Raw genomic sequence first — 288,358 nt, 5'->3', positions numbered from 1 at the left:
ATTCACCAGATTGGGGAGCAGAAAAGGCAGATCTACTGAAATACACTGCTGAGGGGAGCAGCAGGAGAGACAGGAGAGGTTTGCTGCGCCATGTGGGTTACCTAGCTGCCTGGGGATCCAACTGGTGCTGCAGTAGTTGCTTCATAGTGCTGTTTCTTAACTCCTTGTGCCACCAGGGAGGTCCCCCATTTTAATTCTAATGAATGGAAACTGAAGCAAGATTAGTTGACCTCTACCTTACTTTCCATTTATGGAGTGGCTGATTCAAGACATAATCCTTTGAAAGGCAGATTTTATTTCTTTTTATTGTTTTTTAAATTATTTTACTGAGGTAATATTGGTTTACAACACCGTATGTTTTAGGATCTAGGTTCACACCTCTTCAAATGTTTCCATGTAGACTCCATCACCAAAGCACCAATAACTCTCCACCATAGTCCATTGGCACAATCTCCCTCTGTGTTTCACCCCACTTTCCTCTGGTAGCCTGAGTTTTTCTTATTTCTAGGATTTGTTCAGTTTAGTTTTGTGAAAGACAGATTTTAAATCACTAAGAAATCCCAATATAACCTATAGAGTTTTATATTCTCTCACAAAAAAATCCTGATGTCTTTCTGAAAGAAAATAAGCTTTCAGGAGAAACAATTGTTTTGTATAATACCTGAGAAACTTCATTAGTTATTAGACGTCTCTATTTAATCTTTGGAACAAATCATTATATGTTAGACTCACTCTTGTATCAAGATTTTTATGTTGGAATTTTAAACTGTAATCTACTAAAACATTTCCCCAAAGTTTCTTAACTTTGATATATACAATATATTGATAGTTCCCTTGGCATCTAATGTCTTGGATGATATCCAATGTTTTGTAAAACATCCCCTCCTCTGAGTTAGATACCCATCTTCAACTGTTTATATTATTATGCTTGTGGGCTATTTGGTAACAAGACATCTGTTCAGAAATCCCTTTAGAAGGTTTCCTACATTATTTATGTCACTGCTGAAGCTATTCCGCCTCCCTCAAAAAACAACTATTTTACCTACAAAAAAAAGTTTTATTTAGCTGGCAGTGTTGATTATTGTCATTTATAGTCTCTTTTGCTTTCAGAGATAGTCAAGTAGCCATTTATTTTGAAAATAAATCTTAAATGCTATTCTTATGTTAATTAAAAAGTAAAATTTAATGATTTTATGTAAATAATTAGAATCTCACAAATCAGTAAGATTCCCCCCAAAATCATTCCCCATGACTTCTGAAAGCTCTAAACTTTTGTCTGCTTATTTTTTCCTGCAAGCTAAATACACTTACCAAAAATTTCCACATTCCACATCATCAAAGCTTTCATCTTGTCTCAAAAGAAAAAAGTAAAAAAATTAAATGCCATTAAAAGCCAAAATCAACTATTCTCAGACTCAATTTTCAAATGTCAGTTTTCTTTTACCTAATTTTAGTAAATTTACATAGTGTTATTCTAACGTTACTATTTGACATTTTCCAGAAGAAAAGCAGTAGAAACTTTTCACCATCTGTGTTGCTTTTGGAAACTCGCCCCTCCCATCTGTGGTCAAGCAATGCAATGGTCAGGCTGGTAGGGATTTGCCTTCATCACATTGCTCAGAACTCTAACTCCGGGAATTACCTGTTGTTACCCTGCAGCTGAATGTTCTGAAGAATGGACCTCTGTGAACAAGGTACTACAAAAAGAGAGATGACTTTCTACATTCACAAGCCATTAAAGGAAATTCCCATTAGGAGGAAGGGGGTTGGGGAAGAAGCAATCGAATAAAAGACCAAATAAAGGTCTAGTCTGCACTTTTGGATAGAGACCATTTTCTGTTGAATCAGCTACTATTTCTGAAGCCTTTCAATGTCTGCTTCCTATGGAGTTTAGTTTTCCAAAACAAAAGTGGGAAGGAAGTGTTGTTTTTCAGTATAATGATGTTCTAACTAGATTTCAATTAAAAAAAAAAAAAAGGACGTTGGGGGTATAAGTACAGCCTGGTGGCTATGCCTAGAGTTCTTGGTGAAAATGAAAAACTTGCCAAAAAAAAAAAAACAACCAGGGTGGGGGGGGGGAGATATGGGTAGGGGGTGTTCTGTCTGCCTATTTAGAATGCGGTGCAAAATGAGACTGCTAAACTAAGCTAGAGAAAACAGAAAGAGGAAGTCTATTAGCTCAAGCATTATACATATGCTGTCGGTTATTTTTGTTTCATTACAAGAGTTGCTTTTAAACAGATAACCATCACCTATCACCACCACCACCCCCAAATCACTAAACTGGTGTCAAATGTACCTTTAATTCTTTTTCTCTGTCCTCCCAGAGACCCTCGACAACTTTGTTCTCTAGCCACCCTCATTCCAGCAATGAAACCTGACAAATAGCAAAAATTCTGAAACAGAGTTGGGGGGGAGGGGACGTGAGAACACGATTTTGCCACCCTCCTGGCTAACTGAAATGCTTGTTCCCGAGATTACAGTAATTACAGCCCCAGCATGAGTTCCATACAAGCGCTAAATGAAACAGCACATCAATTAAAAAATAAACACTCCATTCTAGGAGAAAGACAACCCCCTGGGACGTCCTAACAAGCGTAAATGAACCTGCCAGGCTCCGTCCCCTCCGGCCTCCGCGTTACCCCCACCCTGTCTTAAGGAGATTGTGAAGCTGGGGGGGCAGCACTCGCTGGCGGCGTCCCAAGTAGCTGCTAAACGCAACTCCAAAACCCAGCGCTCTGCACAGCCCACTGATACGTGTCGGCGTGTAGGCGCCAGGGCTCAGCCCCGCCTCCCACAGTAAAAAAAAAAAAAAAAAAAAAAGGAGGTTCTGGCAAAAACATGTGAACTTTGGACAGAGGTATATGTTCCAAAAGTAGGAGGCGAAGAGAAAGAATCCAGAAGCAGTTTCTAGTCTGTCCTATTTATAAGTTTTCCTTTCTTTCTCTTTTTCTTTCTAGGAGAAAGGAAACATTTTTTTTTAAATAAGGAAACACTGTGTCCCGGTCCCGCCTGCTTTATACATTTTTCTCACCTATTTATCGGAACCCCTTTTGGGATGTGCACTATGACCCCAATATCCAGGTAAGGAATATGAGGCTACCCTAGGTCACTCAGCGCAGGCGGGGAATGCCTGGTGCCCGGCGCCCCTGAGCTCCTGCAGCCGGGCTCCTGGGTCAGACCCACCGGTTCAGACCCACCGTCTAGAATGAACTGCTCTTGCACCATTTCTCCCACATTTCCAAACCTCAAAGACTATGATTCTAAGAACCCCCAAGTAAGGCACCCCATCTCAGATCTCCCGCCGAAACCCGCCCGGGACAAGTCCCAGCAGCTCATTCTGGGTTTCCCCGCCGTCCCAGCTGGAAGATGGACACGGGGACCCCCATAGCCAGCAGGTCACCCTCATGAGGGCGGAGTAGCTGGCAAGCACTTGACTGATTTGAAACGGGCCTAGGGAGGCGCACGCTCCCTAAAACCCCTTCCCAGACCTCAAGCAAACACTTGGGAAAATGGAACCAAGACCTCAGACGCAATAAGCGCCTTGGGGACAGTCGTGGCAGTAGCTCCCTCTTTGCGGTCAATCCCAAGGTTACCAAAACTCCAATCGCAGACGGCTACAGGCTTGGACAGACTCCCCGCGCCGCCTTAAGGAAGGCTGAGCCTTGGGAGCGCCTAGACCCCGCCCCCTCGCCCGGCGATTGGCTGCGCCCGGCCAGGGGCGGAGCCCGAGCCCGCTCTATATAAATATTCATGAGCCAGCCAGACAGCGCGAGAGGGGCTGGAGCCGGGAAGTTGGGTGAAGGGCGCTGCTCCCGCGGAGACGGCGGCTGCTGGGCGCGATCCGCGCGGCTCAGGTGTGTCTGCTCCGCCTTCTATTCCGGATTTGATTGTGCGTTTAGCGACGAGGGACCTGCCTCCACTTTGCCCGCTTGCTGGCCTGAGCGTGGCGCGGACTTTTATCAGAGGCGGGGCCCATCCGTCCCGGCGACCGACCGCGGGACCCACGCGCGGAGCAAGAGGGCGGCGGCCTCGGCGAAGGCGGGTCTCCAACTCCCGCGGCTGCCGCGCGGCTTTAGGGGCGGGCATGAGCCCTCGGGGGCTGATAGGGGGCCGCGAAGGCTGACCTGGCGCGGGCAGCGGCCTGGCCCAGCCATCTTGACTGCGCACCGCGGCCCGAAAGGAAACTTGCTCCACCGCCACCCACGGTGCCCGGGCGAAGTCACCGTCTCCAGCGCCGCGCGAAGTGGCTGGGCGCACCGGAGAGGAAGCCAGCGAGGCAGGGACGATGAGCCGCGAGGACTGAGATCGGCTGGGAGTTAGCCGGGCAGGCCCTGGCGGGACTGTGGTGCACGGCAGCGGCCACCCTTATCTCCCCGGAGCGGCGGAAGGGAGGTACGGACCGCCACTGCCCAGGCTTCGGACTGCGCAGTGTGGACACTCCCCGAGAAGGTTATCAGTAGCTGGAGACTGAACTGCAGGGCTCCCCCTCTCTTGCCAGTTCCCCCTGGGGCTCTTTGCGTGTCGCCTGGAGGGCTAGGGCGCGGTGCCGGGGCGCGCAGCATGGAGTGGGGTTACCTGTTGGAAGTGACCTCGTTGCTGGCAGCCTTGGCGCTGCTGCAGCGCTCCAGCGGTGCGGCAGCCGCCTCGGCCAAGGAGCTGGCGTGCCAAGAGATCACCGTGCCGCTGTGCAAGGGCATCGGCTACAACTACACCTACATGCCCAACCAGTTCAACCACGACACTCAGGACGAGGCTGGCCTCGAGGTGCACCAGTTCTGGCCGCTGGTGGAGATCCAGTGCTCGCCCGACCTCAAGTTCTTCCTGTGCAGCATGTACACGCCCATCTGCCTGGAGGACTACAAGAAGCCCCTGCCTCCTTGCCGCTCGGTATGCGAGCGCGCCAAGGCCGGCTGTGCGCCCCTCATGCGCCAATACGGCTTCGCCTGGCCGGACCGCATGCGCTGCGACCGGCTCCCGGAGCAGGGCAACCCTGACATGCTGTGCATGGACTACAACCGCACGGACTTCACCACGGTAGCGCCCAGCCCGCCGCGTCGCCTGCCTCCACCTCCTCCCGGCGAGCAGCCGCCTTCTGGCAGCGGCCACGGTCGCCCGCCCGGGGCCAGGCCTGCGTCCCGTGGCCGGGGCGGCGGCGGTGGAGATGCAGCGGCGCCCCCTACGCGTGGCGGCGGCGGGAAGGCGCGGCCCCCTGGCGGCGGCGCTGCGCCCTGCGAACCCGGCTGCCAGTGCCGCGCGCCCATGGTGAGCGTGTCCAGCGAGCGACACCCACTTTATAACCGCGTCAAGACCGGCCAGATCGCCAACTGCGCGCTGCCCTGCCACAACCCTTTCTTCAGCCAGGACGAGCGCGCCTTCACCGTCTTCTGGATTGGCCTGTGGTCTGTGCTGTGCTTCGTGTCCACCTTCGCCACCGTGTCCACCTTCCTCATCGACATGGAGCGCTTCAAGTACCCCGAGCGGCCTATCATCTTCCTCTCGGCCTGCTACCTGTTCGTGTCAGTGGGCTACCTGGTGCGCCTGGTGGCGGGCCACGAGAAGGTGGCGTGCAGCGGCGGCGCGCCGGGCGCGGGAGGCGCAGGAGGCGCAGGCGGCGCTGCGGCCGCTGCGGGCGCGGGCGCTGCGGGCGCGGGCGCTGGCGGCGCGGGTGGGCGCGGCGAGTATGAGGAGCTGGGGGCAGTGGAGCAGCACGTGCGCTACGAGACCACCGGCCCGGCTTTGTGCACCGTGGTCTTCCTGCTCGTCTACTTCTTCGGCATGGCCAGCTCCATCTGGTGGGTGATCTTGTCGCTCACGTGGTTCCTGGCCGCGGGCATGAAATGGGGCAACGAGGCCATCGCTGGCTACTCGCAGTACTTCCACCTGGCCGCGTGGCTTGTGCCCAGCGTCAAATCGATCGCGGTGCTGGCGCTCAGCTCCGTCGACGGCGACCCTGTGGCGGGCATCTGCTACGTGGGCAACCAGAGCCTCGACAACCTGCGCGGCTTCGTGCTGGCCCCGCTGGTCATCTACCTCTTCATTGGCACCATGTTCCTGCTCGCCGGCTTTGTGTCGCTGTTCCGCATCCGCTCGGTCATCAAGCAGCAGGGCGGCCCCACCAAGACGCACAAGCTGGAGAAGCTCATGATCCGCCTGGGTCTGTTCACCGTGCTCTACACGGTGCCCGCCGCGGTGGTGGTCGCCTGCCTCTTCTACGAGCAGCACAACCGCCCGCGCTGGGAGGCCACGCACAACTGCCCGTGCTTGCGGGACCTGCAGCCGGACCAGGCGCGCCGGCCGGACTACGCGGTCTTCATGCTCAAGTACTTCATGTGTCTGGTCGTGGGCATCACCTCTGGCGTGTGGGTCTGGTCGGGCAAGACGCTGGAGTCGTGGCGCGCGCTGTGCACCCGCTGCTGCTGGGCTAGCAAAGGCGCAGTGGTGGGAGGGGGCGCGGGCGCGGCGGCCGCGGGGGGCGCTGGCGGACAGGGGGGCGCCGGCGGCCTGGGAGTCAGCGGGGGGCCGGGAGGGGGCGCGGGGTCCCTCTACAGCGACGTCAGCACCGGCCTGACATGGCGGTCTGGTACGGCCAGCTCCGTGTCTTATCCTAAGCAGATGCCATTGTCCCAGGTCTGAGGGAGGGGAGTGAGCAGCCGGAAGGAACAGGGAGGGGGGCGCGGAGACTAGTGCTGGGAAGGGACACTCGGGAGGCCGAAGTTCCCACCCCTTAACCGTGTTGATTGCTATTAGCATGATAATGAACTCTTAATGGTATCCATTAGCTGGGACTTAAATGACTCGCCTAGAACAAAGTACCTGGCATTGAAGGCTCCCAGAACCAGCCTCCTTTGCTCCATTGATAAGTGAGGCGCTCTTCCCTCACGGCGTTAATTTCTGTTGGCAGAGGAGGGTGGACTCTGCTGCTGCCCTTCCAGAATCCCAGGTTTGGAGCCCTCACTGGTTGTCATTTGCTGAGCTTGAAGCCAGATCTACATATTTTTCTCCCCCCTCGACTCTCCTAGGTAAACTTCAACTCCTGACATCCTAGAGGAGCGATTACTGCCACCGAAGGGATTGCACGGTTTGGGTATTCTTAATGACCAGGCAAATGCCTTAAATAAAAAAACAAATGTCTTAATTATACACCCCTAGTAAATACGGGTTCCTTCCATTAGAGGATGTATTTATATAATTATTGTTAAATTGTAAAAATGTGTAAAATATGTACATATCCAAAGATATACAGTCTGTACAATTTTGTAAAAAGTTTAGAGGCCACCCCTGTACAAACAAATTATAAGTAATCTATTTTGTCAATAAAACGACTTTTGATAAATGATTTAAACATTGCCCCCCTCCCCTTGCCTCTTCCAAGCTGTTACTTTAAAGTGCTTGCCAAAGACTCTTGGGGAAAAGGACATTTTTCTGGCTTCTCATTCTGTACACCAGCTTTAGGCATGGAGAAACTTATCTGTTGAATTATATTTCTTGAGTATTTCCTTGTTGAAGTGAAGTCAAAATTGAACATTTGCACCTACCAAAAAGGTGGCGTTTTTAATGGTAGCTCTTTTCTCATCCTTGGATAGCAACTCATCCCTTAGTGGATGGTAATGGAATTTGCCAGGCAGTAATTCCACTCAGGCCTAATTATTTATCTTGTATAATGTCACTAAAGGCTTCAACCCCCCACATTCATTTCTCCCATTCGTGGTTTTTTTTTTTTTTTTTTTTTGAAAACACCTGTTTTACCAGGGACTGAACCCACTGCTGAAGTGTAGGGATTAATATTTTATTCCACAGATGACACAGTATAAGTCACTCAACAATCTGGTAGAGCTGGTGCTCTTTAATGGGTTAACATCTTAATAACCTTCCAGGCTTGTGTATATCAAATGTGCTGCTTTTCCTAGAGAAAAAGCTATTGTTCCTCTGTCAAGACTAAGCTAATTTATTTGAGCAGAAGGCTGTTGAATTAGCAGAAGAATGCTTTGGCAATTGTTGAACTTTTTACCTGTCTGCCTAGTGGCTCAGCACATCATTCCTTTAAGAGGAGCTAAATGAATAGGGTTAATCTGTAGGGAACTTGGTCTTTTGAGTTTGAAAAACTTTGATCTTTTCTCCTCTCCAAATGTGCTGTATAGTCTGAAGTTTCTTTCCCTGCTGCCCTGCTCCTCTTGGTGCAGACCAATTGGCCACCGCGGAGCCTTAAAGTTCTTCCATTAAAGGGATGTGGGACTTTTACTTTAAAAAAGAGAGCTAGCGAGGGAGAGGAAGACTTGTAACAGTTAGTGAAGACCAGAGGCCCAAGTGCACTCAGCCTTTTAAACAGCTTTTCCTGGCATTGTTAGCCAGCCTGCAGGCAGCTAGGCATGGGTTGAAGCATTATAGAAAAGGGCTCTGAATGCCCTACAGGTGGTCTGAGCACATAATCCCCCAATTTAAAGCGTTTTCCTTTGCTGGACAATTGCATTACAAAACTCCCTTCTTTTTCGCTCCTAATTGAACCAATGAACTATTATAAACTACAAGTTTTTCTTAAAAAAGAAAGAAAGAAAAAAACCTCACTACCGAAATTCTATTGACTAAATTCTGGCAAATTTTCTGAACTAAATCTTTTAAAGCACCGGAAGTAAAAGCTTCAGCAGACATTTCTCTTTTTCAGATATTTTTCTGCATGCTTGTTATTTTCTGACAGATTAGCAATAATTTAAAAGTAATTGGTAAGGTTGTGTATTCATACTGAAAAGATAGCCCCAGGTCCCTTATTAACCTGTCAATCAACATAAGAAATGGGCAACTACCCTGCTAATGATGGGGGGCATAAAAGTTGTGGGGTGGGAGGGGCCTGTTCTCTGCATCCTGCTAAAATGTTTGTTCTCTTTACTTTTCCTAATAGGAATATTTAGTGGTTAAAAAAAATTTAATGAATTGGATGGTAACTACTTCTTGACTGATCTTTCTCATGTAAGAGCTTCTTAAGAAGAGTTTCTTGGTAGAAACATTTTGCAAATCCTTTCCAGAGTCATTCTTGGTGTTAATTGGATTTTTAAAGTTAAATGTTCAATAAGAACACCTACTTTAGATATCATGCTGATTTGATTTTTTTTAAGTCAGAGGCATTGTAAAATCTCCTCGCAGTTTTCTTCATTAAAGAATTACTATTCTGTAACTTAGATACCAATAGGTGGCTGCATCCAGCCTTCATGGTGACTCTCATTCACTCTAATGTATGTAAGTCAGTCATAAACTTTACATTTTCCGTCATAAAGGAGAATTATAAGGACAGTTCCCATAGGCCTTACACAGTGTGTGATGGGAGAGTGCTCAGAATCACTAGAAATGTAGCAGTCTTCTCATTAGTGACACATTTGCGGCTATGTGACACAGTGGGAAATAGTCAATTGGCCCCTGGCAGCCAATTGGTCTTTTTGAACCTTTTTTCCTTGATAATTTTTCAATATATCCTTGTAAAATACCATATTTGATAACTCTTCCAAGAAGGCTATAAGTGTGCTTGACATTCAGAGGACAACTCTCAGTAAAAAGACTTGTAATTGTAATCACTAGAAACTGATTTTAGGGACTCATATTAAACACAAGTGCTGATTCTTTAGTCTTTAAAACTAAAACTTGAGTCACAAGTTGTCAATATCTAAATGTATCTACTAATGAGATAAAAATATCCAAAATTGATATTGGAAATGGAAAAGGGGAGAAAGGTCTCTATTTGGCCAATTGCATTAGATGAATGACTGGATCCCTTGCCAGAACACCCGTTTTGTACCATAGTGATGTGCCCTTAATTACTATGTGAAATGGGTGTTGTTGTTTTTTTTTGTTTTTTTAAAATAAATTTTATTTTTATATTCCCCATACAATTGCAACCCCCTTATTTTGACCCCAATCGAAATGGGTGTTTTTTAAAATCTTGTGAGAAATGGGGTTATTGTGTGGCTAAAAGATCGATGTAAATAAAGTAATATGGTTAAAACCATTAGTAAAACTAAAGCTCATTAAAATGACTTGTAGAAGGCGTTATATGAAACACTTTCTTTTTGCTTTAAATAAATGCAATTTGAAAGTATAAAACAGAAGGGAAGAAAGTTTATAAGAAAATTAAATGGTGACAAACTATGTCACCATTACAGTTTCTTAACCTGCATTGATAGCATTGCACGTTCCTGTAATTCTTCACAGTTTGGGAGAAGGAAATCAACTGTCTCGCCAACTTGTGTGAAAGTAAAATCACAGCGAGGCTCAGCAAAGCACAGGATGCAATTTATAGGTGCAAACACGCCAAATAGATCACAAGTACAGGGAACAGCTTTCCACTTTCGATGCTATACTGCCACCTTGTGGAACCATAAAGTTCCAGAGCCAGGAGTATGGTGAGATGCTTTCATCCAAAAATACAGAGCTAAGGTGGAGCTGCTAGGGAAAGAAAGGGGCTAAGAAAACTGCACTGGAGCTCTGGTGGAAGGTAAAGGAAGCACGTACTCACAAGAAGACGTGAAGTTATAGTGCCCAAATTATAAAGTTATGTAAATGACTAACAAGTTTGGTTTTGTGTTTGTTTTTTTTAATTACAAGAAGAAAAACATACCCAGCTCCCACACTGCTGGCCCTTACCCCAGGCACAGACTGGTCCACAGAGTATGCAAGCATTTTGTGTTCATAATTTTGTATTCTTTCCTTTAAGAAAAGGATCCCAAAACTTCCATCAGTTTAGGGTCCCACAAGATCTCAATTGAATCAAATCTTCAATATAATTGTTAGGATAAAAAGCTCAATTATACCAAAAACCAAAGTTTTATCGCCTTCATCTTTAGAGTTAATTTTCTTTGGAGGATGGACTGCTTGCCAAAGAGTTCATCACATAAAAACTATAATGGAAGAAAGAATGAGCTATGAAGAATATTTTGAGGTGGCATGTAGTTGCTTTACCATTTAAATGGACTACTTTACAATTTCCCAGAGTGAAGCTGATCCTCTGAGTTCTAGTAGATAAGCTTCAAATGCTACTACACATGAGTGCTCCTGGGTTGGTTGGGATGCAGGCATTTTTTCCCCCTGTTGTCTAGCCAGGTATTTGTGAAAACACCAAAGAATAAAAGCTGCACTGAGAAATAGGTTTAGCCAAAGGGAAGAGAGCAGGGAATATCTACTCTGAATACCTGAGAGAAGATTTCACAGTGATGTGAAAAGACCAGGTCTTAAAAAGGAATGCATATAAAAAAGAGGTAGTCTAAAAAGCCCAGATCTGAAGACTTTGATTCTTCTGGAAGAAGAATCAGAATGAGGGCCTCCCTGGCGGCACAAGGGGTTAAGCATCAGCACTATGAAGCAATCCACAACTACTGCAGCACAGTTCGATCCCCAGCCAGGGAGCTACACACATGGCACAGCAGACCTCTCCTGTCTCGCCCGCTGCTCCCCTCAGCAGTGTATTTCAGTCAATCTGCCTGTTCTGCTCTCCACTCTGTCTCTGATGAATCCTCTCATACACACACCCCACCTCTGGCCTGTACCCCAGTTCTTGTATACATAAATAAATCTTTTTTTTTTAAAGAAGAATTAGAATGGCTAGTGGGGGGGGGGGGAAGAAGGAAGAGGCACTGGTGGAGAGGATTTGTTAAGATATAGTCAAGCAGGAACCTCCCTGGTGGCACAAGGGATTAAGACACAATCTATGAAGCTATCCACAGCCACTGCAGCACAAATTGGATCCCAACCAGGGAGCTACCCACATGGCTCAGCAGACCTCTCCTGACTCACCTGCTGCTCCCCTCAGCAGTGTACTTCAGTCAGTCTGCCTGTTCTGTTCCCTACTCTGTCTGGTGAATCCTCTCACCCCCCGCACCTCTGGCCTGTACTCCAGTTCTTATATGCATAAATAAATAAATCTTTTTTTTAAAAAAAAGATACAGTCAGGCAGAGCCTGGCCTAGAAGACATGGATCTGGCTTGTCACTCCTATTTCTCCAGGCCTGTGCTGGCTGACCTGCTCTGCTGTGTAAGTTCCTGATGCCACCTGTATGTATTCATACATGGACATCAAATTACCAGGGCTGTGTTCGCTTACTTAGAGAACGGGTTCCTCACCATTCTGTGCCATCCTACACAGGAACAAAGGAACAGACAGCCTGAAAGCCTGCCAGGATAGCTTTGGAAAGGTTTTCATATTGGAGCCCTGGTTGACTTAGGCCAGATCCCCTGCTCTCTGCTGTCTGCTTTCATAGTAATACAACAGTTAATACTTGTTAACACAGTTAACGATTTCCTAGATGATACAAAAGGCCCAAGGACACAGAGTCTGTCTGCTCACTCCGTGAAGAGGAAGGTCTCCTGGAGGAAGGAGAGGACTCTGTTGCTGATAGAGTTCACACTGGGATAAAGGGTCCAGAAGTGAGTGGAAAGCATCAGCCCTGTGCAGCAGGAGTCTGGGAGCTATTCATGGAAAGCCTGACTAGCACCAGTGAGGACAGTGAACACAGCGCCACTGGGAAGGACAGGGGGCATGGAGTCCAAGAGCAGCCTTGGAGAAATCTCCAAAATGAAAGAGCAAACCAAAAAGGTTAGTCCCAGAAGGCAGGGACCTAACCAGTACCAGTAGCTTGTAGAAATTTCTGGAATGAAAGAACAAACCAAGAAAATTTATATCACAGGACCCTAAGACGACCTAAGCTGATACTGATACCCAATCACGGAGAAGAGTGGAAGAAAAGAATGGAAGTAAATGAGGACTGGCCAGGGCAAGGTCAAAGGCAAATTGAACTGAGAGACAGAGTCTTTAATGGCTTTCGCAGCCTAGAGGAGAACCATTCACAGAGGACAAAGGTACCTATTTATACGGCCTATTTAACACTCAGGTGAATCATACACTAATTTAAATTAGAAAAACAATTTCCAGTGCTTATCCCCTAACAAACCTGTTTCTAATTAACTAACACCCTGGCAGCAGTTCTCACCCTGTCTACACTTAAGAAACGTTTGTTTCTTCTTAAAATAGCAACACACTGGCAGCACGGTGGTGGACCAACTGAATCAGAATTCCTGGAGATGGAATCTGAGAATTCAGTTTTCTAGAATTACCCCAGGTAATACTAATGTGAAGCCAGAGTGAATATAATTAAAAGTGGTGTAAAGATGTAAAAAGTCACTTAAATATACAAATATACAAATATACAAAAAAAATGTCTATTGTCATCCAACTTGACTAAATGGAAGTGGTTGCTTTTTCTTCCTTTTTGTCTCTTTAAGTAAATATTTGGACGAGGACAGGAGTGCCCTCACCTGGTCCAAAGGGAGAATTTCATACTTTGTTGTTTTGATCTGAACATCTCATTACACAGAGAAGTTTTAGATAACCCTGTTTTTCTTTCACTTGTAAAGAAATAAGTAACTGCATATACCAGCTCTGATTCTGTTAAACTGAAAAATCAAATCCAGCCTGTGAACCTAGGAGGAGCCAATAATGTTGATGTAAAAAGTAGTAAAAATATTTCAAATGTTCTCATTTTATTCAGTAGATGATTGTTGACTGAAATCAACTCAGCTAGAAATTAAAGTTCATCCTGTCGTGACCTACCACCAGCATGACTTTCCAAAAGGAGGTGATTTGTCATGTTGTAGTCCAGAAGGCAGGGACCTAACCAATAGTTTGTTGGCTGGGATCCTGCATATGTCAAAGACCCAGAAAGTGGGATTCTTTTCCCCATGCAGACACTCAGGATTTTCTGACTCTACAAAAGAGGATTTTAGATCTTAAATATTACATCTCATATTAACTCTGTAAGGAAAAGGCTAAGGAAAGGGTTATCTGTCACCCATGAAAGGGATACAAACTTTTCAAAGTACCTCAAAGAGAGCTCTTCACTCTACTTAACGACAACTAGAAAGAAGCTAATAATTCAATCATTCTGGAAATACAATGAATATTATTTTTACTTGATTAACTTAGAGAATTGCCAGTAAGTTGCAGAAAGCCAGTAAGATGGAGACGTTAGCAACATATACTCCACACCCCACTGCCAGATCCTGCTTATATGTGAGCTACCTACCCCGTCTCCTTAGTTTTCTCCTTTAAAAAGTGGGAATAATCTCTTATGATTAGTGATGCTAAGCATCTCTTCATATGCTTATAAGTCATTTACATCTCATCTTTTTTCTTCTTTCTTTATTTTATTTATTTATGCATACAAGGACTGGGGTGTAGGTCAGAAGTGCAGTGGGTGAGAGGGTTCACCAGCGACAGAGTGGGGAGCAGAAGAGGCAGATCTACTGAAATACACTGCAGAGGGGAGCAGCGGGTGAGACAGGCGAGGTCTGCTGTGCCATGTGGGCCAGCTCCCTGGCCAGGGATAAAAGCCACGCTGCAGTGGCTGGCCATAGCTTGATAGCACTGAGACATTAACCCCCGCGCCACCAGGGAGGCCCTACATCTCATCTTTAGAGAAATATCTATTTAAGTAGTCTGCCTTTTTTCCATCAGATTATTTGATTTTTTGTTTTTGATTGGTGGAAGCTCTTCACATGTATTGATATTAACCTTTTATCAGATATGTTTACAGATATTTTCTTCTATACCATAGGTTGCTTTTTCACTCTGTTGATTATTTTTCTTGATATACAAATGTTTTTAATTTTGATGTAGTTCTATTTGTCTATATTTGCTTTCCTTTCATGTGCTTTTGGTGTTAAATACAAGAAATCATTACCAAATCCAATGTCATGAAGCTTTTCATCTATTTTTTCTTCGTTATGTGAATTTTTAGCAAGAGTAGAAAGGCTAGAAGTGTTAGTATAGAAAAAAATATCATTTTTAAAAGGCACAGCATTTTTAAGAGCTTACATGCTGGCAGATTTGGGGTAAAGGTATTAAAATGTTTGCTGGCTCTGTCTAATATTATTCCTTATTTCATATGGGACTCTATAGGGAAAAAGTTCAATATTAGTCCTGCCCAGGGTCCAAATAAAGCCTAACATTTCACTTCTGAAATGACTCTCTGTAGGAATAAATCTAAGGGTATGGTCAGGGCTCAGAGGCTGACTGCATTCTAAAGCCAATTTCAGAGAGAACATATTATCTCCTTTCCTAACTAATAGATACCAATTTATGCATATAATTTATTTTCTCTTGGAAACCATAATTACTATCTGAAAATGTACCTGCTCTTAAGAGGCACACAGTATGTATTTAAACCTTAAAATTTACAGATTTTATTCAAATTTGGTTATTAAGTCTTCTCGTTCTAGGTATCTTATTCCTAAAATGGCAGTCAATTTGTAAAGGGGTTTTTTGGAACCAAAAAATAAATGGTATCATTTTATGATAGCATGTCATTTCTGCTTTAGAAGAAGATTTTGAGCCCATCTAGGCCAATGTTTTTTGTCATAATGTAGAGTGGAATCTGTTTATAAAACGCAGGTACATGAACTACCCCACTCTTACCCCCTGCAGAGGGTTGAGAACAGCTTCGTTTGCCCACCCCACATTCTGTACTTGGAAATAAAGGTGTAAAGTAGGTGACTTGTACTTCCTCCCTGAGCACTTTCTAGTCTATCCCCATTCAACCACTTACCGTTTCATGTTCACCCAGGGATCCATGCATTCTTTACCCGTATTTGCTCCTCAATCTCCATATCAATCAAAATAAATCAGGTTTTGCTATAATAACAAACAACTCCTAAATCTCAGTGACTTAACACAACAAAAAAATGATCTGTGTCCAGCCTGTCCAGCAGAGGGGTTTTAACACCTTAGGCACATGGAGGTAGGCACCTAAGGCACCCAGGTAGGCAAAAGCTTGATCTTGGCGTGTGATTCTATGATCCCTACATAGGCTGGGAGGGATTGTGTTAACTTTTTCTTGATGTTTCCACCGGGAAATGACATGTATCACATCTACATGTGTCATGGACCAAAGCAAGTCACATGACTGTATGGCAATCACAAAAGGAGCATAGAAGTAATGCTGCTATCCATATGCACAGAAATGAAAAACTGGAAATGTTTATAGATTTATCTTAGTGACTACTGTAGCTTCCACACAAATAGATTGACATCTTCTCTCTCTTCACCACAATTAAGTATGCCTTACACTGAAAGTAGTGAAGTATAATACAAAAAGAACAAGATTAAGATTCTTGTCTTTCACTAGTTTTGCTAACTTCTAATCTCATTAACTTTTTCAGACTCACTATTTCTCACCCTTGAAATGAGGATAATAATTATTTTCTGACTTTTTACACAGTTCTCCTAAGACACAGATGACATGATCAAGATAAAAATAGCGTATTTTAAGTCTCTATTTGCAAAAATATAGAAGGAAATTCAAGGTATTGTGCTCCTCAATGAGATGTTTTTAACTTCCAAAGCACTTATCATGGATAAGTATCAGTATCTTAACCCACCTGGAAGATTTTCTGTAATTTTTAAAATTTATGCTGTTCTAGACATCCATTCATTCAATACATATTTATTGAGCACCAACTGTGCACAGAAAACTGGGGGTTACATTCAGTGTCTCCAAGAATTATGATGATATAGAAGGGGGTTGGTAGCACAATTTTCAGCTGTAGATACTTTCTTTGTGTGCAACTAACTGGCTTGTAGAGAGAATAAACTTACAGTAAAACTAAATAGCAAGAAGAATAGGAAATGTGAAAGAACAGAGAAGAAAATATATGAGAAGAAAAGTTCATGAGGCAAAAACAATTTAAAACAGAGTTGCAACAAAATGCTGCAATTATATCCCAACATACTTTCCATATTTTAGACTTGTAACTCTATAAGCTGGAAAACTTTACACTTCATAATTTTTATGCTGGAAAGTTGGATCTCATATGAAGGAAATTAATAAATCTGAATACTTTAGATTTAAAATGACTCACATACTCTTTAAGATTAACAGAATCTAACACTGTATTATGATTTGTATATTTACACTTGAAAATTCCCAAAGGATTTAGCAATTCAGTCCAAAGATAGGGTTTTTGCAAACCACACAGAAGCTTTTAAACCCAAGTTTTCTTTAACTAAAGGGTGAATGTGGCAAATTCCATAATTTTCCAACACAATCATGTTGTGTCAACTTGAGAAAGATTAGTATTAGACTAACACAGATGTTTCCAAATTCAATAAAGGGTGGTTCCAAAGTAAGTCAATAAATAACTCTTTTCTAGGTCCTTAAAGTTCTCAATTTAGTTTTACTGTAAACTGTTCATTAACTTGAGAAGTGTTAAATTAACAACAAATGGTGTTAATTCCACTTGGATTATCAGCAGTGTTATTTCCCAGCATAATCAAGATTTTACTGAAACAATTTGGATACCATTCTGCCCCCTATGTTATGTGATTTTCCAGATCTATATTTTGCCTCTTAATTTTGCCTACTGAACCTAAGTCCAGTAACCTGAGGCAGCCTACTGGACTTGGCAGAGACCCAATTTGAAAAGTAGATGAAATGTATTTTGGGGGTGACTCCAGTCCTCTTTCTGTGTCCTCTTTCTCTTTGATGGCGTCCATTTCCTCCTCAGGTACCAAGTTCTATCCTGGATCTTTCAGCCTTTAACTCTAACTCTGTGTTTGTCTTTGTTGGTAAGATGGGTTTCTCGTAAACAACAGAAGGCTGGAATTTGTTTTGAAATCCATTTAGCAGCTCCACATCTTTTGGCTGGTACATTCATGGTGTTTAAAGTTAAGCTGAGTGTTTATTGCCATCCTGTTGTATTTTTGTCTGGGAGTGTTATCTTGTCTTTTTTTATTTTTTAAGATCTTGTTCTGTTGCATTTAAGTTCCATTTCTGTTGTCTTCTATGTTACTTCTATTAATTTTTGTTTGTGATTTCTACTGAGGATTGGCTGTGTGAGTCATCCAGTCTAGTCTGATTTTTTCAGATGGGCCTCACTGTCACTCTCCTTTTCCTGTTAAGTAACTTAAGTGTAGGGTAAGGAAAATGTCGGGCTTTTCTGCCCTCCCGCCATCAGGTTAGATGAGGGAACCCTGTGATCCTGAATGCATGCCCGACGGCGGGCACCTGAAGTGGGTGCACCTGTGCTAAGACTGTGCTTTTTTTAAGGGCGGCGTCACGGGGGCACCAGTAGAAGCCGAAAGAGAAGCCGAGAAAGAAGTAGCAGAAGCCGAGAGAGAAGCAGAGAACGCTGGAGAGCCCAGATAGAATGAAGACGTGCTGGGGGCTGGGAGGCCTGCCAGCCTCCGGGCCCCCCAGCACCTCTGCCTGCCATTTGCCTGGTGAACCCCAATAAAAGACCTGCAAAAAACCACTGAGGACTCTGACTCCTCCTTTACCTGGTCTGCATGGGATCAGAAAACCTGCTCAGTGGTCATTCCTGCCTCTACGTTAGGTGTCTGTCACCTCTCTCTTTGTTACCCTATTGCTCTTGAACAACTCTTCTGAATTTTTTTTCATATTTGATTTGGAATTGATAAATTATTTTGGTTTTTGCTTTTCAGTGAAGCTCTTTACTCTTCCCTCTATCCTGAATGTTAATTTTGCTGGCTCAATGTTCCTGGGCTAAATCTTTTTCTTTAGGTATGTTAAATATCTCCTTCTAGTTCTTTCTTCTCTGTAATCTTTACTGAAAAGTCTGCTGATAGTCTTATCAGTATTCCCTTATAGCTAACCCTTTTTCCTCCTGATGCTTTTACTATTCTGTCCTGCATGTTGGTTTAGAACAACTTTATTATTATAATGTGCCTTGGTGTGTGTCTCTCTGGTATTATTTTGTCTGGAACTCTTTGGGGCTCTTGGATCACAAGTCTGGTTTGTCTCCCAGATTGAGATGATTAAGCAATTATTTAATTAAATAAATTCTCGATGGCTTTCCCTCTTTCTTCTCCTTCAGAGACACCCCCCACCATGATGTGGATGTTATTTCTCTTTAAGTTATCCCAATGGTCTCTTACATTATTTTTGCTTTTAATTCATTTTCTCTACATTTTTCTACTTGTATATTCTCCAACATTGTGCTTTTGAGATCGTTAATTCTCTCCCTTGTTTCTGTTTGTCTGCTGTTGAGGCTCGCAATTGTATTTTTTAGTTCTGCTATAGTGTTTCTTAGCTGCCTACTTTTTTATCTTTTTTCTGTTGCTGTTATATATTCTCGTGTTTTTTTTTTTTTTTTTAATTTTAGTTCCATAAGCATTGGTGTTACCTTGAACTCCAGTCATGTTCTTCCATTCTGCTGGATTAAAACTCCTCCCAGGGTTTTTTTGGCTCTAGCATTTGTGGTATGTTCTTCGGTTTCCTCATTTATAATATTTTATGGGTTGTCATAGGGTAGACTTTCAAAATGTTGTCTTTACACCTGTTGAAGTAATCAGAGAGCTGGCACTGGTGAGTGAGGGGCAGTAGGTATAAAAAAAGGAACAGGACAGTATGGCACCAAAGGTTTACCCCTGGTAAACTCAGAGATCCAAGATTTGTACTGTGTTAGAAAGTCCGAACTATGTGCTTGTGTAGACGTCCAGACCGGCTCCTCCGCCTTATAGATTTGTATGGTTTCAAGCCTGTTTCCACTGTTGGCTATTTTGAAGCACTACATGCAGCATTGGGTGTGGATTGTATTTGACATGGGGTCACAGGTCAGGAGTTTTTCTCTTTTCTTTCCCAGCACAGAGCCTTATCCTGGAGTGTTTGTTTCCATTATTGACAGGTGCTTGAGCTCTAGTTGTCCAAATGTCTATGTTGTTTTGATTTTAGACTTGGAGTGAGGGATAGCAGGTGTTTTGAATAGCTTCACCTCCACTTTATGTAGGATCCTCTTCTAGGAGCCATCACAAGCACTCCTACCTGTCTCTCCCGCCTGATTCAGGCTCCAGCTGTTCGACAGCTAGTCTGTTCTTAAACTGCTGTCAGTTAAATCCACTCTGCTTGCCTACCCCTACAGTTTGCTAACATTGCACCCTCCATCTTGTGTGCCAAGTTGCACGCCCCTTGGTGCTGTGAGTTGCCAGGTCTCAGGAGTCCCTAGTGTTGTTACATACCCGAGATAATTATTGCAGGGAGAACAGACATGTAGCGCCCCCACCCCCCACCCCATGCTCATGGACAATACTGCCCTACTACCACTACAAACGAGTTCACTACCCCTTTCTGCTGAAATGTTGCTCCTACTGTGTGCTGTGATGATCCATTTTCCCTGAGGGATTTTTTGGCTGTTTTTGCTGCTGTCTCGTTGTATGTGGAGAAGTTGAATCCAGGGTTTTTACTCTGCTGCCATTTTGCCAAACTCAGGCTCCTGGCTTTTAACCCCTGCCTCTACCCACTGGTCCTGACATTTGTCATTGATCTCCTCACACACAAGTTGCTCCCTGTTTCGGTGATCCATGTCTGGGCTCTGCTCTCCATCCTTTGGGGTCTCTCACAGATCTTTCTGACTCTTGTCTCTCCTTCTTTTCTCCCTCTTCTCCCTATGGTGTCAACCACTTCTCCCTTCTATCCCCAAGAATTCTGGAACTTTCCCTCACCATACCTTCCTCCTCCTCTTTCAATCACAACCATTTCTCTGTTCTCTTATGCTCAACAAGTGTAATTAACTGATACAGGGAGCAGTTCTTCCCAAGGCATTTGGATTAAAAAAAAAAAAATGCAGGGCCTCCCTGGTGGCGCAATGTGTTAAGATGCAACCTATTAAGCTATCCGCAGCCACTGCAGCACGAGTTCGATCCCTGATCCCTGGCCAGGGAGCTACCCACATGGCGCAGCAGAGCTCTCCTGACTTGCCCGCTGCTTCCCTCAGCAGTGTATTTCATTCAATCTGCCTCTTCTGTTCCTCATTCCATCTCTGGTGAATCCTCTCATCCTCCATACCTGTGGCCTATACCCCCATTCTTATATGCATAAATAAACAAATCTTTAAAAAAATTAAAAATAAAAATCTTCACGCTTGGGCCTCCCTGGTGGCGCAAAGGGTTAAGCACTGCACTATGAAGCAATCTGCAGCCTCTGCAGCATAAGCTCGATCCCCAGCCAGCCAGGGAGCAACCCACATGGCACAGAAGACCTCTCCTGTCTCACCCGCTGCTCCCCTCAGCAGTATATTTCAGTAGATCTGCCTCTTCTGCTCCCTACTCTGTCTCTGGTGAATCCTCTCACCCCCTGCACCTCTGGACTGTACCCCAGTTCTTGTATGCATAAATAAATAAATCTTAAAAAAAAACTCTAAGCTTGAAGTCTTTATTTTTTTTAAAGATTTATTTATGCATACAAGAGCTGGGGTGCCAGCCAAAGATGCGGGCAGTGGGGGTGGGGGCGGTGAGAGGAGTCACCAAAGACAGAGTGGGGAGCAGAAGATGCAGACTGGCTGAAATAACTTCTGAGGGGAGCAGTGGGCAACACAGGAGAGGTCTGCTGTGCCATGTGGGTCACCCCCCTGGCCAGGGATCGAACTCGTGCGGCAATGTCTGCAGACAGCTTCACAGTACTGTGTCTTAACACCTTGTGCCACCAGAGAGGCCTCTCGAAGTCTTAATTTAATATTTTATTCCCTGATGGGTAATTTCAAAGATCAACCACAGTGGGCCCCACCCAACTAAAAAAACATTCCAAAAGTTATAGAAATGTAATTTTACACCTCTTTTTAAAGATTTATTGGAATTACTTTGTAAATTGAATTTTTAAAGTTTTGTTATCACTTTGAAATTTAAGTTGTGTAAAAAGACATGAGTAAATTTCTTATACCAAGAGTACTCTAATTCTGTGGAGGATGAGAATCTGATAAAAAAAAAAAAAATCAAGTCAAACAAATGTCTACAAACCCAGTGGGAAAAGAGACACAGAAGTAGTAAACGAAGTGAAACTCTTTCTGTTTAAAAAAAATTAGCTGCTGGGCCTCCCCGGTGGCGCAGCGGTTGAGCACTGGGTTGCGAAGCTGCCCGCGGCCTCTGTGGTGCCGGTTCGATCCCCGGCTGCTCCCCGGCCACCGGAGGAGGGTCCCGCATGGCGCACAGACCTCTCCTGCCGCCCGCTGCTCCCCTCAGCAGTGTACTTCGGTCCTTCTGCCTGCTCTGCTCCCTGCTCTGGCTCTGGTGAATCCTCTCACCCTCCCGCGCTTCTGACTGTACCCAGTGCGTGTATAAACAAAACAAACAAACAAATAAATAAAAACATGCCTCTAGAAAAATTAAAAAAAAAAAATTAGCTGCTGACAAAGGTAGTGCATCTATGATCATAAACATCGTCTTTCTGTTCTGACCCAGAAGTGGAAGATTAAAAAGCCTTGAGCTGGCCAAGGGTTGATTACATTAAGGGCATGTTTTTCTCTATAATAAGCCAAAGCTCACTAGAGGCAGTGCAACGTGGGGAGGAACACAGGGGTTTTTTTTTGGTTTTTTTTGTTTTTTTAAAGTGAGATCTAAATCCCTACTCTGATTTCCTCCACTGTATGACCTGGAGAAAGTCACCAATGAGCCTCAGTTTCCTTATCACTACAACCTGCTGGGAGGGAGAAAATTTGGCCGCCAAATGACCAGATTACCTTAGATGAGTTATCTCACCTTCTTAGACCTTCCTGGATCTTCATTTCCTTGGGAGTAAAACAAGCTGGTGACATTTCATTAGGATCACTGACAGGTGGAATATTCCATACACTGAGGTTGAAACGGGGAAATGTTCCCAGGAGGCCTCACAGGGAGAGGACTCTGGGTTCCATGCCAGGTTTAAACAGGGCAGCGAGGAGACAGGTGCCTGAGGGAGAGGCCGTCAGAAGGAGCCTCTGAGAAAGGGAGGGAGGTGGCCTCATTCCTTCACTTTAAGCAAGTTTCACTGTTCCTCTCTCTGTTCATTTACTTACAACAAAAGAATTTTTGTGGTGAAATAGTCAAGATAAAACAATGGGATTGAATATTTGAGTATATTTTACCCTCACAGAGTCCCCAATTATCTCATCAAGAGATCCTCAAATGCAAGGAGGAACTTTCTTAATCTTGTAACTTGTCCCTTTTCTCATATGAGCACCAGACATGAAAGACACTCAATAAATATACAGACACAATGAGTCATCATTAATATTTATGTTCCTTACTTCCTAAAAGGTAAAAACCCTTTAATCCACACTCTGACAATAAATATCATACTTCTAGGTAGAAAGGGGGACATTTTGGGGCCTCCCCTGTGGCACAGCGGTTGAGCCCTGGGCTGTGGAGCTGCCCGCAGCCTCTGCAGCGCCGGTTCAATCCCCCGCTGCCGGCGAGGGTCCCACATGGCACAAAGACCTCTCCTGCTGTGCCCGCTGCTCCCCTCAGCAGTGTATTTCATCAGTCTGCCTGTTCTGCTCCCTGCTCTGGCTCTAGTGAATTCTCTCTCACCCTCCCACGCTTCTGACTGTACCCAGTGCTTGTATAAATAAATAAATAAATAAATCTTTAAAAAAAAAAAAAGGGGGACATTTTGTTTATATATTGATAGATGAGGACAAATGTGCACAAAGAAAAGCTAGTGTCCTAGAGCCCTTCACTGGTGAGAGGATGGAAATGCTTCCCTGTCCCCAGAGGACAAGTCTTCACTATTCTCTTAACTTCTCTCTAAAGAACCATTTTGGGCACAAAACAAAATTTTTTGTACTTGTTTTAGCCCAAGACTTTATTTCCTTCTAATAGCCAATCCCACAAACCACATCTGTGAAAGTACTCTGTTTTCATTTCTGAAGGACATGGCACTACATACACTAAGTAGTGTAAACTTTATAATGCCTGCGGCTTTAAAAAAAAATAAAATATGCCATTTTATAGACATTTAATTGACCCTCAACTACTATTTTTGAGATCTAAAGCACTTTACCTTCCTAATGCACAAGAAAAGGGGGAAAATAGTCCTATACATAAAGTCACACATCATTTCATAAATCAAGGTGGGGAGGAGACCTTACATACATTTACAGATATCTTGTTTGACAAGTTATAGTCATAAGGGAATTTTTTTAACTATTTAGTAAACAGTAGAATGGAGGAATCAAAAAAGGAGGAGAGTCAAAATTGTCAAGTGGTACCACCAGAAATGAATTAACATTTTGGGGTTTATATATATATATTGCATCCTAAATATGACCCAAGGGAGGTCTCTGCTGTAAGAAAGGATGCAGGAAGAAGGCTGAGAGCAGTCCTAAGTCTATAGAAATCTTCCTCCTCATGCAAATTCCTGGTCAGCCCAGTCTAGAGTCATCTATTAAACATGGATTTTCACAACCTAGGAAAAATTTACTGTGTTACACTCTCTGTCCCTTTCTGAGACTTCCATGTCTACTATATCACCTGAACTTTCCAGGAGCCTGCAGAGTAAGATAGCCTTTATATACCCATCTTAGCACCAGGAAAATGAGAGCTCACAGGAATTACAGGAGCCTTTTGAAAAGTGGCACTAGGGCAATGATCTATTACTGGCAATCTTTCCATCCATTTGCTGGCTTCTCGTGTCAATAAATTGATTTTTTAAGCTTCATAGAAAGAAACAGAAGCAAGAGATTAAATGTCAAATGCCAAGCTAATGCTTAGTAAAGACTAATTTTCAACATAGCTCCATTGATTTCAACTCTTATTTGTCAAATTACTGCTAAAACACATACAGGGGACACAGGAGGAGGAAGAAATGCTGCTAGACAAGGGAGCACACAGGGTTGTAGAGAGAAGAATCTCCTTGTGACATATGGATGATAAACTGAAGAATCTTTCAGCTTTAATATGACCAAGAAGTGTGGCCCATCAATGCCATGGCCAGGTAGACACATTCTTAATAATCACTCAGTCTTTTAAATGTGTCATGTATGCCTCTGCTCCACCTATCTTGGGGGGAATTAAAGGGCTATGGAGGAAACTCCTTTTACTAAAATATAGCTTTTGGATTTGACTCTTAATTTCCAAATTCTCCATGAAACTCATTTCATCTAAGTTCAGCTTATAAGAAAATTTAGTAACTTCTTTCTGCTCTATTTTCACCATTCATATATTTTCTCAGGCCACAGCACAGAGCAGAAAGTTCCCCAAGGAAGAGATTCACTCTGTGATTGACAGGGGGAGGGAAAAGATACATACATTTCACATGGGGGTGGGGAAGAAGAGACATCTGTTTCGTTTCTATAAAATATTTATCCCACAGCACAACCAAAATACAACTGGCAGGATTTACAGAATGTGCAGCTGATCCAGCCCCCGGAGCTGGAATGCTAAAGTTATGGGCAGGAGGGTGTCCCTGGAGAGTGTGCTGAGAAGCTCAGATGCCTCTTCTCCTCATCTGCAAAGCACCACCCCCTCCTCACTTCTGAAACCAAATTTATACTCAGAAAATTCAAAATAGGTACTCACAGTAGATTAAAAATTCTACAAAAGAGTCACATTTATTGATTCCATAAATAACACTTTTCTTGACTACGTATAAGCATAATCTCACTGATCCTCATAATCTTTCTTTCATGTTTGTCTCAGTAGACAGCCAGCTGTGGTACAGACCAGCTCAGCATTTGGATTCTACCAGTGGGTTTCTGTTACTGCAGGGTCACTTGAGAATCCACCTGGACAGTAAGCTGGGAGGATTTCTGAATTAAAGTTCCTGCAAAATTCGACTAGATAATAGCTAGTGAGCCTTTCTTACTGTGCAAAGAATAAAGATTTAAATTAAAACACATGTGCACACATACACTTAAGATAAATTCTTCTTTGACTGTTATTAAGCGGATAGTCCTGAAGTACAAGAAATTTAGGTTCTTGGCCCAGTTCAGTCTGTTTTCTTATTCCTTCTCACTGCCTTTCTCTTCTCTCCAGCTGCGGGACATCCAGGGACTTGAGCTAATGTCTTTGCTAGGCCTCCCCTCCTCTGAGACCAATCTGTTGGCCAGTCAGATCTAGGAAATACCTCTTTATGGTACAGTGCCTAGAAAATTGTTGTTCTCTGAGGCAAACACTAGCTAGCTATTGACCCCAAATTTTCTTCCTTCTCCTGGGACATAACTAGAGCTGCTTTTATATTCTTTGGAGCAGTTCTAGCTGAGCTCTAGCCACAGAACATGGCCAGACACGCCGGCACCCTCTCAGACCCAGCCCATGGAAACTGCTTTGTCCCTGCCACAGCAATCTTGGCACCGGTGGGTGGAAGGTGATGGAGCCAGGATGGAGGGCTCCCTGAATCATCACAGAAGAAGGCTGCACTTTTTGAAACTTCTTTGTTAAGTGTCGCAGATTCGGGCTGCAATTACCTTCCTAACACTGCTTCTGCCTTATGCAGTGGGGGACTGGATGGCTTTCTGTGCATCCAGTGTGCAAAAGATGCAGCGACGTGAAGCAGATTCAAATTTTGAAAAGAGGACAATAGCCACTTGATGTTAAATATTAGATTAAAATTAGACCTTTTTTTTTTTAACCTGTTGGAGATAGTCTATGATTTTTTTTTCTCCTTCCTTTAAAAGGCTGGAAAAGACTTCAGAACATAAGTTACAAAACCAGGGGCAATCTGAGGTATCCTGTATGAGAGCAAAGAGAAGAATGGTTTCCATCTGCATGTTGCCACAAATGTTGTCATGCTAACTAACACAGCCAAGCAAGTTCCTGAACTCTCAAAGCCTCATCTACAATTTTGTTCCTTATTGGTTGGGTCATGTCATGTGACCAAAATGTCTGTGCAATCAGCACCACCATCACTCAGTAGGGTGTAAAGTCAGCGAATTATCCTCATAATTCCCTCTCACCTTCTATGGAGTTCCCCTCTCTTTCATGGTAGCTCTTCCCAGGATGCACAGACCTCTCCTGTTCTGATGATTTTCATTACCTAAACATGCTTAGGTGGTTAGCAGGATGGAAGGGCCCAATAAATGAACCCCTATTAATGTTAGACTGACTGGCAACTCAAATCAACTCCATAATGAGATAGCACAACACATCTTAACAGGTGTGGTGATGACTATCATCAAGAAGGTAAGAGACAACAGACTCTGGCAAGGATGTGATGGAGAGGGAACCCTTATGAATTGTTGGTGGGAATGTAAATTAGTCAGAACACTTTGGAAAAATATGGAGAGTCCACAAAAAGTTAAAAGTAGATCAACTCTACAATCCTGAAATTCCATTTTTGGGAATATACCCAAAGGAAATAAAATAAGATGTTGACAAGATATATGCACACCAATTATAATAGGATTACAATAGCCAAGATGTGGGAATAATGTAGATGCCAATCAATAGATTATTGCAACAGCAAACTGACCAAGATGGCATAAGAAGAAGTCCCTTGCTTCACTCCTGAAATGATCATATAAGGTTACCATTCAGGAACTACATGCAGAGAATTCCATTACTTGGGATAAAACTGGAATAACTCTTGGACAGCAGAGAAAATACAGAACTCACCATAGGGACACAGAGATTCACGTTTCATTGAATGAGAGGTGGGTGGAGCGAAATGCCTGGAGGCTGTGGTTGGGGAAGCAAGAGGCTGCCACTTACTCAGCAGCACTAGGAAGAGGAGAGCTAAACAGTGTGTAGGCACAGACCCTTTACTGGGAGAGATACACGTGGAGGAACTGGGGTGCTCCTCACAAGCTGGACACCAATGCTCTGACATGTGCACCTCCGCCCCACCCCTTGGGACCTTGTGAAGTCAACTGATAGCAGGTAGACTGCAGAGTCTTGGATCTGGAACTCCAGAATAGAGGAATATCAACAGTGCCGCAAACATGAGCCAGCCACCCCAATAATGTTTACAAAAATGGCTGTCCCCACTTGGCTCCTCCCTCACCCCTGGCTCAACAACTGCAGAATCAGGTCTCTGTGCCTATGGAAACTGGGAAGTTAAAATGTCTGCCTGTTGCTCTCTAAGGTTTAGCCTTTTCCACATTCCTTTCACTTCCAAGATTTGTCGAGCTGATTTCCTTTCATCACTTAACATTATCAAGGCTCATATTAGGGTTCTGTGGAGCTTATTTTTTTTAAAATAATGAAGCCCTAGAGAATTCTTATATATCTAAAACTATTCCCAAGCTGGGGAAGTCCATCAGAATTCCTTGCTATAAGATTTGCCCCTGAATACTCAAATCACATTTATTGAGTATACTTACTGTGCGGCGGACAGAGATCTAAATTTTGAAGAAAGGGGACTTAGCCATGGCTCCTAGTTTTCATTGTACTGGGTGGAGGGAAGAGAGAGAGAGAAAGAGAGAGAGAGAGAGAGTGAGAGAGAGAGAGAGAGAGAGAGAGAGAGAGAGAGAGAGGGAGGAGGGGAGGAAGGGGGATTTCTTTATATGTTCAAAATAGACACATTCATTCAAATAGTTTTTTACATTTAAACCAATTTCCTTGAGATCCTATAGAGATAACAAGCAGGATGTTATTCTCCATTCTGGTAGACATTTCATTGCCAATGTTTTCTTTTTTTTTTTTTAAGATTTATTTATTTATGCATACAAGAGCTGGGGTACAGGCCACAGGTGTGGAGGGTGAGAGTCTTCAATGGAGACAGAGTGGGGCACAGAACAGGCAGACTGATGAAATACACTACTGAGGGGAGCAGCGGGTGAGACAGGAGAGGTCTGCTGTGCCATGTGGGTTTCTCCCTGGCCGGGGATCAAACACATGCTTTGGACACGAGGACAGAGGCTGTGGACAGCTACATAGGTTGCGTCTTAACTCCTTGCACCACCAGAAAGGCCCTCATTGCCAAGGTTTTCTTTAGAACAGCTGAAAGTATTCATTTGTTTCATGAGCACATTGTTTCACCATTTGATTATTTGCTAGAGCAAAGGGCAAATCCTCTTTCTCAGCCACCTCATATTTGGAGAGGAGAGAATATTCATCAGTTCTGGTATTAAACCCAGATGACTCTCACTCTTCTCTAGATGAAGGTGAGCAGGTTTACTTGGTCCCAGAGCAGATCTTGGTGCTAGGCTGTGTTTCCCAACTGGCCTTTCAAGGTGGCATTATAGCTCTAACTTGGGCAGCACTTGGACTAAAACCAGAATAATGCCAAGTGCAGAGAGCATTAATGGAAGTTTATCCCAAGATCCAAGTTCAGTGTCTATTTCTAGCGCACACGCACACAAAAAACGTGAACACAGGCCTCTCCGGCCACAGCTCTCACAGTGTTTTTCATATGCTCACAGCAACTCCAAGACTCTCAGGAAAACTTGACTGTAAAGCTCTCCAAAGACAGACAAACCTGCACTAGATAAGCTGTGGCAACCCTGTAACTACCAGCCTCTTCTTAGAGCAACTCTGGAAGTCACTCAGGACAATGAAGCAAGCCAAGGGTCCACCCCACAAGCTGTACACTCTTATATAGTAACAATCTACAATGACACCCCCACCACCCTCCAACATTGTTTTTTCTGTATGTTTTCTGCATCTGTCATTTGTCCTATGACACAATGAAGAATGAAGTGTATCACAATTTAGTCAGCATTCATTTTATTAAAGGTGTTTGGAGAAGCTGAGTTAATATCTCTGTATTGATGCCATGCATGTAACATATTTCTTTTATCTAAACAGAAACATAAAACAAAAACAAAAGTATGTAATAATTCACAAAAAAAAAACACAAATGAGCTCTATTAATGTAAAAGAACATGCTTACAATAAGCACACATTGCTTCATTGCTTAATGGTAACAAATGAGACAACAGAATCCGAGCCTGGCATCGGTAATCTGACTCTCTCCAGTGAATCATCTTAGCTTCCAGTCTGTGTTTGAATGTCAAATACTTTTTTCAGCAGAAAGTGTGATCTAAATTAAAGCTGTATTGAGGGTATATCAGAGTCCCCCACAAAATCCATGTATCTCCAAGTCGGCTCCCCTTTCTGCCTGTTGATGTTCCAGAACACAGCCGAGTGATACGATTTTGCATGTGCCACGGTGAGCCTGCATCTTAGTGGCTGGGCATCTCCATCTGAACAGATCAGTAGCGCTCCCAGGGGGAGAGCTGGGCCCCTCTGTGCTGCCCAACATTCCTGCTCACACCCACTCAGACTTCCTGGTTCTCAGGTGGGCAGCACTCCCTGAGCTGGCCAGCCAGTCAAGGGGCTGCTGGTGACTGGATCGATAGTGCTGGGCCAGCTGACTCTGAGGCACTGAGGGATGCTCCTGTGCCTTAGAAGGGCCCTCGCTTCTTGGCTCCTGGGTGGCCTCTTTCTGAGGCCTGTCCGCCAGTTTTTTGCGAGTCACAGTCGGCTTGTTGCTAACAGAGGACATGGCTTCACTCTCCTCCTCATCTGCAAGTTCCGTCCGCCCCGACACAGCAGACTTAGCACTGCGACTCTCGGGCCCCTCCCCTCCCATCCACAGCTCAGGGTGAGTGGGCACCTCCTCTGCTTCCCACCTGCCATGTGCTGCCATCTTCCTGGTGGAGATGCTTTTGGGTACACACTTGGGGCCTGACCTCCTGCTCATCCTCCTTTGCAAGCTGCAGATGAGGTCAGCAACACTGAGCAGGAGGGAAAGTGTACTGACCGCCCAGATGAAAAGCATCATGATGGACTTCTCTGTGGGCCGAGAAATGTAACAGTCCACCACACTGGTGCAAGGAGAGTGAGTGCAAGAGAATCTCTTTGGGACCAAGAACCCAAAGAAGAGGTACTGCAAGGCACCAAAAGCCGCCTCCAGCACGGTCCGAAGGAAGAGATGGACAATGTAACCAGAGGATAAGTCTGGCACAATCAGATGACTCCCCTCCCTGCAGGACTGAGAGCAGCGCCTGTCCCCCGGGGTCCGATCGGAGGGCTCATGAGCCCCAGGACTGCCATCTGGCCCACAGGGCCCGTGGGCTGCAAGCATGGCTCCTCTGTGGAGTACATAGATACTGAACACAGTGGAAGGGAGAAGAGTAGACACGCTCTGGATCAACCAGAACCTCAAGTGGGACACTGGAGAAAAGATGTCATAGCAAACGTTGGAGCACCCTGGCTGCAGAGTATTACACACAAATCTCTCCTGCTCGTCCTGGTATACTGGAGACCCTGCCAGGATGATTACCCCCATCCTCAGCAGGATCATGAAAATAAGCCAGATCTTCCCTGGAAAAGAGGAAGCAAGAAGGGCAAGCCACCAAATTAGTATGTCCTCAAAACAGATTTAAAGCATTTGTGGGGAGAGAGACTGGAGAACTTTGAAGTCAATAAGTATGTATTTCAGTCACAGCAACAGCATTGCAAGTTGACTCATTTGACAAATATATATTCAGCATTTACATTGTTTCTGACACTCTGCTGAACTACTTTATGCAATGCTTTCAGAGTAGCAGATTTTAAAGAAGCGTTAGAGACTAAAAATGTTTAATTTTACACTACTTATTTATACTTTTGGTGATGCTCCTGAAGAAAGATCTAGAAAGAAAGCTGGGCTGAGAGAATTTATGCTTAAAATAGATCTTACTCGGGCCTCCCCTGGTGGCGCAGCGGTTGAGCATTGGGTTGCGAGGCTGCCCGCAGCCTCTGCAGCACCAGTTCATTCCCCGGCCACCGGCGAGGGTTCCACAAAAAAATTAATAAAAATAAAAATAAAATAAAATAGATCTTACTCTTCTTGGAGAACCACCTTTTTAAAGGGCACATTCTTGCAATGGTGTGCAACAAATAGAAGCTGTTCATTTCAATAAGCCTTATTTATTTATGATGATGGTCCACAAATCCTTTATTTAATCATAGAACTTGTATTAAATGTTTCTTTAGGGTCCTTGAAATCAAATTTCTTTAACAACATTCAATTTTTCAGATTTTTTAATAATTGAAAATTCATTCCCCCTCTTACCAGTTATTATGAATCAGTGAAGTTTGTCTTTCTTCAATTTATCAATGAATAAGTGAAACCAATCTAAGAAATCAAAATAGCTTCAAAGTCCTATTTTCATATCATGAGTCAGTTATTTTGGAACATGTTTAAGATTCATCAAAATAACTTACAAATACTTGTTTTATGAGGAGATACAGAAAACATCATCTGATATCAGAGAAACAAAACTATTATAAATGAAGGCAATTAAACTCAAAGAATTTCATTACTTATTGCCTCAAACATTTAAAACTAAGTTGATTTTGTGTTAATTCTACAAAATAATGAAGAAGAGAAGAATTAACCACTTCTTAATCCTTTTCGCAATCTTGTTTTCTAGGACTCCATTCTGCTCTGAAAATTGACTTGGCCACATGAAATGCGAACGTTTTTATTATTTTCTTTGTTAAAAAACTAAAAGTGGGGTTTGGTTTAACATATACAAGAGAAGTTACCAATATTTATGAATTTAGTTTTCAGGGTAAACCCTAAAAAACATGAACAAGAAGAAAGCATAGTCAGGCATTAATTTCTCTCGATCATTAATTTCTCTCTATCATAATTTCTCTCTTCATCATTTTCCTGATAAAGGAATCAGAGAAGAGTTACACAAAAATACTCCTTCTACCTATTCGAGTCTTTTGACTCAACACACAATCATCGAGAATGACACTCACACCCAAGACTTCCTTAAGTGATTATGGAATAGGAGGAATTAGACAACAGTTTGCAGGGACAGCTGCCTTCTCTCCAGCAACATACATGCTTGTCTCTTGGTGGGGAGAGGGAAGGTGGGGAGGGGGAGGGGGCAAACAGACAAAATGGCAAGAACAAAACCAGAATAAGAGCTTTGAAGGTGTTTCCTCTACTCACCCACAAAGGTCACATTGCAATTTAATGTGACAATGAGGAACCCCAGCAAGTCCACATGCTCCATGCTACTAGAGTGTCACTGACTCAGGGCTGCAGGAGAGGCTGGAAGCCTGTGTTCTGCAAGGAGGTGGGAAATCTTTGCAGGAATAAATGTATCTTAGCTACAGAGGACTTAAAAGGTTAGAGCTGGAGATCTGAAAAGGATGATTCAAGCCCAAGAGTAGGAGGTCAATTTTTCAGTCTGCCAGCTGAGACAGCCCTGAGCTGTTTGCCTCTGTGGTAAAGCATTCCTGACAACTGCAGTGACGAGGAGACAGAAGAAATCATCGCTCATTGTGGCTATTCTTACCCTCTTGGGACATTTCAGGCCTGTGGCAGTGCTCACGTGACGCCACTAAGCAAACCAGATGCTTCAGGATATAATAGAAACAACTACATTTAACTCAAGAAAGAAAAGTTATATTGACTAGCCAAATAAATATCTCTATTTTAAATAGTTTTCCATGTGATGGGTATCAAGAGGTAAAAACTGAATTATAACATAAATCAGTCGGGGGTGTGGTACACAGTGTGGTCCCTATGATCAGTATGGTAGCACATACTTATAAGAAGCTAAGCGTAAATTCTAAAAGCGTCTCATCTGCTCATTGGAATCTAGTAACAATATGATTATAACAACTTACTTTTCTGACAATAAAGTTTACCACAGGATAGGTAATCAGGGGGACACCCTCTCACATATCCCAATACTCTCCCCTACACTAGACTAACAACTAAAAATTGACAATTTGGGTAATAAGAAATCCTGGAGAACTGGCACAAGAAGGATAGTTTCTTTGGTTGAGTGTTTTTCAAGCATGCAGAGGGCAGGTTCTCTATCGATTAGGCCAGAGAGATAAAGGAGAGTCCCAGAGCCTTCAGTGGATTTTTCAGGCTTAAATGCACTTTCTATGCCAATTGTGGTGGGGTAAGCTCACAGGCTGGCAAGGCAGGGAGGCCAGGGGGCCAGGAGGCAAATCTGTATGCTTTTTTCTGGGCTTTCTCTGGTGTTCTCATGGTCCTGCCTCGCTGTTGTCACTCGTCCTTTCGTAGCCATTCCGTTGTATCCATTCCTCAGCCATTCTGCTGTAGATGTCCTGTCTCTGAGTGACGCCACCCTCAGAGCCTAGGCCTCCAGGCTCAGGTGTACCCACTTACACATGCCCACACCATACTTCAGGTGTCCACCACCAGGCGTGCGTGCCCTGGGCCTTCACTCCCAAGCACCTTCTGCATTCACAGCCGCAGGTGGTAGCCATAGAGGCCAGTGGCGTAAAACTTGCCTGACCAATTTCACTTACCCTACATTGAATCATTTATTGCTCCTATAGTCCCAAAGCACTCATTCCTGCATTGTATTTTCAACTCCAGTTCAACTCAACCCAACAGCTTCCAGGAACAGAGGCAACTGTCTTCTCCACAACAGCATTCACAGCACGCCCTGGAATTTGTTTTGTAGTTATTGGATTGATTCTTAAAAACAGAAAGGTATGACTTTTCTTCTAAAGGAAGAAAAGAACTTCCAGATACTGTTCTCAGATCAGATAAGGTCTGCTAACATCTTTTGAGAAAGCTTGAAGCAACACAAATCCATCTTATCAAACACAACAAAATAATTGCTAACATCTTGAAGGAAAGTGATTAACAAAATAACTACCTGTCAGATGCAAGCATGTCAAAAAGGGGCACTAATCAATGGCATCTTCTGAGGTTGTTCTCCTATACATTAAGCCACATTATCCACAAGGCAGAAGAAAGGAACCCAAAAAAGGAATGCAAAGACACCCCCACCCCGCCCAAAATTCATTTTCCGCAGGTTTGCTCGTGCAAATTTGGACTTGGAAGTCACCTTAAAATCAATTTAGTCCATCATCTTGATCTTACAGATCAAATAAAAGTGATGACCAAGGACAGCAACTGTCTTGTCCTTCTGTGACTATGCAGGTGTTTCTCTTCACCAACCTTCTCCCTTTGCAAAGCAGCAGAGGCAGGTTCCTCCCAAGACTGCTTGACTGTGACCATGCAGGCCTCTCTCTTAACAAACCTGTCCCTTTCGGGGCCAGCTCTTTCTGCCCATTTGTACAAGTGTCCTTTACTTCCCATCTCTTTTTTATTATAAATCTACCCCTTTGAATATACATAAAAAAAGTGATGACCAAAATCATCCAGCCTCATGATAGAATCATTTCATCATTACAGGACTTTAATGAAACTTGGTGTCCCTGCCCTGTTATAGAATATTTGATCCATAACATATTAAAGTACAAAAAATTTTTCAACTGCTAAAAATGTTTAAAAAAATTCAATTACCTGCATTTCACATTTTTAGGTATTTAGGTATTTGAAATGGTGTTATTTTAATTTTTTCTTGGAAATATTTCTAAGGCACTACTTGGAAATAAGCAGACAATCAGGACAGACTGCATAGGCAGGAGGAGTGTAGGTGAGGAAAGGAAAAGTCTCACCATTAACTTGCTTTTTCAAAGGTGTTGTTCAAAGGTGTTGGCAGTATGTCAGAATTCCCTTCCTGAATGTTATGGTTTGGATGTTTGTGTCACTCCAATATTCATATGTTGAAATCCTAACACCCAAGGTGATGGTACTAGGAGGCGGGACCCATAAGAGGTAATATACAGAATTAGCATCCTTTTAAAAGAAATCTGAGAAAATTCCTTTGTTCCTTCCACCATGTAGGTTACAACAAAAAGGCTGCCTCCTATGAGCCTAACCAGACACAGAATCTGTCAGCCCTTCATCTTGAATTTTCAGCTTCCAGAACTGTGAGAAATAAATTTCTGTGGTTTAATGCTTCTTAGACCGTGGCATTATATTATAACAGCCCAATATACTAAGACACTGTGACATCAGTCAAAATCAAATCCAACAGATTTTTACCTCCAGGAAGAAAGGAAGCATCTTTTTACTTGTTACTATTATTATCATTGTCCATTGACTTATTGATGGCTTTTAAAATATTGATAATATGATGAATACAGTCCATTTGATAAATATTTGCTAAGCAACTACTAAGTCCTAGGCATTGTTCTAGGTATTGGAAAAATGGTAAAGAATGAAACACATATACATCCTGCCCTCTTTGAACTTACATTCCAGTGAAAAGGACTGACAATAAATAAGATAAATATCCTCAGGAAAATCAATTGCTAATCAGATGACGATAAACAGTACAAAGAATAGAGCAGAGAAGGGAGTAGTTAGATGCCAAGGTTAAGTGGTGGTCAGGGACAACCTCCCTAAGAAGGGTACATTTGAGCAGACAGAAGTGGGTGAAGGAGGGAGTTAATGGCTGTCCCAAGCCACATGTCCTTCCTCTTTAATTCCTGTTCTCTTTTCTAATTTACTTGGACCCACAGCCAAGTAAGAAATTACTAAATGCCCAACAATCCTTTATGCATATGGGCCATATTTCCTGGTGCAACTTCTGATTGACATCAGTAACATCCCTCTCCTGAGCTGAAGCAGCAGCTGAGTCACACTGAAAATCCAGGGTCCTGCTGAACAACTCCTAGGTGTCACGGTTTTCTCATATGAACACCACGGGTGTCCAACAGTGGTCACTGCACCTGCCACAAACATGCAGTTAAAAAGTATTCATCAATGGCGCAGCGGTTGAGCGCTGGGTTGCGAAGCTGCCCGCGGCCTCTGCGGCGCCGGTTCGATCCCCGGCTGCTCCCCGGCCACCAGAGGAGGGTCCCACATGGCGCGCAGACCTCTCCTGCCGCCCGCTGCTCCCCTCAGCAGTGTACTTCGGTCCTTCTGCCAGCTCTGCTCCCTGCTCTGGCTCTGGTGAATTCTCTCACCCTCCCGCGCTTCTGACTGTACCCAGTGCATGTATAAACAAAACAAACAAACAAACAAACAAATAAATAAAACATGCCTCTATTTAAAAAAAAAAGTATTCATCAAAACAGTCACTGGTAAAGAGATAACAAGGAGGGAGCGGCCTCCCCAGTGGTGCAGCGGTTTGAGCACAGTGCTTTGAAGTTGTCCGCAGCTTCTGCAGCATAAGTTCGATCCCCAGCTGGCTGGGGAGATTCCCACATGGTGCAGCAGACCTCTCCTGCCTCGCCTGCTGCTCCCCTCAGCAGTGTCTTCGGTCTGCCTGCCTGTTCTGCTCCCCGCTCTGGCTCTGGTGAATTCTCTCACCCTCCCGTGCTTCTGACTGTACCCCAGTGCTTGTATAAATGAATAAAATAAATCTTTAAAAAAAGAAAAAACAAAAAGAGGAGGCAGATAACAATCTTCAAGGTTAGAGGAACCGGGCACAAGCTGGATTTTAGGACTTGATCTTGAGCAAATATTAACCTATCTTGACCTTGAGCAACTATTAACAGGGGCTTGTTTTCTTATCTTTAAAATGAAAATGATAGTGACTTCACGGAGTTGAGGATGTGTTCGTTCTAAAGATATTGGGCATCAACTAAGAACTCATACAAGTATTAGAAATACATTCAAGAAAAAGGGAATGGGCTTCTAGCAGAAAGATAATTTTAAAATGCAATAAAAGAGTAGTTACACTAAAGTGTGATGGACGCAGAATAAGCAAAGTATAGGGTGCTACTGTATGGGAAACAAGAGAGCAACCAACTCACAAGTGCTTTAGGGAAGCCCTCCCAGATGCGGCAGCAGCTTAGACAGGATCTCAAGCAAGATATGAGGCAGTCACCAAATCCCTCCCCAATTTCATGTTTTGCCCTTATTATTTCAGAAATTTTAATGGAAAACTGGAAAATGAAAGTGATGTTATTAGTAACCAGACGTGAAGCTCTCATCAACTCATAGACTTGAGCCATAGATGGTTGTCAAATTGCTGGCCTCAACAAGAATTAGAACAAAATTGGAATTACATCTTACATATAGAATATGTTTAGGGATTTCTTTAAGTTCTCTAGATACAGTAAGGTGATATTAGTCTCTCACATATTTAATTTAACAAGAATTTTCCAAAAGATATTGTGTGGAAATATAGGACACTTCAGCTTCATGCTGGATCGACACCTCAAACACCCATTTCAATAGACTGCACTTAGTGACGCCAAGATACAGCTCGCTCAACACAAAATTCTAGTACCCAACTTGCTTTAAACACCACTTAAACTTTTCCATGGTTCCCTTCGCCTGTGGGATGATGTCAAACCCGCAGTCTGCCGTGCCGTGTGGGCATCTCCCCAGCCGGCTGGGGATCGAACTCATGCTGCACCTCCCACCCCCCATCCTGTCCCTCAACAGAACTTTGGCAGTTCCCTGTGATTTCTATTGCTTTTGAAACCTGCCATTGCTGTTTCCTCCATTTGGGGGAACTTATTCTTCTCCTTTGCCCAAGGCCAGGCTAAACACCCTCATTTGTGCTGACGTAGTATCCTCTGCTTATACTCATGACGGGCAATGCTGGGCATTATTGATTGCTTAGTGTCTGCCTCGACCTAGAGTCTCTGCCCTGCCACACCAGCTTCCACAGACCACAATGTGATCTCAGTTCCCCTCACTGTCCAGTGATCTATTTTACAAGCACCACTTCTTAGCTGGGAGTCAGTTTAATCACATACCTGAAATATGAAAAGCCAAACTTATAGAAAATAGGTAGTTACTAGGGGAGATAAGATTGATATAGTTTAAGGGTACAAATTTGAAACAAATAATAAATCAACCAGGGCTTCCCTGGTGGCGCAAGGGGTTAAGCACTGCGCTATGAAGCAATCCTCAGTCTCTGCAGCATGAGCTCGATCCCCGGCTGGCCAGGGAGCAACCCACATGGTGAGGCAGACCTCTCCTGACTCGCCCGCTGCTCCCCTCAGCAATGTGTTTCAGTCAGTCTGCCTGTTCTGCTCCCCGCTCTGTCTCTGGTGAATCTTCTCACCCCGTGCATCTCTGGCCTGTACCCCAACTCTTGTATGCATAAATAAATCTTAAAAAAAAAAAATCAACCGGCCTCCCCGGTGGCGCAGCAGTTGAGCGCTGGGTTGCGAAGCTGCCCGCGGCCTCTGCGGCGCCGGTTCGATCCCCGGCTGCTCCCGGCCACCGGAGGAGGGTCCCACATGGCGCGCAGACCTCTCCTGCCGCCCGCTGTTCCCCTCAGCAGTGTACTTTGGTCCTTCTGCCTGCTCTGCTCCCCGCTCTGGCTCTGGTGAATTCTCTCACCCTCCTGCACTTCTGACTGTACCCAGTGCATGTATAAACAAAAACAAACAAAACAAACAAATAAAAAATAATAAATAAATAAATCAACCAAAGTGATCTAATGTATAGTATAATGAATATAGACAATATCATATAATTATGTAAGGTGACAAATATTGCCACAATGGCAGTCATATTATACTACATGAATGTATAAAGTAACACACTGTACACGTTAAATTTATGTCAAATACAATCAATAAATTAATTACACTTAATCTTAAAAAGGAGCAGAAAGGATAGAGGAGAAAGGTGTAGGTTTGGTCTTAGTCCCATAACTCACTCTGGGTCTTATTACCTTAATTGAGAACAGAGATAATAATTGCATCTACCTCTCAGATTGTTAAGAGAATGAAATTAGATGACACATGGACACTGCCTGGCACAGTCAATGGCAACTATAATAAGCTTACTTCTTGTCTATCTTACTTCTTTTTTAAAAAAAAAAAGATTTATTTTTATTTATTTATGCATACAAGAACTGGGGTGTAGGCCAGAGGTATGGGGGGTGAGAGGATTCACCAGAGACAGAGTGGGGAACAGAACAGACAGATGGACTGAAATACACTGCTGAGTGGAGCAGTGGGTGAGACAAGAGAGGTCTGCTGCGCCATGTGGGTAGCTCCGTGGCTGGGGATCAAACTCGTACTGCAGTGGCTGCCAATAGCTTTCATAGTGCTGAGACTTAACCCCTTGCACCACCAGGGAGGCCCTAAAAAGGAGGGTTTCATTCAACAATTTAAAAAAAGGAGAGGGGGCGGATCATTATGGTGGCAAGGAAACACTGCAAGATCTCCCATTAAAATAAAAGTTAATAGGGAGGAAAAGCGGCAGGTCCCAGTGAGAACTGGGACACGGATGATAAACGGGCGACTCCAGCAAACAACTTCTTCTCTACCCGAAAAAGAATGTTGCCATAAAAGACTACTAGAAGGGAGGAAAGCTCAGAACCCTGCTACCTCCCCCACCCACAAAGTCGGCACTCTCTGACCAACAGAAAGGAGGAAAAAACAAAAAAAAAAAACCTAAAACAACCAACTAGAACAAACTATGCATCAAGCGGGACTGTGAGTGGAAAGGAACTATTTCAGCCACCATACCCGGTGAACTGGAGCTGTGGAGAATCCTGTAGGATTCCCCGCAGAGGTGAGCGAATGGCTCCAGGTGCCATTAGAGAAAAACAAAGACTCCTGGATACCTAGAAACAGCCCCAGGTCAACCGGGAAGCTTGTGCGGAAAAGCGGTGTGCTTGAAAAGGATAAGCAAATCGCGGCTACCCAGGTCCCCGCGCCTGCGACCTATGCTTGCGGGGAGACGCTTGGGGGTCCTCACTGACGTGAATGTCCCTCATTGAGTAATCAGAAACCAGGCGCCCGGACAAGGGAGCGGGGTGCAAAAGGCACCATTTCTGCGGACACTGAACTGGGCTACAGCCCACATCCTGGACCTGAGGGCTTTGGAACTGAGACCCGGGGCACGAAATTTGGGGCATGATATCCCCACGACGGTGGGGCACAAGGCATACATAGCACCCCAAAGCCATTGAGGCTTTCCTCATCACTCCCACTCTGTTCCCCTGTCCCACGGGGTAAAAAAAACAGCTCCCCAAGGACACTAGGAGCGATCTCTGGCACCACCTAGCGACGAGAAAAAATATCACCAACACCCCATAGAATAGGGACCTTTCTTCAGTAAAGACTGCTTGAAACTGCAGAAGGCTCCCAGAGGAGTCAGAGGTAAGCTGGGAAGTTCGCCCAAAACAGGCCCCTTCTGACCAGCAGTCCGAGCCCACAGAGGGTGTGGGCACACACAGCTGGGGCAGACCGGGCACGTGGAAGAGTGTGCCTGTCTCCGAATCGCCATTTTAGAATAGGGACTGTAGGTCAATAAAGACTGCTTAAAACTGTCAGAAGGCTCCCAGAGGATCCAGAGGTGAGCTGGGAAGTTTGCCCACGCCAGGCCCCTTCTGGCCAGCAGTCCAAGCCCAGAGGGGGAGCGGGCACCCAAGGCCAAGGCCGACTGGGTGTGCGGGAGAGTGTGTCTGTCTCTGAATCACAATTTTAGAATAGGGACCTTTCTTCAGTAAAGACTGCTTGAAACTGGCAGAAGGCTCCCGGAGGAGCCAGAGGTGAGCTGGGAAGTTCGCCCACGCCAGGCCCCTTCAGGCCAGCAGTCCGAACCCAGAGGGGGAGCGGGCACCCACCGCCAGGGCAGACCAGGCACATGGAAGAGTGTGCCTGTCTCCAAAGCGCTATTTTAGAACAGGGACCTTTCTTCAATAAAGACTGCTTGAATCTGGCAGAAGGCTCCCCGTGGAGCCAGAGAGAGACGGTTCCCTGCGCAGTCAGAGGTGAGCTGAAAGCCCCCACAAGCCCAGTCCCACCTGGCAGGAAGTCGTAGCCCAGAGGAGGATCCAGAGATATGGAACCCAGAGTGCAATCCAGCTGCCCCACCTCCAGGGAAGTCTGTGGGACTTCAAGACACACCTTTGTAACTAAACACAGAAGGAGGAGAGATTCTGTGACAGTGACCATTAACATACTCAAAGTACCACTGCCTCACTAGACTTCTGGCATAACAGTTTTTGACTCATTTGGATTGCCAGTTTCTGAAACTCCTGAAAAAACACACCAAAAAGATGCCAGCCAGTACCAGCGGCACAGTGTCCCAACACATAAGGCAAATTAGAAGACAGGCAGCAGGGAAAAGAAAAACTACTAGCAAAGTAGCAACGCCTCAGAAAAAAGACACACCACAAAAAAAAAAAAAAAAAAAAAAAAAAAAAAAACCACCCACCAGCTTGCAACTACAGTGACTTGGAAGAACTTCTGAGCCTTCCAGAAAAAGAATTTAAAATTGCCGTGATGAAAAAAACTGATGGAAGTCATTAAGGAAAACAACGCTCAGAAGAATGAAATTGAGTCCCTAAAGAGGGAAATAAAGAAAATGCAGGAGATCAAAGGATTAACAGAAGAGCTAAAGAATGCTGGGAAAAGCAGTGATAACAGAATAGAGGAAATGGAAGAATGAATAAGCACTCTCGAAGACAGAAATATAAAGAACCAAAACAGAAAAGGAAAGAGAGGTAGAATGAAAAAGACTGAAGAAAGACTTCGGGAACTATCTGACTCCATAAGGAAAGGAAATATAAGAGTTATAGGAATCCCAGACGGAGAGGAGAGAGATGTAGGAACAGAGAAAATATTCAAGGAAATAATTGAAGAGAACTGCCAAAACGTGAAGAAGGATCTGAAAATTGATATACAAGAAGCAAGAAGAACTCCAAACTTCCATGATGAAAGGAAAAATACAGCAAGACACATAATAGTAAAGCTCGCAAGAATCCAAGACAAGGTAAAAATAATGAAGCTGACATGAGGGAAGAAACAGATAACATACAAAGGAAACCAATCAGACTGACATCAGACTTCTCCGAAGAAACACTACGGACAAGGAGAGAGTGGAGGGACATAGTCAACAGACTTCAAGACAACAGATGCCAACCAAGAATACTCTGTTCCGCAAAGCTTTCCTTCCTCTATGAAGAAAGAATAAGGACCTTTCCAGACAAACAGAAACTCTGGAATTTCATTATGACTAAACCCCCACTCCAAAAAATACTACAAGGAGACCTAAAGCCAGAACCTCAGAGCGATGAAAAACAACTAAAGAAGGCCAAAAAAAAAAGAAGTTATTAAAAGAATAAATAAATAAAATCAAAGGAAAGACAAACACAATGGCAAATACAGATGCTAACATATCAATATTAACTCTAAATGTAAATGGACTAAACTCTTCAATAAAAAGACACAGAGTTGCAGCCTGGATTAAGAAACAAAACCCAACCATTGTTGTCTCCAGGAAACACATTTAGCTACAAAAGATAAAAATAGACTCAAAGTTAAAGAATGGAAAACAATCCTACAAGCAAATGGATCAAAAAAGAAAGCAGGAACAGCTATACTAATATCAGATAAAAAAGATTTCAAACTCAAAAAGGTAAAAAGAGACCCCAATGGTCACTACATTATGATCAAGGGGACAATACTTCAAGAAGAAATAACACTCATTAAGATATACTCACCAAACGAAGGAGCACCAAAATACATCAGACAACTATTGTCATCTTTGAAAACAGACATCAGAGAAAACACTTACGAAGTAGGAGACTTCAACATGCCACTATCAACAATGGATAGATCAACGAGACAAAAAATAAATAAAGACACTAAAGCTCTAAATAAGGATCTAGAGTGCTTGGGCTTAACAGACATCTATAGAACACTAAACCCCAAAAAATCTGAGTACACATTTTTCTCACGCACACACGGATCATTCTCCAGGATCAATCACATACTGGGACACAAGACAAACATCAACAGATACACCAAGACTGAAATCATACCAATCATCTATTCTGACCATGAAGGCATCAAACTAGAAATAAACCATAAAAAGAAGGCAAGGAACTCTCCTACCTCATGGAGATTGAAACCCACACTACTGGAAGACCACTGGACTAATGAGGAGATCAAAGAAGAAATTAAAAACTTCTTTGAATTGAATGACAAGGACGATACCAATTTCTTAAATGTATGGGATGCAGCAAAAGCAGTAATAAGAGGAAAATATATAGCAATAGAGGCTCACATCAAGAAACAAGAAAGAACTCAAAGAAACAACCTAATCTCGAAGCTCAAAGAACTAGAAAAAGAACAACTACAAAAAAAAAAAAAAAAAACCCAAAACCAGTAGAAGAAAAGAAATAATAAAAACCAAAACAGAAATAAATGAAATTGAAACTAAAAAAACAATCCAAAAGATCAATGAAACCAAGAGCTGGTTCTTCAAAAAAATAAATAAAATAGACAAACCCCTAGCCAGGCTCACAAAGGAAAAAAGGGAGAAAGCAGAAATAAACAGGATCATCAATGAAAGAGGAGAAATCACAACGGACACAGCAGAAATCAAAAGAATAATCAGACTACTATGAACAGTTATATGGAAACAAGTTCAACAATCTAGAAGGGATGGACAAATTCCTGCAACTCTACAATCACCCAAAGCTAGATAAAGAGGAAATAGAACACCTAAAGAGACCAATTAGAGTAGCGAAATTGAAATGGTAATCAAAAATCTTCCCCAAAACAAAAGCCCAGGACCTGATGGATTTACAAATGAATTCTACCAAACGTTCAGAAACGAATTAGTGCCTATCCTTCACAAACTCTTCCAAAAAATTGAGAAGGAAGGGATAATACCAAACACGTTCTATGAAGCCAACATTACACTAATACCAAAACCGAACAAGGATAACACAAAAAAAGAAAACTACAGGCCAATCTCCCTAATGAACACTGATGCAAAAATCCTCAATAAAATTTTAGCTATCAGAATCCAACAATGTATCGATAAGATAATTCACCACGACCAAGTAGGATTCATTCCAGGGACACAAGGATGGTTCAACATCCGAAAATCAATCAACGTTATCTAACACATCAACAAAAAGAAATATAAAAACCATATGATAATATCAATAGATGCCGAGAAAGCTTTCAACAAAGTGCAACACCCATTCATGATAAAAGCCCTTGAAATCTTGGGATACAAGGAACATACCTCAACATCATAAAGGCCATCTATGACAAGCCAACAGCCAGTATCATTCTCAATGGCGAAAAGCTGAAAGCATTTCCATTAAGATCTAGGACAAGACAAGGATGTCCACTCTCACCACTGCTTTTCAACATAATACTGGAAGTCCTAGCCAGAGCAATAAGACAAGAGAAAGACATACAAGGAATCCAAATAGGAAAAGAAGTCAAACTATCGTTATTTGTAGATGATATGATAAAATACATAGAGAACCCCAAAAACTCCACAGAAAAACTAATTCAACTCATCAATCAGTTTAGTAAAGTGGCAGGATACAAAATCAACATGCATATGTCAGTAGCCTTCCTATACACAAACAATAAATCTGAAGAAGAAGAAATCAAAAAAACCATTCTGGGCCTCCCCGATGGCTCAGTGGTTGAGCGCCGGGTTGCGAAGCTTCCTGCAGCCTCTGCAGCACCAGTTCGATCCCTGGCTGCTCCCCGGCCACAAGAGGAGGGTCCCACATGGCGTGCAGACCTCTCCTGCCACCCGCTGCTCCCCTCAGCAGTGTGCTTTGGCCCTTCTGCCTGCTCTGCTCCCCGCTCTGGCTCTGGTGAATTCTCTCACCCTCCCATACTTCTGACTGTACCCAGTGCTTGTATAAATAAATAAATAAATCTTTTTTTTTTTTATAAATTTTATTGTTATATTCCCCATACAATTGCAGCCCCCCCATTCTGACCCCAAACCCTCCCCTCCCGCCCCCGCCCCCCTAAAAGTGTCTCTGGTTCATAGTTTTTTGTTGATTTTGATTTTCACTTTCTTATAGTTATTCATTTTCCTGATCCCTTATTTAAGTTTTCTAGATTCCTGCTATGAGTGAGACCATCTGGTATTTTTCTTTTTCTTTTTGGCTTAATAAATAAATAAATCTTAAAAACAAAACAAAAACAAAAAAAAAATTATTTAAAAAAACCCATCTCTTTTATTATCAAAACAAAAAAAATCAAATACTTGGGAATAAATCTAACAAAAGAGGTAAAGGACCTATACAAAGAAAATGCTGTTAAAAGAAATAGAAGACACAAAGAAATGGAAAGACATACCCTGTTCATGGATTGGAAGAATAAACATTATTAAAATGGCCATTCTACCAAAAGAAATATACAGATTCAATGCTATTCCAATAAAAATTCCAATGTCATTCTTCAAAGAAATAGAACAATTATTGATGAAATTCATATGGAATCACCAAAAACCCCGAATAGCCAAAGCTCTCCTGAAAAAAAAAGAAGGGAATGGAGGCATCACATCCCAGACTTCAAACTACACTACAAAGCCATAATCATCAAAATGGCATGGTATTGGAACAAGAACAGACACAGACCAATGGCATCGAATAGAAAATCCAGAAATAAACCCACAGATATATGGTCAACTAATCTTTGACAAAGGAGCAAAGAATATGCTTTGGAGCAAAGAAAGTTTGTTCAATAAATGGTGCTGGGGAAACTGGGTTGCTGCATGCAAAAGAATGAAGCTTGACTACTACCTAACACCATGCACAAAAACCAAATCAAAATGGATTAAAGAACTAGACATAAAACCTGAAACCGTAAAACACATAGAAGGAAATATAGGTGAAACATTATGTGATATGCACATCAAAGACATCTTTACAGACACATCACCCAAAGCAGTGATAGTGAAGGCAAAGATAAACAGCTGGGACTACATCAAATTAAAGAGCATCTGCACAGCAAAAGAGACAATAACAAAAACAAAGAGAAACCCCACCGACTGGAGAACATTTTTGCACACAATACTAATGATAAAGGACTGATCACAAAAATCTACAAAGAGCTGATGAGACTCAACAAAAACAAAGAAAATAATCCAGTCAAAAAATGGGCAGAAGAGCTCAAAAGAAACTTCTCTGAAGAGGAAATGCAAATGGCCAACAGGCATATGAAAAAACGTTCAACATCACTAGTAATCAGGGAAATGCAAATCAAACTACCATGAGATACCATCTTACACCAGTGAGAATGGCACATATTAAAAATACTAGCAACAACAAATGTTGGTGAGGTTGTGGAGAAAAAGGAACTCTCCTGCATTGTTGGTCGGAGTGCAAACTGATCCAAACACTATGGAGAGCTGTGTGGAGATTTCTTGACCTACTAAACATAGAGCTTCCATATGATCCAGCAATTCCACTCCTAGGTATTTACCCAAAGGACACAGAAACATCAATTCCAAAGAGCACCTGCATCCCTATGTTTATAGCAGCACTATTTACAATAGCTAAGCTTTGGAAACAACCCAAATGCCCAAAAATAAATGACTGGATCAAGAAGATGTGGTACATATACACCATGGAATATTACTCAGCATTCAAAAAAGATAAACACATGCCATTTGCAGCAACATGGATGGCGCTGGAAAGGATCATGCTCAGCAAAATAAGCCAGAAAGAAAAAGAAAAATACCGGATGGTCTCACTCATAGCAGGAATCTAGAAAACTTAAATAAGGGACCAGGAAAATGAATAACTATAAGAAAGAAAATATCAAAATCAACAAACAACTATGAACCAGAGACACTCTATGGGGGTTCGGGGGGGGGGAAGAGGGATTAGGGTCAAAATAAGGGGGTTGTAATTATATGGGGAATAGAAAAATAAATTTTAAATAAAAAAAATTAAAAAAGGAGGGTTCACGCAAGTGATAAGAGGTAGCCCTTCCCTTCAAGGAGAAGGAGGTAGACAAGTACATGACTATAAGGACAACTTTCCAGATCCCAAAGATCTAAGTAAGACAGAGTCATATATAATGATAATGGATGATAAAGCCTATAATAAAGTGCAAAAGAACAAATATTTGTAAAGTGTGTATATGTGAGTGCACTCTCACACATGATGTCCCTACAAATGAGGTATATTATAGATGAAGGTGATAAAGGTTAATAGTGCTTCATGACTGCCAAAGACCTCCCAGGTTGTGAGGGGGCAGAGCTAGGATTCTATTCCAACTTCTCTGACACAAAAGGACATTGTCCTTTCTATGTTACACAGAGGTGATAGCAATTGGGAAACCTGGGAAAAGCTTCATGGAGAAGTTCTCATTCCCAGGTTAGATTTATCAGAGACATTTTTGGAGGGCATCTACTTTTCCTTTCTGGAAACAGCTAAGATCTGGTTGTAAGCTACTTAAATTTTTCTTGGAAAGAAATAGCTTAAATAAATTCAATCATTTATTAAAAGGTAACTAAGAGCCCTTCCTGTTAGCTGAGTTTGGACTAAAGACTAAAGACTCTTTTAGGGGTAATCCATTCTAATCCCAAAACTGCCTCCAGGCAGTTTCCTTGGGAAATTGAATTTTAAAAGATTAAGTTGTGTGTATAAAGTGTATATATAAGGATGATTTTTTCCCAAGGAGTGGCTCCTTTCTCATCTTAAGTGGGGCTTTGCTGGTTTAATTGACCATAATGAGCGTGAGTCAGCCTGAGAACTAATCTATTTTCCAAATACATTGTCCTAATGTGAGTACACAGATGCTCACTATTTGTATCATAAGTGGGCAGAAAGCAGAGAAGGGGCCCTACAGCATCTGTTGAATGCCTGGTTGGGACACCAAATGAACTCTCTGGTCTTACTTGTTAATGACAACAATGATTCTCCACCAGGTTCTCAATTCTGAGAGTTCTAGCAAAATGGAGGAGAAGATCATGTAACCACTGGACATAACAGGAATGACTAAGCAACTGCTATGACATATGTAAGGCCAAGCAATAACATTTCAAAATGGAAAATAACCATTGAGTGCTTAATGATTTACTCGATTCAAAATCTGAAGGCAGGGCTTTCCTGGTGGACTAGGGGTTAAGTCTCAGCGCCTCCACCATGATGGCCCACTATCACAGCCTTAGTTTGATCCCTGGCCAGGGAGCTACCCACATGGCACAGCAGACCTCTCCTGTCTCTCCGCTGCTCTCCTCAGCAGTGTATTTCAGTAGATACACTGTTCTACTGTTCCCCACTCTGTCTCACTGTCTGTTCTGTTCCCGACTCTGTCTCACTGCCCCCCGGTTCCCACACCTCTGGCCTACACCCCAGTTCTCCTATGCAAAAATAAATAAATAATCTTAAAAAAAATTGAAGGCAGAAGTTTAAGGAAAAATACATCATGAGACCTATCTTTCAATTTTTTAATCTGGGTATCAGTAACTGTAAGTGTTGTTACTTCCTGATTGACTGGCTTCATGTAGTTTGAATTTTTGTTACCAGGTACAAGATGTATATCTTCTTGATGAACTGACCAGTTTATCATTATGAAATTTTTCTTGTTAGTAATATTTCTTGCCCTCAAGTATGTTTTTCTGATGTTAATATAGTTATTCTTCTCACTATATTTGTTTGGTCTTATTCTTGAGCATATTTAGAAGAACTGGTCTTAAAGTATTTGTCTGCCAATTTCACCAATTTCATCATCTGGAGCTATTATTTCTGGGTCGATTGATATTGACTTTTTTTTCTCCTCATTATGTATCACATTCCATCTTCACATGTCTAGTTATTTTTATTGCATGTGTGTTATATTGTAGAATGTCTGAATTTACCTTCGTTCAAAAAGTGTTGAATTTTGGGGCCTTCCTTGTGGTGCAAGGGGTTAAGACACAGCACAATGAAGCTATCCTCAGCCTCTGCAGCACAGGTTCGATCCCCGGCCAGGAATGTGACCCATGTGGCACAGCAGACCTCTCCTGCTTCACCCACTGCTCCCCTCAGCAGTGTATTTCAGTACATCTGCCTGTTCTGCTCCCCACTCTGTCTCTGGTGAATCTTCTCACCCCCTGCATCTCTGGCCTGCCCCCCAACTCTTGTATGCATAAATAAATCAATGTTAAAAACAAAAAGTGTTGAATTTTGATTTGATATATAATTGTTTGAGTATTAGTTTGATCTTTCTGAGATTAGAGTGAACATAATTTGGCCCTAATACTACCAGAGTATTATTACACTTCTAGAGTTCTTACTGAACTCTGTTTAACAAAGTCTTTCCACTCTGACTGGTTTGAACTCCCTACCTGTGTGAGAACTAGAAAATTGTTCAGCTTAAAACTTTTTTTTTTAGAGATTTATTCATTTATGCATACAAAAACCGGGGTACAGGCCAGAGGTGTGGGAGGTGAGAGGATTGACTAGAGACACAGTGGGGAACAGAACAGGCAGACTGACTGAAATACACTGCTGAGGGGAGCAGCGGGCGAGACAGGAGAGGTCTGCTGTGCCATGTGGGTAGTTTCCTGGGCAGGGATCGAACTCGTGATGCAGTGACTGTGAAAAGCTTCACAGGTTGCGTCTTAACCCCTTGCACCACCAGGGAGGTCCCTGCTTAAAACTTTGTTGAAGTTGTTCATTTCCTGATGTTAGGAACTTTCACTCTTTGTACATATAACTTAGTATTCAACCAAACATTCAAGGGAATGTTTATGCACATTTCTAGAATTCTGTATCTCCCCCTTCTCTGGTCTCTCAACCTTTACTCTCCAGCTATGTCAGTCACCCCAAACTCTAATCTCAGTCTTTTCAATTCAGCATGGCTTCCATGCTCTGCTCAGATTCCCCTTGGGCACAGTCCAAATAGTGCCTTCAGATAAACTGAAATAATAAAACTGAAATAATTGTAGGGGTCATTTCCTTCGTTTCCCTTTGCGTCAGAGATCACAGTCCTTTGCTGCCTATTTTCAATGTCTGAACATTTTTTCTTCACATTTCTAGTATCACAAATGTGCTGCTGGAGGTCTAGTGCAGTATCATATGTTCTGTCTTGACTATGGGCAAAAACTCTACTTAATAATCTAATCAACCCTGACTAATTTCCTTTTACCCTGGGGACATAGAGAATGAGCAAGATTTCTCCTTTCAGTAATCTCTACTCTATTTTTCCTATATGGAGTTATGTATTTCCTACTAGGACTCTACCAAAATAGTCTAGCCAGATCATTAAAATGATAGTTAAATTCTGGTATAATTAATTATAGCGCACATGGTATACCCTTAAGAAAGAAAGAGTAATCAAAGCAAGAGACTGGATAAAGGTAAAAACCAAAGAAAAGAGAAAGGAAGGAGGAAAAAATATCCCAAAAGAATAGATAAGAAAAATATAAGAAGTTTAATTCTCCATTAATTCAGTTTTTCAAAAGTATAAGAACCTTGTAGCTATATGCATTGAAACACAGATAGAGAAGGTAGGTGTGGAATGATGTCCAATAAATTGAGCCTGTTTCTAAATGAGCATCTAACTGTGCTATATAAGGTAGCTACTGCATTACATCTCCCTTCTGCTTCCACAGCAAAAGGACTTACCATATGTGGTTTATGGCATCAGTAAATAATCCATCCTAAAGGCAACTTTTGAATTCTTACATTTTGCTCTATTTCTAATTTCTTACTTGCATTCCAGACTCACCTCTTCAGAACTGCTGCTGCCACTATTGCCAGATTTATTGAAACTGGGTAATTTTTCTGACAAAAGAAAGCTGACTGGAAATCCAATGTACTTTTTGTGTTAATGTTATTTTGGCTTCTGGCCCATTGAAAAAAATGCCCTTATTCAATAAAAAATATCAGGGGATTTAACAAAAATGTTCCCACCATTTCTCAGAGACAACCAACATCTAAAACCGGTTGTATTTTGTTTCTCCTTCATTTCTTTTAACTTGAAACACTAAGGCAGATCTGGAGCTGAAGATGTGAAAAAATGTCTCAAAGTACATGGCCATTTGGAGCAATTTAAGTAACCAAGGATAAGTATGTACTTCTGTCATGAGCTTCTGACCTATTTTGGATGCATCTTTTTGAAGCTGAGAAGAGAAAAGCTTTTCCCTAAATGACAACTTCAACCAAGAATTTCGTTTAGCTACTAAAATGACTATTTTCTGGGGTTTCCAGTTCAGTCCACCACTCTCTTTGCTTTAAGTGGGGTATTTCAGAAAGAAGTAATACTCAATGATTCTGAACCAAGGATGGGAATGTTAGCAGATGTGGGACCCAGGCAGTATCTCTAGGATGGAGGTGCGTGTCTTGACCTACTAGGAACAGAGCTGTACCCATGGATCCCACTGCATGGTACATGCCTTACTAGGAATGATATTTGTGACCTAGGGGAACCAGAGCACACAGCAGCTACACTGTGTCTGTGGCTTGGGTCAGTTCCCTAATGAATGCCCTTCTGCTCACTGATTCTACTCTCAAGTCCAAGGCAGATAGGGGGCAGCTCAGACAACCTTGACAATGGCAATAGATTGAAGGGAAGGGGCGTTATCTTCAGGCAAGGAAATATATATAGAAAGAAAACAACGTGGTCACTGCCATAGGGCCTCACTGGTGGTGCAAGGGGTCAAGCACAGCACTGTGAAGCTATTTGCAGCCTCTGCAGTATAAGTTCGATCTCCAGTGGCTGGCCAGGGAGCTATCCACATGGTGAAGCAGACCTCTCCTGTCTTGCCCGCTGCTCCCCTCAGCAGTGTATTTCAGTCAGTCTGCCTGTTCTGTTCCCCACTCTCTCTCTGGTCAATCCTCTTACTCCCCCCACACACACCTCTGGCCTGTACCCCAGTTCTTATAGGCATAAATAAATAATCTTTTAAAAAAGGTACTTCTGAAGAGAGAAGCACACAATCTCAGACATCAGTAAATCTAGAAAGATGTAAGAAATCACAGACTGAACTCCTTCAGATATCAAAGGGTGAAAGTAATGTTAAGAAAATTATTATGGAACTAATTGTGTTCCTCCAAATTTCATATCTTGAAGCCCTAACCCATAGTAGCTCAGAATGTGACTGAATTTGAAGATAAGACATTTAAAGAGGCAATTGAGTTAAAATGAGGCTATTGGGGTATATGCTAATCTAATTGAACTATTGTCATTTCAAGAAAAGGAGATTAGGGGGCCTCCCCAGTGGCGCAGCAGTTGAGCGCTGGGTTGTGAAGCTGCCCGCGGCCTCTGCAGCGCCGGTTCGATCCCCGGCTGCTCCCCGGCCACCAGAGGAGGGTCCCGCATGGCGCGCAGACCTCTCCTGCCGCCCGCTACTCCTCTCAGCAGTGTACTTCTTCAGTCTGCCTGTTCTGCTCCCCGCTCTAGCTCTGGTGAATTCTCTCACCCTCCTGTGCTTCTGACTGTACCCAGTGCTTGTATAAATAAATAAATAAAAATCTTTAAAAAAAAAGAAAGAAAGAAAGAAAGAAAGAAAGAAAGAAAGAAAGAAAGAAAGAAAGAAAGAAAGAAAGAAAGAAAGAAAGAAAGAAAGAAAGAAAGAAAGAAAGAAAGAAAGAAAGAAAGAAAGAAAGAAAGAAAGAAAGAAAGAAAGAAAGAAAGAAAGAAAGAAAGAAAAAGGAGATTAGAACATCCAGAGGAACACCAGGGATGCTTAAACATAGCGGAAAGGACACATGAGAACACAGAGAGAAGAGAGAAGGCAGCCATCTTCAGGTCCAGGAGAGAGGCCTCAGGGGAAACCAATTTTCTCTACATACACCTTGATCTTGAACTTCTAGGCTCCAGAATTGTGAGAGAATTAATTTCTGCTGTGTAAGTCACCTGTCTGTGGGATTCTGTCATGGCAGCCCAGCAAGTTAATATTAGAAGAGAGGGAATGTGCCCAAGATCACATAGAATCTTTCAAGAATGTGAAAGAGCTGTCTACACACACACCCACACTCCCCTCCCCCCCACACACATGTAATAGGGAACTGAACTTGAAGAGTTTTTTCTGTTTAGTCCTGTGAAGGCAAAGAGACCTATAATGAAAACGCGCAGGTCAAACACTACTTATATTGGTCATAAGAAGTTTAACTCTAGAGACTCAAGTTAGAAGCATAACAGTACGTTCTACAGCAAACACTCTAAATCTGACTTTCTGAAGGCAAAGGCACTTTATGTACAGTTGTATATGACAGAGTAAGAGTTAGCACCCCAAAGTAGGAGCCTGTAGCAGTGACTTTGTTAAACACCAGGACTCTGTTCCCTTTCCAGCTTGTTCCAGACGGTTCTGGTGCTATCACCACCAAACATCCCAATTTAAGCGTAAATGCCTATGTGTTCCCATGGTGTTTTAAGAGCTTAGATCAGGGCTATTCTTGAGTGACTGCACAAAGAAAGAATAAATTATGGCTTCACCCTGCTTTGAGACCAATTCCTAAGTCTTCAATGCTTCTCTAACATAGAACTTCCAGACCTTTTTATCTCTCCCTTTACATTTGGTCATAATTCTCCATACCTCATCCTTTTTTCCAGGTTTTCCATTTACTGTCAGATCACCAGCCTAGTCTGCCTTGGTGTTTTCAGCCTTGTGTCATAGGACTGCATCATTTCCCTTTAATACCGGTTTAGCCGTTGTGTTTTGACTTCTGTAAATTTTCTCCATAAAATGCCTCCTCTAGCTTTTTACATCATCATGGAGTTTTGTTACCTGCAGTGTTTTCCACTCCCAGGTGATGGGGGTGTGTGAGCGCATGTTAGTGGAGGAGTGCTTGAAAAAATGTTCCTTGTCCCTGTGACTGGGCAGATGAGGCTGCCATCATGGAGGTGGGCATGTAAGAGATAGAACAGGGGTGGGGCCAAGGGCCAGGGAGGAAGAAAGAGCAGCCTCGTCAAGTAGAGACATCTTCCACAGTTGGATGTGCGAATGTGTTTGGCTGGAGACAAAGACTTAGGAAATCTCAAGTAAAAGGTTTACTGTTGCATGACTTGCTCATTAGAGGCATTCTCTTGGTTTCTCAGAAGTTTCCATCTTCATCACTTATATCACAGGTTTCCACCAACTGTAATTTTCCTTGCAATTTTTTTTTAAATGAAGTAACATTGTTTCATGTCCATGTTAATATTTTGACAATATAGGATTTCTACCCTCAGCTGTGGTCACTGTAGCTCCCCCACCACCAGAGCACCAAAGTCCTTCATGATTTTCCATTGTGCTCTCCGGGCCCTTCATCTCTCCCCTTCTACTTCCCCCCACCCACCTATTGGATCACCCAGACCTGTGTGGTCAGCTTTCAAGGATTGGTTTCAAAGGTTGTCTCTATCTGATCCTTTGTGGGGTTTCTCTGTAATCCACACATGACCTACATGGTCACTTGAGTATACACCTGGACACTAAGTTGGGAATGTTTCTGAATTAAAGTTCCTGCAAAGTTAGTCTAGACAATAGCTAGTGGGCCTTTCATACTGGCCTTTCAAAGGAGGAGAAACCTCCTTTGCTAATGCAAATATGCCTCACCTCAGCACTTAAAAAAAACATTTTCTGCTAGAGTCATCAATGGGAATTTGGGGCAATCTTGTATTCGGATGCCAGTTGGTGGCAACACTTGCCCTGGATAGCTTCTTCCAGAAAAAACACAGATGTATGATCATTAAGACCTTTTGAATCAATAGGGAGTTAATTTTCATAAACGAGTACATAAAGCTGATACCTCTAAATCTAGCCCTAATCTCTGTCATTCTAGAAACTCACACTAGCCTCGAAGCCCTGGGTATCCAGCCTTTGGTTTGGGCTGGGACTCTAAATAAACAGTCTTCCATGCTGGAAAATCCTGTACTATGCCCAGTTTTTCTAGTTTTTTCAGGACAATTTCCTGCCCCAGGTTGTTTCTGGTTGCCACAAATTTTCCACAGGAGCACTAAATTGCCAATCCAATTCATCAGAAGCCAACAAACTCTTTGATCTGAGGACTTAGGAATAAGAATAGAACTTGTTTTACTCTAACAAGTATGTGCAGGCATAGACTCTGGATAGTAATGGCTTAATGTTAAATTACATTTAAATTATGTAATTTTAAATTAAATAAATACCAAAATTCTTCTTTCAAATAGGTTATATAAACAAGATGCACAAGTACATGAAAATATTATTCACCAAATCAAAGACATTTCAACAGGCAAAAATATTCGGATTTCACCAGTACTTGGTGAGATTTGATTACTGAGATTCAGAAGTTACAAAAAGACTATGAACTGATCAGGAAAAATGGCAGAATAAATTCAATGCTGCACCCAGTTAGGCTGAGTGGACACCCAGGACACAGACTTGCCAGGTAGCTACTCTATTAATTAAACAAACAAACAAAAAAGACATAGGAAAATTAGAGTCCTGGGTGGGCGGGATTAATTAAGACTTTCTTGCCTTGCCAGAAATACTTTTTTCTATTAGAGCAGTGTCCTTAGAGCTTATTTGCAACACAATGTTAGCTTATTTTAAGCTTTAGAAAGGGATAAATCAAGCAATTTACACAAGGTCCACTAGTGGAAGAAACAAAAAACTGGATTTGAATAAGTTTTGCTCAGAGCAATTTCTGAAAAATTAAAATGTAATTGGAACCTCAAGCACCTACAAAAGTATAATTTTACATTCAAAATGCCTTATCTAGTAACAGCCAGTAGGTCTTTCAGAGCCCCCACTTAGTAGAGCAAGAAGGTAGTGTGAATGAAGATACTGCTGTGAATAAATGAGTTTCCATACCTTGTGGGCCCAGCAATGGATGGGAAAGCATTTTCACTGGTATTAAGAACCAGATTGTTTAAAAAATAGACCATTGACTAATGGGGTACTTTTTATATTTGCTCAGTTCCTTTCAATGCGAATTTTTCTTCAAGAATTTTTAAAGCAATATTTTTTCTTTTTGAAAGATTTATTTATTCATGCATACAAGAACTGGGGTACAAGCCAGAGGTGCGGAGGGTGAGACAGTTCACCAGAGACAGAGTGAGGAATAGAACAGGCAGATTGAATGAAATACACTGCTGAGGGGAGCAGCGGGTGAGTCAGGAGAGGTCTACTGTGCCATGTGGGTTGCTCCCTGGCCGGGGATCGAACTCGTGCTACAGTGGCTGCGGATAGTTTCATCGGTTATGTCTTAACTCCTTACGCCACCAGGGAGGCCCTAAGGCAATATTTTCTTGATTCATCTATTACTAAATGTCACCAGAATTTCTAGGAGAGCAAAATTAAGATCGAATCTGAAAATCATGGCTCCTACACTCTAGTGGTTGTGAACATGATTTAAGAATCTATGGGGACTACACCTGAGGGGGATAAAAGGGGATAAAAGCAAAAATTGTTTAAAATGAACAATGGTATAAAATATATATGAATTCTAAAAAATGTAAAAATGAAAAAATGTAAAAAATGTAAAAACAAAAAGAATCAGACTGATGTGCCTTTAAATCCTTGCTCTGCCATTCTCAAGTTAATTAACTTCTCGTCACCAAAGTTTTCCCCACTGGAAAGTAGGGTAATAACACTGCATGGGATAATTAGAGAATTTAAAAAATAATGTAAGGTGTAATTCTCAAACTTGTTTCTTTGAATTTTAAGGTTTGCTAATGGTTTTTCAGGGATTGCTAAGTGAGTAAGAAGTGGCCCTCCATGATTTCTGCTATTAAAGCAGATTTATATTCCTGTCCAATACATACTGGAGTTCCAGAAAGGAGTCATTTTATAAAAGCCTAGAAGTAGGTGATAACTGATAGAGGAAAGGAGATAAAAGGTCAAGAACCTAACTCACGGGGGGGGGGGGGGGGGAGCGGAGCAACATGGCGGCGAGGAGATGCTGCGAGTAAGATCTCCCATTAAAAAAAGTTAATAGGGAGGAAAAGCGGCAGGTCCAAGTGAGAACTGGGACACGGAAGATAAAAGGGTGACTCCAGCAAACTGCCCGAAGAAGAAAGTGGCCATAAAAGAGGACTAGAAGGGAGGAAAGCGCAGAACCCTGCTCCCCTCCCCCACCCACAGAGTCGGCACTCTCCGACCGGCAGAGAGGAGGAAAACAACAAACTAAAAGGACCAACAAGAACAAACTACGCAGCAAGCGGGACTATGAGTGGAAAGGAACTATTGCAGCCACCACACCCTGTGAACAGGAGCTGTGGAGAATCCTGCAGGATTCGCCACAGAGGTGAGCTCCGGGTGCCATTAAACAGAGACCCCGCCCCCCAGGAGGAGGCCAGGACCAGCACACAGCCCCGGGCCGCCCGGTAAGCTTGCTCGGAAAAGCGGCGGGCTGGAAAAGCAAACGTGGATCGGGATCGGGATAGCGCGGAAAAGCAGCGTGGTTGAAACGCAAACGCGGATTGGGATCGCGGCTGCCCAGGTCCCCGCGCCTGCGACCTAGGTGTGCAGGGAGACGCGCGCAAAGACCCTCACTGAGGTGAAAGTCCCTCACGGAGTATCCAGGAACCAGGCACCCAGGCATGGGCGCGGGGTGCAAAAGACGCCATTCTGTGGACACTGAACTGGGCTACAGCCTGCGTCCTGGACCTGAGGGCTTTGGAACTGAGACCCGGGGCATGAAATTCGGGGCGTGGGTTCTCCACGACGGTGGGGCTCAAGGCAGACACAGCACCCCAAAGCCGTCGAGGTTTACCCTACCATTCCCACTCTGTTTCCTGTCCCACGGGGTGAAAAAAAAAAAAAAAAAAACAGCTCCCCAAGGGCTCTAGGAGAGATCTCTGGTGCCACCTAGCAACTTGAAACCAGCAGAGGTTCCTGGAGGAGCCAGTGGCCAGCTGGGAAGTTAGCCCACGCCGGGCCCCTGCCGACCAGTAGTCTGAGCCCACAGGGGGAGCGAGTACCCAAAGCCGGGGCAGACCAGGTGCGCAGAAGAGTGTGCCTGAGACTGGATGCGCAGGGAGTGTGTCCCGCATCGCCATTTTAGAACAGGGACCTTTCTTCAGTAAAGACTGCCTGCAGAAGGCTCCCTCAGGAGCCAGAGGTGAGCTGGGGAAGTTTGCCCACACCAGAACACCTCTGGCCGCAGTCCAAGCCCAGAAGGGGAGAGGGAACCCACTGCCGGGGCAGACCAGGAGCACAGGGGAGTGTGTCCCCACATCGGCATTTTAGAACAGGGACGTTTCTTCAGTAAAGACTGCTTGAAACTGACAGATGGCTCCCGGAGGAGCCAGAGGGGAGCAGAGAAGCTCACCCAAGATGCTGGACAGTCCCAGCAACACAGTGTCCCAACGCACACGGCAAATTAGAAAACAGACAGTAGGGAGTAGAAGAAACACACGCAACATAGCAACTCCTCAGGGAAGAAGCACACCACAAAAAGAAAACCAGCCCCCAGATTGCAACGACAGTAACTTGGAAGAACTTCTGAGCCTTCCAGAAAGAGAATTTAAAATTGCCATGATTAAAAAAATGACAGAACTCATAAAGGAAAACAATGATAAGGGAAAAATAATCAAGGATCAGAAGAAAGAAATTGAGTCCCTAAAGAGGGAAGTAAAAGAAATGCAGGAGATCAAAGAATTAATGGAAGAACTAAAGAATTCTGGGAAAAGCAATGAAAGCAGAATAGATGAAATGGAAGAACGAATAAGTTCTCTTGAAGACACAGAAATAAAAAGAACCAAAACAGAAAAGGAAAGAGAAGTATGAAGGAAAAAGAACGAAGAAAGACTTCGGGAACTATCTGACTCCATGAGGAAAGGAAATATAAGAGTTATAGGAATACCAGAAGGCACAATCAAACATCAACAGATACACCAAGATTGAAATCATACCAACCATAGGAACAGAGAAAATATTCCAGGAGATAATTGAAGAGAACTTCCCAAATGTGAAGAAGGAGCTGAAAATTGATATACAAGAAGCAAGAAGAACACCAAACTTCCATGACGAAAGGAAAAATACAGCAAGACACATAATAGTGAAGCTCCCAAGAATCCAGGACAAGGAAAAAATAATGAAGCTGACAAGAGGGAAGAAACAAATAACATTCAAAGGAAAACCAATCAGGCTGACATCAGACTTCTCTGAAGAAACACTACGGGCAAGGAGAGAGTGGAGGGACATAGTCAACAGACTCCAAGAAAACAGATGTCAACCAAGAATACTCTATCCCGCAAAGCTTTCCTTCCTCTATGAAAAAAGAATAAGGACCTTCCCAGACAAACAGAAACTATGGAACTTCATTACCAATAAACCCCCACTCCAAAAAATACTACAAGGAATCCTAAAGCCAGAACCTCAGAGGGACGAATAACAACGAAAGAAGGCAAGGAAAAAAAAAGATATTAAAAGAATAAATAAAATCAAAGGAAAGAAAAACACAATGGCAAATACAGATGCTAACATATCAATATTAACCCTAAATGTAAATGGACTAAACTCTTCAATAAAAAGACACAGAGTTGCAGCCTGGATTAAGAAACAAAACCCAACCTTTTGCTGTCTCCAGGAAACACATTTAGCTACAAAAGATAAAAATAGGCTCAAAGTTAAAGGATGGAAAACAATCCTACAAGCAAATGGACCAAAAAAGAAAGCAGGAACAGCTATACTTATGTCAGATAAAACAGATTTCAAACTCAAAAATATAAAAAGGGATCCCAACGTTCACTACATTATGATCAAAGGGACAATACTTCAAGAAGAAATAACACTCATTAACATATACTCACCAAACGAAAGAGCACCAAAATATATCAGACAACTGTTGTCCTCTCTGAAAACAGACATCAGAGAAAACACATATGTAGTGGGAGACTTCAACACACCACTATCAACAATGGATAGATCAACAAGACAAAAAATAAGTAAAGAAACTAAAGCTCTAAATAAGGACCTAGAGCATTTGGGCTTAACAGACATCTATAGAACACTAAACCCCAAAAAACAGAGTACACATTTTTCTCAAGTGCATACGGATCATTCTCCAGGATCGATCACATACTGGGGCACAATCAAACATCAACAGATACACCAAGATTGAAATCATACCAACCATTTTTTCTGACCACGAAGGCATCAAGCTAGAAATAAACCATAAAAAGAAGGCAAGGAACTATCCTACCTCATGGAGACTAAAAACCACACTACTGGAAGACCACTGGACTAATGAGGAGATCAAAGAGGAAATTAAAAAATTCTTTGAATTGAATGACAAGGACACCAATATTCTAAATGTATGGGACACAGCAAAAGCAGTAATAAGAGGAAAATATATAGCAATAGAAGCTCACATCAAGAAACAAGAAAGAACTCAAAGAAACAACCTAATCTCGAAGCTCAAAGATCTAGAAAAAGAACAACAAAAAAACCCCAAAACCAGTAGAAGAAAAGAAATAATAAAAACCAAAACAGAAATAAATGAAATTGAAACTAAAAAAAACAATCCAAAAGATTAATGAAACCAAGAGCTGGTTCTTTGAAAAAATGAATAAAATAGACAAACCCCTAGCCAGGCTCACAAAGGAAAAAAGGGAGAAAGCACAAATAAACAGGATCACAAATGAAAGAGGAGAAATCACAACAGACACAGCAGAAATAAAAAGAATAATCAGAAGCTACTATGATCAGTTATATGGAAACAAATTCAACAATCTAGAAGAGATGGACAAATTCCTACAACTCTACAATCACCCAAAGCTAGATAAAGAAGAAATAGAACACCTAAACAGACCAATTACAAGCAGCGAAATTGAAATGGTCATCAAAAACCTCCCCAAAAACAAAAGCCCAGGACCTGATGGATTTACAAACGAATTCTACCAAACATTCAGAGATGAATTGGTGCCTATCCTTCACAAACTCTTCCAAAAAATTGAGAAGGAAGAGACAATACCAAACACATTCTATGAAGCCAACATTACACTAATACCAAAACCGAATAAGGACAACACAAAAAAGGAAAACTACAGGCCAATCTCCCTAATGAACACTGATGCAAAAATCCTCAACAAAATTTTAGCTATCAGAATCCAACAATGTATCCATAAGATAATTCACCACGACCAAGTAGGATTCATTCCAGGGACACAAGGATGGTTTAACATCCGAAAATCAATCAACGTTATCCAACACATCAACAAAAAGAAATATAAAAACCATATGATAATATCAATAGATGCTGAGAAAGCTTTGACAAAGTGCAACACCCATTCATGATAAAAGCCCTTGAAATTCTTGGGATACAAGGAACATACCTCAACATCATAAAGGCCATCTATGAGAAGCCAACAGCCAGTATCATTTTCAATGGTGAAAAGCTGAAAGCAGTTCCATTAAGATCTGGAACAAGACAAGGATGCCCACTCTCACCGCTGCTTTTCAATGTAATACTGGAAGTCCTAGCCAGAGCAATAAGACAAGAGAAAGACATCCAAGGAATCCAAATAGGAAAAGAAGAAGTCAAACTATCACTATTTGCAGATGATATGATAACATACATAGAGAACCCCAAAAACTCCACAGAAAAACTAATTCAACTCATCAATCAGTTCAGTAAAGTGGCAGGATACAAAATCAACACACAAAAGTCAGTAGCCTTCCTATACACAAACAATAAATCTGAAGAAGAAGAAATCAAAAAAACCATCCCTTTTATTATTGAAACAAAAAAATCAAATATTTGGGAATAAATCTAACAAAAGAGGTAAAGGACCTATACAAAGAAAACTATAAAACACTGTTAAAAGAAATAGAAGAAGACACAAAGAAATGGAAAGACATCCCCTGCTCCTGGATTGGAAGAATAAACATTATTAAAATGGCCATCCTACCAAAAGCAATATACAGATTCAATGCTATTCCAATCAAAATCTCAATGGCATTCTTCAAAGAAATAGAACAATTATTGATGAAATTCATATGGAATCACAAAAAACCCCGAATAGCCAAAGCTCTCCTGAAAAAGAAAGAAGGGAATGGAGGCATCACACTCCCAGACTTCAAACTACTACAAAGCCATAATCATCAAAACTGCATGGTATTGGAACAAGAACAGACATACAGACCAATGGAATCGAATAGAAAATCCAGAAATAAACCCACAGATTTATGGTCAACTAATCTTTGACAACGGAGCAAAGACTATGCATTGGAGCAAAGAAAGTTTGTTCAATACATGGTGCTGGGAAAACTGGGTCGCTACATGCAAAAGAATGAAGCTTGACCACTACCTCACACCATACACAAAAATCAACTCAAAATGGATTAAAGAACTATACATAAGACCTGAAACCATAAAATATATAGAAGGAAATATAGGCGAAACACTACGTGATTTCCACATCAAAGACATCTTCACAGATACATCACCCAAGCAGTGATAGTGAAGGCAAAGATAAACAGCTGGGACTACATCAAATTAAAGAGCTCTGCACAGCAAAAGAGACAATAACAAAAACAAAGAGAAACCCCACCAACTGGGAGAACATTTTTGCACCCAACACTAATGATAAAGGACTGATCACAAAAATCTGCAAAGAGCTGATGAGACTCAACAACAACAAAGAAAATAATTCAGTCCAAAAATGGGCAGAAGAGCTAAAAAAAACTTCTCTGAAGAGGAAATGCAAATGGCCAACAGGCATATGAAAAAATGTTCAACATCACTTGTCATCAGGGAAATGCAAATCAAAACTACCATGAGATACCATCTTACACCAGTGAGAATGGCACATATTAAAAAAACTAGCAACAACAAATGTTGGCAAGGTTGTGGAGAAAAAGGAACTCTCCTGCACTGTTGGTGGGAGTGCAAACTGGTCCAACCACTATGGAGAGCTGTGTGGAGATTTCTTGACCTACTAAACATAGAGCTTCCATATGATCCAGCAATTCCACTCCTAGGTATTTACCCAAAGGACACAGAAACATCCATTCCAAAGAGCACCTGCACCCCTATGTTTATAGCAGCACTGTTTACAATAGCTAAGCTTTGGAAACAACCCAAATGCCCAAAAATAGATGACTGGATCAAGAAGATGTGGTACATATACACCATGAAATATTATTACTCAGCATTCAAAAAAGATAAACACATGCAATTTGCAGCAACATGGATGACACTGGAAGGGATCATGCTCAGTGAAATAAGCCAAAAAGAAAAAGAAAAATACCGGATGGTCTCACTCATAGCAGGAATCTAGAAAACTTAAATAAGGGACCAGGAAAATGAATAACTATAAGAAAGTGAAAATCAAAATCAACAAAAAACTATGAACCAGAGACACTTTTTGGGGGGTGGGGGGCGGGAGGGGAGGGATTGGGGTCAGAATGGGGGGCTTGCAATTGTATGGGGAATATAAAAATAAAATGTATTATTAAAAAAAAAAAAAAAGAACCTAACTCAATGAGGTAGGGAGGGGTAGAGGGGATTAGCATAAGCCATTAACCCAGTTGTAGAAACCAAGACCCTTAGGCATCAACACCCAGATCAGGAGGCGCAACACCCAGAAACTATCAGACTGCTGTAGGGAGTGTCAGGAGCACAAAGCATCCACCCACAAAGATGAGGCCCTTCCTGAAGATGACAAAACCTAACACTGTCCCCACAACAGGGCAGCAGTCTTTCTGCCCACCTGTGACAATGCAGGTGCTTCCTTTCACCAACTCTCCCTCTGGAGGGCAGCAGCCTCCTGCCTGCCCATGACCTGTCCCATGCCGTGGCTTCTCTTCACTGACCTCCCTCAGCAGAGGCAGCTCTCCTCAAGGCTGCCCACCTGCAACCATCCAGGCCTCTCTTGGCAAACCTATCCCTTTTGGGGCAGCTCTTTCTGCCCACTTGTGTCTATGCAAGTGTTTTTTTACTCTTCTGTCCCTTTCTCTAATAAACCTGCTCTTTTAACATCTCTGCCTCATGGAGAAACTTGCCTGGGAAACTCGCTGTGTGCTGCGGAAAGGGGAGCTCTTGTGAAATCCCAGACTGAACCCAAGGACCCCACACTACAAACCCACCGACATGGAAAACGACATCAATAACCACTGATGTACACAAAACTGGTGTAAACATGCTCGATTTAAACATGGACTGTGCTGATGGTCCCTACCAGCTGTCCCCATGGCATTGGACAGAGGCACTCTTCAGCTGTCAGTGCCATGACCATCCAAGGTATGCCATTTGCTTTCTCACAAGCATGTGTGCATATTGAAGATGATTACAGCAGAGTGGGGAAAACGTATTACATGGAGACTGGGTGTCACTTACTACTATAATCCTAGTTTTCTTCAAGATAGTTGCATGATCTCAGTTTTCTCATCTGTTTAAGTGAGAAAATTGAACAAGATCATCTCTAAGTTTCTTCCAAAGAAACCATCTGCCTGGAACAGCAAGGAAGAAAAGGGTCAAATTAAACAGAACTGGACAGAGCTGGACAGAGCCAGGTGTGTCTTTCCTCTTTAGCTAGGAATCCAAAGGATCTTTCTTCCATTAAGCTTAGTGTATCTTTATCATCTGGCCCGCAAGACTAGCTCACCGATGTGGTAAATACTCTAAAGTGGCAAAAAAAAAAAAAAAAGCTTTTGCCTGTGAGACTGAGGTTAAATATGCTGTCCCACTCAAGCCAACTGTTTTCTCAAGACCCATGTCTTGACCAGCTTGGCCCCTGTGAGTGACACTAACAGATTCTTTCAGGTCTGGATGATTAGTGACACAAATGGAGCCAGTCCTGGCCAGGGCTCAGCTCAGGCATCCAGCTGCCCCTGATGACTGTCCTTTGCCTCTTCATACAAACTCTGTACTCTGAGTCTATCCATCAATTCTCACTCCTCTCTCCTGCATCCAAGGAAGTCAGTGTGGCTTGGTGGAGATTCTCCGCTACTTACAGAGCCTGCATGTCCACATGGGCACCTTATATTTTGGGTAGAAATCAGTATAGAGGTATCCAGGTAGGGTTTTTTTTTTTTTAATTCCAGGTGTTTTTTTTTTTAATTAATTTTTTTTTTTAATTCAGTGTCTGTATAGGAAGAAAAATAGGTCATTGATAAACAGATAGCAGGGAGCCTATTTGGCTACACTCTCCAAATTCTTTCCTTTCTAAATGACTCAGTCTATACATTTGGTCAATTTCCTCAACCTTTAAATGCTGGAAATGAGGTCTGCTATGAGGAGATGAGGACATTCCTAATCTGTCTGCTAACAGTGAATAAGAGCTGGTCCCAAAGAATCTGACTCTACTCCTTTGATAACAACAGTTAAGATATGCAGCATGGAAAATATATTTTGTTTGGAAGAGAAAGCAAATGTTATCTTACCTCATATCCAGTCCACAGGATTTCTGAGTCAGGCTTCATATAGTGAGAAGTGATAGACCCTTGGAGTCTTTCCTCATTTACCATGACTAGACCACCATTTCTACCTCTGAACCTTACAGGGTCTTTCTTACACTGCACAGAAATAGTTATTCTGTAAACTTTCACCCAGCTCTGCCTCCAGTACTGCTCTCTAGAACAAGTGTAACATTCACTCCATTTTTCATTGTCTTCATTCAATACTTCAAAGTTCAGACCTCATGGCCTCTCTCACAAAGAGGCTGAGATGATTTTCCATTGTTATTTAATTCTCTTATCCATTGGACAATAGCTTTTGAGTGCCTAGAATGAGTATCTTTTTAAGCTCTGGGGATACAGTTACACCTTGATTCAAAGTTAGAGGATGGGGCCTCACTGGTTGCGCAAGGGGTTAAGATGCAACCTATGAAGCTATCCGAAGCCACTGCAGCACAAGTTCAATCCCCGGCCAGGGAGTTACCCACATGGCGTAGCAAACCTCTCCTGCTTCAGCCACCTCTCCCCTTAGCAGTGTATTTCAATACATCTGTCTGTTCTGTTCCCCACTGTCTCTGGTGAATCCTCTCAGATCCGCCCCCCGCCCCCAAACACACACATACCTCTGCCCTGCACCTAAGTTCTTGCATGCATATATAAATCTTAAAAAAAAAAGTTACAGGATGTAGGGTGTGAAATTTATATCCTTGCAGGAAGGACATCCCAACTGGTTTAAAACCCATTCTCATAGATCAACAGAACTTCACAGCAGCAGGTAGGGCCAGGCAACAGCAGGTGTCTCAAAAAAGTATACATATTTCAAGATCAACTGAAACCAAAATGTTTGGTTAATAGATTACCTTGAAGCCCATCTCTCAAACACCCTCTATGAAGTCAGTTCTCTCCTTTGCTCAGAAATGGCACCTTCTAGTTGTTCCTTCTTAGCAAGCAATACCTTCAGCCTTCTGTTGCAGAGAGAGTGACAGGCTCTGCCTTTGATGAGAAGACAGAAGCAACTTAAACCACAAGTACTTAAGTGGGTACTGTCAGATAATGACATGTCAAAAAAATGAGCGAGTGATGGGTGAGAGGTACAGATTAACCAATCTCTACTTCAGAGGAGCTGGCCAGAAAAGGTCACTGAAAGGATGACTTTCAAGCTGAGATAATGAAAAACTGTCCATAGTGAGACATCCAGTGAAAGTCACAGGTTGGGCATATTTTGAGCTAGAAAATGTACTTCAAACTTAAAATTGAGAAATCACAAGCATAGAAAAATAATCCCATAGTCCTGAAGGATCCATGCATGCCAAAGGAGGGGTGATGGCCTCAGAGGAGGGGACACTTGGTTTCCAGATTCTCTAAAACACTTAAACTATGACTTGATGGGGGAGGGGAGGACATTACCAGCAGGCTAAGCAGCAACTCTGAGATAGCAGCTCCTAGATTTCTGTGAAATGCTTATTAATAGGCCAGCCCCACCATCTGTGTAGTATCTATATTTAGAACCACAAAAATAACAGCCCCTGTATACCATTCATGCTTATAGGTATTGCTAAGCTTTTTAAAATAAAGCTAACATATGGCAGCTGTCTCCTCTCCACAGATGACCCTCACAGAGATTGACATGACAGTTGAAGCTTGCCTTTTTGGCAGTTTGAGGGGCAGCTGTGGATGAACTGGAAGCCCTGTTGGCTCTGACTATGCGGCCTTTGCCCAGTCACCTGGCTTTTCTGGACTTCAGTTCTACCTGGGAAATCACAGGGAAAACATCTGCTCTACTTACATCAGGGAGTCGCTGAGGAGATGAATAAGAAAATTTTATAAACTGGAAGCACCCAAAAATACAAGGGATGTTTCTGGAAAAGTTATGTTTAAGGCACATCTTGATAGATTAATACTATTTAAAATTCTTTGGTTAACTTCCAGAGGCTTTCATATTTATATGTACACTTCTACTCGGTCCTTTCTCCCTAAAGCTGTCCCTAGCTGAGAGGGTGGGTGGACTAGCACTCAGTGGTGGGGGGCAGGGTTGGGGTTTGGGGGAGGAGGGGATGATAGAATTCTTGAGTGAAATTCATTTTCTTCCCCTTTATTCAGATTCCACACATACCCAGTTCAAGTTCTGCTTCTGGCCTTCATCGTGCCTCAAGGCTATCTTCCTTGCTAATTCCCTGAATTCCCACCCTCCCTTCTTGAAGAGGGGGGCTTATGCTGAGCACTAAGACAGATGGCTCTTCTGAGAGCTAGCATTCCAGGGACAGAAGGATGATAATGAACAATAAAGGTCAAGTGGTAAGAGCTATGCAGGCTTAAAATCAGGGGCTAGCAGAGCACAAGGGTGAGCACCTTCTATGGGGGTGTGTACAGGTGTCCTGAGTCATGGGGACATTTAAGTAAACATCTGGAAAGAATGAGTGATGCGGGACAGAATTTGGGGTACTTAAGAGTACATTGGATGAAGGGGCTAAGTAGTAGGAAGAACACATGGAGTTATGACAATTTTAGATCTTGTGAGCTCCCATGCAGGTACATGGCATGTTGCATTCTGGTCTTTCTGATGACCGCCTGTAAAAACAATTCAGCAATTTCCTAATTTAGGTATTGCTTAAATTAAAGTTTAAATTTAAAAACAAAGTCTCCACCCCTGGCCTAGCAGGCAAGTTTGGGAGACTTGAATGGATAAAGGGGGTAGTTGGGAATGCCATGGGAACCTGGACATTAAGCTGATGATCCCACAAGCTGATGATCCTCTGTGCTAATTCAGAATATCCATCAGGACACCCGAAGGTGAGCCACCCTAACCAGTCACTGATGCCTGGAGTATAAACAGAGCCTCAGGACCCTCACTCTATGCGCAGCAAACCCCTACAGTCTCACCTGCTATTTCTCTGGGTGGTGTATTTCAATCAACCTGCTTGTTCTCTTCTTCACTTGGGTCTCTGGTGAATTCTTTCACCCATGCGCCTCTGGTCTATACCAGATTCTCCCTCATGACAATGGGTTACACAAATTTTCACAAGTTAGGTGGCTTATGATGGAGGACAAAAATAGAAAAAAAAAAAAAAAAAACAACTAAAAAAGGGCTCACCACAAGACCAGAAACCTGGCTCACACAAGGAGGTGGGGGCAGAAGAAATTAGCATAACCATCGACACAGTTGTGGAAACTAGTATCCTGAGGCACAGAAGCCTAGATTACAAAGCATAACATCCAAGCAGGTATCAGACTGCTCTCTAGAGCACTGGCCCAACAGACCCCAAAGGTAAAGATATGGAGATTGAGCCCATTGTAGAATCTCCAGTCCCTTTCAAATTCTACATAGTTATCCAAAATTAGCAACCAAGAGCTCATAAGGAGTGACCCCTCCCAAACAGAAGACTATTATCAGTGCAGTCTCTGCACTGGCTCAAGGTAGCACTCCATCTGGCCACCTGTGACTATGCAGGTGCCTCTTTTCCACCAACTCTCTCCCTCTGCAGGGCAGCAGCTTCCAGCCTGTACGTGACCTGTCAAGGCCGCCCACCTGCAGCCATGCAGGCCTCTCTTAGCAAACCTGTCCCTTCTGAGGCAGCTCTTCCTGCCCACTTGTGTCTCTGCAAGTATCTTTTACTGTTTTATCCCTTCTCTACTAAACCTGCCCTTTAAATATAACTACTGTCTCTGTCTCGTGGAGAAACTCGCCGGGGAAACTGGCTGTATGTCGCTGAAACGGGAGCTCTGGTGAAACCTTTCCCAGAGTGAACCTAAAGGCCCCGCACTCCAAACCCTCAGACTCCAAAAACTACATAGCTTACAGTACAAAAATTTATTCTCCCACATTTCTGAAAGTTAAAAGTTTGCAATGAAGGCATCAGTAGGATGGTGCTTTCTAAAGATTCTAGGGAAACTGAAGCCTCCTCCTGCTTCTGGTGGACGAGTCCTCACCTAGGCATCTACACTGACCCATTAGACCTTCAGCAGCATCACATACAGAGACTTAGAAAAACTAACCACCCTCACCCCCGCCCCCGGAATTCAGTTGACCTCGTCAAGTCTCAAATCATCACCAATTTTGCGATTACAAGTTTCCTACATATCTCAATACCCCATTATGTCTCCTTTGGCACCATATGTGAAGAGGTGGGTATGGGAGGCGTGGTTTGTTTTCAGATGTAAGAGTTCTAGAAAGGCTCTGCATTGGGTATAGCAAGTCATGGTCTTAATGAGGTTGGTTGTGGTTTCCCTGCAGTCCATTCAGCTAAAACATAAGTCTGAAATTAGGCCTTAAGTATCCTTTCTCCAGCCAGCCTGAGGGCATGTTTCATATTTTTTCTTTGTTTCCAACAAAGGAAGGGGCTCTCAGTGTTTGGAATTCAGAAGATGATCCATGTCCTAAGATCCACCCAACATTAACCTTGAGATGCTGACTCCTTGAAGTCAGGGGGGATAAAGTGACTGAGTATGAAATAGGGGATAGAAAGTGATGTGCTCTAATAGGTCCCTATTGTGCAACCATCTCAATTATTGGAAGTTTCTAAGTACGGCTCATCCTTTTGTGAATCACTCTAGACTAACAGGACTACCAATACTTTTTTCCAGTGCTCTTGGCAAAGAACTGGTTCACTGAACATCCATAAAATCTGTTGAATTTTATCTCAGTACTTTAAAAAATGCAGCAAGAAGCCAGCACTATTTGTTCTATATATTTATTTATTTAACACTTGTTAAGTATCTACAATGAACCAATAATTAAATTTTATTGTTTAAAAAAATTCAAAGCTGTAAAATATGGCCCCAGGTGAGAGGTTACCAAAAGCAGCTGGAAAGGATGAAAGTTGCTCACTCCCAAAATTCTGCTTTGCAACTCAGCTGAGGATTAAAATCCCAAGAACCAAAGGATACCCCAAGGAGATGCCCCGCCAAAGACAATGAGAACTCAAGAGTCAGCCTGGGAGAGGAGCCAGAGGGAACAGGGATGAGGCTAACACCAGCTACACCCAGTGCATTCAGGCACGGGAGCACAAATCCGATCTTAGGGTCCCACCTTGCCTTCTAATTTGTAAATTCGTCACTTCTTTCCCTTTTCCCAATCAAAAAAAAAAGTAATATAAACAAAAAAAAATTCCATCAGGATATATTTATTCTCCCAGTGACTTTACTTGTTGTTTAATAGAAAATTAAAGTCAAACTGCATGGTTTTCTTCATCCTTCATTAATGATGAAAACTGTTCATTCAAAAACTACACTAAGACAATGTGTTCCTAAAGAGCAATCCAGCTTTAATTGTAGGGCATTGAATCACCTTGCAAACAAATTACAGTCACTGTGATTTTACCATTAGGTACTGTACTGGTTGTTGAGTTGGGTTTTTTTTTGTTGTTGGTTTTTTTTTTTTTTGGCAAACTTAGAACAAACCAGAGAACAAAATGTAAGTCTTTATCATCCTGTAGAAAAATAAAACAAACCTAAAGTATCTACCTATGTGTCAAGTGATTCATACTGCAAAAGTGAACTAAAATCTACACTTACAGCAGAGTTTAAAAAATCCTTACTGCAAGGAACATAACCAATTAATACAGACCAATACTTATTAATGAATATGGAAAATTTTCCTATACAGAGGTAGAGTCCAGTGCACAAGGCTAAAACAATGTTCAAAAGTCTAAACAAGACTGAGCCAGGTTTTACGGAATCCACTTTAAATTTTAAGTTATCAGACTATATGTACATACATACAATAAATAGACTATACAACTTTGAAAAGTAGTTTAATAAACTCCACAAAATAATAGCAGATGCATTGAAATATTTACATAATTCAATTTTCAAATCTCTCTCATTCAAATAAAAGGGATAAAAATAAGATTTCTGCTTTAAAGGCAGCAGAACCTCTTTCCTGAAATGGACTGGTAAAATAAGATACTTTACATGAGAGGAACTAATTTATGGTTGAGAGGTATTCATATTCACTAAGAAAATATGTCCCTTTTTAAGCTATATAGATTAGGGAATATATAAAATGATACTTTCTACATTTTTAGACCTCTATCCAAAGTTCTAGATCCAACTCTTTCTTGAAGAGAAAAGATGATTTTGGTACTCACACAGAGTGTATCAACACAATATAATGGAAAGATAATTAACTTTTCATATTCAGCTTCTTTGCTTTTGAAAGTCTAGACAAGAAAAAAACCTTAGTATTTCTGGCCCAAATAGTTATGTTTACACATGATACAAATTTCACTGAAACTTGCCTAGTACTTTTGGCTTGGTATTCTTGGGATTTCAACTTTCTGAGTTCCTTCCATTTCCAAAGCATGTTTCATCAGGAGCAGCAGGCATGTTTGGGGACCAGGTGTCTGATTTTAGGGTATTCAAGACTAATTAATGTAAGATTCCAAAATTTTCCAAGTTCACAGAGGAAAAAGGTGAAATACAGATTTTTGGCTGCCATTTTGCCTCAGAGGCTTAAAAAAGGAAAAAACTTAGAAACCTTTGTCATTGTGACCCAGAAAATATGCATAAACCCAAAGCATTATAAGCTTCATTGACTCAAATTCTTAGAGCTAATATCAAATTTACTTTTTGAAATTCTGAAATTCTATCATTTTGATATTCTATCATTAACCTTTTACTTAACTTGATATAAAAGATTCTTATCTATACCATTCAAAGAATAGGGGTAATCAGAGAACAAAAGGCATGATGATAATGAATGAAGCATAAACCTTCACAGTTTGAATTTTGTGTAACTTCTCTAAGCACCCACAATGAAAATGCAAGTTGAGTTTTTTTAAATCAATCATTCTGTGAAAATACTTCAGTAAATAGGAACATTTGCCCTTCAATGATCTTCCCACTGGAATACCCACCCACCCCTATTTTTTTTTCAATTTTAGATTTTTAAAAAACTTTATACAAATAGACTAACTTTGATTTAAAGTAAACATATAAAAATTGAGAAGAATATTGCTTGCAACAATGGACAAGGAAGTAGAGGAATGAAGTGAGCAGGGAGTACAAAGAAATGGCTCCTACTCAGTAACTTCAGGCAGACGCCTAGCACTCTGGAAAAATCTCATATGGAGGATACCCTTTGCTGCACACTGTTTCCTTCAGCCCAAAAGTCTGACTGATTTATAGCTATGATTTCAAGTCAGAGAAAGAAAAAAAAAAATGCAAGAAAGGCACAAGCACCCATGTTATCTAGAATGTTCTTAGGGTGAAGAATTCGGAAAGAAAGGGGTACTTTTGGTTCAGTACTAAAGTCAAGTTAATTTTTACCATTACTGAAGAAAAACTATAAAATAAAGGTGTACAGAAATGTGACAAGCGCATCCTACTTGTGAGGAAGAAAGCTGAGAAGACAGCTCATAGGAATAGTGCAAACGGAAACCACCGGTATTATTTATTTGGCTGGCTGTGCCACGGGGAACAAACTATTCTCTGTTCTGTGGGGCCAAAACCAAAACAGAACAAAAACAAACAAAAATCTCCCAAACCCCATAAAACAGCAAGAAGGAATGCAAGAAGTCACACAGAACATACTGATACACATGGGGGTAATAAATGCGGCACTCTTGTCTTTAATGCACATCCAACCTTGTTATCTACTGTTGTGTTTTCCGTCCTATTCACGTATTAACCAGACGAGGGACTTAAGAAAATGGCCAAGTCATTTAACCACTTCCTCCGCCTCTACACAACTTCCCTTTCCCTTTATTTCCTCCTCCAGGATTAGAGTCTTTTTCCTCCAGGAAGAAAGTGCTGTTAATGATGATGGGGAAAGGCATGAAACAGGATTTCCAGAATACTGATTTTGCTTCCCTCAAAGCCTTGCTGTGAGTGGGCCACACAGCTTAGAGGCAGTCACCCGGGCAGCCTGACGCAGCTATGAATTAAGAAAGAAAAGGAAAGGAAAAACAAACAAAACCACCCCAAGTGTGTCTTTTCTCAAATTAAAGGAGAAACTGCGGGATGGTATGGCCTCCAGTGAAGATGCCAACAGTTAGGAGATGATGGCTGGGGACCACCTGGGCAGAGTCAGATTGTCAGCACTTGCTGACCGTTTCCTCGTGGGTCTCCTCAGGTCCTTGTACTTGTCCTCACAGAGGCGAGAGATGGCCTACAGGGCAGAAGAGAGACAATTCAGTCAGGGTCGGACTCACATGTAAGCATCTTCAGCCTCAAGGGGGCCCTCCTTCACTCACTAATCAGATCCCATCGTGGCTCAGTGCCCTGTCATTCTAGGCACTGAGGATATTTGTTAACAAAAACCCACAAGAACAACTGCCCCATGGCGTTTACACCCCCCAGCCCAGCACTGTGCCAGTCACAGCTGGGGGATACAAGGGAAGTGTAGACACAGTTTCTGTTCAATTGAGAAAACTTCAATTGAGAAAAGATCTCAGAATCTGAACCAATTCTAAGGCACAGCCTGGGGTCAAGCAGACTGAGGCTAATGCTGGCTCCCACTTAGGACTGAGAGACCCTGGGCACACAGCCCATTTCAAGTCTTTAGCATCCATGTCTGAAGATGGGGTAATAACAGCACCTGCCTCGCAGGGTTGTTGGGTAAGCACTGAGCTTCATCTTCAGCTGCATATTGAAACAACAGCCCTGTGGTGGCCGCTGTCACCAAGGAGCATAACCAGGTGAGACGGTGGAACCTGGGAGAAGTTGCTGACATAAAGAAGCCTGTGGTGTGTGCAGCCTGGGGTGCACTGCAGTGGCAGCAGTAGTTACCTGCCTGACCTTGGCATAGTTTGGGTTTGGACAGCCAGCTGGGATTTCACTTTTAAATACCATGCAGGAATTGGAAATGGACAGATCAGGCACCCTGAAGAAGCTAGGAGCTGAGGCTCCAGAGGTCTTGAGACACATTCTATGGATGCATCGGGACTCAGACTTTTGAAGCAGATTCACTGGGGAGATTCATTGGGACTCAGACCTCTGCAGACCGTTGCATCTCATCTCCACTTCAAATTGTAGCCTGCTTCTCCTGTGCTTGGTATCTCCAAAAGAGCTGTTTGCTGTTCGCTTATGCCAACATCCTCTGGCGCCTCGACTGCTGATTGACATTGCTGATGGGCACTGCTCAGCTGTGCCTGGTCATCTCTCAGAGATGTGTACTGCTTCTGATCCTCTGGCACTGTCTTCTGGAGTTGCCTCTGGCACTGTCTGGTCTGGTATCTGGCACTGGCCAGGGTACCCTCGGGATAGGCACTGCTGGCTGCTGTGGTACCACCTCAGCAGCTCCACTTTAGATCACCTCCAACTACCATCAGAGCTGGATCCTGGTTCACCACTTACCAGTGTGCCACCAGCTCCAGACTCTTGCTGAAGGGACGCCACCATGCAGTATGAGTAGTCTTTGGTTTGGACTACTGGACACTTGGGTAGGACAGCCAGCCATTTGTGGCCTTAGAAAGTCTTTCCTTTAAAAGTTTGTTCAATAAATGGTGCTGGGAAAACTGGGTCGCTACATGCAAAAGAATGAAGCTTGACCACCACCTCACACCATACACAAAAATCAACTCAAAATGGATTAAAGAACTAGACATAAGACCTGAAACCATAAAATATATAGAAGGAAATATAGGCGAAACACTACGTGATTTGCACATCAAAGACATCTTTACAGACACATCACCCAAAGCAGTGATAGTGAAGGCAAAGATAAACAGCTGGGACTATATCAAATTAAAGAGCTTTTGCACAGCAAAAGAGACAATAACAAAAACAAAGAGAAACCCCACCAACTGGGAGAACATTTTTGCACCCAACACTAATGATAAAGGACTGATCACAAAAATCTGCAAAGAGCTGATGAGACTCAACAACAACAAAGAAAATAATCCAGTCAAAAAATGGGCAGAAGAGCTTAAAAGAAACTTCTCTGAAGAGGAAATGCAAATGGCCAACAGGCATATGAAAAAATGTTCAACATCACTTGTCATCAGGGAAATGCAAATCAAAACTACCATGAGATACCATCTTACACCAGTGAGAATGGCACATATTAAAAAAACTAGCAACAACAAATGTTGGCGAGGGTGTGGAGAAAAAGGAACTCTTCTGCACTGTTGGTGGGAGTGCAAACTGGTCCAACCACTGTGGAAAGCTGTGTGGAGATTTCTGGACCTACTAAACATAGAGCTTCCATATGACCCAGCAATTCCACTCCTAGGTATTTACCCAAAGGACACAGAAACATCAATTCCAAAGAACACCTGCACCCCTATGTTTATAGCAGCACTGTTTACAATAGCTAAGCTTTGGAAACAACCCAAATGCCCAAAAATAGATGACTGGATCAAGAAGATGTGGTACATATATACCATGGAATATTACTCAGCATTCAAAAAAGATAAACACATGCAATTTGCTGCAACATGGATGGCGCTGGAAGGGATCATGCTCAGCGAAATAAGCCAAAAAGAAAAAGAAAAATACCGGATGGTCTCACTCATAGCAGGAATCTAGAAAACTTAAATAAGGGACCAGGAAAATGAATAACTATAAGAAAGTGAAAATCAAAATCAACAAAAAACTATGAACCAGAGACACTTTTAGGGGGGCGGTGGCGGGAGGGGTGGGATTGGGGTCAGAATGGGGGGCTGCAATTGTATGGGGAATATAACAATAAAATTTATAAAAAAAAAAAAAATTCAACAATTCTCAAAAATAAATAAATAAATAAATACCTGGGGAAAAAAAAAAAAAAAAAAGAAAGTCTTTCCTTTACCCCAATTATTGCCCCTTTATTAATAAATCCTGTTGCTGCTGCACCATGAGCCTGAGTGGTGTTTTGCAATTGTGGACACTCAGGGTGAGAACCCACACATAGTGACCTGTCTCCCAAGATATTGCTTGGAAAAAGAATTAAGTGCTTAGCAGCAAATGGATCACAGGTATTTGATCAGCTCCAAATAACCACTGAAGGAAAGCTGGAGGGGACCACAGGTACATGGGATGATGAGAAAAGTGAGACTCCAAGGAAACTGCATTAGCCAAAAGCCAGGCCAGGCCTTCCTGAGGCCAAGACAGAGACAAGACAGAGCTCCTCCAGGGCTGCTGCAGTGTTGCAAGCCACTGCACATCAACCCAGATGGCTTGTCCCAGTCATGCTAACTTTCTCTGACTAGATGACTCAAGGGTCAGTTCAAGTGCTAGGCCAGCTCGGCAGTACAAGTGATTGTGACAAGGGCTAGGGAAACAGACACAGCAGCCATCCACGAAAGAACTCACAGTAAAGGGACAGACACACAAGTGTAGTTGGCCACTTTCCATTGCCAGTGTTGGCAGGCTCTGATCAGATTTCCACTGGGTCTTGCTGGAATCATGGTAACAATCCTGCTAAATGTTTCTCTGCTTCCCCCTTAGACTCTCCTTCCTGTGCTTTCTCTACTGACCACCACATTCTATGGTGTCCCCAGTGGCCCCCATAACCTGAGCTTGAGTTCACTCCTGCAAGCTTTGCAGCAGTTCTTTCCCTAGCCTAGAGGCATCTATAAGACTAACTCATCCCACAGTCAAGTCTTCATACAATCATCATGTACTCAATGAGGCTACTGAGTAAAGCAACCCCCCCGACTGTCTCTAATGTAATAGCCAATTTATATTTACTGCTTACTATCTCCTCCCAGTGGAATGTAAATTCCAACAGGGCAGGGTCAGTTTTGTGCATGGTGTTCTCAGGACAGACCTGTTACCAACACATCAAACTGTTACTTGGGGGTACATGTGAATAAATACAGAACTGGAGGTAACAGCAACTTCGAATACCTCACTCTTGTTTGCTTTCCACTGTGGGGTTCAAGTTTGCTGATGACCACATGGCTAACAAGGATGCCAGGGTCTGGAAAATAATGAAACACAGTTTCTGTTCCTTAGAGATCATTTCAAAAGGCTGTCAATTGCTTTTCCACAGTACATCTGTCCAGGCTCACAGAGGAGGAGCCCCTCTGGACTTCTGTCCAGTTCAGAGAGTCCGTGGGAACTCCTTGGGGGAGACAGAAGAGCCTCCTGAGGAAGATAGGGCCTCCTCCCCCACGGTGACCTGCAGGAGCAGTTATTTGGCAGCCCACAGGGAGGCAAGTTCCCCCTACCGTCAACTTACACAGCCTGCCAGAGCGGAGAGTAACACTAACTCCCCCAGCCTCAGACCCTGGCTCTCTCAGTGTGGCTGGCCGGAAACTGAATGTGTTCCCTCAGGGAGAACGACAGGCCCGCCCACTTGTGCGACTAAGCGGTGGCCAACAGGCCAAGCGCCTGTCCTCAGCAAAGACAGTGGCACATAAAGGGTGCTGCAGACTGTCACACAGGCTGAAACTGGGTTCCTGCTCACTGTGAAATCTAACTCTGATGCTGCTAATAATGTGTGCCTGCAGAGATGTGACAACATTTGCCTTGGACAAATCCTTCAAGAGAAAGGGTTTCCGTTTCTACTCTTGAATAGAAGAGAAACAGGAGACGGAAAAGACTAGTTTTATTCTAATGGCTGTTAAACAATCATAGCAAAGTGGTTTTTCAGAACCAAACTGGATTTTTGTTTTACCTCCAGGGCTATGTAAGCCTAGCACTGTGCATCTAGTCTCACCTACAATTATGCTCTTTCCTTCTTGAGATTAGCACATTATTAACTACATAAATTTCTGTTTTCTTAGGTTTATAATCCATAATAACGCTCATCCTCCCTACCTCTCAGCACTGCTTTGTTTGCAATCATTAACCACCCCGACCCTTTACTGACTGGGGACATTTCATTTGGGTTGGAAAATGGGGCAGGCAGCGCAGACCTCCTGGGTCCCAGCAAGTCTGGGAGATGACTGTGCCATCTACTGCTTTTGTCAAAAGCTCTGTGGGGATGAGTCCAAGATGGTGTCAGAGATGAAGTGCAGAGGGCCCCAGCACACCTCTCTGGAGGGGGGGAGGTCTCGCCAGTGATCCTTTATCCCCAATATATTTGGTCACAAGTCAGATGGGAAGAGCTAGGTGCAAACATGACACTATAAGCTTGAGAAACCAAAATCACAGCTTAACAATGAAGGCCATGAGCCAGACCAATGCCAAGGGGGCTGGTCCAGCTCTAATTGGGCCATGGAAGAAGGATTTTTGGGGAATAAAAAAGCAGAATTAAGCCTTTTTAAATCAAATTTTATTGAATTACCATTTATCTACAAAGCTATATAATTTCAAAGTACAGCTTCATACCTCAACATGTCACATACCTCACTCATCACCAAAGGTGCTACTGAACTATCACTCTTCCCCAATTCCCTCCCCTGCAACCTCCTCTAATCTCATATTTTTCACTAAATCTAATAGTTACTTTTGGTGTGCCTTGACAGTTCATTTTCTTTGGTTATCTATATTCCACAAATGAAAGAAACCATCTAGTCTTTCACTTTATGACTTATTTTACTTAGCATAATTATCTCAAGTTCCATCCATGGAGTCAAAAAGAGCACAGTTTCATCTTTTAAATAGCCGAGTAGTATTCCACTGAGTATATAAACCACAACTTCTTTTTTCCAGTCATTCACCAATGGGCATTTAGGTTGACTCTGTGTTTTGGCTAAAGTGAATAATGTTGCTATGAACATTGTGTATATATCTTATACATATATCTTATACATTGGCGTATATATCTTATACATTGGTGTTTTCGCATGCTTTGAGTAAACCCCTAGAAGAGGGATTGCTAGATCATATGGTATTTAAATGGTATGTTTTTAAAGGAATCATCATAACATTTTCCATAAAGGTGCCAATTTACATTCTCACCAAAAGAGAATGAAAGTTCCCTTTTCCCCACACCCTTACCAACCCTTGTTTTCAATCTTTATGACATAGGCATTCTCAAAGGTGTGAGCTGATATCTCTCTATAATTTTGATTTGCATGTCCCTTACAATAAGCAATGGTACATTTTCTTATGTGTCTGTGGGCTGTGGGCTATTTTGTATGTCTTCTTAGGAGAAGTGTATATTTAGGTCTTTTGCCCATTTCTTGATTGGGTTGTTTTTTACTTTTGAGTGGTATGAGTTCTTTATCTATTTTGGAAACTAAATCTTTATCATACATGTGAATGTGCAAATATCTTCTCCCAATGATTAGGCTGACTTTCAGTTTCTGTGGTATATACACACTAAGACTTGTTTTGTGTCCCAGCATATGATCTAACCTTGAGAAATGTTCCATGTGCACTGGAATAATGTGCATTCATTTTTGGGGGGATGAAAAGTTCTGCATATTAAGTCCATTAAGTTCATATGATCCATTACTTCATTTAAGGTCTTTATTTTGTTGTTTACCTTCTCTCTAGATGATCTATCCAGTGATAAAAGTGACATGTTGAGATCACCTACTAGTATTGTGCTGTTGTCAGTATCTTACCTTATGTCTATTAATAGCTGTTTTATATATTATATTTGCATCTGTTTGGGTACATAAATATTAATGACAGCTATATCTTCCTGATGGATTGTCCCCATGATCAGCGTCTGTCCTTACCACCACTTACCTTTTTGGCTGAAAGTCTAAATGATAAGCTATACCAATAGCATTCCTACTTTTCTCTGTGCTATTAGCCTGAAGCACCTTGCTCTAGACTTTCACTTTAAGTCTATTTGTCTTTAGATTTGATGTGAGACTCCTGTACTTATAATATTGATAAACAATGCTTTTGAAATTCTAACCCACCACTCTTGGTGAGTGATTGTTGAGTTCAGACTATTCACATTAAGGGTGAGTTATTGATACATTGATATACAGAGCTTAATTACCACCACTGAATCTTTTGTTTTTTTCTTTCTCCCATCTAATCTTTTTGTCCCATTTCATCCTTGTTTCTAAATCTGTGTTAGAAGAACTTTAACCTTTTTTATTTGTCTAGGGAAGTCTTCATTTCTTTGTCATACATGAATGCTAACTTTGCATGGTCAATTATTCTTAGCTTGTAGTTTTTACTTTTAGAAAGTTTTTCAACTCTCTTCTAGCATGTAGTTTTGCTGACAGTCTGATGAAAGCTTGACAGAGGTGCCTCTGTATGTCGCACACTTTTAGTGGCTTTTCTTAAGTGGAGACTTTTGATAATTTAACAATGATGTCTTGGTGTAACTCGCTTTGCATTTAGTAAGTTGAGTGTTCTGTCTGCTTCCTGGACATCGATGGTTTGTAATATTTTCAGTATTATTTACTTGGATAGGGTCTCTGGTCTCTTCATTGTTCTTTTTCTGGGATACCCATTACCTCGTGTTTCCTCTTATACTGTAACCTGATACTTTGCATAGTTTCATTTTTGCTAAATCTTGTATTTCCTATTTCATTTGAGATATTTTGTACATTTTTAATTTCTACTTCACTTATTCTTTCCTCTGCAACATTAAGCCTTCTTAGTATGCTTTCTATTCTTATCTCCAGTTCTTTCACTGTATTTCCTACCCATCATTTCTGTTTGGGTCTTTTTATAGCTTAAATTTCTTTGATGAAGAATTCCTTCTGTTCTTGGGTACCTTTTCTGATTATGCCGTAGCTGCCTTTCTGTGTCAAGTGTCTAAAACTTCAGACTCCATTCTCTTGTGTTCCCTGAGTTGACCTTTCCTTTGCATATGTCTTGCCTCCTCCCCCCCCCCAGTAGGTGGCACTATGACCTTAATTTTGGAACCCCTGTTTAGGTGGTGAGAGGAGGTGTGGAGAAGAGGGAGTTCAAATGTCACAAGTAGTCAGTCTTGCGGCAAGGGAGGGCAAGCCAAGGCTGGCAATCCTATACTACCCACTTCTCCCTCCACAACCAGACAGAACTTGAATCTGTACCTACCTTCCAGGCCCCTGACTCTCTATAGCATGGCTCCACAGTTCACAGGGGATTTTTCTCCATCCTCTGAAACCCTCACTTTCCCAGAGGTAGGGGGTGTGTGGTTTTACCCCTACTAATGCTATCACCATTCTGATACTCTGGGACTTATCATTTACTCTGTCCCAGCGCTCAGTCAAGAAATAGCATAGTATTTCACACTCACGGTGAAAGTCACTTCTGCCAGCAAGGGCACACGTTTTGGATTTCATATTGTTGTGTTTATCTGGTAACATTTCCTTATAAAAGTAGATACTGGGGAATACATTTCTGTGGGCTTATAAAGTTTTAAAAACACAGGGCTAAAAAAATGTTTAAAAAAAAAAAAAGAATCAACACACATTAAGTAAAAACTGGAATTAAGAAGATGCAAAAAACACACGAGATACAAATTATACTAAATTGACTATGCCCCTTGAATTGACTTTCCCTTCTAAATCCAGGGTATTTCATCTTTTTACCTTATAACAAGACATAGAGGGAGAAATGATCACTGAGTACACAGAAGCTACATTACCATGATGATGCATCTGCAATAATGCACCAAGACCAACATGATAAAAGAATCTTACCTCCAACTTGTGAGCCCTCTCCCTGTTCAGAGGCTCCAAGGGAAGGCTCAGGTTGTTTGCTTCTGCCAGAGAACGAAGATCAAAATAATACTTGGCATAAACACTGGAAGGAACATTGATGTTGAACTGAAGCAATTCAAGAAACTGTCGCTCTAACTCATTCCTGCAGAGCAAAGACAAAACAGCACATATTTAGTGCTGAACCAGGTTGTGTGGCCTGCCAAGGCAAGCTGTTGGAGACTGGATTCCAGAAAATTGCATACTACAGGCACAAAAGGCATCTAATAAATTGACTAGTTGGACACCAAAGTTGCGGTTTAACCACCAAATTGTTACTGGAAGCTGAATTTACTTAACCCAGTGTCCAGAAGTAAAGCCCGATTAATTGGGATGATCACCATGAAGTACTTCAGGATGATTAGTTTCAATGAGACCTACATAGATAGCATTCTGGTGGCAGATCTCAAATATGGGGCAGATGAAGCAGTCAGGAGCGGTCATGTAGAGTCTAGTTGAGGTCCTGACAGCTGCCCTATTAGATCTAGAGGGTTTTTCTCAATGGCTCTTCACTTCCTCCTGGGAGGAGAGTGGAAGATCTGTTGTAGGAGATTCTTTAAGTAAAGGGAAGAGAAGGGAGAGGGTGAATTGCTGACCCAATCTCTTAAAAAGGGAACTCAACCAACTCTAAAGAATGAAAACAGGTTTTTATTCTTTCATTTAGGTTCCTAAGCCTGAGCTTGCATCTGATTCACCTTGAGGACTTGTTACAACAGACTGCTGGGGTCCATTCCTAGCCTCTCCTTTGGTAGAGAATGTGTATTTCTTTTTTTTAAAGATTTATTTTTATTTATTTATGCATATAAGAACTGGGGTGTTGACCAGAGGTACGGGGGTGGGTGGGTGAGAGGATTTACCAGAGACAGAGTGGGGAGCAGAATAGGTGCATGTACTGAAATAAGGAGCAGCTGGTGAGACAGGAGAGGTCTGCTGCACCATGTGGGTTAGCTCCCTGGCCAGGGATTGAACTCATGGCCTCAGTGGCTGACAATAGCTTGAAAGTGTTGAAACTTTAGCTCCTACACCATCAGGGAGGCCCAGGAATATGTATTTCTAACAAGCTCCTAAGGAGGCTGATTCTGCTGGTTTTAGCCAATGACAGAGACTGATTGGTAAAGGAGCGAACACAGGCTTTAAAATCCATGTAGCCAATCCAATTACATTTTGATGAAAACAAATGATAGGTAGTCAGAATAAATTTAAACACTTGTTTTGTGAGAAGTTTGCTAAGTCAGTGATCTTTTGAATTAGGTTTATTTCTCAACAGTTACTATCTGGGGGGAGAATAGTTATCAGTCACAGACCTGCTTGTTGGGCACTGGTCCTGGGCCAGACACTCAGTCTCAGTGGCACCTCTCACACAAAGGTCACAAAAGGAGCCCTGGTCACAACACACTACACAGTCATTTCTGTTCTTTATCACGCTCTACTGTCATTTTAATTCAGCCTCCCCTACTTGTCTTTTCATAGCCAGAAAATGTGACATCTGATTTTATATGCCTGGTCCCCAGCACAATACCTAACATGAAGTTGGTGCTCAATAATTACAGTTACTAAATGGAGCACACCTCAACCAGGAAGGAGGACCAAAGAAGGTTCCCACAGAAGAGAGAGTACAACAGAGTTAGGGAAACATGGAGCTCTGATGGAGAGAAACAAGGGTTCTCTGGGGTATTTTCACCAAGATGGAGCCACTCAAACAACTGCATGGCCTGTCATCATTTCCTTAAATGGAACTGAATAGTGACATGCCTAGTCCCAGGCCTCGCTTTTCCTGACCCCAACCACAGCCAATACCCACTCCACAAGGCATGAAGTTTCCCAGTTCTACTCCCTGTATGCAGGTGCATGACAACTGCAGGCTTCAAACACAGCCCCATGCTATTCTCATGGATTCCCTGAGTCTCAATCTGTTTCTGGTGGGTAACCTCACTAAACCATCAGAGACCAAGAAGGACTGTGCCCAGTCTCATGTTGCTATGACAACAGGGGACAAGAGGAGGTGGGGTGGGGGGGCTGGAATCTGAGCTTGAGTAGATGGCTTTAGAAACATAGAAACTACTGGTCAAATAAGAATCAAGAGACTCAGTAAGTTGCTACTGAAGTCCTAAGAGCTCCAGGTGGAAAGATTATGAAGTCACATTTGGATCTTTTAGTCGAAAAAACAGCATAATTTTCACACTGTTTATATATAGCCTAATGAAAGGAGTTAAGGTTCAAATGGATATATTGTGCTACATTTTACACTTTAAAAATACTACTTTGTTTGGGATAATTTTTATTTTATTTATTATTATTTTTAAAAGATTTATTTATTTACGCATACAAGAGCTGGGGTACAGGTCAGAGGTGGGGAGGGGGTGTGAGAGGATTCACCAGAGACGGAGTGGGGAATAGAACAGGCAGATCTACTGAAATACACTGCTGAGGGGAGTAGCAGGCAAGACAGGAAAGGTCTGCTGCTGCGCCTTGTGGGTTAGCTACCTGGTTGGGGATTGAACTCATGCTGTAGTGGAGGCAGATAGTTTCATAGTACTAAGGCAACCAGGGAGGCCTTGATTTTTACTTAATAAAATATTTCATTTATTCTTCATTTAGTGAGATTTAGTAAGAGATTATCCTATGAAGTACCAGAACTCAGATATGATTTTGGTTAAGACAAGAATGTCAATGCAAAAGGGCTAGAAGGTGCTCTCCTAGGGCAATGCAGAGGCTGCCTGTGGACAGTCTGCCACCTGGTGGTTAAAAGGTGTCACAGTAGATCTTCCTCTAATGCTGAGAACATCTTGACTTTTTAATCTTTTAAGAGAGCTAGTGTGTTAATCCTGCCACAAATGGCATATAGTACCAATGCCTCTTGCTGAGGGACAGCCTATGATTAAACAGATCAGAAATCTGTTTCTGAACAAGATGGCACTTTCCAGGGTTCCTTGGGAAAAAGAATAGCTTTTCTCCAAACTTTTCTTGAATGTTTTTTTAAAAAAAATTTTTTTTTTTGTTTAAGCTCTAGGGAAAACAGGGATCTTAAGAGTTACTGTATATGGTCTCACTTATAGCAGGAATCTAGAAAACTTAAATAAGGGACCAGGAAAATGAATAACTATAAGAAAGTGAAAATCAAAATCAACAAAAAACTATGAACCAGAGACACTTTTTGAGGGGTGGGGGCCGGGAGGGGAGGGATTGGGGTCAGAATGGGGCATTTGCAATTGTATGGGGGAATATAAAAATAAAATTTATTATTTAAAAAAAAAAGAGTTACTGTATATTTAAACTAAGGGTAAATTTAGAAAATACAAATATTTCCCTAAATTTAAATTCCCAAACTGCAGCAGTACATCTAAAAAGAACATCTCATAGCATGCTAATGTGGTAAATTACCAGAAAATTAATAATACACAGCAAATGGGCTTGGTGGATTTATTACCCTCAACTGGATAATTAGGAAGAAATAGCTCTGATGTAAAACTTTATAGCAAATAAATTCAAATCAATAAAGAAATACATTTTGTAATTACCTATTACATTAGATCAACACTGTAAAGAAACCAAACTGAACGGGTGCAATTTAGCAACCTGTAAATAGGCTTCTGAAATGGAACAGAGTTGTTTTTGCTTTCATCATCAACCCTGCCAGCTTCTTTTTTACCCCAGAAAAATCAATTCAATTAAAAAACCAGTCACCAGCCCAGCAATGCCATTTCTGTAAAATACCCAAAAGAATTGAAGGCAAGGCGTCAAAGAGATATTTGTACACCCATGTGCATGGCAACATCATCCCCAACAGCCAAAAGATAGAAGCAACCAGAGTCTCTAAGTGCATGTCAATGGACAGATGGACAAATAACATGTGAGTGTTATATACATGGCACGTTTTCAGTTTTGATAAAGAAGAAAATTCTGACACATGCTACAACCTTGATGGACCCTAAGCATAATATGCATTGAAATGAGTCACTAACAAAAAGACAAGTAATATATGATTCCAATATATGCAGTAATTAGAGCAGTCAAATTTATAAAGACAGATGGAATTATGGTTACCAGTGGCTGGGAAGAGGGGAAAATGAGACTTAATGTTTAAAAGGTACAGTTTCTGCACCCCTTACTAGGCAGTTTCTGTTTGGTGATGGTTATGCAACAACGTAAATATACTTAAGGCCACAGAATTGTACGAAGTGTAAATGTTATGCTATGTCTATTTTACCACAATGAAAAAAACAAAAAATCAGGCAGCGAGGACTGGATGGCACTAAGGTTCCTGCTACGTGTCCGCATCTGTCATACGGCATTTAGACAAGTCGCTTGGCTTCTCTTACTTGGGAATTTCTTTGTCTACATATGAAAAGGACTCAGGAATATTGCAAAACAAAAATGACACACAAAACAGACCACCCCCCAAAGTGTAATTTTTTAAAAGCATTTATCTACCAATTGTCCTTGGCCCTTACTCTTCCAAAGTGACTGTCAGGGCATGTGTGGGGGTGACTACTCACACCAACTGGCCCCGGGCCCTATTCAGCCCGAATCTGTCTGGTGTCGGTGAACGTTCTCTAACTGCATGTTCATTGCCCCAACTATTCTACTTGCCGGTTTCATGGACACCTCTTAAAATATTCTCCAACTTGTTCCCATAGCTGTGTTTTCCAAATCTTCTTGCCTTCAAGAAGGCAAGAGAAATGCCTTCTTCCATTTCTTCGTTTTATTCCATTTTATATTCTGCTGCTTTCAGGACAGGACTTCACTGAAGCCTAAAGGTAAGTGCGGGGACTTTAAATCAGGTTACTCATTACTGGATAATACTTGAACTGGAGATGAACCTGGGCTTAGAAATATCAGTAAGGTCACACTGGGATGCTAGTACACAGATGAGGTTGAGAAAGGAGAAAGAAGGGTGCAGAGTGGGTCAGGAGGATGCTTGGAAGGTCAAACAGCACTGAAAAACACACTTTACAAAGCTTTCCTTCTGAAACTTAGGACTCCCTGCTGTAGTCAAGAGACAACGCTCAAGTTGTCTCTGTCAGGAAAGAATGACTGGTTGATGACCTGAGATTAACACTTTGCTAAGTGTTTAAAAGCTCATAAATGCATTTACAAGGGTGGTTTTACAAAAATAAGATATATGTAAACATTAGGAAGTTATATGTCAAAATGTTGGCAATAACTTTTTCTGGGTTATAGGATTACTAGAAAAATATGGTCATTCCATACAAGATGGTGCAGATCTCAGCAGAGTTGAGCATGTCTCAGTGGGAAGTAGCCACTAACTGTTTACATTTCGGAGGAAGAGTAAGAGAATTTTGAGACTCAGATATTCCATAGTACACTGAGAGTAACACCTGTGTGGCATAGATGTTGCCCGTGTGAGGACAACTAGGTGGAATATGCAGATGAACCACTGCTCGTGTAACATGCTGCAGGTAAGGAATGTGGCTTGAGGACCAAGTAGTACCTTTACTATTGCTCAGAAATTTCCTAAGCTAAGGTTTAATTTCATGACCTAAATGTTCTACTTTCCACAAAACACTAGAACATACTTTGGTCAAGTTCTTTGGGACTTTATAACAAGGACTGCCTTTGCACCAGTCCAACAGCAAGCTCTTCATTTCCATCTGAGACCTCGCTTTGGAAGCACTTTTTTTACACTTTTAACATTCTTAATTTGAGGAACATTCTGTTTGTGATTATATAGCACATCTCTGAGATGAGATCTTTTCTTTCTGAATTCCACCAGGATTGCCTTTAATAACCATATTTCTACCAACAACCTCTTCAAGTTAATGTAGGGTTTTCCTAACATGTATATCAAGAATCCTCCAGACTGCCCATGATCCAGTTTCACAACCACTTCTATATCCTTACTTTTATTTATAAAAGTAGCATCCACTGAAGTCTGCATTAGTGACTAGACCTGCTATAATAAACCACCACAGACTGGATGACTTAAATAATTCATTTTCTCATAATTCTAGAGGCTCAGAGTCCATGCACAAGGTGCTCACAGATCTGGTTTCCTCTCTAGCCTCCCTCCTGGGCTTGCAGATGGCCATCTTCTCTGTGTCATCTCCCATCTCTGCTTCTGTTTTCTGTGTTCCAATCTCCTCTTCTTATGAGACATTAGTCATATTGGATTAGGGCCACACTAATGATGCCATTTTAACTTAACTCTTCATTAAAGTGATTTTTAGCTCCAAATACAGTCACATTCTGAGGTACTGGTGGTTAGGACGTCAACATATGAATTTTGAGGAAACAGATAAGCTCATAACACTAAGTACCTGTTATAGGGCTCAGGGGGACACTGTTCCTAATGCTGTGGTATGTTATGCATTCCCATATAGTACACAAAGACGTCCTCTAAGCATGCCAGGAACAAACACAAGGAAATTAGGGAATGAACAGATTTCTGGATCTGTTACTTCCATTTCTCTCTTTTAAAACTGACTTGGCCAGAAACACATCAAGTGTGCAGGTTCTTCTTTACCCATCAGTTTTCCCCCACACTGGGAGGGAAAGGCAGGCCGCTCCCTCCATCCCCCTATTGCTAAGGTTCATTGTTCCAAGGGGAAAACTTTTGAAAGTCTACTACAGGTGCTAGCTCAATATTTAGTGTTGACAAAATGATGAGCTAATAACGTAAATGGTTTTCAATTTTTGTTTTTAACAAACTGAAGACCTGACAGGTCCATTCACTATTTTACTGATAGATTATAACAATTTGCTATCCATAGACAGGGAAGATACAGGTTCCCTGCCCCACCCAGGGGAGGGTAGAGTTGAGCAGAGATGAGAAGCTAGAGGAGACTAGGAAAAAGAAGGATGAGATCAAGAAGACAACCCAGAGGAGGCACAGGGAGCAGGGAGACATGTGAAAAAGCTGTACCTGCTTCTCCAGCCTTGGACCTGTGCCAGAGGCTTGGGGGATATGGAAGGAGACTTGAAAGACATAAAGACGTGGGTGAGAGAGCTATGGGGAGGCTGACAATGGCAACCTTTATCTTGACCTGGGTTTTAGTTTTGCTCTTTTCCATGCAGACTGCCTGGCCCCTTCTGCCCCTTTACTATGGGTTCTCAGCAGAAAGTGCCTTAGACTTGGGGCAATCGGTTCTGCTTTGGGCTAACCCTGTTTGGCTGGGCATTTACCCATGAGGGGATGGGTAATTTTAAACTATATGTCTCTTCTCTTCATTGCCCACTAATTGTAGTTATTTTCTATTGAAGGTCTTATGCACTAAGAGTAGGTTTGTCTTTATGTGGTGGATGGCAGACCCCAATTAGAGTATGCAGTTTTAGGGGTCTTGGGCTGCCCCTCACATTACCCTGAAACAATGTGACTTTAGCATGTAATTCTAGATGTGTATTTTTTTAATAAATTTTATTGTTATATTCCCCATACAATTGCAGCCCCCCCATTCTGACCCCAATCCCTCCCCTCCCGCCCCCGCCCCCCTAAAAGTGTCTCTGGTTCAGTTTTTTGTTGATTTTGATTTTCACTTTCTTATAGTTATTCATTTTCCTGGTCCCTTATTTAAGTTTTCTAGATTCCTGCAATGAGTGAGACCATCCGGTATTTTTCTTTTTCTTTTTGGCTTATTTCGCTGAGCATGATCCCTTCCAGCACCATCCATGTTGCTGCAAATTGCATGTGTTTATCTTTTTTGAATGCTGAGTAATATTCCATGGTGTATATGTACCACTCTAGATGTGTTTTTAAAGGGTGCTATGACAGTGGGAGAACTATGGGGACCACACCTGAGGGGAGAAATCAAACACAGCACTGAACAATGATGTATGGGGGGGAAAAAAACCCAAATAATTCTAGAACTGTTTAAAGACTGAACTGATGCCCACTGCTCCCCTCAGCAGTGTACTTCAGCCAATCTGCCTGTTCTGTTCCCCACTCTGTGTCTGGTGGATCCTCTTACCGCCCGTACCTCTAGCTTGTACCCCAGTTCTTGTATGCATAAATAAATCTTTTTTTTTTTTAAACAAAGACCTGAGTGACATAACAAAATCTGCAATTCCATTTACTTACTAAGAACATGTTCTCAGCTCTCAGGTTAATGAAGAGAAAAATGTAAAAATTGTACTGCTGCTTTACTCTATCAGTAATAGTCATATATAAAAATTTGAGCTAGTGGAGAAAAAAAAAGTACTGACCTCATTAAGAGATGTTTCTCATAACACCTGAATTTTTAATATAATTCACATATAAAAAAACTGCAGTGTTTGTTCTACCCGATTGTGTAGTAATGATAACTCACCTGGAGATTTTGAGTAAATTAAAATTTTATAGTCCAGAAAAATAATATCCCAGTTTTAACTTGCATGCACATTTTTGTTAGAAAGGATTTTCAGGAAGAAACTTCCTTTAGAGAAAACTAAGAAAGAAATAGGCAGTTCAAGGAGAAAAGGGAATAACAGAAGATTTTCAACTGTAAGAAATGGATGATGGACATCACATAGTTTTGGAATTCCACTACCTAAAACACATTACTCAAAAATAACGTAAGTTAACAATGTAAATAACATTCTTTTCAATTACTGAAATCTGTGATGAAATTCTTTTTTGTATCAGTTTAAAGTTGAGGTGAGGATAGAAAATTTTCCAAAATTCTTCTGGGGAAGGACAATCAAAATGTGTGAAGACATCTGCAATCATGGTAACCTGGCTTATCCCTCAAAACAGTTATGGAGACACAACTGTGCTCAATCAGGAGCAGTAACACACTGCATGTGAGTGTCCTTTCAGCTAACACCCTGAAGGTGCCCAAATCAGACCACCTCAAGACTCTCAGAACTGGTCTCCTCAAGACACCCACATTGGCATGCTAAGTATTTTGATCTAAGAGCAATGAAAGCCCTCAAGGCTGAGGAGACGATTTTGTGCCCTGCCTAAGTCCTCCATCCTTCCCTAATTGAAGAATAGATTATTATGCTCCAAGATTCTGCCCTTTTCCCAATTGGAGAAACAATCATTTCTCCACCTTTTTGACCCAGAAGAATGCAGTCTTGGTAGTGTTGGGGTGTCACCCATTTGTAGGTTCCTCAGTGAACATGTCCTCTACCTAAGAATCTCACTTTTGCCCTAAGGGTGCAGTAACCCCTTTCTTGTCTGTCATGTAAAGTATCTCCCTCCTCCCATTCTTGGTGCCCAGGTCCCTAAACATGGGAAAAATATCCCTAGTCCACTCCACTATTCCTTGGGATTTATGACCATGTACATTCTCCATATCTGTTATTAAATTTTGACCATTTCTCCTTCTAATCCATCTGATGTTAACTTATTCATCAGTTCAGTCTTAGAAGAACCCAGACTGGGTGGGGAGGAATTTCCTCTATATCTCAACAATCAGCTACTTGAGAGAACATCCCTTCCTAGAGAGAATCCAAATGGGCAAGGGGAGGGACTTGCATTTTGCTTCTCAAATTTGCACATATGCAATTGTTCGATGAGCTTTTCTTATAACATATGGGCTCTTATATCAAGGTAATATATATAATAACAGATTAACCACACTACTAATGATCACAAAAGCTCTCAAAAACAAATGGTAGACTTCAGTCTGGCCTAGTTTCTACTTGGTCTGACTCAGGGTCTACAGTCCCAGCTCTCTGCCAAGAATGGGGGAGAGCACAGGAAGTTACTGGCACAGGCTGCTCACAGTGAGTCCTACCGATAATCTCTTCTCAAGTCTGGCAGATTGAAATGAAAGGGCATTACTTGGGAGTTTCCTCAGGAAAAAACTGTTTACAATTTGAGAATTTTTGAACAAAAGTTCTTCCTGTATGCATTCTTCTTTGCCTGGCCAATGCAGCTGGATGAATTCATCAAATGCTGTTGTGAAGCACTGAGGCTCAATCAGTGTATGGTATGATGACGGAGTCTGATCATCAAATAGCTTCCAGACAGGAACAAAAACCAGGCTAAAAAAATTCTCAATTTTCTTCAGGTTATATGGAATAAAACGTTTGCAAACTTACTGACTACTATTAGACTGATCATGGTCCTCATTCTTTTAAAATATTAATGCTTTTCTTTTTGAAGCAGTTTCATTCAATAAAACCTTTACTACTACTTGTCTGCACTTGAAAAAAAATCCAGTTTCACTATAATTGAGAACTGCTTAAGGCACTGATTTGTGCTCTGAAAGAATATTATAAATATTCTTAAAGGCATTCTCGATATTAAACTTCAGTTATATGAACTTTGGTCACATTTTCTAATTTCTTGCATATGTTATTAATTTTTTTTAAAAAGATTTATTTATTCATGTATACAAGAACTGGGGTACAGGCCAGAAGTGCAGGAGGGTGAGAGGATTCACCGGAGATAGAGCGGGGAACAGAACAGGCAGACTGACTGAAATACACTGCTGAGGGAAGCAGCGAGACAGAAGAGGTCTGTCGCGCCACGTGGATCTCTCTCCAGCCAGCCAGGATCAAACCCGTGCTGCAGAGGCTGCGGACAGCTTCACAGCGCTGTGCTCAACTGCCTGCACCACCAGGGAGGCCCTGTTATTAAATTTTGACCAAACATCTTGACTTTAACTTTTATTTCTTATTAAATACTAAATAAATGAATTAATTTTATCTTAAACTGCTTAGAAGAAACATCAATTCTGACTTTGTTATGAACCAGTGACCTGGTATCTTCGTGAAATTCTCAAGGTTTCACACTCATCCTAAAATGTGAACAGTGGGCCTCCCTGGTGGCCTAGGGGTTAAGTTTCAGCGCTATCACCACTACAGCCTGAGTTCAATCTCTGGCCAGATATGGTGCAGCAGACCCCTCTAGTCTCACCTTTAGCAGTGTATTTTAGTAGATCCACTTGTTCTGCTCCCCACTGTCTCTGGTGCATCCTCTCACCCCCTGCACCTCTGGCCTGCACCCTTGTTCTTCTATACAAAAATAAATAAATAAGATTAAAATGTGAATAATCACATTAATACCTTCACAGGTAACTTGAGAAATGAATTACTGTAGACAAAAGGTTAGGAACTGCTCAATCAATGACTGCTGCCATTATTATCAGAATGGTGGCCATAACAGTGGCTGGTGTTAGAAATATTCTTGGCAGTGGTTTGATTTTTCCTAACTTGGTAATTTAAACTGTCACTAAATAGAGCCTAAGTATCTAAAGTTTCAAATTACTTATTATTTTTTATCTTCTCACCTTTTTATGTAAGGAGATAATGACAAATGTAAAAATGAACAGTTCAGATATTTAGTTAGCACTTCTTCATGGAAAGCCTGAGGGTAAAGTACATCTCATTTCTACTGTTGTGGTCTATGACGAGCTTATAATGGTCACTGGGGTTAAGAAAGTGGGGAATAAGATTTCCTACTTGTTTGTTTACTGGAGCATTATTTAACCTCTCTAGGCCTCAGTATCCAGACCCATAAAATGGAAATAGTAGTTAAGTATATATTTATAGGCATTACCCACCCACACCCAGTCACTGGTCATACATCTACTTTATAGACACAAGTAGGGCCAACTGTGATGTCATTCCCAAGGCATGCAATTGATTCAGTGTCAAATGATGTCCAAGAATTGATGAAAGAATAACCCCCAATAAATGATATCATGGAGTTAATGAAAGAATAGCCCCAATAAAGAAAAAAAGTTAACACTTCTTACTACCTTTCACCCAAATATTCACTTCCTTGATGGTCTGAATAAAAATTACTGTTTCACCTTGAAATATAATCAAGAATTTAAATTTTCTTGCTTTAAAAATTTCTTTATATTTTCTTACTTTTTATAATGAAAATATTGAGACACAGGAATGCATTTTTACAGGTCTACAGTAAGAACATGCTACATATCAGAAGAACTAGGAACATTAAAAAACAAGTATGTTTCACAGTGCACCACAAAAATGGGTGCCCAGTGAATCAGTGACCAGAGGCAAGGAGGACCCTTGACTGGTGAGGAATATGGAATGAATATATCCATGAAACACTCCCATTATGGTAGCAGTCACAGTTGCTGTGAAGATCTTATTACTCCACAATTATTGGGCCCAGAGGAATGGATATGAACTGGGACACTGCTGGAAACCTCCAGCCTAAAGCTTCCTGAAGGAAACTAAACAAACAACATGAGAAAAACTGGCAGTGAGAACAGTGTCACAGTGCCTATTAACAATAAAGAGCTATAAATTGTTCCTCTGGATTGAGTGTGTTCCAAAACAGAAACTTCCTCATAAGCAGTTCTGAGACTATTGCCTTCTCTCCGGACCCTAGAGATGCCAGACAATAGGCCTACAAGCTTCTGAGAAATCTTTACCCAAATCTGACCAACTGTAATGATACCCTGACAGATATGGGAGTGGACAGGCAGTAACGGCACTTTTAATGAGCTGTGAGGCTCCACGCCCAATTGGGGGAGAACAGGCAGCCCTGAAAATGAGGACAACTTAGAAACTTGGAAAACATGACAAAGTAATGAATAATTTCTCCCTGAAATTAAACATAAACAGGTATTTTAGCCTTTCTATTTTTTTGGGTAAGGTGTTATACACACAAAAGCTGTGCAGGGCATTAACTAGTTCAGACTGCAGAGAGACACAGAGCCAGGAAATGTATCACAGACTTGTAACAGCATGGTTTATGCCTTTCCAATTAAGATAAAGGAAATGTTTACTTCCTTAGGGAAGCAGGAATGTTGCTGGTTTTACAAAACCAGTACCTGTTCATACCCACAAAGAAGAGAAATAGAGGGTTTCACATAAAATGTTGTACAACTATGTCCTTGTAACAGCTCACAATAGGCATTCAGTCAAATCCATTCATTCTATACTACAAAGACCATTCAAAAAACCATGTGGTTTCCTTCCCAAGGAGCCCTCCTTGGACACTGACTACGCTGTCATCACCCCACACTCACATGTCCTCCACGGTGATGTCTTTTAGGATCTGGCAGTAATCCACATTCCACACAGCCTGGTCGTCCCACACCTTGGAGGCCAGCAGGATTGCCCCTAGAACAATTCGCTTCCAGTTGGCCGGACAGATATAGATCTCTGCATACGTTAGGAGTCTTTCAAGGTAAACCTGGGAAGACAGGAAGACTCCAGAGCTAAGTGACTTGGTTGTTTTCTCCTAAACACTTGCATAGGGAGGAAAAAAAAAGTCTAAAATGGTTTAACTATTTCACCAGTCTTTCAACGGGAATTTATTACCTGATCATACTTGTTTTTAAAAAGTCAAAGGGTTCAGTGAGTCTGATATGAAAAGGGCTACAGGGCACACACCCCACCACTGAACAATGTGGATGTAGTTGGATCTTCAGTCTCTGAGGCAGGAATAAACTCCAGGAGTCACAAGTTGATTTTTCAGTCTTTCAACAATATCAATATAAATTCACAAACAACAAATACTCTAACAAAGAGACAAAAATTGTGAAGAGACTAAGCCTATTTTTCCCTATCTATTTTTTTAAACATTTTACCTTGAAGTAACTGCAGATTTACAGTTAATAAACCTTTTTTTTTAAATTGTAGAAAAATAAACAAAGTTTAACATTTTACTATTTTGAGTGTATAATTCTGTGGCATTATATATATTTGCTTTGCTGTGAAATGACCACCATCCATTTATTTCCAGAACTTTTTATCATCCCAAACTGAAACTCTGTATCTGCCAAACAATAACTCCCAATTTAAACCTCTCCCCAACCATCCCCAGGCAACCACCTTCTTACTGTCTCTATGAATATGACTGTTTTAGAGACCTTATATAGGTGGTATATAATAGGTGGTTTTAGATACCTTATATAAGGTTGTATATTGGGAATGACATCACATCAAAAACATAGTGTTTTTGTCCTTTTGTCTAGTTTATTTCACTTAGCATAAGTGAATGTCCTCAAAGATTATGTCCTCAAAGATTATGATGCTATAGCGTGTATCAGAATTTCCTTATTTCTAAGGCTGAATAATGTCCTACTGTGTGTGTGTGTATGTGTGTGTGTACTTAATTACATAATTATGTTTTACTTAATTAACCAAGATGGGTATTTCAGTTATGTCCTCATTTGCTACTGTGAACACCTGTATATAGCTATCTATTTATAAATATATATATTTTTTGTGGTATGAATTTTAGTACTAATCTCATTTAATTTTCTTATCATTCTTTTCCCTAATTGAAATATCCCTACATGAAAATTTCAACCCTAAGCAAAAAACAGTAAGTGGGGAAGATGGCATCAGAGAAGGCTCCTGCACTGGTCCCAGAAGGATTATCTAAAGTAGTCCAGAGAGGCACAGGATTCAGGGAAGTGCATGACTTGGGGAGAAACTAGAGTACCAAATAGACATTGGAGACCTATGCTGTCCATGTGTGACAGAAGAGATGCTGAGGAAATTCAACTCAATGTAACAAAAGGTGAGTTGTGAGAGGCATCTGGAGACAGCAGCCAGGGCAGAAACTGCAGTTCAAAACCAAGCCTCCATGATAGGGCAGTCCTGAGGAGCACAGAGATGTTTACTAAGAAACTGTGGAGAGAAATGTGTAAAAGTGCTAGGGTGAGACAGGTAGGCAGGGACACAGTGAAGAAGACAAAGTGCAGAACATCACAGCTCCCTCAAACACTGCCCTCTAGGCTCGAAGGTACACTGAAAGCCTGGCCCACAGACTGCAGAGACACAGTTGTGAAACCCAGAGAGGAGGGTTATCAATGGTACACCAAGCAACAGCTGCCACACACATCGCTTTCCAGGCCCCTGCCCACTGCCAGATGCAGCAGTTACACATCAGCTCTCCCAGAAATACAGTGCCATCCACTGGAAAAGTCAATGTCCTGTACCCTTAACACACTTGAACAACTTAAAAAGCTGATAATGGGTAGATGGAGTAAACAACACATGGGACCTTAAGTCCTCAGTGGAATATTTCATGACTGATAGAGTACAAAATCGCCAGTAACCAATCATAAGACATGGAAGATCTTTTTTTTCCTATCAAATAGTTTCAAATTACCATAACAAAGAAACCCAAGGACATGAAAGAATACACAGAAAAACTCATTGAAGATATACGAAAACACTGAAAAACAAATGAATGCCCTGAGAAATAAAATTAATGAAGAAGATTGAAATTTAACCTTTTTTTTTAAGATTTATTTATTTATACAAGAACTGGGGTACAGGCCAGAGGTGCAGGAGGGTGAGAGAATTCACAAGAGACAGAGCGGGGAGCAGAACAGGCAATGACCGAAAACACTGCTGAGGGGAGCAGCGGGCGAGACAGGAGAGGTTTGACACACCATGTGGTTATCTGCCTGGCCAGCCGGGCGTTGAACCCATACTGCGAGGCTGTGGACAGCTTCACAGCGCTGCACTCAACCCGCTGCACCACAGGGGAGGCCCAAAATTGGAGCTTTTAATAAAAAAAATGGACACACGGTATGTAAAAGATCAATGGAGTAGAAAAAAATTCTGGCAAAAACTATGGAAGTAGAATAGACCAAATGGAATGCCTAATTAGCATAAAGAATTCATGGAAGAAGAGAGAGAAACACAAAGGAAAAAGAAGAGGAAACACTTTTGAGAATTATCCCACTACATGAGCAAAGGTAACAGAAGAATAATGGGTAATCTAGAAGGAGAAAAGAGAGAGAAGGGAACAGGAACTAATTTAAAGAAATAATTGAGGAAAAGTTCCTAAACTTGGAGAAGGAGCTAAATACACAAGTTTATAAAGCTAAAAGAAGATGGGGTCACTTAAATATGAGGAGACATACACCAAGACACACAGTAGTGAAACTTCAAATAATTCAAAACAAAGAAAGAATACTGAAGCTGGAGAGATACCTATAAAGGAACCCTTATCATGCTTACATATGACTTCTCTGAGGAAACACTATTGGCAAGGAGAGAAAGGAATAACATGATCAAAATAAAGATAAAAAACTGCAAGTCAAGAATAATCTATCCTCCAAGGCTATCCTTCAGATATGAGGAATAAATAAAAGGTCTCATACAAATAGAAGCTGAAGGAGTTTGAAAACATTAGACCTCCCCTCCAAGAATTACTGAAAGGAGCTCACATATCTAAATTGGAGTGAAGGACATCCACAAACACATGAACAAGGAATAGAACCAGAGAATTAGGACAAAACGGCAGTAGCAAACCCTTATATATCAATAATCACTATGAATGTAAATGGACTGAACTCACCAATCAAAGAGCACAGAGTGGCTGGTTGGATCAGAAATCCAACTTTCTGCTGTCTCCAGGAAGTGCAACTGAGCTCCAAAGATAAACATAGTTGGAAAACAATCCCACAAGCAAATGGGACTCAAAGGAAGGCAGGGACAATCATATTCATATCAGATAAAATTCATATCAGATAGATTTCCAGCTAAAAAAGATAACAAGACACAAGGATGGACATTATATAATGATGAAGAGAACAATACATCAGGAGGACATAACACTCATCAATATATAGTCACCAATGCAGGAACATCAAAATATATAAGGTAATTATTATCAAATCTGAAAACAGATACAGGAGAAACACAGTGGTGGTTGGGTATTTCACAACCCCACTTTCACCAATGGACAGACCAACCACAAAGAAAATAAACAAGGACACAACAGCCTTTGACAAAGAATTAGACCACATAGGCTGAACATTTATAGGGCACTGCACCCCCAAAAAGAGCTGAATACACATTCTTCTCAAGTGCACATGGAACATTCTTCAGGATGGAACACATTTTAGGATACAAAATAAGTATCAATAAATTCAAAAAAATTGAAATCATACCAAGGGTCTCCTCTGATAACAAAGGTATTAAATTAGAAAGCAAACCAAAAAAAGAAACCTGGAAGAAACTGTAATATGTGGAGACTGTACAGCAAACTACTGAATGAATATTGGGTTCATGACAGAAATCAAAAAGAAATAAAACACACCTTGAGACAAACGAAAATGAGGACACCAACTATGAGAACTAATAGGACACAGCAAAAGCAGCATGGAGAGGAAAGTATACAGCAATAAATGTCCACTTCAAGAAACAAGAGCAAAATAAAACAATCTTAACTCTCATTTTGAGGAACAATAAAAAGAACAAATAAAACCAAAAGCCAGTAGAAGGAAATAAACAAAATAAGAGTAGAAATAAATGAAGTAAAACCAAAAAATCCGAAAGATTAAGGAAACCAAAAGCCGGTTCTTAAAAAAAATAAAATGGACAAATTTTTAGCTAGTCTCACAAAATAGGGGAGAAAACTCAAATAGAATCAGAAATGAAAAAGAAGTTACAGTAGATGTCTCAGAAATTCAGAGGATCTAAAGATTGCTATGAACATTTGTATGTAAGGTGAATAACCTAGAAGAGATGGGCAAGTTCTTAGAAATATACAGCCATCTGAGACTGAATCAGAAAGGAAGAGAAAACCTGAACAGACCAATTACATGCAAGGGAATTGATGCAAATCAAAAGATTCCCCAAAATACAAAAGTCCAGGACCAGAGTTTCACTAGTGAGTTCTACCAAACCTTCAAAGAGGAGCTAATATCTATCCTTCCCAAATGCCTCCAAAAAATGAAGAACGGCAGTATTTCCAAACACATTTTATGAGGCCAATTATAATCTGATAACAAAAGTAGATGAGGATATCACAAAAACAGAAAACTACAGAACAATAACCCTGATGTACACAAAGGCATTCAAAAATCCTCAACAAAAATCTCAGCAAACCAAATTCAGCAATGCATTAAAAGGATCATACACTATGACCAAGTGGGATTTATTCCACAGAAACAAGGGTGGTTCAATATTTGAAAATCAATCAACGTAATTTTCACTACATCCACAAAAGGAAAGATAAAAACCCTAAGATCATACAAACAGATACAGAGTAAGCATATGATAAGTCTCAACAACCATTTATATTAAAAACTCTCAAAAAACTGGAGATAGAAGGAACATAACATAATAAAGGCCATATATGACATACCTACAGGTAACATCATTGTTATCTGAAAAACTGAAAGAATTTCCACTTGATGTGGTACAAGACAAGGATGTCCACTTTGTTCAACAAAGTACTTGAAGTCCCAGTTAAAGCAACTGGGCAAGAAAAGGACAGCAAAGGGATCCAAATTGGGAAAGTAGCAGGAAAGCTGTCATTATTTGCAGATGACATGATAATATACACCGGAAATCCTAAAGACTCCACTAAAAAACTAACAGGGAAAAAAATCATGGCAGCAAAGTGAGAGATTATAAAATCAATATAGAAAAGTCAGCTGCCTTTCCAATGAGCTAGAACAAAAAGAAATCAGAAAACAATCCCATTTTATAATTTTGCATCATAAAGAATTAAATACCTAGGAGTAAATTAACAAAGTAGGTAGAAGAGCTGTACAATGAAAAGTGTAAGATACTTTTAAAAGAAATAGAAGAAGCAAAGAAATGGAAGGCTAGGCCCTGTTCATGGATTGGAAAAATTAACATTATTAAAATGGCCACCTTACCCAAAGCAATATACAGATCGAATGCAATTCCCATTAAAGTTTCATTGGCATTTTTCAAAGATACAGAATAAACTTTATTATATTCATATGAAACCACAAATTACACCACATAGCCAAAGCAATACTGACAAAATAAGAAAAAAATGGTGGTAACACACTCTCAGACTTTATACCACAAAGCTAAAATAATCAAAACAGTTTGTTTTGGAACAAAAACACACTGACCAATAGAGTAAAATCGGAAGCCCAGAAAATAAACCCACACCTCTAAGGAAAGCTCATCTATAACAAAGGAATTAAGAGTATCCTCTGGATAAAGGAAAGCTTCTTCAACAAATAGAGTAGGGAGAAATGGACAGCCATATGCATAAAATGGATAAAAGATTTGAATGTTAAGCCTTGAAATAAAAAATACATAGAAGAAAATACTGGCAAAACACTCCATGATACAGGTTTCAGTGATGTCTTTATGGATTCATCTCCAACAGCAAGAAAAACAAAAGATAATATAAACAGTTGGGACTACTTCAAACAAAAAATTTCTGCACATGATCCAGCAATTCCACTCCTAGGTATTTACCCAAAGGACACAGAAACATCAATTCCAAAGAGCACCTGCACCCCTATGTTTATAGCAGCACTATTTACAATAGCTAAGCTTTGGAAACAACCCAAATGCCCAAAAATAGATGACTGGATCAAGAAGTTGTGGTACATATACACCATGGAACATCACGCAGCATTCAAAAAAGATAAAACATATGCAATTTGCAGCAACATGGATGGAGCTGGAAGGGATCATGCTCAGAGAAATAAGCCAGAAAGGAAAAGAAAAATACCGGATGGTCTCACTTATAGCAGGAATCTAGAAAACTTAAATAAGGGATCAGGAAAAAAGAGTAAGAAAGAAAATATCAAAATCAACAAACAACTATTAACCAGAGACACTCTATCGGGGGTAGGGGCGGGGAAAGGATAGTTGGGGTCAAAATAAGGGGGCTGTAATTGTATGGGGAATATAAAAAAATTTAAATAAAAAAAAATTTCTGCACAGCGGAAGAAACTATCACTAAAATAAAAACTCTACTGAATGCGAAAGAAGTGCCCAACAAGGGATTGATACCCAAGTATCAATACAGGTTTCAGTGATGTCTTTATGGATTCATCTCCAACAGCAAGAAAAACAAAAGATAATATAAATAGTTGGGACTACTAGACTTGCAGCAACATGGATGGAGCTGGAAGGGATCTACAAAGAACTCATACAACTCACAATAAGAAATCAAATAACCCAATCAAAAAAATGGGAAGATAACCTAAGTAAGTACTTCTCCAAAGACATACAGATGGACTAAGCACATGAGAAAAAAAAAAATGCTCATTACTTATCATCCAAGAAATGCAAATCAAATCAAAATGATAGTGAGATACCAACTCATACCTGTGTGAATGGCCTATATCAAAAATACCAGAAGCAAGTGCTGGCAAGGATGTGGAGAAAAAAGAACTCTCTTACATTTATGGTGGTGATACAGACAGGTCCAGCCTCTTGGCAAACAGTATGAAGGCTCCTCAAAATATTAAAAATGTATCTACCGTATCACCTAGCAACTCTACTCTTACATATCTACCTGAAAAATGCAAAAACACTAACTCAAAAGGAAATATTTCCTCTTCTGTTCATTGCAGCACTATTTACATAGCCACACTATGGAAACAGCTAAGTGCTCAAAGACAGATGACTGGAGCAGGAAAAGGTGGTATATATAAAATGGAAAACCACCCATTTATTTAAAAAAAAAAAAAGATAAACTCTTGACTTTTGCATTGGATGGAATTATGCTAATAGAGGGAATTAGGCTAAGCAAAATAGTTCAGAAGGAGAAAGACAAATACCAGATGGTGTCACTTATATGTGGAATATAGAGAAACAACATACAGGGTCATAAAAAGCTAAGACAGTAACAAATCTGATGGCAGAACTGAGGCTACCATAGGATTAGGGCAGAGAACAAAGTGGGAGGGAGTACAATAGGCTATGGTGGGGGACTCTGGGGAGGTCCTACATCTCTAGACTATATACCATATTATAAGTACAATAATGTTACCTCAAAAAAAAAAAAAAGTGTTAACATAGGAGAAATGACTGATAGGGGAAAAAAAAAGAAAGAAAATTTCAACCCTGTTGCCCTGTTGTGTTTTTTGGTGGGAAATTGAAATCCTTTGAGGAACAAAGCTGGATAATAAAGACACTTCTTAAGTATAAGTAAGAACGTACAATCATTTTAAATTAGTAAGTGATTACTTGAGGGACTGTGTTATCTATAAGGTGGCAAGTTCAAGGAACACATCCATTTGAATAAACAAATGGTGAAATGAATTAATAAACAAACAAGCTAACAACTGAGTTTGCTGAAGAGCACAAAGCACTTTCTGTGGCAGAGATAGAGAGCCCTTAGGTGTGATGTAAACTTTGCATTTGACAGCAATCTCTTCTCAGAAATTACTAGGAATGGCTTTCTGATTTCTTCCCAAAACAGCTCAGTCACAGGTAAAGCTAATTTCTTATCTGAGTACACCACTAAAAGGTCAGTAACAACAGTCCCATTGTCAACATATTTACCAAGAGATTTAACCTAGAGTCCTAAAGTTTAAGAATTACTGAATTTAAGATTACAGATTATAGATGTTTATCTTATTTAATACTTAAAGTGCAGAGTACCTCCATGTTGTCCCTGTTATCTTACAGACTCATTGTTTCCACAAAAGATAAGCTAGCAATATACACCATCCTTTCCTAAATAGGTATATTCACACAGGATGCATGTTTTCATCACATCTTATTCACAGTAAAACCTTTGTAGAGAATTAACAAAAGGAAAACTGGATGTTAAGGGGGGGGGGCGGCGGTTGTTGTTTTCCACCATCAGTCCAATGTTTTACTTACCTGCATTTAATGTTTCAGCATTTATTGGTTTTTAATGTGGTTTTATAATTGACTTTAGATGGTAGTGTGAAAGAGACTTTACATGCTTTTGGAAGACCTACTCTCTGTTCTCCCAGGAAAAAAAAGACAACCTTTTAGGCAAAGCTGTAGCTGTCCTAGGGTACCTGGTGAAGATCCCCTGCTTGCTCCCTACTCCACTCAACTACAGGATGGCTCTGGTCATCCTGAAGGCACTCACTCACCAGGGTGACAATGGCACATTCAGCTGTCAGTTGAGCAGCACTGAACAGTGTCCGAACAAACCGGTAAATCTGCTTCTGCTCTGGGTTGTGTTTATCATAATCTGGTGGCACTTCGGATTTCTGCAAAAGGAAATATTTGCAGATGATTGGCCATAAGAGCAAAAGAGAAATAATTAAACAGAATTGTGAAACAAGGAGGAGATTACCGAAAGAGGGTGAAGGTTTTCATCAAAAATATCTAAGAGCATCCTTCCATCTGGGTCCCTAGTGGAGAAACAATAGAAAATGGAGTCCACTTTCTGTAAGTATCATTTAAGATAATTTTGGTTCAACTGTATTGCAAGAAAACAGAAGGCTGTGCTAAACGTAAGAAATGCAGTCATTTGTGAAAATTTTTTTGTGCATAAAATAGTCATATTTGTTTGAATCGTGAATGAGATACAAATTATGAACCACACTTAGTTGAAATAAAAGTAAAAATCTAGATTTTTAACTTTCTAAGTTTTCAAATGAAGTCAATCTAAGCAAATGACTTAAATTTCTTCAACATATTGTTTGTGAGCAGACTGATGAATCTGCTTAAATCACCACTACATGGTGGTTCACAGGAAAGAAGTTCAAGGGTTAATAATGAGCATTCAATATGTCCGAGAAATTTATTTGAAGCTTTCACAGCCGCTCATTAATTAGGAAGTCAACTCTACAATTTCTGATCTAAAAATTTACCATAGGATTAAAAACAGTATATAGCTCATTTTTATTACATATAACAGGGATTGTTCTAAAGCTGTGAATATTTATGCCTGTGCTCATTTTCACTAGCAGGGAAGGGGGGTTGAACATATATAGACAGGTTCTTCTGAGTGCACCTAGTTATACTTGTTTTATAAAGACCCAAGCTAGCAAGAATCTGCTGAGCCCTCATCTTTTTTTAGTTGAAATATGTAAAATGTATAGAGTACATTTTTAAAAAGTTATTTTAGTGATTTTTCTATAATTCCCTTTAATTGACTTTTTAAATTAACTGGTCTACAGACACACCTAGCGGAGAGCTTTTAAAAAAATTCATATTTTTTTATTCATAAAATATTTTTATATTCATAAAAATGTTCAGTTCCTTTACTGAATTAAAACTATAAACATTTTTAACGCTAAAGTTACACAAAAACATTTAAAGATAAAATGTTTGAACAAATTATACAAAAAAGAGCGAAGAGGCTGAACATTATCAAGAAATTTTGCTGGTTTCAAACACAAATGCCCATTTGGTCTCCTCTGATTCAGAAGAAGTTTAGCACTTACCTGATAAATACGCTAAGTAGAAATTCTATGAATATATGAATTAAGAACATAAAATCCAAAAGTTGAGGCAACTAGAGCATAATAGGAAAAAAAAGAAAAAATGTAATAGGAGATAATGTGTGATGTTTTCTGCACAACATTAATCATCTACATACCTGTTTTTGATGTGATAATATATTGCGAGAGCTACACTGTAAAATAAAAAAGCAAAGTTCAATGTTTCATAAGGATGTGCAAAAAAATTATACATCATCTGACATTGGTATGATCGTGAATATTTAAGTCACATGATCCATTCAGAACGCTGATCAAGATGCATTCTTCAGGACCTCCCTGGTGGCGCAGCGGTTGAGCGCTGGGTTGCGAAGCTGTCCGCAGCCTCTGCAGCACCGGTTCAATCCCCGGCTGCTCCCCGGCCACTGGAGGAGGGTCCCACATGGCGCGCAGACCTCTCCTGCCGCCCGCTGCTCCCCTCAGCAGTGTGCTTTGGTCCTTCTGCCTGCTCTGCTCCCCGCTCTGGCTCTGGTGAATTCTCTCACCCTCCCGCGCTTCTGACTGTACCCAGTGCTTGTGTAAATAAATAAATAAATTTTTAAAAAAAGTTAAAAAAAAAAGATGCATTCTTCAAAATAAATTAATCTAGCACTCATCCTCAGTAATTATTAAAACTTTTCCAGAAAAAAACAAAACTTTAACTGATATTCAGAAATAAATTTCTCTTTATATCTGAGATTTTAAGCTTTCCTTGCTTATAAGCACTAGATATAAAACAGAAGGTACAAAGTAAACATCTTTGGAAATCTCTCCTCGAGCACTATTTCAGAAAGTTAGTGGTATCTTTACAATATCAGAAAAATGACCAGAATATTATGCTCAATGAATTGCTATTTTTCCTCTCAAATCAATGCCTCTTGCAATCTGCCCAATTTACTCATTCACTTGCTGAAACTCTTATTTCTAACACTCAAACTCTTACTTGTAACACTACCCTGAAATTATATCTTACACTTTAAAAGATCTAAATTTAATAAAAACACTTCCTTCCCCTCAATTTTTTAAAATAATGTTTTTTTTTTTCAGATTTATTTATTTTTCTACAAGAGCTGGGGTACAGGCCAGAGGCACGCAAGGGTGACAGGATTCACCAGAGACAGAGTGGGGAGCAGAACTGGCAGACGACAGAAATACACTGCTGAGGGGAGCAGCAGGTGCAACAGGAGAGGTCTGTGACACCATGTGGGATTCTGGCTGGCCGGGATGGAACCCTGCACTGTCAAGGCTGCGGACTGCTTCACAGCATGGCGCTCAATCAGCTGAGCCACCGGGGAGGCCCTTTTAAAGTAATGTTTCTCTGATTATAAAGTGTATTATATTCATATTATAGAAATTCTGAAATATTAGAAGTAAAAAGAAAAAATCTGTCTAAAGACAACTACTATTACATTTAAGATTCATAGGTATCTATTTCTATCCATAAACTGCACATGTATACAGATTTACATCCTGTTTTTCTCATTACCATTTTTCTTACCATCAATTAAAACATTCATCTAAAACATGATTTTTTAAATGGCTGATTATAATCCATCCTATAGTTGTTCAATAGTTAACCATTCCCCTAACATTGAACATTTAAGTTGTTCTATTACTTTGCAATTATAATTAATACCATAACAAACATCCTCAAAGAGAAATTTTTGTGCAACCTATGACTATATTATGTCTGTAAGAAAACATCTTGTAATTGGAATTACTTGATCTAAAGTCATGAAAAATTATATGGCTCTCCACATATACTGCCTAATATCCTTTTTTTTAAAAAAAAAAAAGATTTATTTATTTATTTATACAAGCACTGGGTACGGTCAGAAGCGCGGGAGGGTGAGAGAATTCACCAGAGACAGAACAGGGAACAGAACAGGCAGACAGACGAAACACACAGCTGAGGGGAGCAGCGGGTGTGGCAGGAGAGGTCTGTCGCGTCATGTGGAACCCTTGCCAGTGGCTGGGGACCGAACTGGTGCTGCAGAGGCTGCAAGCAGCTTCGAAGCCCAGCATTCAACCGCTGTGCCACCGGGGAGGCCCTATACTGCCAAATATCTTTGCAGAAAAACTGCACCAGTTTACGCTTCCCCATCAGTGTCTACTTCATTTTACTCTCAGCAACACTCACCTTGAATGTTTTGAAAAAATATATTTCACATACTAGCTAAAAAAGTATGACCTTTTTCAATTTGAGTTTCTTTGCTCACTTATCAAGTTTGCAGGATCATTCATAGTGACTAGCCATTTTTTAAAAATGAATTTCTATTGAGTTAACATTGGTTTACAACATTACACAAGTTTCCAGTATACTGCATCATAATTCAACATCTCTATACACTACAATAACCACCACCACCAAAAGTCCAGTTTCTATTCATCTCTATACAACTGACCCCCTTTACCCACTTCTCCTCTCACCGAAATCCCTTTCCCTATGGCAACTATCTATTCTCTATACTTAAGAACTTATTTTCATTTGCTCATTTGCTTTGCTTCTTCATATTCCACATATAAGTGAATCATAAGGTATTTTTCTTTCTCTGTATGGACTTATTTCACAGAGTGTAATACCCTCAAGGTCTATCCATGTTGTAGCAAATGGCAAGATTTCATCTTATAGTTGAGTCACATTACATACACACACACACACACACACACACACAATGTATTTATGTATATACTGCATCTTCTTTATCCATTTAACTGCTGTTAGATATTTAAGTTGTTCGACTATGTCTGACTATTATAAATCATGCTGCAAAGAACAGAAAGGTGCACAGTGTTTTCATATTTTTCAGACAAGTACCGAGAAGTAGAACAGTTTGATCAGGTGGTATTTTAATTCTTGACTTTATGAGGCATTCATGTTTTCCACAATAGCTGCACCAATTTACACTCCCACCAACAGATTACCAGGATTCCCTTTACCAACACTTCTTATTTCTGATCTTTTTGATAACATCCATACTATTTGATAATAGCCATATATAAAAATATCTCATTGACGTTTTGATTTGCTTATATCTAAAAAGTGATGATGAATATTTTTTCATGTGCCTAATTGCCATCTACATCTCCTTCGGAGAAATATCTATTCAGATTCTTTGCTGACTTTTTAATTGGGTCTTTTGTTGTTGTTGAGTTATATGAATTTTTTATTAATTTTGGATATGACCTGCTTGTTGGACGTGTGACATGCAAATATCTTCTCTCATTCAGTTAGCTGCCTTTTTTATAATGAAGGGTTTTTTTTGCTGTAAAGACTGCTTAACTTTTTTAAATGTTTTTTTCTTTTGGTCACCTTTCTACATCCTTTTACCATTTTTGCTTTAAAATTTACTGAGAAGATCAAAAATCATTTTTTATGCTTCTAAGAACAGAGCTAACTGACTGCATCAGATTGTATTTTGGGTCTTAGAGATAGAAACCATCCTCCACGGTATCAATGTGGAGCTGGAGGGATGAGTCCTCAACCTTTTAGCTTGGTAAAAGGGGCGACTGGGGCACGTACTTTGGAGTCCATATACCTCAGCTGTTTACTGTAACTGAACTTGACAATAGTTATTCTTACTTTATCACAAGAGAAATTAGATCCCTTCATATGTCTTTCTTTCTAGGACTACTTATTCAAGAATTTCAGCTAAATGTTGAAAGTACTAATCAGGCAATAGTAATACAGTCTCTATCTCATAAAATCTTAAAAAAAATCTATGCTGATGACAGAATTGTAATTGGAGTCAAAGGCTTCAGAATTAATAATGATTTTGAATGTGCTTTCATGTGCACTAGCAGTCCTGCAGTGGAAAATAGTAGATGTTATTGATTCTACTTTATATATGAGAAAATTCTGCTGCCAGTATTTCTGATATGTATAAATGGTTTTGTGCCCTTTCCTTATACCATGTTGCCTCTGGGAAAAAGGAAGAAATTACTGTTTGATTCAGTTAATAGTCATGCTATGATGACTTTTCCTAACCTAATGTTAGATTTAAATTGAATGTTTCATATGATTGGGTTTGGTATAGTGATTAATCTGATTGAGAAAGTAGTTCTTGCTCCCACTGTGAGGGAGTGTGATCACTCCCTAGAGTGATGACTGAATTAAAAATCAGACCATTCTATGTTCAAAACCTGGCTCTTTATTAGAATTCATTTACTTCTCAGAGCCTTCATTTCCTCATTTATAAATTAGAACAATATAATCTACATCACAGGGTTGTATTAAAACCAAATGAAATATATGAAAGCACAACTTCAAATACAAAGTTATAAAACAACAATTATTTCCTTATCAATAATTTCATCTTAAGTCTGGCTCTGTAGCTTAAGTGAAAATCCTCATGGCTTCAAATTCAACACCTTCTAAATCTCCTGACCCAAAGCAAATCTAGGCATTACCATGGCCTTAGTGTTTGATGAAAAACAGAGCCATTCTGTAGGCCAATTTCCATTTAGGGTTCTATCTTGAAAATCCAAAAAAACCAAACTGAGAATTCATGTACAGAACCATTCCACATACCAGCTTAGTTGATCTTCTTGAAAGAAGCAGTTGCTGGGAGCAAAGTCAGTTAGGTGAAATGGAATCAGCATCAGGTTTCAGACTTTACTACAAATGCCCAAATTTAGAGGCCTCATAGTTCTGCCACATCCTTAGAAAAAGGTGAGGTCTCACCAAGGAAAGGCCAGAACGAACCAAGAAGTACATGTAAATCAAAGGGTTTGCGTGACTGCTTTTCCACATAGACTGGAAGAAAGAAATGCTATTTTCTTGATCAAGAAAACAAGAGATTCATGATTGCCGGCACAATACTTGTCTCACTTCTTACCTAGACCTAAATCAGCAAAGCCTGTGATAATCGTAAGACCTCTCAAGATCCAGAGGAGGTGGACTCTGCCTGTGCAGAGGGGGTGACACGGAGATAGAGAGGCAGGCCGGCAAGTAGCTGTTCTCCAACTTCAGGCCCAGTTCATGGATGATTTGGCCTGCTGTGTGAGTGGAACTCTTCACTACCCTCTGTCCCTTTTCTCTGATCATCATTCTTATGTTCATTATAATATAGATTTGGAAAGGGGGGGGTAATGGGTCATTTGTAAAGGGGTGGGGGGAGGATTGGTTGGCAAATTCTAAACTAGTAATTCACAATTCATGGTTGGTAGCATTTGGGGAAAAGACAGGAAAATCAAGTTCCTAAAAAAGAAATTATGCCTATGAAAAGACCACTGAGTACCCAAATTTTTTATACTTAAACTTATTTCACTGTTAGAACACCACTCAATCCTCTAGCCATTCCCAAACTACACCTTGTTAATGTTTGTTCCTTTCGGCAAACCTGAATTTATACATAGGTTTTGTTCTAAAAATTAGCTTACAAATCAATTATTTAGTATTAAGAACCTATTTTCAACAGAGTTAATTAGGCAGTTAGGATGGGGGGGGGCGTGCCTAAAGAAAATTAAATGGATCCCAGGAAATACTTTCTAGAGCAGATAAAGCTAGGGGAGAGCCAAGAAAGGCCCAGAGGGGACAAGAAAGTCCCCCCACTCAATCTACAGGCAGGCCAGTAAAGCCTGGGGAGAGCTCAAAGCAACAAAGAGAGTAAGGCAGACCCCCACCCCAACCTGTTGCCAGGGCTGATAAAACTACACCTTGGGAGTACAGTAGAAGGGGGAGTGATGTAGAAACTGCTGCCTGGACTGATAAAACACCCTGAGAGTGCCTGCAGGGTATGAGTGAGCAGCCTCTTGTACCCCATTTAAGTCAGGAGTACTCCAACTTACCCTCTAAATACCTCATCCTAACTCACTTGAAGGAACCAGGTTAAATTCTCCTTTCTCCCACTCCATGAGTCTCTAATAAAGCCTTGCTCAGTTCAATTACATCTAGAGCTCTCTGGTGAATTCTTACAAAGTGCAAAGGACTCACTCTTTTGGGCTCCGGTCAGTAATAGGAGGTGGTGTTCAAGAGGGCCCCTGATTTAAGGAAGGCAGAAAAAGCAAAAAAAGAATTTTCTTTTAATAGGATATGTTTAGGTAAAATTTTAGAATAGTGCAGTATGCAAATTTAGCCTCTGCCTTTCTCCTTTTGGACACCCTTCTGAAAATCCCTTCCCCCTTACACAAAGTGTCTGGCTGAAGAACTCATCCAAGCTTGTTAACACCGCAAAATGTTTTTTACTCTTTAGTTCCTTCATCATAACCAAGCCAAGTATAAAAATCAGGTATTTACAGGGAAGGGTTCTGACGATACTACTTCAATCAGAGTCTACCCTGCCCAGATTCCAAGTACAAAATGTGCATTTTTTAAAGAGGCCGTGGCGTTTATTGACTGAAAGAATTTCAAATTTTGGTGGTAAAGAGAAAAATGTATTTTGGGTTACGAAACTCACAGTATTCACAATGATTTTACCCACAAGTTAGCTACCTTAACTGGTCCTGCTTTTCCTTTTTATTCCCAGTATCAACCATGACTTTTTTTTTTTAAGTTTCAAGGGAACATTAGTGGGAGAGTAAGAAGTAGTTATTGACTAAAATCAAGGGTCCTCAGCTTTGACTGGCTATTAGAATATTCTCAGGGAATTTAAAAATCCATGTACCCAGGCTATACCTCTGTCACATTCAATCAGGATCTGTGGGTGAGATATCAAACATAGGTGTTTTTAAGCAACCAGGTACAGCCATGGGCTAGAACAGCTGATTTACATAGATGCACATTTGTAAGCTTATATGCTTGCACTTCCCATATTTGACATTGACATACCAAATTGTCACCCAGTTTTCCAATAGGGCTCCTAAGTATCTGTCATAACCAGTGGTAACATTTAAAAATAAAGGCAGACAGCCACATGTAACACTTCATTTGAATGTGCCTGGAGTCCTGGAAACTTATCTACCCTATGTTTTCCTACAAGTGCATCTTGAAGCTTATTTGAAGGTTCTAGCAGGACAGAGCAACTACTACTGAGATGCCTTAGAGAGAAGAACAATCCTCCTCATCTCAGAGGTTCATCTTCTGTTGAGCAGCTTCACATGGAATAAATAGTGAGGAAAGAAGAGCTAGCCAGAGCAGTTGAACTAACCTTGGTGACTAATGGAGTGACAGATGTCACAGGCAGAGTCTTCACATCCAACACTAGCAATAATAGTTTCAAGCTGCCCACGTAGCAAGTGGGTCCTATCCAGGTATAAATCCCAAGAGTGCCTCCTGGCTCTACAAGGGAAGGTGCCTACTGCTCCTCTCTGCCTCACCTCCCATGAAGATGGTCAAAGGGAAGGCAGCAGCATTCCCTCTGGAATCACCAGAGCTTGGAGCAGATGCCACAGTCATAGGGTGAACAGATCTTCAGAGCTTTCCTTTTTTTCCCACAACTGATTTAGTGTAGAAAATACTTCCTAGAGTGACTGACTTCCCACTCCTCCCTTGCACCCCTCCTGCCATTCCTGTAAATAGATCTTGTCTGAGGACAGTTAAGTGGCTCAGCCAAGGCAATATTCTGTGGAGCTGACAGGCACACCTTTCCCCAGATATAGCTGCTGAGTTGGTTTATGCCCACTAGTCACTTATCACTTTCCTTAAACACCAAGGTAATAAGGGAGAGAGCTACATTTCCATTGCAAGCATGCTATCCCATACAGAGAAGACAGTATCCCTCCAAGTGGTCCGATTTTCCTTTCAAGTGGATACTTTCCACGAAGACTATTACAGTCCCATTGCCTGACTGGGGCCATGATGGATTGTCATTTAGGGTCACATTCACATTCAGACCAGTCTGAACACCCAGCCCAATGAAAGCAAAGAATATTTCTTATTCAGAAACTCATTTCATGTATTAACATGTATTGCTATTGAACATGTACTTTCTTTAAAAAGCATAAAGATAAAATATCTGAGACTCTCACTGCTGACTGATGACCACAGGCCCCAGCACATCAGGATCTCTGTGGTCCCTGTCAGGGTTGTAAATATCACAGTGTTAGCCTGAATAGTACAGAAAACCCTTCCTTTTTATCTTCCAATTAAAAAAATGGGAAGCCAAAACATCCAACAGGAAAGAATTTTATCCAGACTTCCCTTCCCTTAAACTAAATTTTATTTTATATAATTATTTTTTAAAGATTTATCTATTTATATATTTATTTGTTTGTTTGTTTGTTTATACAAGCTCTGGGTACAGTCAGAAGCACGGCAGGGTGAGAGAATTCATCAGAGCCAGAGCAGGGAGCAGAACAAGCAGACTGATGAAGTACACTGCTGAGGGGAGCAGCAGACAAGACAGGAGAGGTCTGCACACATTGTGGGACCCTCGCCGGCCGGCCGGGGATCAAACCGAGGCTGCGGACAGCTTCACAGTGCTGCGCTCAATCACCTGCGCCACCAGGGGAGGCCCTTAAACTAAATTTTAAAACAAGGCCCCCAAAAGAAAGGTCTGACCCAAACCTTTCTCATGGGTCAGAGAGCCAGGTTCAGAATTCAGCTCTCTCTACTGCAGCAGCTGTGCTTTCAATTACATCAGGCCTGCTTTCTACCATAATCCCAAGTTTCAAACTTGGAATATGAGCCCCATTTTCTTTAGAAGGTGAGATACTAGCAAAGTTATGCCAGGATGTGGAAAGGCAAAGCAGAAAGTATGAATAAAAAAAAATGTGCATTAGTCAACCATTTAAATAATTTCCAAATTTTGTCTTTTTATGAAAATTAGTCATGAGCACATATGTTTTAACTACCAAAATCATTTACAGAAGTCTTCCTGAATAGCCAATGGTTTCCCCCTGCCCACTCCTATCATACCAGACCCCACAACCAATCCGTCAGACATCAGGTTAAGCAAAGAAAGGTATTCAGTTAAGCAAAAAAAAAAAAAAAATCAATATACTCACCATTTAATTGTATACTTGAGGTTTGGTTGACTGACTGTGCTATCATCTAGGAAAATAGTAGAGCAGGAGCTGTATTTCCTTGCTATTTGTCCTGGAGGATGCTAGAAAACAATGGCAACAAGACAATGACAATTAAACATGGTTCAAAAATTTTCCACAAAATATCATCCCCTTAAATTTGAGAGCAGAGCACACAGGAAAAACGTCTTCAGCAAGAAATGTTAACACTACCGCTAAGAAGAGCACAAAAACATTTCATTCAAACTATAAGAAAGTAAAAATCAAAATCAACAAAAAACTATGAACCAGAGACACTCTATGGGGGGTAGAGGGTGGGAGGGGAGGGACTGGGGTCAAAATAAGGGGGTTGCAATTGTATGGGGAATATAAAAATAAAATTTATTATTAAAAAAAAAACATTTCATTCATACATTGAAATTTCTTGCTTTCCCACATATACCATCACTACTCCTAGTCCCAAACCTCCATTATTAAAGAACAATAAACTCTTATAATCGAGCATCAGATAATGTGCCAGAGTCTCCATAAAAATTACCTGCCTGTGGCCTGTGTTAAACAAGAAGTATACTGCTCATTAGGTCAATAAAACCCCTATTCAAAGGCAGCACTTTGGTTTTATGCATCAAGATAAAGAAAAATCTCAGAAATTTAGCATATTCATTTTCTCTATTCTTGGAGTACAGATGATCTGGAGTCAAGGAAAATTTAGCCTATATTAATTTAAAATCTCCTAGTTAATCTGCTTGAATTTCAGGAGGAGGTGAAATTAAAAAGGAAAAAAGTATTCCTTTGTTAGGGGTGAAATAAATCTTAAAGGGAAAGATGATCAGATACTTTTGAAGTTTTACAACTGGTTCTTTCACAACTGTATAAACTTTGAGCTCTTTGAACTGAGTACCACTTCTGAAAGTTATGGGTAAAGAAAACAGAATTTATGTTATACATTGGTGGCATCTAACTGAATACTAAGTAGATGTTAGCACTTGTATGGACCACATAATTAGTAGACATCAATCTAGATAATTCTTCAAAAGCAAGTTAGGAAAAAAGTATCAAATCATCCAAATAAGTTCTATTTGTCTGGTGCTATGTTGATAGCTTTACAAGCATATTTAGGCAAACAAAAAAATAATCCCTTAAGGATAATAAAATTGCATGCCTCAACTGCCCACCTCTTAACAAAACCCTCCATTTAGTACAATTCATGATTGCAAAGAAATCCTTAGCTAATCAGAGACCAACTACTCTGTGTGCTATGTTAAAATTTACTTCTTGTTTAGTGAAGCTTCCTCTATAAAATGAAATTATGAAATATATAAGTTTGAAAATATAAAAGCAATATATAAATCTCCTTTCAAAAATAATAAATGATATCACTATTTGGAGTACCTGATTCCTTAAATCATTGCACTACTGAACACCAACAAGCCCCCTAGCACCAGTTTTACGTAAATAGCTAGGGCCAAAAGGAAATAAAGTCAGAAAATTCAAAAGATTAGGACTTTCTTTATCAAGTAAGGAAAAGAACAGAAGAAAGTTTATGAGGTTCAAGTAACAATCTGAATGTTTATTTTAAGACAGTATTTTCACAGCTATCAAATTAATCAAAACATTCTCACTCATATAATCCAAAGATATTAAAAATCAGTTCTCTTTCTCTTTAGTTCCTTTAGCAAACACATTCAAGTTACACCAGACACACTGAAAACTCAATCAAACATAGCTTAAAAACTTTAAAAATCCTTATGAAATGTTCCCCACTGGTAGAAAATCTACTACAAAACAAAACATAGAGATATTATTTAAACATGAAAATTCAGTAACTAGCTGACAGTAATGTATTTTCAGAGACAAAGGATAACTTTAGGCACGATCTTAACAATGAAGGACAATTCACTTTTATGATGGGGTTTCCATTATTTCCTCTGACACAAAGTCCAAAATTAAAATGTGACAATAACAGCAAAGACTAAATGGTTTCCCTAAGAAAATATAAAAGCAACAGTCAAGGAAGTGATACACTGGGCAAGCACAATAGACATCCCTCCTAAGAAACTACCTTCATGAGCTTACACACAGGAACACCCCTCCATCAGGTACAGTCCCTAATGGCCAAATGGTTAACTCAAAACTAGCTCCATAAAGGGGCCAGTCCTGGTTTCAGGATTTCCCCATCTATTAGTCCGTGCCTCCAAGAACTAGGGACTGATGTGCCAAAGCCTTCAATTTGCCAGGAGGACCTTAGCTCAGCATTCAAACTATCTTACAATTACTGAATTGAATAAAAATCCTAAATATTAAGCTACATCAATTTCTTGTTTCAGGGTATTTTATTCTAATACCCTGTCTTATTCCAAAAGACGCAGTAAACGTCTCTTGGTATGAGACCCACATTGTAAAAAGCTAAAACAAACTAAAGTCCCTGTACCAGAGAAGCTCTTGATGGGGGATTGACTTTCTGTTTTGATTTGTTTATACTAGTTCAAAAGGAAATATAGAGCCAAACCAGGCACCTTCAGACATACAGTACCAATATGTGTTCTGGGAAACAGACAGTTTTAAGTTTCTGTGATGCTGCCGCTGAAGAATCAAAACACATGCACATTTATGAAAAAGTATATTCCACTTTGTTAAATATTTTTAATAAGCACAAGGTATGTGATATCTCAGCTTCAATCAAAATACTGAGCTGTCCTGTGATACTGAAAAATCAATATGCTTCTATGTATGTTTGATACAAATAGAATCTTTTTTTAGGTTCCAGTATTTGCTAATAAACAATATAGCAATCTTACACACCAGAGAACAACAGTGAAGACAGATGCTGTGTACTGCACAGGCTGAGGCTGACTTGGCTATGACTAGCTCTCAGACACAGGAAAGTTCCTCAGCCTGTCGCACCTCTGCTGCCTTATCTGTAAAACTGGTGAAAATAACCACCCTGCCCAACAGGGTTATTACAAGGAGCTGATGGTTAATATTTATGGCCTGCTCAGAACAGGACCAACATATTACATCAGTACTTGTGAAATGAAAATTCACATAAAACATCTATAAAACGGGGCAGAAAAGCTTTTTATGTCTGAAGTCTAATCAGGTTACCACTCATTTCTTCCTTCCAGGTACACTATACTTAGGACAATTAAATGTTAATAGTAACAGCATTAACTTTTACTTAATGACAATCAAATATAAGTGAACAATTCATTTACAGCTTATACACACCTAGTAAGCTGGATAGACTTCCCATATTACAGATAAGTCAGAAAAGGTCAGCAAAATGAAGTAATGTTCTCCAGGTCTGGAGCACAAAACCACATTTGTCAGATTCCAAAGTCCATGTTTCTATAGTTTTTCATTTGTGCCATTTTCTCCCAGATCTTTTCTAAAATATCTCAAAAGTGCTTTTTCCTTCTCTAACTTCATCCATCCTTCAGACCCTGTTGACAGCACTGCCTCAGAACACCGCCCTGCTTCCTGCTCCTCTGGGCTGAGCGCCCATGTGTTCCCACTGCCCTGAGCTCTGACCCTCCATGGCACTGATCGGTCTCCACTGTTAATTTTCAGCTCACTTGTCTATGCTCTCTCTGGAGTCTGGTGTGTACAAGGAGAGAGAGTTTACAATTTTCTTGAGCGAGCAAGCAAACAAGCAGCAGTCCACCCAAGAAATGAGACCGCCTCACTGGCTCACACCAATGCTGCCACACAGGACGTCTGTCTCTATGACAGCAGCTGGGTCCGTGGTGCGCTGCTGATAACAGTGCAGCCTTGGCAGAAAAGGAGGGCACAGTGTGTCAGCAAGCTGGCAAACAGGCGCTCATTGCAAGGGTCCACGCTACTGGCAGTGAGAAATGGACATACTCAGGACACGCTGCAGTGGAGTAGTGACTGGCAGAGGAAGGAGCCAACGTTCTGGCTCTCTTGTGACCCCGTGAACCATGGACAAGACATTATAGAATAAGCAATTGTATGTTTGGAGCCAGAAAGCTTCCAGTGTAGAATGTAGCTCTGATTAGCTGTATAAGCCAGAGCAAGTAACTTAAGTGGGATGATCACGTGTCCTGGTTTACTGGGGACTGTCTTAGCTTTGCCTGCTGCTCCAGAGCAACCAATAATAGCGCCTTTATACAATTCAGAGTGTCTGGATTTTGACAATAAATTGTAAGGTTGTCTTATGTGTAACCTCCGCAATCTTTAATGTTTTCAATTACAAAACATGGAATGCAGAACCTACCCCTCAGCAGAGTGCTGTGAGGGCTCCATGGGATAATACCTGCAGAGCTTCGCACATAGATGTGCTCAATGAGTATTATTAAGTCACTCAGTAACAGTCTCATTACTTCAACTTCTCATTTTTAATGGTTGGGCAAAATTATCCTATTACTTCTTAGTTTATTAGGATCAAAAAAACCCCAAAGCACTAAAAATAACAGGTAACACTAGAGGAAAAAAAGTGGTATATGTTTGCAAAAAAAAAAAAAAAAAAATGATATAAACAAAATCTCTATGAATTTTCCCCCTTACCCTAAGGAGAGCAAGTTACAACCTTGACAGAGAATGAAATCTGCACCACCATTTCTTTATCAAGAATGAAGGCCTAGTGAATATAAAACATGCCTAGGACAGTACAGGAGTGAGACAGAGGCTGGGTGCCCACTGCCACCATCTAAACCTCATGGCGTACAGACAGTCTCACAGAACCAAAGGGCAGGGTAGGGCATTTTTCTCATTTTACAAATGAGGAAACAAATTTAAAAGGTTATCTTTACCCAAGTCACACAGTTAATGTGGCATGGAAACAGGACATTCTGTGGAATTCCAGTCTATGCAAACCCAGAGTACTTATCCGGGAAAGTAGAAACAAAGAGTGGGAGGAGGACTCACAACAGATGCCACCAGGGCAACCAGAAAGGAAAGCTCCATCATCATCTTTCTGCTACCACCACAGGCCTCAACAACACAAGATAAAAAGAACAAAGAGAAGGAAAACCCCTTCAACTTTGACCTCAAGGTATTAACAAACTAATATTCCATGGAAGGAAAAAGGAAGACTGAACAGCTCTCCCCAGGATCAATTTTTTACATTAGGTAAAGACTAAAAGGTAGAAAAAGCAAATAGCCATGGAATTAACAATAGCAGTAGACCAAGTCATTACTGTACAAAGCACAAAAATAAACTAAAACTCGCTCCCAAGAACAAAAACTGGGAAAATGCCAATTATCAGGTACTATTCTGCTCCTATGAGTGATCTCCACAAAATATTTTTAAATTCGTAATTTCCTTCAATCCCAGGTGAAATCTTGACTTCGTTAAGGCTCTGTGCACTGATTCTATAATGAAAAGTACTTTTTCTCAATTACAGTTCTGTCTGTAAGGCAAAATCCAGAAACACAAGCCATCAGAACTGCATCATCCAAGGAGAAGAGGTTTTTGTGATGGCCTTGAGGTCGTGCATAGCGCCACCCAGAGCCCCTATACCTCAGAAGGCATCTCCTGCACAGAAATAGCATGGGTTTTGTCTGCAGCTAGAAAAATAAAACAAAGGCTCATTTAAAAAAAAAAAAAATTCACCTATTAGTGCACTTCCTGAATGCAAGGGTCATACAGGTTAAGGTTTGGAGTTTTGGGGGTCAGGTGGTGTGTGAAATGAGCTTATCCTAGAGTGCTGGAGTTTGTAAGGCAGATATTTATCTAAGTGTAGGTCTTAAAATTTTTAATTTATAAAAAAGACTTAAAATGGGTTAGACTTGCCCCAGAATGTAAGAAATTCAACTTTCTTTCCCTTTGTTAAAAGTTTTTCTTCTACATAATAGAGCACCTGTCTTAGAAGTTCAAATAAGCAAAGTATTATAATACAAATGTTTAAGGGCCAATGCACATCCCATGTCCACTGCCATTTACAACTCCTGTGAGAGGAAGGTAACGACTCTCAGTTGCCGCTGTAAGTGCTACAATTAAAGCACTTTACTAAATGACATAGTAACTTGGTATCACAAAATTGAAAAGTAGCAGAAAAATTCAGGTCACTCGACTCCTAATAAAAGGTTCTTGCTATACCAAATTGTTCTTAAGCAACATCCCTTCAAAATTCTCCAGGAATGTAGCCATATTGGCCAAACCCTTTCCAGTACCAGATGGTCATTTCTTCAATTGGGAAAAGTTTAATCATTAAAAACAAAGTGTGCTGATCAGAGCTAAACATTAAATTCATTGGACTACAACAAAATATTAAAAGCCAAAGACCAACAACTTTGGTAATTCCTTAAACACCTTAGAGTGTTAAATACAGAATGACCACAATTCTATTCCTAGGTATACGCCCAAGAGAAATGAAGACATATGTTTACACAAAAATAAGTAAAGTAATGCTGATAGCATTGTTCACTGCTCAGCCAAAAGGTGGAGACAACCCAAATGTCCATCAACTGGAAAAATAAAAACAAAACATATTATCCATACAATGGAATATTCTTTGGGCATAAAAAGGAACAAAGTTCTAATATATAGTAAAGTATATATGAACCCTGAAAATGCCATGCTAAATGAAATGTATGATTACATTTATAAGAAATGTTCAGAACAGACAAATCCAGAGAGACAGAAAGTTAGAGTGTAACTGCCAGGGGCAGGGGCAGGTGGAATAAAAAGGGGTGACTAATAATGGGCACAGGGTTTCTTTCTGGGGGAAATGAGTATGTTCTAAACTGATTGTTATACAACTCTGTGAATATACTAATATCCATAAACTTACACATAAAAAGGGTGAATTTTAGGGTATGTAACTTACATAACCAATAAAATTGTTTAAGAAAAAAATAGTGAAAGACCAAAGGCCCAAAAAACCTATGGGATAAAGAGAATAACCAAAATAGACACTGTTTTGTAAGGAATCTACTCTTACTCCATTCAAAACTAGAATGCAGAAATCAAATTCAGAAGCGAAATATTTAAGAAGACTGTAACTCTCTATGGCAATATTCCCAAATGGAGTTTGACAGAATACATTTCACCCAGGAATCCTTTTCTTAATAATTATAAAAGAATTATATCCATACTTATAATACCATAAGGACTTTTATCACTTTTGATAACAACTTAAAAAATTAAGCAGAATCTACCTATACTCCAGAGGGCAGTAACAGTAACATCAACATATTTATATGGTACTATAATTAGTTTGTAAATTGGCTCCCATTCCATTGTTTCACTTGAGTCAGGTAGTTTGGGAATTAGACCCAATCTCTGAGATAAAAGAACTTAGACTTTTTCAAGGTCCTTCAATTAATTAGCAGATCGTAGATCTCAGGCTTAAAAAAATTCTTCTGACTTCAAAACCTGTTATCATTGTGATTCTTACTTAACTAATAACACTCTTTGTTTCCTCAGAAAGTTTCCTTATCTATCACCTCTCTAATATTAAGACAAATACTATTACTGTTTTGCATTAGGGTAAAGGAAGTCCACTGTTCAACTCTAATTCTGTTTTAGTATCTTTTTTTAATTTCTTAGATCAATTTACTTGCTGTCACCAAGTGGCAGAAGAATGTCATACAGAAAATAAGGCTTTTACTAAAGACATGAATTTCCCTAAGTTTCAGGAGAGTGATTCCAAAATCCAATCACCTACAATGTCACCCACAATTTATAATCAGGTATTTCCACATTTTAATTTTAAAATTCATTAAAATAGCTAACCTTAAACAAAACTTTAGTACGTTTTAAATAAAAATACAAACTTAAATAAAACCTTTCACACAAGCCTCTTTAAAATACTTAGGTATGCCTTTAATAGACCAAAATTTCCTATAACTGTTAATTCCATCTAAAACATAGGTGCTGATTTAAAAAAAAAAAAAAAACAAAAACCTTTATAATTTATTTTGACTTAACTTGCTGTCTAAACTCTTAGAGGCATTCATCCTCAAATGGTTTCAAGCTTTAAAACTTAAATAATTTCACTTGAAGCAGTCCCCTTTTACTTAACCTTTTAAACCTTCCTTGGATATTTCAAGCCAGTTTTAAAGGTCCACTGCTTTTCCAATCTGGGTTCCATTTACTATTGAGCCTTCCCCTGGAAACTGTTTCCTAAGTCTACACCTTTCACTTGCTAAAGTGTGTTGTTAGCTGGAAGTCAGACAACTTTATTTTTTCTCCATCAAGTGAAAGCTATTTTCCCTGAATCTGAAATTTGCTTTGGGATATGGATAGGGTAGGGGTTCAGAGGCTACACTGACTTAGAATGCATAGCCTACTATTCTAAACTATATACTGGGTCCCAGGAGTAGAACTCAATCACTCTCAGTCTCTTTAAATTGACTTGTCTACATCCACTGCTTTCATTTTTTCATAAGTAACGGCCTCTTTGTAGGTTACTTTAGTAATATCCACTAAGAACAAACTGAAGAAGTAACATTCCTGAACCAATTAGAACTGAGTCAGGCAAAAATGTGGTAAAGCACTCAAAAGAGTCTAATGATTATTATTTTTATTTATGCTCTCTACTGTTCAAACTCAAGACTCCCAAGTTTCAAAAATCTGAAAAGCACATGTTCACGGCTTATTAGTTGAATATGTAGGTAATTTTATTCAAACTGTATTTCAGTTGGTTGGAATGGCACAGTCCCAGCATGGACAGACTGATGTGTTCCTTTGCAACTAGGCTTGTTTATTCACTGGAGGGTCATGCTGTTACACAGTCATCTGTTATGTAAGACATTTCAGTACAGAGATTTCTTTTACATAAAAAGAAATGCATCTGAGTAGATTTCAACAACTGTGTGATTTTACTCTGTCAGATGAGAGGTTTTACAGAGGTTTGAGGATTGGAAGGGGATGGTTGTGGAGGGGTAAGAGATGGTGTTCAGAGGATACACTGAGTTAGAATACGTAGCCTACCATCATAATCTATCTAAGCATATCTAATTTTCATCCACCAGATAATTACCCAGTGTGGCAGCTGTCAGGACTGTGCATGACATAAGTGTGAGGTTAGCCACAATCAAAACAGGTTATTTATATACTTCATCATTTCATATCTCATGGAAATAGCTTTCTTTCCTAAAGAAAGTACATAAACAAACTAGTTTTCCTGGTGCAGCAGACTTCTCCTTTCGCACCTGCTTCTCCCCTCAGCAGTGTATTTTGTCAGTCTGCCTGTTCTGTTCCCCAGCTCTGTCTCTGGTGAATCCTCCCACCCTCCCACGCATTTGGCCTATACCCTGGTTCTTGTGTAAAATGAATAAATAAATCTTTAAAAAAAAAACACCTAGTTTTCCTTTTTTAGTACACCTTTAACTGAGTTGCAGTGACCAGTAAGAATGGCCTGGCTGTAGTTTCAGCAATTTTCTTTCCCTTGAAAACGCCCTGCCAGGTGCATTAGTCAGAGGGAAAATGTTCAAGTGCATCCAGCAGGCAAAGAAATGAAAGTAAGACTTTACAGAATCAGATCAAATCACTCAAATTTCTATGTTCAGGTATATACCACTTTCAAGTAAGGTAAAAGACAAGGGAATTTTCAGCATATTTTCTACATGATCTGTATTGTCATTTCACAAATGCTTTATATTGATTCTTTGAAATTTAAGAGAGCAAAGGAAGAGGCCATGCATTGCTTGAAGAATCTGATGAAACTAGACTACTCTCCAACCCTTAGAACACTGTACACACACATATACAGTGATGTTGCCTATGAAAGAATGAATCACCTATCTCCTCAGGCTCCAGCATGGAGCCCTTGAGTGTATAGATCTAGCTTATGAATTTCTTTTCAACAGCATTTTGTCCAGATTTTCAACAGGTAGGGAAAAGAATATTATGGTTTAAAGTCTCTTTAACACACAGTGTCACTGCCAAATACTTCAAGATCTACAAAAACTTAAATGCAGGTTATCTAGAAATCCTGAGAAAAATCCTTATAAAGTCAAATACATTGACCTTGTTTTCAGTATGAGAATTTCTAGTATATTTATTTTGGTTATTTATCTACTTCATCATTTTAAAACTCATGGACAAGCTTTCTTTCTTAAAGAAAGGGGCGTAAGTTTAGAGGGAAAGGGATAGCTATAACCTGGTGGTGGTAGGCTCCACACTCCAAAAGGGTGCCACAGAGGGTGGGGTTTCCCAGGGGGTGGGGTGATGGAGGAAACCAGTCCCACCTGCTACTCTAGGAAAAAGGATAAAGTATCTCAGTGGGACACTTAGTATCTGAAAGGAGATACTGCTCAGAATGGCATAAAAAAATAGAGCCGAATTTTAAAAATCAAGTTTATCCTTTCTTTGAACACCAAAAGAACATGGAGACACTACTGGACCTGTAAAATAATCAGGAGGAGGAATAAGTGTATAAAGGTATAGAGCCTTGTGGAAAGCAATTATGTGTTCATTCAAATGGAACTGTATTACAGAGAGGGAAAAGAGTAATATGGGGGTGAGGGCAGAAGAAGGAAAGTATTAGAAATTTTTTTAAAGTTGCCTTTTGTTTGGACCTGTGTGATGTTTGCTGTGATACTGTTCGTACACATCTTGCCATGAACAGGAGCAGTCTGGTACCTCTAGGAACACATTTGGGACAGTGCTACAAAGTCACGAATGTCCAATTGCAAATCAAACTGAGTGCAAATTATACTACAACACCCTTGACATTCTCTCAAGTATCAACAAAGTACATGAGCCATTTTATCCCCATCACAGGCATGATTATTTAAGGTGTTTACACGGTACAATCATTATGAAGAAGATCAGGGAGACAGCTTCACTTACATGGTTAATGAAGAGACTCTTGCGTTTTTCTCTCACTGTGAAAACAAAAGAAGCAACAGAAATGTTACACGCCTGCATGCCAACCCCTGCAGACTGCTGAGGATTGGGCCTCTGTGTTGTGGCTCCAACCTTCCACCAAACAATGTACCCAGTTGCTCAATTATTTCATAAAATTTGTAAGCATGCACTGATATAAAATGCTGAACAGGGCCTCCCTGGTGGCACACAGACGGTTGAGCACAGCGCTATGAAGCTGTCCTCAGCCTCTGCAGTGTGGGTTCGATTCCTGGCCAGCCAGGGAGAAACCCACATGGCGTGGCCAACCTCTCTTGTCTCGCCTGCTGCTCCCCTCAGCAGTGTCTGCCTGTTCTGTTCCCTGCTCTGTCTCTGGTGGATCCTCATCCTCCCATGCCTCTGACCTGTACTCCAGTTCTTGTATAAATAAATAAATCTTTAAAAAATAAAATAAAATGTTAAACAAAAAATAAAGGACTATTTCTAACCCAATCAGACCCATAAAGGCCCATATGTATAAAAATAAATAATAGAAACAATATTGATCACAGCATTAAGACACAGCATAGACAATGTAGTCAGCAGCATTAATCATGGAAACCAATTACTCTCCATGCTAGTGAATTTAACTGGCTTTTGTCTAGGGACCTCCTGGAACATCTTACAGCACCTTCTCCCTCCATGAGGCTAATGAAATTTACAATAAAAATTACCTTGTCTAAAATATTGCTTCTCACATTGCTATGTGCTTGGCACAAATGCAGTAAGTGGCTCAGCCTTCTGTATCCCAACCTTACTTTCTCTTGAAATTATGGACCTTAGTCCCACAGATGTACAAGGCAGAAAGGGAACCTTTTAATACCTAATGTTACTGAATTTTGTGCTTGCTTTCTTGAAAACTTACTTTTGTGGGTATTTACTAATCAATCAACACATTTATTGAGTAGGTCACTGTACAGGATATAAAGAGTAGGCTTCCTTCAAAAAGATGACATCTGCGTTTCCTTGGATTCAGTAATGTTATCTCAGGGTTTCCTAAAATGATAGTGTACAAATCCAGTTTATCGACTGAGCAAGTTTTTTCCCCTTGGAGTCTATGCCCCAAATGCAGATTCACTAGTTTTCAAAAGTCCATCAACTGAGATGATGGAGGGATATGGTAACTGTTTTCCTGTGTTTACATTCTGATCGCCGATTCACAAGGGAACATGTCTCTTTTCCTTAGTTCTTTTCTCTCTGGAATGAATGCTGTTTCCTTTTTTTATTTCAAGAAGCAAAAGCAAACACCAGCCTGAGAATACTGCTGGGAAAAGGTGCCAACGGCCAGCCATAAGATGCGCCTACCAACACACCACTGTTGTACACCACACACATAGCAGAGGTACCCTAGCCAGGCAGAAGGCCAGCACAAACAGCTCAGTGCACAGACAATGGCAGTTGACAATGTCTGCTGGTCACTATGTGAGAGACTGTATGATTACATATAGATCCACATATGAACCCATAACAGAAAAGAAAATGAGGATCTGCCAAGAAGCACTGGATTTTATCTTTTTGGCATACATACTTTGTGTGTGTTCACACGTGTGTATGTGTACATGCATGTGTATGGGTGTGTGTGTATACATTTGTGTCTTCCTTAAATTAATTCAATACTCAATTATTGTGCATGTAGCCAAGGTTGCTCCACCACATGAGGGAATGATGACATTTCTATGGTGACTTCTCACTGGCTGAAAGCTATTTTCTACACAGGCTGCCAACCTGCCTGGTTTCCCAGCAAATTCCTAAGATGCCAGCCCTTTCTAGAACATCCCACCAATATAGGTATGTGCAGATATTATATCTCCCAGTCATGGGAACTGCGAAACCTGACATCATGCCTTGCCTCCAGCAGATAAAAGACATCCACACCTCAAGAAATACTGGAGCTTCTTATTACTGACGAGTAAGAGTTATTAAAAATAGGAGACAGTTGAGATACATAATCTTTAATAGCTTGGTTAAGTTTCTAAGTTTTAACAAGAAAACTTAAATAGAAGACAAAAGCACAGAAATGACTAGGGATATCGCAAAAGTACATGCTATTCTTATAGATTCCCCAACCAGGAAAAATATCAGGGAATAATCAGTCCACTTTCATTTTCATGAACCCAACAGGTTCCAATTAGCTACAGAAGTTTATTAAGACTATTCACCTAAGGGTAAAATATTTGACTCTATTTTAGAATAGCTTAGGCACTCACTGTTTTTATACAAATGACCACCTAAACACTATCTAATTTACCTAAGCTCAACTGAGCCTGCTGACCTGAGCTGAAATTTCAGTTCATGATGCCTGAATTAGGTATCACCTTCCTGTATTATTTTTTAATGTCATTCCTAAGAGGGCCTTTGCATGATCAAATCTGCACAGTATCTGAGAGGCTTTTCCACTCATACATATGACTGATTTCCTTTTGAAGTGTATCCTGAATCCTTAAACCAAATGCCTATCTCTATGCAAACAGGGAAGATTCCTTGTGTCTACACCAGATGATCCTCACCGTAATGGGTGGATACCCATTCCTAATAGAGCTGGGCTATTTCCCTCTCCTGGGGATTTGGAAATGCTAGCTTATCACCAGTAGAATCTACCTTCAGGTATGGAGCGGGGTAGTCTGGATGTGGGATGGAGTGGAGGTAGGCTGGGGTGGGGTGTGCATCTCCTGCACAGAACAGAATTAGCACAGCAGATTTGAGCTCCGTCTTTTAAAAGGCCAGCTTGCAAGAAAGGCTTCATTGGCTGGTGTCTGGGAGTGTGGATTTGGGGAGGGATCCCACCACTCTTTTTTTTTTTTTTAAAGAGGCATGTATTATTTATTTGTTTATTTATTTATTTGTTTGTTTGTTTGTACATGTACAGTCAGAAGCGCGGGAGGGTGAGAGAATTCACCAGAGCCAGAGCAGACAGAAGGACCGAAGTACACTGCTGAGGGGAGCAGCGGGCGTCAGGAGAGGTCTGCACGCCATGTGGGACCCTCCTCCGGTGACCGGGGAGCAGCCAGGGAGCAGCCGGGGATCCAACTGGCACAGCAGAGGCCATGGGGAGCTTTGCAACCAAGAGCTCAACTGCTGCGCCACCGGGGAGGCCCGGATCCCACCACTCTTAACTATACGGGTGATTCACTGAGTTTAAACTGTACAAAGAATATGGCTTATGCTGAGTTCCTGCTTTCCTCCTGGGAATCTAGAGTGTTGGTATGTACAAGGCAGATACTTCCTATATGACCAGTCCACAAAAAAAAATATTGTGGTCACTGCGTCTCTACGAAGCCTCTCTGACTGGCAACATAGCACAACTCATTACTAGAGAAAGCTAGTGTGTCCTGTGTGACTCCTTTTGGAAACTTTTACCTGGTTTCCTCTGGAGTTCATCCCAGGCATCTTTAACTTACCCTGATTTTGCTGCATAGCCTTCCATTGAATAGGTCCTCACCGCAAGACTCTACATTAAATGCTATGGTTCCTCTTACTGAATCACTGAACTTGGGGTGGTCTTAAGGACTTCAAAACAGCCACCACGTAGACAAGAACAGATGGCAGAGGTGCGGGGGTCCACAGGGAGAAGTTATGTGCTTCCTTAGTTCTTAATGGCTTAGTCCTTAGATCTGTTGGAGCTGCCCCAGGAGGCTGAGCCCTTCACCCTTGGGCCATGTGGTACCAGGCATTAGGCTGGCCACAATTCAGGTTTCTGAAAGACCCTGATACCCTTAAAATTAATGATTCCTTTTCCCCTAAGCTAAGAGCAGGACTAAGACACAATTATGAAGGAGAAATAATAAAGTAGTTAACACTCTTACACTGCTATCACCAAAAATTTTTTTTGAAAGACCAATAAAATCACCCCAATCTAAACCTGTCTTTAAAATAAATTTGGAACCGGGCCTCCAGGGTGGTGCAGGTGGTTGAGCACAGTGCTGTGAAGCTATCTGCAGCCTCTGCAGTGCGGGTTCGATCCCGGCGGGGCGGGGAGATACCCACATGGTGCAGCAGACCTCTCCTGTCTCGCCCGCTGCTCCCCTCAGCAGTGTATTTCAGTCAGTCTGCCTGTTCTGTTCCCCATTCTGTCTCTGGTGAATCCTCTCAGCCTTCTGCACATCTCGCCTGTACCCTGGTTCTTGTGTAAATAAATAAATCTTTAAAATAAATAAATAAATAAATGAAATAAATTTGAAACCACCGTGGCCACTAATCAGCTCTAAAATTCAAAGTCATTCAGCAATTTTGCTTTATGTATAGTACAAGCAATATGCCAAGTCATTTCCAATGTTGGGTTTAATCATATTTAAATCTCAATATTTTTTATTAAATTACCTATCAATCAAAATCTCTTGAATTCTCAACTCCTTACAGAATCAATACTAATACTTACATTTTACTATAATGGGAAAACATGCAGTGAATTACCACATAATGTAGTTCATAAATTTCACTTTTTTGTGAAGAATAACAGCTATCTATCGCCTTTGATCCTATCTATGATGTCTTACTGTGAAAGGTCTTTTAATTGGCTACTGCAATTGTCCATAAAGACTTAAATGCAAAATCTACAATCTACTACTTGTTTAAAAACAAGTCATCTAAAATGAGCAAAACACCATTGCTGACATTAAAGGTCTTCTATAAAAAAAGGGGTTTGTCACAGTATCTGCAAAAGGAGGGATTAACAAAACACCACTTATCTTATTATATAGGTCACCCCTCTGCCACAATGTCACATAAGCAAAATTTCTTTGCTCTTAAAAATTAATACAGCTTTCTAAAAAACCCAGTTTCTAATTACTGAGGATTTGTTAACAACTTAAATGCAACTTGAGCTAACTTCTTTTACAGACAGGTATTTAAAAAGCCTCATCTAGAAGTGAGTTGGGGAATTAAGGATTAGTGTCTCCGCAAGGAGAGTCAGAAACCATCAGAAAGGGAAGGAAAGATTGAGAAACAGCAAGTCAGGAGCAGGACCAGTTCACTGGCAAGGCTGCTGGTCCTACCCCAACAGTCCCTAGCCTCTCCCTCCAGCCTGGGAAAAAGAGAGCATAGCCAATTTCACAGATCAACAAGGGACCCTCAGGTGACCAGACTGGATTCAGCAGTGGAGAGAGCCACACAGTTATCCCTCATGTGTTCTCTGGGCTCCAGGGAGTGTCTGTGACTGCCCTTGGCACATGGGAAGATACTTATCCCTTTCTTCCAGACATACAAGTCCTCCAGTCTGTACTTACTGGGAGGTTATGGGAGGCCACAGTGAGCTTGGTCTGCTTGGTGGATTGTCAGGCTGCCATGGAGCATATGAGCATATGAAGCACACCATTCTCCAGAGTGGGCTTCTGGACAACATGCTTTTGAGGCTAGGGGCATGCACACTGCTGCCCCTCTGAGTGTGCTAACAAAGAGATTGTGAGCATGGGGGTTTATGTGGCTCTACCATTGGCAAAAGTGACCAACTGCCAGGCGCTTCTCCAAAAACACATATAAATGGCCAACAGGCATGTAAAAAACTTCTCACCATCACTCATCATCAGAGAAATATAAATCAAAACCACAATGAGATACCATCTCTCATCTGTGAGGATGGCCCACCTTAAAAGACCAGAAACCAGAAGTGTTGGCAAGGCTATGGAGAAAAAAGAACCCCTGTATCCTGCTAGTGGGAATATAAACTGGTACAGCCCCTATGACATAAAGCAGCATGGAGATTTCTCAAAATATTAAAAATAGATGCTCTGCTCACAAGGAGTTGAGAAAAATGTTGTATTACGACATATGGTTGTAATACGTACCTTCATCCTCATTTTCAGGTATCTACCAAAGAAGACAAAAATGCTAATTTCAAATGGATGCATGTACTCCTAAGTTCGCTGCAGCCCTATACAACAGCTAAGTTTTAGAAATAGTCTAAGTTCCCAAGACAGAAGAACGGATTAATAAAATAGACCCACACATACGTATATACACATATACACACACACACACACACACACACACAATGGACTACTACTTAACCATTTAAAAAAAGGATGGACTCCTGCCATTTGCTAAAACATAGATGGAAATGAAGAGGATAATGCCAAGTGAAAGAAGTCAGAAGGAGAAAGACAAATGCCAAATATATGGAATACAGAGAAATGAAACAAAGGATCAGTCAATAAAACCAGTATTAATCTCTTAACATCTGGCCATAAAACTGACCCAAGCAGAGGGGGCAGGGGTGGGAGTGGTGGAGGGCAGAGGCACAATGGAACATGGTGGATGACCACTGCGACACTGTTAGTGGGTAGGATGTTAAAAGTGTACATTTGTAGAGGTTGGAACATATAGCGCTTGGAGCAGATAAAATGATATTAACCTACTTTACCTCAATTAACTAATTTGGAAAAAAAATCACCTTGCTTTTTCCTATTCCATTTCTAAAATAGTCCTTCCAGTGGCAAGTGTCAGTCACCATTAAACACAGGATGTGAGGACTACAGAGACCCCAAGATAGGTATCCAACATCCTCCTTTGAAAAATAAGAAAGTAGCCCTCACAGGCCCAGATATGGGAGGACCAGAAGAGGGAGACAAGAGGTGGACTGCTGGGTTCCCAGATGTCCTTTACTCCCCCTCCAAGGGCAGTGCCACTGAAGCATGGAATTTGCCAAGATGATTTCCATTTAACAAAAGAATGGTAATTAGGATCCCATATGAACAAAGTTAAGCTATTCTACACCCATACAAAAATTAATTCGTTTATAATTACTCTGGATATAAAGGACTGGGAACCACACCAGTGGAAGATTTCTACAATCAGGTAAAAATGCAGTATTTTGTTTTGAGATGTAAAACTGATTGCTGTATAGCAGAGACAGAAATCTGGTTCAAAAGTAAAGGCTTTATTTCCCTGTACCATAGATCAGGCTTTGAACAACTAAATCAGAAATTCTATTTTAATTTTTCTCACAATAAAGTTGAAGTTACCATGTAATTCCTATACTTTTTAGCAATCCAGTGCATTCAATCACTCAATTCAAAACACCAATGTTGAGTCCCTATTAGGAGCAGGCAGAGAAGTAGCTGCAGAGATACTCTGAGGTTCACGGTTTGCTGATACCACAGGGGAGTAAGTCGTGGATACCAGTGACTAGGACGCAGATCTGAACTATGTAGGAACATGCACCCAAGCCTGAGTGACATGAGCATCCTGATGAGGTCATTTCCCTATGTGGCCCCCCTTCCATGTGGAAGGAAGTCAGCTTCTCCCCAAGATCTCTGGTGTACTCTGAATTGTCCTGGATCTCTGTTTACTGCTAAACCCCAGCACAGAAGAAGAGGACATTCCGTACAATCATAGTGAAATCTAAATAAGCAAGGCAGATGAAACAAAATGAAAAGAAAGAAAAAATTTCAAAGATGTCTACAGTAAGCAGTCACAGAGAGTAGAAAATTCCAGGGATGAAAACAGGGGACAATAGTAGGTATTGGCTTAAGGAAAAAAAAAAACATCCAAACACCAAATGTCTGTCTAGTAAACCGCCAACTCACTTTAAGTTTTCAGTTTTCTCTGAAGAATACTTAGGGCAAAAGAATTTCCTCAGAAGCTCAGATCCTAAATAAAGTGAAATTCTTTTACAACTTTTCTCTAACTATAAAAGTAATACATGCTTACTGCAGAAAATTTACAAAATACAGAACACTATCAAGAAGAAAATGCAAATACAAACGCAAATTAAGATTTGGAAAGTACATTAAGAAACAACTGAGATAAATACTATTGATATTTTCGTATATATCCTCACAAAGGGAGTGTGCCCTCTATGCATACTTATACAGATGTGTACACTTTTTCAATCAGTATATTTATATTTAAGTGAGCAAAATACACATGTGCACACATACATGCCAAGAGAAATACTGCTTGTTTTCTGCTGCTATGTTAATATTTTCAATGTTTGTATAAAGTTTCTTTAATACAAATACACAAAGCTTAGTGCATATTAACAATCTTTTGTTAATATATATACCAAACTTTTTTCCCATTTGATGATTAAAAACAGGTGATATTTAGGATGCATTTTGATCTGACTTTTCATTTTTAGATCATTTCTTCCATTGCTATTGTAAATTTAGATGCCACCTTTCCTATTCTGGGATTAATATTCACTTACATTGCTTCCAGAGATTTACGATTATATTCATCACAATCTATAACTAGGTGATCCACCAGCAATCAACTCTGGCCTGTGGTAGCGAGGTTATCACTTGATATTTTAGGTGAGATTCAAACTGCAGTGTGTACTTTTATAAAGCTACTTCTCAAGTGTTCCAAGGTGTGTGCAGGCCTGTCTTTAATAGGGGAGTTAAGATGTCTGGGTCAAGGAAAGTTGGAGATAAAAAGATGGGTCTTATACAAGAGAGCTCAAGACTCTTCTGCTGTTATTCTTCACTACTCCTCCTGGTCAGAACTTGTGTGTTAATGTGAGATACTGCAGTTAGCATAAAGGACTTGAAACCTAAGAAAAGACAAGCTAAGAACATGGCAGAGATCCAGGTCAGGAAAGAAACTCAATCAAACTGAGCATGTAAGAATCAATACTCCAGAGTAATACAGAACTTCTGTCAGAATTCCTGATGTCTTAGGTACTATGTTCAGTACTTTGACAGATTACATATTCAGTTTTCCTGGCAATCTCATCAAGAGGTACTAACTCTGTTTCACAGGTGGAGAAAGACAAGGTTTACAAAGATCACATGGATCAGGTATATAAGATCCCACAGACAGTGATGGACCTAAGCTTCCCACTCCCAACAGTCTGATGTCTGAGGACTGTGCTTTTAATCATCACTATCTTCAGGAAATCTTTCCAAGGTCTTGATTGTGCTTGCATAGTGGCTCTGGCTGATCATCGGTAACATTCAGCTGCCTCCCCAGATGTCATGGGACAGCTGCCCCGTAACATCATCCATTCAGACAACACAGGCTATCATCATGAAGAACTACGAAAATACCAAAAGGGTGAGCCGTTACTAATAACCGAAGAAGACCTGAGGGTTCTCACAGTTTATGAGGCGGAGTTGCAAAATAAGTTGTGGGAAAGCAAGAGTTTATGGCTACTGACTAACAGGCCAGAGGGCGTATCTGTCAGCAGAACACAGCTGTGGTGGCAAGGGCACCAAACTTCATTCCAGCCTGGGTAAACTACTACCCCTACCTTTTGCTCTAGGTCTTGCTCACTGAGCAACTTTCTACTGACTGAATCTGGGGAAGATAAATGTCAAGGGGCAGTACACAATAAAAGGAATTTTGTGGAGAGCTGGCTTTCTGGGTCTGACCTCAGCTGAGTTGTACTGTGCATGCAGCAATATCCAGAGTGGAAGGCTCAAGACATCAGACACTGGAGCAGGCTGATGCTTCTAAAATGGGGGCCAGAGAGCCCCCAAAGTGCCTCCCTCATCCATTTAACTTACAAGGCTTGGCATGGCTCAGAGACCCTGCATCCACCTCATGCAGCTCAAGAGACGATTACAGAGATAGAGGAGCTGACTTGAGGGAATAAAGGTCATTTTTGAGTCAGCCCTGGGAAAGAGAAGTCCAAATACACTGTCTGGGCATTCCCCCAAATAATGGACGTGTCCCTATTTAATTAAGTTACGAAAGGTGGAAGAAAGTGATGTTGCAGCATAAAACAAGAAGCCACGAAGGTTATGACGATGCCATGGCATGCCCAGGAGATATCTCCCTGCCTTCAGTCTTACATTACTTCATTCAATCCCTTCTCAAGTTTATTCTTTGTGTGAGCCACTGGACTTGGCACAGATAATGTAAAATGAGAATGACACCACACAGTCCCAGTCCCTAACCTGAAGCGACATGGAAGACAGTGGATAAACAGACTAGATCTTTACTAACCACTAAAAAAGAGATCACCTTTACAAGAGGAACACACAAATTACACCGAATTTAATTCCACTGATTTATGGAACATGATCATTCTGTGGCTAGTTACATTGTGACAAGCCACTGGCAGTCCTGATTTCAAACATGTGACAGATGGGGAAATATGATTATCAGAACAGATGAATGTGGGGAAGTCAAGGAAGCACCACCTAAAGGGGCCAATTTTGGGCTGGCACAGGCAAGAGGAAAAGGCATTCACTGTGGACAAAGGATGCACATCTGCTGCCGTGTGACAACATAGAGGGACTGGCCTTTCAGGACTGGGAGTAGCTCCAAACTTTCAGAGAGCACAGCAGGAGGAATGACAGCTCCTGCCACACTGGGGGACTCACTTCCTCTGTGGGCAAGCAGGAACCAATAGAGGAGGACAGTGTGAACCCAGAGATGCTCCTTCTGGCAGTCATGTGGAAGAAAAGAGTGAAAAGATGAGCTGTGAGGCAGAGTGATGGAGGGGGAAAGTTAAATAAGAGGTACCAGGGAATAAATGGGACTTAAAATACTGATCACAGGTCTCCTGTGGGTTGCTAGCAGGGGACTGAGATTGACAGTGGGTTTTCTATTAAATAGGTGACGGGGAAGAAGAGGCAGGCAGGAAAGGTGATTCTGATTTGGGCAACACTATCTGAGGGGTCTGTGGGATTTGTCAGAAGGAATGTCAATCCGTCAGGGGGAGCATTATTAGAAATACAGAATCAAGATGAGGAATTCTCTTTGCCTGAGGTCCTGAGAGAGAGTGGCTGCAGGGAACTTCAGAGTAGTCCTAGTTGTCAGACTGAGGGACCCTCTTCACAGGTAAGAGCAAGACACTGACTGAGCAGGAGCTTACTGTGTACCCAAGATATCATACTCTTGTCTCATGACAACAATCTTCTGATGTGACACAGGTAACATACAGGAAACTATGACCCAGATGATGTAACTAGGAAGCTGACTAATAGCAGATAAGAGTCTAAAGTCAGTTCTCGAACACTGGTTGCCAAACTGGAGACCAAAGGCCGTCTCTGCAAGGTGGAGTTTGGTCACAGGCTAAAGATAAACACAGTCAGCCCAACACTTATGGACTAAGTATTACTGCTCTCAACTAATATTCTTAGGCATCTACTCCCTCAGACTAGAGAGAAGTAAAGTATGGTGATACTAGCTTTTATTTTTAAATAATAAATTTTATTTTTATATTCCCCCATACAACTGCACATGCCCCATTCTGACCCCAATCCCTCCCCTCCCGGCCCCCACCCCCCAAAAAGTGTCTCTGGTTCATAGTTTTTTGTTGATTTTGATTTTCACTTTCTTATAGTTATTCATTTTCCTGATCCCTTATTTAAGTTTTCTAGATTCCTGCTATGAGTGAGACCATCCGGTATTTTTCTTTTTCTTTTTGGCTTATTTCGCTGAGCATGATCCCTTCCAGCGCCATCCATGTTGCTGCAAATTGCATGTGTTTATCTTTTTTGAATGCTGAGTAATATTCCATGGTATATATGTACCACATCTTCTTGATCCAGTCATCTATTTTTGGCATTTGGGCCGTTTCCAAAGCTTAGCTATTGTAAATAGTGCTGCTATAAACATAGGGGTGCAGGTGTTCTTTGGGATTGATGTTTCTGTGTCCTTTGGGTAAATACCTAGGAGTGGAATTGCTGGATCATATGGAAGCTCTATGTTTAGTAGGTCCAGAAATCTCCACACAGCTCTCCATAGTGGTTGGACCAGTTTGCATTCCCACCAACAGTGCAGGAGAGTTCCTTTTTCTCCACACCCTCGCCAACATTTGTTGTTGCTAGTTTTTTTAATATGTGCCATTCTCACTGGTGTAAGATGGTATCTCATGGTAGTTTTGATTTGCATTTCCCTGATGACAAGTGATGTTGAACATTTTTTCATATGTCTGTTGGCCATTTGCATTTCCTCTTCAGAGAAGTTTCTTTTTAGCTCTTCTGCCCATTTTTTGACTGGATTATTTTCTTTGTTGTTGTTGAGTCTCATCAGCTCTTTGCAGATTTTTGTGATCAGTCCTTTATCATTAGTGTTGGGTGCAAAAATGTTCTCCCAGTTGGTGGGGTTTCTCTTTGTTTTTGTTATTGTCTCTTTTGCTGTGCAGAAGCTCTTTAATTTGATGTAGTCCCAGCTGTTTATCTTTGCCTTCACTATCACTGCTTTGGGTGATGTGTCTGTAAAGATGTCTTTGATATGCAAATCACGTAGTGTTTCACCTATATTTCCTTCTATGTATTTTATGGTTTCAGGTCTTATGTCTAGTTCTTTAATCCATTTTGAGTTGATTTTATGGTGATACTAGTTTTTGCAGTTCTTTCCCTGAAATAGTTTGGTTAAAGGATAACTCAGGGTTGAGAAGCAATCTTGAAACTGTGTGTTCAAAGAGGTCTTGAAGATAGCTTAGGTGCGGCTACACCGGTGCTCCCATACCTGCACCTTTACAACTATCTTTCCCCCAGCTTTACAGAAAAAGGCATGTTGACCAGTCCTAGAAGTCTTCCTCCCTGGCTTGAAAGATCCTTCTAGGACATCAAACATGGAAGCAAGTAGACTTGCAGTTGAAGCAGATGCCCTTAATCCAGTCTTATGACCTGCAGCACAGTCTACGGATAAGGGTGCAGGGAGGACTTCTAGCTCTGAGCCTACAGTATTACACAGCAAATGCCATTTCCATTAGGACCCGATCTTGCTGGTGGGAGAGGACCCGGGAAGCAGAGCAAAGGGGCACAGGGAACAAAAGGAAGGTGTAGCAGCTGGTGGCTGCCTTGCACATCACCACACTTGTGTGGCCATTTGTTTATTTATCCTTGCTGCCAGCCCCCCTCCTACACAGTAGCTCTCTATAAAGGTTATCTAAGCCTTGACTTGTTTTTCCTCCCACACCATCCTTATACTCCCAATAACGCCTTTTCCCTCCCAGTTCCCTCTTAACTTCAGAAACTTCACTTTGTTTTAGTGTCCACTAGTTTTTATAAGTATTTTGCTTTACTGAATCATCCACTGTGCAAATGTCCAATATTTGTCTTTGTCACTTCAACTTGCTTTACTATACATAATTCCCTCAAACGCCTTCCATTTTACTGTAAATGGCCAATTTCATCTTTCCTTAATGGCTGGAGTATTCCACTAGTGGATATACCAAATCTTCTTTTTTTTTTTGTCTTCATATTTTTTTTATTAGATAATAAATTTTATTGTTATATTCCCCATACAATTGCAGCCCCCCCCATTCTGACCCCAATCCCTCCCCTCCCGCCCCCACCCCCCTAAAAGTGTCTCTGGTTCATAGTTTTTTGTTGATTTTGATTTTCACTTTCTTATAGTTATTCATTTTCCTGATCCCTTATTTAAGTTTTCTAGATTCCTGCTATGAGTGAGACCATCCGGTATTTTTCTTTTTCTTTTTGGCTTATTTCGCTGAGCATGATCCCTTCCAGCGCCATCCATGTTGCTGCAAATTGCATGTGTTTATCTTTTTTGAATGCTGAGTAATATTCCATGGTATATATGTACCACATCTTCTTGATCCAGTCATCTATTTTTGGGCATTTGGGTTGTTTCCAAAGCTTAGCTATTGTAAACAGTGCTGCTATAAACATAGGGGTGCAGGTGTTCTTTGGAATTGATGTTTCTGTGTCCTTTGGGTAAATACCTAGGAGTGGAATTGCTGGATCATATGGGAGCTCTATGTTTAGTAGGTCCAGAAATCTCCACACAGCTTTCCACAGTGGTTGGACCAGTTTGCACTCCCACCAACAGTGCAGAAGAGTTCCTTTTTCTCCACACCCTCGCCAACATTTGTTGTTGCTAGTTTTTTTAATATGTGCCATTCTCACTGGTGTAAGATGGTATCTCATGGTAGTTTTGATTTGCATTTCCCTGATGACAAGTGATGTTGAACATTTTTTCATATGCCTGTTGGCCATTTGCATTTCCTCTTCAGAGAAGTTTCTTTTTAGCTCTTCTGCCCATTTTTTAACTGGATTATTTTCTTTGTTGTTGTTGAGTCTCATCAGCTCTTTGCAGATTTTTGTGATCAGTCCTTTATCATTAGTGTTCGGTGCAAAAATGTTCTCCCAGTTGGTGGGTTTTCTCTTTGTTTTTGTTATTGTCTCTTTTGCTGTGCAGAAGCTCTTTAATTTGATGTAGTCCCAGCTGTTTATCTTTGCCTTCACTATCACTGCTTTGGGTGATGTGTCTGTAAAGATGTCTTTGATGTGCAAATCACGTAGTGTTTCGCCTATATTTCCTTCTATATATTTTATGGTTTCAGGTCTTATATCTAGTTCTTTAATCCGTTTTGAGTTGATTTTTGTGTATGGTGTGAGGTAGTAGATTTGATATACCAAATCTTCTTGATCCAATGCTCTAAGTACTAAGGTTTTCTCCATACCCTGGCTACTGTAACAATGCCTCAAGATATACTGTAGAGTATATAATTTTTTGAGTTGATGGCTTCAAATTCTCTGGATAGATTTCTAAGAGTGGGGTTGCTGCATCATATGGTATTTTCATTTTTAGTTTTTAAGGTAGATCCATTTGCTAAAATGGCTGTACCAATTTACCTTCTCACCATCAGAATAATAGGCTCCTCTTTCTCTGCGTGCTCTCCAGCAGCACTTGCTTCTGGTTGTCTACCCATTTATCACCATCAGAAGAATGATGGCAGTGATGGGCATGTGTATTAATATGCTACAGGAATTGAAAAAAAATGAAATCATACCTTTTATGACAGAAACTATGATTTGATTTGACTGGCTGACAATAATACCTAGCTTTGCCTACAAAGCTCAGATGAAGGACATGCAACATTTTGGAAAAAAAAAAATAAATAAAGCAAAAGAGAAACTAAAAAAATATTAGCTCAGAGAAAAAGGGCAGGTGGGGATCTTTCTTTCAACATATATTTGAGCTCCTTCTTGGGCAAGCCATTGTACATAAAGATGTAAATTCCAAAAAGACCTACAGTCAATACTAACAATACAATGAAGACTGCTGTTCTAATAAAGGGGTGTGCAGCCTGCAATGTCATCAATGGAATCATGGGAGGTGTTCTGAAATGAGTCATAGATTTATTTTCCCAAGTTTTCAGAATGTATCAGGTTAAACCAAGAGGCATCAAATGAAAAGAGTAATAATGAAAAGTCATGTGTTTCTGATAAAGCCATTTTGGTGAACTTCCCAGAAACCGCAAAATTGAGTAACTTCTATAATGGGTGAGAAACTCTTTTGCAAATCAAGTGAATTCCTCCTATTCCTTATTATCAACAAAATTGAAGGAAAGCAAGATTGAATTGTAGCTGATTATCAGACATTGGTTTGAATGATAAATCCCCTGGAGATGTTTGACATATGAATCAGATGGAGTAGAAGAAATTTAGTGATTTACTGAAACAAAACTCCTATGTCCAATGTTTATAAACAAAGTTCTTCAGCACTTAAATATATAAAAACATAGAATTTGATGAATAGCTTCCGCATCCCAATAATATGTAATATTCATCCACATAAGCAACACAGTAATGTTTTTCTAAAAATTATTTTACTTCTCTGTTTAATAATCATTCATTAAAATTTTAGCATGTTTGTGGTATTCTGATCAACTAAGGGCTAATGAGGATAATATAGTTCAATCCAGAATTTTCAACATATAATTTTAATTATGCAAAATAACAAACTAAATTTAGATCCATATAATCATGAAAGAAAAGTGTAATACTGAGGAATGAATTTTAGAAATCAAAGTAATTAGGATAAAATTCCATGGAGAACAAGTTCAAGATGAAAAATGAATGATATAAAATACTTAACTGTTAAACGAGCATGTTCATAAATTTTTTAAATGATTGATGGCAGATTATCAAGTCACTGTGGTTTTATGACTTTATTTCAAACATTCTTTAAAAGGACAATAGTTTTATTTTAAAATAATAATGTTTATAATAAATGAAATTATATCCTTTGAAAGGATGAAAATGTTTATGGTATTTTAGTTTTTCAAAATAAAATTCCATGGTAGTCAAACAAAGGAATATGAAAATTACCAACATAAGAGTTTTGTTTTACTACGGACTCCTCAATATCTAGCTGCATAATATTCCCTGAGGGAGCTAACAAGCCATAGGGAAGAACACAGTGACTGAGAAGGAACTGAAAAGGAGACATCTTAGAGCACAGCAGCCAAGATGTTGAAGTAAACTGTAGAGAGAGGAGGTGACAGGAAAATCATAGGACACACTGATGAAAGAACAATCCATCAGGGCACAGAAGTCAGTGCTTCTAAATGCTAGATGAAAGGAGAATAAAAAGTTTGGGCCTTTGATGATACAGAAGTAAATACTCCCCAGGAATAAAAATAGGACTCTAAACAAGGGAGGACCACAATACATTTTTTCCATTCCCATATTTCTAAAGAATGTGCAAAGAAAACAATGGTTCGTATTTTTATTTCTGAATTTCAGTGCTGCTACTTTAACAGATCCTTTCCTTTTTAAATAATAATTCCTTTAACGGTTTTGAGGAACTCATGGCAAACAAACAGGGTTTTATTTTTGTCCAGCTTCTTTTTTAAAGCAAAGAACCTCTAAAACTATACTAATAAAAGTAAATATGTAGCTTGGTTGCTTTCACCTAGTAATTCAAGTCTTTGAAAACACGAATTAAATAATATAGAAAAGGAGAACACACTGGGAACCAAATTATTCCTCGCAAGAAAAAAATGATTACATGATTACAAGACAAGTGTTGTAATCATGATTACATGATTACAAGAGTTGTCTCACCTGACAACTCCTCCACTCACCTCCTGCACCCTGTGAGAATTCTTGATCCCCCTAACTTGGGGATCTTGGCAGAGTAGGAGATGTGGGAAGTTAAGTGCACTTAAGTTCTGTTTGTTATATATACAGTTAGAGGAAGTGTAGCCTTTGTTATAAAGATATCCAGCAGAGAGCAGGATTATGAGTCGTGAATTCTGCATAGAACAATCTGGCTGGACATTACAGTTGGCATGGAAGTTGCCAGGAACTGTGTGCAGGCCAAAAGGAGAAAAGGGTGAAACACAGATGCCTACAATAAACTAATGTTAAAGTAATAAATGGAGAAGTTGGTTGTGATGTCTTAAATGGATCTTAAAGAAAGAGGATTTCTGGGGACCAATTCTCCCACAGCCAGTCACCAAAGAATTCATTCATTTAAGTATTCAAATTTGCCTATTTTAAAAGCTTGTTTCTTTTAATCATTTGTAAAGTAGCTGTCAAAGAAATGGCCATGTTCTCAGCCTGATTACAAGACAAGTGCTTAAGTTCCTGCCTACTTAAGCATAGGAAGACAGAAGAGCAAGGCACAAGGAGCAGCTCCGACAGCATGTGCATATGAGAGGTCAGAGTAAAGGGTGGTAAAACTTAGGACACACATTTCTGGACAATGGTGGTGGAAGATTTCAGAGGAAGACTGAATGGAAAGAAAAGTAGTACCGAGGAGAGGGTGCTGCTGTTATTTTTCCTTTCATTTTTTTTAACCTAAGAGACTCAGGCAGATTTATGTGTTCAATGAAAAGATGCAGCACTTCAGGTAAAATGAAAGAAATAAACAGAAAGAGCAGAGTAATTGATACTTGATTTTCCAGAAGACAAAGGGAGATGAGATCTGAAGTAAAGGGGGAAAGGGAAGATACACATCCCTAACAAATTTCTGCAACAGTCTCTCTGCTAGGTCAAAGCTCTTGACATGACCAAGTTTGTGCCATCTATTCAAAGGTCCTAATATGAATCTAATTAGAAAATGTTGTTGTTTGTGCCCTGAATTCACAGAAGCAAGAACCAAGCATGAAACTCTGCCAACCTTGAAACTTATTTTCACAGTACTTGCATTAAATGTAAAGAAAAAAGAGATTTTTTTTTTATAATTTTTTTTTAAGATTTATTTATTTATTTATACAAGCACTGGGTACAGTCAGAAGCGCGGGAGGGTGAGAGAATTCACCAGAGCCAGAGCGGGGAGCAGAGCAGGCAGAAGGACCGAAGTACACTGCTGAAGGGGAGCAGCGGGTGGCAGGAGAGGTCTGCATGCCACGTGGGACCCTCCTCCAGTGGCCGGGGAGCAGTTGGGGGTCGAACCAGCGCTGCAGGGGCTGCGGGCAGCTTTGCAACCCAGCACTCAACCGCTGTGCCACCGGGGAGGCCCCAGAAAAAAAGAGATTTTAAATTTTCATTTTACATTCTCCCAAACTCTCATTCCTACTGACACTTCCCTGCAATACCCTACTGCTCTCCCAGTAGCTTCCCACTTCACCAGGACAAGGAAAAAAAAAAAAATCATTGCTTTTTTCACTCATTACACTCAAATCTTACTTCACAAGTATTTGATGTCAACCATGATTTACTTAGAAATAATTATTTTTCATAAATGCACCAATGTTTCAATTCAAAATTGTCAGTAGCTTGCTTAAGATGACCACTGTAATCAGCTGTATCATGTCATGATTGTTAACTAATCATCATTAAGAAGTTATCAGCTCATAGAAATGAACTTACTGCTTTTAAAATGTTTATTTTATAGTCATTTTAGGATCTTCTCTAATTTAGCCTAGTAATTTGTCAAACAACTAGGATAGAATCATACAGGACTCATGCACTGTCACATAAAATCCTGGTGACTTACTGTGATTTAAAAAATTTCTCCTGCTACACTTTTCTATAGGAATCTAACTAAGAAGATCTGAGTTCACTATATTGTTTAAATTTTATAACTCCTCTGTAGCCATGGGCAAGGGAACAGTGAGAAAAGCCAGGGACTGAAAAGATAGGAAAACCCATAGGAGAAACTGCACACATATCTAGAGATCACAGAACAGACTAGTTATTAGAAGTTTGACTAAAAGAAAGCATCTACCCATAGACTACAGATTCAAGCAACACAACGGAGATAATGGCGCTTTTATTTAAGAACTAAATTTTCATTTTTAATTTATGCCTAAAAAATTAACACTTTTGATCTTTTGAGAATTTATAAAAGTATCAATTCCTAGGAAAATTTCTGCCTTCCAAGGTAGAAACTATTGCTACTGAGTATACACAGAAATAATTCCATTGATTGGCAAAAGTAGTAAATTACAAAAACATAATTTACTATAAAGAAAGAAACCTTAAAAGAGGCATCAGCTAGCATGCTTAGGGGTAATTAAAGGGGATTGTATTTTATCTTGAAAATCAAAATCTTATGGAAAATAAAGACTTAGGCTAGTAAGACTGCTTTTTTTTTTTTTTAAGTGAAATATAAAACAAACAAAAAAACAGTTAACTTACCGTCCGTCTGAGATTTACTGAGGAATATTGTGCTGGCCCGAGGATGGTCTGAAGGATTGAATTCCATGTTCAAATCTTTAAGAAAGAAAAAGAAATACATGAATATCCATTTGATAACTAAGAACTGGGGAGGAGGGGAGGAAGGTGAAGCATAATTAATTTTCTTCAACCTTAAATTGCTAATATAGTCAAGGATTCTGGAAAAATACCCATAGCTACTGTGCTAATAGTTACTCTAGGTTCAACTGAGAATACTGCTATTTCAGAAATTTGAGAATGTCAAACATGAAAAATCTCCTGGATGGAGATCTCTTAGCCTGAAACTCCATTTTCTTTTTATTTATCTGCATCAGAATCTTACAACATGGGCAGACTGTTGTGCTACAACTGACTCATCTAAACTCTATTGTTAAGTCAATGGTATTTCCTTGTTAAGGGTGATTAAAATGGCATAGCTTAGTAGTTAGACCAAATTAACATCCACTTACTCTGTTTAATTAAGATTATTTTTTAATGGACATTTATCCTTTAGAGCAAAGGCTGCAAACTGGCCCTCTGTGGGCATACATCTAAGCCATGGACGTGTTTTATTTGGTTCATACATTTTCTTCCTTTTTTTTTTTTTTCCCAAAATTTGGGCCAACATGATTTTTATACTTCAAGCATATACCATAAAGGAAAAAACAACAACCATATTTCCATCTTATCTTGAGAAATCAGATCAACTGGCAACATCAGCCCAAACCCAACAGTCACAATCACCAATGAGCTAGAGTGCTGCAGCTCCAGACCCATTCTGGTGGGACTGAAAACTCCAGCTCTGACCTCTGCTTCCCTGGTCCTGGCACTGTCCCTCACTTTTGTACTGTACCACCCCTCAGACATTTGATTTTGTAATTCCTGGCTTAGCAGTCTCCAAGGGATAGTCAGTATGGTATAAAAATCTTAGAATCTCAGCACAGACGAGTTTCTCCAGTATAAAAAAATTTTGATTCCATTGAGAACGAATAGGTAAATAAAACAAAAGAATTAAGTAGGGGAGACGAGAAGAAAAAATTATTGAAAAATCAGAATGGTCTTCAAATTGGCCAGTATTTTTATAGAATCAGAATGAACACTATTTTGAGTTCAATTATTTCAATATACTTTCAAAGAAAAAACAATACCAACACAAACAGATGGGATTTGTTCCTAATGTTAACAGCTAATCAAGTCAAGGATAAAAGAAAAAAAAAAAAACAACATGTGGTCATGCATGCATTGAGGCAACACCTAATTCAAAGAAACTTACCCTCAGCAACCTTTGAAGCAAGGGAATTTTTCCTACATTAGTCAATGGTTTACCAGTCTATAGGCTTCTGACCTCTCATTAAGTGCCTGTTTAAAAGACTATCTATGAACTCTTAAATGCTATTTTAATTATTTGGTTGTTTTTCTGTGATAACTATTAAAGTCATATATAGTAGTTTCACAACTCAGGCTTTAACAGTGTTTTGATGGAAAGAAAAAAAGACAAGTGAAAGAGAGAATTTTTCTTTTTTTCTGAGATTCATTTATTTATTTATACAAGCACTGGGTACAGTCAGAAGCACAGGCGGGTGAGAGAATTCACCAGAGCCAAAGCAGGGAACAGAACAGGCAGAAGGACCAAAGTACACTGCTGAGGGGAGCAGCGGGCAACAGGAGAGGTCTGCGCGCCATGTGGGACCCTCCTCTGGTGGCCGGGAGCAGCTTTGCAGCCCAGCGCTCAACCACTGCGCCACCAGAGGAGGCTCGAGAGAATTTTTCAAACTTTCTTCAATTTGAAATAAAGTAAGACCAGAAATTTCCCGGTGAAAATGAGTATTTGTGAATTTTATGAGGTTTCCTGTTCAACTAAGATTTTGTAAGAAGGTGCTAGTTTTTTGTGTTTTTTTTTTTTTTTTTTTTTTTTGCTGTTTTGTTTTGTTCTGATGAGGGTAGGAACTTCCCATATGAAAAATAAGGGCATATATACAATCCCAACCATGATGTATATTGCCCAAAATCTTAATTCATAATCCCCACAGTAAAACACCAGCTGAGAAACTATATACTGTGCACACAGCACTTCAAGCCTGTGGGGCAACATTAAGACCCCAGACTCATCTCTCAGTTTTCTTTAAGACACACTTTCTTAAAATTGTCTTGTTTTCTTCTTGGAGACAAAAGAGCACAAGACTGCCAATTTCTTAGGAAATTGAGATCCTGCTTTTATGTCAAGAATGTCTTGGAAGGCAAGTTGTCCTAGAAATTAGGACAGTGTGCTTACAAGGCACACAAGTACACAAAATTGTTAAAAATTTGAAAGCCGCAGATTCTGAGAGAACCCCCCTTCAATTATAGGGTATTTTTATATTAAATAATAATACAACAAGTAATATTCTACCACTAAAAACTTACCACAGTTCACTATGGTGGAAGATTATGGGTGCTTTGGTGGTGGGAGAACTATGGTAACCACAGCTAAGGGAAGAAATCCCATATTGTGAAAAAATTAACACGGATGTAAAATAATGGCATTATCATTAAAACATATGTATACAGTAAAACAAACCTTAACAAATAAGGAAAATTCTTATCAAGAACATATTATTCACATGGGAATAGATAAGCCATGTCATTAGGTAAAGAATACAACCCAATCTCTTTTTTGGGGGGATAACAGAAAACATTTTTAAAGGAGATATATCAAAATGTAATAATCTGAAAAAAGCAACTGAATTTTTTTTAACTCTTCTGTTTTCTGCACTGGGCATATTTTTGCTCTTTGCTGTTTTAACTTTCATAATTTAAAACAATTTTATATAGTGGCGCTACTATTTTTTATTGTTTTATTTTTATTTAACTGCATTATTTTTATTGCGGTAACAATGACCTGCAACTCTGTATAGGACTTGGGGCTACCTCTTCAGATGTATGTTACCACACTACACTCACCACGAAAGCACCCAAAATCCTTAAAGGACAAGCCTGAAAGAGGGATTTCTCAAAGTAACCCTTCAAGTGAAGGGGGCCCAACCACAGAACTTGGCTTATCCAACACTGATTTAAATAGCAAAATACAGAGGTACCAAGATCTCAGCTAGAGGTCTTGAAGAGAAATATGATAATTTCAATACATGCATTGGTGAGGAAAGGTGGGAAACAGAAAAATGGTAAGAGGCAGCATTCAAACAAACCGAGCAAAATAAATCTGTCGCATTGCTCAAACTCACACTCTCAAGTATGACAAAACTGTTACTTTTACCAAAAAGAAAAGACTCCCTACAGTGAAGAGTCAGGAAAAATCATACCCCAAGCTGGTATTATTTGATATCACTTCACTAAGTTGGAACATATTTGGAAATGTGCAATGGCTCAGTAATTTCTTTTTTCTGAATGGCAAGAAGCAAAAGGAAGAGATTTATGGAATATTAAGTTTAAAATTAGAGATCATAGAGGAAATAAACTTCACTGCTAGAGAATGCAAACCACTCTGCTAAGGTCAGTCCCACCAATATATCACAGTAAGTTCTCAATGGTATTTATAGCTTTTTGGAAATTGCAACTCTTAACAAAATGACATATGTGGTAGGTGTCTTTGTCTTATCAATGTTATAATGGAACAATGTTGAATGAAACATTATCGAGCACCTGGTATACCTGTTTTAAGTCACAATTTAAACACTAGTGAGTTACTACTGCTGACATTAGATCCTTTCTTATTTAATCACCAAATCAAACACTCCAAACCCATCCCCAAACTCTTCTTGGAAACATACATTGCCCTGTTCTCCCGGCTTTTGCTTTTTCCACCTGTTCTCCTGAAGCTCTTCAGGTACGTGATGTGCTAAGATATCCAAAAGAAGCAATGACACAACAGGTGATTATTATTTACTTGGTCGGGTCCCTTTTTGGTGTCATTTTAGCAGGCACCACTGCATATCCTGGAAAGAGTGACACCCCACTGGAACATACATTTCCATCCAGAAGAAAAGGCCTACAGAGATATGAGCTGGCGACTGATAGCGCACAGAAGCCAACAGCTCAGCAAGAAAGGAAAATGAGCACCTGGCACAGAGAAGGGTGAGATAGTTTATCCCACATGAACTTACACTGTAATCAACAAGGCAAGGAAAAGGACATGATACTACTAGAACACAGGACCAGCTAGTGAAAGATGAAGATGGAAATATCTGACTGAACCCTAAGAGATGGAGAATACTGTGTTTAAATTAAAATAGCTTAATCACTGAAATCTTTCTCAGAGTCAAAAATTTACTATACTCCCCCCCCCCATTAAGACTATTCAATTAAATTCAGTTAAAATGAGTCCCTATTATATGCCAGGTATTGTGTTCAGTCCTGTTGGTATCAAAAGACTACTTTGAGGGAGTCAACATCTTTGCTTTATCTATCATCTATGTTAACTGTTTAATGGTTCATAAGTAAACATTCTAGGTTTTAAGACTAAAGTCAACTAGTGGTTAAGACAAAGCATATATTTAGATAACTTCAAAATGCATCATATGACATTTCTACCTATAGAAGCGAACAAAACAGATCACATTCCTGTTCTAATAGAACACCCATCTAAGTTGAAGGTGTGAAGTATCAGTGGAGAAAAATAAAAGAAAAACCCATTAAGTATACTCTGTAAACCTTATAAACTACCTACAGAAAGCTGAAGTTCAACTGTCCTGGAGTTCTAGCAAATATTCAGTCCCCAAAGTTCACCATTTGTGAAGCTCAAATGGTGTAACAACCTATAAAGCTAAAAAATCTAGATTTGAATTCCTCTCTATTATATGTGTTCGGCAAATTGCCATACTATTCTGGGTTTCATTTTCCTCATCTACAAAGTGGGTTAATAAAACACCTAACATTATTGCTGTGATAATTATAAGTTATGTATATAAAGAAATGAACAGGATATCTGCCACATAACAGGTGCCCCATAAATAATGGCTATTTAAATTTCAGTGTATTAGAAAACATTATTCCACAGTACCTAGCTCAGTACTAACAAGATTAAATTCTCAAGACCTGTATGCTAAACTCAGAGACACTAAAGATGGTATTTAATCTTTAATACACACTTTCTGTTTTCTAAGGTATTCTGGCAGGAAATTAATGTTTGAAACTTCAGAATTTCACCATCCTGATATAGATTCTCCTACTGCTTAAAAAAATAACAAGATGATCCATAATATGATAAACTAGGCTCTGAAGCAGTAATATTTTAGAGGGAAAAAAAGCAGTTTCAAGAAATGTCATGGAATCCCTAGAGTTGACTTCCACCTAATATTCAGAAAGCAAAGTCTTGAACCACTGCTTCTTCATAATGATACCTATTAAGACATACAGGCAAATTAAAATATTAATAGAACAGTCATCCTAAAAGTCATGTCAGACTTTAAAGTGATAATGGAATTATTCTGTCACACTGCTTTCAATTCATGTCTCAGCTGAGTACAAGGTATGACAAGATCCCTTTATCTAAAACTGAAAATAAATTGAATAGCATGTTTGCTAACCAGTTTAACTCTGGTATTCTCCTACACCAGGTAACCTAACTGCCTTCCATCCTTTCCACAGATGCTGCCGTATACTTATCAGCCAGCCACAATTGCTCATCCCTACTTTTAAACTAGCATTAGTGTTATAAAGAATCCATGCAATAAAATAATGCCAAAGATATGCAGGAGTCATTATCTATCACGGAATAGTCTCAAGACATGCAAAAAAGGAAAAGAGAAAAGTAACAATGTCTAAAATATGTCAAGTCCAATATGGACAGATAAGGACACACAAAAACCATCTGCACAAAACATACTTCTCAACTCCTACTTTCTTTCTCTGCACTGAGGGTCCCAGGTTTCTCTTTATTCCAATAAATTATCCCAAAACATGGGCTGTCCTTTTAGGTCTAGAAAATGCCTGTGAGGGCCTCCTCTGGTGGTGCAGGCAGTTGAGCGCAGTGCTGTGAAGCTGTCCACAGCCCCTGAAGCGCCGGTTCGATCCCGACCTGCTGGCGAGAATCCCACATGGCATGGCAGACCTCCTCTGTCTCGCCCGCTACTCCCCTCAGCAGTGTATTTTGTTGGTCTGCCTGCTCTGCTCCCTGCTCTATCTCTGGTGAATCCTCTCACCCTCCCGCGCATCTGGCCTGTACCCCATTCTTGTATAAATAAATAATTTTTTTAAAGATTTTATTTATTTATTTATACAAGCACTGGGTACAGTCAGAAGCGTGGGAGGGCGAGAGAATTCACCAGAGTCAGAGCGGAGAGCGGAGCAGGCAGAATGACGAGGTACACTGCTGAGGGGAGCAGCGGGCAGCAGGAGAGGTCTGCATGCCATGTAGGACCCTCACCCAGTGGCCGGGGATTAAACCAGTGCCACAGAGGCTGCGGGCAGCTTTGCAACCCAGCGCTCAAATGCTGCGCCACCAGGGAGGCCCAATAAATAAATAAATCTTTAAGGGAAAAAAAAAAAAAAGAAAAGAAAATGTCTGTGAGCAGGGTCCAAAGAATTCAAAGATCCTGCAATATCCTGATAGTTTTCAGAACTTCATGGTAGAAAGACAACTTTGATTTGAAGGCCAACTATGGTTAGCCTAATTACCCCAATATTAATATTAGACAATACAATCAGGTATGTTTGTTGTCCTTAGACAAATATTTGACAAGGTCAAAATCTTGAACTTTTAGTTTCAACGTTAGTAGCTGTATTTCTGAATATGGCTATGATCTATCTACGAGGCAAGGATAACATCAACGAATAAATCCTATTAATTTTAAATCAGATTGGAACAGGTTTATTGGCTTTTAATTTTTGGTTATTATTGTACCACTATCTGGAAATTGATTATCTCTATTCACTAAGTGCCAATGAAGCCAAAATCAAGAACTTGAATCCTTTAGTTTGCTCCACATGGTTGTCACCAAGCAAGCCCCAATCCTAGCAGCCTGCATCAGCATCCCTATTTATAACAACCACTGTTGCTGTGGCTGTGACAGCAAACTGTTGTTACTGCAATTCCAGTTAATTCTAAAGCCATCTCTTCTACTCCCACTGATTTCAAGTTCACTCTTCACAGTTATTCTAACACACTTAGATTTGGTTATTTTCTATTTTCACTGTCTAATTTCAGCTGCCTACATCCCTGGGAGTGCTGCATGTGCACTCTGTGGCTCTGTATGTGTGTCTGTGTCCAAACATCTACATGTAGTGGACCTGAGTCTGTGCCTGGATGTATGAGTGTCTATGTGCATCTGTCTGAGAGCACACATCTTACTAATTCAGAGTGTATCTTTCCATCGCCCTCTCTATCTGCCTCTCTTTCTGTTTCCAACTTGACTATCTCTTGGTATCTCTTCTAGTCATTCTTTGTCTCCCTGTATCTGTCTGTGTCCTCTTCCCCTAGCTCCATCCCTGACCCCTCTCCAGGCTCTTCACTGTCTTTTTAATATTCTGTCTTAACCAAAGAAGATAGTGAAAGGTCCCAATATTTAGACCAAAGATAAAACTGTTCTGCCAATATTGCAGACTAAATAGCCTATAAGCTCTATTACTACAAATACTTAAGAAATGTGAGTTAAAATGTGAGACATGAGCCTCCCCTGGTGGCGCAGGTGGTTGAGCGCCACGCTGTAAAGCTGTCCATAGCCTCTACTGCGCCAGTTTGATCCTGGCCAGCCGGCAAGGGTCCCACATGCGCAGTAGACCTCTTCTGTCTCACCTGCTGCTCCCCTCAGCAGTGTGTTTCATCAGTCTGCCTGTTCTATGTCCCCCCGCCCTCCTGTCTCTGGTGAATCCTCTCACACTCCCGTGCATCTGGCCTGTACCCCAGTTCTTGTATGGATGGATGAATCTTAAAAAAAAAAAAAAAAAAATGTGAGACATCCTTTAAATGCCTGCAAGTGTATGGCAAGAAAGTAAGAGGAAAATGACCTTGGGCCTGATCCAAAGAGAGAATTCAGATATTCCAGCAGAGCAACTCCAGAAAGGGAACTGGGTTTTGAATTTCAGCCAAGGCGCCCATATGGCATGGCTTACACCTATTATCCTGGCATAATTACTAATCCTAATCTCCTTTACTTAAAAGTATCTTGGCTGAGAAGTTACCTTATTTTAACATCCTGCACAACAGGATATGAGTTGGAACTGATGCTTTTATATACACCTGGATCTCTTAAAAGACTACAGTATCAATAAAAACTGAACTGGGATGAAAAGTTATCTATGAACCCAGATGAAAAAAGGAGGTTGGGTCTGGAAGGAGAAAAATGTCCCATTCCCCCAGTAACTGGTTATCACTGGTTTGTCTGTGTATCTCTAGTGTGGTTTTGGAGTTCTACTCTATTCAATGTATAAAGTTCAGAAAATCCCTGGAGAAGACATTTCTAACCAATTGGTCAGTCACATGCCAATGAAACCCCTGGGTGCCTGGCAGAAGTAATTGTAAAACACTGTGGAGAAGCCTCCCTTCCAGAACTCCACATTATACTCTCTGTAAAAAGGTTCATAATCCAAAATGGGAAGACAGAGAAGGAAACAGTACCTCAAACAAGAGAGAAGCACAACAAACAGAAAGATTAAGACCTGAAAAACTTGGAATAATATTAACAATTGGATAGAGAACATGAAATCAATATGCACACAATTTCATGTGCTAATTAAATACATGAAATTTAAAAAACACGAGGAAAATGAAGAAAGTTTTGGAAAAAGTCATGTCTTTACGTGTTTTCATATATACATATATATGGGTGGATACATGCACATAAACACAGGTATAGTCTTGAAATAAAAAACACTATCACTGATACCTGAAGCTCAATAGATGGATGAAATTGCAGATTAGACACACCTAAACATAGAATAGGTGCCCTGAAAAATGGAGCCAGGAAATCATGTAGAATGAAGCACAGAATGATCAAGAGTTACAATGTATAGAATGAAAAAAGTGGTTCTGAATTCCTAATCATTCCAGATTTAAAAAGACTCTTAGAATCTGATAAAGGATTACTTGAAGTTATTACTTAAAGTTATCACTGGAAGTGATCAGGTTTCACCCCCACCATTACTATCTATGATTGACATCTGTGGTCTTGCACACGTGCCTGATGGTAGCATCTGGAGTGTGGTGTGGGCGTGCATGAGTGAGCACACCTGAGCCAAGAGACTGATGCTATAAGGGTGGCAGCAGAGGACGGGAGATGGCAGAGTGCAGTAGAGAACAGCAAAGAGCCCACAAGAGTGTCCAGAGAGCCTGCCAGCCTCCTGGCCCCAGGCCTCCCTGCCTGCCCTGCACCTGACTGCCTCATGACAAATGGTGTAGAAAGATTATTAAAAGCCTGAAAAAGCAACTGAGGGTTCCTGGACTTTCCTTTACCCATCTGCCCCAATCCACAGAGAACTTGCTCTATGCCTTGCTGGCACTGATGGATCTTATACAGAAAATTATGAAATTTATAAAATGAGCTAAAAAAAAATCTGTGTATGTATAGGCAGATATTCTACACACATACATGTTTACATACGTATAATTATTCACATGCATACACATCCTTATTCAGTGTCATGTGCTGTATGTTGAGCTGGGAGACAGCTGTGAACATGACAGGCAAGGTCTTTACTCAGAATTAGCAATCCTAGAAAGTGAAAAGATTATCACTATCTGTTCACAGTTCATATTACCAACTAAATATTAATACCAAAAAATTTCAATATTTTGACCTAAAATCTCTTACATTACAAGCACTTAAAAATGTGAGATAAAAACATAGCTATCCTTTTAAATGCCTATGAAAATGTGGCAAGAAAGTAAGAGTAGAATGAATTCAGGTCCTAAGCGAAGAGAGGAGAGAGATCTCTGGGCCAAGAGCAGGAAGGGTTACCCGTCAGTGAGAGCGTAGTCCCGCTGAAGTTCAGGGGGAGGTTTTTCCAGGATACTTATTTCATCCTAACTTTCCTCCCCCTTAAGCATTTTGCTAATTACTTTCACATCCACTACAGGTCTTGCAGAAAAAGACATAAAAAAGGGTTATGGAAAGGCAAAACAGAGGACAGGCAAAGAAGAGCAAACAGATCAATGCTAGTGCCTGCTCCCTTTCACATTAGATTTAATGGAAGTACAAGTACAAGTTGAGAGATTCAAGAATACTGTATTATATGCCCACAGTATTGGGGACCCTCAGGCTCTTGCTATCCTACATGTTTAGTCATCACTCATCTGCAAAACTGGCTGAACTTCTTTCCCATTCCTCCCTGCCTCATACTTCATGCCCAAAACACAATATGCCTTCAGTTTCTCATGAGCTTGACCAGATCATCCTCTGCCAGGGATAACCCTCTTTAGGGGAGTCCACCTGGGCCATCCCTGTTCCCCTCAAGTTCGGTGGAGGCTGATAATCCACAGAAGACCCCCTGACTCAATCTAGGCTTGCTTAGTAGATAGGCCCGTGTTCCATGGGGTTTTTTGTGTCTCTATGACCGCTGATGTGAATGTATATTCCCCGAAGCATACTGACTGCAAATGTTTTCTATATGCCATCAAGGTACTGAGCCAGAAACCAGGACTAACACTAAGCTATTTCAGATACAGTGCCACTATCTAGGAATTCTATCCACTGGCAGGTGTGTGTGTGCACATGCATACACACACATATTTCCACAAATAATCATTAAGTGATGCAGAATGCAGGAAGGATCATAGAGATGACACTTACAGAAAGTGTTCCAGGCTTTACTGAACGGAACAGAAAAATCATTCATTGTGATACTTTTACTAGACAATGCTTAGTTTGCCCTGGCATCATATTATTAAGCACAAACAGCAGTGTTTAAGGTCCAGCATACAACAGTATTAAAAATGTGCAACTGAAACCTGAAAGACTGAATCCTAGTCTCTGCTTGGATGCTTGAGCAAATCATGTTTATTTTTGGAGTCTCAATAAAATAAGAATCAATACATCGGTTGCTTCATCGGGTCCTGTGATGACCAGAGGCAATGTTTATCATTTGCTTATATCCATAAATTTCTAAGGAAATTTGAGGTTCTATTTTTTTCCAAGTTAAGACTATGTTGCCAAATATCAGTTTTTAGAACTAGTTTAATAATTTTTTTTAAAGTTCTGCTTGACATGTCATGAGATTCTGGTAAATCACTGGTTTCTAAATTGTAATCTTTCAGCTTCATTCATTCTTCTTTCTAACTTTGGTGTTGCCAAGGTTTCATTATTTGTTACCTTCCACTAGCTTGTCTCTTTAGAATTCCATAACTAAAAAAGTCACTGGTTCATCCTTTTATAAAATTCAATAATGTGAAACCCTAGCATGCATTCCTCTAGAGAAAGAAGTCAGTTAAAACCATGATGATCAGGACCCTCCATCTGCCAAACAAGAGACAAAGCCTGGCTTTCAATATACAGAAATATCCAGCTTACCAAGGGAACTAGCTTTTTGGTATTCCTTTCTTCAAACATTTCAAATTAAGGCATAATGTAGCTAATACACAAAGCAGTCCTGAGAAATGCCCACAATGCCACTCTGCTCTTCCGCCTTCCTCATGGTAAAGAAGCAGGCATGGTAGAGGTACCTCGTAAAGGTGCCCATTGACATTGCTAGCTTGAACACAACCTGCACAGCAGCTCCCTGACTCATGCATGCACATGCTCTGTGTGTGTGTGTGTGTGTGTGTGTGTGTGTATGGGGATGGTGGTTGTGAATAGCTGATGTTTCCAATTTGGGCTGGGAGGTGGCTAGTTAGTCCATCACTGTGCCCTCTATCCCAAAAGATACCTCCCTCTACTCCCAAACCTTAAGTAGCACCACAGGAGAAGCCATAGCTGACTGAGTATGTCAAATGCAAAAGTTATAGCAGAAAAGTACTGTATCCTCCACATTACAGAACATTACTATTTCCCAGTTAAGGCTCACTTTGGTTCCCCACCTCAAAGTCTCCTGGTTTTCAAGGATTCTTACAAAGTATCCTCTCAGATTCAATGATGAAGCAACAGAAAAGGGGTAAGAGAGGAATGACAAGAAACTATATGGAGGAGATCTTAAGGAGTGAAAATGAGAACACTTTTCTTAAGGGAGAAAAGCTGTGAACGAAACTATCCTATCATGAGATGGGGTTCCTTCTGTTGCTGGTAAAGCAGCTGTCCTGCCGTTCCAAAAGACACCCAAGCTCCATTTAACATAACTACTTGGAAAAATACTGTTTCTTTCGACGTAAAAATAAAGGTTTGTTAGAGACTTTTCAGTTTCATTAATTTAAGGTAATATTCATATATAACATAAAAAGTCCTATTCAACCTACCTTTGGAGGTTTATAGCATATATGTAAAGATTTGATTATTCTAGAGTTAAAGTCTAGACTTTAGTTCCTTAGAGGATGGCCAATGTGATGCATAAAAATACAAAAACACCAAGAAAATTCAGTTCACAAAAGGATTTACTTAAGCAGTTTAGAAACAGACTACTTTGAAAAACAAGTTTCAAGGACAATACAAGTTCCTGAATTTGAGATAGCCCAGTAACAAATCAAACTTTATTTCTACGTTCACACACATAATCACTAAAAACCCATACTTACCATAAAGAACATACAACACAATAAAGAGATCTTCAGATCAAATTCTCATCACGTGGTCCTACATATTCCCCAAAGGATTTTCAAGATGCTGGAGACTGACCCTAAACAAGGTGCTTCTTGACTGTCAACCAACCAAAGACTGATTTTTTTTTTTTTTAATTATACAACTTACTACAAACCCTGGAAAATATGGATCTGCCTTGATGAAACACTCAGTGTCACAGTGCCTGGAGAAATGCCCCACTTCCTTCCTGGACACCTCTGGAGGAGACTTCGCAGCCTTCTAGGCCAACAGCTCTATCTAGCCTCCAGCCACAGGAGCCTTCTGATTCCCGGCAGCTTTCCCTCTCGGTGTGCTTGGATCTCTGATTCAACTGAGGAACATATGCGCAAATTCCATCTAATTTTACCTTTTGGTAAACCAAAACTTTATTTTAATATCAGCTAGATTAAAACCTTTGTTTTGCATTTGCTAGACAAGATATGTTCTCTTGTATGTGGCTCAGCTTGAGGTGACTGAAGCAATTCCCTGTGTGTAGGTCCACATTCCTTTCCATTTTGTTTTTAATAAGAAAGTTCAATCTAGAATTATTTCCTATCTCAATCTGTAACTACAATCTGCCTTTCAAACATTCTCATTCTGAGGAAAATATAAAGGGAATATCATGGCCTGTAAGAGTCACCTCAGACACAAGAAATGTGACGCATAATGATTTTTTAAAGATAAAATTTGAGATGCAATTACCAAGGCAGAGCTGTGCTGAATTTAATCAAGTCTGCTGAGCTTCAGAGGGATGGATAATAGGCAGTCAAACATACAAGATTTGCATTCAGAAAAGATACACTGCAAGAGCCAAATAAATAGGCCTCAGAATCCTCTACTATCAAAGATCTGCTGTGGGTTTAATAAAACCTGAATTAAAACAATTACGAAAACAAAAATGTTTAGGGAATCCATTACATTTCTAAAGCTGAATCAATAATAAGGCACTTAGCATAATAGATGCTCAGTCCTATTTCTCGTGTTTTATTTGCATGTCCAAGCATCACTTGAGCAGGTCTGTACATGACTCTGAATCAGCTGCATGGTCAGAGAGGCACACGATGGGAAAGCCTCAGTTAGGTCTCCATAACTACCTGGTGAGTGATCAATGCAACCTGACAATCTTAAACACAAGTGAGTGTAATTGTAAATACATACAAATGCCACTCTTATGCAAAACCTGAGACACTGAAACACGGGGGAAATATTAGAAGGAAAATAATAGGTTGTAAAGTTGTGATAATGTGCCTAAAGTCTACCATTTTAAGTCATCATCACTATAAAGGGAAAATTACAGTAAGATTGTACCGGGACCTTAAAAAGGTCACTCAGATTTCCCGGTTTGTTAATCTAGTAAAGAGCGCTCAATAGAATATGCCAAAGGCCACAGTCCCACCACTCTGTTCTGGCTCATTTCCTCTCAAGACCCAGTGAGAGAATGACAAGAAAGGCTGCTGAATTAACCACTGCCTGCTGGGTCCCAGGCAAGCTAGGTCTAGGGTCCTCAGCTGTCAAAGACCCACTGGACATTTGTCCTAGCTCCCAAGTAAGTGGAGTTGAGATTCAGAGGTACTCCCTGGTTCAGCTAAGAGTGACCCCAGAGACAGCAGTTACTTCCAAATGTTTGATGGGAATTAGAAGCTGGGCCCTCTGGTAGATTTCTTGTGCTGGAAAAAAGGAGGGGGTGCGGAATCCACATTCATTCCATTTTTTTTCCTATGGCAATCTGCCAGGTTTGGTAAAATTAGATTTTTTTAATGCAATATTTTTCTGAGCATCCCAAGTGTTTACTGAAGATAAAGTTTCATAGACAAGGAGTTTATTAGATAATCAAAGTGAGGATTCAAACCTGAGAAGCAGTCCAACAGATTTACTGTGAGAACTGTTCCAGTAGACACAAGTTTGAGCTTAGTTTAAATAGATAGAACCAGTGAGTCACTGACATGAGGAATGTACCTTGAGTGCAGCCCAGCATCAGTCAGACAGGGCAGAGAAAGCCACTGAGGTTCTGGAGGGTCAAGAACATTGAGCAGATGCCCCTATCGTCAGATCTTCCTTCAGAAGATTTTCCATTTCTAACTCCCCCAGCCTCCCCCACCCATGAGCAGACCTGGCCAATATTTCAAGGAAGAAACTTGAGTGTGAAAAATCTGTGATTCACCCTGGTTTACTCTGTTGTCTACAGTTCCTTGGTTGGACTTCACAGTACACTCAAAGTGAACAGTACTTCTATAAACCTGTAGTTAGTCAGACTTTGTGTATTGCTCCTCTGGTCACACAGCAGAAACTGAAATGGCTTCCACATTGAAGGGCGTAAAAGCTCCAGAAAGCTGGGCTGCACAACATGGTGTTGAGAGTCTGGACCTAGGAGTCAGTCACAGCTGGCTCACAATCCAGCTTGACCACTAACAACTATATGCCCTAGGGTAAGATACTAAACTTTCTTATGTATCAAATATTGCCAGAAAACAAGAATGCAAGATCCCTGCCCACACATAGAAAAAGTAGTCAGAAAAAACCTGTGTTCCAGTAAATTCAGTATCTGTTATGTAAGTATAGCTTTTTTCACAAACTGCAGGTTGGACCCTTTAGAAAGATACAAAATCAATTTAGAAGATCATGACTCATCTTCTTAAAAAAAATGAAATAAATGTTGAAACATAAAAATGTTAAGTGCATAAAGATAGATATTGTTTCATGCATGTTTATAAAGATGAAATACAGAGTTAGATTCAGACACAAAATACATTTTTCTTATATATGTTTTCTTATATAGTCAAAAAAATGGAAAGCCATAAGTATGGTTATTGCTAAAGATAAAGCTCAAAGAACCTTAAATATACCAGATTTTCTATCTTTACTTATTAAAATCTTTTAAAGGGTCTAATCATGTGAGGGAAGAATGTAATTAAAAAGAATACAAAACAAGTTACCAAATGCTATTCAATTTAGACACTGAATAAGGAGTCCTTGCTAATTCAAATATTAGTGTAATGAACCATCACATAGTAATTTTGGAGACTGCATCTGAAGTTTTAAGTCATTAATGCCTATCCTGAGATTCTAATAAGATGATCTGACACACAGTATGTCCTAATTAAAGTGCAAAAACAACATACAGTTAGCCTCAGTTAGTCATTATTGTGATTTTTAGAATACTGAGTTGTATACTTTAGATTATTCACATGTGAATCCCCCTAAAGGGTATTAAGCAAACCTCCAGCACTTCCCAGTTGAGTTTCTCTGCTGACATGAGACTCACAGAGATACAACCCATAAGCCAGAAAAGAACAAGCATAATAAATTCTAAATTGCAAACAAGGAGTAGAGACAAGGCATGAACTTGCAGTAAATTAATATTTTTCAAGATACCCTTATAAAAACCTTACTGAAGTTCCAATATTTGAAATGGTTTCTGTAAGGCATGAGCCTACCATCTCCCCAGTAATACCTGTTTAGCTTTCATCTCTTGTGTTTGGCTTACAAGTGGCTGGTTGAGAACAAACAAAAAGAACTGAACAAGGAAATAAAACCACAAAATTATGGGCAAAATGGGGGCAACAAACTTTCACATAACAATAACCACTCTAAATGTAAATAGACTAAACTCACCAATTACAAGACACATTGTATCCCTAGTTGGATTAGTTAACAGAATCCAACCTTCTGCTGTCTACAAGAAATGCACTGAAGCTCCAAGGATAAAAGACTAAAAAGTAAGCCACTGGGAAATGATCCTACTACAAGGGAGTATGACTGAAAGGAAGTCAGACAGCTGTATTTATATTGGATAAGACAGACTCCTAGATTAAAAGGTAGAGAGAGACAGGAATGGTCACTATATGATGATTAAGGGGAAAAAAGACATCAAGAAGGCATGACTATCAATATACTCAAAAAACAAAGGGGCACTAAACTACATTAGATGATTACTATCAACTCTGAAAACAGACAATGGGATAAACATATTTGTGGAAAGAGACGATAACAGCCCAATCTCACCAACAGACAAAGCAACTAGACAGAAAATAGGGACATAATCACCTTAAACAATGAATAAGAACAAATGGGCCTAATATACATTTATAAGGCTCTACACCCCCCAAAAGGTGGATACATATTTTTCCAAAGTTCACATGGGATATTCTCAAGGATGGATCACATACTTGTATCAACAAATACAAGACAATTATCACAAGTATCAATAAAATCATGGAGACTGAAATCATTCCAAGCATCTTCTCTGACCATAAGCGTATCACACTAGAAATCAATTCCAAGAAGAAAGCAGGGAAACTTCTAATACATGGAGACCAAACAACACACTACTGAATGACTATTGGGTAAACAAGGAAATCAGAGTAGAAATACCTAAAGACAAATAGCAATGAAATACAACCTTCCAAATCTTACGGGACACTGAAAAAGCAGTATGGAAAGAGAAATACATAGCAATACAGACCCATATCAAGACACAAGAAAGAGCAAAAATAATCTTATCTCTCACCTCAAGGAACTAGAAAAAGAATATAAACCCAAAAGCCAGCAGAAAAAGGAAATAATAAAAATTAGAGCACAAAAAAATGTAGAAATAAAATAAAAAAGCCCAACGATTAAAGAAACTGAAAGTTAGTTAGGGGGGCAGGGGGGAGGACAAACCTCTAGGTAGATAGATTCATTTAAAAAAAGGGAGCAAATTCAAATAGAATCAGAAACTAAAGAGAAGACGTGATCCGAGGATAATAAGACTATATGAATATATTAAGTGCAATAACCTAGATGAAACAGAAAAATTTGTAGAATCATAGAATCACTCAAGGCTGAATAGTGAAAAAATAAAATTCTAAACAGACCAATCACAAGCAAGGAAAGCAAAAAAGTAATCAAAACTCTTCCAAGAACAAGAGTCCAGGATCAGATGGCTTCACAAGTGAATTCTAGTAAAACTTCAAAGATGAGCTAATACTCATAGTGCTTAAACACTTCCAAAAAAGTTAAGAATACCTCCAAAAACATTTTATGAGGCCAAAAGCAAAGGCAACACACAAAAAGGAAAACTACAGACTATTTTCCCAAATGAACACAGATGCAAAAATCCTAAGTAAAATCTCATCAAACTAAATCCAACAATGCATTAAAAATGATTATACATCATGACCAAATGGGATTATACCAAGGACACAGAACAGTTCAATATCCAAAAACCAATCAACATAATTAACCACATCGACAAAAAGATAAAAGCCATCTGATCCTATCTATAGTTGCCAAGAAAACATTTAATAAGATTCAACATCCATTCATAATGAAAACCCTAAAAAAAATTATGGATAAACAGAATATATCTTAACATAATAAAAGTCACATGATAAACCCACACTAATATTCTCCATGGTAAAAAACTGAAAGATTTTCTACATCACACTATTGTTTAACATATTAGAAGTCCTAGTTAGAGAAAATGGGCAAGAGATGGAGATAAAAGGAATTCAAATTGGGAAAGAAGCAGTAAAACTGTCATTATATGATAATACATAGGTTTAGAGATTATATGATAATTTTTAGGTTTAGAGAAACCTAAAAATTCCACTGAAAAAAATAAAACAAATTATTTGAGCACAGTGGCAGGTTATAAAATCAATGCACAAAAATCATTTTCCTTCCTGTATGTAAATGAGGAGCTCACAGAAGAGAAGGAAATTAAAAAACAACTCCATTTACCAAAGAGCTTAAATACCTAGGAATAAGCCTAACAAAGGATGTGAAGGAGCTATACAAACAAAACAACAGGATTGTCAAAAGAGATAGAAGAAACAATAAAATGGAAAGATACTGTCTGCTCAAGAATTGAGAGAATCAACATTGTCAAAATGGCTACCCTACAAAGCAATATACAGTCAAAGCAATTCTTATAAAAATTCCAATTTTTTTGAATTTTCATTCTTCAAACAAATTAAACATTACTGAAATTCATGTGGAGTCACAAAAAGATCCCAAATAGCCAAAGCAATCCTGACAAAAAAGAGGAAGAATGACAGCATCACATCACATTACCAGACTTGAAACTGTACTACAATGCCATAATAATTCAGACAGCATGGTGTTGGAATAAAAACAGACACACAGATGAAGGTAACAGAGTTGAGACACCAGAAATTATCCCACATCTATATGGACAGTAGAAGATCTTCTGCAAAGAAGCCAAGGAAAGCCTCTTTAAAAAGTAGACCCAGGAGGGCCTCCCCGGAGGCGCAGCGGTTGAGCACTGGGTTGCGAAGCTGCCCGCAGCCTCTGCAGCGCCGGTTCGATCCCCGGCTGCTCCCCGGCCTCCAGAGGAGGGTCCCACATGGCGTGCAGACCTCTCCTGCTGCCCGCTGCACCCCTCAGCAGTGTACTTCGGTCCTTCTGCCTGCTCTGCTCCCCGCTCTGGCTCTGGTGAATTCTCTCACCTTCCCATGCCTCTGACTGTACCCAGTGCTTGTATGTATCAATCAATCAATCAATCTTTAAAAAAAAAAAAAAAGTAGTCCCAGGAAAACTGACAGCCACAAACAAAAATAAACCACTATTTCACATCATATACAAAAATCAACTCTAAATGCATAAAAGACTTGGATGTAAGACCTAAAGCCATAAAATAGATAAACAAAAAAAAAGCAAAACAACATAAATTTTAGTGATGTCCTTGCAAATTCATCTGTAATAGCAAGAAAAGCAAGAGAATATAAGTGGGACTACATCAAACTGAAAATATTAGTACACCATACATCTGACAAGGGGCTGATATCAAAGATCTACAAAGAATTCATACAACTCAACAAAAAGTAAACATAAAACCCAGTCAAAAAAAAAAAAAAAAAGGGTAGAAGAGCTGAATAGACATTTCTCCAAGGAAGATACATATAAGACCAACAAGTACATGGAAAAATGTTCGTCATCACTATCCTTAGGGAAATGCAAATCAAAACCACAATGAGATATCACCTCACTCCTATGAGAATGGCCCACACCAAAAAAAAAAAAAAAAAACATGAAACAATAAATGCTGGCAAGGACATGGAGAAAAGGGAATCCTCTTACACTGTCGGTGGGAATGTAGACTGATTCAGCCTTTATGGAAAACAGTATGGAGGTTCCTCAAAAGATTAAAAATGATCTCCTGTGCAACCCAGCAATCCCATTCCCACACATCCACCCAAGGAACACACAAACACTAATTTAAAGAAAAACTTGGAAGTCCCATGATTCAGAGCAGCACTATTTACAATAGCAAAATATGGAAACAACCTAAATGCTAGAAAACAAATGGATTAAGATGTGGTATTTATACACAATGGAGTACTACTCAGCTATCATAAAAGACAAACTCATGCCATTTGTAGTAACACTGATGGAGCTCAAAGGGATTATGACAAGGAGAAAAATGAATACCACATGGTATCACCTGAATAAGTGGAATATAAACTATACATATGGACAGATAAAACCAAAATTAAAAACTAACCCTTGAAAACTGATTACAGAAGTGAAGAATCCGGTGTGGAGGGGAGAGTATCACCCAAACCATTCTATTTAGTGAAGTATTGGTTAGATCCTCACCCACTAATTCTTCTGTCTAGTGTGTGGGTTTGAGAGTATGTGTATTTGTAGCGTATTCTGAACAACTGAGACCTGGAATGCAGTGGGAAAAGGAGTTTCAACAATTTTTTTTTGAATTGGATATTTTGAAATTTATTCATAGGTTAGGCAATAAATTACTCTAACACAGATCAAAACCACCTCAACTTGATGACCAAGGAGACTTTTAATTTGTTTTTAGGTGCATTTTTCTTTATTTTGATATGCAGTTTATAATCTAACACAATAAGTGATGTTAAAAAAATTAAGATTACTCTACAATTTACAGCCTCCTTCATATTTTATTTCAAATTCAGCTTGTCTACAAGGTCCATTTTACAAGAGATGGGCTTTTAACACATGGACAGCTTTGATTATTTGGTTGTCTCTTTGCACGGAAAGTGAGAGAGAGGAAGAGCAGAGGCTTGACTGATATTGTTACCAATTATCCAGTGACTGCAGGACAGACAGCATGTTATGTATTTCATATGAATATATGCTTCTCTTCACCATAACTTTGTAATATACACATGCTTATATCTGTTTTAAAAATTAGAAAACTAATATTGAGTGAATGTTCAACGGTTTTCCTATATATTTAACAGCTGTCCGAGTTAAGACTAAAATCCACATTCTTTCCTCTCTTCCACAAGTCCCCTGCTTGGGGTCAGACTTACTAATACATTCAGCCTTGTGACTCTGTTCCAGTTGCTGAGCTTATAAGCATATTAATAAACATACTAATAAACATGAGGAGCTGAGAACAAAGCAAGGTGGGAGCACAATGGACTAAGGTGGTAAAGTAAGGGTACTTTGAGCATGGGTACACTATGGTAATAACACTTGAAGTGGGGAGGATCCTATACTCCCAAAACACAAACAATAATGTAAACAAACATTACCTCAACAAAAAATCTTCTTATTTAATTTTTATTTGTTGAAAAAAACAAATTTATTCTAGTGGTGAAGACTTTAGCAATCAGTCACATACGAATAAAGGGGAATAGGTTAGTAAGGCCCATGTTGGGCCTTTCTGGTGGCCTACAGAGGGTTGAGTCTCAGCACTACAACCACTGCAACCTGAGTTCAATCCCCAGCCAGGGAAGTGACCCACATGGTGCAGCAGACCCCTCCTGTCTTGTCCCCTGCTCCCCTCAGCAGTGTATTTCAGTAGACCTGTCTGTTCTCCGCCCCACTCTGTCTCTGGTGAATTCTCTCAACCCCCACATCTCTGTCCTATACCCCAGTTCTTGCATACATAAATAAAAATAAATCTTTAAAAAAAAGTTCATACCATGAAATGGGAAAACTATTGTTAAAAAATAAACATGGTTAACTTTATTTACCTATGAATAGAATTACTGTTTCATTCTAAGATAAACAGGGCTATATCCCAGATGGAAGGTTTACAAACCCCAATATTCTTACTGATCTCATACAAACTAAAAAAGCTATTCAGATGGCTGAGTAGGAGGCAAGAAGTCTGAATTTTATTTTTCATTCTGCTGCATTTAATGACATCAAGGTATATGCAGAAACAAATAAATGGCCCAACAATAAACACAGAACTAATAATCACAGAAATCACTCTAATTACCCTGAGCCTAACTGTGGAATGCAGTACAGTTACAGCTATATCTTCAATATGTAAAATTAGTAAATAATGATCTCACATTATTTATTGATTTTACATATTTACTAATATTCAACAAGGCGTTCTATATACTATTCCTTCACTTGTCCCTTATAAATTAGCCCATGTAGGAACACAGAGAAAATGACTGAATAAAAAGACAAAATATTAATCTGATCCTTGCATTATGTAACTGTTTGAACTATTAAAGAATAAAAAGGAAAGATACCATCTTATTAAATACTGTATAGAAAGCTGAAATAAGATTATGAGTGGAGAGACTGGCAAAGGGCACTGCCATGCCAGATGTCACTGCCATGCAAGTCACCATGGCACAGACACAGGTGTTCCAGAAGACAATCCTGCTGCTGGCTCAGTGCAAGTGGGTAGGAGAATGTGAGCAATCCAGGCTTCTCCTGCTCAGGCCTCTCTCTGGGGTGAGTCAGCAATCTCACACCAAGCCTCCCTGTTCTGGAGAGTGAAAGACAAGTGCTCTAAGCTTGCCCCAAGTAACAGGCCATGCAGGGTTGGCCCAAGAACTATGAGGGTGAGAGACTGATCTCAAGAAGCTCCTGGACATGCCTGTGTCCTTCTCAACCCACATCATAATATTTCATTTCTCAAATCCAACCACCTCTGATGAGTGTCACACAGAATGGATCCTCATTAGAGTGCCAACAAGAGGGAACCAAATCAAACACTTGCTTGGAAAAGGTTAGTTCGTTCAGCACAGCTTTTAGTTATATTCTGGAGAGCAAAATATTCTTATGTTAATCATTGATTTTTTTTTTTAAAGAAATGGAAAATTACCAACTCATTCTGAATCTGACGCACTTGGTAATGTTTACAGTTTCCCAAGCACACACAAAAAAGGCTATGAATGCAGCCAACTCTGAACCTATCAAGCAAAACAACTATACCCCGATCAATCTGTGATGGGGCTTTTCTTCTTCTCTCAACTTTTAATTCATTTTTGTAGGAAAGTAGGGGATTATTTTGCAATTTATATAAACACACATGCTAATTCTGGGTCTTCTTTAAGTCCTTATCAATAGTACCTCCTAAAACCCATGCTTATGCTGCTTGACACTCTAAAAAATACCAATCTGCATGAAATACAAAATGTGCTATTTGGTGTAAATGTGCAAAACAAAGAACATTAGAGGCCATAATTGGAAGATGTGTTATAATAAATGTTTTAACTTTCAAAGAATTGTATAGCTGGACACCTCTCCCCACTTTTTTGAACAAAGGAATAAGAGACCTAAAGGAAGTAATCTCTCAAAGGTCACAAGTACCTAGAACAGAGATCTGGCTCAGTCTACTGCTCTATCACACTAGGGTCCTGTCAGCAATACAGTCTGCTTCAGACAAGCAATTTGACCCAATTATTTAATAGTATCATTCTCCAAAACAGAGAATAGAGAGCAAATGAAAATGTAGTGATAAAGTAACTTCAACTGTATTAAAACAGATATTTCTTATTAAGAAATATATATTTGGGGCCTCAGGGTGCAGGGGTTGAAGACACAGTACTACCAAGCGATTATCAGCTACTACAACACAAATTCAATCCCCAGCCAGGGAGATAACCCACATGGCACAGCAGAGCTCTCCTGTCTCACCCACTGCTCCCCTCAGCAGTGTATTTCAGTCAGTCTGCCCGTTCTGCTCCCCACTTGGTCTCTAGTGAATCTTCTCACCCCCCAAACCTCTGGCCTATACCCCAGTTCTTATATGCATAAATAAATCTTTTTTAAAAAAGAAATACAGGTTTACAAAAGGTTAAAAAAAAAAAAAAACTCCCCTGAATGCCCCATCTCCAATATTCAGAATCATATACCGTGTGATCCTAACAAGATACCAATTACTTATACCAACAGCCCAACATCATCATTCTTTTTTTTCCCCACAAAATTCCTTTATCTGTTTATTTCAGTCAACTTAGGAAGTCTACAACTCCCAGGCTGTCCTTGATTATCCCAACTGTCAGTCCCAGAAATCTCCACATAACCTCTGATGTCATCTCCCAACTCCCAAAACCCATCCTTATGAAACTACAACCCATCCTTAGTAATGTGCCCTACATCCCCCCACTCCCTGCTCTACCTGGGCACACCACTTACAGGGTCTGCTGCTTTTCTTCTCAAAACTCATTTACACCAGACTCCTCCTTTCTCTGGCCCTGCCCTCACTACCAACTCTACCATGCTTTTTTTTTTTTATAATTTTTAGTGATTTAAATATATAGGTAAATGATCCTTTCACTATCTGCCTTCTACTTCCTTGACCTTCTGTCCTACAGGACTATCCCCTCAACCTACCCTTGTCCCCTGTCCCTTTGGAATACATACCCCAGACCTTGCAGTCACTAACAGCGACAAGCCCTAATCTCAAAGCCCAGCAAGTCCTCTAGCAATCAGCTCAACCATTTCCAACTTGCATCCTCTGGAATCCCAACCTATCAAGAATACACACTGATTCTGTTATCTTCCAGCTGTCCTTCATCCCTTCTCTGTCCTCACTTGCTCAAGTTGACACCACATTATTATAAAGCACCCTGATGTACTTTCTTGCCACCATACTTCTCCATCCCTCTGGAAAACTTCCTAGTAAATTCCAGGAAGGTTAAATCCAAATCTCCATCTCTCTCTCATCTCCAGCGGCTTTACCCAGCTGGAGGAAAATGCACAATTCTGCAACTGGCCTCACTATAAATTCTTGATCAACCCCTCAGGTGGGCCCTTGGTACTGGTAAGTTTCTCTTCTCGAACTGCACAGTTCACGCCTTCTCTCTTCTCCAACCTCTACCATCCCCTTACTCTCAAACTACAACTATTCAGTTGAGAAAACAGCAGCCAAGAGAATCACTCCTGCCTCCACTGTACCCAACCATCTGCCTGTCTCCCACACTGCTCTCCTCCCAGTTACAAATAATGTACACTCTATGACCTCTCCCTATCAAAAAACAGTCCCACTCAGCAATCTTACTTCTAACTCCTGCATCAGATATTTCCCCCTCATTACTTATATCCCTTCAGTATAGACACAACTGTTAAAGACCGTGACACCGAAGGTCCTTGGTGTCTCTCTAGAAAAGAATTTCACAAAGCCCCAAAATGATGCCAGCAACAAAGTTTTTTTTAGGAAGTGATAGGACAGAACACTGCGAGAAGCATGGGCAGTCTTAGGAAGCAGGAGAGCTGCACTGAGCGGTGAAGCAATAGGGCTTTTAAAGATTTTTCCTTTCTGGGTGGAAAGGAGTCCCTCTCAATTATTCATACCTCACTCCCATCACTCCTCCTGATTCCAGATTAATTGGAACTACCCTGCCTCCCTCTTTCCAAGTCCAGGGAAACTAGAAAAGACTCTTCCCAGGCCTTCCTCCAGACCTGCGGACCTTATCTGGTCCTTGGAACAAAGCCACTGGCCCAGGTAGACTGTCAGATCGTTCATACACAGTTGTGCTCCTCTGGGAGGAGTGTGTGAGAGTCCCTTTCTATCCTTAATCTGCCTACCTACCCTCTCAAGAGACGAAGGCTCTGTTTCCCCTCCAAAGCTTTTATCAAATCATAAGTAACATCACAATTAAAATGAAATTCACTGGATTCCCCTGCTGGCATTGAGGCTCTCTTTTACTGACTGGAGGAAGAGGGCAGTAGCCTAGATAAAGCTTAGCAAAAATGCAGAGGCTTGGAACAAATGACCTTTCTGGAAGCCCAAGGTAACTAGGTACATCAGGGATAGAAAAGCACAGCATATAGCTACCCTGATCAAAAGAAATACACATCTTTGTTAAAAGCATATAATTTTTTAGCAGTTATTTCTTTGCAAACTCTGTAGTTCAGCCACATTCTCCCATCAAATAACAGACCAAGCACAAATGGCCAACTTCTGCTAAACAGAATGAACATGAACAGAACAGAAATCATATGAAACCCAAAAACTCCCCCAAAGTGTGAGACATACTCATTATTTCTGGCATTTCAAGACAGAAACACTACACTTGGATTATTATTTATAAATCTTTCAAGCTTCTGAAATGACATTACTAAAAAAAAAAAAAAACCCTCAAATTTCTTTATACCTTAGAAATTAAGATTTTTATTTATTTATATTATTTTCAGTCTTTCTATATTTTTCTTAAGAAAGGAAAAATGTAGGTAAAATCCAGACTGGTTAGAAACTGAGATCATGATCATAATCATCATCATCATCATCTCATCATCTCAGGACCAGAGTAATATTTTTTATCATCTGCTTTTAAATTAGAAATGAAACTCTCTTTCTGGTTTACATGTTTTCACTAGTAAGGCTTCCTGTCTTTTAGAAATGTCATCACATTTTAAAGTCCTAGTTACAAAGCCACATATTATTTTTAACTACAATTTCTCTAGAATCCAAACTAAACCATCTTCATTTAGCTTAGGTGGCAACCTGTTTTCCCAAATCTGTTATCAAGTGGTTATCTACGAACTGTATTAGAAACCAAAAAATACTGATTTTTAAGTTTAGAATTTATTTAAGATGCACTTTTGAAAAATGCCAAGAAATGAATTAAGATGCAATTTTGAAAATGTCAAGAAATGAAATAAGCAGCAACCTTTATCTCTAACAAGCAGAGTAAGGAACCACAAACAGTCCTAGAGCAATATCCAGAGAGGTCAACTGTAAGCTCCCAATACCGTCAGTGTTCCAGACCCACAGGGATACAGAGCACCAGCCCAGAACTGTCAGTGTTTTGCCTGATCCCAGTAAGCCTGGGCCAAGGGAGTTGACACTACTCTCCACCAACAAAGAACCAGTAAAGAAGGGAGCCACTCATGAAAAACAATTTGATGTGACAGCTCACGACAATTTTTGTTCATGAGTTTTATGTTCAAAATATACACAATACATGACAAATATATTGCCATGTTCTTACTAAAAGCAGGGAAATGACAAAGGAGTGACTTCTTTCACACAGATGTGTTCAGGAAGTCAGACAATTTAGCATACTTTAAGTACTATTTAAATTAACTGTTCTACCTGTACACCTATGTTTACTGCAGCACTACTTACAATAGGCAAAACCTGGAAACAACCCAAATGCCCAAAAATAGATGACTGGATCAAGAAGATGTAGCACATATACACAATGGAATATTATTCAGCAATCAAAAAAGATAAACTCATGTCATTCGCAGAAACATGGATGGAACTAGAAGGAATTATGCTCAGTGAAATAAGCCAGAGGGAAAAAGAAAAATATCAGATGGTTTCATTTATAACAGGAATATAGGGGAACCAAATAAAACATCAGTGTGAAAAAAACCGCAACAGTACAAAACACAATAAAGCAAAAACAGACAATTATAAATCAGAGACATCCTGCAGGGGAGAAGGAGGGAGAGGGATCAGAGGGAGGGGAGGAACACAGGGGACTGCGGTGATGGTGCAGGGTGCAATGGTGAAGGAAACTCTATGGGGACTACACTGGGGGGTAGGGGGAAGCAAATCATCATTTGTTTAAAAATGAACTATGATGTGAAAAAATGAAAAATAATAAAAATAAATAAAATAATGAATAAATTAATTGTTCTATATTGGGGATAGGTAGGGAGAATTCACATTTTTCATTGAAAATTTTTCTCCAATGTCTAAGTCAGGAATTACTAGGTATTTGATAAGTAAAGCATTTTTAAAACATTTGAACTTCACTGATCTGACATCTCACTTTCTTTTACATTGAGCAGGCACTAACCAGCAAAGAACCGTATCTATTAAAAACTGTATTTTTAGAAGTCTGCAGTCTAGTTTAGTTCCAAATTTTCTGTTTAAGCTCCCATGAGACAAATACAAAAATGTGCAAAAATTTTTTAGGAGTTGTTTATTTTTTAATAGGACCTTTGCTTATGAGAATAAAGGTTGCTACATGTGACAACCCATAAAATATGAAAAAATTTGAAGTATGAGAGCCTACAGAGTACAACTCACTCTCAAAGGCTCAGGCTAAAGGTAGTATGTAAGAACGACAAATAATAATAAAACACATGTGGCAAAATATTAACAACTGGGAACTGAACAAAAGCCCATCTTTCAAAATATGGGACTTTATGGAAAAGTACTTTCACTCTCACTATTTTATAACTGTTGTACTTGGAAATCAGAAGTAAGGTCCTTTACTAAATTTCTAATATTATATTTTAATAAAGAAAACTTAACCTTTCCAGAAATTTTATATTTCAAGCAATTTAAATCAGTGTAATTTTAACACGTCCATTTCTACAACAAAGAAGTTTACGGGGTAAGGCGGGGATAGAATTACCTTTTTGCCATGAACATTTACCACTTTTGACTTTCCCTATAGGCTTCTGGTAGAACATATAGGGATGTTACTCATTTTTTCAGCAATAACATATAGGGATGTTATTCATTTTTTCCACAGAAATAACTTAAGATACTTCGACTATATTACTAAAAATGGGGCCTTTCAGAAAGGTGCTAACATCATATCAACAGAATGAACTCTAGATTGGCAATCACAATACTTTCACCTGGAGAAAAATCACACTTCTCAATGTCTTAGCCCCATAGCCATAATAGAAATAAAAACATCCATTGTTAAGCAACCTTCATGGGGATACAAACTAAATGGTGTGTAAAAGAAATGTCTTAAAATAATGATGTTATATGAAAATCTAGATACATTTCTGCTGATTTTATAAATTAAATCTCTCTGGTAGGATAATTTACAAGTGCATTAACAAATTCAGGCAATGTGTATCAGAAGTAAAAAACCAGAACTGGAGAGCCAGTGTTACTCTACTTTGAAGTCTGCTTCAGGATCCATTGTTGCTGCTCCCCAGGATCTCCCTATTTTCAGGAACTGGAGGTCTCTTCTGGAGCCTTTTGATTTTCTTCCCACAGGCAAATGTCACTACTGGATATGTTCCAAGATTCAAATGTTCAGTGACTAGATGCCATTAACAGGGTTCTAGAACACTGGTATAAGCTGCACTCAGAAACCTTTAGGGCAGCTAGGAAAGAATCACCTAGGAGACATGAGAAGTAGAAAGCAGAGATGGAAAAATTCAGCCTCAGGTTGTTTTATAAGAAAAGTTTTACTTGAACACAGCCAGGTCTGTCATTTACATCTTGTCGATGATCTGCAAAACCAACGCAGTACTGAACAGTTAAGACAGAGATCACATGGCCCTATAAAGAAAAGATCTACTGATTCCTGGTTTAGCGTTAAAGATAAACTAAGGAGAAAGGCCAACACTGGACACAGATGTTTGGGAATCACCTGGATATGGGGAAGGACAGATGGTATTCCCCAGGTGAAGAAGAATGTGTAAAGCCAATTAATCTTTAGAAGTGTATAGAATAAAGGAATCAGATGCCAATCAGATGCTTCTGATATACATAATACTCTTTCCTTACTCCTGATTCCCCAAAGCAGTTTTGGGGAAAAAGGAACAATTTTCTCAGTTTACTATTTTCATTCCTTCCTATTTTTTATTATCCATCTAAAACTATAAAAATTTTCACAACTTCTTAAGAGACAGTGTAAAGTTCCTAAACTGAAGACAAAACCTAGAAGCATGCCTCTAAAAATTCAAGGGGAGTAGAAACCACAGTTAGATATTTATACTTTTAAACACTGCTACAGATCTTTTGACACCCTTGAAATTGCCAAGTGGTCTCTGCTACATTCATACTTAAATTTTAACAGGGTATTTTTAATAGTCAAGCAACTGAATCAAAAAGCATGCTATAAATGTTGAGCCTAAGGCCACAGTTATGGGAAAATATGATTTGAAATGATCAAGTCTTTGCCTGAATAAACAAATAGAAAGGAGCAACAGGACACAGGACCATCAAACTCAGTTTCATCAAGTCAAAGTGAATGTAAAACTTTAAATGGAAATTTCAAATCATAAACTTATAAACCAGGTTTCTGATAGGGAAAGAAAACATGAAAAAGGAAAACTACCTCATTTTTTAAAGTTTCTAAAAATTTCATTTTCATCAAATGGGTAGAAATCAAAATTGGAATAAGTTCTACAGAGGTAGTATTTACCAAAGGATCTCCAAAATAAAGAGGAAAATAGCAATATGCAGTAAGTAAATGCTCCTTCTTCAAGTGTACCTCAGTGATACCCTCCTGCTGTATCATGAAATAGACAAAGTTGGCACTTTTTTTTTCTTCCATTACCGTTCCTTATGCTCCCTGCACTCCCTCCTCCCTCAACCTTAGAAACCTCAGAAACTTTATCAGTGTCTGCTAGTTTTTATTTTTTTTTTTTTTATTTTTTTTTTTTAATAGAGGCATGTTCCATTTATTTATTTGTCTGCTTGTTTTGTTTATACATGCACTGGGTACAGTCAGAAGCGCGGGAGGGTGAGAGAATTCACCAGAGCCAGAGCGGGGAGCAGAGCAGGCAGAAGGACCGAAGTACACTGCTGAGGGGAGCAGCGGGCGGCAGGAGAGGTCTGCGCGCCATGTGGGACCCTCCTCCGGTGGCCGGGGAGCAGCCGGGGATCGAACCGGTGCCGCAGAGGCCGCGGGCAGCTTCGCAACCCAGCGCTCAACCGCTGCGCCACCGGGGAGGCCCAGTGTCTGCTAGTTTTTAAAAGTATTTTGCCTGCTATGTAAATACCCAATATTTATCTTTGTCATTCTACTTGCTTAATTACATATAATTCCCTCCAAGTCTTTCCATTTTGCTGTAAATGACAAAATTTTACCTTTCTTTATAACTGAATAATATTCTATAGTATGGATATACCACCTGTTCTTAATCCAATTCCCTATCAGTGGACACTTAGGCATTTACTAAATACCTGCTTCAACAGTGAGAGATTCTGTGTATTTCACTTATAATGTACAGACACACAGTCAGCTAAGAAAGCATACAATGTGGTTGAAATGGCCCTGATAATATGAAGAGGCAGGTGCCATAAAAGAGGTTATTTTCACATTCACAGTAAATATATTCTCCCCATTCTGAAGAAAGATGTAATTTAAGTTTTCTTTTTGTGTGTTGTCTTTGTTTTTAGTATTAGTGTAATGTTGGCTTCGTAAAAACTTATTTGGTAGTATTTCTTCTTTCTCAAATTTTTGAAAGAGTTTGTGTAGGATAGGCACTAGTTCATTTCTAAACATTTGATAGAATTCATTTGTGAAGCTGTCTGGTCCTGGGGTTTTGTTTTCGGGAGGGTTTTGATCACTATTTCAATTTCACTGTTTGTAACTGGTCTGTTTAGGTGTTTTATTTCTTCTTTATTTAACTTTGGATGATTATATTATTCTAGGAATTTGTCCATCTCTTCTAGATTATTGAACTTGTTTGCATATAAATGTTCATAGTAATTTCGATTATTCTTTTGATTTCTTTTGAGTCTGTAGTAATTTTTCCTCTTTCATTTATGATCCTGTTTATTTGTGTTTTCTCCCATTTTGTCTTTATGAGCCTAGCTAGAGGTTCATCTATTTTGTTTATTTTTTCAAAGAACCAACTTTTGGTTTCATTGATCTTTTGGTGTTTTGTTTTGTTTGTTTAATTTCTGTTTCATTTATTTCTGCCTTGATTTTTATTATTTCCTTCCTTCCTTCTACTGGTTTAGAAGAAAATACAGGTAAAACACTTTATGACATACCTCTCAGTAACATCTTTAAAGACACATCCCCCAAAGCAAAAAAAGTGAATGAAAAGATGAACAACAGCTAGGATTATATCAAACTGAAGTTTCTGTACAGCAAAAGAGACATTAAGCAAAAGACATTAAGCAAAAGAGACATTAAGCAAAACAGAGACCTCTTACAGACTGGGAGAAAATTTTTGCACTGGGAGAAAATTTTAGCATACAACTGATAAGGGAGTGGTCACAAAGATCTGCAAAGCACTCACACAAAAAACAAAACAAAACAAAAACAAAAACAAAAACAAAAAACAAAGTAAACAATCCAGTCAAGAAATAGGCAGAAGAGCTAAAAAGAAACTTCTCCAAAGAGGAAATGCAAATGACCAACAGGCATATGAAAAAATGTTCAACATCAGGGAACTGCAAATCAAAAGTACAATGAGATACCACCTTACACCAGTGAGAATGGCACATAGCAAAAAAACAGGCAACAACAAATGTTGGCAAGGATATGGAGAAAAAGGCACTCTCCTACACTGCTGGCGGGACTACAAACTGGTCCAACCACTATGGAAAGCTGTGTGGAGATTCCTCAACCTACTAAAGATAGAGCTTCCATATGATCCAGCAATTCCACAACTAGGAATCTACCCAAAGGACACCAAAACATTAATTCAAAAGGAAACCTGTTTATTGCAGCACTATTTATAATAGGTAATACATGGAAACAACCCAAATGCCAAAAATAGAAGACTGGCTCAAGAAGATGTGGCACATATACACACAACGGAATACTATTTAGCAATCAAAAAAGATAAACTCATGCCATTCACAGTAACATGGATGGAGTTACTATGCTCAGTGAAATAAGTCAGAAGGAAAAAGAAAAATATCAGATGGTATCACTTATAGGAGGAATACAGGGAAACAGATAAGGGATCAGAGGAAAAAATAATAACAAAAAAAATTGGCAGGCAACTATAAATGAGAGACATTCTGCAGGGGTGGGGAGGGAGAAGGATCACAACAGGGGAGGGAAGAACACAAGGACTATGGTGATGGTGCACAGGCAATCTGGTGATGAGAATTCTATGGGGACTACCCTGAGAGGAGAAAGCAAACATTGTACAAAACCAAACAACGATATAAAATATATATAAGTAAATAAATTATATTTTAAAAATTTTAAAAAGATATCATTGAAGCTATGAGTTAAGATAAAAACAACCCGTCTAATATCACACAGTCAGGGAGGACCTACATCAGCAATTTTTTTTTTAAAGATTTATTTATTTATTTATTTATTTATTTATTTATTTATACAAGCACCAGGTACAGTCAGAAAGCGGGAGGGTGAGAGAATTCACCAGAGCCAGAGCGGGGAACAGAACAGGCAGACTGACTGAAATACACTGCTGAGGGAGCAGTAGGGGAGAGGTCTTTGCGCCACGTGGGGCCCTTGCCCAGCGGCCAAGGATCGAACCGGTGCTGCAGAGGCTACAGGCAGCTTCACAGCCCAGCGCTCAACCACTGTGCCACCAGGGGAGGCCCCTATATCAGCTATTTTGAAAGTCTTAACTTTTTAAATTAATGAAGATCCCAAAAAGCTATGGCTAGTGTGTTACAGCTATTGATATTAATCATACTGGAAATTAACTCAGAAATTTTAATGGCATTACTTTAAGTTAATTTTGTTATAATAAATTGTTTCTATAAAAACGCATTTCTCAAAACAAAAAAGGCTAAGAATGATATTTCACAATTTACAAATCTCTCTAATGCCCAGCTTCAGACAACAGCGAGGTTATCCTACCTACTTTAATCTGTGACAATAAACTGCTTTGGTTGAAGTACAAAGAGAAAATCTGACTTCACACATATGAGTTCATGAAAGGACAAAGAATGTTTTGAATAGCCTTCCCAGATAAATATAAATATTCTTCTTTAACACTATGCCCAAACTTGACAAGTATTAGTTTCTTAAAGGTTAGGTACAAGTATTTAATCTGAAATTACGTCAATGAACATTATGTGCTCTGTTACATTAAAATATATTGGTCTAATTTGTATTTTGAATGAATATTTTATTCAAGCAAGATTTTGTAACACTGTATGTTCGTCATTTGAAAAACATCAATTCACTGAGTTATATGCACATCTTCTAATTACTAACACATTTCACTTTACAGTATTTTTCTGAAAATAATATTAATACCAGCCCCAACACAAGAGAACAATCTGTAAGGAAGAAGCTGTCAAACTCAGGTAGCAAATACAAGTTTTCCAAAATTTTAATTTTGCATGAAATTTTAGACTCTAATGTTGGCTACATATATCGCCAACTACTTCCTTAAAGTCACAGGGTGACTTCTGAGGAAAACATCTCCCTGAACACCTTTAAGTCAACCGTCCCATAAAAAAAAAAAAAAAAAAAAAAAAATCTAGTTTCGTTTGCAATTTCATCATACCAAGTGCTTTTCCTTGAGAAAAACCACTGTACAATGGAGCAAAAATGCTTCATACACACTATTTCATTGCATAAAGTATAAAAAAAGATACTCAAGAGGCAACATATAATAAAACTATACTTTGCATTGCTTTCTTGAGAATACTTGGCGGTTAAACCCTTTTTCTTTTTTACTGCTATTGGTTGGCAGTAAAAAATAAACAACTAGTACCACTTGCTGCTACTGCTTAATGAGTGCCAAGGAGCCACCAGTGTTACCATTACTGCAATGTCAACACAATGAAAAAAAGCAATGGGTTGACATTATTTTGAAAGTATTCTTGACTTCATGAACTACCATCCTGAACGAACGAAGAACTATTTTGTGAGGGCAAAACTGATCTACATATCTAAAGCAGCTAGAATAAAAGTGCATGTCATATAAGGGTAAAAATTAAGTTCTATGGCAACTGGACTAACAAGGAGATCAAAGAAGAAATTAAAAACTTCTTTGAATTGAATGACAAGGAGGACACCAATTTCCTAAATGTATGGGATGCAGCAAAAACAGTAATAAGAGGAAAATATACAGCAATAGAGGCTCACATCAAGAAACAAGAAAGAACTCAAAGAAACAACCTAATCTCGAAGCTCAAAGATCTAGAAAAAGAACAACAAAAAAACCTCAAAACCAGTAGAAGAAAAGAAATAATAAAAACCAAAGCAGAAATAAATGAAATCGAAATTTAAAAAAAAACAATCCAAAAGATCAATGAAACCAAGAGCTGGTTCTTCGAAAAAATAAATAAAATAGGCAAACCCCTAGCCAGGCTCACAAAGGAAAAAAGGGAGAAAGCACAAATAAACAGGATCATAAATGAAAGAGGAGAAATCACAACGGACACAGCAGAAATCAAAAGAATAATCAGTAACTACTATGAACAGTTATATGGAAAAAAGTTCAACAATCTAGAGGAGATGGACAAATTCCTACAACTCTACAATCACCCAAAGCTAGATAAAGGAGAAATAGAATACGTAAACAGACCAATTACAAGCAGCAAAATTGAAATGGTAATCAAAAACCTCCCCAAAAACAAAAGCCCAGGACCTGATGGATTTACAAATGAATTCTACCAAACATTCAGAGAGAATTAGTGCCTATCTTTCACAAACTCTTCCAAAAAATTGAGAAGGAAGGGATAATACCAAACACTCTATGAAGCCAACATTACACTAATACCAAAACAGAACAAGGACAAAACAAAAAAGAAAACTACAGGCCAATCTCCCTAATGAACACTGATGCAAAAATCTTCAATAAAATTTTAGCTATCAGAATCCAACACTGTATCCATAAGATAATTCACCACGACCAAGTTGGAGTCATTCCAGGGACACAAGGATGGTTCAACATCCGAAAATCAATCAACGTTATCCAACTCATCAACAAAAAGAAATATAAAAACCATATGATAATATCAATAGATGCCGAGAAAACTTTCGACAAAGTGCAACACCCATTCATGATAAAAGCCCTTGAAATTCTTGGGATACAGGAACATACCTCAACATCATAAAGGCCATATATGACAAGCCAACAGCCAGTATCATTCTCAATGGTGAAAAGCTGAAAGCATTTCCATTAAGATCTGGAACAAGACAAGGATGTCCACTCTCACCACTGCTTTTCAACATAATACTGGAAGTCCTAGCCAGAGCAATAAGACAAGAGAAAGCCATACAAGGAATCCAAATAGGAAAAGAAGAAGTCAACCTATCACTATTTGCAGATGATATAACATACATAGAGAATCCCAAAAACTCCACAGAAAAACTAATTCAACTCATCAATCAGTTCAGTAAAGTGGCAGGATACAAAATCAACATGCAAAACCAGTAGCCTTCCTAAACACAAACAATAAATCTGAAGAAGAAGAAATCAAAAAAATCCATCTCTTTTATTATCGAAACAAAAAAAAATCAAATACTTGGGAATAAATCTAACAAAAGAGGTAAAGGACCTATACAAAGAAAACTATAAAACACTGTTAAAGAAATAGAAGAAGACACAAAGAAATGGAAAGACATCCCCTGCTCATGGATTGGAAGAATAAACATTATTAAAATGGCCATCCTACCAAAAGCAATATACAGATTCAATGCTATTCCAATCAAAATTTCAATGTTATTCTTCAAAGAAATACAACAATTATTGATGAAATTCATATGGAATCACCAAAAACCCCAAATAGCCAAAGCTCTCCTGAAAAAAAAAAAGAAGGGAATGGAGGCATCACACTCCCACACTTCAAACTGTACTACAAAGCCATAATCATCAAAACCGCATGGTATTGGAACAAGAACAGACACACAGACCAATGGATTCAAATAGAAAATCCAGAAATAAACCCACAGATTTACGGTCCACTAACCTTTGACAAAGGAGCAAAGAATATGCATTGGAGCAAAGAAAGTTTGTTCAATAAATGGTGCTGGGAAAACTGGGTCGCTACATGCAAAAGAATGAAGCTTGACCACTACCTCACACCATACACAAAAACCAACTCAAAATGGATTAAAGAACTAGACATAAGATCTGAAACCATAAAATATATAGAAGGAAATATAGGCGAAACACTACGTGACATGCACATCAAAGACATCTTTACAGACACATCACCCAAAGCAGTGATAGTGAAGGCAAAGATAAACAGCTGGGACTACATCAAATTAAAGAGCTTCTGCACAGCAAAAGAGACAATGACAAAAACAAAGAGAAACCCCACCGACTGGGAGAACATTTTTGCACACAACACTAATGATAAAGGACTGATCACAAAAATATAAAAAGAGCTGATGAGACTCAACAACAACAAAGAAAATAATCCAGTCAAAAAATGGGCAGAAGAGCTAAAAAGAAACTTCTCTGAAGAGGAAATGCGAATGGCCAACAGGCATATGAAAAATGTTCAACATCACTTGTAATCAGGGGAATGCAAATCAAAACTACCATGAGATACCATCTTACACCAGTAAGAATGGCACATATTAAAAAAACTAGCAACAACAAATGTTGGCGAGGTTGTGGAGAAAAAGGAACTCTCCTGCACTGCTGGTGGGAGTGCAAACTGGTCCAACCACTATGGAGAGCTGTGTAGAGATTTCTTGACCTACTAAACATAGAGCTTTCATATGATCCAGCAATTCCACTCCTAGGTATTTACCCAAAGGACACAGAAACATCAATTCCAAAGAGCACCTGCACCCCTATGTTTATAGCAGCACTGTTTACAATAGCTAAACTTTGGAAACAACCCAAATGCCCCAAAATAGATGACTGGATCAAGATATGGTACATATACACCATGGAATATTACTCAGTATTCAAAAAAGATAAACTCATGCCATTTGCAGCAACATGGATGGTGCTGGAAGGGATCATGCTCAGCGAAATAAGCCAGAAAGAAAAAGAAAAATACCGGATGGTCTCACTCATAGCAGGAATCTAGAAAACTGAAATAAGAGACCAGGAAAATGAATAACTATAAGAAAGTGAAAATCAAAATCAACAAAAAACTATGAACCAGAGACACTTTATGGGGGTGGGGGATAGGGGGTAGGGAGGGGAGGGATTGGGGTCAAAATAAGGGGGTTGCAATTGTATGGGGAATATAAAAATAAAATTTATTAAATAAATAAATATACTTGGAAAGCAAATAATACTGTATACATGAAAGGAAATTAGGAAATAGTAAGATTTTCAAAAAAAAAAAAAGATTATCATTAAATAAAGTACTTGGAAATGACCTGATGTTTTAATCAACACAACTATAAGAAACCAAGCATTAAACATATTAATGCCAGAAGAAGAGATTTTATCAATTTTACTGCTTTCTGGGAATGGAACTCCCTTTATAGCTATCATATTTATATCTACTTACTGTTTGACTCTCAGACTCTTCATGGAAACTTCTCTACTAAAGAAGCAATGTGTCATATGTAATTTATTGTCAAAGTGACTGATTCCAAATGATTACTGTGAAATGAAATAATATTAACTTGGCTACAAATTTTTAAAATGAAATATAAGATAAACCATATAACACGATAAACTATAATTCAATATTCTCTACCACCAAAATATTTCCTTTCAGAAAAAATGGATGACTAGGCTTATAGCAGAAAAATTAAATATGTCATCAGATATCTTAGAATTCCTTCTCTGGAATCTAAAAACACCCACATAAAACACTGAATATCTCCCTTAAAATGCCATGATGCAGGATTTCAAAAATTTCTTTAGTTTCTAATGTTCTATTATAAATCAAGAAAACACAACCAGAAAACTAAAGGAAATTTAATTATTAAATTAGCAACCATGACACTTTCCTCTCAGAGTAGCAAAATGCACAGGTTTTATAGCTGAATGATTCGTAGAAATTCTCATATCTCTAAATATGTTTCTTTACCTTCATTTTTTTTATCAAAACTTATCCATTGTGGGGCCTCCCTTGTGATGCAAGGGGTTAAGCACTGTTCTATGAAGCAATCCACAGCCACTGCAGCACGAGTTCGATCCCCGGCTGGCTAGAGAGCAACCTACATGGCACAGCAGACCTCTTCTGTAGCGCCCGCTGCTCCCCTCAGCAGTGTACTTCTGTCAATCTGCCTGTTCGGTCCCCCACTCTGTCTCTGGTGAATCCTCTCATCCCCCACACCTCTGGCCTGAACCCGAGTTCGTGTATGCATAAATAAATAAATCTTAAAAAAAAAAAAAACTTATCCATTATGAAGGTAAATACTAAGTAAAAAAAGGAAACAAAAAATGTAGAGCAACACCACCACCACCACTCATATTACAACTCAAAATAAATCCTATAAACATTATGGTAAGCTTTACTCCAGTGCATTTTTAAATAATTACAGTAGTGTATGGAATATACAAAATATCTATAGTAGCTTTTGTTAACTACTTTGTTAACTTAAAACATACCACATGCTTGCTGCAGAGTATTTAGAAAATACAGTGGGGGGACCCCAATTCTTCCATTTTGTAAACACATTTTGTATATCCTTCCACACTTTTTCTTTTAGTGATACAAAGTTGTACTGTGTTTTATGAAAAATTATTTTAAACAGCACTGGAACGTTTCTAGACGCTTATTGAAAAATAATATAAAGAAGGACTTCCTACAGAAAATATCTGGGTTTCCTTTTCTTTCAATTGTGTTTTGCTGTGCAAATTCTTTTCTTTTTTTTAAGATTTATTTATTTTTATACAAGAGCTGGGGTACAGGCCAGATGCGTGGGAGGGTGAGAGGATTCACCAGAGACAGAGTGGGGAACAGAACAGGCAGACTGACGAAATACACTGCTGAGGAGAGCAGTGGGCGAGACAGGAGAGGTCTGCCTCGCCATGTGGGATTCTCGCCAGCCGGCCAGGATCGAACCCACACTGCAGAGGCTGCGGACAGCTTCACAGAGCTGCGCTCAACCCGCTGCGCCACCGGGGAGGCCCTGCTGTGCAGATTCTAAAATATTTACTCAGGTCACATAAATTTAAAGATTTATAATACAGTTACTTAACTTTTTTATTAATGAAACTATAACTGCATTAACTTTTACAACCTATGCTCTCTCCTTTGGTGGGCCCTCAGTACTCAGAATTATGTCATAGAACAAGACCTCTCCTCTAGGCTCAAGACCAGTTGTCCACTGCAGAGATCCACTTGGATGTCTCAAAGGCAACGCGTACTCAAATATATCACCCTGCCCTCCCAAAGTTCTCTCTTCCACTGTTCCCTGAAGTTTGTGAATCCATGTGATCGTACAAACCAGAACATAGTCCCCTTACCCAACATATCCAACATATTCTGTCAGTGTTACCACTCAGCTTCATTTCCATCATCTTTCACCCACACAGCTCATTTCTACATATCCAATCCAGATTGTTCTAAGCTATTCTCCAGTGCTGCCAGACACTCTGGCAGATAGCTGGCTGTCTATCTCACATATCTTTTTCTCCCTCCTTCCTTTCTCCTTCTTCAATCCCTCAAGGGTATCTCACTGCTCTTAGTATAAATACTAAAAGCATTAAGATGTCTACATGGCCATGCTTAATCTGGCCCCTGCCTGTCTCTCATAACTCTCCCTTCTGTCCCTTCTCCCTCCTTAGTTCCAGATTGCCTTCCTGATGGCAATAATTCACATGTTTTTCCCTCTATTCAAAGCATCCCACACCACCACTCCATCCCTAATTCATCATTTAGATCTCAGCTCAGTCATCATGTCATCAGTCAAATCTCCCCTGAGCCCCGGGCCATGTCAGGGTCTCAGGGAATGCACCCAGTACTCATCCATCAGTGGTTTGATCTCACTAAAGTCCATCTCCGCTGCCTGACTATAAAGGTAAGAGCAACAACAGTATTTTTTTTATTCAATATGTTAACCAAAAGCTTGACATGTAGTATAGGCATATAGCTATATAGGCTACATAAAGCTTGCATATAGCTATTAAATGACTGAAATAACACATAATCAGAATGTACTTATAACAATACATATATATAAAGAATGAGTCAATAAAGTTCAGTTTATGCTGCCACAAACTGTAAAGTGTTTCGCCAACTTTCATTACTTGGTATTACCAGGCATTTTGCCAAAAGAAAGGGGAGTTTAGAGGTCTTGGCTAACTGACTCCTGCCCCAGGAGCTGCTGCCAGGTCCAAGTTGGGGGTGTGTGATTCAAGACAAAGCTCGTGGTGCTATGTTTCTCTCAATAGTTGGTAACTGCTAATACTTGGTTTGCTGCTTTTCCCTAAATCTCAATGACGGATACAATTTTAAACTAGATTTCAGTCTGTCTTGCCAAGAACTCTGACAGTCTCCTGATGACATTATACCTTATTTTTAGCAAATCTTAGAAGCTATTTATTTACATACTAATTAATTCATTTATAGACATGCTATTTATTTACCTATCTATAGTATGGGTGCCTGCATAAGAGTATTATTTTATACATATACAAAGTAATTAGTATTTATGGAGCACTTATTATGTGCCACAAATCATACTATAGCTTTACATGCACTATTTCAGTTATAATGCAAGACTTTTAGGAAGATTCTATTAACATGTCCATTTTAAAATGTAGAAAATGAGGGATCCAAGAAATACGACACCTTGCCCAAGGATACAAGTGCTAAGTGGCAGAGACCCATTTCTCTATTATAAGAAAGATTTCTAAGATACATTGGTGCACTCTTCTAAAGTATATTTGTCTCATATGTAGAGTAGAAATAAGATCCTTTTAATATTTGGGAACTTTAAGTTAGTAATTAAATGCAATAGACCCTATGACATGGGTCTCCATCACCTCTTCTGAAAAATTCATTAGTTAACTTTACTATACTGCTCAATACAGATAAGGAGCACCTCAGGAGCTTGAAAATAGAAATGCTATATTGGCTTTGTTTTTTTAATAAGAGAAAAAAATCATCTTTAGTCTTTCCATATCAAAGGCAAACATTGGGCATACACAGACCTAGTGCAATGGGTTTCTTCTAAGATCATCTTCACCAAGGAATGAGTTCTCAGGCCAGATGTAACTACATTCAATAACAAGCATCAAAGAAAAGGGGGGAAGCTACAAGAGTAATAAAGTTCATTTTTTAAGTTTTTTGAAATTGGCTCTTTTGGTTGTACCCTCGCTAGCCTAGCTGGAAACACACATTATGAAAAAACCAAAGTCCCAGAGTAACTCTCTACCCAGAACACGGTGTAGTCAGCCCAGATGCCCCAGACAGACTGATGTGAGTAAAGCCTGGAAACCCCTAGTTAACTGTGAAGCGCAGACTTCCCTGTGACCCTGGCTGCTACAAAATTGAGAACCAAAGTCATGACAAGGTCTGAGGTCACTCGAGAATTATGTGAAGCCTCACTTCTGTCATATTTTATGTTTTCAACCTCGGTTTTCCATTTTCTTTCATTCTATTTTTAATTTATGACATCATGTACCGAGATATCAAAAATAAGGTATGATCACTTCCTCAAATGGTTACGAGGGGAGAAACGTGACCTAAACAGGGCCTCCTTGGTGGCGCAGCGGTTGAGCACTGGGTTGCGAAGCTGCCCGCAACCTCTGCAGCGCCAGTTCGATTCCCGGCCACCGGGCGAGGGTCCCACATGGCGCGCAGACCTCTCCTGCCGCCCGCTGCTCCCCTCAGCAGTGTACTTCGCCACTCTGCCTGTTCTACTCTCCACTCTGGCTCTGGTGAATTCTCTCACCCTCCCGCACCTCTGACTGTACCCAGTGCTTGTATAAATAAATAAATAAATCTTTTAAAAAAAAAAAAAAGTGACCTAAACATTATTCACTCTTCCTCATTCATTAGAGGGCCCTATTCCACACCAGATAAAATAGGCACCCTGGGTGCAGCAATTCTCAATCCTGGCTGTACATTAGACTTATCTAGCAAGTTCCAAAAACACAGATGCCTGGGTCCACCCAGGAAGTATCATGTTCAACTGGTCTGGGATGGGGATCAGAACTGGCAGATTGTCAAAGGCACTAGAGATCCACCAGGCAGCTAAAGTTAAGAAGCACAGCCCTGGGGGTAGCCTTAACTAAACAGCATGCCAGACCAGCCACTTTCATAAAAGACCCAACAGGGGTCACAGTCTCTGGAAAGTACCACAATTCTTCATTCTAGTATTTTAGGCCTCAGCCCAGCCAGGTACCAACTCTGTCCTATGGCAAAATTCATTCCTTGCAGCGTCTCTTGAGTACTGCAGTTTAAGCAGTGGACTAATCGACAATGCTTAATAAATTTGTCATAGGGCCTATTGCATTTAACTTAAAGTCCCCAAATATTAAAAGGATCTTATTTCTGCTCTACATATGAGACAACTATACTTTAGAAGAGTGCACCAATGTATCTTAGAAATTGTTTCTATAACTGTGGTTCCACCTGTGTGGGCTGAGACAGGGAAGCACTGAGAGGCACAATGGCTTTTCTTCATTATAATTCAATCCACTAATTATAACATACTGCGAGGACTATTGTAATACATAGGAGGTTGGAAATTTGGCTCCTTCAAGACAAAATTGTTAAATATTTTCTGTCAGTGCTTGCCTGTGTAGAAATTGTTAGCATATGATCAAGAGGTACCCAGAATCTCAAACTTAAGGGGTGCACACTGTAAAACAGGATCTTGCCATCCACCATATAAAGACAAAGGAGGCAACTTTTACTGTGAAATATCCTTAATAAAATTAGTGTGCATAGAAGGAAAAGAACATATTCCTAATAATAATTTCCCAATAAAACACCCAAAATAAACCATCCCCTCCTAGGCAAATATCTAGCCAAAAAGCTAAGCCTGATGTCCGGCTGCTGAAGTCTGAAAGCCTGCCACAAATCTATGGTGACTTCTGCCAGGGAGCCACAGGACAAAAGGAACAAAATCAAAGTCAAGACAACAGCTGTCATTGTCTCTGCCAAGGACAGTCTTCCCACATCTCTCACCTATGGGTCTCTCTTAAGTGTCTCCACTTGTCTGTTCTCCACCTGTCTCCTTCCATGTCTCCTTCCCAGTAGGACCAGTGTGAAAGTCAAAGCCTGAGAGAGAAGAACCCAAAGCCCACCTGCCTTTTGGGTTATAAAGCTTCACCTAGCTACTCAATTCTGCCCTAGGTCCGAACAGCTAGTACAAGGTGGATGCATGTAAGGGGGCAGGGAAAATAGCACCCGCTTATTGTGCTATGCCTCCCCTTTCAAAATGATTGTTCAGAATATTGCACCAGAGTGGAAGAGATTCAAGGATGGCAGAGTTTTCAGAAAGATTTTTGGTTTCCTGTTAACATTTTATTTTTAAGACAGCATTTCAGGAAGACTGATTTCACTGGCTTATAAGTCAGTGAAACTACTGATTCAGCATCAGAGAACTTCCAGATAACTGAAGCACTAATAAACTGTACTGTTGATAAAATTTTAAGAGCATTTTTAAAAATATATGTGTTCAAGTCTCCCTTCCTAAATAGAGTATTTTATTTTATTTTTTTAAATAATAAATTTTATTTTTATATTCCCCATACAATTGCAGCCCCCCCATTCTGACCCCAATCCCTCCCCTCCCGCCCCCGCCCCCCTAAAAGTGTCTGGTTCATAGTTTTTTGTTGATTTTGATTTTCACTTTCTTATAGTTATTCATTTTCCTGGTCCCTTATTTAAGTTTTCTAGATTCCTGCTATGAGTGAGACCATCCGGTATTTTTCTTTTTCTTTTTGGCTTATTTCGCTGAGCATGATCCCTTCCAGCGCCATCCATGTTGCTGCAAATTGCATGTGTTTATCTTTTTTGAATGCTGAGTAATATTCCATGGTATATATGTACCACATCTTCTTGAGCCAGTCATCTATTTTTGGGCATTTGGGTTGTTTCCAAACTTAGCTATTGTAAACAGTGCTGCTATAAACATAGGGGTGCAGGTGTTCTTTGGAATTGATGTTTCTGTGTCCTTTGGGTAAATACCTAGGAGTGGAATTGCTGGATCATATGGAAGCTCTATGTTTAGTAGGTCCAGAAATCTCCACACAGCTCTCCATAGTGGTTGGACCAGTTTGCACTCCCACCAACAGTGCAGAAGAGTTCCTTTTTCTCCACACCCTCGCCAACACTTGTTGTTGCTAGTTTTTTTAATATGTGCCATTCTCACTGGTGTGAGATGGTATCTCATGGTAGTTTTGATTTGCATTTCCCTGATTACAAGTGATGTTGAACATTTTTTCATATGCCTGTTGGCCATTTGCATTTCCTCTTCAGAGAAGTTTCTTTTTAGCTCTTCTGCCCATTTTTTGACTGGGTTATTTTCTTTGTTGTTGTTGAGTCTCATCAGCTCTTTGCAGATTTTTGTGATCAGTCCTTTATCATTAGTGTTGTGTGCAAAAATGTTCTCCCAGTCGGTGGGGTTTCTCTTTGTTTTTGTTATTGTCTCTTTTGCTGTACAGAAGCTCTTTAATTTGATGTAGTCCCAGCTGTTTATCTTTGCCTTCACTATCACTGCTTTGGGTGATGTGTCTGTAAAGATGTCTTTGATGTGCAAGTCACGTAGTGTTTCGCCTATATTTCCTTCTATATATTTTATGGTTTCAGATCTTATGTCTAGTTCTTTAATCCATTTTGAGTTGGTTTTTGTGTATGGTGTGAGGTAGTGGTCAAGCTCCATTCTTTTGCATGTAGCGACCCAGTTTTCCCAGCACCATTTATTGAACAAACTTTCTTTGCTCCAATGCATAGTCTTTGCTCCTTTGTCAAAGATTAGTTGACCATAAATCTGTGGGTTTATTTCTGGATTTTCTATTCGATTCCATTGGTCTGTATGTCTGTTCTTGTTCCAATACCATGCAGTTTTGATGATTATGGCTTTGTAGTAGTTTGAAGTGTGGGAGTGTGATGCCTCCATTCCCTTCTCTTTTTTTCAGGAGAGCTTTGGCTATTTGGGGTTTTTTGTGATTCCATATGAATTTCATCAATAATTGTTCTATTTCTTTGAAGAATGACATTGAAATTTTGATTGGAATAGCATTGAATCTGTATATTGCTTTTGGTAGGATGACCATTTTAATAATGTTTATTCTTCCAATCCATGAGCAGGGGATGTCTTTCCATTTCTTTGTTTCTTCTTCTATTTCTTTTAACAGTGTTTTATAGTTTTCTTTGCATAGGTCCTTTACCTCTTTTGTTAGATTTATTCCCAAATATTTGATTTTTTTTGTTTCAATAATAAAAGGGATGTTTATTTAGGAATCAAAAAAACCATCCCTAAATAGAGTATTTTAAATGGTATTTTGCCTGTCCCTGATGCGTGCTAAAATAGTAGTCATAATCTCCAGCAACAGCAATTATATATATCTATAGTGACTACTGGGACCCAGTTGGCCATATGCACCAACATAAAATGGAATTTGTGTGTGTGTGTGTGTGTGTGTGTGTGTATGCACGCACGCACATACGTGCTCACGTGTGGATTTTTTGAAGCCTCAATTGTTATTTTTGTGGTTCTTCTATCTCCTACTTCACTGTCAGGCCTTCCTGATAAACTGCTGCCAGCAAACAAGGCAACACTGCATATTTGTAGAGAAGGGTATTGGCTTAATAATTGTTAAGTTGTTCTCACATTTTAGACTCCAAAAGCAACACATATAATTATGTGACATTTACAAAATACAGAAATGCAAAAGTTTAAGTTATGCTCCCTCCACCCAGGTAAACTATTACTCTGAACTATGATAAAAAATGTTTCTAAATCAAATCCTTCATTTCTTCCTCTGTGGTCTCTTATTTTCCTCTCTTTTACTTACTCAGGGCACTTACAAAAGTCATTTTAAGCCATATATAATATTCTATTTTAGGAATGTGCCATGACTTATTTAACCCACCTCCAACAAAGAGTTATTATAAAAAATGCTGTGATGAACTTTTTTTAGGTCATTAAAAAAAGTGATCTTTGGATAAGTACAGCCTAAGTGAAGTTCAGGAAAAGCAAACTTGGGAACTTCCAAAAGGCTATGTCTCTGAAAGAGTTCTGCCACATTTAATCATTTACCAAATTTGGCTATGGCCAGTAACCCAGGAATTAAGTCAGCTCAAAGCTCTTGGACACAAGGGTTCCATGCATGGTCCTCTAAAAAGACTAAGTCATGGAAACCAAACTGAGACAGCTGCCACCATTCAACAAACTGTGTGTGTGTGTGGGGGGGGGAATATGTAAGTAAGGGGACTCTAATAAAAATGTTAGTTTCCAGTATACCAACATAACTTGCTGATTATTAACACCGTCAAGAACAGGCGCATGCCCCCCCCAAAAAAAGGGCCTCTTTCAATAGAAAATTAGCAATAAATAATTAAAGACTAACTACAGAAAGTTAGACTGAATGAAACTCAAACATCACAGACAAAATGCCACCTGAGGACCAGTTACCTTATTTTAGTAGACTGACACAGGTGGAGAGAGTTCAGCATATAAAACATGCTCAGAACAGAGATTACAAATCAAGTGACTTTTCAGTCCCATTAAGGAGAAACTGCTTATGATTTAGTACCAAGCTACAAAATCTGAAGTTTTAAAGACAGTAATTTCATGAAAACAAATACTATTTTACTGAGATTTTAGAGAAAAAAATGTTAGAGGACCTTCACTTCAGCTACACAATTAAATAAGTCAGTATTTTTTAGAGATAAAGCGGGGGGAAATGTGTAAAAGATAAATCAATATTTTCACATTTAACTAGACGTTAAAAGTATTTTTTGTTTTGAAAGCAAGATTCTCATATATACATAGAGATACGGGATTTTATATATATATATGTATATATATATATGATACATATATCCCTTTAGCTCTAAACAACATTAAAAAATCCGTGCTTTCTCCCAAACTGAATGAGAATTAAAAGACATCTCTTTTCTTGGCCCCATCCATCACAAACCAGAACTTACTGATTAAATGTAAACATAAAATAACACACTTCCAAGTTAATATAGCTCAACATTTTTTACAACTGCCATTTTCTGAACATCAATTCTGTTCCCAAAACTTTACTACTTACCTTTAATACTTTCAAATGTCACATCACAAAAAGAGGAAGCTGGCCTGAAATCACAATTTAGCAAGTGTTGAAACCAGGACCCCAGATCTATCTCCCAAACACCACACCTTCTTATATACTGTGGCCACTAGACCAGATGGAAAGCTGATTCCAGAAAGCAGAGATAGCAAGAACTAGCAAGCAACATAGTGAATGTCCATGAGAACAGGCACTGGAGCGAGGCTGTATAAAATGGAATGCTGGTTGCCCCACTCAGCAACTTGACCCATAGCAGTTACTTTTCCTCTTTCTACCTCTGTTTCCCCATCTGCAAAACAGGTATAAAACGAACACCTACCACCTAAAATTATTATGAGAATGGAGTTAAAATTCACATAAGATGTGTGAGTTTTATATCAAATCTGACCATTTTTGGCTGATTTTGGACCTCAAATTGAAGATATCTGGGAAGAGTAGGATAAAATAGGCAGAAAAGCTACATGGACCACTTCAAAGGCCTAGAAATATCATCTAGAAGCTTCACACTTTCATAAGGAATAAGAGACCAGTTACAAAGACTGAGAATATCCAGGAGGACATAGTTTCTCAAGCTAGCTCCATCCTGCCCATACGGGCCGTTTAGGTTAGATTACACTGGCCTCCACTAGATACAAAGCGAACAATTCCAGAACTTTACCCAACAATTCCAGAACTTTGCCAAGTACTCTTCTTGCAACACAGCAGGACATATAGCACTCAGGCATGGCTATTTATGCCCCTACATACAAAATAAGACAAAGCATAATGTGGATTTATTTCTCTAAGTAGTAAATGGTGTAAATGAGTATTTCCGGAATTTATATACATGATGATACTTCCACCATTTTATAGAAAAGAGAGATGGCCACAGGAAAAATCAGGCAAGCACAGGCATAGGACCCAAATTAAGAGCAGCAGAAAATTAAAAACAGTAAGACTTTTCATATAGGAAAAAACAAAATTGGGTAAGGAAAAAAATCATTTGCAGGACTACATCTGAATGGTGCTTAATAAAACATGACAGCTATATTTCCTTATTCTTTGAATTAGAAAGTTTATTTAGGAATTAATCAGTCAACCTATTTCCTTAATTTTAGCAGAATGAAATCATAACGTTATACCAATGACTGGAAAGTGTCAGAACCTAAAGCATCTTATACTTTAGTGTTTTATAAGACCAAGTGCTTAAGGTCAATTCATAAAAATAAAATGAGTGGGGTATGTAGAGGAGTCCAGTTTTGGACAGTCTCCCATTCTTTTGACCTATAATTTAGCACCTTGAATACCATTTACACTGCAAAGAAAGGAAAAGATGCAATGTGATTCAGCTTTTCTTTCACAACCCCATTCCTATCACCCCAGTGCACAACCTGAAGCACACCTGTATTAATTATTCCAGCAGGTTCCCAGTCAGTCTTCCTGTTACCATTCTTGTCCTACCTTGGATCCATCCGGGACCACAGTGTCAGTGTGCCAATATCTAAAACACTTTCTTCATGCCATTTCTTTGCTTAAAAATTTTAAGGCTTATATGATAAAATCCAAATTCTTTTTATCATATCACATTAGAGATGCTTCACAATGAACCGCAAACCTGCTTTTTATTTACCATAAAGAATTCCCAAATAAAAGTAATAAAACTGAGCACTCAAAGTATTTCCATATTGTCTTAAGTACTTAAGGGGGATTAACTCACAACTTCTTTATGATGTAAACACTATTATCCCCATTACTTAGAGGAAAAAACTGCACACAGTGAAATAAACTGCCTGTGTATGAGCTCACACGAACAAACAACGGGCCAAGAGTCAAATCAGTGGGTCAGATTCCAGGGTCCCACGGGCAATCACTACACAATGCTTGTTCCTTCAGTCCCACTCCACTGTCCCCATGCGTGTATTCTCTTTGCTCTGTGTTCCACAGGCATATTATCAGCTATTCTTTATTCCATTTATCTTTATGTAGGACTATGACCACATCACACCTAAGTGGCATGGTAGAGTCTTATAGACCTTATGTATAATTCTGCCCCTAGCACAAGGCTCTCCGTGCCTGACAAGTGAAAACTGTTTGAAACGGTAACTCCTCTGCAGCCTCAAACAAGGATACATTTCTGTCTTGTACTCTACCAGTTTCTTACATTTACATGTGAAAGAGTTTTGTGGCATGGAAGTTTCCTCTAAAAGATATAATGCTCAAGAGTCCTTCCACTCCTCCTTCCTGACTGGAGGCAGATACAGGTAGATGCTGAATATGGAACCGCTCATTAAACATTTCACCCAGGCCAATGAAGTTTCCATTTCCCTGTTCCCAATCATTAATGCTTACAAGTCCTGATATGAAAGAGTGCACTTGGATCTTTGGTATATAAACTCTGAGTCTGTCACTAAAATTGAAGCTAAATCACTTGCTTTCTACCTTGCATAACAAAATCTATCTTACACTTAACAGCCTCAAGCTTTACTGACGATTTTCCCTCAAGGAGACACCCTCCAAAAGACCATGGGTTTGTTGCTTTTTAAGATCAACAGCAAATGCTATCAGCTGAATGTCATACAGCACTTTGCTGAAGGTTTTTTTGGAAATAGCTGATGAGAAAACAGAACAGATTGTCAGTGACTGAACTATTTCCAGTAGCTTTCTCTTTACTCCCCTAGCTCTGTCAACCCAGAAACATGCCACGAGACCCTCAAAGCATGTGTTGACTCTTACAATTCTCTGGAGTATAGTGAAGTCAGTCCTAATAGCTGCCCCAATTCATTATTACTGGAGCGAGTAAGTTAAAATAAACTAATGCAATTAAAAGGCGAAAGATTTATACGATCTGAAGAGAAACCAGAGTATTAAACTAATGCAATTAAAAGAGAAATATCTGATTCTCTCAAATGCTAAAGAAAGAAGCCATACCAGAAGAAGGCACACAACAGAGAATGAAAATGGCAAAACAAAAAGTTCTACAAAGGACCCAGTATTTATAAATGGATCCTGCAGAGTTGGGTTTCAACCTTTCTCTTTATTGAGACAAGAAAAATATGCTCAAACATTTTGAGACGTTGTTGTTTAATTTGACAATTTCTCTTTTCTGTTCCTAGCTCTATGCCTCATTTTCTCTCCACTCTGGTCCAGTCTCCATAGAGCAGGACACAATTCCTTTTTCAGTTCACATCTGTTATTTCCCAGCTGTGTGTAGATACTGCACAGTGACTTAAACTTCTTGGAGTGTAGGCCTTGAATACAGCTGCCCTACCCCAGACACCCAGACGACAGCTGCAGTGGCGGCACACTGTCCCTCTAAGCCAGCACCCACACCTGTCTCGGGGGAATGTACCAGGCAGAGGTCTGGAAAAAAGGCAGCAAAGGCATTGAAGCTGTCCTTGTTATGATCTCGGTACACCACAACAAATTCACTAGTATTCAAGTGTGATAATCACAGTAAGTGCCAGACTTACCTCCATGAAAGGAGCTGGCTACAGAGTAACAGGCTTGGATTTGAGTCAGAAGCATGATAATTCCTGGCTGAAATCACACAGCCTAGCACTCCTTAAAGGTAAACATTAGGCTTCTCAATGTAGTTTGCTTCTTCACCTTATAATAAGCAATTAAATAGGAGATATTTGATTTCTGCTTTCATCGCTATGCCTGGGTAAAAGCAAAAGACTAATTTTTTGTTGTTGTTTTTCTCTGAAACTAGAAAACAAGAGCAAGCATTAAGCAGGATGAATTAAAACCACATGACCCCACTTCACATCCATGAGAATGGCACATATGGAAAGGATTCCAATGTGCTGAGGAGGATGTAAAGAAAGAGGAGCCCTATTACCTTGCTGGCAGGAATGTAAATGGGTACAGCTATTAGGGAAAGCAATTTAGATTCATCTTAAAAAACAAAACCTGGAAATCCTGTATGACCCAGCAATCCCGCTCTTGAGCATCAAGCCAAAGAATATCAAACCATCAACACAAAAAAAAAACCTATATGCTCTACAGTGTTTACTGCAGCACTATTTAAAACAGCCAGGCCATGGGAGTAAGCCTAAGTGTCCAGATGACAGATCACTGACAACTGGATCAAGAACACTATGGAGCCATATGGAAAGATGAAATGCAGTCACTTAGAGCAAAATGGAGAAATTATGTGTAGTAAAACAAGTCAGAATGGCAAAAGCGTATAGTGACCAATTTGACTCAATAAAATACTTATAAAAACTAGTAGATGTTAATAAACACAATGAGGGCTCTTAAGTTAAGAGGGAGGCAGCAAGGTATTAGAGAATGGTAGTGATGAAAAACAGAAAATGGTATCTAGCAGGTGCTAAAAAATAGGAAAAGAACATATATTTAACCATGTAGTTACCATATCCAATGTACATAATTCCTTGTGTAGCTCTATATTGCTATGCTGAATCATTTTTGTCTTAAGACCTGCTTTTAATATTTTCTGTAATGCCACAAATTAACCATAAAGAAATTAATCTCAGACAATATCCTCCAGATTAAGTTGCTATACAAACCTTATATAAAAGTTAGAAAGTTAACCCCAGGAAGCAACTTTTTCTCCACAGTTACGGGCAAAATCATAGTTTAAAAAACAGGGTAATCAGAGCTATTTCCAGGCAACATTGGTGGGGGTAGGGGAGTGGGAGGAGAAGAAAATTAAGCAGAATGATGAAAGAACTTAGGTGGAGTCATCAATGATAAAACAATGTGATTTGTTGGTTTGTGGTGTTGTTTTGTTTTTTAAAGATTTTTTTTATCTTTTTTAAATCTTTTTTAAAGATTTATTTATTTATTCATTCATTCATTCAAGCACTGGGTACAGTCAGAAGTGCAGGAAGGTGAGAGAATTCACCAGAGCGGGGAACAGAACAGGCAGACCGATAAAATACACTGCTGAGGGAAGCAGCAGGCGCGGCAGGAGAGGTCTGCGCGCCATGTGGGACCCTCGTCTGGCGGCCGAGGATCCAACCAGCTCTGCAGAGGCTGCAGGCAGCTTCGCAGCCCAGCGCTCAACCGCTGCGCCACCGGGGAGGCCCTTGTTGGTTTGTTTTAATCAAGCTCTATAGTCAGTTTCTCTAAACTTCTGTTTATTCCATCTTCAACATCCTCAAGTAAAAATGGAGATTTTTTTTTGTTCATTTTCTCTTTAGACAATAAATTTTCCTTAATCCATTACATCACTTATTTTGGGAAAAAATACTTTAGGGAGAGAAGGAAAGATGCCTTTGCTTGAAATTAATCACTGCCTGCCCCTCCTTCACCAAGTACTTTGGGAAAATTAGAAATGACTCTGCTTCTGGGAAAAAAAAAAAAAAAAAAAAAAACCTTTTTGCTATAGGTTCTCAAGGAGGAGACTATCAGATAATCATTTGATTTAAAAATAGCAGAGCTGGAAGGTGAAAGTGTTCTGGGGTCTTCTTGTGGATTCCAGTGTTTTAGTATCACTTCCCAAGCAATGAGAATTTAACTAGTCAGACACATCAGCAGCTTCCACTCCTCTACAGAGCGGAAGACCTTTGCACTCATCTGTGTCGTTCTGTTCCCTTATTCTACTCATATTAAACCTGCACAGTTCAAGTGTGAGGATTCCAAGCACATGATACTCAGTATAAAAACAAAAAACACAGAACTGATGATTCTGGATGCAGATAAAGCACAACTGCGGCTATGGTCTGTGGGCCTGGGCACTTCCACTGTGGGTGATGCTAGGAGTCCTTTAGCCCATGGTTTATTATTTCAGTCAGTGTTCCATAAAGAACACACTGAAAAGTCTCTTTTCTTCTCTACCACATTCTCTTTCTCTTTAAATAAAGAAAGAGCACATTAAAATAATAGATCAATGCCACTGTATGCCTACTACGAAACAGGAAACACAATAGCAGGGAAAGTCATGCTATGGTTTCCACAGCAACTGCTCCACGGCCCAACTTGTTATATTAACCATTCCTTTCCAAGATGTTTTAAAAAGATTCCAGAAAAGATAGAAGAGGGGGGGAGGAAAATCAAGTCACAGTCCTGGAGGAGGGATAAGACATGTCCTCATTTTTTTATCTACTTTAATTCTCCCCATACAAAATACTGTTTAAGTACATATTGCACCATTAACATTTTTACAACTAATTATCTAACAAACAATAGATAACTGAAAATATCTGATAATTCTTTTGATTGGGGGCAGAAGAGATGTTGGCCAGGAAAAAACAATTTTTTAGAACACAAATGTTCTTTCTTAACAAAGCATACTCTTAACAAAAGATAAAAGGTTATTTTGAGTAATCCATTCAGATCAGCAATTACAAGGCTCCAGGCAATGAAACAGAAGTATATTCTTTTTCTGTGAATTGGCTATTTCAAAGAAACCAACCTATTCTGAATATTCATTCCCAAAATGGGGGAAGGGGGTGACAAGAAGGTAACTGTGCAGCATCCCCCCTCAAGAAGGGCACCAAAACCCCCAACACAGTACAAGGGATATTCTGAATAAAATGCCTATTCATCAAACTACAAGAATGAGTTTTTAGGATTTCACAGTGAATCAGGATTCCTCTGTGAAGTTGCCCCCATCAAATACATTATATTGCTCAGTGAAGCCTTTTGGGCATACTCCCCAGTCTGTTGCCTGATTTAAGACATGTGGATACTGTTCCTCCTTTCTATTTGGATTCCATTCCAGCAATATATTTGCACATGTTCCTGTAGCAGATTACACATAAGGTGCAGGAACCAGGGTAAGTATCTATCCTCCAAAAATCAGGACTCTGTGATCTGATTGCAGACTGCTGCTTCTGATCACAGGGGCCTGTAGTCATTGTCGTACATAATTCCATTCCTTGTAAATAAGCCCTTCCCTCTCTGGCTAACAGGGGACTTAACGGGCCAACAGTCTTTCCCCTTTTCGTGCTCCCCCTCCACTTAATTTTTCACTTTTTCTTCTTAGAGACTCAGACATTAAAAATAAGAATTTTTTAACTGCATATATAGGAAAAATTAGAAAATAAAAAATTGGTAAAGCACATGCCTAGGGAAAGGTTCTAAAAAAAATAACAACTCAGGTTAATCCTTGGCACAGAAACAACTTATACAAATAAAAACTAGTAGTAATAAAGAAAAACAATAGCAAAAACAGCAAACCTTGGGAAAGGCAAAAAAATCTTATTTTCAGAAATACCACATCATTAGATTCAAATGTCTAGCATCCTCCCAACCCCCGCCGCCAAAAAAAAAAAAAGAAAGAAAGAAATCACAAGGCATAGAAAGAAACAGAAAAGCATGGTCTATTCAGAGGGGCAAAAACCCACACAAACCCTTCTGGAAGAGACTTAATGGCAGATATACTAGATAAAGACTTTAAAACAACTATTTTAAAGATGTAAGGAAGACACTGAGAAAGCCAAGAAAAATATATATTTACAAAATGGAAATATCACTAAAGAGACAAAACCTAAAAAGAAATTCTGGAACTGAAATACATAATACCTGAAATGAAAAATTCATTATAAATATTCGAAGAAAGATTTCATCAAGGAGAAGAATCAATGAACTAGAAGATAGAACAATGTAAACTATCAAGAATGAAAAAAAAAAAAAAAAGACGATAGAAAAGCAAACAGATCCTAAGGAACCTTTGGGACACCATTAAGCAAGCTAACATATGTATCATGACAGTCCCAAAAGAAAAAGAGGCAACAAGAATATGTGAAGAAATAATGTCTGAAAACTTCTCAAGTTTTGAATTAATTTTTGTGTGTGGTATGAGACAGTGATATAGCTTCATTCTTTTGCATGTGGCTGTCCAGTTTTCCCAGCACCACTTATTGAAAAGGCTTTTCTTGCTCCAGTGTTGACAAGAAAGTGGAAAGAAGGTAACCTTTATACAGAGAATTTGGAAACCTACTGGTAGAAATATAAAATGGTACAAGCATTTTATGGCAGGCAGAGTTCCTCAAAAAATTAAAAATAGAATTACCATATGATTCTGCAATTCTACTCCTGTGCACCTCCCCCATCCCCCCCAAAAAATCTGAAAACAGGGCTTCAAAAAGATACTTACATACCATGTTCATAGCTCAATTATTCACAATACCTAAAACATGGAAACAACTCAAGTGTCTATCAACAGATGAAAGGATAAGCAAAATGTGGTATGTACCTATAATGGAATATTACTCAGTATAAAAAGGGAAGGAAATTCTGTAATATGCTACAAAATATAGATGACCCCTAAAGACATTGTGTTTAGTGAAATAAACCAACTACAAAATGACAACTGTATGAATTCCACTTACATGAGGTACTTAGTCAAATCAAAGAGAGAAAGCATAATGGTAGTTGCCCAGAGGCTGGGAGGAGGGAAGGATGGGGCTTATTATTTAGTATGTGTAGAATTTCAGCTTTCCAAGATGAAGAGTTATGACAGCTGCCTAACAACAGGAATGTATTTAATACCACTGAATTGTACACTTTAAAAATGGGTCTGACAGTAACTACATTATATCTATTTCACCATAATAAAAATAACTTCTTAAAGTTCTCGTAGTTTACAGTAGTACATTTAATTTTCATAAGATGTAGAATCACAATTTTTAAGAGTCCTACTCTGGTTCTGTCATTTTATAGAGAGCCCTGTGGTCAGGAAGGTCTTTCAAAATTGAGGGGAAATTAGAAATGAGACTTATCCTAAAAACAACACAAACAAAAATGCTGTACTAAAATTTATAAAAAGTTATGGTCACTTCACATATTAACTAAGATCTATGTAAGAACAGACCAAGAACAGTCCATTACTTAGAACCAAGTGTAGTCACAGCAGCATGCAGCAAAGTGATTTATATATTTTAAGACTTGATTCTTAAACCAGTCAACTTTAAAGGACCTCTCTCCCAATGATTTTTGTTAAGCAAATGTGAGCTCTTCAAATCTGCAATCTCATGAATGCTTGCGTTTAAACTACTTACATCACAGGCTCTGGGGGATCCGTCTGGGATTCCAGGTCTTCCTCACCTGCTTTGTTTTCGGAGGACACAGTTTTCAGTCAGACACCTGGTACTTTCCTGCCCCTTTCCTTTCCTTTCTTCTACCCACTTCCCCCCACACCCTCCCACCCCCCAGAGTATGCCCTTTGTGACACCTCTTGAAATCCTGACTCATAATCCTAACTCACTTCAAACTCTGGTCCTAATCCCAATGACTTTAAAAGCCTTCTCAGGACCATCTCTCCCCAAAGTGAGACATGGCCTCCTCGTCCCTGCTGAGTCCAGGGGACATATCAACTGTAACATTTCTAATATTCACTTTCTTAAAGCATTTAGCTCCATATGAATTTCAGGTTTGCTGAGGACGGGGATCCTTGTCTCGGGCCACTATGCATCCTCACAACACCTGCAACACCATCCCCTGATCATTATATTCATAATTTCAAGGGAAATGTCTTTTTTCCATTATCAAAAAACTCAAAATTTCTTTCAAATTAGTTACTAAAACACCACAAAGTTAAAAATAATAGGTTTTGTCTATCAAAAACTACAATTAATTATGAAATGGGTATTTTCCACTATATTTACAATAAGAAAAGAGTCCTTATCTTGAAAGTTGGGTATTTTCTTCTAGGCTTATTTATGTTTTCTAAATTTCCTGGAATAAAGAGTTACTTTGAAAACTCTAAAGGAACTTATAATAAATGTTATAGGAATGTAGAGAAGGCTGAGATTCATGTGACTGGGAACAATAAGGTAGGAGTGGTGAAAAGTGTAGGCGTACCAGTTAGACCATGAAGAACTGGAAGCTAAAAAAAGAGCTAGGTGGTGAGAAGAGAAGAAAGAGGAAGTGTGGAAGAGAAGGAAGGAAGCAGGAAGGACACAGAAGAGTGGGGCAACTACCCAGGGACATTTATTATTATTTCCATTTTAAGAAGGAGAAAACCAAAAGCCAGGGACTTTAGTTTTAAGTTCCTTGTCAAACTCATGCATCTAGTAAGTGACACAATCTGTGCTCTTTCCACTCTCCTGGTAATTTTTCAACTGAGTTCTATGTTACCCAAGGGATCCAAGGACACTTGGGTGTCAGGCCCCAGCCCTGAGCAAGAAGTCTCTGGGTTCCCATTTGGTATCAATCAATCTGAGTTGCTCCACTTCAGTTCATTTTATGTATTTTGACCACCCGTACAAGAAGTCATATAAAAAGAAAAATAGAAGTTCCAGTACTTCAGAAGAACAAACAATGGTTTGAAAACAATTATCTTATGCCACACAGTCAACTACAAAGGCCCTAAGGGAGCTGAAATATATTTGGTAAGTATGGTGGACTGCAGAACACGAGGAAGAGACCAGCCCTGGCCATGTGCTAAGAAGCACAGAGAAATGAGAGGGGTCTACAAAGTTCCCAAGGTTCAGAAGTAAGGCAAAAATAAGGAGTCTTGGGGTCTAGGAGTTAAGTCTCAGTGCTAGTTCCACTGCAGCCTGAGTTCAATCCCCGGCCAGTGAGGTTGCACACATGGCGCAGCAGACCTCTCCTGTCTCGCCCACTGCTCCCCTCAGCAGTGTATTTCAGTAGATCAGCCTGTTCTGCTCCCCACTCTATCTCTGGTGAATCCTCTGATGCCCCTGCACCTCTGGCCTACGCCCCAGTTCTTCTATGCAAAAATAAATTTTAAAAAATAAATTTTTAAAAAAGGAATCCTTTTATTAATTGATCACTGCCAGTCTTGCTGCACAACAAAACCAAATGTGCAGTCATTCTCAAGGCAACCAGCATTTACATAAAAGCTTTAGAAAATATGTTCTTTTTATTAGGGCTAGCTTGATACAAAAAATGTCAAGTACCAAAACAAATGCAATAGATGTGGAACTCTATTTTAAAACTGCCTGGATATGTGCAAATCTTGTAGAAGAATATAGGTTTTCTTAGTATCCCTACCCCTGGGATATGGATGCTGTCTGCTGGCTCCTCTGCAAGGTTTTCTGGGTGTTTTTCCATCCTAGGTTTGTCTTCTCCTAAGAAAGTATTGAACAGCAGCAAAAAGAGAATTTCAACAGTCAAAATCAATTGACAAGAGTTTGTATCTATAGTCAACTGTAAGATAAAGCAAGGCCAAATTATGCTATCATGTTGATTTAATTTATATTCTATCTCGTATACAAACATAATCTGAAAGAACTCACAGCTGCAAGTGTAATTTTTAAAAGCAAACTAGTGAGTGTTAGGTATGAGATCATCCTCTTCTAAATGTTGAGATTATTTATTACTAAAGTCTGTTTAGAGGAGAGCAGTCAGATAAACAAGATAAACAAGAAGTAATTCATTTTGTGAAATTTTTTTCAGGCACGTGACTGGTATCAGATGATGCCTTTAGAGAAGGCAAAAATTACACCTTTTCACTGCACACACAGGTTTTCTGAGCCTTGCATTTAATAGTTCTATGGACATCAGATATAAAATTGCTTTTGAGTTTGTGCTGCTTTGCTGTTCAAAGTCACAATTCCCTAGCTCTTAATTTGTTCATAAATAAAATCAGGAGGTTGAAATCATTCTGTATAGCTTGGCAAACACTGTTGAGCACCCACACATGTGCCAGGTGCGATGGTTAACGCTGGGAATTCAAAGATGAAACAGACACAGTGGCTGCCCTTCAGAAGTCTGTTAAATTTAGTAGTAATAAAATATATTTAAACATATCACTTCCATATGACTTAACACAGATCAGGGTACTACGGAAACAGAAAAGAGTCCAAGGTATACAAAATAAAGCCCTATCCTAATTACAAAGAATTCAAAATGTAACTCATGAGTTCAATAAATACCCTATGTATACACAATCAATACCTAGAAATGTATACAGACACCAAATCAGCTAACAAAAAAGTAAAATAACTATGTAAACTATAAACCTCAGGAATTGAGAACATACATGATCAGTTAAGTGATTCTGCCACCATAAGTGGTTTATCAAAAACAAGATCTACATGAGTTTCTCTCTCTCTCTCTCTCTCTCTCTCTCTCTCTCTCACGCGCGCGCACACACACACACACACACACATTACTAGAGTTAAATTAGTCACCCATCCCAGAAACCCCAATGCCCCATGTCAGGAGCAGAGGCCTGGGGCAATGGCAGGCCATAGTTGGTTCCATACAGGGGTGCATAATACCCATTAAGTCCCACTCCAAGTATTGGGCCCACAAAAGCAAAAAAAAGGGAGAAAGAAAATGGAGCAAACAAACAAAATAAGACCTCAGGGGAATGACATGCCACAGAAAGAAAACAAATATACAGAAGTCAATCACAAAGACATGGGAATCTTTCCCTCTTATCAGATACAGAGTTCGAAATGGCCATGATAAATTCAAAGAAATGACAGAAAACACGGAAAAGTTGATCAAAGATCTTTAAGAAAACTCATAAAACAAATGAGTATCCTAAAAAACAAAATTAAGGAATAGAAGCTCAAAGCTGACATACTAAATAACAAAACAACAGATGCAAAAAAGTAAAAAGAACAAGAGATGAAAAATTCTGGAGGAAGCTATGAAAAAAGAATAGATCAAATGGAAGATTTAATCAATGACCTTGTAGATGTGAATGCATAAATAAAACAGGTGGGAATAAAGAGAGATGAAGAAACATTTCGAGAAATATCCAACTACACAAGAAAAGGCAATAGAAGAATAATAGAGTGAAGAGAGAGGGAGGAGGGAGAAGGTGACAGGAACTTTTTTAAAATAACAGCAGAAAACATTCCAAGCCTGGAGAAGGAAATAAACAAAAAAGTTCAGGATACCTAAACAAAATGAGACATACACCAACATACATAGTAGTAAAAGTTCCAAGAGTTCAAGACAAAGAAAAGTTACTGAAGCTGGGTAGGGGGAAGAAGCACAGAACCTATAAAGGAGACAAATATCCAGCAAACAAAAACTAGAATAACCTTCCTACTACAGCAGCCATCTTCTTCAGTCTGTAGACTCCTTCTGACTTCAGTCCAAGTCTGACCTAAGGTCACATTGCACACCAGTTTCTCCAAGGTCTCCCTTGACTCTGGCCATGAGAAACTTCTCTCACTAAGAAAGCAAGCCTACTGCTGTTACAACCAACCATTAGAAGCAGGCCTTTAGACTAGTGTCTATATGTCTTTAAGACTGACATTTCTAAGTCTCAATTTTTATACTTATGAAAGAAGTGTAATTATACCACCTCCTTAGTTAATTCATGGTGAGAATCAAAATGGGCAAGATATGGGACAGCAGTCCAAAAACATACTATAGTTCCGAGGTAGGAGTCAGTTTCCCTCAATACTTTCTAGGTTCCATCTCCCCCAACACTTCCCTCTGCTCTGTTAGTCTCATCTTGTCAATGATCTAAAGGCTTTTGTAGGGAGCTACTAAGTTACTAAAACTAAATAAAAGAACCAAAAAGCCCTCCTAACTTTTCTCAATACACACACAGCCAACTGTAGAATAAGAAGGAACAAGAGGGCCTCCCCTGGTGGCGGAGCGGTTGATCGCTGGGTTGTGAAGCTGCCCGCAGCCTCTGCAGCACCGGTTTGATGCCCGGCCACCGGGCGAGGGTCCCACAAGGTGCTGCAGACCTCTCCTGGTGCCCGCTGCTCCCCTCAGCAGTGTACTTCTTCGTCAGTCTGCCTGTTCTGCTCCCTGCTCTGGCTCTAGTGAATTCGCTCAACCTCCAATGCTTCTGACTGTACCCAGTGCTTGTATAAATAAATAAATAAATCTTTAAAAAAAAAAAAGAAGCAACAAGAGATGATCCAGGTAATCCTGTATAAGGAGTTACCCATAAAAAAATACATTAATGCCAGGTAAAATTTATTCTTTTATATTGTAAACTATTGACGATCACATTTTTTATCACACTCACAGAAGGCAACATCTAGGGTCGCCTTTCAACCCCTGAATTCTTTGGAAGAGCATTTATTTTGGTCAAGCCACAGAGAATCCATTTACCAAAAAAAGGGGGGAAAGGAAAGCAACTTCTCCCACTTACAATAAGGACAAGTTCAGAAGCCAAGCAGATGACCATTTTGAAAATCTAAATATAACAACAGTCACCTCCAGGTATATCAAGGCTAGGATAGTATACAGAAAAAAAAAAAAAAAATCTTCCAACCCTTTAATGTAACAGCTCTAGTACTCAAGAACTTTTGGTCATCAAATTTTAAATACACAAAAAAGAAAGCATTCAAGTACAGAAATCAGGTCTTAATGTAGACAGGGATCCAGACTGAACTCAGGGAACTGGGTCATGATCATGGTTTTGGCACTAACTGATGTGGAACAAGGAGCTACTCAGCCTCTCCCCATCTCAGCTGCCTCAGCTGACACTCGGTGTCTATTACACTCGGTGTCTATTACATTCAGCAGAGGTCAACCAGTGGCCCCCACTTCATGAGCATCTGTATACAAAGTGAAGTCTTCATGAGTTCAAAGTTCACCCACAGAAACTCCAGTGAGGTAAACATTCAAATGTCAGATATGCATATTTTACAGTTACCTTGTTAACCTCAGAAAAACATCATTCCACACCAAAGTTTTCAAGAAAGCACCATGTGGTGAACTATATACATCCAGTAAAGTAGTCTCTTTCACTTTAAGATCCTGCATAACAGGTAGCTACTTAATATAACTTCCTTTCAATACTAGTCCACAGGACATCATGCAGTAATCATATACTTATCAATGCCCTACTACCGTTGGTACAGTGTGACCAGCATGGGAATGAAGAGATAAGAGTCTGGACCAAAGAAGATAAAGTTATAAAGAATTAAAATATACGATGACAATATCTGTTGGATGTGTGTACTTAACTTTTACTATGTGCTGGTCCAAAGGTTCTCAAAATGTGATGCCTTAATAACTGGGGGTACCCAAGAAACTTTTAGAGGTCTGCAAGGTTGAAACTATTTGCATTGTAATACTAAGACATTTGCCTTTGTGTTGTGTTGACATGTGCAATATGGTACAAATGGAATGGTGGGTAAAACTGTGACATCTTTGCACAGATCAAGGTAGTGACACTAGACTAGACCAGTGGTTACTGGTACACCTTTACCTCACACACTCACTGAAGAAAAAAAGGTCAATTTCACATAAGAGTATCCTTGATGAAGTAAAACATTTTTAATTTTATTAAATCTCTATCCTTGAGTACAATTTTTTTAAATATTCTACTTGATGAAATTATTAGTATTTCTATTATCACCTTGAAGATAAGCACTCAGAATATGGCAATCACTTGAGTTAAAAGTTCATTTGCCACTTTTTCAAGGAATACCATTTTTTTTTTTAATAGAGGCATGTTTATTTATTTATTTATTTGTTTTGTTTATACATGCACTGGGTACAGTCCGAAGCGCGGGAGGGCGAGAGAATTCACCAGAGCCAGAGCAGGGAGCAGAGCAGGCAGAAGGACCGAAGTACACTGCTGAGGGGAGCAGCGGGCGGCAGGAGAGGTCTGCGCGCCATGTGGGACCCTCCTCCGGTGGCCGGGGAGCAGCCGGGGATCGAACCAGCGGCGCGGAGGCCGCGGGCAGCTTCGCAACCCAGCGCTCAACCACTGCGCCACCGGGGAGGCCCAAGGAATACCATTTTTAACTAAAAGAACAAAGAGCAGACTGGCCTATCCATTAATACCTTCAAAAACATTTAATGGAATTAAGTCTGTAACTTCAAATATTAATTGCCAATGATAAAATTCAAGCTTTCACCTAGAAGTTAGAACTTGGAAAAACTCATGTCTGCCACCATAATCTTAAAATCTCCCATAATTAAAGGACTTTCATGAGACCAGTGATGAAACAAGTACAATTTTTGGTAGATCAATGATAGTCTGAAAGAAAGATAATGAAATTTGTCAACGTTTATAAGCTCTGCATAACTCAGCAAACAATTTTCAAAATGATCAAAACACAGCATTACAAAATCTTGCATGGGTAAAAGATCCATCTAAAGTATGAATTAGATCAATGAATTTTTTTTTTTGGTTTTGGTTTTTTCAGTTTTTTTTTTTTTACTTTTTTATTATATTAATTTTTTTATTTTTTACATCGTTGTTAATTTTTAAGATCAATGAATTTTAATGTAACAGAATGGTTTTAGGTTCCACATAGTAACTAACCTTTAATAAACTATCTCTGATAAGTACTGGTATTGTGCAAAAGAATATACACATGATATAAAAAGGTGGTAACATCATACTTCAATGTTGACAGTTTGAAAGCTTTTCTGAGGTCAAGAATACCCACTCATATTGCTACGATTCAACACACTACTACTAAAAGGCCTTGCTAGAGTAATCAAGCAAGAAAAAGAAATATAAAATAACAGAGTTGAAAAGTAACAAATGAAACTGCCTCTACTTATAGATGGCATAACTTTATATATAGAAAATCCTAGTTCCTACCAAAAAAAAAAAAAAAAAAACTCAGTTGACAAAACAAAAAATAAAAACTGCAGCAGATAAAATTTACATTAACAGTGAATTATCTGAAAAGTAGCAAAAATAATTCAATTTACAACAGCACTGGAAAAAATAAAACATTCAGGAATAAATTTAACCAAGGAGGTAAAAGATCTCTATACTAACATTTACAAAACATTGATGAAAAGAATCTAAGATATAAATAAATAGAAAGGAAATCATGTGAACTGGAGGAATACGGGTAAAATATTCATACTATACAAAATCTTTACAGATTCTATGAATCTCTATTAAGAATCTAATGGCATTTTTCACAGAAATTGTATGGAAACAGAAAAGATCCAAACAGTGAATTCTGGGAAAGAAGAACAAAGCAAGAGATATCACACTTTCTGATTTCAGGTTATATCATAAAGCTCTAGTAACCAAAACAGTATGATACTGAGATAAAAACAGACACATAGACCAATGAAACAGAATCAAGAGATAAAAATAAATCCAGGCCTATATGGTCAATTATTATTTGACAAGGGAACCAAGAATATTCAATGAAGGAAAGACAGTCTCTTCAATAAATGATGCTAGGAAAACTGAATATTCTCATGAAAAGATGGAAACTAACCCCTATCTTACGCCTCTCATAAAAATTAAATCAAAATTGATAAAAGACTTAGATGTAAGACTTGAAACCATAATGTTCATGTAAGAAAATACAGGGGGAAAAGTCCTTTGGCATTACCTTGACAATGACTTTTTGGATGTGACACCTAAAGGACAAGTAGTAAAAACAAAAATTAATAAATGGGATTACATCAAACAAGTAGCTTCTGCCTCTAGTCAGAGAACTTGTTTCTTCATCTACAAATACATTTTCTCTCAACTTGTCATAAGCTTCAGTGCTACTACAGAATTCCAGGATGGGGGATTCTCTGTTAACTGAGGTTTGCAATATTTATTGTATTTGTGAAACAGCAAAAACCAAGGCCTAACTATACTGAAACCAAATCTCAGATGATTTTCAGAGGGAAGTTTCCCCTGAATTTCAGTACCCTAACAAAATTCATGTAAGATCACTCAATACTTAGAACATGAAACAACAGTGACTCCTTAGGGGTACGATGACAGGATTAAGAATGTGCTTCACATGAACACAACCTAAAAGCAAATTTCATTTATATAAAATTCAACTGGAATAAAAAGGTAAAGAAATGGCATGGTTTTTATGTTTTTATGTGACAAATAATGACTGTCAAAGTAGTTCATGCCTAATCTCCAGATGCTAGGAATATATTACCTTTCACAGCAATGGGGAAGTGAGGTTGCAGATAGAATTTAAGTTGCTAATCAGCAGACTTTAAAATAGGAAGATAGCCTAGAGTTTTTCAGGTGAGCCCAATAAAATCAAAAGCATTCTTAAAAGTGAACGGGGAGGCAGAAGAATGAGAATGATAAAGTGTGAAAAGAACTCAACCCACTGTGGTTGATTTATAACTTCCAGAAGCAGGAAAAGGCAAGGAAATGGGTTCTCCCTTGAGTCTCTGGAAAGGAATACAGTCCTACCGACATCTTGACTCTATACACTGAGGCCCATGGCAGACTTCTGCCTACAATACTATGCTGTGTAAGTCACTAAATTTGTGGTAATTTGCCACAGCCATAGTAGAAAACTAATGCAATTTAAATTTTTTTTTTTTAGAAATTATACTTTTAAGATTGCTGCCCTCTCCCCTACTCCCACCATATCCTCCACTCTATTCCATAAGTAAGAAGGCACTAACTAACCTATTAACACTTTCCCCCCTGAGTTTTCCATCTTCCTCTCTTACAGGTTGACCCCTTATTCTTGGGCCCTTTCTTCTGTCAAATGACAAGCATCAGCGTACCTGCTTCCTACCACTTCATTCAAGTCCTGCCGATTCACTTTTGTCTCCTTTGCATCCTGGTTTTTTACAATCCAAATCTCTTCAAAGTGCAGTAATTTCACTTCCCCTCCACCCTTTTTATAAGCATTATATTTAACATATTTCTATTTTTCAGAGAACCAGATATTAGGACCTCTGCTATGCTATTGACATAAATCATTTCAGAATGCATGTCTGACAAGGCAAGAAATAGTTGACAAAGAGTAATTTTCACAGCTGGTTCACAATTCAGTGGGATACTTTCAATTGGCTCAGTTATGAAACAACACCCCCTGCAACTGCAAAACATCTCAACAGTCTCTTGATTGAAAGTGTCATTTGTCACTTGTCTCCAAGTCATAAGACATACTTTACAGCACTAAAAACTAATGTGCACTCAAATATATCACAAAGATGAATGAGAGATAAAACCCCAAGTGACTGACCATGGAGATCAACAGAGTACTCTGTTAAAACATGATACTGATGTTTTGTTTGTATAAGCAAAGTTTCTTTTTCTGTTTCTCTACAGGAAACATTTGTATTCCTACTGAGAAACTGGAGGAATCAACTACCCCTGAACAATGTCAAATGCATTAAAAATTAATAAGAAAAAAAAAATAAGGGCCTCCCCGCTGGCGCAGCGGTTGAGCGCTGGGTTGCGAAGCTGCCCGCGGCCTCTGCGGCACCGGTTCGATCCCCGGCTGCTCCCCAGCCATCGGAGGAGGGTCCCACATGGCGCGCAGACCTCTCCTGCCGCCCGCTGCTCCCCTCAGCAGTGTACTTCGGTCCTTCTGCCTGCTCTGCTCCCCGCTCTGACTCTGGTGAATTCTCTCACCCTCCCGCGCTTCTGACTGTACCCAGTGCTTGTATAAATAAATAAATAAATAAATAAAAATTAATCTTAAAAAAATATAAAAAAAATAAAAAAGAAAAGAAAAAAAAATAATCCCCTGGTAATATTCCATCTCTGGTTTCACAAACTATATGACATGTACACGTCACACAGCAGCCTTAATAAAACTTCTAAGCCTCATCATTTGTTCTGAAAAGGAAAAGAACAAAAAGTCATTCATTCAATATGTGCAGTGGTCTATGGGCAAAAGACAAATCACAGGGACCTTAACTGGGGAAACTTTCATTTTATAAACTATGCCTCTTGCTATAAATGCGATACATATCTAATTATGTACTCTTTCCAACCAGGTGCAAACTAAGGGGAAAAAAAGCCTGCACAAAGGGACACTATTAACCATGTATACACAACTTTCCTAGAATACTTCTGTGCAATTACCATGCAAAAGTAAAACCATTATTTGTAGAGGCCTAAGCCCCACAATCCTGAAACATAGGTTTCATTATTCCCACTTTATAAATTAATAAAAATGACAATATGCAACCGCCCAACCTCACCCAGTGAGAAGCACAGCCAGGATTCAATCTCAGGTTGGTCCAATACCAGGCTTATCCTCTGATACTTAAATATTAAGTTTTCTCATTACATTTTATTATGTTTAATATAAATCCCAGATTTAAAAATTCTTTGTTTAAATCCTAGCGAAGAAAATAAAAGCATGAATAAAAATAATCAATTTCAAGCAGTGAGTTTCAATTCTCTATGAGATGAGATACACAATTAACACATAATGAAAAATAAAGGAAAAAGGCAAAACAGGAAGGGCTAAGTCTTGGCAAAGGCAGGAGCCAGTGTGAGCAGAGGCACGTTGGCAAACAAGCCAGGGAATGTTTAGAGAATGACAAATGGAGCAGAGAGACTGCAAAGGCAGAGTGAAAGCAAACGGCCTGTGAGATGGACTTGAGCCATACTTCAAGCTATCAAAGTCACTGGGGCTTACCAGAGGCTCACAGTGAGTCGTCTACAGAGACACAACACAAGACAGACTTTTGTAGATTCCATTCAATCTGCCCCATGCACATTGCTAACAAGTAAAATTCCTCTCCTACCTGACAGAGGAAAAAAATGAAGCAATCTGAGTGTAGTGGTTCCCTCCTACCTTCTATCTTCATCTTCTTTCCCACTATCAGGATTAGCAAAATCCTGGGAGGAACCCATCATTTCCCTCCTCCTCCAGGCTGCTCTTTAAAATTATTTTGAATATTTCCCTCTAATTTGGCTCCATCCTCCGAATCTTCAAAACACATAAGCAGCTGTCATTTGAGAAAAAAATTAAACAGGTCTTTTCACATTCAAATCTCACAAATGAGTGACTTGCCCTCATGGTTGCATCCTTCTCATCTTGAATATGGCACTTCAGTTTCTGTTCCTATTGAAATCTTTAAAGAACACACCAAAATGTAGTCAATAAGTCGTCAAATGCAATAAAATTTACTCAGTCTTCCTAACTTACCCAAATACTGAATATTATTGATCATTCTCTTTATCTTGAAGTTCCTTAGACTTTTCTAAGGCTGCCTCTCCTAGTTTCTGACTTTGTTTTGTGACCATCCTGTTTTTCACTCTTCTACTTGCCTCCCAAACACAGGTACTGCACGTCAAAATCCTCCATCCTCTACTCCAAATGGCAGTGCCATGGGAATAACTGCAACATCTCTGCCAGTCCCAATCCTCCTACTAATCTTGAGCCCCAAATTTAAAACTATGGGAACCAAGAAAACATATGTCACCCACTGGCACAAACTTCAGTTTGGAAAGGGCAAGAAGAGACATTTAGAAAGGTAGGAAGAAGAGACACTGAGGAGGAGCTCACACACCAGGGAGGGTCAGTGAAGGTCATCAAGGAAAGAGGTAACCTGACCAAAGTAATGTTTGCAGATTAGGCTGGCAAGATTGTGAAGGATGGATCCAAAAACAGAAATGGAGTCAAGGAAGATAACTTTGTTCAGTTTTGGGAAATAAAACTAGGCACTAGCGTGGCAACAGTGGGAAAAGAAAGGATGAAGTTTTGTGAGTGTTTTGGAGATGAATGAACAACTGAAAATCAGCTGTTGAGGCCCTCTCTCATCAGTCTCTAAAAAGGCATCTTATTCTTCCACTGTCCCTGCATGGGGCCAGGCAGTGGTATTAGAAACATGATCCATATTGTTCCTGCTGTGAAGGAACACACAGGCTAAGTGGGGAAGACAGGAAAACAAAGGCAGCCTTTTTTAAAAAGGTCACAGAGCAGTAAGTAAAGTAAGTCACCTAATGACAAACACCTTAGAAGGGTGTGTTAAGAGCCCCTACCAAAAATCACAAAGTAAACAGTTTACCAGGGAAGAAAAGTAATGCTGGGAGGGCCTCCCCAGTGGCGCAGTGGTTGAGCACTGGGTTGCGAAGCTGCCCGCCGCCTCTGCGGTGCCATTTTTCGATCCCCGGCTGCTCCCCGGCCACCGGAGGAGGGTCCCACATGGCGCGCAGACCTCTCTTGCCGCCCGCTGCTCCCCTCAGCAGTGTACTTCGGTCCTTCTGCCTGCTCTGCTCCCCGCTCCCGTGCTTCTGACTGTACCCAGTGCATGTATAAATAAACAAACAAACAAACAAATAAATACATGCCTCTTTAAAAAAAAAGAAAAAGAAAAGTAACGCTGGGTAAAGAATGAGGTACTTCACATTAACTCTGGAATAACTACACAGCAAAAAAGACAGAAGATTCCAAATAGTCATCGTCCAAGATCTCTAATTATCAGGGTTACATATAGAACATTCAATTTAGGCATCCAATCTAGTCTGCTTTCACGCACAAAGCAAGTATACATAAATGTCTAAAGAATAAGGGTGGGATAACAGAATTCGCTTTCCCTCTTTGCATATATAGCCTTACCACTGAAATCCTGATGCTTTTATGAGCTAAGACTTTAAGGCAAGTCAACTGGGCAATTTACTAAAAATGCATATTCCCCAGTTTCATCCTTACAAATTTTGATTTAGAAATCTGTATTTTCAAGCAACTATTCAGGTAATTCTGATGCAGGTAAGTATCTATAGGGCATAATTTTAAATATTTTTAAAAGTTTAGAGTGACAAAAAATAAAAGCAAAAATCCTATGACAATCTCAGGCAAAATAAACTTAACAGGGGAAAGCCCAATATAGCAATTTTTTCAAAGGAGTATATAAAGGCAAGATTTATTCCTTTAATTTATATTTTCATGATTCTTTGCCATAAAAGTTGACTGAAATTTCTTCTGTGTTTTCTGAGAGCAAAAACCTAAGTTTTCAGGGATTAAAGAATAGTTTTGCTTAAGTCTGTCCTGAGACCACAATTTCCCTAAACTTGGTGGAGCATTATTCTTGGCTTTGCAAATGTGATTAACAACAAATCCACCTCTGAACCTAAGCAAAGGTCATACCCGTAACAGCTTGGCTGATGCCTCTCATGGGATGAAATATGATGCCAATGAGTCCAAAGTTACCAACTCTGTCAAGGCTCACATGTGTTGCTCTGTCCCTATGTCCCACAAGGATGGAAGTCAAAGCCCATACAGTCACCAGCACCTCATATACTCTTATCTAATCTTGTATACAACAGACTGCAAGGCTGTGTTGGGCTGCTAATTTATTGGCTCAGACTGCTTTTTATATGTTTTGGCACTGAACTATTATTTCCACAAGGCAAAGTGGATGAGTTTCCATGATGTCAGATCAGAAGGAAGTTCCTCAATATAATAGGCAGGTCACTGCTATCCTTCCGGTGCGCTAAAAAAACGGAAGACAGTGAATGATTTCTAAATATAAAGAGTCATAAAATCTCAGAATTAATAAGGGGAAAATACACCAACTTAGAATTCAGAGATATGTTCACTCAGCCCAATTCATGTGTCCTTTACAAAACAGTTTTGTGACCTCAGATAACTTCCAGCCTTAAGTCAAGAAACTCGAGGTCTCAGAGGTCCATTTAAGCATCTAAAATTTATGATTTTATGACTCTTTCCATCAAAAATCTTCTTTAATCCCAAGTGAGAAGGGCATGCTTCAAGCCTGCAACTGACCTGCCCCAAACCCACAGGGTCAGTCTGTGGAGCAGTCAGTGCAGGAATCTATGTATCACTTAGCAGTCTCTGAAGAGCACTCCAAAAACACCACGAAAAGTGGATGTGGACAGTTCCCACTGCAAATATGGGAATGGTTTCACTAGAGAGATGGTTATAACAGCTGAATAACAGAAAATAATAACCATGGTCTACCACATCTATGAAAAGAACAAGCACATATATATGAAAGAGAAGCAAAAAAGTTTAAGACAATCTTATATAGGAAAAATTCAGAATAAAGAAAAGCTTATCAACTCAATTTCTTTAAAGATTTATTTATTTATGCATACAAGAGCTGGGGTGCAGGCCAGAGATGCGGGAGGTGAGAGGACTCACCAGAGACAGAGTGGAGAGCAGAAGGAACGGGCAGAGTGACAGAAATACACTACTGAAGGGAGCAGCGGGCGAGACAGAGGAAGTCTACTTTCACCATATGGGTCACCTCCCTGGCCGGGGATTGAACCATGCTGCAGTGGCTGTGGATAGCTTCACAGTGCTGCGACTTAACCCCTTGAGCCACCAGGGAGGTCCTCAAGTCAATTTTTAAAGTTTGGGCTTTTTCACAAATTAGGAAAAGACTATGATATTCCATAGTAGTAGCAGAGCAGTTTCTACAAATGAAAAATACCAGAGCACAGTCTGAGGATTAAAACTTAAAGCCCAGAAAATGTCTAAGACTGTCCCAAGGTCGTGAGGCTAAAAGGCTAGGTGAACATTATACCAGGCTTCTGATTTCTGGTTGGATGTTTTCCCAATACAGAGCTGTCTTCCCAAATAAGCAGTTCTCATCTTTGTTGTAATGACCTCCAGGCAAGAAGACTCTGCAGTCTCATCTGTAATCAATTCCGGAGTCTATCCTTTCCTACCTTCAATGGTTTCCTTAACATAAGTAACTAAACAACTCTTCTGATAATTTTACCCATTTCTTCCTATTGATTAAAAAAAAAAAAAAACTAATGGCTTACACCTACTATTAACCAGGCACTTTTAACCATGATCTATATACTCTGAAGTTTTAAAAAAGGGTGTGCCTATGAGAGAAGGGGGAGCAGGAGGGAATTATGTATACGCCTTTTTTTGCGTACCTGATTACTCAGATTGGGCAAAACTGGAAGGCCCCTCACAAGCCTTGCTACGGCTTAGAAAAAATATTTTGAAACTGCAAATCTGTGAAACTGCAAATCAGAAAAAAGTTAAATTTATACAGGTGTACCCTGACCACTCTACCCATCTCCAGATTACAATGCTCAAGAGGAAGAGGGAAGATACACTAAAAACGTGACTTCTGTAGAAGCCAGCCTCTTTCAGAATCTCATGCCACTCTATAAACTGTCCCAAATTTTAAAGCATTTTAATTCTATAAAATCCATGAGTTTGAACCCATATTATCTCCCAAGAAATGACTCGTGTATATAAACCAAAGTGAGGAACACCCACAAAGAACTGAACAAAGAAACAGAATCTCAAAATTATGGAAGGAATGGCTGCAACAAATTTGCAAATAGCAACAGTCACGCTTAATGTAAATGTAATGAGGTCACCAAATTAAAGACAGAGGGCCATGAAGCACACCTGAACACCAAAGACAAACAACGGCTCAGAGTGAAGGGTTTATCCTGCACAGGATAGAGCATTCTTGGCTGGCAGCTTATATCTTTAAGTAGTCTGATCTCGTCATTCTGTTCTCTCCTTGCCCATACTACTTCGTCAAAGAAATTATGTATTATTCTGTTCAGGGTTCCTTTATAAGTTACCTGCTGGATTCCCTCTGTGGCTGTCACCTGCGGCCATGAATGCAGAAGGCATTGGGAACATGGGCTCAGGGTACGCGTTGCCAGATGGGGGATACCTGGTGCATGGTGTGGGCATGTGTGAGTGTGCGCCCATGAGCCCGGAGGCTGAGGCTATAAGGACTGCGTCACACAGGTGACAGCTGCATCAGGGACCGCCTATGTGAGGACAAGTGACGGCTGCAAGGGGAAGCCCAGAGGAAAGAGCATATAAAGATTCGCAGGGGGCCCAAGCTGTGTCTCCCTGCTGGCTTCTTTCCCCTGCGTACTATTAAAAAATATGTGGGGATGATGCCAAGGGCTCCAAGGGCTCCAAGTTTCTCTTTTAAGCTGCCTGCACTGACGGTGAACCTACCCAGCCTGGGATGGTTGCAAAACAGTCATTTTGTTTAGCACCTTTGTTCTTTGAGTTCAGTAACTTGTATATAACTTCTTTTATATACCTTCGATCAGCTTTTGTGAGTTTTCTTCCATTTATTTGAATTTCTTTTTTATGACAATTCTGAGCTCTGTGTCTGATAGGAAATACAGACCTTTCATGTCTTTGTGATTAGATTCTGGAGATTTGTTCTCTTCCTGTGGTTTAATATTCCCCTGAGGATTCCTTTTTCCATTTGTTACATTTTCCAACTCCCCATTTTTTTGCTTTCTGGGCCCCCCTGCTGTTGGTGCGGTTTCTGTTGGGTGTGACTCCATCCCCACCCTGGGACCAGGGGTCTTATAGGTGCTGCATGCCTCTGCTGCCACCTTAGGGCACTGGGTCTTCCACACTGTCACAAGGATGACCCCTTTCCCAGCTCTGGACCACAAGTGGCCTTCGGACTGCACACCTCTCGGCTGCTTTGGGACGCTGTGCCTGTCACTATTTCTTGAACATCCACTAGCATCAGTACTGCGCTAAAAGCTAGTACATATAATGGAACATACGATGGACTTGGCCTCCGCCCCACAGATACAAGAGGACACTCTTATCTGTACCTCCATGCCTAGTAAGCTCATCCTTTCCACTTCATCAAAATTTGACTTTGTTTCCCAGTATCAACTCAAGCCTTCACCATACTACTGATCTCACACTTGGTCTTCCTGCTCCAAGATGAATCATGTGGCTGGCACAATTCATATGACACTACCTGTGGGTGCCCATGACATTCCTCTTCAGTTACCTTAATTTAGGAATGGATATAAAGCAAACAGGAACAGCATTTACCAATACTCAGTGAATGTCAATCCACTTGCCTCTTCCAAATTCTTATATAATAAAAGTAGCTTATTTTGTGAATTTTCATGTGCATTATATTTCCCACATAAACACTCTTTTCTCTGAGGAGCAAGCACTGCTATTCTTCCCCATGCATTTTGTAGCCCTATAATCTGCACATTTTCAGTATCTACTGAATGAAAAAAAAACTTTCATCATCCATTCTAAAATTTGGAGAATTCTGTCCCAACCAGTATTAAAGTTTTGTATATATCTGTTCCCACAATTTTAACTTAATAATTTATATTATAATATAGACATAGCATATAAAAAGATTATCCACATCTTTTCATCAGGAGAATGAAAATTAAAACAACATTAAGCCACCAATGCACATATATTAAAATGATTAATTCCAAACACCGACAATATACCAAATGCTGGTAAGGACACGGAACAACAGCCTCAGTCACTGCTGGTGGGAATGCGAATTGGTATAGGCATTTTGGAGATCACCTTAAAAACTAATCATGCCCTTATACTATCTAGCAATCATGCTTCTTGGTATTAACACAAAGAAGTTGAAAACATGTCTACGCAAAAACCTGCATATAGAACCAAAAATGCCAAAACTTGAAAGAAGCCAAATTGTCATTCACAGGGGACAATTTGTCAGTCCCTGCCTGCTTAATAATACAGGGCAAGCCCCAAAAGCAGATGTACACAGGGATTGAGGAAAAGGAGAACAAAGAGAGAAGAAAAACTTTATTGGCTGGCATACAAAAGGATGTGTGTCCTACTAGCAGACAGATCAGATGAGCAGAGCCCAGGGTACAATAAGAAGACAACAAAAAAGAGGTTCAGTTCACCCACGTTCAGTCTCCTGAAGATGCCCATGGCAATTGTGCTCCACCTGCTAGTTCCTAGCAGAACCCATTCAGGGAGTCAGGGGTAGAGTCCCTTCGCTTAGGATAGATAAAGAAATTATGGAAAATATACACAATGGCATACATAGCGATTAAAAAGATGAAACTGTCATTTGGGACAAAATGGATGGACTTTGAGGTAATTATGTTGAGTGAAATAAGTCAAAAAGTGAAAGATATGGGATGGTTTCACTCCTCTGTGGAATATAAATAATGAAAAAATCTACACAGGCAATATACCGTAGGAATAAATTTTGAACTCATTGAAAAAATATCATGGTTACCAGCGGGAACAGGGGCAAGGAGAAGAGGGATGGGGGTGGGTGGCAAATGAGGTACTGGCAGAGGTAGTTTGGTGGAGGGTGAGTGAAGAATTCGCACATAGGGAAGAGTAAATGTAACCTCCCCTCCCAAAAAAAGTAAAAATTAAAAGAAAAAAAGATGTGGCATAAATACACAATGCAATGCTATCAGCTATAAAAAAAAATGATAAAGATGAAATCTTGCCGTGTGTGAAGACATGGATGGAACAGGAAGGGATTATACTAAGTGAAATAAGTCAGAAAGAGAAAGACAAAACACCTGTTGATTTCACTGATATGTGGACTATAAAGAAACAAAACAAAGGAAAAGATAAAACAACAACAACAAAAAAAAAACTAGGTATCTGACTACAAAAATGAGACTACCAGAATGGTAGCTACTAGAAGTAGTAAGCAAAGGAGGGAAGGAACCTGGACTATGATGAAGATTCATTGGTGACTTGGTGTGATCACATCCATGTGAAGAGGTGAATCTATACCTCTTATGATATACAGTGTTATTCACTGTTACTTCAATGAAAATAGAAGGGGGTGAAAAACCTACGAACTAGAGAAGATTTTCAAAATTAGATAGCATCCTAACAAAAGTGTGAATGAAAAAAGGTTTCCTTTTGACACAAATGTAAAATAAGCAACCCATTTTCAATACTGTGGAACCACAATGAAAGCACTGACCACAGAAAACCGGCTAAATCCAGTATAAGATCCATGAACAACACATCATTGTGCTTAGATGGGGCCTTCAGTATCAGAGAGGGCAGCAGTACTAACCTAGGGCAGGAACACAAGAGTCCTGTCCTCAACCAGTGATGACACATTTGCAGCCCAGGAACTGGGTTTAAGCAAGGCAACAGAAAGTGTGTGGGGAACCACAGGCAGAGAGAATGATAGTAGACCTACAGACTTGTCAGATGAGCTTCAACTCTCTCCATGGAGGCCTCTTTAAGAACTCACCCCAGGACAGGGTGAGGAGGGAAAAAAATCACCCCAGTGTCAACCCAAGAAAGTCAAATATCAAATACACAACATTCTGGGTCACTTTATTTTTGTCCTGCAGAGAATAGAAAGAAGGCAAACAAAATATCTATGAATATGAAGATGCTATCTTAAAATCACCTTTGTGTAAAGACTAACCTTAAAATGTGTCTCACTCTGGCAAACAACCTTTCACAAATGCTAACTCCGAGAGTACATGGGTCCAACCTTGATGAAGGGGAAAGGGAATGGGGAACAGTGAGCCCTTGGCAGTATTACCAAAACAAAACTCTAAATATATATGCCTACCCTTTGACTTAGAAATTCTAATTCTTGAAATTTCCTCAGGAACAAAGCAAAGATGCAACCCCAAAATGTATGCATATGATTTATCTTTTTAAAATTGCATGTAAATAAAAACTATATGTAACACTAAAAAATGATAAATAGGGATTAGATAAGTAAACAATGGCAGGTACATAAAACAGACTACCACACTGTTAAAAATGAGATGTAAGTATATTTATTATCATGGAAAAGTATATGTGAAAAAAATTAAGTTTTAAAATGATACTCAAATACTATCTTCTGAGACAGCCTAGGTAAAAGAAATTGAAAACCGGCATTATAAGAGTTGCCCCAAATCCTGTCTGGACAGGTAGACTAAATCATAGACTGGCAAGCCCTGTCCCAACATCCAGTCCAAATAATCTGGTCTACCACACTGACCGTAAGGCATCACAATAGACCATAAGCATCAGAATAATTATCTCACAATCTCTTGAAGAGAGAAGGTCGAAAGCCTGCGTGCACAGTTGGAATGTAAGCCGTATGCCAATTCTCGGGCACAGTTCAACCCAAATCAAGAACACTTAAACTGGCATTCAAAGTAGACCCCTCTAGTAACCCGCAATGATAGCCCGTTATCTATGCTGTCTAATAACAATAGCCACTCGCCACACATTGCGACTACATTTATATTCTTTAAAATTAAAGAAAATTTAAAATTCAGTTCTTCATTCACTCTAGACACATTTCAGTGCTCAATAGCCACATATGGAAGAGTTCTATCACCATGAAAAACTTGACTGGTAAGCACTGCCCTACAACAAAGGGAAAATGGTAGGCGCAAAGATGATAAAATGGAGCTTAACTAATAAATAATGGGACGTGCAGACCAAGCTTCCAGGTTAGTGCCCACACTAGGATATACTATAGCCTATATATCTACTGCTGAATCCTGGAATTCTTTCATGTGGTAATAAAATGTCACTAATAATTTATAATAAATATAAGCCAAGATGCATCTAAGCATTATCTTTTCAAGCTGAAATCTGCAAATGCTAAACTTAGCCTACTTAGTCCACATCTACTGCACAAATAAAAGTTCTGCATCATTCTTTGGAAATGAACTCATTCTGAGTTCATTTCGAAAATAAATCTCATTTGTTAAATTTAGATGCAAATCAGTACTCAAGCGTTTGATCATTCAACTTATATATGAAGCCCCAAATCACATGCTTTTGGCAAAATAAAAGATTCTAATCTATTCTCAAGAGGCATATGATTGCCACCATCCAATCAAGAAAACAAACGTATAACAAGAAAATAAATGTATAACGATACTATGATTTATAATAAATATACATACATTTGGTCATCTATATGAAAACTACTTCTCATGTATATTTTGGTCTTCACATACAATTCTTGATTCATACATATATAGCTCCCCAAAATCCTTGAAATTTCCTAAGGGTTGAACACATTGAAGGTATACTTAGCTATATTTATAAAGTATCTACTGGAAAGCACATAAAAATGGGGGTTGGTTGCCGTGTGATTAGATTCCAATCTCACCCCTTGACTTCCTGGGAGGGGAGAAGGGCAAGAGGTTGACTTCAACAGCTGATGGTCAATGGTTTAATCAATCATGCCGATGTAATGAATCTTTAATAAAAGTCCCAAGAGGAATGGTTTCAGAAAGTTTCCAGGTTAGCTAACGTGAAGATTTGGGGAGAACGACACAAATGGAGGAGGCAAGGAGGCGCTGCACCTTTCCCCCATACCTTGCCCTATGCGTCTTTCCATTTGTTGATTTGTATCTTTGCAATAAATGGGTGATATGGTGAGTAACCAGATTTCCTGATTTCTGTGTGCTTTTCTCAAAAAACAATCAAAAATTAAATTAACCCTGACAAGTGTGTTCCTGTAACCTCTTATTTATAGTCAATCATTCAAACACACTGATAATAATCTGAGCTTGCAATGGATATGTGAAGATTGAAGAGATCAGCCTGTAGCTAGCTGGTCAGAAACCCAGGTAATGGCTAGGGCTTGTCTGGGGCTTTAGATCAGTGTTCTGAAATAGGGGACAGTCCTTTTTTTTTTTTTTTTTTGTGGGACCCTCGCCGGCGGCCAGGGAACGGCCCAGCAGCCCAGCGCTCAACCTCTGCGCCACCAGGGAAGGCCCTAGGGGACAGTCTTAAGCCCTTAACCTGCAGAACCTGAGGCTATCTCCAGGTATATAGTGTCAAAATTCAGCTGAATTCCCAGACACCCTCTGCTGTTGTTTGAGAATTGGTTGTTGGTATGCAGAAGCCTCCATACACACTACACACCCAAGCTGGCAACTGGTTTCAGGGACAAAATTCCAAAACTAAAGAAATTTTATAACATTTTTAGAAAGCCAGAGACCTCATTTAGATACATGGAATAAAATAATGCATGCAAACTGCTATCTATATGTATCTACACATGTAGATATATAACACAGAAAAAGAACAAATCTGCATTTACTAAACACTAATACAGCATCTTCATCCTGCAACACATCAATTCATGTTTTCAGGTTAAATTACATGAACAAGGAATTCGACCATCCACAGAGAAAGAATCTCTACCTGGTCCCTACAACAGACAAATTTTCTATCAGGTTTTATAATAAACTAATAGTAGATGATAATAATTTTTAACTTCTTATTTTGAAACAAATTTTAGGTTACAGAAGAACTATAAAATAGCCCAGCGTTCCCATATAGCCTTTTTCATAGGTTCCCAAGGTTAATAATAAACACACAGGTCAGTTTTCAAACTAACATTAAAACTATTAACAAAAGATGTATTTACATTAATAGCCATTTTCTTTCTAGCTAATATTAAAATGGCAATTGCTAACCATAAAGATTATTAGGAGCAAAAAAAAAAAAATTTAGCTACCTCAAAACCCAGATAAATAAACCAAAAACAGAGATGAGGTAGGTAATCCAGCAGCAGGCAATCTTGACAGTAACAGCATACAGATGAGGGAGAACTTTAGTTTTGGTTACTTATTAGTATGTGATTTTTTATTCCCGAAGTGCAACTTTTTTTTTTTTTCAATTGATAGCAGGAAGCACAGACATGTCTCATTTGTCAAGTGTAAAAGAAATGACTCCCAGTTTTGTTTTACTTTATGCTATTTAGGCTGCAATTTTTAAAAAGGGAGTCAATCACTCTTTGCTACAAAGTCTTTATATCATAAAGACAAATTAAACATAAATACAGGTGTGTGTGTGTGTTTCTTTCATATCAAATTTATGTTGCTCTTGCTTTCAATACAAAATGTCCTCCAGTAAAGATAATCAATGTCCGACAGGAAAGATAAACTATCTTATTTATACTTCATAAACCTCATCAGTTCACTAAACACTGCCAGTTAAGTTTGAGATAAAAGTATAAAGCCCTATGATAAAAATCTTTCACCAGCATTTGGAATTTTCCACCTTCCAAGGAGCAAATGTCCTAAGTTCCATTTAAGACTGACTATTAATATAGATTGAATAGCTTGTTTCAAAGACATACACATGGTGGTCTTGGACACCACCAGCAATAACAGAAAATTTCAACACTTTGACTACAAGGACCCAATTCTCACTTAGAACCATTCCCCAAGGAAGATTTATAGTGCCTTTGCTTTGGTAAATATCTCAATTTGTAAAGAAGATGATTTCCTAAGCTGCAATAAAAATAAAGAAGAGGCTAACCTATAAAGAATCAAAGTTTTTTAAAAAACACTAAAACAGTACTGGAAAAAAATGAAGTATAAAAACAGAATTCAGAGAAGTGGAATGCGTAATACAAAAACAAATTTAGGTAATGTTACAAATAAAGGCAATTTTCAAGTAAGAATTCAAAACTCTAGAAATAAACACATCTCTTACTGTTTACACTACTATGATTATGATATCAAAAATCATCCTAATGGTTAATTTAACCCATCAACCATATTTTTAAATTTAGTTATATGCATAACATTATGTTTAAACAAATTAAAAACACTGCTCTGATGGTCAAAAAGCAACCTCTTGATTTATCTAATTACATATGAGACAAACAGGACATAAAATTCAGTCAACTTTCTATTACTGCTGTTAATGTAGAAAAATGCTATCTTCAATAGCTTTAAGACCAAAATAATCAAAAAGCAGTATTTGTTAAAGTTGAGTATTTGAATTTCAGCCCCACTGGCTACTACTCTTATTCAGATGGATGTGAACTGTAGTTGAAGAGGCTGAAAGACCAGAAGTCATATGAGAAACAAGATTACAGGACCCCAAATTACTGAAAGCTGCTGTAAACACACATTAGCATCATGTAAATTGACTATAATTTTGTATCATTCTATCATATCTTTTTGACACCCTTTTTGACACCAGTCTGGTGATGAGAACATTCAGATCTTTTTGTATTACCAGAATTAGAAAATTAAATTCTTAACAGGAATATATTAGGAAGAGTTTTGCAGAAGCTATCACTTAACATTGACAAAGATTGTATAAAACTGTCTAAACCCTCAAATTTTACCCTCTCCCTCCTCAAAACCAATTTTTCCTCCTCACTTTTCAATTTCTATTCATCTAGTCCCCAAAGAGGCAGGGTCAACTCTGAACTCTCCCTCTATCTTACAGCTTTTAGGCACACAATTATATTGTGACCTCATCATTCTTTCAACAATGATTTCATACGTACTCAGTGTCGGGAGGGATGGAAAATACGAAAACTTTTTTCAAACGCCTTGTTCAACATCTGAACAGGACTACAGTGCAGCGTGGCTTCCCTAACTTCCTTTCCAACCCAGACCTTCTCCATGAACTCATGCAACTGATCTCATTAGCTCCATCTTTCCCGCCCCATTTATCAACAGTTTCCATTATCTTTAACATACTAATCCTGAGGCTACTTTGATCAGGAAAGCCTGACACTCCTTAATGTGGCACTCAGGGAACTATAATACATGAAGTCATCAGACTCAACACTTGTCCAATCTATTCCAGTCTTTTCTGAGTAAACACTCCATTCACCATGACCCAAGTAAATCCTGTAATTTCCCACCTCTAGGCAGTCATTCCACTCTGCCTGAAATGTTCTCATGTTCTTCTATCCACAATAACCACTGGCCACTCCAGTGGCTCTAGATACATCAAGGACAGCCTGACCTAGGATACTCAAGCAAATATCATCTATGAATTTAGATTAGATATAAAGAGTAGGAGAGACCAAAAAAGGACCCTAAGAACAAACTGATCACACAATAGCTAACTATAGAACAGATCTGTAGGCAGGTTGGGCAGGACAATGGGAACTACAGCAGATAGGTGAGTGACAGTCAAAGGTGATTAAGACTATTTTTGTGTAGAGTTATCAATCTCACTACAAAGTGAAAGGGGTACACAAGAGTGGCTCCCCCATGGCTCCTCGCTGACCATGCACTAAACCACAAGGGGCCACTAAGAGACTTTCTTAGTCCATTGCACTGCAATAACAAAATAGCACACACAGGGTGGGTAATAAACAACAGAAATTTATTTTGCACATTTCTGGACGTTGGAAGGACAAAATAAGGGGGCCAGGATGGTTAGTTGAGAGACCTCTTTGGGGTTACAGAATTTTCACTATACTATCACGTGGTGGAAGAAGCAAGCAATCTCTCTGGAGTTTTTTTTAACGTTATATTACCACAAAAAAAGGCTCCACCCTGTAGGGTAAATGATATTCAGGCTTTTCTGCTCTCTGCCATTAGGATTGCCCTGCCTGATAGGGCATCTGCAGTTGTTACATTGTTGTAAGTTGTATTGTTTACTTCTGTGGGCCATAGGAGCAGTATTGATATATTCGCCAAGAGAAGCAGAGACAGAAAAAAGAGGCAGGCGAGAGAAAGGGAGAAGTAATGCCTGAGTGACCCAGAGTGAAGACTTGCCAGGGGCTTGGAGGCCTTGTGGCCCCTGGGGCACCCCTGCCTGCCATGTACCTGGTTGCTGCACTACATGTAAAAGCTCAATAAAAGCCTGAGAAAGCCACGGAGGGCTCCAGGACTCTCCTTTACCCAGTATGCTTGGATCATAGACAATCTGCTCAGTGGCCCATCCTGCCATTACAGCCCTCGTGACTTAAGCAACTTCCAAAGGTCGTACACTCTAATATTATCACATTGGGCATTAGGATATCAACATATGGCTCTGAAAAGACACAAACGTTCATCCCATACCAGAGACCATCTCCTGTCAGCCCCCCAGCTCTCTAGCGGCTCCCTTGACACAGGTTCTCTCTGCCTCCTCAGTGCTGGTGAAACACGGGATTTCTGCACAATTTTCCACACCACCCAGAATAGAGTTCCAGACTGAAAATCCACTTATTTGGGATTCAGTCTATGCTTCTTGGCAGCAGTGTTTAAGGGAAGAAAATTAAATGATTTTTGAATTTGAGTAAAGAAATTATACAACTTCAACTTTACGGTGCTCAAAGAAAGGTAGCCTGTCATCCATTGTCAGAATTTCAGTCCAAGTCTTTTCTATCTTGGTTAGGAGGCTAGTTGAAAAGGGGGCCAGGATGGTTAGTTGAGAAACCTCTTTGAGGTTACAGGGTCTCCCCGGTGGCGCAGCGGTTGAGCGCTGGGTTGAGCGCTGGGTTGCGAAGCTGCCGCAGCCTCTGCAGCGCCTGTTCAATCCCCGGCTGCTCCCAGGCCACATAGAATTTACAATGTAACCTTGTCAAAACTGGCGGAGGAAGGCCTGGGCAAGTTTGAAGTCAAAGGTGCCTCCCTTAGCCGTACAGGCTGATGTCCATGAAGTCCTAACCTGGGGCCTTGCACTTGTGAAAGTGACAGAGAGAGCAGAACCAGTAGGTCTGTACTCTGCCTCTCTCACCTTAAATTCTGGAGCCAACAGGACAATGGTTCTCAAGAAGAATCTTGGAGGGTGGCACTGTCTGGAGACATTTTTGATTATTATGACCAGGGGTGAAGAGATACTACTGTATTTAGTGGGTAGAGGAAAGGATGCTACAAAATATCCTACAACAGAGTAGTCACCACCAGCAACAGAGAGTCATCCTGCCAATATGTCAGTAATGCCCATGTTGAGAAACCCTGCTACAGTTTTAAGGATTCCTGCTTTATTAAAAATGTCCCTGACTTTCACACCAAGAAACACTCAGTAAATAGACTTTCATGCATGAGTATGGTTAATTGGAACAGAAACCCACTTATGAAGGTAAGTTTGGGGAATAAAAATCTTAAAGTACATAATCAATTTATGTCTGTCCTTCTCTACAGGACATCAACATTGTAGTTTAACACCATGACTTAAACAATGTTAATTAAGGCTAGACACAGATGGCATGGGGAAAACACCCTTGTCTGTCATGGAAACTGAGGACCCAGGAGACTGGGCGGCAAGAATAAGGCCACACTAAGTTATGCCTAAATGGAGTTAACAGGCTGTCATCTGGCAGGTTGCTGGCCATGCTCACCATCTACATGATCCCTCCTATCTGACTTTCACTTCAGACACAGGTTTTCTCACACAAGGACCATGTATTCCTGTCACTTCCTCTTCTTATTCCTGTCATGATACCATTTTATAAATACTCTGGACACAAGAATAAATTTCATTTTAAAAAACCTAACTTAGGCTTCAATAAGTATTCTTTTCAGAACATTATTAAAGGCAAGAAAAATCTGTGCTGTTATCTCCAGTCTCCTGGTTTCATGTCAGAAGTCTACAGAGCCTCACACCAACAGACCTTCCCCACTGACTGAAATCACTGCCAGACTTGCTGTCCAGACCAAATCATTCTTAAGGATACAGATGCACCAAATATCACCAATGATAAAAACAAATGATGCACTTCTGATGCCTTTTTTTTTTTTTTTTTTTTTTTTTGCTTCTTGATGCTTTACCTGCTTTCACAACATGCACCTTCTTGCACTGGTTCCACCCTGACTCATCCCATGCTAGCAAAGCTGCCATGGTTCTTCCTCACCCACTTTGTGCAATTCCTCCACTTCCAATCTCCAAAGACTGCCACCATGAGGTTAAGCAGAAGCCCTCTTGCTGCAGAACAGAATTCTACAAACAACCAAGTGTGCTTGCAGAACACAAGCTATATGACCTAACAGAAACAGTCATCTATAATCACAGGTGTCAGAAAGAATGCAAGCCAATGGTTTGCAAAGCAAGATCATGCTTGTTACCCCTTAAATGAATCCCTGTGTTATGGTAAAGTTACACTTTTGGAAATCAGCTTTGCTAGGCTTCCTCCAGAACTGCCTACAAAATTATAAGAAATGGAAAATTAGACACTCGATTTACAGAAAAGTCAAATACATACTAAAAAAGTAAAGTGCATAAACTATCTTTTCAACAACATCAACTTTAATTTTCAGAAGACAGAAGGCAACCTCTAATGCTACATAAATTCTTTTCAGGAAAAGGGTTAACAACTACACATTAAAATAAAGTCCATCGTTTACACACAGCTTGAAGGGAAAAAACGGCTGTGGAAAAATAAGATTATCCATATAAACTGACAAAACGATACTATAAATGAAAGTGATCCTCGATGAATCTATAGGTGTGAAATTTTTAAAGTTATATTAAACACAGAATCATGATTTTGTTTCTCATCCTAGACTTCGGCAATTTTATGCAGAGTCCTAACATCTGCACTTTCCAAGCAACTATACAAAGTGCATCCACATCTAAAAGCCAGAAATAATTTAATGGCCATTTATGATCATAGTTAACGGAAAAGCTGTAATCAACTAATATTCTGAAAGAGTCAAGGGTTCATTAATGGACAGAATTATAAATTTGGAGTAAAATATTGTCTTCACAGGCAAAGGAAAGATTTCTCAATGTATGTATCTGTGCATTAATTCTCCTGATTGATGTTAAATTTGCAAAATATGACACCAAATATAATGAAAATATATTAAATAACCTTTTTCCCCTTTCTTCCCACCAAGAACAGAAGCATCTATACACAGGAAAGAACTAGCTTATACCAAAATTGTAAGCCCTGTATTAACAGTTTTGTAACATTAAGTATGAATTCCACACGGAGTATTTTCTATTCACTCTCCTTACAGTCAGGTCTATGATCACAGGTGTCTGAAGTGGTTTGCATTTCACCATCCAAGGAAGATTTGTGCAAGGCACTCCAAGCCCACTGTTAAGAACATTAACTGCAGTTGCGAACAATTAATGTTAGTGTATTCCAGCTGCGTTACTCTCAGTGCCAGGAGCCAAATGACATGTATACAGTTGCTGGCACATCTCTGAGAAAGACATATCTGTGAGATCTAATGAAGTCCCCCATACATTTTGAGTAGGGGATAAAGATCACAAAATAATGGCCCAGGAATTAAAGTTACATATCCTACATAAAGTATCTATAAAGTAATGAAACCATGTCAAAATAATTTATCAAAACAGCATAAAACTATGAGAGCAAGAGATGCTATCACCACGACTGCCTAAATATTTTGTAAGTACGTTTTAAAGAATTGCCTTTCAATTCAATTTTTGAGCCATACTAAAAACCAAATTAAAAAAAAAAACAGAACACTTTCTTTACAAAGCCAAAGCTAATGCATAGCGTGTCAATATTCTGTCAAAGATGAAGTAAAAAAGATTTCAAGGTTTTCCACACAAGCGTTTAAAAGCAACCTTCCTGGCAAGGAAAAAGATGCCAGGAGTACAGCAGTTTAGAGTTGACCGACCCCTGAGAGAATCTCCCTTCTCAAGAATCACCAAGTGACTTGCCAGGCAAATCTTGATGATCTGAGGAATTTGCCAATTTGTGTGTTGTCTAACTAACAAGACTCACTTTTAGCTTTAGCACATTCCTTTCCTACAAGCTGGCAGATAGGTAAGAAACCCACAGAAATAGTACAGGAAGAGAACCACAGGGAGCAACTACAATCAGCACAAGTGGCCGAGAAAGGGAACAGAGAAATGAGTTAGGTATGTCCCGAGCACTGCACAACTATGCATCCAGCCAGTCAGATATTCTAGAAGAAAGAGGTACAAATAGTCTCCAATATCTTGCTTAGGGTTACCTGAACTCACTGCTCAATCCATTAATTCCCCTTTATTTAAAGAAGTCTTTTAATATCATAAAGCACATGTATGCATTCATGAAAACCTTATTCTTTGATTTAAAAAAAAAAAAAAAAAGGCCGTGGTTTCAGCCTCCATCTGAGGATCCAAGATTCTGGGAGCAGGCATCCTGGGTGGGCTTTGTTATTCCCCAGAGTCAGAAAAAGCTTTTCCAAATACTTAACCCATTGCTCTCTGTGTGGCCTCTCACTGTGTTGCTTTGGAAAGATGCAACCCAGAAGAGCAATAAATGCTAGAAAGATTAGCGGGTCCACTGCAAACTCTACTGCCAGTTATTGATAGCTTCCCATTCAAAGGTCATACAGTTCTGTATAACCTCATCCCACCCGGTTCTAAAATTTCAATTCTCTTGGTACCACCCTGAACGTGGCATTGATATCTTTCTTAGGTGAGTCACTTAGGCTTCTAGCTTCTCTGGCTACAGAAAGCTCAAACATATTCTGTTTTAGGTCTTGAAAACACTTCATATTTAATGTAAGAAAATCTACCTGAGTACTACTTCATGATGACATAATCATTTAGTACTTTTTGATTAATTAAGCATTTAGCTTCATCTTGATGCTCCATTTTAGTTACCTCAGGGTATAGGCATGGCAGTATTTTTAAACATGGAGGAAAGTAAACCTCCACAAGACACAAGCCCCACAGTACACATGGAGCCACATCTGGAACACAAGTGTTTTTATTACTGGGCTCTTGCTCTTTGCCTTCCACCAACTTCATAAGAGCTAAAGGCAGCTCCTGTAAATCCCAAAAGCCCTCTCTGAATTTACCCTCCTTGAGCCTCTTTCGCAGGAAATAAATATTGAGTCTCAGAGCCAGATTGAAAATGGTGTCCTGACCAAGACTCCCAGCAACAAACTACTCAACATTCAAGATGATGCAAAGGCTGCAAGGAAATTAAACTTTCTATCCCTCTTCAAGCTACAAGCTGAAAATGATACTGAAACCATGAGAGGGGCTTATATCACCACCCCGCTTCCTTAAAGTTAAGTCCAATATGACAGGCCTGGAGCTAAATCTGACCTTGTGATTAAATAAAACAGAATTTCCAAGTGACTCAACATGTCTTGCCTCATTTTTTCTCCTTTTGATTATGTCCTTTCCTGCACGGGGATGGACTGAATCTTTGTGCTAGTTTCATCCGGCCAGAAATGTGAAAGTAATTAATCTCCTTAGATAATATACACAGTTAGTTTTGTAGAAAAGGGGGAGAAAAATCTACCACTTCACAAAATTATTTAATCTTCACTCCTCTCAAGAAGCGTAAGAAAAATAAAATCCTAATTACAAAGTACTGCTAGCCAAAAGCATACAGGAAATGACAATCTCTTGTAACAAAGTGGGTGTGGCATCAGGAAGGTTATGCTTGATAAGATCTGCTTTTCAGAGCACTCCCTGAAAAAATTAAATAGATAATGCAGGCAAGTATAATTACTTGCACAGTAAATCCGACTGCCTCGTCCATGATTTGCATGACCTGAGCCAGTCACTGCACTTCTCCAAGATTCAGTTTCCTTCCGTATAAAGAGAGGGTGTGAGAACAAATGGCTCACTGATTCTAAATTAGAGAGGAGGATAAATAAGAGGTGGGTCATGAAGTCATCGGTGCTTTGGAGAATGGCTCTCTCAGCAAATCTTTAAACAGTCTTTCTCAACATGGCTAATAGGCAGTCATTGCATGCTTGGTCAGTGTCTTCACAAATCTTACAGGCAGCATGGCTAATAAATCCTATAGCCTGAATGAAAGTCCACAGGCATGCTTTTGGTCACTGGACCAAGAGTGTTAAGGAGGGACTGAGACTCAAGAAAAAGTTGAGCAAGTTGTAGATGCCCAAAGAAACCAAGAACAATAATTCACACTATAGACAACAAACACTTGGATTTTAAACCACTTATTTGTCACCCCACAACAGGGAGTGTACTTGTCCCAGTTATTCTTCTTTTACCTACAGTGGAACCCAGAGTCTGGCTACAGGAAGCCCAAACATTGTTTGTTGTATGTACTTGTTGTTTAACACAAGAAAACCAACATGAGTGGCTATGTTCATAACTGACATGCTTACCTACTACTTCTCATGTATTAACCAACTGTCCTTCATTTTGACCCTCAAGGACTTAAGGCCACAGTTTAAAGCCATGTGAAAGGACAAAAGAGTGAATACACACATTGTTAAACAGATTTCCAGGAGCCAAGGTTTTCTTTCAGTTTGGGTGTGGGTGTTTTTGGATTTTGTTTCATTTGAGTTTTTTTCATGGGTTTCATTTTCAGGACTTCACCCTATCTGCTACCTCTCAGGTTACAATGCAAACAAAACCAAAAAGTTTTGCATTTACTCTAGTGTAATCATTACAACTTTTGTTCATTCTCTTCCCACCCCCAGCCCCCGCCTACCTTTTCTCACCCAATAAATATTGATATTCTGACTCAGGTAAGAATTAGCTTCAGTCCTTCACTCAACAAAAATGTACAATTTTTAAAACATCATGCACTGCTCAAGATACTTGGGATATATTTGTGAACAAAATGAAAAAATGTCCTAATGTAACTTACATGCCATTAGGTAGAAATTGTTATCATTATATATTTGTACTCTCATATAATGTATTATAGGTGATAAGGAATAAAGAAACAGTAGTGCAAATAATGCATTACTTGGATTGTGGATTAGGTGGCAAGACAGGTGTTAAAATGGGCGATTACAAGGTCTCAATGACTTGAACCAAGACTGCAGGCGCTGAGGGAGCTAACCATGAAGATACACAAAAGCCAAGGGATAGAGCAAAGGTTCTGGGATGACAGTATGTCTGACGTGTTCAAGGAACAGCACTGCAGGAAGTCAGTGTGGCTGCAGTAAGCTATCTAGAGAGTGAGTTAGTAGGGCAGACAGATCACAAAGAAACTTGGAATTCACTAAGGACTCCACTGTAAAAGTGCATTGTAAGGTTTTGCCTCAATGAGAAATAAGGAGTCACTGCATTTTTAAGCAAAGTTTTTAAATGGAAAGTTTTTAAAAAGGATCTCACCAAGGCTGCTGTGTTGAGAAGTCTGTAATGGGTAAGGTTCGAAAAAAGGAGATCACTTAGGCTAGCAAAGATGATGGCTGCTTACATCAGAAAAGGAGTAGGTGACCTTTGAGAAGTGGTCAAACTGTGGATACAATGTTGAAGGTAAAGAGTCATGCTTTTCTAGCAGATTGAATATGACATGCAAGAGAAATTGGATTGTCAAGGATGACAGATGATATACAAAGGATGAAGTTACTATCAATCATTGTGAGCAAAACCCCAGTGTCACACTATGGTTCAGATGTTACAGGTATTCTGATTTATTTAGTCTCACTGAATTTCAAATTCTCTTTAGTCCATCCCCTTTCTCCTCTTCCCACAGACACCAGCTAACTAGAGATGCCCAGTCTGCTGCAAAGCAATGAAGATCTTTCTCTGAAAAACTACAGATACAACTGCAATGACAACAGACCCCATACCACAGAAGGCAACCCAGACTAGTTTATGTTGATGGCTACTCAAGAAATGTGGCAAGTTTCTAATGCTGTATACAGGCAGAATGAACAAGTCATTTCTCCTTTTTTGTCTCATTTCTTTGTCTTCAAGTAAGGCTACTATTACCCTTAAGGGTTATTTTGTACTAAATGAAGAGATGTGAAGCACTTAGAGCAGCATCTGGCACAGAGAAAACCTTAAATAAGGGTTACAATTATTACCATCGTTGTGGTTAAGTGTTTTTGTTATTTCTCAATCTCAATGATTTTGTGAGAAATTATATCTGAGGAACTGATGAGTATAATATAAATTTCAAAAACATAAATAACCTAAGATACACTGGCTCTGAGTACAAAACAGCACCAGTTCACTGCAGGTGTCACAGGAAACCTAACTCCCTTAACTTGGTCATTCAAATTCTGCAGGACAAACACTACCTATTATATGTTAAGTCAGGGAAAACGTGGATACACACCTCCTATCTCTATGACTCAAAGAAACTGACCTATCCAGAAGTCCCATGAGCTTCTCTGAAACTTTTAATTCTGGTTGTCTGAGAGAGTTTTCAAGATATAAAAAAGCACTTCAGCTTTTGTTATATATTAGAATCAAGAATTCCTGAGAGGTAATTTTAAAATGTTTACTAATCATCTATCAATGTAACTCAGAAGTTAAAGTATAGATGTAGATCTGCCTATATTTAAATCTGTTTTCTCCTCCCAGCCTCTGATACTCAATGAATTTCTACTGAAAACACCTGAAAAGCAGGTAACACTTTCAAGATTTCAACTACTCAGGGATTCTCAACCCTAGTTGCATCTTAGAATTACCTGGAGAGCTTTGAACTTACTAATGCTTAGACAGTTGGTCTAACTGAAACCAATGCTGTGAATCGCTGAATTCGGGAGACAGAAAGAACACTGTTTAAATGGTGAATTATTATTTCTGAGTTTAAACTAGTATCCTGTGAACTGTGTTCTGAGGTATAAGGACACTAGAGCATAGATTATAAACTCCCTAAACCTGCTCTATAGTCTCTTTAACTATCCTGAATCTCCAAACCAAGAGTTGTAGACTTTCAAATGTTTTCTCAAAAAAATCACCAAAACGTAGGCATTTTTTTCAAATGAAAGACACAATACTCTTCTATTTTTCCTCGAGTAAAATTCTTAAGACTTAGGTCTTAGTGCCAAATAGCTGGTTACATTTCTTTATTCCTTGTTTCCTTACTATAATAGTAAGCGTCATTATAAACATAACATTTGTACCCAATATTAGTTCACAAAATAAATGAGAAATTATTTCCAAATGTTTGCCTGTCAACACTGGGAAGACTGGGTAATGGCTTTCTATAATAAACTCATTCATTCATTTAAAATACAATGCTTAATTATGTGCTAGATATTACTTGGGACTGTACGGTGATCAAGACAGACCTGGTCTAAACATCCTTCAATGTGACTTTAAATGTGCAACTGTCAAAATAAAGTATGGTTGTAGTTCAAATACATGGGGAGTAGGTAATAATTTAAGTCTAAAAATACGAACACTTGATATCATATAGAACCATAATTTACTAAGTGCTTACTCTAAACCAAATGCTGTAACAAGTCTCTATATGATACTCATTTAATAAAGTTGCTGTCCTAGAGATTAACTATCTAGAAAATATTAAGGGAGGTCACACAATGAGAAAACTCTGTCCTGTAATACAGTTTAAATTTGGCTTTCTATACTGGAGGGAATGCACCAATCTAAAGCTGACAATGGAGAACTGGAAAAGAATTATGTCCATTCATACAAGAACTTCTTTTTTAATCAGATTAGCTCAACTACATCAACTGTGAGATTTTTGGGAAAATGAAGTCAAGTTGCCATAAAAAGCAACTCTCTCCCATTTCAAATTCCTTTAAGTTGAAATTATGAAAACTGCACTTCAAGCACAATACACAGGCTGCCCATCTGAAGCTATCACTAAGCCACATAAAACAGTACTAGTTATCATACTGTAAGACTAACAAAACACACTCTACTGGGTACTTGTGATCAGCCCTTTAACTTCCTTTAAAAACGCTAGTCCAGGACCTCCCCGGTGGCGCAGAGGTTGAGCGCTGGGTTTCGAAGCTGCCCGCAGCCTCTACAGCGCCAGTTCAATCCCCGCTGCTCCCGGCCACTGGAGGAGGGTCCCACATGGCACGCAGACCTCTCCTGCCGCCCGCTGCTCCCCTCAGCAGTGTACTTCGGTCCTTCTGCCTGCTCTGCTCCCCGCTCTGGCTCTGGTGAATTCTCTCACCCTCCCGCGCTTCTGACTGTACCCAGTGCTTGTAAAAATAAATAAATAAATAAATCTTTAAAAAAAAAAAAACGCTAGTCCAAACCTAGTGACTCCCATAAATCAGGAATTCACAGAATTGAATTCAGCCCCAAGAAAAAACGTGATGACATAACCAAAGCAGTTTCCAATTTTGATAGTACCCTAAAATAAGCATTCAGATGAGCGAGAAGCTACTTGACTCCAATCTCTCGACCCTCCCCCTTGCCCCCCCAAAAAAATCCTTTCATCTTTTTAAGTTTTTAACGGAAATGAGGGTGGAGGACAGTCAAGTGAGGTCAACGTGTAAGTTTCCCCGGCGCTGGCACAGACCCACCCTATTCTTCAACTCCTGGAAGAGACCGTGACACCCAAAGGAGAATTTGCGCCTCAGCTCTGCCAGCGTCTCCTAGACCCTCGCCTCCGAAAGGCCCCACAAGCTCACCCTGGTCGCTCCTAACTTAGCTTGTGGCTCCATCAGACAATCGCCTGGAATCCCCGGCTCTGAGGCCGCCCGCGCCCGGGGAACTGGGGACCGGCGCACGGACCGGGTCTGATCCCGTCACCTCGCGGCCCGCACCCCGCGCTCCGCGCTGCTCCAGGCGCCCGCCAGCAAAGTTTCCCGCCGGGGGCACACGCCAGGGGGCTGCTGGACGGCAGCGTGGCCGCGAACGCCCCGACCCCGGGCACGACCACCCCAGCCTCGCCCGGTCCTGGGGACAGGCTGGGCGGGACGCAAAGGCAGCCCGGCCGGACAGACGCGCGGGGCCAGCGCAGCGCGGAGGCGGGCGGTGCGGGGTGCCTGGAGGGCGAGACGGGCCCCCGCCCGCCGCGGGGCCCGGCCGCGGCGGCCTCACCGTCTATGTTCTCCCGGTCGCTGATGTGCTGCAGGTTGCAGCCGGTGTCCTCGCGGCTGAGGTCCGTGTCGGGCCGGTAGGACTCCAGCCGGGAGTGTGCATTCCTCCGGAGCTTGGGGCTGGATGACACGCAGCACGAGGTAGTGTTCCCCATCTTCGGCGGCCCCCGGTCTCCTGCCGTTCGGGCCTTCCACGCCGTCCCCGGGCGCGGGGCGCGGGCGGGCGGGCGCGGGGCGCGGGCGGCCGGGGCGTGGAGGGGAGGCCCGCCCGCGCGCCGCCGCGGGAGGAGGCGGAAGCCGCGGCCGTGCCCCGGGTCAGCAGCGGCGGCGGCGGCGGGGCCTCGCCATGGGCGGCGGCGACGGGCGACCCTGCCTCAGCGCGCTCGCCCCGGCGGGGCGCGGCCGTGCGCGGCGGAGGAGCGCGGCCGGCGAGCCCCGATCACCCCGCCGCGGCCATGGCGGGCGCGCCGCGCAGGCCGCCTCCCCCCGCGCTTCCCACAGACTCCCGGCTCCCTGAGGCGCGCCGCGGCGGCCGCGGGCCCGGCGAGAGGTTCCGGTTCAGGAGCGGACGCGCGCGCGGGCGGGCGGCGGGGCAGCCGGCGGGCGCGGCCGTCGGCCGGGGCGAGAGGCGCGGGCCGCCTGCAGAGACGCTGGGCGCCCTCCCCGGCGCCCGCCCCCGCCGCAGCCCCCGCCCCGCCGCGTCGCCGCCTCTTCCCTCTGCCCTGGAAGCAGATGCGCGGCGGAGGAGGGAGGTCCCGGCGGGCGCGGCCCAAGCGAGGGTGGGGGTCGGGCCCGCGGGCTGCGCCGCCGCGGGCGTTGGGGAGCCGTTCGCGACGTCACCCGCAGCCCCGCGTCCGGTCCCGGCCCCCTGCGGGGCTCCGCGGCCTCCGCCCCGGCCAAACGCCGGGACGCGAGGGGCGTGCGGCGGCCTGCGGCGCGCCCGGGCCCGCGGAGGCCGGGAGGAGGGCGGGGGACGCGGGCGCCACACGGGGGTGCCCCTCCCCCCGGGACTGCGCTGGCCGCTCCGGGGCGCGGGTGTGGTGCGGGGGAGGGGGGGGGTGTGTTATTACAAGTGTGCGAGGAAGCTGGGCCTTGACTTGGAATGCTCACGTTTCGGGGTCTGCCCAAGACTTGTGGTCACCTTTTCAAGGCTCAAGTAAATCTTGCTGACCTCTGAGTTGCTTAAATGCGGAATCAAAACCACTGCGGAGTGCTTGGGATTTCCGTGGAGGTGAATGTGAGGTAGAGACACGTGGCTTCAGTCATCGTTTTACTTTTTAAATGCTTTTGGGGTTGGAAACAGGGTTTCAGCTGAGGCCAGGTAACTGAAGTAAAGGGATGTGAAAAGTGCCTGGTTCATGGCAAACACCAAGAAATTGTTGGTTTACACACACACACACACGCCCCTACACCTGTTATCCCCCAATACCAGACTTCCTCCACTAGAAAGACTATCACTTCTTGCCTGTGTTGGGAAGGCTACAAGGCAGTATAAATAACCTTTCCAGGCTTTTTCCAAATAGTGAAGGAGTCATGAGGACAGACTCGGCTGAAAAACTGTTATTCAACAGGAAAAAAAAAAATCCTGGTACAACTTTAATTTTATATATATGAGGAAAGTGAGACCGAGAAAGATGATGTTCTCTGGTGTGCCCAAGAACTCAGTAGGAGTTTGTCAGACACCAGTAATAAAAGGGAAGGAAAGAGTAAGGAAACTAATAGTTCTGTAGTATCAGTAATGTATGGCCATCTTGCCCAAGGCTTTGTAAACACTGTTGTTTGCATCTAGTCTTTTTTAAATCTGTGCTGTTCTCCTCTCTTGCAGTAATGTTTGTATATTTATCAATCCCTGCTTTAAAAAGATTCATGTTCTGAACTGCAATAATGCCATTTGTTGGGATAAGTGGTGGATGTCCTTGAAAAATGAATGGTAGCAAAGGCTGATGCTGACAAGGTGAGAAAGTTTGAAGAATTGCTGCACCCAAGAGGTAAGTACATAGCAACAAACCTCAATAATGTTCTTTAGGAAGGCAGTGCTGACCTTTGTGCTTCCCAGGAAAGTTTGACTGGGACATAACTATAAGCCAGTGGTTGTGTACAGTCATATTTTAGCACTACAGTGTGTCGGTCAGATAGCTGTAAAGTGGGAGAGGGATTACTTTGTTTTTATTTGCTGTTTTGTAACTTGGGCACTCTATGAAAGTAAACATTTTATCACTGAAGCATATGTGTATGTCATATCCACTCAGGCACGTTAAAGTCATTAAATCCTAAAATTCATATTAATGATATTGTTCAAAGGACTTCAGAGAGATAGAATGGCACTTATGATGTAGCTTGGCTGCTGCAAGCATCCTGTTCTGATGGGTCTTTGGACTAAGTATAAACAGGGAAGCTTATCTGGAGGTGGGGCAGACAGGACTTGGTGGTCAGGGTAGCCACAGACTCTTCCCAAAGGATGAGACAGATATTAATCTGCAGGGGCTTTTCATTTACCTCCCCACTCATATCCTATCACCTTCCTTTGATGTTCCTGCCATATTTCCCTTAGGGGTGCATTTCTTGGTCTTAGTCAGGAAAGTGACTTTTGGTCAATAGTCTTGGGTAGGAACAATAAATGCTAAACTCTCACCTAACACACACACTTCAAACTCCTCCAGCCAGACATGCCTCTTGCTTGACTTACAGTGACACTTAAGGAAAGGTATCCTTTATGGAATACTTGCTAGATGCCATGTACTGTTACAAGTATTATTGACATCTGAGCCTCTCCTGTTATTCTCCATTTTCCAAATTAAGACACTTTAATTAGAGCTGTCTAAGGTCAGGCTACTGAGAAATGGCCTAACTGGGGATTTGAGCTTGGTTCTGATTACAAAAACCCTGAGCTCCCTCTCAGTTGCATCTGCCCCAAAATCCTGCCAGTTCGAATGAGAGAAGAAATTTGCAGAAGTTTTGGCTAGAAAAGAGACTCTAGGGCCTCCCTGGTGGCACAAGGGGTTAAGACGCAACCTATGAAGCTATCCTCAGCCGCTGCACGAGGTCAAACCCCGACCAGGGAGCTACCCACATGGCGCAGCAGACCTCTCCTGTCACCTGCTGCTCCCCTCAGCAGTGTATTTCAGTAGATCTGCCTGTTCTGCTCCCCACTCTGTCTCTGGTGAGTCCTCTCACCCCTCCATACCTCTGGCCTGTACCCCAGTTTTTGTATGCATAAATAAATCTTAAAAAAAAAGAGAGAGACCCTAGTGTTGCTTCTCTCCTCTCTGTTCTCTTTTGAAGAGAGTTAGAAATGATTGCTTAAAGATAGAAAAGAGCAGGCTTGTAATTTCTGTGGATCCCAGTCTTCCTAATCAGTCACTTGACAGGCAACAAGGTTGAGAGGAAGCTTATGAAGAAATAACATGTATGGTTAACTACAGCATCTCAGACATTGTATCAGTTGGGAATCTCCTAGCAGGGATAGTTCTCAAAAACAATATAGATCTAGCCCAGAATTGGGGATGACTGGGAAAAGGAAGGTGAATTCTGCAACCTACTCCTTGAAACATTGTTTTCTTAGAAAGCATCAATCTGGGGGCTTCCATGGGGGTACAGGGGTTAAAGACACAGCGCTATCCAGCTATTCACAGCCACTGCAGCACTAGTTCTATCCTCAGGCAAGGGAGCAACCCCACATGGCGAGCAGACCTCTCCTGCCTCACCCTCTGCTCCCCTCAGCAGTATATTTCAGTAGATCTGCCTATTCTGCTCCCCATTCTGTCTGGTGAATCCTCTCGCCTCCCATACCTCTGGCTTACACACTAGTTCTTGTATGCATAAATAAATCTTTAAAAAAAAAAAAGCGAGCATCAGTCTGGATCTACTCATAACCTACCTTTCTTTGAACAGAAAAAATCATCTGGGTATTTCCTTCATCTTTCTTCATAATTACTAAGATTTTGGCCATTATAAAAAAAGTATATATGGAACTTAGGTGAGCTAACTAACTTTTCAAATTTTTTTCAGCAATAGTAACTTTTCAATAAGTTTCCATTGGAACCACAGTATTTAAAACATCAGCAATATCAGTATCAATTCATAAGATAAAAACAAATCAGAATAGATTGACTTAAAGTGAATCAAGTAGAGCATAATTACAGTTTTATTTCAGCCATACTCATATCCATGAAATATGAATCATTTCTACAACTCCTGCAATCACCTCCTAGGACACAGAAAACACTGAAACAAGTTAATCCAGGACCTAGAAAAGAAACAGTTTCAGAGGAAAAAAAACCTTGCTCCAAGTAAATCCCTTATCACCTGGTAAAGCCAGTTTCCTGTGTCTGTTACTCAAACATCTGAAGGCAGTTGTGGAATAACTAAAACCCTTTGTTGTACACATTGATCTTCCTGTCACTCTTTTCCAGAGACCTCTCTCCAATTAAGGCCTTCCCTTTGGTACTCAATAAGCAGCCCATGTAATCAGTTATCAGGAAAGTTTTTAATAGCCACTCGACCTTGACCAATGTTAGTAATTCATTTATTAGTAAAATATTTCTTGAAAGTAGACTGAGCCAGGCACCTTGAGTTAAGAGTGCATAAGATACAGTTTTTGCCTTTCAGAAACTCACAGTCTACTAAGGTAGTTAAAAGAACAGGTTTAGAACATGCCAGTGATGTCAATATCTGAAGAATGTAGTCACTTCATGATAAAATCTGAAGAATGCTAAGACTGCTGCCATTTACCTTTATTGCCTCTGTCTACACCTAAAAATTCTTCTATGAAAGATTTATTCCTATGAAGAATTACATCTAGTGATTCTGTTAAGGATAGCTAGTACATTTAAACAATAATGCCAGGCCTCCCTGGTGGCGCAAGAGGTTAAGCATTGTACTATGAAGCAATCCGCAGCCTCTGCAGCAGGAGTTCAATCGCCGGCCAGGGAGCAGCCCACATGGCGCAGCAGACCTCTCCTGACTTGCCCACTGCTCCCCTCAGCAGTGTACTTCGGTCAGTCTGCCTGTTCTGTTCCCCAGTCTGTCTCTGGTGAATCCTCTCACCCCCTGCATCTCTGGTCTTTACCCCAGCTCTTGTATGCATAAATACATAAATCTTAAAAAAAAAAAAAAACACTAATGCCAAGTCTTTTTGAACCAGACTACCAGGAACATTATGTTGAGAAGGATGCTGAGATCACATTCCAGCTACACAGGGAAAAACACTGTCATGAATAAAATCTGCCATGAGTAAAACCTTTGCTTATGGAATGAAAATAATGAAGCAGGGGCTAGCCATAGTCTCTGGGGGTCTGGAAGACAGCCCACCTGGAAAATGATTTGTCTGCCCTATCACAGAATATTCAACTTCCCCCCAGCTAAACGGGAAATTCAGCGTCTCTTTCTAAACTCTATCTTCTTTATCCCTCTGTGCTCACCAATAGTAGAAATAGTCAATGTTTGTGTGAGTGCTTGGGAACTAGCATGTACCTTTGCTAAGGCAAAGTCCAGCCTCTCATAGGTAATGCACAGGTCAAAATGGGAGAGACTGCTACTTCCTTAGCCATCTCCTATAGTAACAGGTCCCTTCATTTCTTAAGGAAAAGCAATATGCACACCTCAAAAATGATAGCTGGCCGTGTGACTGTCTGGCCAATAAAATGGCAGGTGGAATGAACAAAACCTGCATTAAAATGAAAAGACACTACTGAATTGGAGAAGATATTTGAACCTCATACAAAGGGTTAATATCTAAAACATAAAAGCATTCATAAAACTCAACAACAAAAACAAACCACCTGATTAAACAGTGGACAGAAAATCTGAATACACACTTTTCCAAAGAAGACGTACAGATAGCCAATAAGACTCATGAAAAATGCTCCACATCTCTTGTTATTAGAGAAATGCAAATCAAAATGAGATATCACCTTATACCTATAAGACTGACTATTACCCAAAAGATAAGAAACAAGTGTTGGACAGGATGTGTGAAAAAAGTGTGTATTCAGGATGTGTGAAAAGTGTACACTTATACACTGTTGGTGGGAATGTAAATTGGAACAGGTATTTTGGAAAATAATATGACGATGACTCAGAAAATTAAATATAGGAATTCCATAAAATCCACTTATTCCACTTCTGGGCGTTTAACCAAAAAATACAAAAACACTAATTTGAAGAGATATATGCACCCCATATTTACTGCAGTATTACTTACAATGTCAAGAGCTGGAAACAACCTTCAGTGCCTGTCAACAAGCAAATGGATAAAGAAGATGTATACACAACAGAATACTACTCAGCTAGAACAAAGATAAAATTCTGCCATTTGGCATTAGATGAATGGATCTAGAGAGTATCATACTTAGTGAAATAAACTAAAGGAGACACACTGTGATTTCACTCACATAGTTGTAGGGTAAGGTAAAAAGTATCAGGCTTTTCTGCCCTCCCGCCATTAGGATAGATGATGGAACCCTGCAGTCCTGAATGCATGCCTGATGGCGGGCACCTGGAATAGGTTGTGGGCATGTGTAGATGTGATACACCTGGGCTAAGACTGGGCTTTTAAGGGCGGCGTCACTGGGATGCCAACAAAAGCAGAGAGCAGAACTGCCAGAAGGAACAGAACCACGAGAGCAGAAGAGAAGCAGAGAGGCCACCAGAGAAGGCCGGAGAGCCCAGACAGAGTGAAGACTTGCTGGGGACTGGGAGGCCTGCCAGCCTCTCGGCCCCCCAGCCTCTCGGCCCCCCAGTGCCTCTGCCTGCTGTGTACCTGGTAAATACCAATAAAAGCCTGCAAAAGCCACCAAGGGCTCCAGGACTCTCTCCTTTATCCCACCCAGTCTGCTGGATCAGAAAACGTGCTCCGTGTCCATTCCTGCCCCTACATAGTATATAGAGGAAATGATGGTTAACTAGAACAGAAACAAAACAAAACAAAACAACCTTTATACTATAAGACCACTTAGAGATTACCATAGGGAAAGTAGAAGCTGTGATTGGTAAATCAGCTAAAATTAAAAATGTATGGTGAAGGCTAGAATTGGGCTTTTAGTGGTAAACATAATGTAGTGTATAGTCATTTTTAATGATGCACACGAGGCTTTTTTTTGCTTCTTAGAATGTAGATATTATGACTGGAATTTCAGTGTGCACTTTTGAATACCAAGTGACCTTTAAATGGAAGCCATGGACTAAGATAATGTCCCTGTATGCTTTCTTTACATGATAGAAATAAAGCATTGTATAAACCACTGATATTTTCAACTCCCAAGTTATAGTAGCTGAGCCTTATCTGGCCAGGATTTGGCATTAGTCTTTAATACGGTTTTATGTATTCATGTAGACAATTTTCAGTGACTGGCCCCAGAAAATGGGGACTCTGATCTATAGCTGTGGGGTTGTCACATATACTTAGCACCCCCCAGCAGAATCCAGGTTTAAATGGAAAGATGCATGTAGAGTAAGTGGAAAAAAGTGTCCGGCTTTTCTGCCCTCCTGCTATTAGCATTGATGATGGATCCCTGCGGTCCTACATCCATGCCTGATGGCAGGAACCTGGAGTGGGGTGTGGGCATGCATAGGTGGGTGCACCTGGGCTGAGACTGGGCTTATAAGGGCTGTGTCATGGAGAACCAGGAGGAGAGAACAAGAGAAGGAGAATGAAAGAACCAACAGACACACAGAGACCATGAGAGAGCGCCAGAGAGCCCAGAAAGAGTGAAGATTCACTGGGGTTAGGAGGCCTGCCAGCCTGCTGGCCCCCCAGCACTCCTGCTTGCCGTGTTCCTTGTAAAATCCCAAAAAAATCTTGAAAAGCCACTGAGGGCTCCAGGGCTCCTCCTTTACCCCTCTGCATAGGGTCATAGAGATCCTGCTTTGTGCCTTCCTGCCCCTACAATGCAATAGTAAGACGAGCCCAAACAGCACCTTGGTGGCAAAAAGAAGTGAATTCTTCCAAAAGAAAGGTTAGTTCCCCAAGAAACTAAAAGAATCAAATGTCTGCTATACTTTTAATTTAGTGTTCCTTCCAGCATCCCCCAGAAATAGAGCTAAAGGTTTCTGTGAACAAGAAACTCCGTAAATGTACCTGGTTCATATGCTGAAGATCCACCTGACCCAGGAAATTGAATCCTGTTTAAAAAAAAAACACAAACTTTTCAGCCTCCCTGGTGGCTCAAGGGGTTATGCACCGCACTATGAAGCTGTCCACAGCCTCTTAAGCATGAGTTCGATTCCCAGCCGGCCAGAGAACAACCACATGGTGCAGCAGACCTCTCCTGACTCACCCACTGCTCCCCTCAGCAGTGTATTTCAGTCAGTCTGCCTGTTATGCTCCCCACACTGTCTCTAGTGAAGCTTCTCACCCCCCTGCACCTCTGGCCTGTATCCCCAGGTCTTGTATGCATAAATAAATCTTAAAAAATAAATTAAAAAAAACTTTAATGTAGTCCCAGCTGTTTATCTTTGCCTTCACTATCACTGCTTTGGGTGATGCGTCTATAAAGATGTCTTTGAGGTGCATGTCATGTAGTGTTTCGCCTGTATTTCCTTCTATATATTTTATGGTTTCAGGTCTTACGTCTAGTTCTTTAATCCATTTTGAGTTGTTTTTTTGTGCATGGTGTGAGGTAGTAGTCAAACTTCATTCTTTTGCATGTAGCGACCCAGTTTTCCCAGCACCATTTATTGAGCAAACTGTCTTTGTTCCATTGCATATTCTTTGCTCCTTTGTAAAAGATTAGTTGACCATAGCTATGTTTATAGCAGCACAATTTATAATAGCTAAGCTTTGGAAACAACCCAAATGCCCAAAAATAGATGACTGGATCAAGAAGATGTGGTACATATACACAGTGGAATATTACTCAGCATTCAAAAAAGATAAACACATGCAATTTGCAGCAACATGGACGGCTCTGGAAGGGATCATGCTCAGCGAAATAAGCCAGAAAGAAAAAGAAAAATACCGGATGGTCTCACTCATAACAGGAATCTGGAAAACCTAAATAAGGGACCAGTGAAAAGAATAACTAAGAAAGAAAAAAATCAAAATCAACAAACAACTATGAACCAGAGACACACTTTGTTGGGGGGAGCAGGGAAAGGAGGGATTGGGGTCAAAATCAGGGGGTTGCAATTGTATGGGGAATATAAAAATAAAAACATTAAATTAAATAAAAATTTAAAAAAACAAAAAAAAAATTAAAATTAAAAAAAAAAAACAAGAAAACTTTTCTTTCCTAAGCCAGTTTTCATGATTCCTCCATTGCTATTTGAAAAGGAGTGGAAAGGTGGTTTCTATTACATTACACTCTTTCCAAGACAGGTAAGAAGTCTTTCTAGTCTAAGATGACTGAGGGGGAGGGATGGAACCCGCAGAGGATAGTGTCTCCCATGACCAAGGCACTTTCACATGACTCTAGTTTTACTTGCTTCAGTTCACACTGTTTTCGTTCATGAGAAAACCCACCAGCATTTTAAAAGTGAAACAAGGATAGTTGAGTTGTGTGAACTTATTCCTTCTACCTCATATTATTAACCTTGGGGAACTCAAAACACTCTTCAGCTATAATTCAAGATTCAGATAGCCCTGGAGTTCCAAACAGAAGCTTCTCTTCCACAAAGAGAAGATAGATACTATTGAAGTGGGTGGTTTTGTCACTCCCCTGCTTAAAATCAGTAACCTTTCCTTGTTTTTAGAATGAAAACTCAGCCTGCAGGGCGACCAAGTCACCTTCTCTCCAGCCCACTAGAACTGCTCACAGCTCACTCTTATGCCTGCCATTCTGCCTCTCATTTTGCTCATTTAACCCCATCCTCCTGAAACATCCAGACAGCCTCCTCCCCCAGTTCCATGGGTTTTATTCCTGCTTGCCTTTCAAGACCCAGCCCAAACACTGATTTTTCTCTATTTCAACCTGGAGAGCACACACTCACAAAAAGTGAATCTAAAGCCATTTTCTGTCTACTTTTGTTGTTTATATGCATTAATATGTTTTCTCTTCCTACTAAAATAAGTTCCTAAAGAACACCCTTGCCCCCTCAAGTTCCTTTTGTAGTCAGTCATGCCTGGTATCTTGGAAGCACCTAACAACTATTTGTTAGCTGATTGAGTAGGTTGAATGAGTACCTGAACATTCTTTCTTTTTTACCTTCATCTTCTTGTCTGGTATTTTTCTTTCTCCTCCCTTTGTTATCAGTAATACAAGGGCAGGGGGTGAATTGGGGCAGGAGAAGAGAGTAGCTGGTGATGATTGTAGATCATGGTTCCTAAGACTTGGCACTGCACTGGACAAGGGATTGAACAAGCAGAAATCCAGGAAGAAGGCAGCATTTCAGGTTAGCTACAGGGATGAAGAGACAGAGCAAGGATGACCGGCTTGAATTTAAGGCTTATAACATAGAACAGCTGTAACTTGAATAGAATCAGAGCACCTGAACTTAATAGAAGAAACTACTAATGAAGTTCAGACAAATATCTGAAACATCTGCCACTCAACACCTTAGGCTAAGACAAAACACCAGCCACCTCCTGTCCCAAGCTGAAATATCTAAAACACTTGCCACCCAAAACACTTTACAAAAGGATTTTCAAATTCTTGAGTTTACTAGAGGTGATCATTTGATGTCTATTGTCCTGATCCTCTTTTAAACATATTACCCCTCACTGATACCAGCCAGGCCCATAACTACAACTACAAAACAATAGCTGGAAACTTATCTTCACTAAATCAAAAAAGGAAACAGAAGAACATGATACAAATGCCAGAACAACAACAACAAAAAAATCCCTGAATGAAGTGGAAGCCCCAACTCAAAGGAGTTGCTGAGCATGACAGAAGGTGAATTCAGGACAACAGTCCTGGCAATGCTGATGGAACTTTAAAAAAAAAAAAGCAAGAGGATATAAAACAGTAACATAATAATTAAAAATAAATAAATTTATTTAAAAAACAATAAAGATAGTGGAAATATGAGGCAGCTAAATTCAGAAATAATGGCATTAAACATTATAGCTGATTTAAAAAATACAATTTAGGGTCTTCAATAATAGACAAACAGAAGCAATGAAGATAATGAACTTGAAAACACAATACTGGAGAATATAAGAATAGAACAAAGTTAAGAAAAAAATAAAAATAATGGAAACAGTATAAAAGCTCTCTGGAAAAACTTAAGGAGAAATTAACATCCATATCATGTAGCTCCAAGAAAAGGAAAAGAGAAAGAAAAGAAAGGGAAAAGGAAAAGGCATAGACAATTATTTTTCAAAATAATAACTGAATAACGGAAAAACATCTCACTCTAGGATTGAACCAGAAATTGTGATTCAATAGGCCCAAAGAATTCCAAACAAAATAATACCAATAGACCTACACCAAAACACATAATGATAAAGCTGTTGAAAATCAGTGACAAGGACAGAATACTCAAAATAATCAATAGAAAAAGGGAAATCTACAGGGAAAGCCAGTCAGACTACCAGCAGATTTTTTCAATAGAAACATTCTAATAACAAAGGGATTGAAAACATATATTCAAAGTGCTAAAGGAAAAAGACTTTCAGCCAAGTATACCAGCAAGATTTAATAATCAACATAAAAGAATTAGGAGCTCCACTGGAAAGCAATTTATCAACTAGAAGAATTTATCAACACCAAGCTCCATATGAATGAATTCCTAAAGTGGTTATTATAAAACAACAGAACAGTGACTATCACAGCAAAGATACCTAAATTTCTTAACATGGGGGAGGAAAAAGAAAGCAACAATGTGGGTCATTAAAAGAAGCCAAAAAAATAAAATAAAATAAAACAAAAGGTTGGAGACCAGAACTTCTAACAGTTCACACCAGTAGTCCATCATTAGAACCTTCAAAAGAAAAAAATAAAACACATAAAACAATGAAAATGAAACTTAAAATGTGATAGGAACCCCTCAAAAAAAAAAAGACAAGACAAAAACCAAAAACATAATAAATGACAATGAACACTCATATCTCATTAATCACCTTAAATACAAATGGCTTGAACTCACACACAAGTCGAGATAAAGAGTAATTGAATAAATTTCAAAACAAAGCCCAAACTCCTGCTGTTTACAAGCAACTCACTTTGACAACAGATAAGCATAAACTTAGAGCTAAAAAGTGGAAGACAGTAATACAAGCAAATGGCAGCCAAAACAAACAAACAAACAACAACAGAAAAACCCAACCAGGAACAGGTATACTTATATATCCGATAAAATAAACTTTCAAGTAAGAAAGTTTAAAAAGAGGTAAGATACTATATTATGAGTAAGGGTCTAACACAAGAAGTGATTTCTATAAGTATGTATATATATCAAATAGTACCAACATACATAAGGCAGTAACATAAATTAAGAGATATATTTATCAGGGTTCTTAACCCTGAAGATATTTTTAATTGTCACCAGTGGGGAGGGGATGATAATGACATTTAGTGGGAGAAGCCAGAGATACGGTGCACAGCACCACCAACAAAACTGTACAGTCACAAATGGCAATAGTGCTAAGGTGGCGAAAACCTGGGTGGAAATTTGCCGATGGTTCACTTCAAATGTATCATTCAGGCCTCCTTGGTGGCACAAGGGGTTAGGATGCAACCTATCCGCAGCCACAGCACAAGTTCGATCCCCAGCCAGGGAGCGGCCCACATGGCACAGCAGACCTCTACTGACTCGCCCGCTGCTCCCCTCAGCAGTGTATTTCAGTCAGTCTGCCTGTTCTGTTCCCCACTCTGTCTCTGGTGAATCCTCTCACCCCCCCCCCCGTTCTTATATGCATAAATAAATAAATCTTTTAAAAAAATGTATCATTCATTCTATCAGAACATACACATCCTTTAACTTTTGGTAGCATCTGAAAGAAAATAATACCTACTCTATCAAGAATTCATTAACTAGTTTAGCTTCCCATTGAAAACTGCTTAAAAGGAAAAAATAAGACACTTGCTTTTTAAAAAAAAAAAAAGATTGTTAATTTCAAAACACTTTAAGATTAATTCCTACTCAAGGGCTTTTTAAGCAATCATTTTGGTTCAAGTTTTTCCAAATCAGTCTACAAATATATTGATATATGTGAGTTCAGAATCTTCCCAGTTGTAGCTAAGCAGGATTATACCTGATTTCCTCCCTTAAACTAATTGAGAACACGGCCTCCCTGGTGGCACAGCAGTTGAGTGCTGGGTTGCGAAGCTGCCCGCAGCCTCTGCAGCACCAGTTCCATCCCCGGCCACCAGGGAGAGGGTCCCACATGGCGCCAAGATCTCTCCTGCCACGCCCGCTGCTCCCCTCAGCAGTGTATTTCGTCAGTCTGCCTGTTCTGTTCCCCACTCCGGCTCTGGTGAATTCTCTCACCCTCCCACACTTCTGACTATACCCAGTGCTTGTATAAATAAATAAAATAAATCTTAAAAAAAAAAAAACTAAATGAGAACAAATTCATTATGAGCTTAGAAGACGAAGTCTTTGACAACATTGTTGATATGATGTGCAAGGTACAGAAAAAACTACTGCCTTTATTTAGAGTAAGAGATAATATTTCCTTCATATTAGCTCTCATTCAGTATTTCATTAATATTTTTCCTGTCTTATTGGGGGATAGATTTCCTTTGATCATTTGATCATTTTCCATCTTTTTTCTTTTACCATGATGGGATCATGGCATAAAATTGTACAGCCTCCTTTTTTTTCTATAGCATCAAAACTATACCAATTAATTTTTAACTACAGTCAATATAAATTATATACCATAATTTATTTAACTTTTCTCAGTTACTGGGTATTTCATTTGTTTCTGTTTAGTATAATTAAAAAAAAAAACTGAGGTGAACATTTTTATATGCTGATCTTTTTCTGCATCTGCTTGTTTCCATAAAAGAAATTATTGGAAAATGAGTTTCTGAGTCGTTTTGACCATAATGAAACTTTTAAAAAGATCTTGGAAAGTATTGCATACAGTATTTTAGTGAGTTAATACTGTTGTTAACTTGTAAATTGTTTGCTTATTGATACTCCAAGTTCAGAGTATTCTGGCCATTCTGTAATCTACAATTGGATGAGACTCCTTTGCCTCTGGCAGCATTTTATACATTCCTGTAACCACAGCACTTATCAACATGAATTTTTTTTTACCTCCATTTCTCCTATTAAATTCTGAAGTGAAAAGCAGAACTTGTCTTATATTTTGTAGCCCGAGTACTGAAGACAGTAATGCCAAACAGACGCCACCACTGAGAATAGTAACACACTTACCAACACCAAGGCACTTTTCAGGTCAATCACCAGAAACAGTAACTGTCTCACTCTCAATTTCCCTTTTGTGAACCAGAATAAAGTTTTGCACACTTGACAGAGGGAAGCTGTCAACAATTAGAGAACTATCTTAATCTCAATCCAACTCTAACAAATCCTCAGGTTATCGTTTTCCCAATTTCCAAATTGCCTTTGTTTATACTGTTGCCATTCCTGTTTTTCATTTTGTCCAGCAGATGAACTTATACCTGCAATGTTTCTTCATAATTGTGTCATCTTACCCCAAGTCACTCAACAAGCTGGGAAATGATACATAATTATTACAAGGCTCACAGAAGTCTCTTCCAGTTTCTTAGTTACTATCTTCTGCATTTCTTGGGAACGTCACTTGGCAGTATATGATGATAAGTTTTAATGAATGCTGAACAGTCACTGTATGCTAAATATCGATAAATATGATTTACATAAAGAAGTGAAGATCTCTACTGCCTTCATTCCAGCTCCATTTTTATATCTTTTAGCATCAGCCCTAAAAGTCAGGATCTTCAGTTTTAAAATAAGATCAGTTCCATAACATCTGAATAGCTCTTTTTTTTAAGATTTGCTTATTTATGCGTACAGGAACTGGCGTACAGGCCAGAGGTGTGGGGGATGAGAGGAGTCACCAGAGACAGAGTGGGGAACAGAACAGGCAGATCTACTGAAATACACTGCTGAGAGAAGCAGCAGGCAAGTCAGGAGAGGTCTGCTGAGCCACGTGGGTAGCTCCCTGCCCGGGGATCGAGCTCATGCTGCGGTGGCTGCGGACAGCCTCATAGGCTGTGTCTTAATCCCTTGCGCCACCAGGGAAGCCCTGAATGGTTCTTTGTGCCATGGTACTGGGTTGGAGAGAGTCTGTAAAAGCAGGGACCACCCTGCCTAGTGTGGCTTAAGGATGCAAAGGCCAACTTTGCTTGCTGATGCCATCCTCTCTAACTAACAGGGTACCTGAAATCCTTACACAACCATCCCTTTGGGAATAAAGCCTTAAAATCTCATTTTGTGTCTGATAAATGGTATTTGGAACATTCATCCACTGTTCTCTAATGGCACAGAAACAGTATATCTGATCAGCCAGAACCATCACCTCTCAAGGCACTAAAGCAATGGTAAAGCACAGGGTAACATCTTCCCTCTCTACAACTCTGGAGGACTTGAGTGAAAGGAGAAAAGCAAGACAAGGCCAGCTGTGGGAGGGAATCCATCCAGGAGCCATTGAGGAGGGCCTGAGGCTCTTAGGGAAAAACCTAGGGGTACCAAGTGCATAAAGAATCAGTGAAAAATGTAAAATCAGTATAGAGAAGACTTACCTAAGACCTAATGTCCATCCCACTTTAACCTCCTCCCAAATGTAGTTTGCAATTTTGCCTGGATACACTTCTGTGTATAAAGGACTAAACAGAAGAGATGAAGTTTTTAAGTCACCCATCTTCTTTACTCTGAAGGTGCACATTAAAATAGTGTGAAAAGAGGAAATAGAGCAAAGAACTTATCAGGAAATAAAACACTTCTACTCTTGCTAACAGTTTTCTCTACTCACAAATCTGTCTAATTGATTAAAAATTATTTGAAAAGAAGAGTAACACCCATAGATGTTTGTTATTTGAGCAAGATATGGTTAGAAGTGTCATTTATAATAGTGGAAAATGCAACACAACCTAAATGTCCATGGTGTGACATTAACTATTAAATTTTGCTGCCTACAATGGAATTCTATGAAGTCATTAAAATATAGATGTATATATACTAGACATTATAGAAAGCCATGAAATACTGAGAGAAAAAGCATATAACCGAATGTATTATTTGATCCTATTTACGAAAAACTATGTATTCCTATGAAAATACATGCAAAGTGATTCTCTAGGCATATTCACAACTAGACCATGTTAACAATGTTTACCTCCAAAATGCAAAACTTAGTTGATTGTTTTCCTGTTTTTTTTTAACTTGTCTGTTTTTCCCAAAAGCAGTAAATGCATATTCCGTCTTTAAAAAAGAACAGCCAAAGTAAATCCTTTACCTGATATGCTTTTCCCCCTACTAGTCTTTGTCTAAATCATAGTGATTTGCTAAAACAACAAAAATTGTAACGCAGAATCCATGCCTGTGCTAGAAAAGAATCCAAGCTGCAAGACGCCTCATCCACGGTGATAAGACCAGGAGATGAAAGAAAACAGTGGTTCTAGTGCAAGAAAATGCAACTTAGAAATTTGGCATTCTGTATATAATTTTAGTTCTTAAGCTAAAAGGTATCAACTAGTATAATTTCTTGCCTTTGTGCTTTAAACATATTATCCTCCATTTTATTTAACTTAGTTTAAAATTATGCTGACGGCCTCCCTGGTGGTGCAAGGAGTTAAGCATCGCACTATGAAGCAATCCACAGCCTCTGCAGCACAAGTTCAATCCCCGGTTGGCCAGGGAGAAACCACATGGCACACAAGACCTCTCCAGTCTCGCCCACTGCTCCCCTCAGCAGTGTATTTCAGTTAGTCTGCCTGTTATGTTCCCCACTCTCTCTCTCGTGAATCCTCTCACCTCCCACATCTCTGGCCTGTACCCCAGCTCTTGTATGCATAAATAAATAAAGCTTTAAAGAAAAAAATTATGCTGACTATCCTGCTACTTAAGATACCTTATGTCCAGTCACTGGGCTTCTTTTTTTTTTGAGCCATGCTACCCCTCTGCCTTTATCCACCCTCTCTCCCTAGGGTTGTGCTATGCAGTTAAGGGAGCTGTAATAAGCATTATGTTGAATCTACTTGCCCCTTTTAATAACTAAAACATTTTAAAAGATAGTATATCCAAAATGAAGACCATTGTCTTCTCCACTGAAAAGTATTTTTTCAAAGGTTTAAATTTGAAAATAAATACATATAACAAATATGTGTGTATATAACAAATATATATTCATTTGTTCATATATTTCATTTATTTGTAAAAAGGGAGAGTGAAATATTAAAACTTAAACCCAAACAGACAGACAGATGTATGACTCATTTCCTTTAAGAAACCATAGAAAGAGGGCTTCCCTGATGGCTCAGGGGGTTGAGACGCAACCTATGAAGTTATCTGCAGCCACTGCAGCACGAGTGGGATCCTGGACAGGGAGCTACCCACATGGCGCAGCAGACCTCTCCTGACTTGCCCGCTGCTCCCTCAGTAGTGTGTTTCAGTCAGTCTCCCTATTCTGTTCCCCACTCTGTCTCTGGTGAATCCTCTCACCCCCCCACGCCTCTGACCTGTACCCCAATTCTTGTATGCATAAAGAAAAAATCTTAAAAAAAAAAAAGAAAGAAACCATAGAAGGAGAACTCTGGCATGTGCAGCTTAGAGCCTTGTCCCAAGAAATGGGAGGTTCACAGTACCTGTGTTGTTAAACCAGATCCAGCCCTGTTACTGCCCACTCGAGAATCCAGGTTTCCCACTCCTCTGTCAGCGCCTTCTCCTGTGCATCATCCTCTCTCAAGGCGATCGCGACAACTAAGCTCTGTGAATTAAACGGCATGATCGATCAACATAAATCTGAAGACCTACATTTCTTCAAAATTACTAAACATTGAGCTTATTTTGATTTGTAATGAAAGCCCTATACAACAAAATAGTTGAAAAAGTCCCTCAATTCTATTAATCAATAAAGGGAAATTAATCAACAATACTTGGATATCTGCTATGGCCTCAAGTTGACGAAGAGTCGGTTAGAGAGTTAGCAAACATGGAAGAGTTAAATTGCCAAATAAGCAATATCCCCAGAAACAGTTGAGAGAGGGAACCATTACTTAGACTTTAGTGATTTGGGGAGGCTTAACAGGAAACTCATATTGATGCAGAACCAAAATACAAAAGACCGCTGAGGAATTTTTTAATTATAGAGTGCTGCTTTTATGCCTAAAAAAACCATAAGATTATGAGGTAGTTTTGAGGAATAAAAGAAACATTAGGCTAAGTTTAGTAATTATCTTCATAAGGGATGTTTTATGGCCATTCTAATTCTCTGAGTAGTAGTTATTTGTGCACAAATCTACATAGTAGTTATTTGTGCACAGCATTTTGATGGCTATGATGAAAACATCCACTATCACACTACTCAAAGAACTCCTGGGAGAGTTTTAAATTTTAAGCATCAACACACTATAAAAACACAAAGAATTAACTAGAGTATAAACAATATAAATTATCTGTTTTATTTGGAAATATGAAGCTGACATGTTTGGCCATCCCCATTCAGTCAAAATGAACTAGAACAGCCTCAGACAAGCAGATCTGGATTTTGATTTGAACTAAGAAAATTGAAATGGTTTATATCTATAATGCTTTTTATTTCCCCTTTCAAAAAAATGTAATGATATCTAATTTACATAAAACAAAATGCACACATTTTAATTTTAAAAAATTTTGATGAGTATTGAGAAAACATGTCGGTGTAATCACCACTACCACAATCAAATACAGAACATTTCATCACAACCTCATCTACTCCTGATTTCCTTGTGCCCATTCAAGTTAATTTTCCCTAGTCCCAGGCAACCACTCAGATATTTCCTGTCACTATGGGTCATATATATATTTTTCCTAATACTTTATAAAAATATAATTATATAGTCTGTATAATACTCTTATATAAGTCTCCTTTTGCCTAGCATATTGTTTTTGAGATGGAAGATTCACAAAGAACACATACAACTCAGCAGCAAGTAAAGAAGTAATCCAATCAAAAATGGGCAGAAGAGCTAAATAGATACCTTTTCAAAAGATTAAAAGTAAAATAAAGTTTAACACCTTTTATGATTATTTAAAATACAAGCAACACAACTTTTTAGTAAACAAGTATTTTTTAAAGATTTGTTTATGCATACAATAACTGGGGTACAGGCCAGAGGTACCAGTGTGGAGGTTGAAAGGATTCACCAGAGACAGAGTGGGGAGCAGAACAGGCAGATTGACTGAAATACACTGCTGAGGGGAGCAGCGGGCCCACTTCAAGGCAGGAGAAGTCTACTTCACTATGTGGGTTGCTCCCTGGCCAGCCAGGTATTGAACTCATGCTGCAGTAGTTGGTGAACTTGATAGTGCTGTCTTTAATCCCTGTGCCACCAGGGAGGCCCCGAACAAGTATTTGAAAGGAACTTTTTCTGACCTGATAAAGGAATTTAGCAAAGAACAAAAACAAACCCAAAAAAAATCAGCCCAAGTTAATAATGATGATGCACCAAATGATTTACCCTAGTTGGCATCAAGGTGGGATGTTCATCTTCACTACCTTTCTTCATTTTCCAAAGGGTCTATCTCATGCAATGAAGTAAGAAAAATTTTCACAGTTTGGAATGAAAGAAGTGAAATATCCATCACCCCCCACAGGATATATTTGCATATATGGGTAATCCTAAGGAATGTTTAAAAAAGACCTTAGTTCTAAGAAGTGATATAAACAGGTTATATAATACAGGGTCAATAAAAGACCCTCTATTTTTCATACAAGCAACAAAATTTTGAAAATGAATCTTAATATCACTTCAAAAATATGCAGATGAAATACTTAAGGAAAAAATTTGACAATGTAGGTCCTCCATGGTGGCACAAGGTATTAAGTCTCAGCACTATTAAGCTATCTCCAGCCACTGCAACATGAATTTGATCCCTGGCCAGGGAGCTGACCCACATGGCACAGCAGACCTCAGCAGTATGTTTCAGTAGATCTGCCTGTTCTGCTCCCCACTCTGTCTCTGATGAATTCTCTCACCTCCTGCACTTCTGGCCTGCACCCCAGTTCTTGCATGCATGCATGCATAAATAAAAATTAATCTTTAAAATAATTGACAATGCACATGCAAGACCTATATACTAAATTTAAAACATTTCCAAGCAAAACTTTAAAAATCTAAATAATTGTATCAATGTTCACAGATTCACAAACTCAATATAGATCTATAGATGCAATGCAGTCTCTATCACTGTTCCAGAAGTATTTTTGAAACTTAAAAACTAATTCCAGAATTAATAAGAAATTCCAAAGGACCTCAAGTAGTCAAAATATAAATATGAAAAAGAACAAAATTGAAGGGTTTACACTGCCTGGTTTTAAGACTTACTATGAAGCTATCATAATCAAAGTGAGAAAGATTCCTGAAATATATTAATGCATTAGTGAATGTTTCATTTGGTCAATTCATTTTCCACAACGGTTGCAAGATGATTGAATAGGGAACGTATATTCCTTCGGACAAATGGTGCTGGCACAACTGGATAGCCTTATGGCTATATACAAAACAAACTTAGATCCTCTCCTCATGCCACAAACAAAATTAACTTTAAATGGTTTATGTACCTATAAAACTCCTAGGAGATATTTGCAATTTTTAAGATAAACAAAGACTTCTAAGGACAACAAAAGCACAAACCATAAAAAAAAAGTATAAATTTAAGTTGGAATTTAAAGCTTCTCTCTTTCAAAATATAGCAGGAAGGAAATAAAAAAAAGCAAGCCACAACTGCAGACCATACAACAGATAAGATTCATTACTAGAACACACAGACACACTTTGACACTCAGGAGAATCTAAGTTAAAAACGGGCAAATCATTTTAAGAGCTATTTCTCAGTAAAGGAGTGCTGATAAGCACAGGAAAGGATGCTCAGTGTTTTTAGTCATTACAGAATTGGAAATAAAATCTATAACAATATTTACTACCTACTCACTGGAACAGCTGAAATTTAAAAAGATTGTCAATACTAAGTGGCAATAGCTATGTGGCGTAAGTGTAACACTCATGCATTGTTGGTGGGAATATAAATGCTATAGTTTGGAAAACAGTTTGGCATTCTCTTATAGAGTTAAGCATATTTTCACCATACCAACCCACTCCTAGGTTTTCACTCAAGAGAGAGGTGAAAGCACATTTCTACACAAAGACTTTTGCAAGAATTTTCATAGCAATTTTTCACAATAGTTAAAACAGTGAAAGAACAATCAAACTGTGGTATATCTGTGCAATGGAATATTATTAACAATAAAAAGAATAAACTACTGGTACACACAGCAATGTGAGTAAACCCCCCAAGTATTATGCTGAATAAAAGAAGCTAGACACAAAACAATATATATGATATAAATCCATTTAAATAAAGTCCTAGAACAACTAAAAGTAATCTACTGCTCTCGCTAAAAAAGATCAGTGTTTGCCTGGGTTCAGGCATGAAGAAGATTGATTCCTACTGACATGTTAACCAGTTTGATGTCATGGAAATGTTCTATATCTTGATTTTGGCGGTCATTACACTTATGTACTTATTTGTTAAAACTTATCATACAGTATATGTACAATGAATGCATTTTATTGTATTAATCTCAAAAAATTTACTCTAAATTTTTAATTATTTTAAATTGTTTAAATAGAGTAAAAAAATCTTTAAAATAATTTTAGAGCTGCTGCTCTTTTTTGAAGAAAAGGGACACAACGTTTCTATGTGGACAAAATATAATAGAACATTTTTGTAATCATGATTGCTTTGATCCTTGGCAGTGATTCTAACTTTTGAGTTTGTGAGTCAGATATGAACAAATCCTTTTAAGTTCTAAATGGAGGACATTCTTTTAAATTAAAAAAAAAAGCTCAGCCTACTTATAAAATTTTTACTGCCAGAAAAATGGGCTAAGAGATTACCTTGTTCGATCCAGACAGAATGGACAACTTCAAAGTTCTCTCTAATTTCTGTGTGGCCTGTAAAGAGACATAACAGAAGAATGGGCCCTCTTCCTTTTGTCCTCTTAAGTAGCTAAGAATTAGAAAGGTGTCTTTCAGTAGCTAAATTGAAATTAAGTTTCTTATGCTTAATTTATATATATTACCTATATTAATATGTTATATAAATAACATGCATAGGACACCTTTTATGTGTATTTCCCTGAAAAAAATGGGAGCTTTTTAATGTAATGACGATATCTGATACATTGACGATATCTGATACATTGACTTAAAATGCATTGAGTAATGCATTTTACTGAAATTTAGTAAAGAAAAACTTTAGTATTTTAAAATCAACAAGAAAATTTTACTTCGGACTATAATGTCAGACAGGAAATTGAGTGGCTCTAGTGTTGATTAGTGATACAAGGTAAATTATAAAAAATTTAATAAAGAAAAAGTAAATTGGGGATCTGGCTGCCACCCGGGCAGACCATGGGTGCAGGGAAGTGCCCTTCTGACTTGCCATTTTAGAACAGGGATCTTTGCGTCCACTGAGACTCCTTGGAACAGGGAAAGGTCTGCCCCCACAGCCAGAGGTGTGCTGAAAAGCCCCACACTCCAGGCCAGGCCCTGTTTGGCAGGGAGTTGGAGCTCAGAGGGGGATCCAGCGATTTGGAGCCCAGCGAACCATCCAGCCACACCACCTCCAGGGCAGTCTGTGGGAACTCAAGTCACACCATTGGAATTAAACAAATACAGAAGGAGGAGATATTCTGTGACAGCGACCATTAACATATTCACAGAACCACTGCCCTACTGGACTTCTGGCATAACAGTATTTGACTCAATTGGACCACCAGTTTCTGACATCCCAGAAAGAGCACACCAAAAAGATGCTGGCCAGTACCAGCGATACAGTGTCCCAACGCATAGGACAAATTAGAAAACAAGCAGCAGGGAGAAGAAAAACTACAAACAACCAAGCAAGTCCTCAGGGAAATGACGTACCACAAAAAGAAAATCACCCACCAGAATGCAACAACAGTGACTTGGAAGAACTTCTGAGCATTCCAGAAAGAGAATTTAAAATTGCCATGATTAAAAAACTGACAGAGGGCCTCCCCGGTGGCGCAGCGGTTGAGCGCTGGGTTGCGAAGCTACCCGCAGCCTCTGCAGCGCCGGTTCGATCCCCAGCTGCTCCCCAGCCACCGGAGAAGGGTCCCACATGGCGCGCAGACCTCTCCTGCAGCCCGCTGCTCCCCTCAGCAGTGTACTTCGGTCCTTCTGCCTGCTCTGCTCCCCGCTCTGGCTCTGGTGAGTTCTCTCACCCTCCCGCGCTTCTGGCTGTGCCCAGTGCATGTATAACCAAACAAACAAACAAATAAATAAAGCATGCCTCTATAAAAAAAAAAAAAACTGACAGAAGTCATAAAGGAAAACAATGATAAGGGAAAAATAATCAACAATCAAAAGAATGAAATTGAATCCCCAAAGAGGGAAGTGAAAGAAATGGAGGAGATCAAAGGATTAATGGAGGAGTTAAAGAACTCTGAAAATAGCAGTGAAAGCAGAATAGATGAAATGAAAGAATGAATAAGTACTCTCAAAGACACTGAAATAAAAAGAACCAAAACAGAAAAGGAAAGAGCAGTACAAATGAAAAAGAATGCAGAAAGACTTTGGGAACTATCTGACTCCATGAGGAAAGGAAATATAAGAGTTATAGGAATCCCAGAAGGAGAGGAGAGAGACCTAGGAACAGAGAAAATATTCAAGGAAATAATTGAAGAGAATTTCCCAAACATGAAGAAGGAGCTGAAAATAGACATACAAAAAACAAGATCAACACCAAACTTCCATGATTCAAGGAAAAATACAGCAAGACACATAATAGTAAAGCTCCCAAGAATCCTAGACAAGGAAAAAATAATGAAGCTGACAAGAGGGAAGAAACAGATAACATACATAACATATTAGGAAAACCAATCAGGATGACATCAGACCTCCAAAGAAACACTACAGTCAAGGAGAGAGTGGAGGGACATAGTCAACAGACTCCATGATAACAAATGCCAACCAAGAATACTCTATCCCTCAAAGCTTACCTTCCTCTATGAAAAAAGAATAGGACCTTCCCAGACAAACAGAAACTCTGGAATTTCTTTTTTTTTTCTTTTTTATTTATTTATTTATTTATGTATTTATCTATTTATTTATTTTTATTTTTTAAAGATTTATTTTTATTTATTTATACAAGCACTGGGTACAGTCAGAAGCACGGAGGGTGATACAATTCACCAGAGCCAGAATGGGGAGCAGAGCAGGCAGAAGGACAGAAGCACACTGCTGAGGTGAGCAGCGGGCGGCAGGAGAGGTCTGCACACCATGTGGGACCCTCCTCCCATGGCTGGGGAGCAGCCAGGGATCAAACCGGCACTGCAGAGTCTGCCGGCAGCTTCGCAACCCAGCGCTCAACCGCTGCGCCACCGGGGAGGCCCGAAACTCTGGAACTTCATTACTACTAAACCCCCACTCCAAAAAATACTACAAGGAGTCCTAAATCCAGAACCAACAGAGGGATGAATAAGAAAGAAACAAGACAAAAAAATCAAAATCAAAAAATCAAAATAAAAAAATAAATCCAGGGAAAAGACAAACAAAATGGCAAATACAGACCCTAACATATCAATATTAACTCTAAATGTAAATGGACTAAACTCTTCAATAAGAAGACACAGAATTGCAGGCTGGATTAAGAAACAAAACCCAACCTTTTTCTGTCTCCAGGAAACTCATTTAACTACAAAAGATAAAAATAGACTGAAAGTAAAAGGATAGAAAACAACCCTACAAGCAAATGGACCAAAAAAGAAGGCAGGAACAGCTATATTTTTATCAGATAAAACAGATTTCAAACTCAAAAAGGTAAAAAGAGACCCCAACTGTCACTACATTATGATCAAGGGGACAATACTTCAAGAAGAAATAACACTCATTAACATATACTCACCAAATGAAGGAGCACCAAAATATATCAGACAACTAGTATCATCTCTGAAAACAGACATCAGAGAAAACACATATATAGTAGAAGATTTGAACACACCACTATCAACAATGGATAGATCAATGAGACAAAAAAATAAGTAAGGACATTAAAGCTCTAAATAAGGATCTAGACTCCATGGGCTTAACAGACATCTATAGATCACTACACCCCAAAAACCTGAGTACACATTTTTCTCAATCGCACATGGATCATTCTCCAGGATCGATCACATACTGGGACACAAGACAAACATCAACAGATACACCAAGACTGAAATCATACCAACCATCTTCTATGACCATGAAGGCATCAAACTAGAAATAAATCATAAAAAGAAGACAAGGAACCCTCCCACCTCATGGAGATTGAAACCCACCCTACAGGAAGACCACTGGATTAACGAGGAAATCAAAGAAGAAATTAAAAAATAATTTGAGTTAAAATGACAAGGAAGACATCAATTTCCTAAATGTATGGGGCACGTAAAAGCAGTAATAAGGAGAAAATATCTAGCAATACAGTCTCACATCAAGAAACAAGAAAGAACTCAAAGAAACAACCTAATCTCACAGCTTAAAGAACTAGAAAAAGAACAACAAAAAACCCTAAAACCAGTAGAAGAAGGGAAATAATAAAAATCAAAGCAGAAATAAATGCAATTGAAACTAAAAAAAAAAAAAAAAAATCCAAAAGATCAACGAAACCAAAAGTTGGTTCTTCAAAAAAATAAATAAAATAGACAAACCCGTAGCCAGACTCACAAAGGAAAAATGGGAGAAAGCACAAATAAATGCATCACAAATGAGAGAGAAATCACAGCAGACAGCAGAAATCAAAAGAATAATCAGAAACTACTATGAACGGTTATATGCAAACAAGCTCAACAATCTAGAAGAGATGGACAAATTCCTGCAACTTTATAATCACCCAGGCTAGATAAAGAAGAAATAGAACACCTAGGGCCTCCTTAGTGGCGCAGCTGTTGAGCGCTGGGTTGCGAAGCTACCCGCAGCCTCTGCAGCACTGGTTTGATCCCCGGCTGCTCCCCAGCCACTGGAGGAGGGTCCTGCAAGGCGCGCAGACCTCTCCTTCTGCCCACTGCTCCCCTCAACAGTGTGCTTTGGTCCTTCTGCCTGCTTTGCTCCCGGCTCTGGCTATGGTGAATTCTCTCACCCTCCCGCACTTCTGACAGTACCCAGTGCTTGTATAAATAAATAAATAAATAAATAAATAAATAAATAAATAAATAAATAAATAAGTAAGTAAGTAAGTAAGTAAGTAAATAAATAAATAAATAAATAGAAAGAAATAGAACACCTAAACAGACCAATTACAAACAGTGAAATTGAAATGGTCATCAAAACCCTCCCCAAAAACAAAAGCCCAGGACCAGATGGATTCACAAATGAATTCTATCAAATATTCAGAAATGAATTAGTGCCTATCTTTCATAAACTCTTTCAAAAAATTGAGAATGAAGGGATAATATCAAATACATTCCACAAAGCCAACATTACATTAATACCAAAACCAAACAAGGACAACACAAAAAAAGAAAACTAAAGGCCAATCTCTCTAATGAACACGGATGCAAAAATACTCAATAAAATTTTAGCTATCAGAATCCAACAATGTATCCATAAGATAATTCACCATGACCAAGTAGGATTCATTCCAGGGACACAAGGATGGCTCAACATCCTAAAATCAATCAGTGTAATCCAACACATCAACAAAAAGAAATATAAAAACCATATGATAATATCAATAGATGCTGAGAAAGCTTTCGACAAAGTACAGCACCCATTTATGATAAAGGCCCTTGAAATTCTCGGGATACAAGGAACATACCTCAACATCATAAAGGTCATATTTGGCAAGCCCATACCAATATCATTCTCAGTGGTGAAAAGTTGAAAGCATTTCCTTTAAGATTTGGAACAAGACAAGGATGTCCACTCTCAATATAATACTAGAAGTTGTAGCCAGAGCGATAAGACAAGGAATCCAAATGGGGAAGGAAGATGTCAAACTATCACTATTTGCAGATGATATGATAATATACATAGAGAACCCCCAAAACTCCCCAGGAAAACTAATCAAACTAATCAATCAGTTTAGTAAAGTAGCTGGATACAAAATCAACACAGAAAAATCAGTAGCCTTCCTATATACAAACAACAAATCTGAAGAAGAAATCAAGAAAACCATCCCTTTTATTGAAACAAAAAAAAAAATCAAATACTTGGGAATAAACCTAACAAAAGAGGTAAAGGACCTATACAAAAAAAAAACAAAAACTATAAAACATTGTTAAAAGAAATAGAAGAAGACACAAAGAAATGGAAAGACATTCCCTGCTCATGGATTGGAAGAATTAACATTATCAAAATGGCCATCCTACCAAAAGCAATTTACAGATTCAATGCTTTTCCAATAAAAATTTCAATGACATTCTTCAAATAAATAGAACAAATATTAATGAAATCCATATGGAGTCACCAAAACCTCCAAATAGCCAAAGCTCTCCTGAAAAAAAAAAAAAAGAAAGGAATGGAGGCATCACATGCACAGATTTCAGACTATACAACAAAGCCATAATAATCAAAACTGCATGTATTGGAACAAGAACAGACACACAGAACAATGAAACCAAATAGAAAACCCAGAAATAAACCCACAGATTTACAGTCAACTAATCTTTGACAAAGGAGCAAAGAATATGCAATGGAACAAAGGCAGTTTGTTCAATAAATGGTGCTGGGAAAACTGTGTCACTACATGCAGAAGAATGCATCTTGACTACTACCTCACACCATGCACAAAAACCAACTCAAAATGGATTAAAGAACTAGACATAAGACCTGATACCATAAAATATATAGAAGGAAATATAGGTGAAACACTACATGACATACACCTCAGTAACATCTTTAAAGACTCATCACCTAAAGCAGTGATAGCAACAGCAAAGATAAACAGCTAGGACTACATCAAATTAAAGAGCTTCTGCACAGCAAAAGAGATAGTAACCAAAATAGACACCCCACCGACAGGAGAAAATTTTTGCACACAACACTAATGATAAAGGACTGATCACAAAAATCTATAAAGAGCCGAATACTCTCAACAAAAACAAATACTCCAGTCAAAAAATGGGCAGAAGAGCTAAAAAGAAACTCCTCCAAAGAAGAAATGCAAATGGCCAACAGGCATATGAAAAAATGTTCAGGGAAATGCAAATAAAGGAACTGCAAATCGAGACTACAGTGAGATACCATCTTACACCAGTGAGAATGGCTCATATTAAAAAAACCAGTAACAACAAGTGTTGGCAAGGATGCAGAGAAAAAGGAACTCTCCTGCACTGCTGGTGGGAGTGCAAACTGGTCCAACCACTATGGAAAGCTGTGTGGAGATACCTCAACCTACTAACAGTAGAGCTTCCATATGATCCAGCAGTTCCACTCCTAGGTATTTACCCAAAGTACACAGAATCATTAATTCAAAAGGGCACCTGCACCCCTATGTTTATAGCAGCGCTATTTACAGTAGCTAAGCTATGGAAACAACTCAAATGCCCAAAAATAGATGAATGGATCAAGAAAAAGTGGTACATATACACAATGGAATATTACTCAGCAATCAAAAAAGATAAACTCATGCAATTTGCAGCAACATGGATGGAGCTGGAAGGGATCATGCTCATTGAAATAAGCCTGAAAGTAAAAGAAATATATACCGGATGGCCTCACTCATAGTAGGAATTTAGAAAACCTAAATGAGGGAGCAGGAGAGAGACTAATTATAATAAAGTAAAAATCAAAATCAACAAGCAACTATAAGCCAGACACACACTACGGGGTGGGGATGGGGTAGGAGGGATTATGGTAAAAATAAAGGGGGTGGGAATTGTATGGGGACTATAGCTGAGATGGAAAGGCATACATTGTGCAAAAATGAAAAATTATGTAAAAATATATATACAATAAAATTTATATAAAAAAAGAAAAAGTAAATCTACCTGACAGGCACTTCTCTCTGTGTGTGTTTATATACTTGTGTATGTGTTTATGTCATAGCATCCCTATCATTCTGGAAATGATATCAGGAGGAGGCATGGAAGGTCCATAGAGAAGTAGGAGCAAAGGAAATGATACCTATCTGGGTAAAAATAAGACTCTTCTCTTGAGTTCTTTAAAATGTGTTGTTCTTTAATATATGTTTGACATTTAAAATATGACATTATATGATAGATTTTTCAATTTTCAAATATTATTAATAAGACAATAAGACAACTATGACTCAAAATGAGGAGGGTAAAAGACATAAAGTGGCAATGTTTCTACATTCCAATTGCAAAGGTAAAGTTCTTAGTAGACTGAAAAGTTAAGTATGCATATATAATTCCTAGAGCTACCACTAAAAAAAAAAAAACTACAAAGAGATAGTGTGAAAAATAAATAGTAAATTAAAATAAAGTCACAGAAAATATTGAAATAATGCAAAATATAAAGAAACAGAACCCACAGGAAACACACAGCAAACAAATAATGATAGCTCTAAATCCAGACATATTCATAATATCTTTATAAATGCGACGTTCTAAACACAATTTGAAGACAGATTTTCAAAACAGATTTTAAAATGAAACAATTACATGTGATCTACAATAACCCACTTCACATATAATGATTAAAGTAGGTTAAAAGTAAAACTATGATGGAAGAGATACCAATCAAATATTAATCAAAGGCCAGCCGAGAGTGGTTATATCAGCCCCAAAATAGACTTTAGAACATAGAAAATTACCAAGGATACAGACAGATATAACGCAATAATACAAAGGCAGTTCTTCAAGAAGATATAACAATCCTACATGTGGATTAATTTTTTTTATTTAAAGATTTATTTATTTATTTATACTAGCACTGGGTACAGTCAGAAGCGCGGGAGGGTGAGAGAATTCACCAGAGCCAGAGCGGGGAACAGAACAGGCAGACCTATGAAATACACTGCTGAGGGGAGCAGCAGGCGCAGCAGGAGAGGTCTGTCGCACCATGTGGGACCCTCACCGGCGGCCAGGGATCGAACTGGTGCTGCAGAAGCAGCAGGCAGCTTCACAGCTCAGCGCTCAACTGCTGCACCACCAGGGGAGGCACCATGTGGATTAATTTTTAATTTTTTTTATTTTTAAACAACATTTGCTTCCCCCCACCCCATCAGATTGAGTCCCCATAGAATTTCCTTCCCCAAGGCACCCGAACACCATCATCACTGTCCTCTGTGCTCCTCCTTCCCTCCAACTGATCCCTCGCTCCTCCTCCCCTCAGTATGTCTCTGATTGATAATTGTCTGTTTTTGCTTTGTTGTGTTTTACAGTGTTATTTTTTTTTACACTCATGTCTTATTTGGTTCCCCTATATTCCTGTTATAAGTGACATTAACCAAAACAGAGACACACCCCACTGATTGGGAAAAAATCTTTGCACTCCATTCAACTGATAAGGGACTGATTGTAAAGATTTAAGAAGAACTCACACGGCTCAACAAAAACAAAATAAACAATCCAGTCAAGAAATGGGCAGAAGAGGGCCTCCCCAGTGGCGCAGCAGTTGCGCACTGGGCTGCGAAGCTGCCCGCAGCCTCTGCAGCGCCTGTTCGATCCCCGGCTGCCAGGTGAGGGTCCCACATGGCGCGCAGACCTCTCCTGCGGCCCGCTGCTCCTCTCAGCAGTGTACTTCGGTCCTTCTGCCTGTTCTGTGCCCTGCTCTGGCTCTGGTGAATTCTCTCACCCTCCTGCGCTTCTGACTGTACCCAGTGCTTGTATAAATAAATAAATCTAAAAGGAAATGCAAAAGGGCAATAGGCACATGAAAAAATGTTCAACATCCCTTATAATCAGGGGAATGCAAATCAAAACCACACTGAGATACCACCTTACACCAGGAAGAATGGCACATATCAAAAAATGGCACATATCAAAAAAACAAGCAACAACAAATGCTGGAGAGGATGTGGTGAAAAAGGAATCCTCCTACATTGCTGGTGGGAATGCAAACTGGTCCAACCATTGTGGAAAGCTGTCTGGAGGTTCCTCAGTCTACTAAAAATGGAGCTACCATACGACCCAGCAATTCCACTCTTAGGGATCTATCCAAAGGACACAAAAACATTGATTCAAAAGAACACCTGTATACCTATGTTAATTGCAGCACTATTTACAATAGGTAAAACCTGGAAACAACCCAAATGCCCAAAAATAGATGACTGGATTAAGAAGATGTGGCATATAAACACAATGGAATATTATTCAACAATCAAAATAAACTCATGCCATTTGCAGCAACATGGATGGAGCTAGAAGAATTATGATCAGTGAAATAAGCCAGAAGGAAAAAGAAAAATATCAGATGATTTCACTTCAAACTGCAATATTAATGACACTAAAAGCAGAGCTAAAGAAAGTCATAGACAAACCACAATTGTAGTTGGAGATTCAACACCCCTTTCTCCATAATAAAGCTAGTAGGTGGACTGTCAGCAAGGATCTAAAGGATCCTTGATATTTATGTTACTCTCCAAGCAGCAACAGCAGAATATACATCTTTTTTTTTAAAAAAAAAGATTTATTTTATTTATACAAGAGCCACGGTACAGGCTAGATGCGCGGGAGGGTGAGAGGATTCACCAGAGACAGAGCGGGGAACAGAACAGGCAGACTGATGAAATACACTGCTGAGGGGAGCAGCAGGCGAGACAGGAGAGGTCTGCTCGCCATGTGGGTTGCTCCAAGGCCGGCAGGGATCGTACTGGCACTACTGAGGCTGCGGACAGCTTCATAGCGCTGCGCTCAACCGCCTGCGCCACAGGGAGGCCGAGAATATACATTCTTTTCAAGTACACGTATTCTAAGATGGACTGTTCCCAAATTGCTCATTCATGTGGCAATTGTATGGGGACTATAACCAAGATGAAAATGCATACATTGTGCAAAAATGAAAAATGATGTAAAAAATACATAAAATAAAATTTAAAAAAAGACAAAGAAGCCATTTATCAGTGGTAAGTTAGTTAAGTCATACTGAATTCAGAAGTCAAAGAAATGTGTCCAGAGAAAACACAACTAGCTTTTTGGGGAAAAAATTACTCAGAGAGTTGAGGACATTGTAAGCAACATCAATAGCCAATTGAAAAACAAACCAAATGATTTCAAGTGGTTTTCCTTGTTTTATTATAGGTCAACTGATAGTTCTGATAGGTTGTTGTTTTTTTTTCCACAAGGTGGCAAGGCCAGGTCTGAAGTCCCTAACATTTACTTCTATGAATGATCTATGTGGAACAATTATAATTAAGAATATATTTAAAGAAATTGGGAAAGCCCTACAGTGATGTACTGTTGTACGATGTTTCAGTCCACAACATATTGTGTATACCACAGTGGTTCACATAGACAGCCTGGGAGTATATTAGGCAAAACTATCTAAGTTTGTGTAAGCATACTCTGTGACGTTTGCACAATGATGAAATCTCCTAATGACAGACTGTTCCTTTCATTTAAGGAACAGATGACTATTACTCAGGATATCTTGAACTAGAATCTGCTACCACATGCTACAACTGATGGTGATAAAAGTGTAAGTGGAGAAGAAAAAGGCTTAGTTGGATAAATTTGCAAAGATTTTGGAAATGTGAAGTATTTAAAGACTTTATTATATTCATTGTATCACTCACCAGCAGGTTCTTGTGAGAAAAACTTTTGACCACTATGTGTTTTTTGAATTAGAAGTGTCAACAGTGAATGGTGAACATGGACTTGATTCTTTAGCCTCATGAATTTTCACCATAAATAGAAGGAAATCTTTGCCATACCCCCCAGTATTTCAGTGGTTCTAGCAGAGGTGAAATTTTATTGAATTTTCTTTTTTTTGGTTCAGGGTCAAGATGGAAATTTTTTCTGAATTAAGTCTTTCTTCATCCACTATTATTAGATGCTAAATGAGCTTGTTAAGAAACAGGTGATGTTTCTTAATGAATTTTGCCTAAAACATTTAGGCAAAACTGAGTCTATATATAAAACTTATACTGCAATAAAGTCATATGGATCACAAATACTGTTTGAGTCACAGATAATGTCAAGCTGTTTTATTCACTTTCTATGCTGCCATAAATTAAAACAAAAAGCAAGGTATCCATCCCACATAAATTTGCAAATAATATATTTTCCAAGCTCAGGTTACAGTCTCAGCAGTGTATGTTGAAACTCAGTGCAAGCACAAAGTCCCATATTGCAAAATCCATGCAATTATGTAGTTGAGAAGCTTCCACTTAACCTTCAATTGAGTCATCAATATATAATGTGATAACAAACTAAAAGGCAAATATCAAAGAAAGATTATAATAGAATTCTATAAAAGCCTCAAGTTATCTAAAATATCAATTAAAATCACATGCTCATGAAAGATATTAGTATTCAGCAGTACCTATTTGGATAAGACATTTTCTAGTCATGTAAGTACTTACGTAATATCCTCAACTTTGCCCCTTTGCCTGTAAAGCCTAAAAGATTTGCTATTTGGCCCTTTGCAGAAAAAAAACAAAACAAAACGTACAGCTTCTGATCAGGAGAACTATGGGTGTCTGAAAGGTACATGGAAACCTCATTAAATGTGACATTGAAAGATTACTTGCTAGGGAAAGTTTTGTTAGATGCAAAGACTAATTATTCTGATTTAGCAAAAATAAAGTCTCATCTGCAATCGTATCACTTTAATCAAAAATAGAATTGGACCTGAAGCTACATCTTTCTGCTACAAACCTAACAGGTGCAATTTAATTTCAGTAAACAGTGACATCTGTCTCATATCACTGTTGCCAGTTTGAATTTCTATTAGTTTTATAGTTTTGTTTGTATTACATTTGTACATCTTGCTATGGCTTCAGACATATGTAAGACTTACCCTCATAGTTTATATCTAATATTATATTTGCTCATATATATAACATTATTTTTTTTAAATCTTAAGTTACAACTTTATATCAATTTTTTTCTTAAAAGGATCCAATTAAATACTAGATTTGAGAAACACTGCCTTCAGTCAAACTTCCCCAGTATGTGAACATAGATGAGAACCCCTAAATCCTCCCAGATGTATTTTCATTTGTTGAAAAGGAACACTTTGAACACACATAAGTCTGTCTCTTCCTAAAGTGTTAAAAATTAAATGAAATATTTCTTACCAAGTGGGCATAGAAAGAAGAGTGTACAGAAGAGGTTACATTAGGCAGATGACTTAACAAAAAGTTTGACATAACCTCTTCAAATGCACAAATTCTTAGAAGTAATGTGCACAGAATCACCTGGAAACTTATTTAACATGCAGATTCCCCAACTTTTCTCCAAAAGACTTCTACTCAGTAGTTCTAGGATGACTTCTAGGAATACTCACTTCTAATAAACATCTCAGAATATTCTGATCTGATGACACATGTCTGATGACATGTGAACTGCCATATTTTGCCTTAATCGTTCCTGATTTTCAAGGCCTTGTTCTTGCTTTCACTTTAGGACCCAAAAGATCTTTCTTCAATCTTCAGGGTTATTTTTTCTACAAGAACGCCATACCATAGAGGTGTGATATGAAGAAAAGACTGATCCTACCTTGATATTTTATTGTTATTTTAAGTCCTAAACTAGTTTGCAGAACAGTGAATTGAATTTAGCAGTGCTGTGAGATATCTGGATTGTAACTAATAGAAGTAAATCAGATTTAAAGATTTAACTCCCAGTAATGAAACTTTCTGTTGAGAAAATGTGACCAAGACTCATTCTCATCAACCTGCTTATCTTTTTATGGACTTAAATAACATAAATAATTTCAATTTGAGTGTTTTTCTGAAATGTCCACTGAAGGTTCAAACATACAAGACAAAGCACTTGCTTCATTGCCTATAAAACAGATGAATGCCTTCGTTTTTAGATAAAAATCTTTAGTCAAGCACATCTTTACCTACATTAGTGTAGAGTCTGTTCTGCTGAAATAGAAGTCTCAGTTTTAAAAGCACTAAAAAACTGGTGACTCTAAAAACTTAAAATAACCAAGTCACCTAAAATTCAGGCCACTTCCCAGTATGTTAACTTTGCTGAGGAAACCAGAGTATTAACATACGATTTTTAACAAATATCTTTGTACATGTTATCTTCTATACATGTTATCTTCTAGCATGTACTATCTTCCATGAAAAAACAATATATTTATTAGAAATGAAGGCTTTTACTTAGAAAGGAAAAAAAAAAAAAGCATTGGAAAAATACAGGTCAAGGCTTACCTGATAGTGAAAAGCTCCAGGGCAGTGAATTCCGTCTCAGCTCAAGTCCTGTGTTGATGTGACCAGAGGAGGCCGGGGTTCACTGCCCGGTCTCCTCACCCGTGAACCTAGAATAACAACACACCCTCTTTTATGAAGGAATGATGAAGTATAGAGAACAAAATGATGGCAGCATTTTCCCAATTTAAAATACATAAGCATAACCTCATTGTTTCTGGTAGTTCACACACAGTCTTCAATAACTCTTTGCCATTATAACTTTTAATAGCTTGCTTAGTCTCAATTTCAATGGTTTCTCTTCAAATCTGTAGATTCCCTAGTTTTATCTCCTAGCTATAGTCTCTGTGGGTGAAACCAACCCCTCCCACTAAACTTTCTGACAAACATCACTCCTGAACCCCAGATCTGCCTTCCTAGCAACATCTAGCCTTCCCCACACAGGACTCACCGCCATGCCTCTGGCCACGATGCCTCTGGACAAGCCTGCCAGTCAGCCAGCGATCAGTGGGGTGGCCACAGTAGCGCTTGCACAGGATGGAGGGCACTTCTCTCCCTGACTCCCACCCATTCCTCCCAGGCCAGCCCTGCACACATTGTAATAATGCCCCTTGTGTGTCATACTTATGTCATCACCCCATATGTCACCTCCTAACTTCCTTGAGATTCCTACTCATCCGTACATAATGCAATTCAATAAATGAAACCCCAGTAGTTATTAATTGTTGGGCTTGCCATTCCTCAATGGTTTGGATTGTAAGTTTGGGTTGAAGAGAGGAAAAAGAATGCAAGTTTGTGAATCCTATAGTGTTCTGACGACTTTGATCTCCATCTTGAAGCATCGATTTCACAGACACTTAATATTCAACTCCACAAGATTTTTTCTACCTAAATGGATTTCCCATGTCCTTAATCAACAAAAATTTCACCACCAAACAAAAACCATTGACAAAAAACTTTGGTTTATCTTAGCATTTGTCCTTATTTCATCATAATGCATATTTGGAAAGGCATTTGTAGGTGATTCATGATTGTGTAGTAATGTACCACTAATGAGACACTGGGGATGGATCCATTCCATATAATGAAATTTCTGGATAAGTCAGTGGTGCAGCGAGTTGAGCGCAGTGCTGTGAAGCTGTCCGCAGCCTCTGCAGTACGGGTTCGATTCCCAGCTGGCCAGGGAGAGTCCCACATGGCATGGCAGATCTCTCCTGTCGCGCCCGCTGCTCCCCTTAACAGTGTATTTCAGTCATCTACCTGTTCTGCTCCCTGCTTGGTCTCTGGTGAATCCTCTCACCCTCCCGTGCCTCTGGCCTGTACCCCAGCTCTTATATAAAAATAAATAAATCTTCTAAAAAAATTAATAAAAATAAAAAATCATTTAAATACATTTTTAAAAAAAATAAGTGAAAATATATACTTAAAGATCAGTCCCAGGCCTCCCTGGTGGCACAAGAGGTTAAGGCACAACCTATGAAGCAATCCGCAGACACTGCAGCACGAGCTCAATCCCTGGCCAGGGAGCTACCCACATGGCGCAGCAGACCTCTCCTGACTTGCCCGCTGCTCCCCTCAGCAGTGTACTTCTGTCAATCTGCCTGTTCTGTTCCCTACTCTGTCTCTGGTGAATCCTCTCACTCCCCACACCTCTGGCCTGTACCCCAGTTCTTGTATGCATGCATAAATAAATCTTTAAAAAAAATTAGTCCTTTGAAAAATTTCACCATTGTATTATTTGAAATAATAAAATCAAATATTTCAGTACTTAACATCATTGACATAAAAGATGTCTTTCTAAAATATACAGAAGCCTGACCTTTCATACAATGGAAACATAATTTAACTTTCTCATTAGATCTTCAGATCATCGTTAAGAGTATTCATTATTGACTATTGTAGTAATCCTGTGGTTAGTTCTTTCAATTCTTGTCACCCAACATTAGATTGCTAGATGATAATTCATGTTATTATTTTAACTGCTGAGCCTTTCTAAATTAGGCTTCTAATTTCCTCCAAACCAGCAAAACAAACATAAAGAAACTTCCAGGCCTCCCTGATGGCTCAAGGGGTAAAGATGCAACCTATGAAGCTGTCTGCAGCCTCTGCAGCATGAGTTCGACACCACCCCCTCCAGCAGGCCAGGCAGCTACCCACATGGCACAGCAGACCTCTCCTGACTTGCCCACTGCTCCCCTCTGCAGTATATTTCGGTCCATTTGCTGTTCTGTTCCCCACTCTGTCTCTGGTGAATCCTCTCACCCCACCCCCCACACCTTAGGCCTGTATCCCAGTTCTTGCATAAATAGATAAATATTTTTAAAAAATAAGTTAGAAACTTCCTTGTCCACTGCTGGTGGGAATGTAAAATGGTGTAGTTGCTATGGACATTTCACTTGTTACAAACCCAAAAGAACTGAATGTAGAAACAACTCAAGTTTCCATCATGAATAAACCTTGGGGGCATTATGCAAAGTAAAATAAAACAGTCACACAAAGACAACTACTATATTGTACCACTATTATGAGTTATAACAGTCAAATCAGAGAGACTGGAGATGGTGGATTTAGGGAGAGGCATAAATGGAGAAATATTAATTGGCACAGATATTTCCATTTTGTAAGATGAAACTGGAGATTGGTTGTATAACAGTGTGAATGTAGTGGGCACTATTCCAGTGTGTACTTAGAAATGGCTAAAATGGTAAATTTTACTTACAAGTATTTTACCACAAAAATAAATTTTAAAAGAGAAACATGCATTTATTCATTGAATAAATATTTTGTTTGTTCCTATTATATGTCAGGCCCTGTTCCTGGTACTAGGATAAGGTTCTTGGGCCTTCATGGAGCTCACATCTGCGTGTATAGCATGTATTCCTCTGCAGTCCACCTAACAAAGTATGCAAAGTTAGGACATCGTATTTGAGAAAATAAATTATTTACCTAGACTATCTAAACCTGACTTAATCAGATGAAGAACATATCTGAAGTTCGAATATCTTAATTCTAAAAATTATTAAATAGATAATGGTTCAAATTAAAAAATTGACATCTCTAACATCTTTGTGGTATATTTGAAACAGATGCAAAACTAGGGGACCTGGGGTGACCTGGCCAGTGGGTCCACACTTGCACACTTAAGAATGCAGGACAAAACCCAAAATAAGACACATAGTGAGAAACAATAACAAGATTTGCTTTCACAGAAAAAGCTGGAGAGGAGGGGAGGGGAGGGGAGAGGAGAGAAGCGGAGAACAGGGGAGGGGAGAGCAGGGGAGAGACAGAGAGAGAGAGAGAGAGAGAGAGAGAGAGAACCTGCAGGCTGGCACGTGGCCAAATGTCCTCTGTCCTTCCTCAGTAGTGTCTGCAGGGCAGAGACTGAGGTGGAAGCTGAAAACACAAATGGTAAGCTGTTGTCTTCTCCACAGACACCCCTGCTTGCCAGTAGTTTAGTTACCAAAGAGGCAGTGGTTCAACTGTCAAAAGCCCCAACAGCTAAACTATCAAAACCCCCAGTCATTTTCAAAAGCCTCAGGAACTTTTTTTTTATTATTTAAATTTTATTTTTATAGTCCCCATACAATTACAACCCCCTTATTTTGACCCCAATCCCTCCTTTCTCCGCCCCCCCCCATAGAGTGTCTCTGATTCATAGTTGTTTATTGATTTTGATATTTTCTTTCTTATAGTTATTCTTTTTCCTGGTCCCTTATTTAGGTTTTCTAGATTCCTGCTATGAGTGAGACCATCTGGTATTTTTCTTTTTCTTTCTGGCTTACTTCGCTGAGCATGATCCCTTCCAGCTCCATCCATGTTGCTGCAAATTGCATGTGTTTATCTTTTTTGAATGCTGACTAATATTCCATGGTCAGAAACTTAACTGCCTCATGCTCAAGCAGCATAACTGCCAAAAGCCCCAGATCTAACCCTTTTTCACCTGAGCCGCCTTTAGGTGCTCCACCTACTACCATCCCTTTGACTATGAGAGGCATCCTCTGGCTTAGAGGTTGTTTCTCACTGTTCCTATTACAATTTCCCCACTTTAAATTTTTGGCGTCATTGCTATGGTGAAGAAAGCAGGATGCTGTGCTGCAGTCTCAGTGGACAGTTTTCACCAGGGTTGCACTGTATTCAAAGTAAACAACAGCTGTTTTTGAGGCATCATCCATGTGTAGCCAGTGTGGAAAATCCTCCATTTCTAGAAAATAGTCAATCAGCACAAGCCAAAAAGGAAATAAATCTCAAAAATGTTTGAGAGGATTACTCATTTTCTCTTCACTTTTACCCCAATTCTGTCTAATAGTATAGCAAAAATGTATTTGTATACTAAACCTAATTCCAATATATTTGATTTATTTTTGCATAAACTCATAGGAGTGAATAACCAAGTGGAATTTCTGTTGGCTTTGTTAGAACTTTCTGTAAAAGCTCTTATACAACATTTGACCTATGTAGACCTCAGGAGCCACATCACAGGACAGTCTCATCAGACTTTTGGGTAGATCCCCTTTTCTCAAGTTTCCCAAGATTTTGATCCCTGGTGTGTGTGTGGGTGGGTGACGTAGGTGAGGGGGAAGAAAATTGTGGGGGCAGAGGTAGGGACAATTCATAGAGCACAACTGAATTTTGCATATTGATTTTGTACCTTTAGCTTTCTCTGCCACTTTACTGCATTTATTTTTTATTTCAATAATTTTTAGTGGAATCTGTGGTTTTCTATGCATGTTATTGTATAATCTACAAATGGTGATAGTTTTAATTCTTCTTTTCCAATTTGCATTCCTTTTGTATCTTTCTCTTGCCTAAATGCTCTAACTGGGACTTACATTACATGATGAATAGTACTGGTGAGCGCTGACATCCTTGTGTTGTACTGGATCTTAGTGGAAAGGCTTTCAGTTTTTCTCCATTGAGAATGATGCTAGCTGGGCCTCCCCTGGTGGCGCAGCGCTTGAGCGCTGGGTTGCGAACTGCCTGCAGCTTCTGCAGCGCCGGTTCGATTCCCAGCTGCCCGGCGAGGGTCCCACACGGTGCACAGACCTCTCCTGTAGCCCGCTACTCCCCTCAGCAGTGTACTTCGGTCCTTCTGCCTGCTCTGCTCCCTGCTCTGGCTCTGGTGAATTCTCTTACCCTCCCCCGCTTCTGACTGTACCCAGTGCTTGTATAAATAAATAAATAAAAATTTAAAAAAAAGAGAATGATGCTAGCTGTGGGTTTGTCATATATGGCCTTTATTATGTTTAGTTTTTGAGGGTTTTTATCTTATACGCATATTGAATCTTGTCAAATGTTTTCTCTGCAAATATTAATATATGATTTTTTTCTTTTCTTTTGTTGAAGTGGTGAATTACATTGATTGATTTTCAGATGGTGGATCACCCTTGTATACTGCCCCTGCAATATATCCAGCTTGGTAATGATGTATAATTTTTTTGATGTATTGTTGAATTCGGTTTGATAAGATTTTCTTGGGAATTTTTACATCTATGTTTATTAGGGAAATTGGTATGTAACTTTCTTCTCTTGTGATATCATTGTCAGGTATTGAATCAGTGATCGTTGTCTTCATGGAATGTATTTCAAACTATTCTTTTCTCTATTTTTTGAAGAGTATTTAATGTGCTAATTATGCTATCTCAAGAAAATACAAAATGCCTTTCAGATAAGTAATCAATTCCCACATAAAGCTCATTTTGAATGTGTGCATTAGACTAATCGACTCAGGATGTAAGATTTATCAATTTGGCTCCCTCTTGTGGTCAGTTTGCAAATTTTGTTAGGTTCTCGTACATATTCTTGGGCTCCTTAAAGAGAGTAATTTTCACAGAAAAATTTTGGGGAAAAGTGATTAGCTGAAATTGCTTCATATAATTTGCTTTTTAACAAAGATTATAGTTGTTCTTATTTTTGGAAAATTACTAAGGTGTTTATAAAGAGAGTTGACAGAGTTAATGTATACAATACAGAATACCCTATAAAAGTTAAGTTTCAGAGAAAAAACAATTTTTTACTAATATGTATAGTCCAAATACATTAATTTGGTGACTCTATGTATGTGTATTGTACTATATAGCTTGTTTAACAAATGAGTCTCTGAGGATCAAAACTTACAAATCCAAAGTCTAATTTTTTCCATTTTCTTATGCGTTATCCTTATTTTTTCATCAAGCTTTCCTCCAAGTAACCAAAAGATATAAAATTAGAGATTGAATCAGATAACAATTGATTTTAAGCTCCAAGGAGCCTGCGGTATCTTTATTTTATCATGATTAGGTAAAATGCTCTGTTTATTGCGCTTTGCCCACAGTCCTTTACATCTCACTGATGACGCTTCACTTAGCCTCATATGGACCTGAATGTTTACAGGTGAAGAAATAAGGCTTCAAGTCACTTGTCCAGGTCACATGGCTATTATATGGGGAGCTAACTTTAATTCACATAGCCCAGCATGATCTCAGTCCTGTTGCATGTGATGTAAGAATCACATGCCTGTTTCTTATTTCCCATATTCCTCTCCCATTCTGATTTAATTGGACAGCGGTAGAGCCCAGCCTTGATATTAAAAAAAAAAAGTTATCCAGGTAATTCCACAGAGAAGACAGTGATGAGAAATTCTAAATGTGTCTTAGAGCAAGAGTTGTTTTCAGAGTGGTGTTTCTCAACCTGGACTGGTATTAGTGTTGCAGGGGCCCTGGGGAAAATGGGAATGACCTGTGTTTTGTGAGTCTTCATGCTAGGGTGAAATCTAAAATGAGACACACACAGATAAATTTTAGGAAGAGGTTTTTTGTTTTTTTTTTTTTAACAAGGTGGTGAGAAGAGGGGGCGAGGGAGAGAAAGAGGAAGAGAGGAGAGAGAAGAGGAGCCAGGAGGAGGAGACTGACTGATGTATGCTGAATGCTGTCTGTCCTACCATCAGCAACCATTTGAGCGGAAACCAGGGTGCAAGCCAGAGGTGGAGAAGCAAGCAAGTGAGGTCCACCTGTCTTCAGTCTTTTAAGGTCAACACTGTGGTCCTGATTTTTCTCTTGTTTCCTGCAATCTGTTCAGGAAGTTAGGGAGTGGAATGTGGAAAGCGTCACAATTTACCATTGAGTAGCTGTTGAATGCCACCCACTGGATCAAAAGTTGCTCTCCTCTGTTCTTATAAATGCCCCACACTGCACTGTGGAAAAATAAACTAGGATGTTTAAAAAAATAATTTTTAATGGAGAGAAATGGTGTATTGTTACCTTGCTTCAAATGTTACTGCAAAGCAACAACATTAAAAGCTATATGGTATTGGCATATAAATAGATGAATGGGTCAATAGGCCAAAGTTAAAAAATCCATAACTAAATCCATGTTTATACATGTACCTATTTTATGATCAAACATGCATTAAATGAGGAAAAGACAGTCCTACTGCAAATGGTGCTAGGAAAATCGGAAAGCCACATATGAAATAATGAAGGATTACTCACTAACATACACAAAAAATCCAAATGGATTAAAGGTTTAGATAAAAGACCTGCGCAAAGAAGATATATAGAAGATTTATACTATACATTCCATGATATCAACAATAAAGATGTTTTTTGTTGACTCTTGCCAGATGTTGATGTGCATTTTTCCCCCGTTTTGTAGATTGCCTTCTTGTTTTTATGATGGTTTCTTTGAGGAACAAAAACTTTTTAGTTTGATGTAGTCCCATTTGTTTACTTTTGCTTTTGTACCCATTGCTGTTAGGGTTTATTCCCAAATACATCTTTTTGGCACATCTCCTGTAGTGTGTCCCTTATGTTTTCTTTCAATCACCATATAGTTTTGGTCCTTACATCCAGATATTTAATCCATTTGGAATTAATTTTTGTGTATGGAGTTAAATAAGGATCTTATTTTGTACTTTTGCAAATGGCTATCCATGTTTCCCAATACTATTTATTAAAGATTCTATCTTTTCTCCTTTGTATGGCCATAGCTCCTATGTCAAAGATTAGCTGCCCATAGTTTGGTGGGTTTATCTCTGGGCATTCTGTTCTATTTAATTGGTCTGAGTTTTTGTTTTTGTTCCATTATCATATTGTTTTGATTCCTGCAGTTCTGTAATATAGTTGAAGTCAGGAAGTGTGACACTTCCATTTTTCTCATTTTCTCTCAATGTAATACCATGAAACATCCTGGACCAGTGGTTCAAACATTCTGTAAGTCTTAGATAGCAGTTCTGACTGAGGGTCTTCAAATAGGGAAGACAAATCCTTATTTGGACCAGTGTGTCTTGCTATCTGAAGGCATCCTGTCCCTTCCAGCATGGTTGGAGCCCTGTGTAGTTGAAGTTGATTTATATTATAGTGGTTGGCTGGTCTCCTTAGAAACCATGATCTTAAGTTTTACCAAAGTGCCAATTAAGGAGATACAGTGTTGGTGCTGGCACATTGGATATTCAGTTGCAAAGTTGTTAGATCAGTTCTGACAAGTGGGTGTACTAGTTCCTTATTGCTATACAACACCCCCAAACTTTAGTTACTTAAATCAACATTTATTATCTCAGAATTTCTGAGAATCAAGAATCCAATTCTGGCTTAATTGGGTCCTCTATCTCAGTCTCTCACAGGGTTGCAATCGAGATATTGACCAGACTGTAGTCACCTGAACTTGAAAGGAGAAAGATCTGCTTCTGAGTTTATTGAAAAGGAGAACTTTCTGTGTACTCTACATGCTGCCCATGAATTATGAATGTTTTCCTCATTGGCTATTGGAAACACATGGGTGGGCTCTGAGACTTACCTGTTCCTTCTCGTGGTTCTTCTCTCAGAATGGGTTAAATATGGGCATGAGCCTACCTGTCTGTACACAGGGACTTGAGAAAAGCCCTTAAGATCTGGGCTGCTCTCTATGCAGCTCTCTCCTCTGGGAATGCTGACCAACTTGGGCTTCACTGAACCTCAACCCTGTCTTCTCGACTAAGGGACCACTGAATCCTCTGTGCACATTGGTCTTGAAAACTCCTCCCAAGACAGTATGCTGAGGCAATTGAGAGCTCACTTCGCATGTCTTCCTTTTCTTGTGGATCCCTGTCGTATGCTGTGGAAAACCAATTATTTCTGTGTTGTTGTTGTTTTTTTTTTTAGTTTGTTTCTCATTCCTGTTATTCTGCCATAGGGAGAAGGAAAGGTCTCCAGTACCCTCTTGGCAGTCGGTATTGCCAGACATCTTAATTTACAGAATATCTCATGATCTTAAGTTTTAGTTCATTACTCATGAGGTAAACTGGTTTCATATATGCTTATTGGTTACAAATTTCTTCTATGTAGTAGTTATTATGTCTTCTGTTCATTCTTCTTTTGGGTTAACTTTTCTTTGATATATTCTTTATATATTTTGGATACTCTTAATTATAAGTTTTGAAAAAATAGCAGTTCATTTGTTTCATATTTTCACTTAAAAAACCAGAGACCCTTGATTTAAATGTCAAATTTAGCAATCTTTTGTTTTATGGTTAAATCTATTTGCATCTTGTTTAAGGAGACATTCACATTCACTACTCTAAGATCAGGAAGACATTCTCCTACCTGATCTTCTGATAGTTTGCATCATACATTCAAGTCTTAGTCCAAAGGAATTGATCTGCAGATATGTTGTGAAGTAGCTGCTTCATTTTTTTCACATGTGAATAACCAATTACCTAGCACCATTGATGAAGCGTGCTTCCTTTGCCTTGTTCTAAACCCACCTCTACATCCTGGAGGTTTAGATGTTGTTTATGCTCTCATGGTGACTTATCAGTCTTGTGTTTAAGTGACCTCTGTGGGATAGTGATCCTAGAGCCCTCCATGTCAAAATTAAACTGTCTTCTACTGCAGCTCTGCTTAATGCCCTTCTCCACCTAGAAACAGAGTCAGGTATTTGAGGCCACATTGGTTAAATGTAAGTGTCACAATAGCAGTAGAACTGCAGATTTGCCTCACCCAAGGACACCTTCATGATGGTCCTGCTCTAATCCAGCTTGCATTTCCTTTCAGAGATGGCCCTTGGAGAATGTGGGGTAGACATCTCCAGGGGCTATTGACCCTTAGTAAATATTAATAAACACAGACCATTTTCTGTAAATTTACATTTAAGGGTGTGTGTATAATTTTTTTTTAAAGATTTATTTTTATTTATTTATACAAGCACTGGGTACAGTCACAAGCGCCGGAGGGTGAGAGAATTCACCAGCGCCAGAGTGGGGAGCAGAGCAGGCAGAAGGACCAAAGTACACTGCTGAGGGGAGCAGCGGGCGGCAGGAGAGGTCTGCGCGCCATGTGGGACCCTCCTCCGGTGGCCGGGGAGCAGCCGGGATCGAACCAGCGCTGCAGATGCTGCAGGCAGCTTCGCAACCCAGCGCTCAACCGCTGCGCCACCAGGGAGGCCCTGTGTGTATAATTTTTGTAAACCCTCTGGGGCCATATTTTGCATAGTGCTATACTTTTTTTTTTTTTGCAAACATGTATTGGAAAACATTCCTTGTTGGTGTCATTCTTATGTACTTTTGATATTATAATTATATGTAATATCCTGAATGCATGCCAAGTTACTTAACCATTTGTGTACTGTGTTTAAAGAACAGAAGGGGCTTCCTTGTGACCTAGGAGTTAAGTCTTAGCACTACCACCACTACAGCCTGAGTTCGATCTCCAGCCATAGAACGAACCCACATGCACAGCAGACCTCTCCTGTTTCACCTGCTGCTCCCCTTAGCAGTGTATTTCAGTAAATTCACCAGTTCTGTTCCCCCATCTGTCTCTGATGAATTCTCTCATCCCCTGCACTTCTGACCTACACTCCAGTTTCACACAAAAATAAATATTTAAAAAATAATAAAATAACAGAGGACCCACAACACTTTACAGGTCTCTAGGAGAAATGAACAGGGTATTATTTTAAATTTAGAAACTAGGAAGATAAGAAAAATAAGTTAGACCAATTTCCCAGTGCTTGAATAACCAGAACTAGATACACTGTCACCCAAAGTGACAGATTAGCAAGTGTTTTAAACATATTAGCAAATGTCTAGGAGGCTAGAGAAGGGTCACACACCTGTTCCTCTCTTCTTCCAGATTCTTTACATAAAGGGCAGCTCCTCAGCTTACACAGGTGAGGGATCTTAATCTAAAGTCCATGAGATGGTTTAAGGGCATCTTTCAAATCCAGGAAGTTATATGGAAATTATATAACACACACACAGAGTTTTCTTTTTGGATGATTTTTTCCCCAAACAGGGCAAAGAAGCCTGATATGAGTGCTTCCCTCTACTTAGACACCTGTGTGGCCCATTACATTCCATTTTCAGAGGACACTGGTAGTGCCTAAATACAGTATCCAGTGACAGTTAATTAGGTCATCCATAAATGTCTTGCACAACAATAAACTGTTAGTGTTGTAACTGAGAGTGTAGTGATTCTTTAACCTACTGATAAAACACAAAGCATGAGGAAAATACCTTGGTTGGAGAACACACAGTGTGTCTCAATATTGCCTGTCAGTTAAGTTTGAAGGTTATCTTCTTAGACTGCTATGGTTAGGCATAAATAATTTGGTATCTCTTCACTTATATTTCTTTTTTTTTTTTTTTAGAGGCATGTTTTATTTATTTATTTATTTGTTTGTTTGTTTGTTTGTTTTTGTTTTTATACAAGCACTGGGTACAGTCAGAAGCGTGGGAGGGTGAGAGAATTCACCCGAGCCAGAGCAGGGAGCAGAGCAGGCAGAAGGACCGAAGTACACTGCTGAGGGGAGCAGTGGGCGGCAGGAGAGGTCTGCGTGCCATGTGGGACCCTCCTCCGGTGGCCGGGGAGCAGCCGGGGATCGAACCGGCGCAGCAGAGGCTGCGGGCAGCTTCTCAACCCAGCGCTCAACCGCTGCGCCACCAGGGAGGCCCTCTTCACTTATATTTCATTTCACTTAATGGAGCTTGCCCTATGGCTACAGGAGTCATTGCCAGCTATTGGGGGGTCAAATTCACATGGTGTTACTACTATTATTATACACATGATTTCTAGTGTAGAATTTAATGCATAAAATTGCAGAGTAAGAGCTTGATGTGTACATTATTCTTTCCTGTTACTCTAAATTGTCATCACCAAATATATCAAGCACTAGAGTTAGCGATTATATAAAGAGACAAAACACCCCTATAAAAATATTCATATAATTTATTTAAACCATGAAGGTTTTGCCTTAAGCCCCAATTTCCATCCCACTTCTATTATTTAATAACCTAACAATGCATTAAGGTCATTTAGGGTCCACCATTCAAGTACTGACCATGCCAGACCCTGCTTAGCTTCTAAGATCAGGAGTGTTCAGGGTGGTATGGCCATAGATTAAAACTGTCATAATCCCATAAGTATTTCTGGAGCAATAGCAGTCAGTTAATGATATAACTCCTTATTCTCGACTAGGAAGGCCGATGGGTTACAGCATGATAAAGGAGATCTGTACTCTACCCTTTAACATCTAAACTCCAACAAAATTCAGCTGGGTTGTACCAACTCAGACATCTTAATAAAGGATAAATGAAAGTATGTAAATAATACAGACCTACACATGGTTGCAAATAATCACACTGCCCCCAAGCTACCACCCTTGTGGCATCAAATGTGTTTTCATTTTAACACTAGCTGATTAGGTGAGGAAAAGGAGAAAACATTGCTAACTGATCATAGTATGTATTTATATGTGTATTTATTTTTACATAAGTTAATATTGAAATGGATTAATATTCTAACATTTTCTTGTTCATAATTCCATGTATCAGATAAAAATCAGTGACTTTAAATTGCTCAAAGGAAAGGATTGCAACTTCATTGTTATTGTCACTAATTTAAGTGCTTAAGAAATCACCAAATTCTACCAGTTATATTTTAATATATTTAATAATTAAGTTATATCTTAATATCCAGTTCTATTTTCTTGATCTGTCAAATTAACAATTTTGGTATCTACTAAGCAAAAAGATATATATTTTTAACTATGAAAATACTACTGCTCTTCTACAGTGAATGAAACACTATTTCCCTAGTGTTTGTCAATAACTTCCAGTGAAATGATCACGCTCATCTGACAGATTAGGAATGCATCCAGGGCCAGGACTAAGTGACTCTCACAGATAGAATGATGAGTAAAATTTTCTCAAGTTGATCTAATTTTCCTCTATGTTCTAACCACCTAAAGTAACTAATTATAAGCAACTAAAGCAAAGTGGGCAATTTTGATAAATGATTGGTTTTTAAGTCGCTTAATATGATAAAAATAGATGGTCTGAAAGTAATTATTAGCTTATTTGAAATCAAATAGCTCATTCTTTTTGTTAAGTAACTGTGCAACTGTAAACTCTTGGGGACAAACCTAAAGTGATGGGGTTTTCAAACACATTCAATTATTGCTCTTTCCATGCTACGTTGTTCTAGACTTCCCAGAATTACTATGAATAAAACTCACTAATCTAGATCAGAAAAAAACTGCTTTTACCCCCTACTTTCATGGGGCTTTGGCATACACTTGCAGAGTCACGGCAGAAAATACCACCCATCAGTTTTAAGGTCTTCACAGATTAAGAATGTTTCAAATAAGGAAGGCTGTGGCTGTGACATTAAACAGTCTTATGGCTCAATAAATGTTGTATTACGTAGCCATTCAAGAGCATTCATGACAGGAGAAACTGGATAAAATCTGACCTCAGTCACATAGTTCAGCATTCTCTAACATTAGTGCACCAGAAAGAGACATTGGCTTGCTTAAAAATAGGAATATCCAGACATCCTGAATCAAAATTTTAGATATAAGGAATGCCACAAAGATTAAACATATGGGAACTCTCATGTATCCTCCTATCTAAAAAGCTCATTTTCATTAAGAGGATCCTTATTGGAGTCACTTACTTTCTCAAAAGTGTAGCAACATTTACAGTATTTTAAAAGCTTAAAGATCCATTCCTAAAACAAGCCTGACATTGGTCTCCTATAAGTTAGTGCTTCTCAGAGCTTACCAGACAGTAAAAGCAAGACTCATTAGAAGCCTTGTTTAGAGCTATTTGTTCTATAAACAATTGTATCATATGTCAAATATGTTTCCTAAGGTGGTAGGCCAGATCTGGCAATCTTTTTGTGTGCTCCCATTGTTTCAAGAACAGCTGGGGTTTTGTACAGTGAATGACAGGGTTTTCCTTCCAGGGTTTCCACCTATTGAGACCACAAGGGCAAATGCTTTCACTCAAGTCTGGTTGGTTAAAAATCCAGTTTAAAGGGAACAATAGGACATCATGTCAATATGAAGATTACTACAGTAATTAAGAACTCTGAGTATTTTAGACTCTATTACTATAAATCAAATATACTTAAGTAAATCAACCTGAAATTTAGTTTCCCTGTCTATAAAATTAAAGAAGTGAATTATATCTTTATGACCTATTTTTCAGTTTTAATATGTGTAACTCACTTTCACATTTCAATATCTTATCCTAAAACTGTAGTCATTTTCTCCTAATCAGTATCAGGGGTATTTAAAACAGAGAAAAACTAATACATGCTTTTGTTCATTAGAACAGGAAAGGATTGGGTATTCTTAAATCTACTTGGAACCAGTGTTCCAGCAGCTACTGACCACTTGGATTACTGCCGGCAAGCGCAGCTCCAGTCATTTCCTGCCACTGGGTTCACGCTGGATAAGCAGCAGAGGCCCTGCCTCCCTGCCCGGTTTTGCACTTGGTCCTGAGCAAGTTACTTAGTCTCTCCGATCTATTTCTGTATCTGCAAAATGGGGACAATAGTCAAAGCACCAATACTTTTTGGATTGTTATAAAAATTAAAGGTGATACGCCCCACATGGATCATAGGATGCCTGGCCCAAGGCAGGCACTCTGTAAGTAGTACCAGTTATTTTAATGATCATAACTACATGATTATAGCACTCCTATAACTCAGAGTTTAACTGAAGAAGGTTCAGGAGGGCACTGGTAGAGTCAGACTGTTGCCATAGCCCTTGACCCTTTTCTTTGTGAACTGAAGAGTGCCACTGCACTTGCTAAATAGAATGAATGAACATTCTTAGTTCCTATGTCTCTTTCCAGGAACTGCACATCACGCAGCCCTAAAGAGGAAATAATTTAAGGAAGCAGGGGAAATGATCAATGAATTAAAGGTTATCTCTTTCAAAAAAAAAAAAAAAAACAAAACTGGTAACAGGTTACTTTCCCTAGGGAGGACACCTGTTGACTTAGAGTTGGGGGAGGGGGGGATTTGATCATTTATATAGATCTTCATATCTTTTGAATTTTGAACCTTAAGCAAATCTGACCTCTATTAAAAGATACAGCTTTTTTTAAGGAAAAAAATAATCTTTATTTATTCTTTTCGTGCTTCAAGGTGACAGATCACACTTAGACAAAGCATTTTTTATTACGTTAATTTTTCAAAAGTGAAGACATAATTTGCATTTTTAGAACAGTATGCCTTCACTCATAAGTTGGGGAACTGAGAGGTGAGCATCACATGCCTTTCAGAGTCCATGTGCCTTTTACTGCTGTTCCCCAGTACCCCCACAGCTGGAAGAGTGTGACTAGATGCTAGCAGAGGACAGAGAGACAGAAGGAGAATCTTTTTGGTTCAAGATTATTCAGATTTTGGCTGATATTTACACAAAGGAACCAAATTTAATTCCTATTGCAGATTTGAAAAGGACTTTATCTCCAATGCTAGTATACTGCCCAGGGGAGGGAGAGACCTGATTTGAAAAGGACACAGGGC

At 39.8% G+C, this 288,358-nt stretch overlaps 3 protein-coding genes across 4 annotated transcripts; 1 reads left to right on the top strand and 2 right to left on the bottom strand.

Moving 5' to 3' along the window:
• Positions 1–4,563: 4,563 nt before the first annotated feature.
• Positions 4,564–6,636, top strand: FZD8 (frizzled class receptor 8; the record flags this gene model as incomplete). The annotated part of the gene is made up of 1 exon (XM_084253352.1): positions 4,564–6,636. The coding sequence occupies one exon, from the start codon at positions 4,564–4,566 to the stop codon at positions 6,634–6,636; it is 2,073 nt and encodes a 690-aa protein (XP_084109478.1).
• A 23,311-nt stretch (positions 6,637–29,947) lies between these two features.
• GJD4 (gap junction protein delta 4) lies at positions 29,948–32,696 on the bottom strand (the record flags this gene model as incomplete). Its single annotated transcript, XM_084254026.1, has 2 exons — positions 29,948–31,005; positions 32,633–32,696. The coding sequence occupies 2 exons, from the start codon at positions 32,694–32,696 to the stop codon at positions 29,948–29,950; spliced, it is 1,122 nt and encodes a 373-aa protein (XP_084110152.1).
• Positions 32,697–73,511: 40,815 nt separating this feature from the next.
• Positions 73,512–237,376, bottom strand: CCNY (cyclin Y; the record flags this gene model as incomplete). 2 transcript variants are annotated; one of them, XM_084253749.1, is made up of 10 exons in its annotated part: positions 73,512–73,628; positions 81,934–82,096; positions 94,887–95,053; positions 103,686–103,805; positions 103,892–103,949; positions 105,143–105,178; positions 113,907–114,007; positions 124,687–124,721; positions 143,976–144,050; positions 237,223–237,376. In XM_084253749.1, 10 exons carry the CDS (start codon positions 237,374–237,376, stop codon positions 73,512–73,514), a joined length of 1,026 nt encoding a protein of 341 aa, XP_084109875.1. The 2 variants fall into 2 exon arrangements, with proteins under 2 accessions (XP_084109875.1, XP_084109876.1); XM_084253750.1 differs by lacking the exon at positions 143,976–144,050.
• Between the last annotated feature and the right edge of the window lie 50,982 nt (positions 237,377–288,358).

This window comes from Talpa europaea, assembly GCF_964194135.1.
Source record: "Talpa europaea genome assembly, chromosome: 14".
NCBI lineage: Eukaryota > Metazoa > Chordata > Mammalia > Eulipotyphla > Talpidae > Talpa > Talpa europaea.
The sequence above is the reverse complement of the archived record's forward strand: the minus strand, read 5'-3'. Positions and strand labels throughout refer to the sequence as shown.